Source organism: Bufo gargarizans, chromosome 3 (genome assembly GCF_014858855.1).
Source record: "Bufo gargarizans isolate SCDJY-AF-19 chromosome 3, ASM1485885v1, whole genome shotgun sequence".
NCBI classification, from domain to species: Eukaryota; Metazoa; Chordata; class Amphibia; order Anura; family Bufonidae; genus Bufo; species Bufo gargarizans.
The window spans coordinates 606,064,752-606,353,109 of NC_058082.1; the positions used below are offsets into that span (position 1 = coordinate 606,064,752).

The 288,358-nt window shown below is 45.0% G+C and overlaps 4 protein-coding genes across 9 annotated transcripts; 2 read left to right on the forward strand and 2 right to left on the reverse strand.

The window, feature by feature from the left end:
- Nucleotides 1-24,754: 24,754 nt before the first annotated feature.
- Nucleotides 24,755-87,077, reverse strand: LOC122933062 (tRNA (cytosine(34)-C(5))-methyltransferase, mitochondrial-like). Of its 3 annotated transcripts, XR_006388376.1 has the most exons (7): nucleotides 86,851-87,077; nucleotides 73,867-73,977; nucleotides 71,943-72,277; nucleotides 60,001-60,155; nucleotides 56,955-57,076; nucleotides 52,391-52,606; nucleotides 26,442-26,511 (listed from the first exon to the last, which is right to left on the reverse strand). XR_006388376.1 is itself a non-coding variant. In XM_044287806.1 (6 exons), exons 2-6 carry the CDS (start codon nucleotides 73,959-73,961, stop codon nucleotides 26,253-26,255), a joined length of 966 nt encoding a protein of 321 aa, XP_044143741.1. In that variant the 5' UTR covers nucleotides 73,962-73,977; nucleotides 86,851-87,071; the 3' UTR covers nucleotides 24,755-26,252. The 3 variants fall into 3 exon arrangements, 2 of the variants coding, with proteins under 2 accessions (XP_044143741.1, XP_044143742.1); XM_044287806.1 differs by lacking the exon at nucleotides 52,391-52,606 and having other exon boundaries at nucleotides 24,755-26,511; nucleotides 86,851-87,071; XM_044287807.1 differs by lacking the exons at nucleotides 52,391-52,606; nucleotides 73,867-73,977 and having other exon boundaries at nucleotides 24,755-26,511; nucleotides 86,851-87,074.
- A 10,687-nt stretch (nucleotides 87,078-97,764) lies between these two features.
- On the reverse strand, nucleotides 97,765-148,090 carry LOC122930848 (ADP-ribosylation factor-like protein 13B). 3 transcript variants are annotated; one of them, XM_044284501.1, is made up of 11 exons: nucleotides 147,935-148,090; nucleotides 146,080-146,266; nucleotides 142,225-142,295; nucleotides 141,079-141,328; nucleotides 114,407-114,512; nucleotides 111,366-111,568; nucleotides 109,313-109,424; nucleotides 108,750-108,990; nucleotides 106,678-106,791; nucleotides 105,075-105,143; nucleotides 97,765-98,285 (listed from the first exon to the last, which is right to left on the reverse strand). In XM_044284501.1, exons 2-11 carry the CDS (start codon nucleotides 146,139-146,141, stop codon nucleotides 98,266-98,268), a joined length of 1,248 nt encoding a protein of 415 aa, XP_044140436.1. In that variant the 5' UTR covers nucleotides 146,142-146,266; nucleotides 147,935-148,090; the 3' UTR covers nucleotides 97,765-98,265. The 3 variants fall into 3 exon arrangements, with proteins under 3 accessions (XP_044140436.1, XP_044140434.1, XP_044140433.1); XM_044284499.1 differs by lacking the exon at nucleotides 97,765-98,285 and adding an exon at nucleotides 98,327-98,443; XM_044284498.1 differs by lacking the exon at nucleotides 97,765-98,285 and having other exon boundaries at nucleotides 104,975-105,143.
- On the forward strand, nucleotides 124,690-135,630 carry LOC122930849 (syntaxin-19-like). The gene is made up of 2 exons (XM_044284502.1): nucleotides 124,690-124,922; nucleotides 134,077-135,630. The coding sequence occupies exon 2, from the start codon at nucleotides 134,124-134,126 to the stop codon at nucleotides 134,988-134,990; it is 867 nt and encodes a 288-aa protein (XP_044140437.1). The 5' UTR covers nucleotides 124,690-124,922; nucleotides 134,077-134,123; the 3' UTR covers nucleotides 134,991-135,630.
- Nucleotides 148,091-154,837: 6,747 nt separating the features above from the next.
- On the forward strand, nucleotides 154,838-229,804 carry LOC122933063 (vitamin K-dependent protein S-like). Of its 2 annotated transcripts, none has more exons than XM_044287810.1 (15): nucleotides 154,838-155,029; nucleotides 162,760-162,917; nucleotides 166,763-166,787; nucleotides 167,547-167,633; nucleotides 167,953-168,075; nucleotides 171,707-171,838; nucleotides 178,483-178,608; nucleotides 181,227-181,348; nucleotides 212,563-212,681; nucleotides 214,650-214,839; nucleotides 216,442-216,606; nucleotides 222,952-223,120; nucleotides 224,127-224,275; nucleotides 226,027-226,258; nucleotides 229,365-229,804. In XM_044287810.1, exons 1-15 carry the CDS (start codon nucleotides 154,951-154,953, stop codon nucleotides 229,505-229,507), a joined length of 2,019 nt encoding a protein of 672 aa, XP_044143745.1. In that variant the 5' UTR covers nucleotides 154,838-154,950; the 3' UTR covers nucleotides 229,508-229,804. The 2 variants fall into 2 exon arrangements, with proteins under 2 accessions (XP_044143745.1, XP_044143744.1); XM_044287809.1 differs by having other exon boundaries at nucleotides 154,839-155,029; nucleotides 224,124-224,275.
- Nucleotides 229,805-288,358: the final 58,554 nt, after the last annotated feature.

Sequence of the window (288,358 nt, forward strand, 5' to 3'; positions counted from 1 at the left end):
GGAGTGAAGCAACTTCGGATGTATCCAAAGCTCGGTTTGCTTAACACTAATCACAACCCCATGTACAGAACCGCAGCAACCTTTAACAACAAGACTGAGCAGCAGGCAGGGGATGAACATTAGATGACAAGGCAGCAGTAAGTCACAATGTCCTGATACCATCCTGATTATAGACTGCAATGGCAAATGCCTGAACACAAGGCAACTTTTCCCATGAAAAAGGGTCACAAAAATTTGCTGCTCAACTATCAAACAAGCAACAGCCATCAGCAATAATCCATATTTTACCAACCACATTTACATACATACAGCCACAAAAGTTCCCCTGCTGTAAAATCACCCTATCATCATTGCTCCCAAGAAAGGATATCCCTGAACAGAACCTTAACAACCAAGGAGTCAGGCTCTGGCCAAAGAACTGAAATATATAGTGCTCAACAGAAACCCCCAGACACCATACAAGACAAAACCCTATGGAAAGGTCACTGGCAACAAATAGACCTCAAATTTTCTATGCTCCTCAAGAAACTGGAAACAACATTTACCCTAAATCGGGCCACCAAAGGCACAAACCATGGAGAAAACCATCTGCCGCAAACAGAGTAATGCATGGAGGGGATTAAAACCCTGCTCAGCACGCTGTGCAGAAAACCTGTGATTGGACCAAACTTCTACAACATGGTCAACAGTCAAGAATCCAGCTTATTCTATGCAGGGAAGCTCATTAAAAGGTATACACACAGTGACATCTTGTGTCATCAGTAGATGGACATGCAAGGACTGAATGCCTCAGCCTGAAATGTAAGTTAAATGACCCAGACTGAAAAAAAGAGTGAAAAACATTGATATACAGATGGACTAAGGCAGAGAATGAATCCCTGGTGCCCACCGGATACAAGGAAATAAATCTCTGTCCCAGTCCTGAAAAACAAAAACATCAAGTAGGGCTGGAGCTTAGAGAGAATATTTGTCTGCTATAAAGAGGAGCTCCATGAGCATACCAGACCAGTGAAGAGAGGAGACAGCCACATCTGGATAAGAATCAAGGATGTGGGCAATAAATGTTCTCATCTATGGAGACCTCAATACAAGAACAGAGAGGGAAAGAGATTACCTGACTGAGGGAAACGTGTATATATTCAGAGTAGACACTGACTGTAACAGCTCAGTGCACACAGAGAGGAACAGCTATGACAGCACAGTGACAAACTGCTGAACTTATATCGACTTTGTATTTGACTTTGTGGACTTTGTATTTTCACTGGCTGCACCAAGGTAGACCCTATGGGATGTCATACCCTTAACTCTCATGTACACAACACTGTGGTAGACTACACCATCATCAAATGCATTTTAGACCCTACAAATCTTTGCATCTTCATAGACCAAGATTTTGTCCTTAAAAATTAGAAACCATTAACAGACCAGACATCTACAACTTCCATAATAATGTGTATAAACTGAAACTAGAAGGAGTAAGTCTTGTGGTAAAGAACCACAGCAATATACTTTATATTATGGCGAAATATCTTACCCGAAAAGATGCAATACCAAGAAACCAAGAAAACAACATCCTACAGTTGGTTTGACAGTGACTGTAAAGCCGTAAGGGAGGCCCTAAAAATGGCCTCAAGTGAAAAATACCAAGACCCAAATAACCCCGGGTGAGGGAAGCCTCATACATCATACAACCATCATCAGAAAGAAGCCACTAGTGAATAGCAAAGCGAGCTTCAGATGCTACATCCGAAGTCGAGTCATAAAAAAGAAAATCGGATTAGTACTGTACGGAGATCCGTCTGTACAATATTAGAATGTATGGGCTCCGATGATCCGAAGTCAGTTATTCGCGAAGTTGCAAGCGACTTTGTTGAATAACTTTGGTAGTTGATTTTTACAATGGAAAACCACTTTAAAACTTGAAACCGAACTAGGCATCGGTTCCAACTGGTACCTCGGAAACGTAGTCGAGTTCGTTACAAGTTTTAAAGGTGTTTTCCACTGTAAAAATCAACTATCAAAGTTATTCAACGAAGTCTTGCACGACTTCGCGAATAACTGACTTTGGCTCATCGGAGCCCATATATTTTAATTAGGGATGAGCAAATTGACTTCGGATTAAACATCCGAAGTCGATTCGCATAAAACTTTGTTCTAATACTGTACGGAGCAAGCGCTCAGTACAGTATTAGAATGTATTGGCTCTGATGAGCCAAAGTTATTACTTTGCAAAGTCTTGCGAGACTTCGCATAATAACTTCCGAAATTGATTTATACTGTAAAAATCTTTTTCCGGAACTCTGGTTTGGTTCCAAGGTACCACTTGGAACTGAACCCGAGTCCAGGAAATGTTTTTTTACAGTATAAATCAATTTCTTAAGTTATTATGCAAAGTCTTGCGAGACTTCGCAAAGTAATAAATTTGTCTCATCGGAGCAAATACATTCTAATACTGTACGGAGCGCTCGCTCCGTACAGTATTGAAACTAAGTTTTATGCTAATTGACTTCGGATGTTTCATCCGAAGTCGATTCGCTCATCCCTAATTTTAATACTGTACAGAGACGGATCTCCGTACAGTATTAATCCAAAGTTTTGAACAAAGCGACTTCAGATGTAGCATCTGAAGCTCACTTCGCTCATCACTAGACGCCACATATCCATCAAACTCCTATACTCCAAGAAGCTCTCCAAGACAATTCCTTCTGGGAACTATAGAACCACATGGGCATAAACTGTAAGAACAACAATCTCCACATCCAAAATGGCAACATCTGGCTCCAGTATTTCAAGGACCTGTACAAATAAAACCTGAAGGAGGACCAAAGCCCAGAAGAAAAAAGAGATCATGAAAAATCTGAAGAATATGGAGGAAAAAAATCAAAGATTTCCAAAAATCCTCTGGATACAGCAATCACACTGCAGGAGATAATAGAGAGGATCTCATTGAGAAAGGGTAAAAAAGCCAGTGACGGCAACCCTGGCAAACTCTTCAACAGTGTGGCTCCCGGGCCTATTCCTAAAACTTTTGGAAAGCAAAATAGGAGGAAGAACATATGATGCCATCAGAAGCATCTACACAGAGAAGACATCCAGCGTGAGCGTTAATGGAAGGAGAACAATTTATTTCCAGTAGAGCCGAGGAGTCAGACTGGGCCGAAGTCCAATCCAGTGCTCTTCAACATGTACATCAATTAGCTGGTAGTGGCTCTGAAGTCCTCCTCAGCACCAGGTCTTACCCTCCTTGACAACCAGGTGAAATTTCTGCTGTACATAGATGACCTCCTGCTACTATCACCTACCAAAAAAGGTCTCCAAGACAATCTGCAAATCCTGAAGAAATCCAAAGAGAAGCAAAATTATGGTGTTCCAGAAGAGAAAACTGAAACCAGCTAAGCATCCTCCTTACTGCTAAACAACTGCCCGCTTACAGAAACCGACAGGTACACCTACCTGGGCCTAGAAGTCAGCCAATCAGAGAGTTTTGAATAAGCCATAGAGATGCCATGGCCTGCTCTTCATTTGCTGCTATGGGAGTTCCGGAAATAAGCAAGCAAGAATGCTCAGCTATTTTCAGAAGTCCCATAGTGGTGAACAGAGGGTGACCGCCCTTGCGTGGTGCACGCCTCTTTACTTCGGGGGCCTGTTCTGGAGATAGGAACAGGTCTCAGAGGTGAGATATGTACCAATCTGACATTGATGCCATATTCTAGCAATATGCCATCAATGTCTGAGACCCCTTTAAGGACCCAATAAAAGAAAGGAATATACTCTATGCACTTTATTAGCTTAGATTTCTTTGCATATCATAGAATATGTGACACAAAAAAAATGATAGGGGCATAGTGATTCTCACCAAAATGTGTGAAAAGGGCCTTTGAGAATAATAACCCTCTTTATCATTCACTGTAGTCCTTGTCATATGATGCCACCTTCACTAGAACTTAAAAGCTATGTACTCCTTTGGAGGCATTTATTATTATGGCATTGTACTAATTTTGAGCTAAACATTTTTTTTTTATTGGTCTTTATTACAAATATAGAACTTTTATTCTGTACAGAGCTGAGATGCTCTTATAGAGGGATCTGCATTTTCTCTCTGCTCCATCAGCCAGCTAATCTGACAGACTCTTTATCTCTGCTTTCTGACATTATAAAACACTCATTAAAGCTCAGTTCTCAACTTACTTAAATGTGGCTTAACTAAGTGTTTATGACCTCTTAGTAAATTACAGATGAGGGTTATTAGATGACCCTCACAAAGTGAAAGCAAAAAGTAGATTCACACAGCTAGACAAACAGTTAACCTTTTGTGACAGAACTGATCAATATTTTTAATAAAGACCAATTAAAAAAATGATTTTTTTAGCCCAAAATCAGTAAAATGCAATTTTAAAAAAATTATAATAATTGCCTCTGAAGGTGTATGTAGCCTTTAAGCAGACAGCAGTTTGCCACCTGGTACCTGCTATCAGTTATCAAGTGATATAGTGCCATCTACTGGTGGAAATATGAACAGCACTCTCTATGCAGTGTACTGGAAAGCCAACCCATCACATGAGTAACATTTGGGGTCAGTCTTTTCCATATCTGGCCCCATTAGGTCCTACAACCTTTTGAGACTGGTGCCAGCTGTTCTATTCTCTCCAACTTGAACATATATTTTATACATTTACTTCCCCGAAATAAATGACAATAAGACTGTCATTCCATCTTCAAAAAACCTTCTCTAATATGTCTGTGCAGACGACCCAGCAATTAATTATACAGTGCATGGGTTTTGGCACAAATTACTTGGTTTAAAGATTCTTCCCACTGAACCGAACAGAAAAAGTAGCTCTCTATGCATATTGACTGTCATTCCTCTACCAATTACATTACTTGTGACAACCACTCAACCTCAAGCTCTCAGCGCCAGCTTAAAAGTCCCATGTTCTGCTAGGTGGCATCCCTGGCATCAATAATTCCAGCTCTGGGTAATGAGAGGTGCAGTGCTCGAAATGATCAAGCAAGACAGGGAGATAAAATGTGTCTGGGTCTTATGTTCAGTTATGATTCTCTTCACATTCACAGCAGGACAAATGGAGCTTTTAGTAGAGTTTAAACTCCTTATTATGCAAAAAAGGAAGAGACGAATACTAATAAGCATATGTCTAGGTTAGAATGTTGACTCAAGGTACTTAGGTAACATTTCTCCTTTTGTTGACATCTTTCGGTACCGCTAATTTGAATCTCTGGAAGAATCCCTACAGTTTCCTATAAATTTCCGCCACACTGTGACATCTGCTAGCAGTGAGAGAATAGATTCATTTCAAGACTCCTGACATCTGCTGCAAGTCCTGATTTATTTTTCAGTGTTATGGAGCCAGCCGTGTATGTAACCAGCTAAATCTTTTCTAAATGTATCTCTGGGAATAGTAAATCAATGAGATTTCACAACAATAGGTCACTCTAGACCGTCGGCTCTAGAAGTCAATCCATATGTGAGGTTCAGAAAATAATTGGCCTGTGATCGTCACAAAAACATGGTCGTCTTTCTTCCAAACGTAGTACCACACCTATCCACCAGTCGCGTGAGATATTACAGCTGAGACCTGTTGTCCAAGAAATAAAAAAAGACTCATCTAGTCAGAGTGTTCCAGCTCCAGCACCCCGGCTCTTGTCACCGCTTCGTCCATCTACATATTTGTCCTCAATGCCAGGCAATCAACAGCTTCAATGGTGATATGTACAGGAACGGCACCTGCACAAGTCTGAAGTATCAAGGACGGGAGCCATGGCACTGGAACCAGGACGCTCTGACCTGGTCAATCTTATGTACACTGTGCCCAGCCACCTGTGAATTTTTTCTTGGTCTTAAACAACCCCTTGAAAAAGATTGAGACTGTTCCTGGAGAAAAAAAAACGGAGATCCATTCTATTGAATACTTAATAACCCCTTTCAATTAGACAGTGTCACTATATATGGAAGCACGTTGTCCTATTAGGAATGCGGGTGCAAAATCAGCTGTTAGTCAGGGGTGCCAGAACTGGGAAAGTGGTCAAACAGATATTTCCCTTGCAATGCCTTTTAGGTCTGGCATTTTGGAAGGTTGAGTCAAACTAGTTATTTAGGGGCATTACTGGCTATTATGGGGGAACTAACTATTACCTATTACCCTATTCGCTGTTACAGGAGTACTAGTTCCAAGTGAGGGTCACAAAGATGGGCATTTGTATTGTGTGAGGACACAAAGAGGGCTTTATTAATGGTAAAAAACTTTTTCTGCTCCTTTGAGGAGACAAATGTGTGTTATAACTTAGCAGTTGGCACAAAGGTGGGCATTTATTCTGTAATAGGGCAGAAATGAGGCATTATTACTGCCTGGGGAGCACATTTTACTCATGCTTTACAGAAAACATACTTTGATTTAAAGTATAATTGTTCTGCTATGCAGTTAAACAGTATCAAACAGCGCAAGTTAACTCTTTTAAGTGAAATAAAGAGTTGACAAATTTGCATAGGGGAAATAGGCAAATGTCCACAAAAGTCCAAACACTACACTGACAAGTGCTTCATTACAGTACCGGGCACAGTCGCTAGCACATACCTCAATAAGGGGGACTCAAAGTTGCAGGAGTATTGAGGCCCCTTTATTTTTTGAGGTGACAGTGAATCTTGTTTTTGTCTGGAAAAACTGCTGTGTCATTGCCATTGAGTATCATTGAAGCTCTAATGTAAGTCTATGACAGACAGTAGTGGTAACTTTGTAATTGTTTGTGCTGAGTTTCTCCACTTCACCGCTCCCACTAGAAGGTTCCAGTCTATCTAGAAATGGTATATAAGGAGACCAGTCAAAGCCCCTAGGGTGCTGCAGTTAGGGACCAGTGCTTTTAGAGGAGACTCATGCCTTCTACATGAGTGACCAGAAGAAGACGCTGAGATGGGGATGCTGAGCCACAGACCATAGGTCACCAGCCCTATGACCAAGGAGCCACCCAGTCTACTGAGCTACAGACCGTGGGCCTCCAGCCTTTGACCAGAGTACTAGCCTTTTGAAAAACAGAGGGACAGCTAGCTCAGGCCTTTCCTCAGCATCAAACCCTTCTTCTGCCAGGAAGGAGACTAGAGAAGCCAGCCCTATGCCTCGCCTGTGTTGCACCTAAATTTCTCCAGTAAATAAGCACACTGGTTTACTGCAGACCCTGACTCTCTGGACTTATTTCCCATTGGGGTGCACCATGCTTTACCATCCCTTCCAGAGAGCAGCAACACGTGGTAACACTTCGACGGTGTCCGGGGGACCCAGTGTAGCATTGGGGCCACCGCAAACCTGGCCACTGCATCAGCAGGTTCTTGACAAAGGCAGCACGAAATAATGACAGAATCTCAGAGTAGAGGTTGCGGGCTTGATTGACAGATCTCTCCTCCCTATTTTGAGGACAATTTCACTTTAAAGCCCGTTCGTAGCATTATTCAGCACTTTGTGTTTTTTTGTGGCATTTTGCGCATTATTTTGGGCAAATGTCAGCTGAAAGGCCTTGGAAAATATAAAATGCAGAACATCCAAGTGTTTTAGAGTTATTTCAGTTTGGTGGGATTTCTTTGTGTCTCTGGATTTTATTTTAATGCACATGTTAAAGCTATGGCTTTGTTTCCATTCATTTTTCCATCTTGCTTTAAAAAAAAATAGTCATCCACAATTTGTTTTGAATAAAACACAACTAGATACCATAAAAACAAATGGCATACAAAAAAAAAAAATGCAAATGGTTTCTATGTCCTTTTTGTAGCTGTAAATGTGCGATGGAGCTGCACTGTGCTGGCATCCAACTGAAAAGGACAATTGGGCGGAGCATCCTGAGAGAGGAGAAATGAAAGGGAATGGTACAACTCAGACTTCTATGGGACGCTCCAGCACAAATAGACATGTCAGGAGAGCTGGTATCTGCTCTTTAACAACCATCTACCATGAACGAGTAGAAATCATCAGAAGTGTCTGACATTCCAATAATGTAAGATATCTCTCTGCAGAAGAAGAACCACCAAACATCATCTGTCTATTTCAAACTAAGTTCTATATTACATTAGCGGTGTAATATCTCTCTGACACCGTGGTACAAAATGGAGACATGTGAGGAGCCTGGGAAGTGCTCGTCACAAGCCAAAAATCATTCTTTTGTCTAATGCGAAGGCTTAAAGGAAAAAAAAAAATCAAACAGTTAAGTGAAGCTCAGCAGCTGGCTGCACAGACATTTTATTTGTATTAGCTCTCCCTAAATCTGATTGTACACATAAGTGTCAGAGCGGCAGACAATAATCTTATATTTCCTCATCCGTCTTCCTGAAGGATGCGCCGTGTTCCTTGTGCTCTTAACATAACCATTAGCATGAAATGACACTTTCCCTCTCGGTCGGGTCTTATTCTATTACCTGTAAAAAGTTTATCACTAATTTTCATCTGGAAATGTCCCTTTAGGCTACAACAGGAATTTTTTAAGATAAGATTTACTTGGGTAATGGAATAAGTCTCAGATTTGTTTTCCACCTTTCCTGATAAAATCTCACAGGAATCTAAGACAATAAGCCCACAGAGCAGGGCCTTAAATCTTCACTAATCTGTATGGAGCGGTATGAAACACGACGACGGTGCTGCTTACATATAAAATGTGTTATAAAAGCGAGGAGTACCTCAGGGACAACACATCACCCTCAGTAAGTGGTTTCTAGAGATATCAGAGGGTACATAGAGCTATAACCTGCTACTTTTACAGGTTGTTCAACCCTGGGAACTTTTGTGCAGACCCCCAGTCTGGCCGCACCTGCAGTAGCAATCATACTTTCCTGATCCCTGCCTCTGAGTTCTATCTCCATCCTTGGGAACCGCAGTACCTGGGTCTCCCCGTGTCAACATCCAGTTCGACGTGGGTCACGTGGCTGCTGCAGCCAATGGCTGGCTTCAGTGGTGATGTGTCACCCATGCGTCATGTGATCCAGTGACATGACGCATGGCTGATGTCACCATTGCAGCAAATCACTGGCTTCAGCGGCAACATGACCCACCTGATGTTGATGGGGGGGGGGTAGACCTGCAGAGCACATGGGAAGTGATGGACCTGGAACCCAGGAGATCATGTAAGTATGATTGCCGCTGTGGGTCAGGAAAGATTAGGAGGTCTGCAGAAAAGGTCTCCAAGGTAGGATACATTTTTTTCATTTAGAAAAGGGGGCAGAATGGGTTAAAAAGCAAAATAGGCATTAGTCACCTCATTGACCCTAATGTTGTTTTGACCCTTACCAGGTCCTCACTGGTCCCACTTCCTGGTCAAGTCTTGACACACAGGAAATGCTCACTCACCCAATCACTGGCTGAGGCATGTAACCACTGAGTTCAGTGATTGGCTGAACGAGCATATCTTGTCATTTGCTATACGTTGAGACGAGACCAGGAAGCAGAGACCATTAGAAGCCTGGGGACCATCAGCTGCAGGGGGGTCAGTGAGGTGACTAATGCTTTTTAAACCCATTGCTCCCTTTTTCTAAAAACTCCTGCCAGACAACACCTTTAAGGTGGCTTTCCAAGAGTAAACTGCTAGAAACAGAAAAAATTCTTCCCTTGTCTGCTGCATTGGTAGGCCCACAACTATATAAAACTAATGGCACCCAACACATAAATTCTCTTCTCTTCTATGACTATTGTCAGTACTCTCAAATAACCCCTTTAAGGCCTCATGCACACGGCCGTGCCGTTTTTTGCGGTCCGCAAACTGCCGATCCCCAAAAAACAGAAGCCGCCCGTGTTGCCTTCCGCAATTTGCAGAACGGAACAGGCGTCGGCAATATAAATGCCTATTATTGTCCGCAAAGCGAAGTGAATGGGTCCACATTGAGCCGCCAAAACGGCGGCTCGGATGTCGACCCAAACAACGGTCGTGTGCATGAGGCCTAACAGTCTTGTTGGAATATTTCCCCACAACTTTTCCAACTTTCATAATTCTGGAGTAATCCACATGTCTATGGGGGTCAATTATATAGTTCTACACTAGTTTTCTGGTGTGGAAAAGTTGCAAATTTTGTTGCAAGTCCTGTTTTGTGACAATATTCATAACTTTTTAGCGTTTTCTAACACCCTCACCATTTTTCCAAGTGGCAGGGAATGGGCGGGAGGAGGCCATCCCACCGCCCAACTCATTTGACAACATAGACCTGAAATCTACTCCAGCTCTTGGCTGGAGTAAATTTCAGCTCTGGTGCAAGGATGGTGAAGACATGCACTGTCTCAATAAGTTGGTCGGATGTTCCTCCGGTGGGGATTTTACTAAGCCCTTTTTCAAGTGTCTGAGATGACATCTGTGACAAGATGGTCAGTGGTTCATCAATGAGGACTTGTTGGGTCCGTGTGTCATCCACATTTCACATAAACTGCAAGGCTGAAAATTTGTTTCCACAGCATCTCCCACCAGTAGTCCGTGAAAATCACTGACACGACACGGGTGCCATAACAGGATCAAAGTTGTGCATAAACACATTCAAGTCAATGAATATTGTCCATGTGAAATCCTAGTCTTAGTAAATGACCCCTATGTCTTTTATATCTATGTTAGGCCTCATGCACACGACCGTTGTGTGCATCCGTGGCCGTTGTGCCGTTTTCCGTTTTTTTTCACGGACCTATTGACTTTCAATGGGTCCGTGGAAAAATCGGAAAATGCACCGTTTGGCAGCCGCATCCGTGATCCGTGTTTCCTGGCCGTGAAAAAAATATGACCTGTCCTATTTTTTTCACGGCCAACGGTTCACGGACCCATTCAAGTCAATGGGTCCGTGAAAAATCACGGATGCACACAAGATTGTCATCCGTGTCCGTGATCTGTGTCCGTGATCCGTGTCCGTTTTTTCCTATCATTTCAAAGGCAAACTTGACTTAGATTTTTTTTTCATTTTTCATGTCCGTGGATCCTCCAAAAATCAAGGAAGACCCATGGAAGAAAAAACGGACACGGATCACGGACCTACAGACCCTGTTTTTGCGGACCTTAAAAAAAAACGGTCGTGTGCATGAGGCCTTATGCTTGTGATACTATGTGCACTTCTCAGTATACTCTACTATATTGTGTTAGGCCCCATGCACACGGCCGTGTTTCACAGCCGTGTGCGGGCCGTGGAACCGCGGCCTGGATCCCTCCTGAGAGCAGGAGCGCACGGCGTCACTGGTTGCTATGACGCCGTGCGCTCCCTGCTGCCGGCACAGTACAGTAATACACTGGTATAGATCATACCAGTGCATCACTGTATTGCGGCGGCAGCAGGGAGCGCACGGCGTCATAGCAACCAGTGACGCCGTGCGCTCCTGCTCTCAGGAGGGATCCAGGCCGCGGTTCCACGGCCCGCACACGGCTGTGAAACACGGCCGTGTGCATGGGGCCTTATACACATACACTTCTTTATATTAAAAAAACACCCCGTCAGTTTTTAAAGGATGACGTGTGTTCAGAGTACAGGAGCGGACATTACGTGTTTTATTTCATTAGCAAATCACTTCTCTGTAAAAATAATTTATAACATTTTCACTTTTATAGATTTGTTTAGGATTTAGCTGTAGACAATTTGGCAAGGATAAGAGAGATACAAAACCTTTATAGCTGGAGGTGCCATTCTGACTCAGTTGGACATTAACAATCATTTTCTGGGACTCATGCCAATATGTAGCTTTCAGAAATGATGTTTCTACCAACAGCACAAAAAGGGAATCCCAGCAAGAAGTCGGAAGATTAGGATATTGTGGGGAGAAAATCACAGCAAGTCGTCCAAATTGTGTATTTTAAGTGAGTGTCACAGTCAGGAAAATCTGAACAATGCACAAAATGCAACAAAGAAAAGATTTCTGCAAATCACAGAGATTCCTGATATGACCACATCCCAAAATAGCATTCATGGTTTAACCCATTCATTAGAGTGGGCAGTACCTGCTGCCCTGAGCCCGGTAGCATCTTAGAAAGATACACGTATGTAGATTGGAAGGAAAAAGTTTAAAGGGGTTGTCCAGCCAAACGTGTTTTTTCAAGGCTCAAAGAGACATATAAAAAAAATAAAAAATAAGTCATACTGAACTTAACGATCCCCCACCACCTCCATTCCCCTAGTCCAGTGGTCGGCAACCCGCGGCTCGCGAGCCACATGCGGCTCTTTTGATCCTTAGATGCGGCTCTTTGGTTCGGGCTGGCAGGTGGGCGGCCTTTCTTGCAAAATGTCAAGCTTTCAAAATGTCCGTCATGTGCCTCCTGCCCCGTCTGTCTGCTCCTTCCACTTTATGAATGAAGCAGGCAGGCGGGGCAGGAGGCGCATGACGGAGGGTGAGATGTCACGCTGCGCACAGCAGCAGAAGGGCGGGCAGCGGCGGACTTTCAGCAGAACACCGGCCATGTGAGGAGTGGTTAAGAGGCCGCCGCTCAGGTCCAGGAGGAGCGAAATGTCCTGCAGCAGAAAGGTAGGAGCTGCCCCCGGTGTGTGCACCGGCCCTACCGCAAGTGTCCCTGCCTCCTCCCTTCCCCCCCACTAATACATTACTTTACTTACTGGAGGGCACTTATGGGGGATATCTGTGGAGGGCACTTATGGGGGATATCTGTGGAGGGCACTTATGGGGGATATCTGTGGAGGGTACTTATGGGGGATATCTGTGGAGGGCACTTATGGGGGATATCTGTGGAGGGTACTTATGGGGGATATCTGTGGAGGGTACTTATGGGGGATATCTGTGGAGGGCACTTATGGGGGATATCTGTGGAGAGCACTTATATAGCATCTTATGCTATATATGTGTCATCCACAGATATCCCCCATAGGTTCCCTCCACAGATATCTCCCATAAGTGCGTCATCCACAGATATCCCCCATAAGTGCGTCATCCACAGATATCCCCCATAAGTGCGTCATCCACAGATATCCCCCATAAGTGCGTCATCCACAGATATCCCCCATAAGTGCGTCATCCACAGATATCCCCCATAAGTGCGTCATCCACAGATATCCCCCATAAGTGCGTCATCCACAGATATCCCCCATAAGTGCGTCATCCACATTACATCCACATCTGCAGACAAGTTTAATAAAAGTAAAAAATTATAAAGATAAAATGAAATAATAATCAAGATCCAAATAAAAGAAAGTACCTATAAAAGTATGTAAAAACACACTCTGGGCTCATGCCCACGAATGTAAGGGCGCTGTGCCTGTGCTTCGGACCGCAAATAGCGGTCCGCAATGCACGGACACAGACCATGGGGCAGCTGCATGAGGATCGCGGACCCATTCACTTAAATGGGGTTCGCGATCCGCATCCGACTGCCCGCACCGCAAAAAAAGTAGCGCATGCTGAAGTGAATGGGTCCATGATGCGGGCTGCACACGGTCGTGTGCAGCCCGCATCATGGACCCATTCACTTCAATGGGTCCAGGATTCGGGATATGAGTGCTACAGTGTGCCTCCGTGGTGCTTCTGGCTGTGCCTCCGCACCGCAAAAAAGTAGTGCATGCGCTACTTTTTTGCGGGGCGTAGGCACAGCCAGAAGCGCCACGGAAGCACACTGTAGCACTCATATCCCGGATCCTGGACCCATTGAAGTGAATGGGTCCTTGATGCGGGCTGCACACGGCCAGTGCCCGTGTATTGCGGACCCGCCGTATGCGGCCTGCAATATTGCAACGGCGGGCACACGGTCATGTGCATGAGCCCTAATAGTCCTCACTGGTACTGTTGACGCAATATTTTAGGTTTTAAAAATGTGGCTCTCTAAATAAATTTCAATCGTGGTTTTGGCGATATTTGGCTCAGTTGAAAAAAAAGGTTGCCCACCACTGCCCTAGTCCACAACAGTCTCTGCTTCCTGGTCCTTCTTGATACACAGGGAATGTCTGCTTACATAATCACTAACCACAGCAATGAGTGTCGAATAGAACTAGGGAGTGGAGATAGAGAGCTTAGTGGGGAACTGGGGACTGTAGGAATGGGAGTGGTGGACGATCGGTGAAGGTGCCAGACAACCCCTTTAAATTGCATCTCCGGTTTGGATGTACAGAAGAAACTTATCAGTGAATTGCCTTATATGCAGCTCACTAATAAATTCTGATAAACTGACTGCTTACAGTATTTTCTAGAAAGTCCTCTGTGGGAAAAATAAAGACCCTGCATTTGCCACAGGAGCCCATCAACAAACTATAGACCAAAAGAAAGATAGCTCCACAGACACAGGCACCAGTTCATCAGTTCATTCATCCTGCTGCTGCCTTTGCCTTCCAGCAGTAGTCCAGGTCGCTGGAGTCCTTTTTCCCCTGTTGCAGACTGCAGCCTGTGCTTGTCTTCTAGGCCTCCTCGCTCGTCCTATAGGGCGTACCCGCACTGTCCCCAGTTCTTAAAGGGCTTTATCAGCTAATGTCTAGACACCTGTGGGTATTTAAGGCACCTTTCCCTAGGGAGACTACCTAAGCAATAGGTGTTTTAGCATGCCAGTGCCTGCAAAGGTATTGTGTTCTATTTGACTGTCTGTGTACCGTCTCTGCCCGATTCCTGACTCTCATCGTCTGCTGCCTGACCTGACCTGTGCCTGATTATCGTACTGACTCTAAGCTGCCTGCCCTGACCTGAGACCTGTTACACATATTCGCACTTACTCTGCCTGTCCTGACCTCAGTCTGTTACTGACAAGTTTAGCACTTGTGTTTCTGATCCCCGTGGGCCGGCTGTCAGTCACACAGAGACAACTCCAGGAGGTAGCAGCCTGGTGGCTCCTTGGGACTAAGGGTACTTTCACACTTGCGTTGTTTGATTCCGGCAGGCAGTTCCGTTGCCTGAACTGACTGCCTGATCAGGCAAACTGTATGCAAACGGATGTCATTTTTTCTGACTGATCAGGCATTTTTCTGACTGATCAGGATCCTGATCAGTCAGAAAAATGCCTGATCAGTCAGAAAAATGCATTGCAATACCGGATCCGTTTTTCCGGTGTCATCAGGCAAAATGGATCAGTTTTGTTTTTTTTTGTTTTTTTTTTAAAGGTCTGCGCATGCGCAGACCGGAAGGACGGATCCGGCATTCCGGTATTTTGAATGCCGGATCCGGCACTAATACATTCCTATGGAAAAAAATGCCGGATCCGGCATTCAGGCAAGTCTTCAGTTTTTTTCGCCGGAGATAAAACCGTAGCATGCTACGGTTTTCTCTTTTGCCTGATCAGTCAAAACGACTGAACTGAAGACATCCTGATGCAAACTGAACGGATTACTCTCCATTCAGAATGCATGGGGATATGCCTGATCAGTTATTTTCCGGTATAGAGCCCCTGTGACGGAACTCTATGCCGGAAAAGAAAAACGCAAGTGTGAAAGTACCCTAAAGTCCAGATCCCTGGTACAGGGGTTAAAGGATGAAAGCCAGGGGACTGCCAGGATAACATACTTGGGTTTATCCCAAAGTCACACCGGTTGGTTGACACAGTGATTCCACACCCACTGTTTGTTACAGGAAAGAAATCACATCAAAGGGAACTTGTCGCTGAACCAGTCTCTATTATATTAGGGAATTTAACAGTGCCCTATTTTATTTGTCAGGGGATGGTAAAATAACACACCACATAAGCCTCTCTACAATTAGGCAGGACTGAATTACTTAAGACTTTTATTCAACCCTGACTAGTTCCATTTTGCCAGAACTATTGATGTTCTCATTCATGAAGGCATTTGCTGGTGACCCTTATCTTGCAAAATCTGGACCCCAGAATCACCCTGAAGGAAAAATGTCTACCCAATTGAATGGGGCTTACAGAAATCCATGAGCTTGCCTCCAAAACAACCCCATTTAGATGAATGGAACTCATTTTCACCTACAGAAATTTCTGCCACAAAATCTGCCACATATTAAGGCCCCCTCTGAAGGGAACTGACCGTTTTTATCTGCTTGCCTTGTGAACATAGCTTTACTGCCTCTTACGGAACAGAGTTTTTATACTCTCACTGTTCTTATACTAAAGAATTTTCATCTATGATGATGAAGAAACCTTTTTACCTCTGGACATAGAGGATTGTGCCTTGTCCCTAGATGCATATCTAGGTATAAAAAGATTATTAGAAAGATCTCTGAACAATATTTGTACATTTTGTTGATCACTCCTAAGCTGTCTTCCTTCCAAACAGATTAAGACTAGTTTCACACTAGTGCTAAACTGTTCCGGCAGAGGTAGAGGGATCGGTATAGCCGGTGTGAAACTAGCTAAACCTGTCTGATAACCTGTCTTGGTACTGGAATCCATCCATTGCCTTAAAGGTGTTGACCGATAAAATTTGTATTTGAATACTTCTGTTAATCACTGAAAGCTTGAGGATCTGACTCCTGATCTGTTGGAAGTTCAGGTTCTTTCTGTGTATTAGGTTCCTCAGATTGTACATTGCATTGCTGGTGCATTGTGATGGCAAGCAGAGGGTTAAATCACAAGGTATGTGTTTGCATAGAAATGTATCAATCTTCTGGCTCTGGGAGAGGGTTTCCTAGGCAACAGGTGCGAGGGGGAGTCAGAGAGAAGTTTAGCAATGGCTGCTGCAAAGTTAGTTTTGATTGCACACAGAGCTTAGATTGACTTGCAGGCAGAATGCATGTGACAATACAGACAGTCTAGGAGCTGATTATATAACAGTTGCATGAACAGTTTCTTCAATAATCTGTGCAGAAAACTGATGAATCTTATGCTGAGATTTGCTTGCTGGCTGGAGTATACAGGCTTGTACATATATTCCGCTATTCCAGTGTCCATATACATCTCACTATACATGCATAGCTGGCAAGGATCCTTTGAAAGATATTTTGCAGATCTTGTAAGATCCCTTCACAGATTTTTTGACTGTTCTGCCTCTCCAGTCTAAGCATTACAATGTGATCTCTGAACTTACAGTTCTGCTGAGATAGCGGTAACCATCAATCTTAGGTGAATCGGCTGACAGTGACTCGATCCAAACGACACCTTGTAGATCGTGAAGAAGTTTATTCCAAACTGTGCAGATCATACACCGATGAACAGATGGATAGGTCAAAAAATCATGCTGTGAGCAGCTAACAGAGCAAGTAGCTGAGATGAGGGGTGAAGCCATAATGAAGAAGAGGGGAGGAGACGAGAGAGAGCAGAAGCTAGGGGAAGAGAGAAGGGACACACATGAAGAAAAGGCAAATCATGCATGTGTAACATGATACCCCCCACCCCCAAGAAAGTGCATGCCCCCAAGGTGCCAGCTTGAAATAAATCCAGAACAATTGGAGCAGTAAGTTGGGAGATCTCTGGATCCATGTGAGGTGCAGGGCTGGTCCTAAGTTTGCTAGAAAGAGACTGTCATGTGCTATATGATATTTGTATGTGATTTTTTTTTTTTACATTAGTCATGGGATAACCAATTTAATTGCCCTCCTCTGTATCTGCTCTAGTTCAGCTATATCTTTCTTATACACAGGTGTCCAAAACTGTACACCATGGGGCAGATTTACTCATTTTATTTAAAATGTAGACCATGTAAACTTAGGCAGTCTACAGTTTACCACGTTGATTCATGCTGTATAATAAATTTGGCGCACACTTTGGAGATACTTGTCTACCTTGAAATCAACTACAGGTTCCCTTAATTTGGGCCAAAATTTTGGTGCTCCTGTGTGATGGGTTTATTGCTTTGTATAGAGGCAAAATAGTGCTCTTGTCATGTGCATATATGCCTCTTTTGATGCATCCCATGATTTTATTTGCCTTGGCAGCAGTTGTCTGGCATCAGTTGCTAAATGTAAGCATACGGTTATTGGGATAATTGCAGTAAAGTCTGAATTTGCAGGTGCTTTTGATGCTCCACTTGGCTTATGACAGTGGATCAAAGTTTCTTACTTTTACATTTGTAGACATCAGCATTTACAATAGAATACGGAAAGTATGACTTTCACAAAGAAGGATTTTCTCCAACATTTGTAGGGCAAGTCACTTTTTGTGGATTTTAGAACCAAAGCATAAAAGGTTTGTTGAGCGTGATCCATCACCCAGCGTAGGGATTAGTAATGGGCTCGGCTAATAGTTATGTTTTTTATGATGATTTACAGGCTGTATCATGGAATGGACATCGTGATTTAGCAGGTACAGAGCCTGTCATTTGATGGTAAAAGCTCAATCTTATTCCAGAGACAACCTGCATAATGAAAGATCATTGGTGACTGATTAGCACACTGGCGAGGAAAACATGATAATGATATTGACATACAGAATCGTTCACACTGAAAAATGTGGGTCTATTTCAGGCACAATAGGTTTTTGTCTCCAACATTAAAGATGGAAATAATACAGTTTACATGGAATTACACATTTTAGATTATTCCAACTGAACGTAATATTCCACCTTGAAAAAAAAGATCTGTGCCACCCCCAAGTTACGTTTAATGCTGCAACCACAGGCTTTCAGATATGGGATTTTTTTTATTTCCAAGAGCCCATTTCCATCCTATTAGCATGTGGGAACCATTTCCAAACAAATTAGAGCCTGCATGTTGGATTTGGAGCTGTCACACTACAGAAGTAGTCTTTCTCTGTTAGCGATGGTAGAGCATTCTGGGAGACTTAGCTATATAAAGTAGATGGTAGGACGTAATAACATAAAAACAGCTGAACATTATGAGTATTGTATTGCTACTGGTTATACTACATGACATTGTAATATCTATACCTTAACCCTTAGGATACGGTAGATTTTTTCGTTTTTGCGCTTTCATTTTTATTCCCTATGTACCTTGAGCCATAACTTTTTTTTTTCTTTCATTCACATATCCATATGGGGGCTTATTTTTTGCAGGACAAGTTGTACTTTCTAATACCACCATTTAATATGGCATACAATGCAGTGGAAAGCAGGAATAAAATTCCACATGGGGTGGAATTGGAAAAAAAAATGCAATTCCTCCACCGTTTTACAGGTTTTGTTCCTACGGTGTTCTGTTTGTGGCAAAAATTACTTGTACCCTTCATTCTCTGGGTTAGTACGATTATAACGATACCACATATGTATATATATATTATTTTTTTTTTAGCAATTCTCTTTTTATAAAAATAAATAAAAATGACATATAAATCAAGTCGCATTTTACAAGCAAATTAGTATGTGGAGTTTAAACAGGTAATAATGACATGAACATTTGAAAGTTCAAGATGTATGTATAGTTTTTTTTAATGTGTAAATATAAATTAAAACTTTTTTTATATCACCATATTCTGACCCCCATAACATTTTTATAGTTATATCAACTAAGCTGTGTGGGGGCTCATTTTTTGTGGGACGATCTGTAGTTCCTATTGATACCATTTTGGAGTGTGTGTGACATTTTGATCACATTTTATAAAAGAAAATTGGGTAAGAGAAGCAATGAAAAAATGGCGAATCGACCCTTTTTTCCATTACACTAGTCACCATATTGGAAAAATATTTTTATATTTTAATAGTATGGGCGTTTTTGGACGAGGTGATTCCCATGTTTATATTTTTTGTTATTTGTGTATTTACTTTTTTATTCTACGTAAAGGGGGGTGACAAACTTTTATATATATATATTTTTTTAAAACTTTTTATGGTTCTGTAGCTCGTGTTTGAGGCTACAAAACAGTTTTTTTTTTTTATTCTGTACGATTATGTTTATTATATATCCATATTGGTACAGAATTGCTCATTTCTTAAGAGCAATTTCACTTGCTGGCCAAAATAAGAATTGCAGCTTCAATACCCTGGGTCGCTTCAGAGAAACCCAGCGCTTTTAAATCAATTACTGACATCGTCATTGGCCGCAGAGGATGCCGGTAAGAAGCCTGTAAGCGCAAGTTTTTCACCCTTTAGATGCCATGATCACACTTGATCACGGTATCTAAAGGCTTTAATGACCGCGATCGGCATTATTGCTGGTCGCGGTCATTAGCCGCTGGTCTCTGCTGTTTGCCCATCGCTCCAGCGTTGTACATGTACGGCGCTGGTACTGAAGGGTTTAAAGGGATCTCTGGTCCCATAAAGACATTTTTTATCTGCCCAAGGTGAGCATATTATACTTCATATACCCTGTTCTCAGCATTGCTGTATCCTGGCAGGATGTTTACATACAGAACCCCAGCATGCTTTGCTCTGCAATGTTTCTCACTGGCTTTGCCCAGCTAACATAGTGTAGGGGCGTGACTATTGCAGAAGGAACAGTGTGGCAGGCAGAATAAGCCGAGGAAATTACAGAGGAAAGCATGCTAGGTTTGGTTGGCAAACCCAACAGCTTGAAAGGGACAAGTAGTTGTAACTACACTGCGCCGCCTCTACGAATAGACAACATGCAGGTCATTTTGAAGAGGAAGCAGGGCTCACATGACACTATCACTACAAACAGCTGATCGGAAGGGGTGTCGGGACTTTGATATTGATGACCTGTCCTGAGGACAGGTCTTCAATATTAACCCACAGCACAACTTCTTTAACCTTCACCCGACCGCCTAACGCAGAGATGCGTCCTGCGGGCGGCCGGTTTATTCCTCATGGACGCATCGGCGCGTTCACAGCAACGCGCGGCTCAGAAGTTCATCTACAGCCTGTCAGCAACGATCATTCGCTGGCAGGCTGTAGATGCGATTTTTTTAACCCTAAAAAAGTATATTAGACGCTGTTTTGTTAACACCTGCTACCTGGTCCCTCTGGTGGTCCCTTTTGCTTGGATCGACCACCAGAGGACACAGGCAGCTCTGTAAGTAGCACCAATCACCACACTACACCCCCCCCTGTCACTTATTAACCCCTGATCACCCCATATAGACTCCCTGATCACCCCCCTGTCATTGATCACCCCCTGTAAGGCTCCGCAAAACATGGACACCGGCAATGTGCTTTCCGCATTTTGCGGATCCGCACATTGCCAGAACTATATAGAAAATGCCTTATCTTGTCCGCAATTGCAGACAAGAATAGGACATGTTCTATAGGCTCTACAAAAAACGCAGTGTTCGCCCGATCAGGCCTGATCTTGTGCGCACACTTGCGTTCAGTCCGCCCCACCGCAGTGACAGAAATGTGGTTTTTTTTCTGATCACTGCAAAAACACTGTAAAATCGCTGTGGCGCTATAAAGATCACTTTTGAGGGGCCATGAGTTCATAGAAGATTTTTTTTTGGCACAATTTTTTTTTTTTTTCTTACAAAGTCTCATATTCCACCAACTTGTGACAAAAAATTAAATCTTACATGAACTCGCCATACCCCTCACGGAATCCAAATGCGTAAAAATGCCCAGTGAAATCCTAAAGATACTCATTGGAATTTGGGGTCACTTGTGGGGTATTTATACTGCCCTGGCATTTTAGGGGCCCTAAAGCGTGAGAAGAAGTCTGGAATCCAAATGTCTAAAAATGCCCTCCTAAACGGTAATCATTGGAATTTGGGCCCCTTTGCGCACCTAGCCTGCAAAAAAGTGTCACACATGTGGTATCGCCGTACTCGGGAGAAGTAGGGCAATGTGGTTTGGGGTGTATTTTTACATATACCCATGCTGGGTGAGAGAAATATCTCTCTAAAATGATAACTTTGCATAAAAAAAATGGGAAAAGTTGTCTTTTACAGAGATATTTATCTCACCCAGCATGGGTATATGTAAAAATACACCCCAAAAAACATGGCCCTATTTCTCCTGAGTACGGCGATACCACATGTGTGACACTTTTTTGCAGCCTAGGTGCGCAAAGGGGCCCAAATTCCAATGAGTACTTTTAGGATTTCACAGGGCATTTTTACACATTTGGATTCCAAACTATTTCTCGCGCTTTAGAGCCCCTAAAATGCAAGGGCAGTATAAATACCCCACATGTGACCCCATTTTGGAAAGAAGACACCCCAAAGTATTCCGTGAAGGGTATGGTGAGTTCATGTAAAATTTTCTTTTTTGTCACAAGTTAGTGGAATATGAGACTTTGTAAGAAAAAAAAAATAATAATCATAATTTTCCGCTAACTTGTGACAAAAAATAAAAACTTCCATAAACTCACTATGCCTATCAACGAATACCTTAGGGTGTCTACTTTCCAAAATAGGGTCATTTGTGGGGTGTTTCTACTGTCTGGGCATTGTAGAACCTCAGGAATCATGACAGGTGCTCAGAAAGTGAATGCATTTTTTTGTACCATAGTTTGTAAACGCTATAACTTTTACCCAAACAAATAAATATACACTTATTGCATTTTTTTTATCAAAGACATGTAGAACAATACATTTTGAGAAAAATTTATATAGAAATATAGTTTTATTTGAAAAATTTTTACAACAGAAAGTGAAAAATTTCATTTTTTTTGCAAACATTTCGGTCAATTTTGATTAATAGCAAAAAAAGTAAAAATGTCAGCAGCAATGAAATACCACCAAATGAAAGCTCTATTAGTGAGAATAAAAGGAGGTAAAATTCATTTGGGTGGTAAGTTGTATGACCGAGCAATAAACCGTGAAAGTAGTGTAGTGCAGAATTGTTAAAAGTGGTCTGGTCATTAAGGGGGTTTAAGCTAGGGGGGCTGAAGTGGTTAAAGGGGTTCTACAGTTTGTTTTAACTGATGATCTATCCTCTAGATAGATCATCAGCATCTGACCGGCGGGGGTCCAACACCGGGGACCCCCGCCGATCAGCTGTTTGAGAAGGCAGCGGCGCTCCAGCAGAACCGCGGCCTTCTCACTGTTTACCGCTGGCCCAGTGACATCACGACTAGTATCAACTGGCCTGGGTGGGGCTAAGCTCCATTCAAGTGAACGGAGTTTAGCCACGCCCAGGCCAGTTGATAGCAGGCGTGACGTCACTGGGACAGCGGTAAACAGTGAGAAGGCCGTGGCGCTGCTGGAGCGCCGCTGCCTTCTCAAACAGCTGATCGGCGGGGGTCCCGGTTGTCGGACCCCCGCCGGTCAGATGCTGATGATCTATCCAGAGGATAGATTATCAGTTAAAACAAACTGTAGCACCCCTTTAAACAGTTCAATTATTGAAAGCATTTTTACTTTGCGGCATTTTTTCAACAATTGCCTAAAACATTTGCACAGTATTGTATAAATATTAATCAGTATAGAATTTTGGACTTATTTCAATATAAAATGTGTTCATGGGCTTACATTAACTTTAAAGCGTTGGCCCATGAATAACACATTTACATGCAGGGACTGAGCACACAATTGTTGGGAAGAAAGTGTTCCTTCCTGACAGCTGCCTGCTCGTTAGTAGAGGTGAAGTGTATTTACATGCAGAAATCACCTCCACAGTATGAAGACAACGGCTATTGCTAGCGTACTGTTTAGACAGCATTATCTGCTGCCCAGAAACAAATGACTTAGCTATCTGCATGAACGATTGTTTCACCGATAAACAAGTGTTTAGTTTTCCATTGGGTGATCTGCGCCACGTTTAGACAGGCAGATTATTGGGAATGGGTGACAATCGGGCCGTGTAAACCCGCCTTTATTCCTTACCAACAGGATAAGTAATAAAAGTAGACTGCTGGGGGTATGACTGCTGTGAGTTTCACTGATCACTAGAGCAGGGCCACTGAGTCTCATGTGTAAATGCAGAAGCATATATAGAGAGGTCCGGCAGCACTACTATATCAAAAATGAACCAATTGGAAAGACCATACACAATACCTTGACTGCGGTAGTGATGGTGCAAGCAGATCGGGATCCTGGCTGTTGATCCACCATCAATAACAATACAAAAAAAGTCTGCAGCACTCGTCGATTGTAGCAAATATAGTGTGGGTTTATTCCATAAAGAACAGCAAGATGATGCGACGTTTCGACCGTTCCCGGTCTTTTTCAAGCAATGCAGAAGCAGTCATACATGCGATCCAGTTATAATGAGTTGAGATATTCAATTATCAGTATTTTGCATTCCTCACAAATGTACTGTGCTTTTCTGGTTTCTTTTGCGTTTTCTTGGTCTAAGAAAAATCTTTCATTATAATTTGTCTTCCCAGACCAGTCCACCTTTAAACATTGAATGGAACTTGCAGGGCAAAAAACGTTTGGGGACTTTGGCAATAAAGCATACAATACAGCACTTTCAGAAATATTACCACCCTCTTGCTTTCGAGTGATACTATATCTCCTTATGGAGAGCGCCTAACCGGTGTGAAGAGTCTTATAGACCAGGCAACGCTCCTCTGGATTTCTGGGAATAATGAGCTCTTAGCAAGCTTTGATGCCACCAGATGTAAGGTAGCTATCCTGTAAGTCAACATTCAACCTTTTAAACAGGTCTTGTGAGCTAATTTGCATACACTCTTCCCTAGCCTATAAGACTCTTCACACTGATTAGGCGCTCTTCAGAAAGAAAATATAGTACCTCCAGAATCCTGACCTAGGCCTCTCACTTAGTTAATCCTGGACTCTTTATTCTGAACCAATGAAGGGCAATCACCTTGAGACAGCTGTTTGCAGATGAGATGCTGGCTTAATTATTATCTAAGTCATGTCTCAAGGCCTGTTTAAAAGGTTGAACATTTGACTTATGGGATGGCATAAGAGGCAGAGCTTGCATACCCTCTACATATAAATGTGTCATAATGGCCAGATTATGACACATTATATGCTATTACAAAAGCTTCGCCGCTTCCTACCATACTCCAAAAAACATGCCAATGGTTTTATTGGTTACCTATGATTTTGGCCCTACTGTGTGCCTGAGATAATGAAATTAGGGTGAGAAAAAAAATTAACTAGTGTGAATAGTGACAGTATCTGTCCAATGCTGTGGAGTAGGTTGGCGCTACCTCAGTAGGAGGAAATAAATAGATCCTAATCTGTGGATCAAGTCTAGATAAAGTGCACTGTCTAGAAAAGGGTGGTGTGCTATAAAACCATATAAGCATGGTAATTACAAAGGGAAGAGATAAAGACTATAAAGGGCTTCTCATGCTTGGAGGGTTTTATATGCAAAACACAAAACAATTATTGTTACTAATCATCTTTGGTAATTCAATTTACATCCTGGTGCAAACCGACTCCTTCAAGCAAGAGGAGGAAACTTCAAGCTGTTTTTTTGACACAGTTTAACCTTTTAATTCCTATTTAGTAAATCTGGTAGAGATGAAAGGCAATGTCAATGGAGTCTCTGACCTTTGCAGTAAACACAAGTCTCTCGTTACCAGTAAACAACTTAGCAAATAAGGCATCTTGGGCTTCCTATGACAGCGCCGGAATATAAATCATCGCTGGAAAATACAAGTCTTTATGAATTTAAAATGAAATGTTCATGCATGAGTTCTACTAAAGCGTCTGCAGTTAGCGCTAATGTATAAATAAAGCTTTCATCGCTTATACATTCGGAGGACTGTAATGGCAGCCGTGGACAACCTCTTACCAGGGTCCAAGAACGTTATTGTGTTATAGCGCAGGGGTTAAAATGTTTGGAATAATGTGTGTAAATGACAGTTTTGGACTGGGCAGCACCGGTGACTCAGTGGTCAGCACTGGTGCCTTGCAGCCCTGGGGTCCTAGGTTCGAATCCAACTCCATCATCTGCATGACGTTTGGGTGTTCTCCATGTGTTTCCTCCCACATACTGATAGGGAACTTAGATTGTGAGCCCCACTGCGGACAGGGACGATTCACCATAGTAGTGTGCATGCATGACCATCGTTCCATGCAATTCTATGGCTATGCTAAGTACAATGCTCTACCACCAACAGTACCATAGAAGTGAATAGAGCGGTGGTCATGCATGCACACAACTTCTACATTCATATGGAGCATTGGGGACCTCCACTCTCTTAAATCGCTGTGGGTCCCAACAGACAGGCCCCTGGTGATCACACATGCTCTATGTATTCTGTATAAGGGATACATGCTTTGTGCATGCATGATCATCATTCTCTTCACTTCCATAGGACTGCTGATCACAGTGCTCATCTCTTTCCCCAAAAGTACCATAGAAAAAAATGGAGTGGTTGTCACACATGCAAACTATTGCTCCATTCATATGAGTAATTAGGGACCCCCGATGACTTCATCGCTGAGCGTCCCAGTAGACAGATCCCTAGCAATCTGCCAGTTTTACCCCATACCTGTGGATAGGGGATACATGTTCTTTGTGGGAAATTCCCTTTAAAAACATAAAAAATATGAACGATCACAGTAACAACAAAAAACAAAAACAAAGCAAAACACTTTTTGTTCCGTTTAGTTGGGAGCAGTTAATCAGTTTCTACCGACCACAAGAACTTGAACTACAGTTTTATTAACTTAGATACAAACATCGGTCCCCAGGCTTTTCCTTTACGTGGGAGAACTAACAGTCCATGAGTTACGTGTGCTGAAAATGTGAACTCATGGGATAATGTATTGGCCAAGTCACTCAGGTCCACGGAGAGGACGTCTCTGCAAGAGTTCAAGACGCTGGAAACCACGGCGCTGTTTTCAGCCTCCGATAATGTGCATGTAGAATACACCACTGATCCTCCGGGACGAAGGGCATGGATGGCAGACCTGTGCAATTAGAAACAAGAGCAAAGACAAACTAGTGTTATAAAAAGGAGATTATCCTGCCCACAAGGTCAGCGGAAAAAATTCTTTATTTGACAAATTCTGAAATATTTATGTTCTAAACGGTAATGGCAGATGCTTGACCCTCACTAATAAGTGACCTGGTTTTGAATGTCCTTCAATTCAGAGCAAAGAACAAGCAAATAGGGTCATCTGGGCGGACAATCTCCACTGACGATAATGCTGCGTTCGACACTAACAGAAATGAGACAGCGCTGGGGCTCCTCTAAAGCAGATCATCCCCACAGTAAATGTGCAGCAATTATCTGATAAAATTCTCCCTCACGTGGTCTAGCTACTTGTACTTTATAACCATTCAGCTCTTGTTGTAGTAGAAAATCAGCTTCCCCATGCCGGTGAGCCTGTGTTTATACACCAAAGTAAGAGCTAACAACCTTGGAGACTTGGATAAAATAAAACAGGGGAAATAAGTAAAATAACTGAAAAATTTTAAAAAAATGAAGTACAAAATGATCCCCCTTTTTCCCTCATCAAGCCCTTTGTTAATGAAAAAAAAAAAGAAAGATACATATTTGGATTTTGCTGTGTCTATAAGGGTATGGCTTATCCCACACTGCTAGATTTCTTGTGACTGGTGCGGCAATCCCATTCATTTGCACCGCCAATCTGTGAACCTGGCTGCAACCAGTGTCACCGTGTAGCCGTACCCTAATGGTCTGAAATATAAAATGATCACATTATTTATCCCATAAAGTGAGCGCTGTAAAAAGGAAACAATAACACACAATGCCAGATTTGTCTCTGCTTAGTCCACTCAACACCCAAAAAATTTAATCAAAAGTGATCCTGTACCAACATATAATAAGCCCCCAGACAGCTCTGCTTTGGTACTTAGGAAATGGCAACACAAAGCATTTTATTTCAAAAAAGTGATTTAATTTTGCAAAAGTAGGAAACTATTAACAAAAAAAAACTATATAAATTCAGTATCATCTCAATCGCATTGAATAAAGTTAACATTTTATTTATGCTGCATAGTGAACACTATAACAAAAACCGATAAAAAGTGTTGCTCTATGGTCAGTTCACCTCCCAAAAAATAAAGTCACGAGTAATGAAAATGTCACATTTACCAACGAAAACTACAGCGTGTTCTTCAAGAAACAAACCCTCACAACTGCTCTGTCAAAAAGCGTAGGCTCTCAGGATAGAGCTACAAATAAAGCATATGACTATTAAAGGAGTTTTCCAGTCTCAACATTTGTCGCATGCCACAAATGTCATAGTCATATAGGTGCAGGTCCCAACTCTGGGACCCGCTGCTATTTACAGAATAGTGCCCTCAAAGTGGAGAGCCCCTCCCCCAGTAACCACTATAGACGTTCTGATAATAGCCGAGCACTTGCACAGCTATTTTCCAGCAGTCCCAAAGCGATGAATCAAGAGGGGGCTGCACTTGGACAGCTTGATCTCCATTCACTGCTATGGGACTTCTGAGGGTGCTCATGGCAGTAAAAAGAGAGGGTGCCACACATTTTTCACTTGGAAAATAAAAGCAGTTCCCAGAGGTGGGACCAGTACCTATCTGACATTTGTAGCATTTCTTAGCAATATGCCACACATCCCGAGAAGGGAAAATCCATTTAAACCTTATTTTTACTGTGCAAAAGCAGTAACCCATAAAATAACTACCAAAATTTGGTAATTTTGTACTGACCATCTGAATAAAGTTATTGTCAATTTTTACTGCACAGCGAATGTGCTTAAACATTTTTAAAAAATAACGGAATTACTTGTTTAGTCACCTTGCCTACCACACATAGAATAAAAAGTAGTTAAAAAGTTGCAGGTATCTTAAAATGGTACAAATAAAAAACTACCACTCATCTCTCAAAAACAAGGCCTTACACAGCTCCATCTAAGTCAAGGTTATTGAGACATAAAGATACCAAAAAGGAAGAAAAAAATAAATAATATATATAGAGTACAGACCAAAAGTTTGGACACACCTCATTCAAAGAGTTTTCTTTATTTTCATGACTAGATGCACACTGAAGGCATCAAAACTATGAATTAACACATGTGGAATTATATACATAACAAAAAAGTGTGAAACAACTGAAAATCTGTCATATTCTAGGTTCTTCAAAGTAGCCACCTTTTGCTTTGATTACTGCTTTGCACACTCTTGGCATTCTCTTGATGAGCTTCAAGAGGTAGTCACCTGAAATGGTCTTCCAACAGTCTTGAAGGAGTTCCCAGAGATGCTTAGCACTTGTTGGCCCTTTTGCCTTCACTCTGCGGTCCAGCTGACCCCAAACCATTTCGATTGGGTTCAGGTCTGGTGACTGTGGAGGCCAGGTCATCTGACGCAGCACCCCATCACTCTCCTTCATGGTCAAATAGCCCTTACACAGCCTGGAGGTGTGTTTGGGGTCATTGTCCTGTTGAAAAATAAATGATGGTCCAACTAAACGCAAACCGGATGGAATAGCATGCCGCTGCAAGATGCTGTGGTAGCCATGCTGGTTCAGTATGCCTTCAATTTTGAATAAATCCCCAACAGTGTCACCAGCAAAGCACCCCCACACCATCACACCTCCTCCTCCATGCTTCACAGTGGGAACCAGGCATGTAGAGTCCATCCGTTCACCTTTTCTGCGTCGCACAAAAACACGGTGGTTGGAACCAAAGATCTCAAATTTGGACTCATCAGAGCAAAGCACAGATTTCCCTGGTCCATTCCTTCTGTTCTTTAGCCCAAACAAGTCTCTTCTGCTTGTTGCCTGTCCTTAGCAGTGGTTTCCTAGCAGATATTCTACCATGAAGGCCTGATTCACACAGTCTCCTCTTAACAGTTGTTCTAGAGATGTGTCTGCTGCTAGAACTTTGTGTGGCATTGACCTGGTCTCTAATCTGAGCTGCTGTTAACCTGTGATTTCTGAGGCAGGTGACTCGGATGAACTTATCCTCCGCAGCAGAGGTGACTCTTGGTCTTCCTTTCCTGGGGCGGTCCGCATGTGAGCCAGTTTCTTTGTAGCGCTTGATGGTTTTTGTGACTGCACTTGGGGACACTTTCAAAGTTTTTCCAATTTTTTGGACTGACTGACCTTCATTTCTTAAAGTAATGATGGCCACTTGTTTTTTTTTTTTTTTTGCTTAGCTGCTTTTTTCTTGCCATAATACAAATTCTAACAGTCTATTCAGTAGGACTCTTGAGGTTATCAGTATATTGTGTAATACTTTAAGGCTATGGACTATTTGCCTGCAGCACTGACCTCAAAGGCAGCCTGTGATCTGCTTGGGCTGCATCTGTGGTCTACCAATAAACCACTAAACCAAAGCTGTCCATACACTTCCAAGAGATGTTGGGTGGCAGCTATTCCTCTTGACCTGCTTCCCTTTTACATACCTGCTCTGTTTGGCAATGGGGAGCAGACTGCTTCCAGATACCTCTCATGTCAAATCCAACATGCCGATTCCAATTTCCTTTGACACGTGGAATGAACATCAACCACACATCTCATACCCATTAGATGCAACCTATATTATGGAGTACGCTATATGGCGTCCCTGACAACCAACCAATATTAGTGAGGCACATATTATTTATCCCCTTATAGGCGCCTAGTATCACTTACTATATGTGACAATTTTCAGCTTCTGCACGCATCTTGGCCAGGCTCGCTCTTCAGTGTCCTACACGTGTGGCCTACATCTTGCATACACTGATGACGCGACCACTAAGGATACAGGTATCACTATACATCCTCAGCAACATTATATCATGTTCATTAACTTTAGAATTATATGCATTACGGCTGGTTTTGATTCTAGGGGACAACTTAAGGACTTGATCTGCATATAGCTCTTACATATTCATGACCCCAGCTATTCATAGCCCTCGCTTGTCATATGGATTAAGGGGTCTCATGTTTTCAATATGGCACAATTGAGATTCTGAATTTCTTTGCTGTTAATTAGATGTATTTTGAACAATTCTGACATATGTATATAATATCGTTATTTATTTTTATTGATTGTTTTTCTGGCCACACCTTTGACCCCAGTGATGTCAACTGAGGGGTTGGGCCAGCACTACTGGGGTATTTAAACCCCTGCACGATTGGTGTATGCATGCTTGTAAAAGGCTCTATCAGCTGAAACTTCGCATCTGGAATAAATCTTCACTTGAGGACGTGCTGTCTCCATCTGATTTTTTTCTATTTTTGCCGATCATCTGATCCCTGTGGGGGTACTTACCACTCCCCCAGAGACTTGCACCCATTGCTCACTAAACTAGGCGCGCTGTCCTCCCTTAATTTTTCATGCCCATTAGATGGTCAGTTGTTCCTGCAGAAATTAGCCTAAGCCTAATGTGTATGGTCATTGTATTGGCCTGCTACCTAGTCTGTAGAAATGCAGCTAAGCTACAGTAAAATATTCAAAGATCTGAAATAGCAGGAAAGCACTAACCGTAATACATCATCAAAGAGCCACTATAGTACCAGGGCATCCTAATAGTTAAATGGACATAGATACAGCGTATAAATCACAGGAAGTGTAAGTACGAGAGCCAAAAGCTTCAGATATGGTCACACGGGTGCTGCTGGCTTCTCTCGGTAAACAATACTGTTTTCCCTAGTTACTCTAACATACGGCTGGCCAAATTGGAAAATCTGGTGGTTTGGAGCTCCGGCTGTGCAGCCAGATCACACAAGTGTCACCTCCGTAACTTCAAGGCAGCTTTGCTGAGAAATATTTCTCCCATCTGGTGCAATAAAGTGAGACGCGATGTTCTGTATTACATAAACCGCGTTCTAGTTCATATTCACATTGCACTGTTTGGTGTGGTCCGATCAGTGATATCTGCAGTGACTTTGTCATCATGTTATTCTAGTAGCTGGTGCTGTCTTCTGAAAAGGCCACCCATGACCTCTGGCAGCTCATGGCCCACCAGGGATTATTGATCCTTCGCATGAAGCTACAAAGAAAAATCACTGATGTCTTGAAATTCCTTTGTACTTTGATAGAAATATTTGCCCAGGATATTCAGAATTGTTGAATAATTCACAAGCAGGGAATCTAAACTACAGGTTCATGTCCTGTGCCAGACCCCGAGAATGGCCATGCTGGAAGCCTGCGGGACAGTAGAAGGGAGCGGTATCAATACTGAATGGGATGGTTTCCACGCTCATAAATCTTTCCTTGCAGCTCGGATACATTGTGATCTATAAGCCCGGTCCCCTGGACTCTGTATATTACACACCGCACAACAGGCTTTGTGCTGATATTATACTGGAACTGGAGAAAAAGCAATGAGATTTAAAAACAATAAGAACCTTGACATTGCTGGGATTTCACTGAACGTCAGCGTTCAAGGTTATATAGAGAGAGCGCTGGATATTCCACATCTACAAGTGCAGCTTATGGTGGACAAACAGCACAACCAACTGCTAAGGGCTCTTTCACATGAAGCAGGCATTGGCTATTCGTTCAGTCCTATAAACCTACCCATCCCCTAACCTCCACCCCTCACCCTACCCCATATAAATAAACACACCACACCACTGCTTGGATTTAATCGGCCACAGCAGCCGTTTATTAAATAAATACAACATAAATATAACATGAGTTAACCCCTGACGAGGGAGGTCCTAGAAGCCCCAATAACTTTATAAACACTGGAACACCTGCGTCTCCATCTTGCCCCCAGCCGTTGAACCGAGCTCGGAGGCAGCAACTGATGGACGCGTACTTAGTTCCTATCAGCTCCTCAATGAGAGTCCAGCCTCTCCCGCGGGGCCCTCCCATCCTCAGGTACCACCATATTTCACCACTTCAAGGACCTCCCCCGCCTCCACGACTGCCGCGACATATAACAACCCCAACCTCACAACCACCTCTTCCAATAGGGTCGGGCGGGTGGGCGATTCCGTCTCCTGGCCAGACTGCTCTCACTTCCGCCTCCTTCCTCCTTCTCTCCTCTGGCCACGCCCCCCGTCGCCCAAGCAACTCGCGCCTCACCTCCGCTCCCGGCCCCCACTCCCCACTAACCCTTTCCTCACCAGTCCTGCCCAGCCAAGCCTCTTCATGGACGTCCTCCCCCACCGCTGCGCTCCTTGTCCGGACTGACTTGAAGCAGGCATTGGCTATTCGTTCAGTCCTATAAACCTACCCATCCCCTAACCTCCACCCCTCACCCTACCCCATATAAATAAACACACCACACCACTGCTTGGATTTAATCGGCCACAGCAGCCGTTTATTAAATAAATACAACATAAATATAACATGAGTTAACCCCTGACGAGGGAGGTCCTAGAAGCCCCAATAACTTTATAAACACTGAAACACCTGCGTCTCCATCTTGCCCCCAGCCGTTGAACCGAGCTCGGAGGCAGCAACTGATGGACGCGTACTTAGTTCCTATCAGCTCCTCAATGAGAGTCCAGCCCCTCCCGCGGGGCCCTCCCATCCTCAGGTACCACCATATTTCACCACTTCAAGGACCTCCCCCGCCTCCAAGAACGCGCAGCTTGACTACCTCAACCCTGCGCGTCCCTCCACATCCGCAAAGCTATCTCCACTCCACTCTGGAGCCCCAGAGCCCACAAATCCGTACCGACCGCATTCAGATGCACCACATCTGCTCTCCAAAACGCACCCTCACCCTTCTCCAACACCTCATGCCGCACCACCACACCACCATTCCTCGCCATAAAACGGCCCACTGCTCTGTTTACCTTTATCCTAGCCTTATTCAGGCTCTCCACCGACCTCGCACCTCTCCACACCTTCCGCGGCACAATATCAGACCAGACAATGATAACCCCCGGAAACAACACCCAAATCCTGAGTAAGTCAAACTTGACATCCCGAACCAATTCCCTAAACGGACGCTTCCCTAAATCATTCCCCCCCACGTGCAACGCCAACACATCAGGAGGACGATCTAAACGAACGAAACAATGCACCTCCCTCAACACTCCGCCCCACAACATACCTCTAACGCCTAACCACCGGACCGTAGCCAACTCCGGACTCACACCCAACTGCCGCCCACTCGGCCTCACATCCGCTCTGATCGCACCCCAGAACACATAGGAGTGCCCCAAAATCCACACCAACGCCGCCATCATCCGACCTGTGAACACAAAAGGGACAAAATCAACATCACCTCCCCCATCCGTACTCTACAACAATGCAGGCCGCACATACGATTTAAAGCGAACCGACTCCCAACGCCCAATCCGCCTAATCACCTCCTCACTGGCGCCCAACCTGGCTGCCTCCGTTGCCGCACCAATTCTGAATGAATGCCCAGAATAATCCTTGACCGGCACCCCCAAAACCTTCAAACATTTCCTAAAGACCGCCAGAAACTGAAACCGAGACAAAAAGGAACCATCCTCATGCCTCAGAAACGGGACCTCGTCCCTCCGCAGCCTCGCGCCATACGATTCCGCACACCTCACCGGGCACATACTACACCCCGGCACTGCAAACAACGTAAAACGCAGCCCCCTACCCTCCTGATCCGTTTTCGACCTGCGAATCCGAATATGCAACCTATCCCCCACCCACTCAACATCCTCGCTCCTAAGGCCCCCCGCCCTCCGGACACTCTCACACACCAACTCCCCCAAGCGAAAAGCCCCAAAGAACGCCAACGCAAATGCCGCCTTAAACAGCCCTAGCTCCCACCCCGAACTACAAACACCACTCAACCTATCCCCCATTTGCACCAACAACTCAAAAGACACCGGCCTCCGACAATCCGGCACCCTGCCCGCACCCCTACGCCAACCCTTCAAAACCTGTCGCACCAAAAAACTCTTAGTCAAATCAGGCAGCCCCCGCCACTTAAAACCAAACGCTATACCTGAAACAAGATGATTCACCTTGGACACCGACCACCCCTCACTCTTCAACTGCCCCAACAACATCAACAACCGCACCTCACCATCCACTCCGCCAGCTCCCCACGAATCCCTCAACAACCCCATCACTTCTCCTCCAGGATCGCCCACAGCCACGCCGGACACTCCAGACCCTCCGCCTCCGCTTCTGGCGCAAGAAGCCGGAACCGCTCCCACTGCAAACGAGAAAGAGAATCCGCCACTGAATTAGCCACTCCAGCCACATGTGCCGCCACCAACCACACGTTAATCGACAAACACCGCAATACCAAAAACTGTAACAGCCTAACCACCGGCGGGGAAGATGCGGACAAACTGTTGATAGCCTGAACCACCCCCAAATTGTCACAATGAAAGCGCACCTTCCTGTTTTCCAATTTCTCGCCCCACAACACCACCGCCATCACAATGGGAAAAAGTTCCAACAAGGCCATGTTTCTTACCCACCCCCGACTTACCCACGACTCTGGCCACGTACCCGCACACCATTGTCCCTGGCAATAAGCCCCAAAACCCACCCCCCCGGACGCGTCTGTATATAACTCAAAATCCACGCTATCACACAACTCCGCCATCACCAAAGACCTACCATTGTACTGACCCAAAAACTCCGCCCACACCCTCAGATCCCCTTTTAGCTCTTTACGTAACCTGATAAAATGATACGGCACCGACACCCCCGCCGTAGCTGCGGCCAATCTTCTACAAAAAATTCTACCCATAGGCATAATTTGACACGCAAAATTCAATTTACCTAACAACTCCCGCAACCTAATCTTCTCCCTCCCAATGGCCCCATCAATCTCCTGACGCAAATCCACCAACTTATCCTGGGGAAGCCTACACTCCATCAGTTCCGTATCTATCACAATCCCCAAAAAACACAATTCCGTCACCGGACCCAACGTCTTCTCCTGCGCCAACGGAACCCCAAAGCGCGCAAAAACCGACTGCACTGTATGCAACAAAGAACAAACCCGTGAATCCGCCGGCCCTAAACATAAAAAATCGTCTAAATAATGGATAACGGAGGAACAACCGGAAACTTCCACCACTACCCATTCCAAAAAGGAGCTAAAGGTCTCAAAATATGCACACGAAAGAGAGCAGCCCATCGGCAAGCACCGATCCACAAAATATTCCCCATCCCAAAAACAACCCAATAATCCCATGCTCTCCCCGTGTACTGGAAGCAGGCGAAAAGCCGCCTCCACATCAACCTTAGCCATCAATGCCCCCCGCCCCAACCGCCTCACCCACTTCACAGCCGCATCAAATGAGGTGTAAACCACCGAACAAAGATCAGGATCTATACCATCATTGACCGACGCACCTTTCGGGTAAGACAAATGATGAATGAGCCGAAACTTGTTTGGCTCTTTCTTCGGCACTACCCCCAGCGGAGACACCCTCAACCCCCCAATCGGCGGCTCTTTAAACGGACCCGCCATCCGCCCCAACTCCACTTCCTTCCTCAACTTCTCCGTCACCACATCCGCATGAACAAGCGCAGACCTGAGATTCTTATGAACCACAGGCCCCGCCGTAACAACCGATGGAATCCGAAAACCAAACCTAAAACCATCCCCCAACAAACCAGCCGCAACCCGATCCGGGTATCTATCTAGGAACCCCTGCATCTCTTCCACCCGCACCGGCGATGCCGCTGCCAACGCCCCCGGGGAAGATCCCCCGGACTCCCCCCGAAAGGACTGCCCAGCCCTAGGAGGCGCCGTCACCCTCAACTACAACCCAATATCCTTATGATCCCACCGGATATCAGGCCTCACCGCCTTACGCTGCCGGAACTGCTCATCGTACCTGAGCCAGCCCACCCCCCCATAAACTCTATACGCCTCCCCAATAGCGTCCTGGTAGCAAAAAAGCGCCGAACAACATTCCGGAGCCCTTTCCCCAATGACACTTGCTAATATGGCAAACGCCTGCAGCCAATTAGCAAAAGTACGTGGGATCAAACGGTGCCGCCGCTTCTCCTCCTCCTCCTTTTTTCCTTCGTCCTTCTTACCCCTATCCAAATTAAACCTTTCTAACGGAAGCAGCGAGAATATCTCCACGTACTCGCCTTTCCAAATCTTTTCCCTCACCTCTTGCTTCAAATGAGCCCCCAGCGGCCCCTCAAAGCACACATACACCTCACCACGAGCCCTATCATCCAACCTCTGCCCCTCCCCTTCTCCACCCGCCTGCGTCTCCACAGACACCGACCCCAACCCCGCCGCAACCCCCCGCGCACCAACCCCCGACCCCGGCCCCACTCCCCACCCAGGCGCCGGAGACCCCCCACCAGCTCCCATACCAGACAACCATCCCGCCAATCCCCCCAACAACTGCCCCAAACCCTTACCAAACTCCCCCATGGTCCCCCCCCCCACCCACCGGGAGACCCTGCCCTAACATGGAGCCCCAAGCAATCTCACCAGGCACCACGGGCGCTGTGACTCCCGCTGCCGAAGGTCCTGACTCCTGCCGCACGGACACTGCTCCATCATAGCTCCTGGACGTCGACGGCTGCTCCTCCTGGACCACCTGCACGACCCTCTGCACCACACTGGCCGGACACCGGGACGAGACCGCGGCCTCCGCCACTGCAAGGGGACCTTCTTCCACGCTGCTCAAATCTTCTCTGGACCTGCGCCGGTATTCGTCCTCCCCCATCGCAGTCCGAGGGACCCGATCCTCATCAAACAGCCGAGTGGACCGCCCGCTAAAGGAGGGACTGGGCCGGTCCACCGTACCCGGTCCCGAATCCTGCTGCACAGCCGCAGGGAGCGGGGGAAGGGGCGTCCCACTCCTCACAGGGCCCCGCCGCGTATCGGGATTCCTCCCACGGCGGGAGCGGCTCGCTGAAGCCCTAGCGGCCGCTCCCCGCCGCCGAGGGTCCACAGAGGGGCTCCCTACTCGGCGCCGGGCCCGGGGGGTGACTTCAGGGCTTAGGCGCGCCGGCGGAATACCACGCCGCGGCCGGGCAGCCCGAACATTAGGGGAAGCCACAGGAGCAGGCGAAACTATGCAGGCACCAACCTGCTCCTGCAGCCAGCCAGGCCCCCTCACCTCCGCTTCTCTCCTCAACCTCTCCAACATCTCCTCAACTGACAGTCCAGGCGCCGACATGCTGCCGTCCGTTCGATTCCGTCTCCTGGCCAGACTGCTCTCACTTCCGCCTCCTTCCTCCTTCTCTCCTCTGGCCACGCCCCCCGTCGCCCAAGCAACTCGCGCCTCACCTCCGCTCCCGCCCCCACTCCCCACTAACCCTTTCCTCACCAGTCCTGCCCAGCCAAGCCTCTTCATGGACGTCCTCCCCCACCGCTGCGCTCCTTGTCCGGACTGACTCTCGCGTTGCTCCGTTCCGGCATAGAGTTCCGTCGTCGGGGCTCTATGCCGGAAGAATCCTGATCAGGACTATCCCCATGCATTCTGAATGGAGAGAAATCCATTCAGGATGCATCAGGATGTCTTCAGTTCCGGACCGGAAAGTTTTTTGGCCGGAGAAAATACCGCAGCATGCTGCGCTTTTTGCTCCGGCCAAAAATCCTGAAGACTTGCCGCAAGGCCGGATCCGGAATAAATTTCCATTGAAAGGCATTGATCCGGATCCGGCCTTAAGCTAAACGTCGTTTCGGCGCATTACCGGATCCGACGTTTCGCTTTTTCTGAATGGTTACCATGGCTACCAGGACGCTAAAGTCCTGTTTGCCATGGTAAAGTGTAGTGGGGAGCGGGGGAGCAGCATACTTACCGTCCGTGCGGCTCCCGGGGCGCTCCAGAGTGACGTCAGGGCGCCCCACGCGCATGGATGACGTGATCGCATGGATCACGTCATCCATGCGCATGGGGCGCTCTGACGTCATTCTGGAGCGCCCCGGGAGCCGCACGGACTGTAAGTATGCCGCTCCCCCGCTCCTACTATGGCAACCAGGACTTTAATAGCGTCCTGGCTGCCATAGTAACACTGAACGCATTTTAAAGACTGATCCGTCTTCAAATGCTTTCAGTTCACTTGCGTTTTTCCGGATCCGGCGTGTAATTCCGGCAAATTGAGAACACGATGGACCCGGACAACGCAAGTGTAAAAGAGCATTAGCTTGTAGTAATAAGTAGCCATCTATGTGTGTGGCCAGCTGTATGCCCTCCATACCAGCTCAATGTCTGAGCGGCTCCATCGAGGGCCTGGTGATTCTGCTAATACCGCTACCATACAGGCTTTATGTTTTACTGGTAGGCCCACTGCACAGCAGCGCAGGTCAACGCACTTAAGATCTGCATGAACTTCCGTGCTGATTTCTGCACCGTATCCGCACCAAAATTTGCAATTTCTAACAGCGGTTTTTGGTGCGGATTTGATGCAGTTTTGTTACAGATCCCACCCTTCATTAAAAAAGGGTGAGGTCCACAGCTAAAACCGTAAACATAATTGAGATGCTGCGGATTTAGTGATCCACATTTCAGGTCAATTTCTGCAAAGAAAAAAATCTGCAAAGCGTACAGGACAATTGTCTAACCTCATACACTTTGATGGAACTGTACTGTGCTGCAGTATTTCTGCACGGGGATCCGCACGGAAAAAAGCACATATTTTGCAACGTGTGCAGGTGGCCTTGTTTGGCCTCTACGGTGTTAGATTTTTGTCTTTGTTGTTTGTCGGCTGATACATTTAAATTTAGAAGGAAACGTATCGTGACACTAGTTTAAGGGATTTTGAATTGTGCTACAGGGGTAGGTTCCAGGACAGGGTAAGGCTACTTTCACACTGGCGTTTGGTTTACATTTGTGAGATCCGTTCAGGGCTCTCACAAGCGGCCCAAAATGGATCAGTTCAGCCCCAATGCATTCTGAATGGATAAGGATCCGTTCAGAAGGCATCAGTTTGGCTGCGTTCGGTCTCCGTTCCGATTTTGAGGCGGACACCAAAACGCAGCTTGGTGCAATATGGTGCAATTGAAAACAGATCCTTCCCCCATTGACTTTCAATCTAAGTCAGGACGGATCAGTTTAGACTTAGACTTTTTTGTAAAAGAATAATGCAAACGGATCCGTTCTGAATGGATACAAGCGTTTGCATTATCCGTGCCGATCCGTCTGCGCAGATACAAGACGGATCCGCACTGAAAGCAGGTGTGAAAGTAGCAGGACTCATCTCAGGTTAATTTGCATATGTATCAAATCAGTTTTGATACCCAGCTCTATACCCAAAATCCAGGTGACAGGTTCCCTTTAAGGGATAGTTGGGGCAATACTAGTTACCGCTTTATATACTGTTCTAGAGGAATATTGACCTCACACAGGGTTGCAGCATTCATCACATTCTTAGATTGTACCTTTGGCATTGTGTGCTCTTTGCTGTGTCTTGACACTTTATGGACCAGATTTATACTCGCCTAGCCAACTTTTCCAAGCCACTTGCATAATGTATCATTAAAATGCAGCTCCATATTCTCCTCCCTGCATCGATTATATCAACCAAATGTATCATTAGACCTCAGCGCCATATTCTCCTCCCTGCACTGATTATATCAGCCACACATACACTGCCTGTCCAAAAAAAAAAAAGTCACCACCTGGATTTAACTAAGCAAATAGTTATGAGCCTCCTATTGGATAATTACTGCATGGGCGATTATCTTTCAGCTGGCAACAAGTTATTTACCCCCAACTGGTGCAATGAGTTGCTTCTCATTTCTTAAACAACCATGTCGAAAGACACATCTCGTGGTCGTGGAAAAATTGTTAGTCTGTTTGCTAAGGGTCAAATCATTGGCTGCATTAAGCAGAGAAAACATCTAAGGACATTGCAGAAACTACTAAAATTGGGTTAAGAACTGTCCAAAACATTATTAAAAACTGGAAGGATAGTGGGGACCCATCGTATTAGAGGAGGAAATGGGACTGGAAAAAGATCCTGAATGATCAAGATCGGCGATCACTTAAACGATTGGTGAAATCAAATCGAAGAAAAACAACAGTAGAACTGAGGGCTATGTTTAATAGTGAAAGTAAGAGCATTTCCACACGCACAATGCGAAGGGAACTCAAGGGATTGGGACTGAACAGCTGTGTAGCCATAAGAAAACAACTAATCAGTGAGGCAAACCAGAAAAAAAAAAATACTTCAATTTGCTAGGGAGCAAAGAGATTGGACTCTGGAGCAATGGAAGAAGGTCATGTGGTCTGATGAGTCCAGATTTACCCTGTTCCAGAGTGATGGGTGCATCAGGGTAAGAAGAGAGGCAGATGAGTGATGCACCCATCATTTCTAGTGCCTACTGTACAAGCCTGTGGGGGCAGTGCTATGATCTGGGGTTGCTGAAGTTAGTCAGGTCTAGGTTCAGCAACAGTATGTGCTCCAAGCATGAGGTCAGCTGACTACCTGAACATACGGAATGACCAGTCTATTCCATCAATGGATTTTTTCTTCCCTGATGGCACGGGCATATTCCAAGATGACAATGCCAGGATTTATCGGGCTTAAATTGTGAAAGAATGGTTTAGTGAGCATGAGACATCAATTTCACACATGGATTGGCCACCACAGAGTCCAGACCTTAACCCCATTGAGAATCTTTGGGATGTGCTGGAGAAGGCTTTGCGCAGCAGTCAGACTCTACCATCATCAATGCAAGATCTTGGTGACAAATTAATGCAACACTGGATGGAAATAAATCTTGTGACATTGCAGAAGCTTATCGAAACCATGCCACAGCGAATGCGTGCCGTAATCAAAGCTAAAGGCGGTCCAACGAATGACGACATTTTTTGGGGACGAGCAGTGTATCATTATAGCACAGCTCCATATTGTCCTCCCTGCAACGATTATATCAACCACATGTATCATTAGACCACAGCTCTGCATTGTCTTCTCTGCACTTATAGATCTGGGTTCTCTTTACTGTAATTTATGGCATCTGTAAAACTACAATATAGATCGCCACAACGTATGTGGCCATCTTCTTGCCTCCTCTCTGGAGTGACAAATAAGGGAGCAAATAACCCCCATTCTCCCAACAGGTTGGAGTCTCAGCAGTAAAACCGTCACCTATCAAGACATTTAGGGCTTATACTGTCAAGATGATATACAGTTGCAAGAAAAAGTATGTGAGCCCCTTGGAATGATATGGATTTCTGCACAAATTGGTCATAAAATGTGATCTGATCTTCATCTAAGTCACAACAATAGACAATCACAGTCTGCTTAAACTAATAACACACAAAGAATTAAATGTTACCATGTTTTTATTGAACACATCATGTAAACATTCACAGTGTAGGTGGAAAAAGTATGTGAACCCTTGGATTTAATAACTGGTTGAACCTCCTTTGGCAGCAATAACTTCAACCAAACGTTTCCTGTAGTTGCAGATCAGACGTGCACAACGGTCAGGGGTAATTCTTGACCATTCCTCTTTACAGAATTGTTTTAGTTCAGAAATATTCTTGGGATGTCTGGTGGGAATCACTTTCTTGAGGTCATGCCACAGCATCTCAAATAGGGTTGAGGTCAGGACTCTGACTGGGCCACTCCAGAAGGCGTATTTTCTTCTGTTTAAGCCATTCTGTTGTTGATTTACTTCTGTGTTTTGGGTCGTTGTCCTGTCGCAACACCCATCTTCTGTTGAGCTATAGCTGGTGGACAGAGGTCCTTAAGTTCTCCTGCAAAATGTCTTGATAAAATTGGGAATTCATTTTTTCTTCAATGATAGCAATCCGTCCAGGCCCTGACGCAGCAAAGCAGCCCCAAACCATGATGCCCCCACCACCATACTTCACAGTTGGGATGAGGTTTTGATGTTGGTGTGCTGTGCCTCTTTTTCTCCACACATAGTGTTGTGTGTTTCTTCCAAACAACTAAACTTTGGTTTCATCTGTCCACAGAATATTTTGCCAGTACTGCTGTGGAACATCCAGGTGCTCTTGTGCAAACTGTAAACGTGCACCAATGTTTTTTTGGGATAGCAGTGGCTTCCTCTGTGGTATCCTCCCATGAAATCCATTCTTGTTTAGTGTTTTACGTATCGTAGATTCACCAACAGGGAGGTTAGCATATGCCAGAGACTTTTGTAAGTCTTTAACTGACACTCTAGGATTCTTCTTCACCTCATTGAGCAGTGTGTGCTATGCTCTTGCAGTCATCTTTACAGGACGGCCACTCCTAGGGAGAGTAGCAGCAGTACTGAACTTTCTCCATTTATAGACAATTTGATGAACAGCAAGGCTTTTGGAGATACTTTTATAACCCTTTTCAGATTTATGCAAGTCAACAATTCCTAATCTTAGGTCTTCTGAGAGCTCTTTTGTGCGAGGCATCATTCACATCAGGCAATGCTTCTTGTGAAAAGCAAACCCAGAACTGGTGTGTGTTTTTATAGGGCAGGGCAGCTGTAACCAACACCTCCAATCTCATCCCATTGATTGGACTCCAGTTGGCTGACACCTCACTCTAATTAGCTCTTGAAGAGGTCATTAGTCTAAGGGTTCACATACTTTTCCCACCTGCACTGTGAATGTTTACATGGTTTGTTCAATAAATACATGGTAACATTTATTTCTTTGTGTGTTATTAGTTTAAGCAGACTGTGATTGTCTATTGTTGTGACTTAGATGAAGATCAGATCACATTTTATGACCAGTTTGTGCAGAAATCCATATCATTCCAAAGGGTTCACATACTTTTTCTTGCAACTGTAAATGTTATTGTGGCCCTTGAGAATAGTAGAATCTGACGTGACCCTCAGATCCGAAAAGGTTGCGCACCCCTGCCAGAAATGAATGAGCACCCATGTAATAAATTACCGGAGTGGGGGGTAATGGTGCCCCACTTCATAACGTCCATATGCCCTAATACACACATGGATAGGGGTTGTCATTATGTGTGACAATTCTTTTGGTTCTTCCATCAATACTATAATTTTTTTTAAATACTAAGCCCTAAATTTTCAGCCCCATTGAGATATTATCACTTCAATGTCAAACAACCGTCTCATATTCTCCCAATTTACATAAGATATGCGCACTCACACAGAGGCAATGACACAAGAAGAGCTGATCCCTTTAAACATGTCCGGCATAGAGACTTCTATCAGAGGAGATTAAAAAGCAAGAAAAAAAAAAACCTTTATCTATCACTTATGAAACCTGTATTTTCCATCCTTAGTATTTTGGCTCCTTAAATATACAGTATGGACTAATGTAAGAACAGATCTGCCGTATTCTGAGAAAGGGTCAGATTTAATGATACCATCATTTAACTGTTTTCAATGTTAAAAGAAAGTTGAAACAAGCGGCTCCGGCTAAATCCCAACTTACATCAATTATAATGTGTTCACGTGCCAACACTGCCATCTTCTGTTCCACAGGGCACGCTGCCCGGTAATATGCCAGCGCTACCTGGACTGTACAGTAGTTCGATGCAGCTCATAAACTTGGAGGAAATATTGCACTTTCCACAAAGGCTGATATTTGCAGCAATTCACGGCTTTCTTTCAATTATTTGCTTAATGCTCGTTTCAACAGTTTTATTTTGTTTGCTTTCCGTTGCGGCGGGCAAGTTACTTTTTTTCAATTACCCTTTTCTTTTTATTCCAACAAAAAAAACATTTCAATCTGCTCCTAACACCAGCAGCCGAATCTGTCCATAAACTGTAAAGCAATTGCAAATAAAATGGGTACGTCTCGCTTGTATTCCAGGTTTTACTGAAGAAACCATAACGTGCTGATATGTATTTTATTTTTTTATCGATAGTAAAAATTCTTAGTAAAACATTAATAATAATAAGTATGATAGACAGATACATATAGATAGATAGAAAATGGATGATAGATAAATAGATAGATAGATGGATAGATAGAAGCTTCCATTTGTTACAAAGGCTACCTTCCATGCCTCCCTCTGTTACACTGACTGCTCTCCGTGCCTCCCTCTGTTACACATACTGCTCTCCGTGCCTCCCTCTGTTACACAGACTGTTCTCCATGCTCGATTACTCAATTATAGAGATGTATTAAAAAAACATTAATTGAGTCATTTACCTATATAGAAGATAGTGTGCCATTTTATCTCCATGGCTACTATGTTGGTTTTGTGTGCAATATGAATAAAGCCAATGTCACAACCCTGGTCGGTCTAGTCAATAAAATTGTGGTCTAGTCTTATTTGGCGTATATTGCACCCATCACTGGTGAGACCATTGATGAATAATTACACAAAGGGTTCTTTTTATTTGAGATTTCTGTGAATTGTCTTGTATAACTCCGGGCTTGTAATTCAAGACTGTGATAAGTGAACTTCTCAGAAATGGGATCCACGTCTATGAGGCATTAAAGAGGTTCTACAGAATTAGAAAAACATGGCTGCTTTCTTGAAAAAAAACGGTCCATGGGTTGTTTCTGGTACTGCCGCTCGGCTCCACTGGAGAGAATGAGTTGGAGCAGAAATACTGGCGACGCTTTTCGGAAGAGAACAGCTATGTTTTTATATCACTGGACAACCCTTCAATGGCAGAAACTATAACTATGTAAACTACAATTAAAGGATGATACGTTTCTTTAACAAGTGCTCAAGTTACAATGGACTGGCTGATCCAGGACATCTTCACGTGCCTTCTGAGACTGCAACATTTGCTTATGTAGAATTTGCTTTGACTTACTGATGTCTACAGGAGCCACGATGAGCGACAAAGGACAGAACGCAGGGACCGGATGAAAAATGGCTGCATTTTCTATAATAATCTCCTGAAAGGAGCTGCACTGGCTCTACAGTGGCCTTCAAATGTTTACTGACATTTTCCATACTACACCCATAGAGAACCTATATCTATCATTGGCGTTGTGGGGATTCGCTCTGGTAGTTAGGGCTAGCGGACGCAGTATAGAGGCAAAGTACACAGTTCTTGAATCAAACAGCGGTGTTTATTCACACTTTGGTGTATCACAAAACGCAGGTGGCTTGGTGTTTGTTCACACACAAGGAAAGTCCATAAACAATAAGTGTCACCTTTTCTCCTGGGTGTTAATTCACACCCTGTTAGCAGTTCAGCCTCATCAAGTCCATAGGCGACCTGTTCACTTTTAGAGGGGCCTGAGTCCTCCAGCCCGGCTCAAACCTCAAATCCCAGCACAGCCCTCAGGTCACAGCACACAGACTGCTGATCTCCACTGTCGGAGGGAGGTAAATCCACCACACCTGGCAGTGCTGCCTGGTTTTTATGCCTGGCAAAACCCGGCCTTGAACATGGTAAATTGTCACCCACCGAGCACTTTGACTACTCCCGGTAAGAGCCGTCCCGGATCAGCTATGACAGCCATGCTAAATCAATAGCTGCTGCTGACACATAAAATACTGGCTCTTACTTCGCCGAGGCCAGGAACCTCTGTGACCAATGCCTTCCATGCACGATGATTCCAGGTACCTTCTTACAGCATGTAATTTGTAATAAAGACTGATGTTCCATTATGCTCTGACCATGTCACTTTCAGACATCACCCTCGTGTGCAGTGCAGTAAATGAACTGCCAATATACGTCTAGAAAAACCAGTGCGTCACTCACCGACATAAATTACAATCCTTTTCTCTATTTCAGCCATTTCACATTTACAGGCTCTGTGTCAAGGCCCAGCAAACTACCTGTTACATACTCACCACCCAGCAAGTCTCATGGCGGGGCTGGAAAGGACACTGAGCGGTTCATGTACGGAGCAAGCGGCCACCTAGTTAATCGGAGAACTAGACCCTGTATGTAAAATGACAATTATATGTGTATTATCGCCGGCTAGACTGGTGTTAACCTACTGCTCCTGAATTGTATATTCACTCCCGTTTTCTTGACTCCTCTTCAGCTTCGCTGTACCTCATGCCTGGATCTACTTGATCACAATTACCGAATCCCTGGCACATGTGACTACCTTCAGGAATTATCCTCTGTAGCACTGAATACACGGCTCAGCTTGATCACTTTTACCTGGCCCATGGATACTGCATCTGTGTCTGTCCTCACTGTGATTTCTGGACTCCCCGATCACGATTTTTTCCCCACCTCCTTGCTATAACCCGGTGTATTTCAGAGAATTTTTACATTTGTGATTGCTTGTAGAAAACGTTCTTCCTACTACACCCTTTGGTTTAAAGGGGTTTCTTGGGACCCAGTGGGTCCTAACTACACATGACACACCTGTATGAGAAATTATGTACTTACTGTTACGAAGTTGCATGGATCGGCCTCCCAGGAACCCGGTCATGTGGCACTCCTCTTTTGAAAATCCAGCATCCACTGACGTCACATGCTTCACCAGGTTTCCGGCCTAGGGCCTATGATGGCTAACCTCCTGCACTCCAGCTGTGGTAAAACTATGACTATTCTCAGAACTCTAAAGAAATGAATGGAGCATGCTCGGAGTCGTAGTTTCACCACAGCTGGAGTGGCAGAGGTTAGCCGTCACTGGTAGGCTATGGACAGGATGTCAATTTTGCTGTGGACAGGGACAAAACTATACTTCTCCCAAGTGCACATGCAGACTTCTGAATCCACCTCATCTACACTTGCATCGGGGAAAGGAATCGTTCTCCCAGCGTTCACAGCCCCGGCCGGGTTCCCCAAAGGCCGATCCATGCATCTTCAGAAAGGTAAGTATATTACAAATGTTCTACTTCGAGTGTGTCCTGTGTAATTATAGTGGCTTAAACCTCTTTAATTCGACCCAGTTAGCCATTTACCATGAAATCATGGGAAGGGAGGTACTTTACATGAAAATGCCCCATCCGGTTGGTTCTTTTTACAACCGGGAGATGTAAAATGGACACTAGTCATAAAATGAGGTAAATGCGTTCTTTTTCGATTATCATGTGATTGAAGGAAGGACTGCTCCACTATTTCTTCTACAATGACTTCCATAATGGGTGAGCACCACTTACGTGTATTATTTCAGGCTGAGATTGTTTAACTCATGGGCAAAATCTCCATATTGTATACAGGACAGTTCACTCCTCTGATATATAGAGGACTATAAAGCCTTATTCACACGTCAGTGATTTCCATCAGTGATTTGGAACCAAAACCAGGTGCAGCTCGAAACACAGAACAGGTGCAGATCTTTCCATTACACTGTTTCTCTGTGTAGACCCCACTCCTGGCTTTGTCTTACAATCACTGACCAAACACTGATGTGTGAATAAGGCTTTAGACATCATCATGACGTTGTATGGGAAACATAATCCAAGATGATTTCTACTGTTCATGATAAGTCACAGCAGGAATCACATCATTCCTTATGATACTTACCTTAGTTCATACAAATCCTCTTTCTTTAACTGTTGGTTGCCTCATCCTGACTATTTCTTCTGAAAATGAAGCCAGGAATGAAACCCACAACAGGGATTGTCATCACTACAAGAAGCTGGGGCTACCTACATAATACACGGCGATCATGGAAATGAATGGCCATCCATATAACACGAAGTGGAGCCAGGCTGCCAGAGTGGGAACACCGATTGTCCACGACTGCCAGTCTTGGTTCACAGAGGCCAAAAATTAGATCTTCCTGATCTTGAGTCTTGGCGGAAAGACCTCTTTAAGAATAATGTAGAGCTCTGTATCAGTAACTGGTTATCTAAAATGAAGTTTTCATGTTTTATCCTCAAAAAAATAAAAATAGATAGAGGAACTTCATGTAAGTGATAAGCTGCATAGTGGTGCAGAGGTGGGTCTGTGTAGTCCTCATTGATGCACATGTGACAGATTTTAGGCTTATTTCTGCACTCCTAGACCACATAATGGGGGGGGGGGGTCACATATCATGGCCCCTTATGCCAGTTTTTGGAGTAAAGAAGTTGTATGTCCCAATTGTGGGACTTTTTAAATTCCTGTGTGCTTAATTTTAGGCGCACGCTGTGTTTTTACGCCGCCCTCAACATGGGGAATGGCAGGGGAGGTGTGAGAGCATGGTGGGGGCCAGGCCATCAGCCCCGACAAACTTACTATCATTTATGTTTCCTGGTGTAAATTATGATTGAAATCTACTCCAAACAGGGGCTGGAGTAAATTTCGATTTAGGCAAACGGGGGAGGATGTGCCTAATTTATGAAGAGGCTTTCACCTCTGCATAAATTTAGTGCATCCTCCGGCAGAGCAGAAGATACCAAAGAACGACGTCAAAAGCCGGTCTTTAATAAATAACCCCCGATGTGTATTCACGTACTGCCACGACCTCTGCAGCGGCTCCATACCATAGGATAAGGATCAGTACTATCATGAAGCTGCAGAGACACTCACAGGGACGCGGCTGCAGAGCGCGCAGGGTTAGCCCCAGTAACGATGATGTATGCTTCAGCTTTCCCTACAGCTTCACAGATTTGATTTTTTATGTCACATCCAGAATGAGAAAATTATAAAGGAGGGCTACGGCATTTGATTGATTTCTCCCGAAGAAATAAACGACATGATGCATTACCCCAATAAGACACTCAAGAATTTCACCGATCAATCAGAATGTTCTCTGAACTCAGCATTTTTCATTTTACTAAGGAAAAAAAATCACCATTGTTCAGAATTCCACGGTGGCTTTTATGTCTCCTTTTATGAAATATTTTCAATGTCTAAATCACGTTACTCAATAGACTGCGGGCCACACTGGAACATAAAGGCAGGGGAAGAAGAGAACATGCTCCAACCAGTGTGTCTGGGAAGGGGCAGCGACTGCGCTGTGTTGTTTATACTTGGGGCAAAAATGGGAGCGTCGTTGTGCGCTGATGTGGCTGCGCACACAGCGCAATTTTCCAATAGATGGGCCCAGAGCTTCTCATTTTCATATAGTAAGTATAGAAGTAATGCAATGCATTTTTCTCCACGTTTTCAGTGTCTGCGTGTGTCTTTGCACATAGAGCAGTGTGTTGCCACATACAGTGTTTGCCTTTGCGTTGCAGCCGTGGTATCACGCACCTGTACTTTATTACATATTGTTTGGCAGTGATGGTCTAACTTAGTTTTTTTGCATTAATGAACCATAATATATCATATTTTTAGGGGACTGTATAAAAAAAATAATGCACCGTTTTGGGGGGAATTATTTTTAACTATCTTAGGCTACTTTCACACTCGTGTTTTGTGCAGATCCGTCATGGACGCACCCGTTCAGATAATACAACCGTCTGCATCCGTTCAGAACGGATCAGTTTGTATTATCTTTAACATAGCCAAGACGGATCCGTCTTGAACACCATTGAAAGTCAATGGAGGACGGATCAGTTTTCTATTGTGCCAGATTGTGTCATAGAAAACGGATCCGTTTTGGACCGCTTGTGAGAGCCCTGAACGGATCTCACAAACGGAAAGCCAAAACGCCAGTGTGAAAGTAGACTTATTTTTAAACAAATGTCTTTTTTATGTTTTATTAAATTTCCACAACAAAATCATATCATCACATTTCAAGATCCGTAACCTTTTTATTTATCTGTCGATTTACATATAGGAGGTAATATGTGCAAAATCTGCCACCACCAAATCCATTAGATGCTGACGGATCCTGTTCTGGCCGACATATATTTAATGTGAAGTCATTGTGCAGGGACACTGATGTGGGATTTAACCATTTACTGCGCAGCGCAATAATAGCACACAGCTGCAAATAAAGCGTATTTCCGACTTGCGTTGCAGCCTTCCAGCAGGCAGTATCGGCCTGGAATCGGACAGACAAAACCAGTTGCAAGGCTGCATAGTTTTTTTTTCTGGCCGAATCACAAAGTATTTTCCAGGTAGTGGCTGGATCTCTGTCAGATCCCATTGTAGTTAATGGGGCCGGAAGGCGTTCCGGTAACATCTGCCAATGCCGGATGTGGAGAACTCCGGCAGGCAAGATATCTGCCAATGCCGGATGTGGAGAACTCCGGCAGGCAAGATATCTGCCAATGCCGGATGTGGAGAACTCCGGCAGGCAAGATATCTGCCAATGCCGGATGTGGAGAACTCCGGCAGGCAAGATATCTGCCAATGCCGGATGTGGAGAACTCCGGCAGGCAAGGTATCTGCCAATGCCAGATGTGGAGAACTCCGGCAGGCAAGATATCTGCCAATGCCGGATGTGGAGAACTCCGGCAGGCAAGATATCTGCCAATGCCGGATGTGGAGAACTCCGGCAGGCAAGGTATCTGCCAATGCCGGATGTGGAGAACTCCGGCAGGCAAGGTATCTGCCAATGCCGGATGTGGAGAACTCCGGCAGGCAAGATATCTGCCAATGCCGGATGTGGAGAACTCCGGCAGGCAAGATATCTGCCAATGCCGGATGTGGAGAACTCCGGCAGGCAAGATATCTGCCAATGCCGGATGTGGAGAACTCCGGCAGGCAAGATATCTGCCAATGCCGGATGTGGAGAACTCCGGCAGGCAAGATATCTGCCAATGCCGGATGTGGAGAACTCCGGCAGGTAAGATACTAACGATGCTAAGATACCAGTGGAAACCAAAGGCATTGCTGCTAATGGAAATGAAGAGAGGTGCATCTCCAACTCACCAGGTCTCATGATAAGGGCTCATGCACATGAACCTATTTTTATTTTTTTGTGTCCGTTCCATTTTTTGTGACCCGTATGTGGAACCACTCACTCAATAAAAAAAAAAACGGAATGGTGTGCATTCCGTTTCCGTATGTCCGCATGTCCTATTCTTGTCCGTATTGTGGACATCAATGGATCCGGAAAAAAAAACAAAAAACAATACAATACGGATGTCACACAGACGTCATCCGTATTTTTTGCGGATCTGTGTTTTGCAGACTGCAAAATTCATACGGTCGTGTTCCTGAGCCCTTAAAGGGAACCTGTCACCGGGATTTTGTGTATAGAGCTGAGGACATGGGTTGCTAGGTGGCCGCTAGCACATCCGCAATACCCAGTCCCCATAGCTCTGTGTGCTTTTATTGTGTAAAAAAAACGATTTGATACATATGCAAATTAACCTGAGATGAGTCCTGTCCCTGATGCATCTCACGGACAGGACTCATCTCAGGTTAATTTGCATATGTATTAAATCAGTTTTTTTACACAATAAAAGCACACAGAGCTATGGGGACTGGGTACTGCAGATGTGCTAGCGGCGATCTAGCAACCCATGTCCTCAGCTCTATACACAAAATCCCGGTGACAGTTTCCCTTTAACATGTAAACAGTGATGTGAGGGGGTGACCAATATATGTAAAAACAAAAAAAGATTTTCCATTTGAGTAATTTATCTTTCCATGTACAAGACCTATGGGTGTCTGTCCGGGGGATGATAGGCCTGTGAAGACTAACAGTGGTCACAGACATTACAAACTGATATATCTATGGGGCTGAGAAGACACAAATATCTGATCTGAAAGGGAACATCGGGCCAACAGGTCGGACTGTGTCTTGTCCAGTGATAAGCGGCACCAGATGTGTCTAGTTGCTACTTACCTCCAAGTGCACTGTTAAAATAAGGGATATTTGGATGAGACAAAGGTACATAATGCTGAATGTCTATGGTGACCTCACAAATTTACTTTCCTGCCTCTTGTCAAGGGGCTGTCTCTGACCAGTATCATTTTTTACAGAAAAAGGTAAAAAAAAATCACATAAATAAAAGAAGTTATACTCACCTCACCGCTCCCGTTCCTCGCCGGTCTCTCTCAATACACAGGAAATGGCGACTCATCCAGTCACTGGCTGCGGTGGGTCACCGCTTTAGCCAACGATCGAGATGGGTCACTCTTGCTTTTGGCAGGCATGAGCTAATTTGCATACCCTTTTTCCATGGGGCACTGCCTTGAAATAAGCCTCATACACACGCCAGGTCTCTTTAATCAGAACCAGCCCCTACAAATGGATTTTCTAATCTATATAAAGTAAAGTAAGTCATTAGGTGCAGAGAGGTTGATGATATTTTCTATGTTGGTAAAATATCCCACCTCATTTCCATATACCTGTGCTGGCCGGCCGACAGAAGAGAGACGTGGACAGGTTAGGCGCTCTCCAGAACGTTAATGGATTCAACACAGTCCGGTAGGGAAGCTTATTTCAGAGAAAGACAAATGCAGGAACAAGAGGTCACGCTCTCGGCTGGATCCTGCCAGACTCTGGGAAATGTCAGGCAGCAGCGGGGCAGGAGGAGGATAGCTGCAACACTGAAACTAGCCGGGCTAGAAAAAGAAATATCACAAAACAGCTTACCGGACCTCTTTAGTTCAGAGACCTGTCTGAATACAGTTTTCACTTGGGATGGAGCTGATGTAATTACACTGCACAGCCGCTACAAAGGAAACGGCAGGCAGGCAAACGTTGCATGCAGGGCCGGCGCTTCCATAGAGGCAAGGGGGGCAATTGCCCCCGGGCCCCGAGTCCTTAGGGGCCCCCCCGCGCCGGCCCACAACTAACTTTAGGCAGGCAGGACAGTCAGTGTCACACGGAGATGAGCGCTTCCATTGTGGAAGCGCTCATCTCCAGTCATCTGTATCGCTGTGCGGCAGGGGAGGGAGAGGTGTGTCCCTTTCCCTTCCTCTGATAGGCTGCCGGCCTAGTGCCTGCAGCCTATCAAAGGCCGGCGCAGGCGGCGGGATGACGTCATCACGCCGCCTGACCTGAGCCGTACACAGCGCAGGACACAGGCCGGAAGAGGCCTGCATCGCATCGCTGCCAAGGAGGTAAGTATAAGTGTTTTTTGTTCTTTTTTTTTTCCTGTACAATACTGGCGGCTAGTGGCACATGATAGGGGGGCCCTATGGCTAGTGGCACATGATAGGGGGGCCCTATGGCTAGTGGCACATGATAGGGGGGGCCCTATGGCTAGTGGCACATGATAGGGGGGGCCCGATGGCTAGTGGCACATGATAGGGGGGGCCCTATGGCTAGTGGCACATGATAGGGGGGGCCCTATGGCTAGTGGCACATGATAGGGGGGGCCCTATGGCTAGTGGCACATGATAGGGGGGCCCTATGGCTAGTGGCACATGATAGGGGGGCCCTATGGCTAGTGGCACATGATAGGGGGGGCCCTATGGCTAGTGGCACATGATAGGGGGGGCCCTATGGCTAGTGGCACATGATAGGGGGGGCCCTATGGCTAGTGGCACATGATAGGGGGGGCCCTATGGCTAGTGGCACATGATAGGGGGGGCCCTATGGCTAGTGGCACATGATAGGGGGGGCCCTATGGCTAGTGGCACATGATAGGGGGGGCCCTATGGCTAGTGGCACATGATAGGGGGGGCCCTATGGCTAGTGGCACATGATAGGGGGGGCCCTATGGCTAGTGGCACATGATAGGGGGGGGGCCCTATGGCTAGTGGCACATGATAGGGGGGGCCCTATGGCTAGTGGCACATGATAGGGGGGGCCCTATGGCTAGTGGCACATGATAGGGAGGCCCTATGGCTAGTGGCACATGATAGGGGGGGCCCTATGGCTAGTGGCACATGATAGGGGGGGGCTATGGCTAGTGGCACATGATGGGGGGGGGCTATGGCTAGTGGCACATGATAGGGGGGCCCTATGGCTAGTGGCACATGATAGGGGGGGGCCCTATGGCTAGTGGCACATGATAGGGGGGGCCCTATGGCTAGTGGCACATGATAGGGGGGGGCCCTATGGCTAGTGGCACATGATAGGGGGGGGCCCTATGGCTAGTGGCACATGATAGGGGGGGGGCCCTATGGCTAGTGGCACATGATAGGGGGGGCCCTATGGCTAGTGGCACATGATAGGGGGGGGCCCTATGGCTAGTGGCACATGATAGGGGGGGGCCCTATGGCTAGTGGCACATGATAGGGGGGGCCCTATGGCTAGTGGCACATGATAGGGGGGGGGCCCTATGGCTAGTGGCACATGATAGGGGGGCCCTATGGCTAGTGGCACATGATAGGGGGGGCCCTATGGCTAGTGGCACATGATAGGGGGGGCCCTATGGCTAGTGGCACATGATAGGGGGGGCCCTATGGCTAGTGGCACATGATAGGGGGGGGGGGGCTATGGCTAGTGGCACATGATAGGGGGGGGGCTATGGCTAGTGGCACTAGATAGGGGGGGGCTATGGCTAGTGGCACTAGATAGGGGGGGCTATGGCTAGTGGCACATGATAGGGGGGCCCTATGGCTAGTGGCACATGATAGGGGGGCCCTATGGCTAGTGGCACATGATAGGGGGGGCCCTATGGCTAGTGGCACATGATAGGGGGGGCCCTATGGCTAGTGGCACATGATAGGGGGGCCCTATGGCTAGTGGCACATGATAGGGGGGGCCGCCTATGGCTACTGGCACATGATAGGGGCGGCCGCCTATGGCTACTGGCACATGATGGGGGGCCGCCTATGGCTACTGGCACATGTTGATGGGGGGCTCAGGCTACTGGCACATGATTGGGGGGCATCTATGAGGGCACATTTTACTGGCACATTATTGGGGGACATCTATGGGGGCACTTCTTACTGGCACATTATTTGTGGCACTATAGGGGCATCTACTGAGGCCACAAAGAACGGTTATTTTATATGGGGGCTCTGTATAGGGGCATTTTATACTGGGACACATTGTGGTTGGTACTATGGAGAAGGGGGGAGAGGACTACTATGGGCGCTGAGAAGGGGTATTTTATGCTTACAAATTATGGGGGACACTGAGGGCATCTACTGGCACACTATATATCGGGCATTTTATACTGGTACATTATGGGGGGCACTAGGGGGGAGAGGAGCACTATGGGGGCATTAACTGGGGTCACTATATAGGGGTATTTTATACTGGCACATTATGGAGGCACTACGGGGACATTAGCTCAACTGGGAGCATTACAAGGGGGTATTTTTTGCACTGTCACATTATAAGGAGAATTATTTCTACTGGGGGGGGGGGGGGGCATTCTGGTGGGCTTTATTACTCCCCCATGGTATGAGCCCCCTAGTAGCAGCACCAGCCTCTCCCTGCTCTGCTATTCCTCTGCCCCTTCTCCAAATTCTTATTATGAAATCTTTCTCATTAGGATAAAACACAACATCAGCTCCGCCGAGCCCCCGGCCAAAGTGTTGAAGTGGCGTCCAAGATCCCCAAGGGCCAAGTAACTAAGTTTTCATATGAAATATGTTTAGGTTATACACATATAGCCTACACTGTGCCCCAAAATATACAGTTTCTTCTGTAAAAGTCATCAAGTGCCCCTTATTGTTTTTCGCCCCAGGGCCCCATTTCACCTAGAACCGGCCCTGGTTGCATGGCAGCTGATTGACAGGGTGTTGGGAGTTGGACCCTTGAGCATCTGATATTGATGACCTATCCTGAAGATAGGTCATCAGTTTTACGCCACTGGACAACCTCCTTTAAAGGGCATCTGTCAGCAGATTTGTACCTATGACACTGCCTGACCTGTTACATGTGCACTTGGCAGCTGAAGACATCTGTGTTGGTCCCATGTTACTATGTTCGTGCATTGCTGAGAAAAATGAAGTTTTAACATATGCAAATGAGCCTCTAAGGGCAATGGAGACGTTGTTGTTACAATTAGAGGCTCTGCTCTGTCTGCAACTGCCGTGCACTTTGATTGACAGGTCCAGGTACAATGACGTTTACACCCCCTGGTCCTGTGAATTATATTGCAGAGGCTGCAGCAGTTGCAGTGGAAATATACTAAAACATCATTTTTCTCAGCAATGCTGGCACATGAGAACATGGGACCAACACAGATGCCTTCAGCTGCCAAGTGCACATGTAACAGGTCAGCCAGTGTCATAGGGACAAGTCTGCTGACAGTTGCCCTTTAAAGGGGTTGTTCAGTGGAGTAAAACTGAGGACCTATCCTTGGAATAGGTCATCAATATCAGATGCTCAAGGGTCCAACTCCCGAAACCCTGTCAATCAGCTGTCAAGCAAAGTTAGCCTGCCTGCCGTTTCCTTTGTAGCAGTTGCGCAGTGTAATTACATGTCCTTTAAAACACCCTGACCCTAGTCATTGTAGCTGACTACAGTACAGCACTTGGCGATTTCTAGCAGGACCATAGATAAGAATTGAGTGTCAGTGCACATGCCCGACCTGCCGCTCCATTCATTTCGGGGGTTTGGAACCCCCCTTCTTGTGATGGATGGGGGTTCACCGATCAAAAGATTGCTCTAATAGTTATCCCCTATGCTGTGTTTGGGAGATAACATTATCTAACAAAACTACCCTTTAAATAGTTATTGGTACCAATACACACAATCTTAGACATATCTGAATCAAGGAATATGGACCACGGGTCAACAACCAGTGCTCCCAGAATGCTCGGGTAACCTGCAATCAGCAGTATTTCGAGTTCAGCATTGAGAATGTGAGTCTAAAAGTACATAATGAAAAATAACTAATTAAAATCAAATCAATACAAATATTCCGAAATTGGCCATCAAGTGATTTTCAGCAGCTTGCGGTGCCATATGCCAACATTAAAGAGAGAATTCAGGTGTAAAACAAAAATAACAATAAGAATAAGTAATGAGCCTACAGTACATGAGAAGAAAAGTCTCCTGTACCTGAGTAGCTCTACTTGGACTGCAGGGAGGACTTTCCTTTGTGATATTCTTTCCGCTGCCTGAAGAGCATCAGATGAGAACAACCAACTTCTGTCGTTGGAGCAGGGGGCATCTACTAAGACCTACGGCACAAACACATGACAATGTCTAATGTCATAATCCATGAATATTGACTCCTACCTTTCAGGAGAACAAGGGTCCCCTGATTCCCGCTCTACCTACCAGAGAATACAAGAAGAGATGATCATGTATGTGCACAGCTCAATCTCCCACTCTTATAGGCTAGAATGAAGACAGCCAAGCACATGCGCAGACATTTCTCCTTACATTCTGATGTTGGACGCGACCAGCCACATTATTCCATTGAACTCATTTTGAGCTAAAAATCATTTTTTTTAATTGGTCTTTATTAAAAATGTTGAGCCGTTTTCTCGGCACAACTTTGAGTTTCTCTAGTAGCTGGTTCTGAATTTTCCAGCTGCTCCATCAGCTTGGCTCCTTATCTCTGACCTCCTAAACACTCATTAAAGCTCAATTCTTATCTTACAGATAAGAATGTGGCTTAAATAAGTGTTCATGACCTTTATAGGTTTACAGATAAGTGGTTATTAGATGACCAGCACAAAGTGAAAGTACCAGTCACACAGCTAGAAAAACAGTTAACCCTTTGTGACAGAACGGCTCAATATTTTTAATAAAGCCCGATAGAAAAAATTATTTTTATCCCAAATGCAATCATAAACAAAATACCCCTGAAGTTATACTAAATCTTTTCCCATAAACCTATACATCAATCTGCTCAGCTCCTCCTGCTCTATAACCTGCTGACTGTAGCTTACATTGCATTTTCATGGTGACAGGTTCCCTTTAAACGGCTTCTGTCACCCCACTAAACCATTTATTTATTTTTTGCTTACTTATAATTTCTACACTGCGATTAATGCCTACATAATATAATTAATCATTTTGGTCCTGTAGATTTTGTTTAAAACATGCTTTTAAAATATGCAAATTACCTTGATACCAGCAAGTAGGGCGGGTACTTGCTGGTAGCAGCCGCATCCTCCGATCCTAAAGACACCCCCTCCGCATTGTGATTGACAGGGCCAGGGAACGGAATCGTTCTCTGCTGGTCCTGTTTGCATTCAAAATCTGGCGCCTGCGCCGCGGCCGTACCTGTCTTTAATCGATGCAGGCGCACTCGCTCGGCCGCTACATCCTCAATGCGCCTGCGCCGGGTGTAGATGTGACGTCATCGGCGCAGGCGCATTGAGGATGGAGCGGCCGAGCGAGCGGCCGCCTCTCAGTGCGCCTGCACCGATTAAAGACAGGTACGGCCGCGGCGCAGGCGCCAGATTTTGAATGCAAACAGGCAGGGTCAGCAGAGAACGGTTTAGTGGGGTGACAGAAGCCCTTTAAACAAAAAAATTCTTGCAGCTGCCACTAGAGGGAGCTCAACAAGGGTAGATTTAAAGAGGTACCACTGAACTGATAAGGGTACTTTTACTAGCGGCAAAGAACTCCGGCAGACTGTTCCGGCGGGTAAACAGCCTATCGGATCTGTACCACCGCTAGTGCACGTGTGCTCCCGGACTACCGCTCCGGCCTCATTGACTATAATGAGGCCGAGCTGGAGTTCCGGTGGCAGCGGGGAGAAATGGCGAGAGGCGGCCGGAATAAAACTACGACATGGGACGGAGCGGTAGTCCGGGGGCACGCGTGCACTAGCGGCAGCACGGGTCCGACAGGCTGTTCACCCGCCGGAACAGCCTGCCAGAGTTCCTTGTCGCTAGTGTAAAACTAGCCTATAAATAGTGGTGGTTGATTGCATGTCACAATGTAACTCTATGGGTATAAACCCCTTTAAATATATATTATTAGATTAATTTGCATAACCAGAAAACAGAATTATGTCCATAGTTGGAGGTACACTTTAACTAATTATATTAGTAAGTATGGAAAGCTTTGGAATGTCGCTGTACCTCCAAATTTAAACAGCTTTTCATAAATCAAGTGAAAGTAAAAAAAATGTGCAATATTGTATTACAGTCCAATGTTTCTCTCATCTTATCTTTACATATACTCTCCGCCTTCCCATCCCTCCTAAATTGTTGAATTACTATCAGTTTACTGGTAAAATCTATAGAGGCAACAATAAGATGTATCATCATTTCACTGTGGGATAAGGGCTGTAGCCCATAGAAGTCAAAAGAGGAGGGGAGAGGAGAGAGCATCTGTAGAGACAGAGGCACCCACAGAGATGTTGCTGCAGCATCTAGCAATTGATTTTCTCTTTCGCTCCAGTGCTGGATTCACAACAACACTGCTCAGTAATAAGGTATCATTTCCTCCATGCTTCTGCTTCTTCTAAGGGTGATAGAGACATGGGAGCAGGATTTCATCTTCTCATCACAGCAGCTCATCTCCCCCCACCTGGAGCCGAGTTCAGGGAAAACATCTGCATGAAGTTTGTATGTTCTCCCCGCGATTGCGTCGGTTTCCTCCCACACTCCAAAGACACGCCGTGAAATATAGTAGTGCTATATGAGTGCGTGAAATAAATAAAATAAACATGCAGAGGAGAAAACTGCTGATAAATGCAGGATAGAATACACAAAGAAATACTAAGTGATACTAAACTACTGGTATATCAATCATGAGTCATGCAGGAATAAGAAGCTAAGCAATACTGGGCATGAACCCTAAAAATGCTACCTTTATTTAGATTGCGTTTAAAAATAATACATGAATGACTGTACTCAAAAAATAAAATAAAAAATATGTCAACAATTATAAATCCACTTGGTGCACACAAGATTCAAGAGTATAGGATAGAATACACACACGACAGTTTAACGGTTTAACAAGGAATCCTGTCCATGGACTTTACACGGAACTGTACAAATTGTATGGACCCCTAAACTTCTGCTGGAGGGTCAGCCTCCAAATAATGTTAACAAAAAAAAAGGTGATACAAAATGCTAGGATTTTCCCATTATAAAGATGCAAACCTGAACCAAACATGCCTTCCTGAAACAATACACACCTTGTCATATGACTTGGCATGCAACTTCCCTATAAGCCTCCCGTCCAGTTCGGAAGTGGAGATGGCATTCAGATGGGGCGATGGAACAAAGGATTCCAGTGTCTCCTTCAGCCATTGCGATCTGCGGATATCCGGTTCATTGCAATGAAGATGCCCTGGGCAAAAATGATAAAAACATGAGCGCAATAAAAAGGATGGTTTAGACATGTGAGTGTTTTGCAATGTTACTGTTATGCTTTCCTTACCGACGCACTGAATATCAGATTAACCCCTTCAGGACCCTGCCATTTTTCACCTTAAAAGGGCTTCTACCACCAGAAATACTGTTATGTAGCTGACTGACATTAGCGATGCGCCCATGTCAGCACTACATAATAGTGTGTTTCTAACATTTGTCCCTGCAGCCGTTTTTGTAAAAAAAGCACTTTTATTATATGCTAATGTAGCTCCAGGTCAGGGCTGGCCAACCTGCGGCTCTCCAGCTGTTGTAAAACTACAACTCCCACCATTCCCTGCTGTAGGCTAATAGCTTTAGGCAGACTGGGCATGCTGGGAGTTGTAGTTTTGCAACAGCAGCCCTGCTCTACCGCATCGTTGACAAAATCCCGCGCCTGCGCCGTTCAATTCTGTCTTCGGTGCAGGCGCAGTGAGTGAAGGTCGCTCTCCTGATGCCGACTTCCTCACTGTGACGTAGTCGGCGCAGGCGCAGTGAGGAATCCGGCACCAGGAGCGCATCATTTACTCACTGCGCCGAAGACAGAAGTGAACGGCGCAGGCGCGGGATTTCGTCAACGATGCGGTGGACCGTAGCATCAATCAAGAGGAGCGGGGCGGGCAGAACAGGGGACCTGGGCGGGATAAAGGGTGAGTGGACGGAGCCTCTAGGTGCTGATTTTACACCCACATAGCACCTAGAGGTTCATTAGCATATAATAAAAATGCTTTTTTTTACAAAAACGGCTGCAGGGACAAATGTTAGAAACATACTGCTATGTAGTGCTGACATGGGCGCATCACTAATGTCAGTCAGCTACATAACAGTATCTCTGGTGGTAGAAGCCCTTTAAGGACAAGGCAATTTTTGGCAAATCTGACATGTGCCACTTTATGTGTTGATAACTTTAAAATGCTTTTACTTATCGAGGCCATTCTGAGAATGTATTCTCGTTACAGGACAGTGGTAAAATTAAGGAAAAATTTTTTTATTTTTATTTATAAAAAATGCCAAATTTACCAAAAATTTTAAAAATTTGTATATTTCCAAATTCCAATTTCTCTACTTTTATAATAGATAGTAATACCTCCAAAATTAGTTATTAGTTTACATTCCCCATATATCTACTTTATGTTTGGATCATTTTGTGAATGGCATTTTATTTTGTGGGGACGTTAGAAGGCTTAGAAGTAAATCTTGAAATTTTTCAGCAAATATTTCTAAAACCCACTTTTTAAGGACCAGTTCAGGTCTGAAGTCACTTTGTGAGGCTTACATAATAGAAACCACCCAAAAATGACCCCATTTTAGAAACTACATCCCTCAAGGTATTCAAAACAGATTTCACAAACTTTGTTAAACCTTTAGGTGTTCCACAAGAATTAATGGAAAATAGAGATCAAATGGCACTTTTTTGGCAGATTTTCCATTTCAATAAATTTTTTCCAGTTACAAAGCAAGGGAGCAAGGGTTAACCACCAAACAAAACTCAATATTTATGGCCCTGATTCTGTAGTTTACAGAAATACCCCACATGTGGTCGTAAACTGCTGTACTGGCACACGGCAGGGCGCAGAAGGAAAGGAATGCCACACGGTTTTTGGGAGGCAGATTTTGCTGCACAGTTTTTTTGACCCTATGTCCCATTTGAAGACCCCCTGATGCACCACTAGAGTAGAAACTCCAAAAAAGTGACCCCATTTTAGAAACTACGAGATAAGGTGGCAGTTTTGCTGGTACTAGTTTAGGGTACATATGATTTTTGGTAGCTCTGTATTACACTTTTTTTAGGCAAAGTAACAAAAATTAGCTGTTTTGGCACAGTTTTTATTTTTTGTTATTTACAACGTTTATCTGACAGGTTAGATCATGTGGTATTTTTATAGAGCAGGTTGTTACGGATGCGACAATACCAAATATGACAATTTTTTGGGTTGTTTGTTGTAGTTTTACATAATAAAGCATTTTTGAAAAAAAATATTTTTTTTGTGTCTCCATATTCTGAAAGCCGTATGAAAAGCCGCTCTGAAAGCTGTCTTGTGTATGGGCTCATTTTTTGTGTGATGAGATGACGGATTTATTGGTACTATTTTAGGGTGTATATTACACCTATTGTGTGTGTAAGGTGACAAAAAATTGCTGTTTTGACACCGTTTTTACGGTGTTCATCTGAGGGGTTAGAACATGGGATATTTTTATAGAACAGGTTCTTACGGACGCGGTGATACCTAATATGTCTATTTTTATTTATGTAAGTTTTACACAATAATATCATTTTTGAAACAAAAAATAATAATAATGTTTTAGTGTCTCCATATTCTGAGAGCCATAGTTTTTTTTATCTTTTGGGCGATTGTCTTAGTTGGGGTATCATTTTTATGCGGGATGAGGTGAAGGTTAGATTGGTACTATTTGACGGTGTTCATTTGAGGGCTTAGGTCATGTGATATTTTCATAGAGCCGGTCAATATGGACGCGGCAATACCTAATATGTATACTTTTCTTTTTTTCCCTATTTTTTACAATTTTTTTTAACTTTATTTTGGGAAAAGAACGCTTTTTTTACTTGAAACTTTAATATTTTTTTGTTAAACTTTATTTTTTTTACTTTTTTTTTTACACTTTAAATTTTGTCCCACTCTGGGACTTCAACTTTTGGGGGTGTGATCCCCTTTACAATGGGGCTGGATCTCACAGGGTCTCCCGGAAGGCAGCCACAATGTATGGGGGAAAAGGTCTGCTCTCCTGTCAAGTCTCATTTATGGGATATGCTATCAGTTTAAGATTGGCAGGGGACCGACCTCTTGGACCCCAACAATCCTGAGAATGATGGGGCTGCGGCGCTGAGTAAGTGTTGCGGCTACTTCACTGTATTTCTCTGCGCAGCAGTTCCCGGGCCACCAACTGTGCAGAGAACTTGGACACAACTCCATTCAAGTAATGGGGGCCGTACAGAAACTAAATGCACAGGGAAAACTAGTGAAGGGTCCGCAGCACTGACTCAATGCTGCAGCCCCTTCATTCTTAGGCTTAATGGGGGTTCCAGAGGCCAAACCCTCAACAATCATAAAGTGATGGCATGTCCGAGAGATGTGGCATCACTTCAATGTCAGGTCACTTATCAGCAATTAATATTAATAATCCGCTGAAGCAATGTTTCTAATACAGTTGTGATGACGGTGACGTTTTTTTTTTCTAGAATTACAAAGATCTTTGGAGCCAGCGGGAGACCTATCAATGCACCTTGAAGACAACCTAAAACAATTAGCTCAAGGTAAAATGCTTAGGAACTTACTGGTACATAATTACAGAGCAAAAATATGGAAATTGCTGATGCGGTTGCTGAAAGTGGTCATGTCTCTTTCAGCTCATTTCCCCATAACGTCCTACTAAGCAGTTCCTGCCTGACACTGTGTAACATTAATCACTGCTGGAGAGATGCTCTTCAGATGCCGTTATCAGCAGGCCGTGCCGCTGCAGAGCAAAGATTCTGACAAGTGAGTTGATCTTGGCAGCTAGATAAGGACTATTGTCTCCCCTGCGCCCGTCTGACTCCACTATCACTCTCTCCAAAATGTCATTTCTGAGATTGCAATATGTCCATATAACCGCAGCGTGCAGACAGCAGGTGGAGAAGGGTCATCTTCACCGCCGTGAAAGATAAATTACGGAAATGGCGGAAAAATTGTAGGGTTTGAGCATTAAAAGCGTATAATGAACTCCATCCGTAATACACAAATGACTATGATTGCAGAAAGGCACAGAACATAAGAGATGAATTATAATAAAGTTTTATTCCGAGCATGTCAACCCATATCTGCTCACCCAAACAACTAATCTAATCAGGTCACAACCGAAAGCATCGGTCTAGGGCCATCATGGCAGATCAGACGGAGCGCTAAGTTGAAAGATAATGGGAGAGATGTACCGAGCTAAATGATCCATCAGGGGTCAATTTGCTCCAATGTCATGCGTCCATTTTTAGGCTACACTTGCGGTAGCAGGGTGCTGGCAGGCTGCCGGATGCGTGCTACCGCTAGTGCACCATGCCGCTCCAGCCCCATTCACTATAATGGGGGCGGCTCGGAGGTCCGGCACGGCAAACGTGCTGAGAGGTGGCCGGAACAAAACTACGACATGTGAAATGAAAAAATCTATTATTTTTTTTATTTACAATAAAATGGTGTTTAAGCCCCAAATTTTTCACAAGGGCTAACAGGAGTAAACACACCCTACAATATCTTGCTCATTTCCCCCCGAATATGGAAACACCCCATATGTGCTCGTAAACTGCTGTATGGGCAAGACTCAAAAGGGAAGGAGTACCATTTAGCTTTTTCAAAGGCTGATTCACTGGAGTGGTTTTGAGGCACCATGTCACACTTGAAGAGACCATGAGGTGCCCCTACAGTAGAAACCTTCAAGAAGTGACTCCATTTTGGAAACTACACCCCTCAAAGACTTTTTCAAGGGGTTCGGTGATCATTCTGACTTCACAGGTGTTTTTCAGACATGAATGTGTAATGGATGGTAAAAGGGCTAAAATGAATAATCCACGGATGAGCTGTATGCTTTTAAGCAATCCTTCCTGCACTGGCCAGGTTTCCTGTCCAATCATCCCCAGCGGAGCCCACCTGCAGCCCCCTTGCTGGCCTTTACTACAATCGGAGCTGCAGGGAAGAGGTACAGCCAATATCTTAGGCTGGTCATTATGAAATTATGAGACATTATGTTTACGCACGTCTTCAAGGGATTAATAGTTTTCAAAGCATTCAGAGCTTTGTTTGTCAGATATAAAAAATCCAAATATTTAAAACTTAAACGGCCACTTAATTTTCACACAGCTTTGTATAAATCAATAGTACAGATGAATATAGGAAACTTTGTAATATATCTCATCAGAGAAAAATCTCTTGTTCTAGGGTCATCAGCTTTTTTTTTTTTTCTTCTTCGTCCGTTACTAAACTAACATTCTTTCGGAATTCTGTGATAAATCCATCTTGACAAAACAAGACAGGCCGTCAGCTCACTGAATGACCAGATTACACAATCCAATAGAAGTCTATGGAGAGGGGGATGAGGAGTGAGCCGCAGGGCAATAAACACAGACTGACACAGACAAGGAGGCTGGAGGAAAAAAAGCTGTGTATTCGGGCGTATAAAATAGGTGTTTTATGCTGTGTAATGCACATTTGAAACAATGCAAAAGGATTTATTTAAGTGAATCAATATCTGGAAACGCCCTACTGCATTTACTACAGATTATATGAACACAAGTTTAAGAGCCTCATGAGCTACAATGCTTTAAGGTAATCCACTCGCTGTCAGTGTTTTGATGTATTTGTGACTACCAAATAGTATCCCATTGAATACAAAAGGGAAATAAAAACCTTTGTGTACAGGGTGTGTATTTTTATACAGCGGCTTTCAAAAATGCTATAGAAGTGGCAGGTTATTTCAGTCAACTGTCTTTAAGGCTGCTTTCCCCATTGAAGTAGTTAAAGAAGTAAAATACATTGATGAGTAGGAGGCACATCTGGTGCGAGTTTGGCAAGATTTCTCTTTGACCTGCCACTCATTTTTCAGGTCCATTTTGTGAAAATTGCTATGAGTTATCTCATCTTGAGTGCTTTATTCGCATCACTACTGCTCAGTACTTCTCTATAATGTCCTATATGGGAATTCTGAGTGAGAAGGAGAGAGTTGGGAAGCAGAATCTGCAGTCTCCATGTGTAGTCTATGGGAGACATCAGACATGGAGACATCCACCCTCCAGCTCAGAGACAGCTGAAAATTTGAGATATAACTGCTAAAAATGCCATAAAAGTCATAAAATAGTCAGATTACTCATGTATAAAACACATGACAGCGTATTCTGAAAGGCTATCTGAAAGAGTAGGAATGTTTTAACAAGCTGTTTACCTGAAGCCACGACTATAGGGTACTTTGAAGCTAACTGCATATTGCTATAAATAGAACTGTGATCAGAAGGATTTTTTCCCATAAAATGAAGAAAATTGGCTTCTACCTCATGATGTTTTTTTTCCATCCTCTGTATCAACTTTGCAGGATAACAGGCAGACCCGTATGGACGGATGTCTTTTTTCAGCCTTACAAACGGTTACTATGTAAGATACACAGTTAGCTCATATGCTCCCTCTAGTGGTCATTACCATTAAAATCCATTTCTATGCAAGGCATTTGAAGTTCTACAGGAAAAGTTCCAACTGCCATAAACACATGTAAAAAAATCAATCAATACAGAATTTTGGACTTAAAACAGCAGTTCAGGCACTAAAAAATGTAACAAAATGTAAAAAAAACAAAAAACATTTAAAGGGGTTGTCCGTTGTGCAGAGCTTAGAGATTGATGACCTATGCTCGGGATAGGTCATCAATATCACATCAGTGGGGGTCTCACTCCCGGCCACCCCGCCCATCAGCTCCCTTCTCTGCTCTGTTTACCTGCTTGCCGCAGCAATTGCAGTGGTGAGCAGTTGTAATTACAAGTATGGCGTCTCCATTCACTTCTATGGGACAGCTCTATCTGTTCAAGTAAATACCCCCAAGCCATCCCAAAGAAGTGAATGTGGATGTCATGCTTGTAATTACACTGCAATTACTGCGGCAAGCAGGTAAACAGAGCAGAGAAGGCAGCACCCATATGAGTGCCACCTTCTCTTCCAACAGCTGATCGGCGGGGGTGCCGGGAGTTGGACTCCTGACCATCTGATATTGATGACCTATCCTGAGAATAGGTCACCAATAGTAAAAAGTGGACAACCTCTTTAAAGGGGTTCTTTACCTTTTTTTAACTAATGATCTATCCTTTGGATAGGCCATCAGCATCTTGACAGCAGAGGTCTGAGATCCGGGACCCCCATCGGTCAGCTGTTTGAGAAGGCAGCGGCGCTCGCAGTAGCGCTGCAGCATTCTCTTTGCTTCCCGCAGGCCAGTGACGTCATTACTATTTCAATGGCCTGGGCACGGCTCAGCCTCATTCACTGTAATAGGGCTGAACTGTGCCCAGGCCAGTAAAATAGTAATGACGTCACTGGCCTGCGGGAAGCTCTGAGAAGGCCCGGTGCTACTGCGAGCGCCGCTGTCTTCTCAAACAGCTGATCGACAGGGGTCCCTAATATCGGACCTACACCGATCAGATTCTGATAACCTATCCAGAGGATAGATCATCAGTAAGAAAAAGCTGTAGAACCCTTTAAAGCTGGTCATACACATTAAATAGCTGACGGCCGACCGCATGTTTGGCCAACAGCTATCCCTCTTGATCCTCCCACCCCATACATGTATATGTAGTGACTGGGGAGAGGGGAGAAAACCCTGGCATAGCCTACCTCACTGCTAAAAAAAAGGATCCGCCAATTGAATCTGACATGGCCCATCCTTACCTCCCACATGGAAGCCACCACATGCATTAGATGGTTGGCCAAAATAGGTGGGTTCAGCCGATACCTATCTAGTGTGTATGGCCATCTTTATTTGCTTTTTTTTTACTTTTGAACTGATATCACCAAAAATAGGACAAAACTTCAATAAAATGTGCACAAAATAAAAGGTAGGTAAATAAAAAAAAAAATATATGCAAATATATTTGAATAACCAAGCGAAAAAAAAATGCATGTACAGATGTAGCAGAGTTAACAGTCAGTCATAACACGTTAGGCTACTTTCACATTAGCGTTTTCAATTCCGCTATTGAGATCCATCATAGGATCTCAATAGCGGAAGAAAACTCTTCAGTTTTGTTCCCATTCAATTGTCAATGGGGACAAAACTGAACTGAACGAAACGGAATGCACCAAAATGCATTCCGTTTTGTTGCGCTCCAATCGCGGACAGAATAACGCTGCAATCCGGATCCGTCCTAGCACACAATGTAAGTCAATGGGGATGGATCCGTTTTCTCGGACACAATAGAAAACGGGTCCGTCCCCCATTGACTTTCAATGGTGATCATGATCGGTCATGGCTTTAGAAGACATAATACAACCGGATCCGTTCATGACGGATGCATGCGGTTGTATTATGGTAACGGAAGCGTTTTTGCAGATCCAGGACGGATCCGCAAAAAAACGCTAATGTGAAAGTAGCCTTGTGATAACTCACTAAGGCTCCATTCACATGTCCGCAATTTCGTTCGGCATTGTGGACCCATTCATTCCTATGGGGCAGCATGGACACGGAATTGCAGATCCGCACTTCCGTTCCGCAAAAAAATAGAACATGTCCTATTCTTGTGCGCAATTGCAGACAAGAACAGGCATATTCTATTAGTGCCGGCAAAGTGTGGTCCGCAAAATGCGGAACGCACATTGCCGCTTTCAGTGTTTCGCAGATCCACGGCTCCGTGGATCCGTAAAACACGTTGCAGACGTGTGATCGGAGCCTAAGTGTATGTGTTAACTCTGCTGCGTCTGTACTACAAATCCCTGGTTTCCACAAGCTTACCAGTTAATGTTTATGCCTGTATTTGCTTGTATAGTTAACGCTCCATAAATACTGGACAAGGATAACTGATGATATCACATACGTAACAGGAATGTGACACAGCTCATAAATCCTGGTATGGACGAGCGTGCTAAAGACGGCAGAGACGTGAGAACGAGCATCTGGAGAATCTGTACTGATCAGAAGGAAAAAGCAGCAAAACATTCTCTGAATGCACTTCTCCATCCTAGCAGACAATGCCTGGTCATATCTTATCCTGAATCCTGAAGAAGGCTTTCAGAGAAATGAAAAGACTTGATCTGACTTTTATAGCGACCTGCTCTGAAAACTCAGGAGAGGAGTCCCCCCATCAGGGACAGAGGTGGTCACACCAGTACAAATAACAGGAGCTCACATACAAATAATATAAAGGTAAAGCCTGTATTAGACAGGCAGATCAGCAAGCTTCCCTCCCGGCAATCTTCTGCTCACTAGCGGAGGAGACTGCTGCTATTGCATGCGGTGATCCCCTCCGCAGCATGGGGAGGAGCGATCGCAATGCCGTCACTCGTACCCATACTGTCTAGTGGTTTGTTGGCTGACAATCTGCCGCCAGCAAGTGCTGATTTTTAAGAATGCTTAGAAATCAGAATTGCCCAATGAACAAGCGTTTGCTAGTTCATCGGGCAATTGGCGGCAGTATTACACTGCAAGATGATCGCGGGAACACTCGTTAGTATGGCTGAAACGATTCGTCGATTTAAATCGATGCAATCAAGGCAAAAAAAATTCTCGATGCAGATTCGAATAAATCACATGACCACGGAGCGTCAGTGAAATTAAGCTTCTCACTCACCGCTCCGTGGCCTCCCGTCGGCACCGCGCTGCAGGAGCTTGCGTTCACACATCGTCAGTGCGCTGGCTGACGCTGTGTGTGACGTCAGGTCCCCAGTGCATGCTGGGATGAAGACGCATCTCCTGCGGACTCCATGTGCCAGCGCACGCCGCACTGAAAGGTAAGTATAAAGTTAGCAGAGGCAGCGGCGGCGGGGCAGGGGAAATGGTGGCACCTGTGATTTGGCATGTATAACGTTATTGGCGGGGGGAGAGGTGTTAATGGGGGCACCTGTGATTTGGCATGTATACAGTTATTGGGTGGGGGTAATGGGGGCACCTGTGATTTGGCACATGGAGGGGCTGATCTGGGGGAGTGGGGGACATGGTGGATGGCATGGAGGCCCTGTGGAAGGGGGACATCATGGCAATCTAGATGGAGGGACTGATGGCAGTGCCATCATGGGGGTACTGGGGGACATGGCATGGAGGGGCTGCTGCTGATCTGATGGCACTGGGGGACATGGTGGATGGCATAGGAGGCACTGGGGAAGGGGGACATCATGTCAATCTGGATGGAATGGAGGGGCTGATGGCAGTGCTATTATGGGGGCACTGGAGGACATGGCATGGAGGGGCTGATCTGGAGGAAGTGGGGGACATGGTGGATGACATGGAGGCATTGTGGAAGGGGGACATCATAGCAATCTGGATGGAATGGAGGGGCTGATGGCAGTGCCATCATGGGGGCACTGGGTGACATGGCATGGAGGGGCTGATGATCTGATGGCACTGGGGGACATGGTGGATGACATGGAGGCACTGGGGAAGGGGGACATCATAGCAATCTGGATGGAATGGAGGGGCTGATGGCAGTGCCATCATGGGAGCACTGGGAGACATGGCATGGAGGGGCTGATCTGATGGCACTGGGGGAGTGGGGGGTATGGTGGATGGCATAGAAGGGAAAGGGGGACATTTTTATAAAGCAATATGTTATTTTAAGAAGGTTTTTCTTCTTAAAAGAACATATTGCTTTATAATATTAGATTACTCAATTAATCATTAAAAATAATTGATAGAATACTTGATTACTTAAATAATCGTTTATTGCAGCCCTACTCGTTAGCGATTATCAGCCGAAATATCGGCCAGTGTAACACAGCCTTTAGGAAACCCTTTGAATTCACCTGGATTTCTGCATTGATTGCTAAGTCACAATTAGGCCTCATGCACACGACCATATGTATTCTGCGGATCTGCAAAAGATGGATACCGGCCGTGTGCATCCCGCAATTTCCGCTCATTAATGTCTGCAAAATGGACAAGAACAGGACATGTTTTATTTTATTGCAGGACACGCGGACATAAGGATGCGGACAGCCTTGTTGAAATATACGGCTCCGCGTCTAATCGGCAAAAAATGTGGATCGAGGCAGGAAAAAAATACAGTCGTGTGCATGAAGCCTTATAGACAAGCACAATGTAACTAAACTATTAACACACAAATAGTTGGACGGGTCATCTCTTATCTAGAACCCCGAGTAGTCATCCACAAAGCCGGGAGAAACAGCAAGTGAACCCCGGAGCTTCATACCCTGCAAATCCCCCTCCGCCAAATGTTTCTTGTAGCTGCCAATGAGATTTGCATCACATGGAGGAGGAATTTTGGACCATATTGGACTCCCTTCTCTCTGTACCCTACATCCTGCTAACCTACCAAATGTATGTTAGGAAGAAGTAGGGGACAATGGGAGGAAGTACGACGGCGGGATCAGACATCACAGGGTTCCTTTCTTATATGTTATAAGCAAAGACGCCTCTTTTATCACTGTAGACGTGTCGAATCTATAAAGGATTCAAGGATGGCAAAATACAGCGGTCGGCTATCTCCTATGGATAGGGGCTAACTTAAAAACCCCTTTAATTAGGGCTGGGAAAGTGTTTAAAATTAAGAAAAAAATGGACACTTACCTAGTTACCTAGGACAGGGATGCTCAACCTGCGGCCCTCCAGCTGTTGGAAAACTGCAACTCCCACAATGCGCTGCTGTAGGTTGATAGCTGTAGACTGTCCAAGAATGCTGGGAGTTGTAGTTTTGCAACAGCTGGAGGGCCGCAGGTTGGGCATGCCTGACCTAGGACATTTACCAGCGCTAAGCGTCCACTCGGACCATTTGGATCGGAATTGTGATGTCTCGTCTGCGGTCAGGTGCACTGCTGCAGCCGTTCACTAGCCGCAGAGAGGAACGTGACCACAGGCTAAGCAGTCGCGTGGGCACAATTTTATAGCGCACAATCATCAATATGATTGTGCGCTATAAAAATTTGGGGACACAACCCACATGTTCTGGGTAAATTGAAACCTAATGAAAATCTGGAGCCCATTTCAAAATAAACCTTTTTATAAAGCACAGAGTTCTGATTTTATGAGAATCGCGGCAAGTTACCTGGCGATGAACACTGCAGCAGTGTTACAGACTTGCCACCGGGGGCAGCGCACATATCCAGGACTGTCTCTCCATCCTTGACATCTAACGCTAATACTGGGAGAAGAGAAGAGGCGTTCAGTATGTAATACTCTTTGATCTTCCCAGTTTGATGGCGCTGTGAAGGAAATTTTCCAGGATTCCTATTGATATAGCACTCCAATTTTTCTGGAAAGGTTTGATGTGTGAGCCGGTGGTAACCCTGCATCAATAGATGTTTCCTGGTCTCCAAACTGCACTTGAAATGATTCAGTAACACGGCATACTGCCAGAGGCCGGGCGCCGTCAGCACTTCCCTGTGGATTACATATTAAAATACAGATATTCATTTGCCAGATTTAAAGGGATTGTGCTAGAGCTAAAAAGATGGCACCAAATAATGTAACAAAATAACAAAAAAACACCAGATTACACCGCTGTTAAATCCCCCAGTACTCCAGTGCCGAGGCTCTTGTGGACCAGTTTCTGTTTACATGGAAGCAATGATGCTACCGAGTATGACACTGCTGTGGCAGGTAAATGTCTGTGCGGAATATTCCTACTGCCATGTAAATAAAGACCGCCATGGTCTATTGGAGTATAGTCGCTGGAGTGGCGGGGGGATTCGACAGCTAATTAAAGTGGCTTTGTTTCGATCTGCACTCATCATATTGAGCCTTACCTGTCAATAATCATTTTCTCTGTGAATATGAAACTTTATAATATATCTTATTATAGAAAAGTGTCATGTGTGTCACTTTCCGGAAGCTTGTAACTCCCTGCCAGTAAATGTTCAGAGACCTCCTCAGTCACTGATGAAATCATCTAATGTAAAACTGGAGAGGAGGGGGATGCAGCTGCAGCTTCTCAGTGTTTTAGTGACACAGCATGACATGAGGGGGAGCAGCCGGAGGGGGATGGCTGGCTCTGCTGCTCTGCCCGTAGAGGGTGCAACCCAAAACCAAGGGGGACTAGCCTGACAACAGGGGTACTGTGGGGCTGCTCCCTCTGCAGGTGAAGCATTGTGGAGGGGTCGGTCGCTGTACCTCATGTTATTCTCTTGAACATTTTACTTACCAGCAATAAATCACTGGAAAAAGTGAATCCGAAAACCATGTTGTTTTTTTACTAGCCGCCCCGATCCGTTCCGCACAATCAGTGCAGGTATTCTCGACTTCCGATATGCTAGTCACACTGTGGACAGCGCCACAGCTAAAGTTCAGTTCCTGATGAAGATTGGGGCCTGAACAGCATAATGGAACCCGAAAACACCCTCACCGATCAGAAATGGGAGGCCTAAGGCCTGTTTCACACTTGCGTTGTTAATTCCCGTATTGAGATCCGGCAGAGGATCTCAATACCGGAATTAAACAGATCCGTTTTGATTTTGCACAGCAGGGAGCATGCGCTCCATTAGGGTGCTGTTGTGTGAAATCGAAACCGAAAATATATTGAAAGTCAACGGGTGACGGATCAGTATTTTTTTGACTCCTAAAAAAAAACCAGATCCCTCACCATTGACTTACATCGTTTTTAGTGACGGATCTGTTTTTATGACCAGACACAAAACCGCAGCTAGAAGCGGTTTTGTGTCAGGTCACAAAACGGAATTCTGCCTGAACGGAACCCACCCTGATGCATCCTGAACGGATCTCTTTCCATTCAGAATACATGATGACTAAACGGAAACGTTTTTTTCCGGTACTGAGATCCTCTGCCGGATCTCAATACCGAAAAACAACAACGCAAATGTGAAAGTAGCCTAGTGGAGCAACAGCTACAGACTCGTAATGGCGGCCGCGGATGAGACAGGTCCTCTTTAACGGGGGCAATGCTCATCACGGCCACAATTTCTGAGAACAGGTTTTATACACGCCTTATGAATATATCAGATTATTCGACTCACTTGACTGTTTGCCACTGATCGCCCAATTCATTTGTGTACGTTTTATCAAAATAGTCCAGCACAACGCGACAAATCTGTCTCCTCGGTCTGGCCATCTGTTTTCACAGGACACTGAAACACACAAAAAAAAAGTCTTACTGTTGATTACCAGGACTTATGATAGGTCATTAATATCAGATCGGCGGAGGTCCAACTCCTGACACCCCCACCGGTCAGCTGCTCTCAGGTGCTGCTGGAACACTACAGCTCCATACACCGCGTAGTGGCCGCGCCTGGTTACTGCAGCGTTGCGTTAAGCGTTCTATAATGCGGCTCCAATGTCGGGCTTCCGCTTAGGTGTTTTGATGGGTCTTCAGTGGCATTTTTCACATGTGCAAAAGAAAAAACTTCACCAAAAACACACGTAAAAATCTTTGAAACACCGATGATTTCTCACGAGGGGAATTTTTAAAGCCCGGTTTGGAGGACTTTACATTGCAGTCATTTGTACCAAAATCTCTCAAATGCCGCATGATAAATTTGATGCACTTTTCAGTCCAACACTTCTGTCTTGAGATGTTACTCCCACCCCCCCTTACTGGAGTAAGATGGCGACAGTATTTGCGACTTTTTACAAAGTCTCAGTTGATAAATGTGACTTTAATCAGCTCAATGCCGTCAATGCGCCAATTTCAATGGAAATTAATGCCGGCATTCCAGAAAGTGTTACGGAATTTTGGACGGAGAAAATACTGCGGCCAAATACCGTAAGAGGGACTGAACTGATGCATCCTGAACAGATTGCTCTCCATTCAGAATGCATTAGGATAAAGCTGATCAGTTCTTTTCCGGTATAAAGCCCCTGTGACGGAACTCAATGCCGGAAAAGAAAAACACTAGTGTGAACGTACCCTAACCATGCCCACTTTTCAAAACTGAATAGTGTGGTGTGAAAATGAAAAATGTTGCAAAAATGATGCGAAAATAAGGCTACTTTCATACCTGCGCTTTTCCTTTCCGCTGACATCAGTCATAGGATCTCAATAGCGGGCGAAAATGCTTAGGTTTTGTCCCCGTTCATTGTTAATGGGGACAAAAATGAACTGACAGGAACAGAGCGCACCAGAATGCATTCCGTTCCTTTGCGTTCCTATGACTCATGCCCATGCAGTGCGTCCTGGGATGCGAAGCCAGACGGATCCGTCATGACTCACAATGTAAGTCAATAGAGACGGATCCGTTTTCTCTGACACATTGACTTCCATGACAGATCCGTCTTGGCTATGTTAAAGATAATACAACCAGATCCGTTAGTAACAGATGCAGGCGGTTGTATTATCGTGACAGAAGCGTTTTTTGCTGAGCCCTGCCGGATCCAGAAAAAACGCAGATGTGAAAGTAGCCTTAGGGTACTTTCTCACTAGCGTTGTTAGAATCTGGCGGGCAGTTCCGTTGCCGGAACTGCCTGCCGTATCCGGAAATCTGTATGCAAACGGATACCTTTTTTTCCTTGGATCCGTTAGACTTATTCATTGAAATACCGGATCCGTCTTTCCAGTATAATCCGGAATAACGGATCCGGTATTTAATTTTTTTCAAAGCTAGAATAAAATGCGCATGCGGAGACTGGAAAACCAGATCCGGCGATGCAGCAATTTCCAGAACACTTGGTACCGGATCCGGCATTAATACATTTCAATGGAAATTAATGCCGGATCCGGCAAGTGCGGAAGTGTTCCGGAATTTTGGCCGGAAAATATACCGCAGCAAGCTGCGTGGTGAGCGCGAATACGTCATCAAAGGTCCTTTTGCAGGTCCTGAAAGAAGAAGAAAGAAGACGATGCCGGCTGCGCGATCAAGTGGATAAGATGAGTTACATTTTTATTTATTTTTTTAACCCCTCAATCCACATTTTACTATGCATTCTGTATTCAGAATGCTATTATTTTCCTTTATACCCATGTTATAAGGGGAAATAATAAAATGAACAGAACACGTAATCCAAACACATATTTCAGCGAAGAAGTCAGGGTTCTGGTCTGGGTACCACAATTAGTTTTTTTCTCACGCGTAGTAGTTTTTTGTACTCGCACGGAAAAAAACTAAACATCGGAACGCAATCGCAGTCAAAACTGACTGCAATTGAGTGCCTACTCGCGCGGTTTTCCCGCAATGCACACGCAACGCATCCAGAGCAAATACAGAACGCCCGTGTGAAAGGGGCCTTAGGGCTCATGCACATGAAAGTATTTTCTTTCCGCTTCCGTTCCGGGTTTTTTTGCGGATTGTATGCGGAACCATTCACTTCAATGGGGCTGTAGAAAATACAGAAATTACTCCGCGTGCATTCGGTTTCCGTTTGTCCGCATGACCGTTCCGCAAAAAAGTAGCGCATGTCCTATTATTGTCCGCAAAAAAAATGGAAAGCACACGGAACACATCCGTATGTCATCCGGATTTTGCGAATCCATACTGTAGAAATGCTATCCCCAGCCCATATAGCTCACGTGTTTGGCGATTAATAAGTTAGGCCTCTTGCACACGACCGTATGGCTTTTTCAGTATTTTGCGGTCCGCAAAAAATACGGATGACGTCTGTGTGCATTCCGTTTTTTGCGGAATGGTACAGCTGGCCCCTAATAGAACAGTACTATCCTTGTCCGTTATGCGGACAATAATAGGACATGTTCTATTTTTAAACGGAACGGAAAAAAGGGAAATACAGAAAAGGAAGGCATAAGGAGTGCCTTCTGTTTTTTTTGCGGACCCATTGAAATGAAAGGTTCCATAAACGGGTCCATTCACACATCCGTAGTATATTGCAGATTCGCAATTTGCGCATCCGCAATACACCCGGCCGACATCCCCATAGAAATGCCTATTCTTGTCCGCAATTTTTTTTCCGGAGACGCGGACCGGAAGATCGGCGGCGCACTCCGGAAATGCGGATGCATCCATTCCGTCCCCATAGAGAATGAATGGGTTCGCACCCGTTACGCACAATTACGGAACGGATGCGGACCACAATTGCGGACGTGTGAATGGAGCCTTAGGCAAAAAAAACGGAATGTACCCTGTATGCATTTCAGTTCCATATTTCAATTTTTCCGTTCCGTTCAAAGATAGAACATATCCTATTATTGTCCGCAAATCACGTTCCGTGGGTCCATTCAAGTAAATGGGTCCTTAAAAAAATAAATAAACGTAACACATACAGAATGTACTTCGTATGTCTTCTGTATCCGTTCCGTTTTTGCTAAACCATCTATTGAAAATGTTATGCCCAGCCCAATTTTTTCTATGTCATTACTGTATTTGCCATCCGGAAAAACGGAACGGAAACACTACTGAAACAAAAAACGGATCCGTTTAAAACGGATCACAAAACACTGAAAAAGCCAAACGGTCGTGTGACCGTTGGTGGCCCGTTCTCATATTGCGGAACGGAAGCACGGAATGGAACACTACGGAAGTACTACGGAGTGCTTTCTGGGGTTCCGTTCCGTGCCTCCGCACCGCAAAAAGATAGAGCATGCTCTATCTTTTTGCGGAACTGAGGTATCGCGGACCCATTCAAGTGAATGGGTCTGCAATCCCCATGTGCTTGCCCTACGGAAGGTGCCTGTGCATTGCGGACCGCATATTGCGGTTCACAGCATGGGCACGGGACACCAATGGTCGTGTGAACGAGCCCTTAGGCTGAGTCCTGCATGTACTACTTTTGTCTCCGCTCCAAAATCATCTTCTCAGCGGAAACATAACGGAGCCCATTATAGTCTATGGGGTCCGTAGGCTCCGTTCGGCTCAGTTATGTGCTGAATCCGTTATGTGCTGAACGCTGATGTGAACTCAGTCTTAGGCCTCATGCACACGACCGTTGTGTGTTTTGCGGTCCTCAAATTGTGGATCCACAAAACACAGATGGCGTCCGTGTGTGTTCTGCCATTTGCAGAAGGGCACGGACAGCCGTTGATATAACTGCCTATTTCTTGTCCGCAAAACGGACAAGAATAGGACAGGTTATATTTTTTTTTGCGGACCACGGAACAGAGCAACGGATGCGGACAGCACACGGAGTGCTGTCCGCATCTTTTGCGGCTGCATTGGAGTGAATGTGTCCGCATCCAAGCCGCAAAAACTGAGGCTCGGGTGCAGACCAAAACAACGGTCGTGTACATGAGGCCTTTCTGTATCTGTATACGATCCGCAAAAAAATGATCAAATACGGAAACTATACGGATATGTTTTGTGCAATAACGGAACAGGACTTAAATCAGAGGGGGGGGGGGGGGGGGGGGGAACTCAGATACGGAACAACGGATCCGTGAAAAACGGACCGCAAAACAAAAACGGTCGTGTGCATGAGCCCTAATGCACATTTGGCATCCGTTTGAGCCATTTGCATCAGAGATCCGTTTCTTTAGAAAACAAAATACTGGTTTTATTCCAAATAAGGGCACATACTATAATCTGCACCGTCTTTCCGTTACCATCCAGTCACTGGGGGGAGTCTCCAGATCCATCCTGGCGTTCGACAGGGTGGAGTGGAGATTTCTTTGGAAAGTTCTGGGAAGGATGGGCTTTGGCCCTAAATTTATCGATATGATTAAACTTATGTACAGAACTCCCACAGCAAGACTGAGTGTGAACGGCAGCTTGACGGACAGTATTCCCTCGACCAGAGGCCCCCCGTCAGGGTTGTCCTCTCTCTCCATTATTATTTGATATATACATAGAACCTCTTGACGCTTCGGGATACTGGGTACAGAGGATCGTGTCTCTCTCTACGCCGATGATGTTTTGTTTTTTATTGATCATACCGTTATTACACTTCCTGAACTTATTCAGACCATTAACGGTTTTGGATCAGTGTCAGGTTTTGACATTAACTGGTCTAAAACTGTGCTAATGCTGATCGAAAAAATTGACTATCCTCTGACAGGCCCCCTGACTATGGTGAGAGTCGTTGACTTTTTTGAATATCTAGGTTTAACCATTTCTCCCAAAAGTAGAAGAGTTTGTACAGCTAAACTTAATTCCGCTGATTATTAAACTAAGATCAAAAATTACGGTATGGCTTCGGCTGCCGACAGAGTATCCCTAGTGAAAATGGTGATACTACCTCAATTTCTTAACCCTGGGTTCACACCTGAGCGTTCCTCAAACGCGCGTTTTACGCGCGTTTTTTGTCGCGCGTTTTTTGTAATAGTAAACGCGCGTTTGACGCGCGTTTGTGTCATTGACTGCAGTGTCCTATGGCCACAAACGCGCGTCAAAACGCCCCAAAGAAGCTCAAGTACTTGTTTGAGCGTCGGGCGTTTTACAGCGCGTTCGTACGCGCTGTAAAACGCCCAGGTGTGAACCCTTCCCATAGGGAAGCATTGGTTTTCATGTCTTAAGCGTTTTACAGCGCGTTTGAACGCGCTGTAAAACGCTCAGGTGTGAACCCAGGGTTATACTCTTAGAAACTCCCCGGTTAGGATTGAAGCCAAATTTTTTAAGTTAATTGAGACCGTGATAAATGATTTACTTTGGGGAACAAAGCGGGTAAGGCTTAAAATAAACTATCTGTATCAACCGCTTCAACAAGGAGAATTAAACCTCCCGTTTTTATTGAGTAGATCTACCCATCGTAATATTTTTAGAGTCTGGGTCACTAATTAGATTCCAACAGGATTATAAGGAAACTAGGAGGCTATTCGCTAAATCATGGGTCACTGTAAGGCCTCTTTCACACGGGCGTTGCGGGAAAATGTGCGGGTGCGTTGCGGGAACACGCATGATTTTTCCGCGCGAGTGCAAAACATTGTAATGCGTTTTGCACTCGCGTGAGGAAAATCGCGCATGTTTGGTACCCAAACCCAAACTTCTTCACAGAAGTTCGGGCTTGGGATCGGTGTTCTGTAGATTGTATTATTTTCCCTTATAAATAATAGCATTCTGAATACAGAATGCATAGTAAAATAGCGCTGGAGGGGTTAAAAAATAAATAAATCACACTTGATCAGAGAGATCAACTCCTCCCATATACCGATTGTAGTCGACGATACAAATCGGGCTTGAGGACCGTTGCCGCGGTACCTCGCACAGGGACAGGGGTGATGCCGTTACCGTGAATTGTGGACAGTACAAGGACATCCCTCTTGTCCTTATATCTGACCAGCAACAGGTTTCCACTGATAAGGGCACAGGTCGCACCCCTGGGGATAGGTACCTGGAGGGGGTGGGTAGGGAGGCCGCGTTGATTTTTCCGCACGGCCACACAAGCGGACGTGGATCTGGCGGCGAGGGACTGGAACAAGGGGATACTAGTATAAAAGTTATCCACGTACAGGTGGTAACCCTTATCTAGCAGTGGGTGCATAAGGTCCCACACAAGTTTCCCGCTAACACCCAGAGTGGGGAGACATTCTGGGGGTTCAATACGGGAATCTCCCCCTCGTACACACGAAACTTGTAAGTGTACCCTGAGGTACTCTCACAAAGTTTGTACAGCTTCACGCCATACCTCGCCCGCTTAGAGGGAACATACTGGCGGAAAATGAGTCTCCCCTTAAAAGCAATGAGAGACTCATCAACCGCGACCTCCCTTTCAGGTACATAGGCCTCCAAAAATTTGGCCCCAAAGAGATCAACGACCGGCCTGATTTTGTACAGGCGGTCATAGGCAGGATCACCTTGGGGGGGACATGCCGCATTATCTGCATAATGCAGGCATTTCCGGATGGCCTCAAACCGGATATGTGTCATGGCCGTACTGTAAAGTGGGGTCTGGTAGAGGACGTCCCCACTCCAGTAATGCCTGACACTAGGTTTTTTGACTAGGCCCATGTGCAGCACAAGGCCCAAAAACGTCCTAATCTCGGCTGCACTGACCGGAGTCCAGTCACCGACCCGAGCTAAAAAGGAGCCCGGGTGTTGAGCAATGAACTGTTGGGCGAACAGGTTTGTCTGCTCCACCATCAGATTTACAAAGTGGTCACTGAAAAAAAGACTTAAATAGTCATATTCAGTGAAGCCCACTGTGGGAATCTGAATTCCTGGTTGGCCAACAAAATCAGGAAGCGCAGGCTCAAAATGCTCTGGGGTACACCAAGCAAGTTCACCGGTAGGGGGCTCCGGTGGACTTAACTGGTGGGCCGGAAAACTAGTACGATCCCCAGGAAAAAAAAGAAAACTGATTGCGCCCCCAAAAAAGTTGTGTGGAGTGGGGGGGGGGGAAAGCTGCAGCACCCCTGGGGGGGTCTAGGGTCACACAGCTCCGCTGTGGACCCCAGACACCCAATTTAGGGTGATGCAACCAAAAACTTTTTTTTTCAACTAAACTGAATATCCCTGCCTAACCTAACCTGTCCCTAACCTTTCCCTAAATACCTTTTAGTGAAGGTGAAGGGGGTGCTGGCCCGGCAGCCCCTGCAGCCAATCCTGAGAGGTGATGTCACCATCAACTCTCAGGATCACAGGATGGCGATTGGTGGTGTATTATCACACCACCGATCACCATCCTGTTCCAGGTTATCGGGTCCCCAGAGACCCAAATAACTAGAAACGCAGCAACCGCAGGTTTGCTGTGATCGCAGACACTGTGGGGAGATGGCAGCAGGGGGGGGTCACAGGACCCCCCCCCCCCCGTGTATTGTCCTAGGGTGCCTGATCAATGATTTGAGCAGGCACCCAGTTCCGATCGGAACTACACAGGACGTACAGGTACGTCCTGTGTCGTTAAAAGGTTAATAGATTTGAAAATATTTTATATAAACAAAGGAATTGTGAAGAGAGATGGCGGAATGTATGGGGAAGATAGAGTTTTTAGGTTACCACACTCTACACTCCATTAGTGATTTGCCCCCGATTTAATCTACGGTGGGCACTAGGTGCCGCATCGCAAGAGGAGGGAAGGGGTATTTGTTAATTTGAGGGATTAATGGGGAATTTTTTTTTTAAATAATCTATTTGTATGAAAAATGTTTGTAATATTTATTCATTAATAAATAAAGTATAAACAAATAAAAAATACTGCATGCAGGACTTTTTTTTTTGGTCTAAAAAAAGTATCGCAGACGAAAATGGCTCAAATGGATGCCAAATGTGCATAAGGTCTCCTGCACACGACCGTATGGCTTTTTTAGTGTTTTGCGGTCCGTTTTTCACGGATCAGTTGTTCAGTTTTTTGTTTCCGTTCCGTTTTTCTGTATGGCATATACAGTATACAGTAATTACATAGATAAAATTGGGCTGGGCATAACATTTTCAATAGATGGTTCCGCAAAAAAACAGAACGGAAATGGAAGACATACGGATGCTTTTCCATATGTGTTTTTTTTTTTTTTTTTTTTTTTGCGGAACCATTAACTTGAATGGAGCCACGGAACGTGATTTGCGGGCAATAATAGGACATGTTCTATCTTTAAACGGAACGGAAAAACGGAAATACGGAAACAGAATGCATACAGAGTACATTCCGTTTTCTTTGCGGAACCATTGAAATGAATGGTTCCGTATACTGACCGTATACGGATCGCAAAAAACGGGGGGAAAAAAAATGGTCGTGTGCAGGAGGCCTAACTGATGCACAGGATCCTGTTATTTTTTTTTCAAAACTGTGATCGCAAGGGGTCTGGATTCTGTCATCAGTCACTGACTCAATGCTCAGTTACTGAAGGTGGGATCAGTGACGCAAACTCTCCCTAACCTGGACCATCCACTATACAAAGGACGGAGCTGTATAGTTTCCGGCGCTGGAGCTACGGCAGAAAAGCGGTTAGCCCACAGTAACAGAAAACCCCTGTAAAGCTGTGTATGAAGTGGATTTCATGAGTTATGTCTGGACAACCCCTTTAATAATCCTATAAAAAAAAAAAAAAAAAAAACACAGTCTTGTGTAATGGAAAATATCTTCCTCATTCTTCCGAGAGACATCAGCGATTCCCAGAAACCTTCCAGCACGGACTGGGTGATCACAAGATCTCTGGTGACAGGTAATTTGTCCGCGCTGAGTCACAGAGAGGAAAGAGTTTCGTATCGGGTTCTATGTGGGTTAATAGAGTACCCGGCAATTAGACGTTTCTGTGAGGTGTTAAAGGGAAACTCCGATGAAAAATGTCCCGTTTAATTATCCCTTAGACTCCGGAATGCATCATTATTTGGCTCTGTTCTATGCTAGACCTCGGTATCTGGATCGAATAGGGAGCCTGTGGATTATCAAATATTCTGGATTATTGGATGGTCATAAAAAAAATTTACTTATTTTAGACTGAGCGTAAGGGATGTGTTCACACATGGCAGGCTCGCTTATGGCAAACCCAATACAAACTTTGCAGCAGAATGAGAGGCCGAGACTCCGATTTCTGCAGGTTGATGTGATGCAGATCCATAACCCTGGTTTCACACCTAGGCGTTTCTCAAACGCGCGTTTCTATGCGCGTTTTTGTCGCGCGTTTCTATGCGCGTTTGTTTTAATAGTGAACGCGCGTTTGACGCGCGTTTGGGTGATTGACAGCAGTGTTGTCCAAAGAGTCTATGGCCCAAACGCGCGTCAAACTCGCCAAAAAAAGCTCCTGTACTTGTTTGAGCGTCGGGCGTTTTACAGCGCGATCGTACGCGCTGTAAAACGCCCAGGTGAGAACCATTCCCATAGGGAATCATTGGTTTCTCTGTGTTGAGCGTTTTACAGCGCGTAGGAACGCGCTGTAGAACGCTCAGGTCTGAACTTAGGGTAAGGGGGCAGCCCCCGTGTGAGGAGCTAATCCTAAACTGGTGGTGGTCCTGTCGAAGTTATGAAGTGGCGCCGGCCTCTTCATAACTTTGGCGGATCCTCCAGCTATAGAAAATGGTAAATGAGAGGGGCCTACTGGCCCGTCCCCTTCGTCGCTCATAATTTTAGACCTGGTGTGAGCAGGGAGAAGTCGCAGATTGTGGCGCAACAATTCATCGTGCCTGAAATACGCCTAATATAGACGTATTTCAGTTTAAGAAATTACGCCCTTTGTCTGTTCTGCAAAAAGAATACGTTTGAAAAATGTGGACAACGGACCGCATCCATATTTCGCAGATCACAAAAGGTCACGGTCGTGTATATGAGGTCAAAATCGTCAATAAAGAAAAATAAAGTGAAAAAGGTCCCCCAAAGGTCCTGTATGACTTTATGGGGAGAACAAAGCATAAAATAAAAACTAAAAAGAAATAAAGAAAATAAATGTAAAAAATAAAAAAACATCACCACACGCAGCTATTGGCCCTGACCCATAACCCATATGGGTCCATTTTGCGGACGTGTGAATGGACCCTTATGGGATATAAGGGTCCATTCACACGTCCGCAAAATGGGTCCGCATCCGTTCCGCAATTTTGCGGAACGGGTGCAGACCCATTCATTTTCAATGGGGCCGGAATGTGCTGTCCGCATCCGCGAATCTGCACTTCCGCATCCGTGCTGCAAAAAAATAGAACATGTCCTATTCTTGTCCGCAATTGCAGACAAGATTAGGCATTTTCTATTAGGCCTCTTTCACACGGGCGTGAGTTTTTTTGCCCGGATAAGAGCCGGGTGCGTTGCGGGAAAATGCGCGATTTTTTCTGCGCAGGTGCAAAACATTGTCATGCGTTGCACTCGCGTGAGAAAAATCGCGCATGTTTGGTACCCAAACCCGAACTTCTTCATAGAAGTTCGGGCTTGGGATTGATGTTCTGAAGACTGTATTATTTTCCCTTATAACATGGTTATAAGGGAAAATAATAGCATTCTGAATACAGAATGCATAGTAAACCAGCGCTAGAGGGGTTAAAAAAAATAAAAAATAATTTAACTCACCTTAGTCCACTTGCTCGCGAAGCCCGGCATCTCCTTGTGTCTCCGCTGCTGATGAACAGGACCTGGGGTGAGCTGCTCCATTAAATACAGGTTAAGGACCTTCGATGACGTCACTCCGGTCATCACCTGGTACGTCACATGATCTTTTACCATGGTGATTCACCATGGTAAAAGACCATGTGATGAGCGGAGTGACGTCATCGAAGGTCCTTAACCTGTATTTAATGCAGCAGCTCACCCCAGGTCCTGTTCATCAGCAGCGGAGACACAAGGAGATGCCAGCTTCGCAAGCAAGTGGACTAAAGGTGAGTTAAATTATTTTTTAATTTTTTTTAACCCCTCTAGCGCTGGTTTACTATGCATTCTGTATTCAGAATGCTATTATTTTCCCTTATAACCATGTTATAAGGGAAAATAATAATGATTGGGTCTCCATCCCGATGGTCTCCTAGCAACCATGCGTGCAAATCGCACGGCATCCGTACTTGCTTGCGGATGCCATCCGATTTTCACACACCCCATTCACTTCTATGGGGCTTGCGTCACGTCAAAATCGGAAAATATAGAGCATGCTGCGATTTCAACTGAACGCACAAGTGATGCGTTAAAAACATCGCTCATGTGCACAGCCCCATAGAAATGAATGGGTCAGGATTTAGTGCGGGTGCCATACGTTCGCCGCACGGATCGCACCCGCACGGAAAACTCGCCCGTGTGAAAGGGGCCTTATAGTGCCGGTGATGTGCGGTCTGCAAATTGTGGAATGCACATTGCCGGTGTCTGTGTTTTGCGGATCCGCAGAACACTTACGGACGTGTGAATGGACCCTAAGACTGTTATATATGTAAAAATATCTATTTCAGTTGCACATTGTGCTATCAACAAATAAATATATATATATATATATTTTTTTTTTTTCACATTTTTCCTTTCTATAAAAATAAAAACAAACAAATACTGAAATTAAAATGAGATAAAAAATAAAGGCTCATGTGTCATCGAAAAAGAGCGAAAAAATGATTTACATTACATCTCTGCATTGGGGGATGGTTTTAAAAAAAATACCAGGGAACTTCAAATGGCCCTGGAAAATAATAAAATAAATAAAAGTGGCCCCAAGTTGTAGGCGGATCCACATTGAAAGAAGGCGGGGCAACATAAGTAGGCAGGAAGAATACAATCCACAAGTAGGCGGGGCCAGCAATATCATACTGCAGTACAAGATACCGCCCCTGCAGAACCAAACACCACAGTGCAGCATAAAATACCGCCTTATCACCATACTGAGGATAAAGTTTAATTTTATTTTATTTATTTTTTTTTGGGGGGGGGGCATCTGCGTCCCGTGTCCAAATGCATAAGTACCTTGCCTGATCATCCAAGCATTAATTAATGATGAGGGCAACAGCTCGTTATGTACTTAGCTGGCGGACATCAGGAGGGCACCAACGGTGTTGGCCCACCGGAATATTTCTCCGTAGGGACTATGCCCAGTACTAGGGATGAGCGAATCAACTTCGGATGAAACATCTGAAGGCGATTCGCATAGTGCTTTGTTTAAATACTGTACGGAGCGAGCTCTCTGTACAGTATCAGAATGTATTGGCTCCAATGAGCCGAAATTATTACTTTTGCGAAGTCTCGCGAGTCTTTGCGTAATAACTTCATAGATTGATTTCTACTGTAAAAAAAAAAACATTTCCCGAACTCGGGTTCGGTTCCCGGGTACCACTTGGAACTGAACCCCAGTTCGGGAAATGGTTTTTTTACAGTAGAAATCAATTTATGAAGTTATTACTAGTGTTGAGCGAACTTGTGTTTCAAGTGCGGCGTCTAAAGTTCGGGTTATCAAAGAATCGCGTTATGGATTCCACTACCACGGACCATAACGGAATTTAGAATCCATAACGCGATTTTCCGTTAACCTGAACTTTAAACGCCGAACTTAAAACACAAGTTCGCTCAACACTAGTTATTACGCAAAGACTTTGTGAAGTAATAAGTGGATTCGCTCATCCCTACGCCCCTGTCTCAATAGGTGTAATTCTAGCACCGGCGAGCACGTTCTACTGGAGGTGTTACACAGACGGGTGGGGCTAGGGCGGAGTTTAGTGAATGACCCCCATGCACATATACAGAATACAGGAAGGAAGGTCACAGATAACTCGTGTTGTAATGTCATTGCCAGCACTCACCTATCATCCTGTGACATCCAGTGATGTCGCGATATTAACACGGTGCAGAATCAGCTCCAACCTGTAACCACGTGCATTAAACTCGGAATCAAACATTCCGGCAGCAAAAGGGTGCGAGAACTAGTGATCACGTGACGGCTTCCAGTATCGTACGTCACTTCCCGGACAGTTGCAATCTGGGAAGTGTAGTTCAGCATTCTATCGTCCACAGGAAGCGGAGCAGTTGTGGTTGGAGAACGCTATTATAGTGAATACCCGGTGTTCTAACAAAAAAAATCCTTACTCGTCAAAATACCGTACCCCTCGTGACTTCCGGGGGTGGGCGCCCATTAAGGATATACGACTATTCTGACAGAACAGCTGCCAAGCAGCGGCTGGTGTGCCCACTGTGTAGCTTGAGCGGCCATATTTGTTTTGGGTAATAGGTCACTGTCCAGACCTGAGGCAGCTACTTATCTGAATATTAGCTCTGTACATTACTAGCACTAATGCCACCAGTCCCACCAAATCAGAATCCATGCGGGTGATTATTTTATTTTTTAACAATTTTATTTTACACCCCGTTTTCACCATTGTGCGCGGTGTACGTAATGTACAAAGCGACTGGTAGCCTTTAGTTTATATTGTATGGGAGGGGGTCAGGGTGGATATTATTTGTATTCAATCCTTTTACTGCAGGACTTCTGGATCGCAGTGCATGGCCTCCCAACTTTTGGAAGCCCAAAAGAGGAATAGTGCATAGGCGCTTTTTTTTTTTTTTTTTTTTTTTTTTTAATACTAGCCATCTCTTTATCTCCGCAAAAAAAAACGTAAGGTACTCCATGTGCATTCCATTTCTGTACATCCGTATTTCTGCTCCGCCCAAAAAAATAGAACATGTCCTATTATTGTCCGCATTACGGACAAGGATAATACAGCTCTATAAAGGGCCAGCTGTTCCGTAAAATACGGAATGCATACGGACATCATCCATATTTTATGCTGATCCGTTTTTTGCGGACCGCAAATTACATACGGTCGTGTGCATGAGCCCTTATACTGATTTATAATGCAATGTGTCGCTGCATGACCTGAATCTACTGAATTAGGGTTCATGCACATGACCGTATGTATTTTGCAGTCCGCAAAAAAACGGATCAGCAGAAAATACGGATGACATCCGTGTCCATTCCGCATCTTGCAGAATAGAACAGCTGTCCATTCATAAAACAGTCCTATCCTTATCTGTAATTTATTTTTTGCGCAAAGGACGTACGGAAATGAAATGCACACGGAGTAACTTTTTTTTTTTTTTGCAAAAAAAACCTAAAAAAAACACGGAACGGACACAGAAAGAAAATACGTTTCTGTACATAAGACCTTAGGCCTCTTGCACACGAACATGTGCTGCCCGTTCAGTGGACCGCATTGCACAGGCACTGACCGAGGGCCAGCCGCATGCAAATCACGACCCCATTCACTTGAATGGGGTCCGCGATCCATCTGTTCCGCAAAAAGATAGGACAAGTTGTCACCACCCCATAGTGCTTCCGTTTCGCCCCTCATCTCCGGATTTGCGGACCCATTGAAGTGAATAGGTCCGCATCTGTGATGCAGAATGCACACGGCCGGTGTCCTGTGTATTGCGGATCCGCCGTAAGCGGACTGCAATACGGCCACCGGGGACTCATGGTCGTGTGCAAGAGGCCTTAGGCCCCTTACAGACGAGCGTGTCCAGATTAGGTCAGGATGCGTTGCGTCTGCGATCAGGGAAAATCGTGCGAGTAGGTACGCAATTGCAGTCAGTTTTGACTGCAATTGTGTTCCGATGTTCAGTTTTTATCACGCAATCCGTTTTGCATGTGCGTGATAAAAAAACCTGACTATGGTACCCAGACCCGAACCCGGACTTCTTCACTGAAGTTCCGGTTTTGGATCAGTGTTCTGTATATTTTATTATTTTCCCTTATAACATGGTTATAATGGAAAGTAATAGCATTCCCTAATTCAGAATGCATAGTAAAAGGTCCATTGTGGGGGTAAAAATATAACGCACCTCGTCCTCTTGATCGCGCAGCCGGGCTAGTCTTTCTTCTTCTTGCAGGACCTAGCTGGAAAAGGACCTTTCGGTGACATCATCGCGCCCTGGGCCTTGTACTAAGCATTCTGAATTAAAGAATGCTATTATTTTCCCTTATAACCATGTTATAAGGGAAAATAATAAAATCTACACAACACCTAACCCAAACCTGAACTTCTGTGAAGAATTCCGGGTTCGGGTCTGGGTACCACAGTCAGTTTTTTATCACGCGTGTGCAAAACACATTGCACCCGCGCGATAAAAAATGAACATCGGAACGCAATCGCAGTCAAAACTGACTGCAATTGCGTACCTACTCACACGATTTTCCCTGATCGCAGATGCAACGCATCTGGACACGCTCGTCTGCAAGGGGCCTTAAAAGGGGATGTCCCCTTGCTTTCTTCCAAAAACAGCACCACCCCTGTCCATGGGTTGCGTCTGGTATTGCAGCTCGGCTCCATTGGAGTCAATGGGGCAGAGCTGCAATACTGCATCTAACCTGCTGTTTTCTGGAAGAAAGCTCCATATTCCTCTAATGCTAGACAACCTCTTCAAAATGGCTGGGATTAGCAGGGGGGTGTCAGCTGTATAAACTGCTGAGCCCGTTCCAGATAATCCCTGCACACGTGTGACATACATGTATATCACAGTGCGCCAATAGGTTGTTAAAAAAATACAAACAAAAAAAAAAAAACTTTCTGCCTTCTTTGCTGGGCACACAATTTGCAGCCTCTAGTCCAGAAAGTCTTAGGCCTCATGCACATGACCGTGCATTTTTTTGCGGTCCGCAAAAAACGGAAGGCGCCCGTGTTGCCTTTCACAATTTGCGAAACGGAACGGGCGCTGGCAATATAAATGCCTATTCTTGTCCACAAATCACGGACAAGAATAGGATATATTATATTTTTTTTGCGGGGCCGCGGAATGGAGCCACGGATGCGGACAGCACACGGAGTGCTGTCCTCATCTTTTGTGGCTCCATTGAAATGAATGGATCCGCATCCGAGCCGCCAAAACGGTGGCTTGGATGCAGACCCAAACAACGGTCGTGTGCATGAGGCCTTACTGTGTATACCGTCACTAAAAGGGCTTTTCCAGAAATTAAAGGCGGTGTCATATCTTGGCTGAGTGCCAGCCAAGGAGGCGGAGTTATGGAAATGGCAGAGCGCCTGGCACAATCACAGTCTGCTTAAACTAATAACACACAAAGAATTAAATGTTACCATGTTTTTATTGAACACACCATGTAAACATTCACAGTGCAGGTGGAAAAGTATGTGAACCCTTGGATTTAATAACTGGTTGAACCTCCTTTGGCAGCAATAACTTCAACCAAACGTTTCCTGTAGTTGCAGATCAGACGTGCACAACGGTCAGGAGTAATTCTGGACCATTCCTCTTTACAGAACTGTTTCAGTTCAGCAATATTTTTGGGATGTCCGGTGTGAATCGCTTTCTTGAGGTCATTCCACAACATCTCAATCGGGTTGAGGTCAGGACTCTGACTGGTCCGCTCCAGAAGGCGGATTCTCTTCTGTTTAAGCCATTCTGTTGTTGATTTACTTCTATGCTTTGGGTCGTTGTCCTGTTGCAACACCCATCTTCTGTTGAGCTTCAGCTGGTGGACAGATAGCCTTAAGTTCTCCTGCAAAATGTCTTGATAAACTTTGGAATTCATTTTTCCTTCGATGATAGCAATCCGTCCAGGCCCTGACGCAGCAAAGCAGCCCCAAACCATGATGCCCCCACCACCACACTTCACAGTTGGGATGAGGTTTTGATGTTGGTGTGCTGTGCCTCTTTTTTTCCACACAGTGTTGTGTGTTTCTTCCAAACAACTCAACTTTGGTTTCATCTGTCCACAGAATATTTTGCCAGTACTGCTGTGGAACATCCAGGTGCTCCTGTGCAAACTGTAAACGTGCAGCAATGTTTTTTTTGGACAGCAGTGGCTTCCTCTGTGGTATCCTCCCATGAAATCCATTCTTGTAAGTCTTTAGCTGACACTCTAGGATTCTTCTTCACCTCATTGAGCAGTCTGCGCTGTGCTCTTGCAGTCATCTTTACAGGACGGCCACTCCTAGGGAGAGTAGCAGCAGTGCTAAACTTACTCCATTTATAGACAATTTGATGAACAGCAAGGCTTTTGGAGATACTTTTATAACCCTTTCCAGATTTATGCAAGTCAACAATTCTTAATCGTAGGTCTTCTGAGAGCTCTTTTGTGCGAGGCATCATTCACATCAGGCAATGCTTCTTGTGAAAAGCAAACCCAGAACTGGTGTGTTTTTTATAGGGCAGGGCAGCTGTAACCAACATCTCAAATCTCATCTCATTGATTGGACTCCAGTTGGCTGACACCTCACTCCAATTAGCTCTTGGAGATGTCATTAGTCTAGGGGTTCACATACTTTTCCCACCTGCACTGTGAATGTTTACATGGTGTGTTCAATAAATACATGGTAACATTTAATTCTTTGTGTGTTATTAGTTTAAGCAGACTGCGATTGTCTATTGTTGTGACTTAGATGAAGATCAGATCACATTTTATGACCAATTTGTGCAGAATTCCATATCATTCCAAAGGGTTCACATACTTTTTCTTGCAACTGTATAATCTGTAACTGCAGAACATCTGCATTTTAAATTGCTTACCCCTTGTTTATTCCAATCTTTCCTATGGACAACCTGATGCTCCAGTCCCCAGATGGCCGCTCATGGAGGGTCATGTGATCAGACCCCGCTAATCAGTGGTATCCATTGACTAAGGGCTTCTTCACACGACTGTGCCGTGTTGCAGCTCGGATGCGGAACCAAAACCACGTTCATGTGCATGTAGGCTAATACGGATGACCTATCCCTCCCCCCCCCCCCCCCCCCGCCTATCAGCTGTTTGAAGGGGTAGTTACACTGCACCACCGCGATAATCTAGACGGCCCCTTCATTAGCTGATGGGAGACTAAACCCAATGGTCTGATGCGTTGACCTCTCCTGAGCGGTCATCAGTATTATGCCACTCCATATTCCCTTTAAACACTGGACAAATAGGCATTTTTTGTAGTGAATTTTTTTTTTCTTGAAATACACTTTTTTTTTTTTTCAAGAAAAAAAATAAATAAAAATTCCCTGTGCGCCTGAAAAACGGCATTAAAAAGTCACGGAGGTGGCAAGGCCAGTGAAGGGGCACGGTGACAGTTTTCTGGCGTAAATGAAGACAGAAATCTACGGCAGCTCTGGGTAGTCATAGATTTTTGGTTAGACGCATGAACTGCAGGAGGATGCGCCTGATTTATGATGAGGCGTACACAGTGTCATAAATTAGGCGCATCCTTCGGCAGCGTCAGGGATTTTAAGACAGGCGCAGAAAGAACCAGTCTTGATAAATCTCTTTTTTTTGCACCTAGTGTTGGGCATGTCCATACAAAGTTTTTTTTATAGATTTTTCCACTCCGTAAATGTGTGCAGTCCACCCTCCCAGTGATCTCAATGGGAAAAACTCAAGGTAATTTACACATTTGTTTTCCGCTTGCGGTTTTAAAAACAGAGTTGTGGAAAAAAAAAGTCGTGAGATTATCACTTTGTGTGGATTACGTGCCAAATCTACATCCAAATCCCCCATTCAAATAGTAGAAACTGCATCCAAATCCACGTGGAATTGGGAAACGGATTCCACTTTTTTTTTTTTTCCCCCAGAACGGAATAAAATTGGTGTGCATATACAGCACCCCGTGTCTTACTAGTATTTTCTTCATGCTGTTTTTGCCCAGTTGACAAAACGTATGGAAAAATGTTATTTTTTTTTTTTTAAAAGAAGCAAGAAAGACACTACATTAACAAAAAATAAATAAAAATAATGACACCTTTGGTGTGCCCTGAGTTTTATATTTCCCAAAGACTTTCAGATAATATCTGGAGCTGGCGTTTTTGCTCTCAAAATTAACACAAAATGGAAAAAAAAAAAAAAATGCCACTAAAAACCTACATATGAAAGCAGCCTAAATACGCATAAGTAGAAAAGTAACATGCCACCATTGCTGGCATATACTAGCGATATACCACCTCGAATAATGGTGGCATATCACTAGGATATGCCAGCAATGTCAGACAGACAGAGGTGGGACCAGAGTTGGGACTCTCACCTGTCTTGAGAACGTAGCTCCCAAAGAAAAACACGAGTGCACCATGCGTGTGCAGCAGTCCTCCATTCATTCCTATGGAAGCGCCATAGAAATAGCCGAGCACACCGGTGGCATATCCTGGCGATACCCCACCAATGTTCAAAGTGAGACCACCCCTGACTATTGAGCTGAAAAAAAAAAATTCTAAGGCCTCCTGGACACGAACGTGTGCTGCCCGTTGCCGTATTGCGGACCGTATTTGGAAATCCACAATACACGGGCGCCATTCCTTGTGTATTCTACATCACGGATGCGGACCCATTCACTTCAATGGGTCCGCAAATCCGGAGATTCGGAATGGTGCGGAACGGAAGCACGGAGTGGGGTATCGTACTGTACTTCCGTTCCACAAAAAGATAGAACATGCCCTATCTTTTTGTGGAATGGCCGGATCGCAGACCCATTAAAGTGAATTTTGCGGGCCGCAGCACGACCACGGGGCGCACACATTCCTGTGCAGGAGGCCTAATACGGATCCACTGGAACATGCGTACTGGAAATAAAAACAAAATATACACAACAAATGGAAATGTGAATAATACCATGTATTGGTGCCATAGTTTCATAAAAAAAAATAAATGAATACATATCTATAACACTGCAGTGTGAATGAGCCCTTCTCATATACGGTTATGTCCAGTGCGTACTCAAACCACACATTGAGGCACATTTATTAAGACTGGCGTTTCCGGTCTTAATGGAGCCCTTCGCCGCTTCTAAATGGAAGACGGCTTCCGAGCCGTTTTACATTTAGACCATTTTTTATAACTAAGGCTACTTTCACACTTGCGGCAGTGTGATCCGGCGGGCAGTTCCGTCGTCAGAACTGCCTGCTGATCTGCCGCTGACTGAAAGCGTTTGTGAGACCGATCCGGATGCGGATCCGTCTCACAAATGCATTGCAAGGACGGAACCGTCTCTCCGCTTGTATCTTTTTTCAAATTTTTACCGGTCTGCGCATGCGTAGGCCGGATCCGGCATTCCGATATTTTGAATGCCGGATCTGGCACTAATACATTCCTATGGGAAAAAATGCCGGATCCAGCATTCAGGCAAAGCCTCAGTTTTTTTCGCCGGAGATAAAACCGTAGCATGCTGCGGTTTTATCTTTTGCCTGATCAGTCAAAATGACTGAACTGAAGACGTCCTGAACGGATTACTCTCCATTCAGAATGCATGGGGATATGCCTGATCAGTTCTTTTCCGGTATAGAGCCCCTGTGATGGAACTCTATGCCTGAAAACAAAAACGATAGTGTAAAAGTACCCTAAAACAGGCGTAGAAAACAATAAATGAGATGGGCCTGCCGACCCATCCCCTTACCCACCATGCCCACTTTTTTTAGACCTGACGAGAGCAGGGAAAAGTCAGAGATTGTGGCAATCTGTGCCAGAAATACGCCTAATTTAGTCATATTTTTGGTTTTAAATGACCCCCATTATTTCTTACGACAACAAAAAGAAATGAAGCCAGCGCACACCGCCTTATTTACACCGCTTTACTCCGGGTTTTGTAGTGTACCAATATTTTTGATAAAATCTTTTACATTCATTATATACAGTACCGGTGAAGATTAGGTTTAGCAGTAGAAAGATAGTGGCTATATAAGACAGTAAGGGCGAAGAATACTGAAATGATAAGGATAAACTGTCAGAGGTAGAATTTTATTCAGTGACTCCAGAGCTGCTCCCACTGCCAGAACCAGAGAAACACTTGTCTTTCTTTTTGGCAGCCCTGTGCCAGTGGTCATCTGCCGTATCTCTGTTCCGTGCAAAGATAGAACATATCCTATATTTGGCTGCAAATCACGTTCCGTGGCTCCATTAAAGTCAATAGGTCCACAAAAAAAACGGAATGCATACGGAAATGCATCCGTATGTCTTCCGTATCCGTTCCATTTTTTGCAGAACCATCTATTGAAAATGTTATGCTCAGCCCAATTTGGTCTATGTAATTACTGTATATGCCATATGAAAAAACGGAACCAAAACGGAAACAAAATAAAAGGGAACAACGGATCCGTGAAAAACGGACCGCAAAACACTGAAATAGCCATACGGTAGAAAGAGGCCTAAAGGGTTTTTCCTCAGGATAGGTCATCAATATCAGATCGGCAGGGGTCCGACACCTGGCATCCCGGCCAATCAGCTGTTTGAAGAGATTGCAGCCCTCCATGTGAGCACAGCCTTCCCTTTATTGTTTACCTGCTTGCTGTCAAGCTGTGAGCAGTGTAATTACAAGCGGTCCCATTCACTTCAGTGGGACGGCTCCTTCCTATTCAAGTGTGTGCTACAGAGCCGTCCCATAGAAGTGAATGAGACTGCTTCTTCTAATTTCACTGCTCACCGCTGCAATGTCGGCGGCGAGCAGGTAAACAATGAAGGGAAGGCAGCGCTCGCATACAGCACAGCCTTCTCCTCAAACAGCTGATCGACGAGAGTCCTAGAATCTACTGGATTAGGAGGCTACATGCACACGACCGTATGTGTTTTGGAGGTCCGCAAATTGCAGATCTGCGAGAAAAAAAAAAAAAAAAAGAGGATGACCTCCATATGCCATCTGTTGTTTTTTTGCGGATCCATTGTAACAATGCCTAAAATGGACAAGAATAGGACATGTTCTATTTTTGTTGCGTGGCTACGGAACGGACATACTGATGCGGACAGCATTTTTTGCGGACCTATTGAAATGAATGGGTCCGCATCCTATCTGCAAAAAAAACGGAACGGACATGGAAACAAACAACGTTCGTGTGCATGTAGCCTTTACACTGACATAATGCTGTCAGTGTAATTCAATAAATTCCAGGTCTCACAGTGACACCCAGCCTTATAAGGGCTAATGCCCATGAAGGTTTTTGCGGCCCGTATGTGGAACCATTCACTTCAATGGGGCTGCAAAAAAACAAACAAAAAAATAAATAAAATGACTCCGCATTGGCTGTTCCGCAAAAATATAGAACAATACCTATTATTGTTTGCATTACGGGCAAGGATAGGACTGTTCTGTTAGGGATCGGCCGTTCCGTTCTTTAAAATGCCGAATGCACACGGACGGTATCAGTGTTTTGCGCATATACAATTTGTGGACTGCAAAACATCCAATGGTCGTGTAAATAAGCCCTAAATCATTATGAGGCTGTGCCATCCTGTCAGAGGCCATGTAACTGATGGGCTGATCTGCCAGATCCCACCGATCAGATATTGAAGACTTGTCCCGGGGAAATTCTATATTATTGATGACCTATCCAAGGAATATTTAAGTCCTGGACAATGCAAGGACTTAAGTCCTGTTTCTAACCTGGTATCACAAATGGGAGTGGGAGCTTCAGAGTCACATGGATAAATTACTTGTGATTTTACCCCATGACAGATCCACTCAGACCAGGTTCACACACTGTGGAAAATTGCCTGAAATGGAGCTTTTGATTTAGGCCCCTTTCACACGTGTGATACGGATTGGCTCAGGATGCGTTCAGTGAAACTCGCCTCATTTTGCAAGCAAGTTCAGTCAGTTCTATCTGCGTTTGAGTTCAGTTTTTTCCGCGCGGGTGCAATGCCTTTTGATGCGTTTTTCACGCGTGTGAAAAAAACTGAAGGTTTACAAACATCATCTCCTAGCATCTGGATGTAATCGCAATGCGTTTTTCACTGAAGCCCCATTCACGTCTATGGGCCAGGGCTGCGTGAAAAATATAGAATATGAATATAGAACATGCTGCGATTCTCACACCACGCAGAACTGATGCGTGAAAAAAAAACACAACCTCATGTAACCAGACCCAATGAAAGGATCGGGTCAGGATTCAGTGCGGGTGCTATGAGTTCACTTCACGCATTGCACCCATGCGGAAAAACTCGCTCGCGTGAAAGGGGCCTTACATACACAGATTTTCCTCCATTAAATGATAATGAATTTAACCTGCAGCAAAATCTACACCAATTCAGTAGCCTGTGTGAACCCAGCCTTAAAGGGGTTCTGTCAAAAGATACGTCTCAATAAAACCGTCTCACCCGAGACAGTTGGACATCATGGTCTTGGTCAAATCTACTTAGGTGTCTGCATTCGTGAGAAAATTGATGTTTTATAATATGCCAATTAGCCCCTAGGAGCAACGAGGGCAGTGCAGTTGCACCTGGTTGCTCCATTACACGACACGATCCGCAAAAAATACGGGTGACGTCCGTGTGCATTCCGTATTTTGTGGAATGGAAAAGCTGGCCCTGTTAGAACAGTCCCATCCTCGTCTGTAATGCGGACAATAATAGGGCATGTTCTATTTGTTTGTGGAAAGGACATACGGAAACGGAATGCACATAGAGTAACTTCTCTTTTTTTTTTTTTTTTTGTGGACCCATTGAAATGAATGGTTCCACAAGCAGTCCGCAAAAACACCAGAACGGAGACAGAAAGAAAATACATTTGTGTGCATGAGCCCCTAAGGGTACGCTCACTGTCCTTCATGCCACCCCCCCACCCACTGACTGGCAGGGTCAGGCAGAGCAGACGTACACACTCCTGGCCTTCAAGTCTCACAAGAGCTCGTTCAGAGCCTGCATTGTACAGGTATGGAGACATGCCTTTACAGCGCATGCGCTGAACGAGCTCCTGCAAGAATTCAGGACCAGGCATGAGTGTGTCTTCACTGCCTGGCCCTCATTGTTCCTTTTTCTCAAGAATGCAGACACCTAGGAAGATGGGACCAAGACCATGATGTTCAACTGTCAAGTGCACGTCTCAGTGCGACAGATGTGATGACAGACCCTCTTTAAAAGGGGTTGTCCCACAATGTACAGGTGATAAATGTCTGACTGTCTGAGTGGTTGAGCCCCATCATTTCTGCTCACTGCAGGACCACATACATAAATGTACATTGTGGGACAACCCCTTTAACCAATAATAAAATACTTGTGCTTCTCAGAATTAAACTGAATAAAAAATAAAAAAAAACACAACTGTAAAATTTCCAATATTAAATGTGGGAGAAAGGAATATAAAAAATAAAATGTAATACTGGATAAAAAAAAGTTATGATGTTCTGGTAGACGATGCAGAAAGTGTCTCGCGATGTTCTATCAGCAGTGCCATGTTACCATCTTCTTTACTGGAGATCCACCATGGCCACTCCAATAATCCAGAATGAGCCAACGTTCTGCCGGACGAGACTCCAATCCATCAGTATTTGCCTTTTAGTTCTGTAAGTATAAAATACTGATGTCATAGAATGGTCCCCAGCGTAAGGACAAGTAAACAATGACCATCCCCTGTTGTGCGCCTCAAGAGATGACATCATGTGTGTCACTGTTGGGTCTCTGCCGCATTGTCAATGGCGGGAGTGGCTTTCCATAAAAATCTAATTCAAGACAAACAGCAAAACACAAGAAAGAATGGTCCAATTAGTATTATAGGGAGCAAGCATTCAGATTCTTATAAGGCAGAGCATGCAGCGCGAGTGTGATGTCATCAGAACCACGGCTAAATGGAGTAGGAGATGATGGGGGTTAGTCAGTTACATGGAAAACAGGCTTCTAAAATCGCTTTGATGAAACAGGAAAAGCCCCTAAATAGTCGAAAAATCCTGGACAAAGATGTTTTACAGCAGATGATGTATTAGTATAACGAGTTCATACCATGGAAAATCCAACGTGTGGTGGCAGAGGAGGACCCCCAGATTTCTGCCAAGGATTTGTAGTTTGAATGCTGCTGATCCAACCATGGGCTGGGGGAAATCTGCCCTGTCCACAGAAGTAAGAACGGCAGGGCAGAGAGCACCATTCAATGGGGGGCAGCTGTATGAAAGGCAGGGCAGAGAGCACCATTCAATGGGGGGCAGCTGTATGAAAGGCAGGGCAGAGAGCACCATTCAATGGGGGGCAGCTGTATGAAAGGCAGGGCAGAGAGCACCATTCAATGGGGGGCAGCTGTATGAAAGGCAGGGCAGAGAGCGCCATTCAATGGGGGGCAGCTGTATGAACGGCAGGGCAGAGTGCACCATTCAATGGGGGGCAGCTGTATGAACGGCAGGGCAGAGAGCGCCATTCAATGGGGTGCAGCTGTATGAACGGCAGGGCAGAGAGCGCCATTCAATGGGGGGCAGCTGTATGAACGTCAGGGCAGAGAGCGCCATTCAATGGGGGGCAGCTGTATGAACGTCAGGGCAGAGAGCGCCATTCAATGGGGGGCAGCTGTATGAACAGCGCAGCAGATTCCTATTGGATGGGATGCCAATCTGCAGTTTTCATACAGATCCACTTAAGGGTGTGTTCATGCAACATAAAGGGGTTATCCCATCTTAGACAATGGGGGCATATCCTAGCGATATGCCCCCATTTTCTGATCGGTGCAGGTCCCACCTCTGGGACCCGCACCTACAAGGAGATCCGAGCAGAGAAAGTTGAGGCTCAGCTATTTCCATCGGCCCCACAGAAATGAAGGGGAGCGGTGGCCGAGCATGCACGGTGCGCTCCCATTCACTTCAATGGGAGAGGCAGGGAGCTGCGCCTGGTGGTGGACGGACCCCGGGGTCCTCCAGCCACAACTCTCCCCGGCTCAGTTCTCATTGTAGGTGCGGGTCACAGAGGTGGGACCCGCACCTATCAGACAATGGGGGCATATCCTAGCAATATGCCCCCATTGTCTAAGATGGGATAACCCCTTTAACCACCTAACTGTTTTGCTGGAGTCCAGCTCCAGCAGTGGGAAAAGTAGCTAACTGGAGGGGGAAGGGCTGCTTTAGATGATGCCATCTCCTAAATAGTAGCAGCTAGAAACATGCCACTGGTCTTGTTTGAAAGCCGACATTCCAATACCAGCAGAGAATGACAGTAACACATTCTGTACAGGGGAAGATATCACTAATAGAAATCGGGCTGCTGTTAATGCAGCTGAAAGTGAAAGTAAAATCAGGTTTTACCCGTGATTGTATAAAACGTCTGGATTGTCAGCTTTCAAACAAGACCAGTGGCATGTTTCTAGCTGCTACCATTCAGGAGATCGCAGCATCTAAAGAAGTCCTCCCCCCTCCAGTTAGCTACTTTTCCCACTGCCCGAGCTGGACTCAGGCAAAACAGGAGGTTAATGTGCCCATGGTAGGATAAGCGTTTGTGCTGAGACATCCTCTAGGGTCCATTCACACATCAGTGTGCAATTTGCAGATCCGCAAAACACAGAAACCGGCAATGTGCGTTCCGCATATTGCGGACCGCACATCACCAGCACTAATAGAATATGCCTATTCTTGTCCGCTATTGCGGACAAGAATAGGACATGTTCGTTTTTTTTTTTTCGGAAGTGCGAAATTCAGTTCCTCAAAATGCGGAACGGAATTGCGGATGTGTGAATGGAGCCTTAAACTGAGCATATGGGTCTGGTGGGGGAGAGTTATCCAAACAGCTACCAATCAGTTTGCTGCTTTTCAATTTCCAAAGGGCCTAGAAGTAAAAGGCCCCTTTGCACTTCTTGATGGCTCGAAGCATTCCCGCTCGTCAGTGGAGGTGCCACAGTATGGGGAGGAGCGATCACCGATGGAACTGCTCGTCCCTATACAGAATTATTGGTTGGCTGACAACTGAGGCATTTTACAGTGTGTAACTTTAATAAATCTTAATTATTAGTTTTTTCCCCTCATTTTACAAAGTACGGGTAGCGATATCAAGAATGACATGACTACTATGAACACAGGGCAGGGTATGTAAACCCACTACAACAACGAAACATTTGTAAAGCGCTTTTCTCCCGTAGGACTCAAAGCGCATAAGCACTAGTGAAAATAAGATCTGTCTGGGAAACACTGCCTGTGTGTCGGTCACATCTCCCGGACAGACGGCGGTTCCTCTGACACAAACTCGCTGTGTAGTAAATTACTATCAGACCGCAGTTCTATTGTCCTGTACGGACATCATCACGACGGGCAGTGCTTCCCAGACTGCTCACTTTCATGTGCATGCGGCCGAAATCGGATTGCTACCATCTATAGGTAAATGAAGGGCACAAAAAACACAACAACGCCGCAAAATGATTTATTCAGTGTAAAGTGCAACAAACCAAATAGAAAAATATTGATTTCTATGGAATTACTGCTATATTATATACATTGTCAACCGAGACCTGTTCTACCATTGTGCACATTGATTTGAGAAACGGTGGCATGTATTAGTAAGGTGTCATCAGCCATCAACCCAGGGGGTTGTATTGGGTAAGGTGGTTGTTTTCTGGACGATCAAGAGCAGAGGAGATGACAATTGGGTCTCGCTCTCTCTTTTCTGTCAGTTCCTTTAACCCCTTCCCCCTGTATACATTTGGGGCTTTAGCGACTAATTTTTTTCATCTTTTCTTCAAAAGAGCTATAATTTTACTTCTCTGTCAATGTAGCCATATGGGGCTTGTCTTTTGCGGCACAAATTGTAGTTTGTAATGGCACAATTTCGGGGTACACAAAACTCATTGATTAACTTTTATAAATTTTTTGGGGGGAGGGGGTGGGGGAAAAAATTTGCAATACCGCCATTGAGTTTTTACATTGTAAATTTAGAGACATTCATTTTGCATCATAAATAAATAATAATAAAATATATCTATATAGTTAGTTTTTTTTTATTTTAAGTTTTACTACTTAATAAAATAAAAACCATAAAAAAATATATATATCTTGCCTCGCTGTATCTCAAGACCCAGAACTTTTTTTTTTTTTTTCTTCTACAGAGATGTATAAGGTCTTGATTTTTGCGAAAACTGGTCATAGAACTGACTTAGTTGCCCATAGCAACCAATCCGATACAAAGGAGCTGTTCAAAATAAAAGGTGGAATTTGATTGGCTTCTATGGGCAAATAAGCCAGTTCTACTTTACACCAGTTTGATAAATGACCCCCTTAGTTTTCATTGGTACTATTTTGAGGTACAAATTTTTTATCGCTTTTTATTCCATTTTGGATCGTAAAATATTCAGGCTTTTTTTTTTTATGGTGTTAGCCGTGTGGGATAAATTACATAATAACTGAAAAGTGCGGGTTGCTATGGATGCGGTCATACTAACTATGTAGAGGGATTTTTAGTTTTGGAATTTTTCTCCATTGAAAATTTTTTTTTTAATGTAAAATAGTATATTTTTAACTGAGATTTTTTTTTTTATAAAACTTTTTCGCCACTTTGACTTGCAATCCTTTATCGCTCACATAGTACACTGTACTACAGTGTACTGTCAGTGGGATACTGACAGACACAGCCTGATAGGGGCACATACTTTGTATACAGACACTGGCATCCTGCGATCTCATTAGCAGGTTGCCAATGCCTGAGAGAGGGAGCCCCCTCTTTCTAAACCATTCAGATGCCAGGGTCACAATTGACCGCGAAATCTAAGGGGTTAAATGGTCTGAAATAATGCTTCTGCTGATCTTGGGCCGTTACAGCAGGAGCCCGGCGTTCATATGAGAGCCGAATTCCTGCTCTCTGCTTATTCTAGGCTGCTCTAAAAAGGCGGCGGCCTAGGGCAGAGATCATTAATGCAAAAACTCACTGAAAAAACGTGGTGGAAATGCTCCAAACCCAGACACTGTAGCGCGTCTATAACCGGGGGAGCAATTCCTCTGCATGAAAAAATATATACATGTATGATATATAAATGTATCATTTTGTGTAAGATGTCCTTGTGGTGCATGCGGTCCGCACCGGCATCCTCCATTGTACGCATTTTTTGCTGGGGATTGCCGTTGTCTGTGGACCGCATGGGGAGGAATTGCTCCCCCGGTTATAGACGCGCTACAGTGTCTGGGTTTGGAGCATTTCCACCCGTTTAGGCCACTTGGTGGTCATTAATGACCACCGTATAAACACACATTGGCTGTCATTAAGGGGTTAAAGGGGACTTGCCATATCTCCTGATTTCTCAGGTTCACTAAGTACTACTACTGTGGCACGGAACTGTCAGGACACGTTAAGGGTGCATTCACACAACCGTAGGATGGCTGTGCCAGTTTTGTGGACCGCAAACCACAGATCTATGAAACACAGGCACCGGCTGACATCATGGTGTGGACCCATTGACTTCACCCAGTGTGCTTCCGGGTTCGTGCCCCTGTACAGCAGACGATAGACATGTCCTATCTGTGGCCACATCTTGCAGATTGTGGACCCATTGAAGTCAATGGGTCCACACCATGATGCAGTCCGCATGTCGTGTGAATGCACCCAAAAGGATGAGAATGGCGATTTATTTATATTATTTATTTTTTTTATTTTTTTTACCCTGCCCCCCCTGCATATTTTTAATGAATTTGGGATAGTACCTTTAATTATATATTTTACTCACTTATACGACGCTTTACAGACATTAGCATCACTCTGTCCCCAATGGGGCTCACAATCTAAGGTCCCTATCAGTATGTCTTTGGAGTGTGGTCGGATTCGAGCCTAGGACCCCCGCACTGCAAGGCACCAGTGCTAACCACGGAGCCATCCAGCTGCCCTTTAACTAATCTTTGTGCTGTTCCCCTGTTATTCCTCCTAGAAGCACATGAATAGGCAGCTGGGTGTCACCATTTCTTTTGTCAATAGAACACGTCCCAGCCCAGTCTCACATGGACCTGGTTCTGTCAGTATCAAATGATGTAAGGCCAGAAGGAATAGCAGAGCAGCAGTACAATGCAGACTTGTACCAAAGATTGCTTATTTCATGGGGGAAACAAGTATTTAGTGAAACAAACGTATTTTCCTGCACTGTCCAAATGATTTGTCTCAAAGACAACTTCTTCTCTCATGGTCTGGCTGCTCTAACCCCCAGCGATCAGCTTTTATTGTCACAAGGGGAAGCCAAGGACTAGACATTAACCCCGCAGCAGCTGTAACAGGAAAAATGTAGCGCTACATGGAAATCGTTCATATTAAAGCCCATGTAATCCATGTACTGGCCAGGTCAGCCACAGCAGGAGACACTCTCACAGCGTGGCTCTCCACTCTAGCTCATAATATTAAAATGGTTGGGTCTTTAAGAGTTGCCCAGGATCTTTCTGCCCTGTCTTAAAGGGCACCTGTCAGCAGATTTGTCCCTATGACACTAGCTGACCTGTTACATGTGCTCTTGGCAGCTGAAGACATCTGTATTGGTCCCATGTTCATATGTGCCTGCATTGCTGAGAAAAATGAAGTTGTAATATATGCAAATGAGCCTCTGGGAGCAACGGGGGCGGTACCATTACACCTAGAGGCTCAGCTCTCTCAGCAACTGCCGCATCCTCTGCACTTTGGTAGAACCAAGCAGTGTAAACGACATCACACCTGGCCTTATCAAAGTGCAGAGAAAGCTGAGCCTCTAGGTGTAACGGCAACACCCCCGTTGCTCCTAGAGGCTTATTTGCATATATAAAAGACAAATTTTTCTCAGTAATGCGGGCACATATGTACATCGGACCAACACAGATGCCTTCAGCGGCCAAGAGCACATGTAACAGGTCAGCCAGTGTCATAGGTACAAATCTGCTGACAGATGCCCTTTAAGGCCTTTGGGTACAACATTATGGGGCGTGCGGATGAGATTTATTTAAACCTTGCCCCCTTTGCAGCTAATCCACTGTAGACTGCACCCTTATGCGGGTCCTCCGCTGATAGCTCAGTATATGTATGCTCATCCCTAGCATTGTTGGAATTTTACTGCCTTACCTTTTAAAAAGCGACAGAAGTGCGGTAATATTTGTATGGATTGTTAGTAAAATGGGATTTGACCACATGTACAACTGTTTCAGTAGACACCGAGTAATGTCCCCCCATATCACAGATGTCTTCTGTCCTGACATGACCGTCACGGGGATTCATGCGCATTTGGAAAAAGAACATACTAGTGAAGAGGAAAGACGTGTGAGATACCACAAACCAAAAAGACTGATGCCCCCATGAATAAAATAATGTGTTAATGAGAGCGCGCCGTTAGTACGGAGAACGGGGAGGAGGTGGCATGCGAAGAAACAGAAGATAAAGGCATTCTGCAATTACCACTATGATGTGTTTCTCCAAGAGGCTCAAGTTTTGGAAGTCTAGTAACTTTTGGGGTTCCCCAGCCAACTACAGGGAAAACAAACAGAACATTTCACTTAGAGTAAAAGCACACTAGTAAATGGCTCAGCGGAAACTGGAAGCACAAACGTAAAATTCAATCCAAGAAGACATAAAACAGTCACAAACTGGACAGTCATATAGTAAACCGTTCAAAATACCTTATAAAGCAATAATTTAGTGTTTAAACGTTACATTTTACAGTGGAAAAAGCTATAAATAGATTTAAATACTGAACCCAAAAGTACCGTACTTTTGTGACATGTCACAGGACTGGCCCAAGGATTGCCAATGATGTTAAAGGGATTGTCTGGGACTTCTACACTGATGATCGATCTGTCGGACTCCTGGCACCTCTGCAGTATCTCCAATGCCAGATGCAACTCAGTCCCATTTAAAGGGAACCGGTTATCACCTTTATGCAGCCCGTACGAACGGCAGAATAAAGCAGAGACAGGTAAGTTGATTTCAGCAGTCTGTCATTTAAAAGTTAAAAGTAAGTGGTTGCGAGAACCAACATCACAATTATTGCAGACTGGGCCTGGAAAAGAGTCACGGCCACCTGAGAAGAGTCCTGGTTATTCATGAAGTCCTGCTCTCCTGCCCACCTGCTGGTGATTTACAGGCTTCTACCTAGTTTTCTCCCTTTCTCTCTAGGAGAGAACTGCCAATCATCAGCAGATGGGTGAGAGAGCAGGAGAATATGGATAACCAGGACTCTTCTCAGGTAGATCTGACACTTTTCTAGGCCTGGGCTGCAATGATTATGATGCTGGTTCTCGGCAATCACTTACTTTTAGCTGATGAGGGACACACCGCTGAAATCAGCGCATCTGTCACTACTTTATACTGCTCTCAGTGAGGTCTGCATAAAGTTGATGACAGGTTCCCTTTAAGTGAATGTGCATGGACTGCAATACCTAACACAGCCACTATACAAATGTACGGCGCTGTGCTCAGTATGCTGTGAAGAGGCTGCAGTGCCCACCCAAGTGCCGCAGCCTCCGCAAACAGCTAATCGGCGGAGGGTGCCGAGACCTGGACCTCTAGTGACCTTGATATTGATGACTTATCCTGAGATAAGGTCAGTAATATTGTACCTGAGTGTTACATAGCAGATCTCCAATAAATGCAGGGTCCTAGACCCATTCCCTTCCTACGTCAGAGGGACCCCCTGCTACCTGGACGTGTCATAAAAGTCAGCCATGGGAAACCTTTTTAACAATAAAATATTACACAGTAAAAATCTGCAATATTAATACATTGACGAACAGCATATAAAATATTTAAAAAGACTATAAAAATACAGTTTCTGAGCAACAGGCAAAATTACCAGAAGCTAAAACATGACGGGATTTTATTGCAATTTTATGTCGTTCCTGTAAAACCTAGAAGCACTTTATAAAGCTCTGAGAGATCGCCAATGTCCAGGTGTTACATCAAAATACGTATAAAAGTCTCCTTCAGCATTGTCCACAATAAAAACTAATCATTCGCCATTTATTCGGATATCTTCCAGAAGGAGGCGCACTTCTTTACTCACCGGGTAACTGAGGTGGCGGCGTAGCTGGGCTCTTTAAATCAGACTCCTCTGCACTTAAAGGCTCTATTTTATTTCTTTTCATTTTTAGCTTTTTAGTCTTCTTTTTGCTTTGAGCTAAAAAATAAATAAAAAAAAAATAAAGACTATTCAGTTTAAAGGGAAAGGATCATCATGTAACTTTCATTTTACTACCATATTTTTTGGACTATAAGACAAAGTTTTAAGCAAGAAAAGAAAAAAAAAAATCTTGCTGGAAAGTGCCTGCTTAGAGCTCATTCAGACGGCCGTATTCTGTCCGCAAAAATGTGGATCAGTTTTTTTGCTGATTAGATGCTGTCCCATTCACTTCTATGGGGCCCTTTTCTTCCATTGCATGGCTCAGCATGAAACATGTCCTATACTTGTCGGTGAAAATCAGGACATGGCCCTATTGAAGTCTATGGATCACCAAAAAAACGGAATGCAATCAGTTTTTTCTTGCGGACATGCTGAACTGTCCGCAAAAAAACGGATCTGCATTTTTGCGGACAGCATACGGCCGTCTGAATGAGCCCTTACAGTGTGCAGTCAGAGCGGTCCAGCAGTGCCAGACCTCCCTGACTGCTTCCTTAAAGGGGTATTCCCATCTTGGACATTGGGGATATATTGCTAGGCTATGCCCCCAATGTCTGCGAGCTCCGTTCTAAGTACATCAAAGTGCCAGCGGGCGCACCGTGCACGCACAGCCGCCTTCTATTCATTTCTATGGGACTGCCGAAAATAGCCAAGCACTGGCTCAGCTATTCCCATATGCACCAATAGAAGTGAACAGAGAGGTGGCCGCACTTGCGCAGTGCGCTTCCTATTCATTTCAAAGGGGACTTCCGAAAATAGCTGAGTGCACTGCTCGGCTATTTTAGACACTCCAAGTAAAATGAATGGAGGGTGGCATGCACCCAGCACTTTGCTGGCGCCGTTCTAAGTACAGGTGCGGGTCGCACCTCTATCAAACATTGGGGGCATATCCTAGCGATATGCCCCCAATGTCCAAGATGGGATTAACCCCTTAGTGATCCGGCAGAGTGCTCATACAGTGCTCTGCTGGATCAATGAGAGGTGTGCCTCTGCCCACTGCTCTATCTCCCTGCCAGTGCACAGGCAGGGGAGGAGGCTGAACAATGTTTCAGCACATGCAGAGGATTGTGAGAGAAAAAAAAAAAATAAATTACCTCGGGCTGAAGCTGCAGTTGCTGAGATGAAAGCTCAGAACTGCAGCTTAAATACCTCTGATGATGTCACCAGTGGCTAAACGAGACAGGAAGTGCAGAACAATGAGTTTTTACCCTATGTGTGTAGCAGAGCTGTGTGTGAGTGCATGTAGCAGAATTGTGTTTGCCGTGTGCATTTAGCAGACTTCTGTATGTGTAGCAAAGCTGTGTTTGTTGTGTGCATGTAGCATGGCTGTGTGTGCTCATGTAGCAGAGCGGTGTTTGTTGTGTCCCTTTAAAAGACCTGTGTGTCTGTGTGCGTGTAGCAGAGACATTGTCTAAACCTGCGTCTTATAGTCAGATAGATGCATCTTATAGTCTTAAAATACAGTAATGACATAGGGAAACTCAAGGTGAATGTTTATCATTAGTAGAATAGAATTACTAGGTCATGTGACATATCAGAGCTAAGCTGCATTACCAGACACAACCTGAGGATAGATGTGGCACTGCTTTGGAAGAAAGAGGCTATTCTCTACAGAGCACCTTGGACACTCTCAGCTGAGGAAGTGATATGCTCACCAGAGTGAGCTTCATATAAAGCAGAGATGCCCAACCTGCAGCCCTCCAGCTGTTGTAAAACTACAACTCCCACAAGGCCCTGCTGTAGACTGATAGCTGTAGGCTGTTGGAGTTGGAGTTTTACAACATCTGGAGGGCCGCAGGTTGGGCCTCCCTGATATAAAGCCTTATCTGGGTGTCAAGTGTTACTATTCCACGTTATCTGATTCTAGGCCTCAGTAAATCCTCCACCACCTGCGGACTCTGTCCCAGTCTACACAGCAAACCTGACAAGAAAGGAGGAAAAGAAGAAAAAAAAGGTACCCGATTCCCTGCGCTCAGAAGGATCTCCACTTGCATCGTCCTGCTCCAGTTTCTGGGCTAAAGCATCTTTGTAGGAGTCTAATAAATGTCCATCCTGAGATGCCTGGCCACTCTCACTCCCTTCACTTCCAGAATCCATCTCTTCATCTGCCTTAGGCTCCAAAGCAATGTCTACTCCGTTCTGTCCGTTCACCATTTTTTGACGCTTTTTTTCCTTTTCCTTCCTTATTTTTTCTTCGTTCTAGTAATAAAAACAGAAGAGGAAAAAAAAAAAGTGGAAAAATTCTTTAATTCAGATTGGAACGGTCGGCCTAGCAGTCATGTAATGTTTGCGCAGCTGTCCCATATACAACACAAACTCTACAGGGTATACGCAGCCAGAGGGTTCAGCCAGACAGGTGTTCTCTATAGTCTGTCTGCTGTACAACGCCAACTTCTTATCAGTGAACGGTTTGTGAATCAGACTTAGATGACTTCCTACTGTAAAACCAGATCAAAGTCCAAGGCAACAGGATACAAAAATGACACACGCACAGCAAACACTGGACTGTACAATGCTATACCTCGGTGATAACAGCGGATATAGGCTGGAATGGATTGACCACAGGAACAGAGGTGTCTTCATCCACCAGTTGTCTCCCCTCCCGCTCGGCTTCCTCCCGTTCCCTTTCTTCTCTATACAAAATGGAATGAAACGTTAATATCTTTGACAACCAATCCTGGATCTATCGGGGCCATGGCTGGATGCCAACACATTTCCACATGCAGCCAAACCAATGAGAAGACGTATCAGAGAATTTTTGACCAAAAGTTGTTTGCCCAGTGGTTCTTGTACCTGTTACAGGTAAAGCAAAGTGGAACAATGCGGCAGAGTTGAATCAGTCATGGGCCACAACTTATGAATTTAGGGTTAATAGGTTTTACCTTTATTCATAAAAAATAAATAAATAATAAGCCAACATTTATGGAAAATCTGGAAAAAAAAAATCACAATTTTCTAAATTTGAAATATTCTGCTTTTAAGACGAACATTTTTTTTTTTAAAAGGACCAATTCAGTTCTGAAGTGACTGAGGGGCTCACATAATAGAAACCACTCATTTTAGAAGCTTCAACCCCTTAAATTATTCAAAACTGATTTTAGATACTTTGTTAAGCCTTTAGGTGGTCTACAGAAATTAAAGCTAAATGGAGGTGATATTAGAAAATTGCATTTTGTGTGCAGATTTTCCATTTTAATGGCAGGCTCGTCCCCCCCCCCCCCCCCGGATGTTTTCATCCGCGCACAAGGAGAAGCAGTGGCGGCTGCGCGGGAACCAGGAGCTCCGCAGGGAGCTAGGCAAGTAGAATCAGTGTGAGGGGCCTGCGCATATGGGGAGGGGGCATTTCCATCTTGGATAACTCCTTTAACTCTACGTGGGACCAGTACTGTGGCTGTCTTATCCATTGTTAATAGCTGCTTGCATTGCCTACCATTCCTTGCCTGTGCCGGGTTGTGTGGGTTTGGTCACTGCTTTTAATGTGTTTTAACAATGGATGTTTAAAGGCCTCAATGACCAAGGACTCCTCAATTACTACGGGTCCTCAAAAAGAACGGACGTCACCTGTCTCCATCGGTGTGACCAGGCTGCAATTTATATATACACTAGTCCATATAGGGTTTTTAATTTTTTCTTTAAAAGTGGGTCCCATGATTTGCGGGATGCACACCGACCGCATCCGTATTTGACAGATCCACGATTTGCAGACCACAAAATGGATACAGTCGTATGCAGGAAGTCTAATAAAGATGACATTTAGGTTGCAACTGGGAGTGTTGTCAGTCCTCGTAGGTGTCCTGCTTGGCTTGTGTCTGACTGACTCAGATGGATATTGTGACTAAGGGGCTATTTATGCCGCAGTGATGTGCTGCCGACAAACAATGAATCCGTATGACGATTAGAGATTTGCTTCTCCAGCTGTTGTGAAACTAAAATCTGCAGCATTAGCGGCGCACGGCCAGGCAATGCTGCAAGCAGTTTTTTTGCAACATCTTGAGACCCACAAGTTGGAGACCACTGCTCCTTAAGGTGGCCATACACATTCAATAGCTGTCACCCATCTATCCCGGCTCACTCTTGACTCTCACATACACGATTCGGTTCAGCCAAACATGTACGTATCTTTAATCAGGAGACTGGAGAAAGCTGCTGATCTCCTGACCTAGGAGAACAAAAGGATCAGGTGAAAAGATTCACTTGCCCGATCCTTCTCTTCCTCAACATCATCCATCGTGGAGAGTCAGGAGCGCCCCATGCACATTTTTGTTGGGCTGTCGAAGTGATTTTTGCTCCGTGTATAATAATCGAAACTATGCTGGTCTGTGGAGGCCATGCCCATATAACTGAGCCCTGCCCACTTTTTTGGAAAAGTAGGGAGTGCAACGTAAAACCTCAAAGTTGGAAACCGTGCTTGAGCAACCAATGGCAACTTTTTGATGCCACATTTCAGGCAGATGGGGGCTGATAAATCGTTCACTTGTACATATTTCTTGGGTATACAAATTTACACATCAGACATGGTGTGTACAGACTGTGGATTGTGTTGGCGCTATATGTGCATCACGTGACTATATTACCGTTCCTCGCGTAGCCTCTTGACCCGCTCTGCTATTTTCTGCTTATCTTGTTCCTCCTGGGCTCTCTGTTCTGCAGTATCCTTCTGAACACGTTCATGAAGTGCTTCGAAATCTTTCGCTATGACTTCTAGCAACCAGTTCAGACCTTTTCTTATATGGGAGTCAATTTTTTTCCCATAGCCTAGAACTGCTGAACATGGCTCCTAAAGATCAAGAAAAGACAAAAAAGGAATAAATAAATAAAAAAATCTATAAAAAAAAAAATGCAGACAACATGTAGACAGCAAACAAAATACATATGGCAGCACACTGTTATGCATGCAAACAATAGAACTAGGGATTAGAGATTATTCTGGATTACAGTGGTACTATACCTACTATAAATTAAAAATGGAAGCTCATTTTTTTCAAACGTCTGTCGAGTCCGTCTACCAACGTCAGGGTGGCTTCTGCAGACGGGTACCTAACACTAACAGAACTGCCTCTTCTGGGCCTAACCTAAGCCTACAACATTCAGGGAGGTGTAGGAACCAGCTATATTTAATTTATACTCTGCTTAGAGGCCCTGGGCAGATGGACAGGGACCTGTTCTTAAGAAAGGTCATCAATATCCAAATCCCAGAAAATCCATTTAAAAAGGGAATTTGTCACCTATTTTGACCATATAAAACTGTTAACATAGCAATGTGCAATAAAGTACCTTCATTCCAGCAGGTGTCTTCTTTCTTTTATTCAACTTTTCATTTAGATGAAAAAGCGATTTTTCTAATATGCTAATTAAAGGGGTTATCCCATCATAATGATCACTGTTAAATCTGTTAATGATTTGACAGTGATCATTTTTGTAAATATACTTTATTAACAAATCCCCACCGATTAGGATAAAATTCATCCCCACTTACCTGATTGTTGTGACTCGGTCTCCCCTGGTTACGACCACTGCTCTTCTCCAAAAGCCGGAAGGTCGCGCTTGCCCAGAAGACTCCTTCTTTTCTCCCGGCCGGTCCGCTCGCTGTTCTGAACGCGCACGCTGCCGAGCATGCGCGACGGTGACTTCTTCCCGGCCAGAATAGTACAGAGCTGCGAACGCGCACGCCGGCTCTGTAGGAATAAGTCACCATTGCGCATGCGCGGCGGCGTGCGCATTCAGTCCAGCGCGCGGCACGGCCGGGAGAAGACTTCAATCAAGATGAAGCCCGCCCCCAGCCAGAATCCAGGAAGTGAACGCGCGGTGGCAGCAGGTAAGTATAAAAACGCTAAGTGGGATAACCCCTTTAAGCCTCAAGGTGCCCAGAGGGGCGTTATTCCTCTCCTCTAGTGCCCAGTAACGCCCCCCTGCAGTGCCCAGCCTGCATTTCTTCTAAACCCAGCACGCCTCCTAAGAAATAAATGTCCTCCCACATCCTTGCCGAACGGCACCGCCCCCACTGCCTGCGCCTGTACGATACTCCTGCTCCTGAGGGCAACAGCCTCAATAGTGTCACTGGGCATGCGCTGAGCCCAGTGACGTAATCAAGGCGCTGTTGCCTCAGGAGCCGGTCTTCTGCCAAATCTCTATACCTTGCGAAAAAGTCTAATCTGGAAGTGACGCGGCCGCACCGGAATCAGCTGAAGGAGGGTGTGCGCGGCGCTGCGCAAGCGCACATCCACCGGCTTAGCAAATAATTATTGCAGTGCCGCGACAGAAGTACTTTGTACACCGCGCGTGCGCACTTAGGGGTATAGAGATTTTGCAGCGCAAAACTGTTTCATCAGATCTCCCTACCCCTGAGTGCGCAGGCGCCAACAAATTAGTTGCAGTTCAGCTCGGTATCCACCCTCAGCTCTGCAACTGATGATTTGTGGGCGCCTGCGCACTCAGGGGTAGGGAGATCTGATGAAACATTTTGCGCTGCAAAATCTATACCCCTAAGTGCGCACGCACGGTGTACAAAGTACTTCTATCGCGGCACTGCAATAATTATTTGCTAAGCCGGTGGATGTGCGCTTGCGCAGCGCCGCGCACACCCTCCTTCAGCTGATTCCGGTGCGGCCGCGTCACTTCCAGATTAGACTTTTTTGCAAGGTATAGAGATTTGGCAGAAGACCGGCTCCTGAGGCAACAGCGCCTTGATTACGTCACTGGGCTCAGCGCATGCCCAGTGACACTATTGAGGCTGTTGCCCTCAGGAGCAGGAGTATCGTACAGGCGCAGGCAGTGGGGGCGGTGCCGTTCGGCAAGGATGTGGGAGGACATTTATTTCTTAGGAGGCGTGCTGGGTTTAGAAGAAATGCAGGCTGGGCACTGCAGGGGGGCGTTACTGGGCACTAGAGGAGAGGAATAACGCCCCTCTGGGCACCTTGAGACTTTATCAGCATATGAGAAAAATCGCTTTTTCATCTAAATGAAAAGTTGAATAAAAGAAAGAAGACACCTGCTGGAATGAAGGTACTTTATTGCACATTGCTATGTTAACAGTTTTATATGGTCAAAATAGGTGACAGGTTCCCTTTAATAAAGTAACCTAAAAAGAAGGTGAACACTAAAATAACTGTGCTCAGGTCTCTGGGCCCAAAAATCAAGGGCTAGTGACATCACCTGTTAACAAAACCATTAACCTTGCCTAATCCCTCTTTCCTGCCATAGTGAGACATTTGGAAGGCCACCATGCACGAGGCTGTACACGAGTCCCCTGAAATCAGCAGCTTCAGCTGGCATTGTGAGTTTAAAGGTGTTGTCATACCTACCTGCTCCCTCCCCTTTCCGGTCCGCGGCATGCAAATAGTCATCTACTCCACTGCAGCCAGCCACTGGCTTCAGCAGACATGTGCAGGAGAGGTCACTGCTGAAACTAAACATTGGTTGCAGAGGAGCAGGTGCCCATGCCAGGGAGGAAGTAAACAAGCCACCCAGGTCCTGTGCTTAGTGCCATCTTGCCGTGGAAACAGCAAGATGGGACAACCCCTTTAAAGCAAAAAACAACAATACAAGGTCCCACAAACAACAAAATACATTATCCCCGATAAACTATATCACACATACAATATAAAAGAGTACTTACGATCTGACATAAGCACTTGTTGTCATTCACCAACTTCTCCAGTGAAAGAAACTCTATGACATCAGCCTCTGCCATTGCGCCCTCCCGATCCTGTTTATTTGCCAAGCTGCAAAGTAAAAAAAAAAAAATATATATATATATATATATATATATATATATATATATATATATATATATATATATATATATATATATATATATATATATATATATATAAATAAAAATAATTCAGTCGATTAGGAATTTATATAGAAGAGAGATTATACAATTTAACAAGGAAACTTTAAAGGGGTGTCTCACTTCAGCAAATGGCATTTATCATGTAGAAAAAGTTAATACCAGACACTTACTAATGTATTGGGATTGTCCATATTACCTCCTTTGCTGGCTGGATTCATTTTTCCATCACATTATACACTGCTCGTATCCAGGGTTTACGGCTAACCTGTAATCCATCCGTGGTGGTCGTGCTTGCACACTACAGGAAAAGGCGCCGGCCTCTCTGGTGGCCGAGAAAGCGAGAGCACACAGTCACACATGCGCAGCAGCTCCTATCCTGGCCACCCCGTATAGGCGCTGCAGCGGTGGTATTAACCCCTGGATACCAGCAGTGTATAATGTGATGGAAAAATGAATCCAGCCAGCAAAGGAGGCAATATGGACAATCACAGTACATCAGTAAGTGCCTTGTATTAGCTTTCTCTACATGATAAATGTCATTTCCTGAAGTGACACAACCCCTTTAAAGGGGTTTTCCCAGACTGTAATACTGATCACTTATCCCCAGAAAGGGGTCCAACTCTCAGCATCTCCACTGATCAGCTGTTTGAATGGAACAGTACAGGTCTGTACAAGGGGCAGTGCAGATGAATGGTACTGCAGCGCTGAATAGAACAAATCACTTTAAAGGGAGTCTGTCACCAAAATGTCACCTCCTGCACTGCTTACGTAATGCCAGGGGCGGTGCTTGGCCACCAAGTGGCCAGGGGCGGTGCTTGGCCCCCAAGTGGCCAGGGGCGGTGCTTGGCCCCCAAGTGGCCAGGGGCGGTGCTTGGCCCCCAAGTGGCCAGGGGCGGTGCTTGGCCAATCAGTGGAGGACTGTAGAAGCCCTGCTGCAGTGATTTAACAGTTTAAAAAAAAAAAAAAAAAAATCTTGATCCCGGAAAACCCCTTTAAAGCCTCATCCACACGTCCGTGCTCAAATCCGTGTGCAGACGGTCAGTGATGCATCCGTGAAGGATCCGTGTTGGATCTGTGTGTCCGTTTTTTGCTGTCCGTGTTCCATCCGTGTTTCACTGACACTGAACAGCTGAAAAAGAATTTTCAAAGCATCTCTTCTTAATGATCTGTGAAATACGGATGCAACACAGATGACATCCGTGGTTTTCACTGACCCATAGACTAAAAGGGACGTGATGGAGAACGCGTACAGCACACTATGTGGAACACTGATGTGCGAATGAGGCTTATCACCTCATCTGACCTGCCTTGTAACAGTATGTTTATTTGTGCTACAGCATTACGTAAGCAGTGCAGGAGGTGACATTTTGGTGACAGACTCCTTTAAAGAGTACTTAAACCTGTTATAAAAAAGAGGAAAAAAAATTTAAAATACACACACAAAGCGGGAAGAAGCGTTGCCATGTCAGTTTTATATCTGATCCTTACTCCACATGGTTAAAAAACTGAGCAGAACCGTTGAAAAATCAAAAAGGTATATGAAAAAAAAATGTATTTTTAATCTATATGCAAATGAGCAGTTAATTGCACCGAGGGCAGACCCAAGCCACTCTGTGCACCCTTGCTCCCTCTGCCAGCCCCACCTTCTCCTTCAGTCCAGACGCTGGTGCAGGAAGCTGGCACTGTCAATTAAGAAGAGGAAAAGGTGGCAGAGGGAGCAGGAGGAGCGAGGGTGCACAGAGCGGCTTGGTCCTGCCCTTGTGCACTTAACTAATCATATGGATTAGGCCTTATGCACACAACGGTGTCCGTTTTGTGGTCCGTAAATTGCAGATCCGCAAAACATGGTTGCCAGCTGTTTGCTTTCCATATTTTGCGGAACTGAACGTCCAGCCCTCAATAGAGCAGTCCTATCCTTGTCCGTAATTTGGACAAGAATTGGACATGTTCTCATTTTTTTGCGGGGAACAGAGGTGTGGATGCAGACAGCATACAAAAGTGCTCCACACCTATTGGGGCCCCACTGAAGTGAACGGGTCTGCATCCGACCCGCAAAAAATGCGGCTTGGATGCGGACCCAAACCACGGTTGTGTGGATGAGGCCTTACAGCAGACTGCATTCAGCTGAGCTAGGGAAAATTCATCAAAACTGGTGTGAAGTAAAAAAATGTCTTAGTTGCTTATAGCAACCAGATTCCACCTTTAATTTTTAAGAGCTCTTTTGGAAAATAAAAGGTGGAATCTGATTGGTTGCTATGGGCAACTAAGCCAGTTTTCCTTTACACCAGTTGTGATGACTCTGCCCCATTGTGCCCGGTTTATAAGTGGATTCCTTGGTGCCCATACAATTCACACAGGCAGACAACTCATCAATATGCACATACTGCACAGTCTAATTAACCTGTGGTTAGGAATCCTTTGTCTTCCTAGTGTAAACCATTAAGATAAGGTATGGCGGCGTTACCCCTGGTTTACAGTGGACTCAGGCGATGTCTGGACAGGCAACACGTCCTTTGTTTCATCCTTCATCATGTGAATATGAAAGAGAATGAAGCTGTTGTTATTCCTGACACGTCACTGACATGTCACCGCCCCGTCACCGCCTGACGTACACTCATAATGGGAAGACTGCTCGATTCTGGTTTCAGTCATACCCTGAAACCAGAAAACAAACAGTTAATCACAAAAACCAACAGGCAAGATAATACATAGGAGCCAGGCTTACATGTTATCGACCAGGGGCGGATTGGCCATAGACCTTACAGGGAAATTTCCCGGTGGACTGATGCCCAGGGGGCCACAGTGGAAGCTTTTGGGGATGTATTTTGTGATGGACTGTGGTATTTAGCTCTGTTGGGGTGATATAACCTGGCACAATATGGTATTGCTGGCCCTTCCTTCCATCAGTTTGGACCCCCTACAACATGGGGCCACTTTCAGTATTTTTTTCCATGGCCACTTTAAGTTCCCAGTCCGCCCCCGTTACCGACCACGGGACTGTCTTATCGCATGGCTCATGCAGGAGGCGGCTCCCACGTGCTGTTGGCTTTGTGACCAAAAGCTGATAAGAAACGTCTGATTAGAGAATGGCTTCAAATAGAGCGCACTACTAATAAAGAAAGCGAACCAGGGCGGACCAGCCTTACTCTCATGGCTAGGCGATATGACACTAATATAGTAATAAGAGATTGAGCAGGTGGAAATAGCGCATACGTATACCACAGCGGCTGAACAAGAGTTGCGTCAGTAATCGGCACCCCCATATTCGCATAGTTTAGGAGGGGGATAAGCAGCTATCGGATACGACTGGTGCCGTTTGTTGTGCACACCCTAGACAAGGGTATGCAAGCCCCTATCCATCCGAGATCTTCGGCAGTATCCACCGACACTTATAGGCAGCAAAATGGCACATGATGCCAAAATAATGGCAATAGTTTGGAACAGGAAAAAAAAAAGAAAAAAAGCATCACAAGCCGTCTCACCTAATGTCCTCCAACATCTGAAAATCAGGGTTAGGCCTCATGCACACGACAGTTTTTTTTCACGGTCCGCAAAAACGGGGTCCGTGGATCCGTGACCGTTTTTTCATCCGTGGTTCTTCCTTGATTTTTGGAGGATCCACGGACATAAAAAAAAAATCGTTTTGGCGTCCGCCTGGCCGTGCGGAGCCAAACGGATCCGTCCTGAATTACAATGCAAGTCAATGGGGACGGATCCGTTTGACGTTGACACAATATGGTGCAATTGCAAACGGATCCGTCCCCATTGACTTTCAATGTAAAGTCAGGAGTCCCTTTACTTTCACACTTGTGTTCATAATGCAGACGGTGGCTCCGTTCAGAGCGGATCCATCTGCATTATATTGTTAAAACATTTCTAAGTGTGAAAGTAGCCTCAGACGGATCCGTCCAGACTTTACATTGAAAGTCAATGGGGACGGATCCGTTTGAATATTGAGCCACAGTGTGTCATCTTCAAACGGATCCGTCCCCATTGACTTACATTATAAGTCTGGACGGATCCGCTTGCCTCCGCACGGCCAGGCGGACACCCGAACATAACTTGAAGCGTCCCCATCACCATGGGAACGCCTCTACGTTAGAATATACTGTCGGATATGAGCTACATCGTGAAACTCATTTCCGACAGTATATTCTAACACAGAGGCGTTCCCATGGTGATGGGGACGCTTCAGGTTAGAATATACTGAAAAACTGTGTACATGACTGCCCCCTGCTGCCTGGCAGCACCCGATCTCTTACAGGGGGCCGTGATCAGCACAATTAACTCCTCAGGTGCCGCACCTGAAGGGGTTAATTGTACTATCATATCCCCCTGTAAGAGATCAGGGCTGCCAGGCAGCAGGGGGCAGACCCCCCCCCCCTCCCCAGTTTGAATATCGTTGGTGGCACAGTGTGCGCCCACCATCGGGCCCCCCCCTCCCTCCCTCTATTGTTATAAATCGTTGGTGGCACAGTGTGCGCCCACCATCTGCCCCCCCTCTCTCTATAGTAGTAACAACCATTGGTGGCAGTGTGCGGCCTCCCATTCCCATTCCCCCCCCCCATGATGGGGGCATCATTGGTGGCAGCGGAGTTCCGAACGGAGTCCCAGTTTAATCGCTGGGGCTCCGATCGGTAACCATGGCAACCAGGAAGCTACTGCATCCCTGGTTGCCATGGTTACTTAGCAATAGTACAATTGTAGAAGATTCATACTTACCTGCTTGCTGCTGCGATGTCTGTGACCGGCCGGGAGCTCCACCTACTGGTAAGTGACAGGTCTGTGCGGCGCATTGCTAAAGAACTGTCACTTACCAGTAGGAGGAGCTCCCGGCCGGTCACAGACATCGCAGCAGCAAGCAGGTAAGTATGAATCTTCTACTGTTGTACTATTGCTAAGTAACCATGGCAACCAGGGCTGCAGTAGCTTCCTGGTTGCCATGGTTACCGATCGGAGCCCCAGCGATTAAACTGGGACTCCGATCGGAACTCCGCTGCCACCAATGATGGGGGGGGGGGGGGGGGGAATGGGAGGCCGCACACTGCCACCAATGGTTGTTACTACTATAGAGAGAGGGGGGCCGATGGTGGGCGCACACTGTGCCACCAACGATTTCTAACTATAGAGGGAGGAAGGGGGGGGGGCGGTGGTGGGCGCACACTGTGCCACCAACGATTTATTACAATAGAGGGAGGGAGGGGTGGGCGATGGTGGGCGCACACTGTGCCACCAACGATATTCAAACTGGGGAGGGGGGGGGGGGTCTGCCCCCTGCTGCCTGGCAGCCCTGATCTCTTACAGGGGAATATGATAGTACAATTAACCCCTTTAGGTGCCGCACCTGAAGGGGTTAATTGTGCTATCATAACCCCCTGTAAGGGATCGGGTGGTGCCAGGCAGCAGGGGGCAGTCTTGTACAAAGTTTGCAGTGTATTCTAACTTGAAGCGTCCCCATCACCATGGGAACGCTTCTGTGTTAGAATATACTGTCGGAAATGAGTTTTCACGAAGTGAAAACTTAGATCAGAAAAAGCTTTTATGCAGACGGATCTTCGGATCCGTCTGTATGAAAGCAACCTACGGCCACGGATCACGGACACGGATGCCAATCTTGTGTGCATCCGTGTTCTTTCACGGACCCATTGACTTGAATGGGTCCGTGAACCGTTGTCCGTCAAAAAAATAGGACAGGTCATATTTTTTTGACGGACAGGATACACGGATCACGGCCTCGGCTGCAAAACGGTGCATTTTCCGATTTTTCCACGGACCCATTGAAAGTCAATGGGTCCGCGAAAAAAAACGGAAAACGGCACAACGGCCACGGATGCACACAACGGTCGTGTGCATGAGGCCTAAGGGTCCATTCACACGTCCGCAAATGGGTCCGCATCCGTTCCGCAATATCAGGAACGGGTGCAGACCCATTCATTCTCTATGAGGCCGGAAGAGATGCGGAGAGTACACTATGTGCTCTCCGCATCCGGATTTTCGGACCGCGGCCCCGAACCTCTGGGCCGCGGCCCCGCAAAAAAATAGAACATGTCCTATTCTTGTCCGGACAAGAATAGGCAGTTCTATGGGGGTGCCGGCCAGGTGTATTGCGGATTCGCAATACACTATAGATGTGTGAATGGACCCTTAGGCGTTTTTGCTGTCCGGTTTTGAGATCTGGCAGGGGATCTCATAACCACAGCCAAAAACTTCTGTTTGAATAACACAACCGGCTGCATCCGTTCAGAACAGATCCACTTGTATTTTATCGAAAATGAAGAATCTGGATCCGGCACTAAAACCATCGTAAGCCAATGTGCGCTGAAAAAAATAGAAACCGGTTCTGCCTATGGAGGATAACATGTCCATCGGAGCTCGTTTACACTGGTCTGATTACACGGGCGATGCAACCTGAATGCGGGAAGAAGGATGCGTGCAGTCTAATAATGCCCTAAGCTGTCGGCCATACGATCAATTATCCTACAGTTATCCCCTCTTACGCCCCCCATACAGAGGCCTCGCATGCGGGGAGAGGAAATTTCTCTCTTTCAGAATAAAAGAATCAAGCATGTTGAAATCCAACTGCCCGATCCTTCTCTGCCCGGACATCTGTTGCAGGGCACATTAAAAGGGGGCAGAGCTCCGGTACTGCACACAACCTGCGGGCCGGGGTGGTGCTGTTTTTGGAAGAATGAAGCCATGTTTTTCCTAACCTTGGACAACCCCTTTGAAAGAGGTTCTTGTGACTGCCGCCAATCAGAGGACACCTGGACAACCCCTTTAAACTCTGGCAGAACCTGTACAGGGATCTATACAAATCTAGTATCCGGTCAGGGGCATCTGAAGCATCAAAAAGTGGTTTATAGGAATCAAACAGGAACGCAGTGTAATAAAGTCCTTTTACGTCACGCTGTGTCCTGAGCACTTCATACTGTGGCCATGATCAGCCCTGGTGTAAGGACATTGAGAGGATCCACATCACCATCTACGTCAGTGACTGAGCAGAGCCGGAGCGCGGCCAGGAGGTGCTGCTCTGGGGGCACAGATGGGATGGGAGAGTTTTAGGGTTTTACCAGCACTTCTACTGAGCAAAATAAAAGGGGAGAGAATAAGAACGTTACCCACAAGTCATCCGTCCTGGCAGAAAAGAAGGCACACTGCAGAGTAAAACACGTATGACCTAAAACATCCAATGTATACTGGATATCCCCCCCCCCATGTATTGTACCAATTTCACAGTTAAGCCCGTATTTATGCTCTGCATCCGATCTGCACAAGAATAGGAACGGTTACAACTGGTCCGCAAAAAAAAAACAAAAAAAAAAAAAAAAGAAACTGACGCAACATGGACGTCATGTGAATGCACCTTTAGGCTAAATGCACACGATCAGGATTGCGTGCGGATTTTCCACGTAGGTCATGTACATTGTATTCTATGAGAATTTGAAATTCTCAATGCACACGATGCAGATTTTTTTTCACACCAAATCCGCACCAATTGATGCGGATTGACCGCACAGATTTACCTGCGGATTTCAGTGTGGATTCTCTGCACATGAATCCTGAACGCACGGCGCATGTACCCTAACAGTAAGTTTCCATGCAGGTGATGCTGGGCATCTTCGCCAGCAGCGGGCACAAACACGTGCAGTGTACCACCCCTCGAACTGACAACGCACGAACCAGCCCAACCGGTCTGATATATTCGTCTGCCCGGAACAAATCCTCTTTAACCATTTCAGCGAGGCACATTAAGAAGTGAATACAGTGAGCGCTCCAGCTCCATAAACAACAGTTGACGGTTACAATACACTACAGATGTAGCAGAGCTAAATTTGTAATCGATCTGGTTTCTAAACAAGCATCAAGCAAGTATAACCAACTGTAGGATTATCAGGCCGTGTTCACACAGCACAGATTTGCCATAGATATGGCATAGACATCTGTGACAGAAATCCAAAGAAAAAACTGCTGCAGATTGGCCAGTGGATTGGCATGTGTACTGACGCCATTGTAATTCAGTGAAGCTAATCCGTACCTTTCCATGTGGAACCAGCTGCCATCATGAACATTTTGGGTGCCTGCTCGTTATTCTATGCCATTTATTTGAGCATGTGAATGAGATATGAAATGTTTCACCCTGTGTTTCTTAAAGGGGTTGTGCACCTTTGGGGGGGGGGGGGGGGGGTCAGACCATAGGACCATACTTACCTGCTTCCCAGCACTGGCTCCCATCTCCTTTGCTCCACAGCCTCCACTGCTCCTCTGGGCTCCCTGGATGTAGACTCTGTCTAACACCGCCGCAGCCAATTGCTGGCCTTAGCAGTGACCTGATCCCGCTGGGTCACATGACCATTTGTCATGAAACAAGGGGAGCGGGTCATCTCTGCAGCTAGCGATTGGCTGAGGTGGCGTCAAACAAGAAGTCTACAACCAAGGAGCTCAGCGGAGCAGTGGAGGTCGTGGAGTGAAAGAGCCGGGAGCCACCTCCAGGAAAGTTACATATGCTTCCCTTCCCAGGTCTTCCCAAAAAGAGGGGGTTGCCAACCTCCAAATCGCCGTCCTCCTGAATGAGAGCTGAGCCTTCTCCTCCTGGTTCCATCCACTGTGTTGTTTTTGGCACTGCTGTGTGCCAAAAACAGAGTGAGGGTATCGGATGTTGGACCCCCTCTGATCTGATCCCGAGGATAGTTCATCAATATCTAGAAACCAGAAATATGCCCCAAATTTCTGGTGTAATTTGACCTATGGCGAACGTGCTTTGCACCACGTTTATTAAATGTTCTAGACAATCTTCCCCGATTTATCAAAACAAAGGAGGGGGGTCATGGTCTACCGGAAAGGTGGCATGGCTTAAGATGCAAAATTTTGTACCAGAAATTTCCCAAAATGTTGGAGCACCATGGTAGGCAGTCTAAAGGTGCGCCAGATTTATTATTCAGGAACGGACCCTTTGACCCTGGTGCATTTTTTGACTGTCTAGTCTTAGGATTAAAAAGAAACCCGATAAGGGGAATCTCCCCCTCGCCAGCTCCTTTAGAGAACCACAATATCCAGAAGGCTGTCGGTGTGTCACCGTGAGCAGAGACTCCAAGTGAGAAAAAAAAAACAGCACTGTTGTGTTCCAAACTGGTCAATTTATTGGAAGAAAAAACACTCAAGCAATAAAAAAAAATAAAAAAAACAACCTTCTTGACGTGTTTTGGGCACCCAGGCCCTTTGTCAAAAGAATTATTTGATTCTTTTGACAAAGGGCCTGGGTGCCCAAAACGCGTCAAGAAGGTTATTTTTTTTTTATTGCTTGAGTGTTTTTTCTTCCAATAAAGTGACCAGTTTGGAACACGGCAGTGATGTTTTTTTTCTCTCTAATCTTAGGATTAGTAAACTTGCCCCACTGTCTCTTTTCCTCCTTTAAAGGGGTTGTCTCACCTCAGTAAATTACATTTATCATGTAGAAAAAGTTACTACAAGACACTAATGTATTGCGATTGTCCATATTGCTTCCATTGCTGGCTAGATTCATTTTTCCATCCCAACGCGGATACAGAAGCTGCTGGTACATGTGTGCCTATGTGCGCTCCCGGCCACCAGAAAGCCTTGCTCTTTTTCCTATAGTGTGAAAGCACGACCACCGCTGCTGGATTACAGGGTGGTCGTTACTCCTAGAAATGAGCAGTGTATAATGTGATGGAAAAATGAATCCAGCCAGCAAATGAGGCAACATGGACAATAACATTACATTAGTAAGTGCCTGGTATTAACATTCTCTACATGATAAATGAAATTTGCTGAAGTGAGACAACCCCTTTAATGCGGCCCTCCAAAATCACAAGATCTATATACGCATGTGTGTTAACCCTGCCACATCCGTAGCAAAATATGTACAATCTACCATCGGTCAATCACTCTAGAAGTCTTCAACTACGTCATCCACTATTCTGCAGTCCTATGTGAAACTGGCAGCCAGCACCACTCATTGTAAAGTCATGAGCTCATCTGTACATATGCAGATAAGCAGATACAAGAAGTCATTGTAATTAGCATGTCCGGCCCCGTGCTCCACAGGGAAGCAGAACAGACACATTCCTCCTTTATAAGTAGCAGACAATACTCAGCTCTGCTGTGCGGCTGCCACTCCTCTACATGCCCAGCACAGCCCCATAACAGGCAGGACCAGATTCCTCCCAGTAATGTGAATGTGAAGCACTAGGTCATTCTCCAAACACTGCCTTCAATGGAAGTGACTGGCCCATGAGACTGCGGGCACTGCTGGGTCACAGAGGGAAAGAGACGTCCAGCATGGCTACACCATACACCGACTGAGGGCAATACCACGGAGGTAAGTGACGCCTCTACGTGTACTTACTGGATGTTGGGTGCTGTTTATTATCTAATATTTGGTTTGTAGATATATTATTACATCGGGCAGTACATTCTATCGTATCTAGACATCTGTTATCAGCAGTTTCTGCCGGGCGAGGGCAGCTGTAGGGTTCGGCAGGGCGGACGACATGAGGATTCGAAGAAATCCTTGCCATAATCGCCAGAAAGTTTAGTGCCTCTTGTGCCTATTACAGGGAACGTCATAGGGCAAGATACTAAAATAATAAATCATAAAACGTATATACACAGGGCACAAAATAGGCCAAGTGTGTGTTGTATACATCGCGGGGAACTTATTGTGAGGAGAACATTTGAAGTCAGTTTTGCTCGAGTCTGCATTGGACGACTTTATTCCACATTCATCAAATGTCGCTTGTCCTAAAACCGGACACTTTTGTCTAGAAAAGCTCCTCCAGTTCTCCTACTCCGCCATCCTACTGGAGGGAGAGTGAGACTTTTTTGCAGCTTTTTAAAAAAAAGTCTCGGTGACGAATCTGGAGTGAAGCTCATTAATATAGCTAATCCCGCCGACTTTCCCAGCCATATTTAAAAACTGAATAAGTGGTGCAAAATGCAAAAAGTAAAAAAAAAATTATGAGAGTCCCAAAAGCTTTATTTTCCGGCATAAAGGCGTGATAAATCAGGGCCTATGTATCGTGTATGAAGGGACAAATGGCAGATGGACGTATAGAGAGCCGTTTATTACAAGTCTATTAATAAATGAAAAAGGTTTAGGAAAAAAGAAAACTTAGAGGTTTGATGACAAGCGGCTGATACTCTGTAGTGTTTCCACTGCAGAACTGCTTGTAGAAAATCTGCAAAGTTACCAGCAAAGCAGCTGAAATTTTAGTAAGGCCTCTTGCACACAAACGTTTTTTTTTTCCGTTTACGGGCCGTTTTTTGCGTTACGTATACGGAACCATTCATTTCAATGGTTCCGCAAAAAAAAACACGTATGCGTTCCGTATTTCCATTTCGTTGAAAGATAGAACATGTCCTATTATTAGAAACCTAGAATGTGTTGGCAGATAAGAACCATTTGGCCCATCTAGTCTGCCCAATATACTGAATACTATGAATAGCCCCTGGCCCTATCTTATATGAAGGATGTCCTTATGCCTATCCCATGCATGCTTAAACCCCTCCACTGTATTTGCAGCTACCACTTCTGCAGGAAGGCTATTCCATGCATCCACTACTCTCTCAGTAAAGTAATACTTCCTGATATTACTTTTAAACCTTTGCCCCTCTAATTTAAAACTATGTCCTCTTGTAGCAGTTTTTCTTCTTTTAAATATTCTCTCCTCTTTTACCTTGCTGATTCCCTTTATGTATTTAAAAGTTTCTATCATATCCCCTCTGTCTCGTCTTTCTTCCAAGCTATACATGTTAAGGTCCTGTAATCTTTCCTGGTAAGTTTTATCCTGCAATCCATGTACCAGTTTAGTAGCTCTTCTCTGAACTCTCTCCAAAGTAACAATATCCTCAGTATCAATAATTATTGCCCGCAAATCACGTTCCGTGGCTCCATTCAAATCAATGGGTCTGCAAAAAAAAAAAAAACTGAACATGAATGCATTCCGTATGTCTTCCGTATCCGTTACGTTTTTGCGGAACTATCTATTGAAAATGTTATGCCCAGCCCAATTTTTCTATGCAATTACTGTATGCGCCATACGGAAGAACGGAATAACGGAACCGGAAACAATACTGAACAAAAAAAAAACTGATCCGGGAAAAACGGCCCGCAGAACACTGAAAGACATAGGGTCGTGTGCAGGAGTCATGCTGTGGAGACTGACCTGCAGTGCGGATTACAAATCCACACTTTATCAATTTATTTAGGATTATTATTTTTCGTTGGGTGAAATCCATCCAATGGGGCTCACAATTCAAGTTCCATGAAAAATCCACATGCGTGGCCTCTTTCACCTTTGTGTCCGTGATTATAGATCCCTCAAGTACATTGCAGTCTAAGGGTCTGTGAAAACCACAGACAGTACAGATGCCCCCCGTGTTTGATCAGTGGTTTTCATGGATCGTTGCTAGAAAATGCTCTGGAAACTAATTTTCAGCCTAAGGGCTCATGCAGACGAACGTATTTTTTTGTCATCATGGACAAAGACGTGTGAATGAGGCCTAACACATGCAGATGTTTTAGTGCATATGGCCACTTCGTGTTCTGTATCCCAATATGGATGAGACGTGCCATAAATATCTAATTAGTGCAGATGAGGCCACCCGAACCCCTACTGATGGTGAAAACTGGAATCTCATGGTCAATACTTATTAGAAACACCTAGCAGCAGACGGGAGAAGAAAATCTAGATGGCAGGCACATTCCACGAAGCTACGCCACGAGCGGACAGCCGTCACAGCTTTAGGAAAACAATGGGAGGCAGACACCACGAAGCCGCCGGCGGAATTTAAATGCGGTATCAGTGCCAAAATTTCACCAGCAAATTCTGTCCCAAGGGGCAGAAAATCTGTTGTGCATTTGTCTAGGATTTCACCCAAACCACTGTGTCTTAGGGTCCATTCACACGTAAGTATTTTTCTATATCCCGAATTGCGGTCCGTTTTTTGCGGATCCGTTGTTCCTGAAAATGTCATCCGTATGTCATCCGTTTTTTTGCGGATCCATTGACTTTGTATTGTACCAGGATCCGATTTTGCGGATAATAATAGGACAAGTTTTATATTTTTTCGGACATGCGGAACGGAACAACGGAAACGGACAGCACGCATTGTGCTGTCCGTTTTTTTTCAGGACCCATTGAAAATGAATGGGTACGCAACTGGTCCGGATCTGTTCCCAAAAAAACTGAACTGATCCGGAAAGAAACAACGGACGTGTGAATGGACCCTTATTCCGATGGCGGGGTGCTCGGAGTCTGACCCCATTGATCTGATATCGATGGTCAATCCAGAGGAGAAGTTATCAATATGAAAAAACTGGATCAGCCCTCATTCACACAGCCACATTCTGGATCTAACACCTGGATCCCCTGACAAGCTTGCCGTGCCATAGATCCCTAAGCCTGCACATCTCCTTAGGGCCGTTTCACACAAGCGAGTCCATTGCGGGAATCATGCTCCGTGTGAGAGCACGATCCTCAGTTCTGGACCGGCATTAGGATTTATAATGCGATGTGCCTCTGCTTGACCTTAATTCTACAGGATCATAGTGACTTAAAGCAGTCGGTGTGATTCTGTAGCAGTAAGGTCAAGCAGAGGCACATAGCATTATAAATCAGTATAATGCCGTGCGCTCCTGCAAGTCCAGACAGAGGATCACGCTCACTCACAGAGCGCGATTCCCGCAACGAACTCGCTCGTGTGAAACAGCCCTTGAGTTGCACAGATGGTTATTCAGGTGAGACAGCGATCACGATTTCTCCAATATGTTTGTGAAAGCTCATCTGAGGTGCTAAATGGCTCCGCAGTCCCTTAACATGGTCATATACCATAGAAAATAGTTGGCTGCCACTAGATGTATGAAACCAGCAAGACCGTCCTTGTGTTCGGTGTATGGCCAGCTTTATGCTCAGCCACATCATCTCACTGGGTCATAATACTGAACATGTATGTCCAGCTTAGAGCGGTTTTCCCGAGTGTTTAACCGCTTTATTACTGGGCGATCTTCCATTTTTGTGTTTTTTTTTTCCATTCCCTGGGTTTCTGGAGCCATAACTTTGTTATTTTTCTATTCCCATATGTATGAGGACTTTTTTTTTTGTAGTTTCTAATTTGTAGTTTCTAATGGCACCATTTAATCTTGCATACATTGTAGTGGAAAGCTGGAAAGAAAATAAAAAATTTAAAATGAGATGAAGAAAAATTCAGAACTTTTCTACCATAGTTTTATGCGCTTAGTTTTTATGGCATTACTTATGTGGTAAAACCGATCTGTTACCTTTGTTCTTTGGGTCAGTAAGATTACAGAGATACCACATTGATTATATATACATACAAATTTTGAAAAAAAAAATTGGGTTTATTTGCTTCACCTTATTGCCACCCCCCTGAACTTTTTAATAGTACCGCCTACAGAGATGTATGAGGGCTCCTTTTTGCTGGTCGATCTGAAGTTTTTATTTTCTACCATTTTGGAGTTTGCGTGGCGTTTTGACCCCTTTTTTTTTTTTTTTTTAAGGATCTCTATGACATATCAAAAAGTTTTATGAAAACTCAAGAGACCCTTTAATGCAACAATCGCTTAGAAATAAAATAATAATAAAGATCTTTTGTTTGAGAATGACTTCCCCGAGCAGCTGTTGCTGAATCTGGATAAATAGGCAAAGGTAAGATCTGAAAAAAACATAACGGAACCCCTGTGATGCTAGAGGCGGTAGGGTCTGTGTACGGTACAACTGCAGTGTGACAGAGGGCAGGCCGGGTATGAACTCAACCAACTTTATTTACAAAACACAAAACTTGAGTTGCACAACCATTATACTACTAGACAGAGCACAATAGCGGGTTGCCACGAGCTTTTACACATGCCATGAATGCTCTGCATGTGAACCTTGTACACCCACCCAGGAGGATCTCCGGGAGAACTGAAATCAGCCTATAATGTAGTTAGGCTACTTTCACACTGGCGTTTTGGCTTTCAGTTTGTGAGATCCGTTCAGGGCTCTCAGAAGTGGTCCAAAACGTATCAGTTTTGCCCTAATGCATTCTGAATAGAAAAGGATCCGCTCAGAATCCATCAGTTTGCCTCCGTTCCGTCTCCATTCCGCTCTGGAGGCGGACACCAAAACGGTGCTTGCAGCATTTTGCTGTCCGCTTGACGAAACTGAGCCAAACGGATCCGTCCCGGCACACAATGTATGTCAATAGGGACGGATCCGTTTTCTCTGGCACAATAGAAAACAGATCTGTCCTCCATTGACTTGCAATGGTGTTCAAGACGGATCCGTCTTGGCTATGTTACAGATAATACAAACGGATTCGTTCATGACGGATGCATGCGGTTGTATTATTGTAACGGATCTGTTTTTGCAAATCCATGACGGATCCGCCCAAAACGCGAGTGTGAAAGTAGCCTTAGGTTAGTATTACCTGTGTTGCAGCAAATCTGTCCTTGAGGGCAGGGCACAGCAGCTACAGAAAGGTCTGAAGAAGTGCACAAGACATATTGTAAATCTCTACTGTCTGTTTAATCGGCACCGAAGACGTCATCCCAGTGCAATGCCCAGGGCTTGTGGTTTTCCTGCGTGTGGAGATCTAGTGCCATCACCCTCAAAGCACAACTTGTTGCCAGGCATGTACCTTAAAGGCTATGGCTACACAGCGACATGTACCGTGGGTCAAAAAAGGTGCAGCTAGACAGCGACATCTTGTTGCAGTCGCGCAACATTTTTTGTAAAGGGTATTGCACTGCAACTGCGGCTCGATAGTTGCACAAAAATCCAACTTGGATGGATTTTTTGGGACTGTCGTCTGTCGTGTAACAGTCGTAGCATGTCGCAGTGCAAAACCATTGACTATCATTACAAAAAAATGTTTTGGGGCTTTTCTGCATTGCTGTGTAGCCATAGCCTAAAAGACTTATGCCCTTTCGATAGTTTATTGATTGTAAGCTGATCATTGGGTACATTGCTGCCAGGACCCCTAGCAATCAGCAGTGATCTGTGGGGTCCTCAACAGCAACTGTTCAATCTCCCTGCAGCACCACCACAGGAGAGGTGAAGAATTACACAGTCTACTTAGAGGTCCCCGAGCTACTGCTGCAATGCACGAGATGCCTCGAGGTTTTGGGCTGTCTAATAGAGGAGGGTCCTAAATCGGCATCCTAACTCAGAATTTCCTAAAGGTAACATGCCCAATCCCTTCTTTCTGCTGATGTGCTGTTGGAGGAGAGTCAGGACACCCCATACACATTGTGCTGCTAATTGCCCTGCCCAATTAAGCAGGTTCAGATCACATGCATCTAATTTATAGGTCCAGCTTTAGTTTAAAATCCAACCAACACGGGTTCTCAATAGCCTTGTCATCAGAGGATAACGATCCACACACTTCTCTCTTCTCGTTCTAGGGATCAGTGGGGGTCAATCAATGTGTCTCCAGGACATTTCAAAAAGTTTGTGTAAAATGAATGACCCTCTAAGTTGTACTATAAAATTTCTAAGAAAAGCTACTCCACGTTCGAAGGTGATCACGTATACTCATATTACCAGATCATAAATCATAGAAAACACACACATTACATAAGCAACATTAAAGGGGTACTCAAGATAGGTCATCAATATGAGATTGTGGGGGTCCGACTCCCAGCAGCTATTTGAGGAAGCCACATGCTCACCAAAGCTCCAGTGAGCTCCACGGCCTCCTCACAGCATACCAAGCACAGCACCATCCATTGTAAAGCTGCTGTACTTGGTATGGAAGGTCAGCCCCATTCACTTGAATGATTGTGACGTCACTGGCCTAGGAAGAGACCTAAGCACCCACGTATCACCGCAGGCTCTTCATACAGCTGATCAATAAAGGTGCTGGGAGTCGGGCCCCACCAATCTGATATTGATCACCTATCCTAAGGATAGAACATAAAACATCAAAATCCTGGAGAACTTCTTCAAAACCACAATACAATTCTTGCATATAGGCAAGGACACCAATGGGTGACAGAGGGAGGCCTCTCCCTCTGAAATGCCTTAGATGCTGAGGTCACTATTGACCGCACCATCTAAGGCATGGATGTCAAACTCATGGCCCTCCAGATGTTGCAAAACTACAACTCCCATCATTCCCTGATAGCTGTAGTATGCCCAGGCATGATGGGAGTTGTAGTTTTGCAACAGCTGGAGGGCCACGAGTTTGACATCCCTGACTAAGGAATTAAACAGATGGGATCCCACCTGGCCTTAAGAGCAGGTGCCTGGCCGTCACTGCACAGCCATAAAAAGGTATATGTGCAGGTTTAAAGCGCATTAGGACCACAGTAAAAAAATCGGATTGGACAGAAATTGGTCAGATAAATGTACCCCAACCAGGGAGCAAAGATGGCTGCCCCGCTCTAACCAAGATACTTATCTCACTGGGGACTGTTTAATGTCTTCTTCACAGGGCTGGGGGATCCAGTAGGAGACTTCCTGCCGCCCGGCTGAATTGCGTGTTATTATAGTAACACAAGTTTGCTTTCACATGCCCTTAAACTGAACTTTATTCTGAGTCACCAGCTCTGGCCAGGATATCATAAACAAATCAGCCTTAAGTGCCATCTTTATAAACTAAAGGTTATGCCCAGTCACATAATGTACCCAAATGTCACAATTACAAGTCTGTCCGAGCATTCGCCCCACTCCATGTAACGCGGCTTTATCACGGGCTTCATGCGTAGTCAGGGGCGGACTGGGAGCTTAAAGTGGCCCTGGAAAAAAAAACTAAAAGAGGCCCCATGTTGTAGGTGGGTCCAAAATGACAAAAGACTGGGCAACACAAGCAGAGGGGGGCAGCAATACCGCAGTGTAGCACAAAATAGCGCCCCTGCAGAATCAAATTCAACACTGTAGCACAAATCGCTTGCGTCTTTTTCCATACCGTGTGCAATCTTTATGGCTGTTTTTTTTGTGGTTTTTTTTGCAAAGCAAAAGTGTGAGTACTATTTTTTTCCCCTATAGACAGGGGATGAAAAAACACTTGTGGGGGGGGAGGGGGGGGGGAGGAGTGCAACATGCTGCATTTAAAAAAAGGTCAGCGGCACAAAAACCCAACAGATTAGAAACCTTGTCTGCCCTGCATTTTACATAGACATCTGGTGCTAGTTTTCACCGCAAAACAGTATATGCAGAAAATGGCACAAAAATGGCAAAAGTGCTGAAAAATGCCACAAAATATCTGTGTATTTCCAGCTTTATGGAGTTTAATTTTTAGATTTTATTTTTTTTTTTAATAGAGATCTACAGAGAATGTGACATCAGAGGAGGTACATACTGTCCAGTTTGCCAAAAAATGTAAATGCACATAGAAAAACACACTGGGTCAGACATACTTAGGGCTCATGCTCATGAATGTAAAATAGCAGTCGGTAATGCATGGGCGCTGACTGTGTGCACTCTCTGGTGTGGATGCAGACCCAGTGACTTGAATGGGTTCATGATCTGCAAAATACAACAGGACAGGTCTTATCTTTTGTGGTGCAAATGCATGGACGAGAAAGCCTACTGAGGAGCTTCATAGTGCTTCCGATTTGTCCCTACATGTCCTATCTTTGGTCATATTTTTCTGATCGCGGACCACGGAGTGCACACGGCAGATTTCAGTCCGCAATACATGAGCCCCAAGACTGCTGGTACAAAAGGCTCCTCGTAGTATGAAGTCAATCTGCACATAATGCACCCGATTTATTATTGAAAGGCACAGGCCCCTTAATACAGTTGGCATATTTCCAGGCAGCTCAAAGCTGTACTAGTTATGAGCTGGCAGAGATTTGAAGTATCATTCACACCAGTTTCGGGCATAAATTACAGTAAATCGGTCAGGCTGCGTAAGGCCACGCGTCCCCTCCCACTGAGTCCTGCCCATTTTTCCCATCACTTTTGAAAAGTCGCAAGTCGCAAGATAAGTGAAAGGTCATAAATTATGCCGCAAATATGGCGAGAGCTAGAATCTATTCACAATAGTGGTATAAACTATTTGATAAATGTAAAAAGACAAAAAATAGCTCAAAAAAAGCATATGGTATTTAGTGCTTTTTTTTTCCATTGGTAAAAAAATTCAATGTCAAACCAAATTTAGACAAAAAGAGGAAAAAAAAAAAGGCAACGTGAACCTAGCTTCACTTTACTATGGTCCATGAAAAATCCATGTGAAGCAATGGAAACACACAATATTTTTAAGAAGAAAAAAAAAAGGGTATATGGCACTTATGGCTGGCTTTAGTTGTTGTTTTATCAGGAGAATGAAGAAAGACATATGGATTGACCTTAACGTTACAACGCACCATCCATAATGTTTTACTACTGTACATCTCAGGTGGCAAGTCCACCTTACTAGTCATACTAATCCAAGACGAACTGTGTGATTGTCAGGGAATGTAACCGCATGAAAAATCATAAGCAGAAGCCACGTAGTAATATGTCCCTTGTTTTGTTCATTTCCAGAACTTAAAGGCCATTTTACATCTGGATACATTTACGGATCAGTTAAGATGAAGGATCGTCTTCAAGAGCTAATGCAAAAATCAAAAGACTTGGAAGAGTCCAAGGAAACAGAGCATGTAGGAGAAGAAGCTATAGAGATCCAGCAAAAAGCGGTCGTCTTTGAGAGAGAACCTATCCTTCAGGGCTTCTTACACGAAATACGGAAGCTTCAAAATGATATTACGGATCTTTCGGAAAATGTGACTAAGTTTGGACAGCAGCAAAAAGTTCTCGTCTCCTCAATGAGAAGATTTAGCGTCCTAAAGAAAGAGAGCAATATAACAAAGGACATCAAGGTCCAAGCAGAAAGCATAAATAACCGTCTGGACACCTTATCTCAACAAGTTCGGAGAGCAGAAACCGAAACAGGGTCTTCATCTAGTCTTACCAGGATCCTTAAAAACCACCATGCTGCCCTGTTCAGAAGCTTCAAATCCATAATGCTCCGCTATAACGAGGCCATAACCAGCAAGCAGGCCAAATGTAAGACGTTCATCATAAGACAGCTGGAAGTGGCTGGCAAAGAGGTCAGTGAGGAGGAAGTGAACAAAATGCTGGAACAGGGCAAATGGGATATCTTCAACGAGAACCTCATCACGGAAGTCAAAATTACCAAGGGGCAACTGAACGAGATCGAGCAGAGACACAAAGAATTGATCAGTTTAGAGAATCAGATGAAGGACCTGAAAGACCTTTTTCTGCAAATTTCGATTTTAGTTGAGGAGCAAGGAGAAACTCTAAACAACATAGAAATGGCTACAAAGAACACAGAGGACTACGTCCAAAGCACCAATGAGAAGATTAAGTTGGCCGTGAAATACAAGAGGAGAAACCCATGCAAGATGCTGTTCTGCTGCTGCTGTCCTTGCTGTTAATTGGTCACTTGACTTTTGCTGTTTACATTATTTATTTTGACATTTTATAAGCTACAGATTTCATATCACATTTATTTTATATAGTTCATGTTGTACAATAAAAGTTATGTATTACCAGAGCTGAGAGACGTCAGTTCTCTGATGGCTTTTTTCTCTAAGACAAATGCAAGTCTTTGTTCACACTATAGCCTTCAGCTCTCCATTTCTTCTTTATGAAGTAAGCCTTTAAAGGGCACTTTGAACTTTTATCTTAATTTCAGGGCATCCACCACAGAATCATCAACATCCTGCTCCATGGAAAGTGCTATAAATGGAAGGGTGTTTCCTGCAAGGACACGCGGGCTCTCCTCTGCCTTCTCACGCACTGCATGGACTAAAAACTGGTGTTTAGACAATATCAATGGCCAGCACTTAGGAGGATACTATCCCTGATCTCCTAAAAACGTAGCCGATTTTCTTAAAGTATGCGTAACGGCTGTGCATCAGTGTAGAATCATAACTGAGAAGGAACTGGTGTTTTTTTGGGCTTCCATAATGTCTTCCTCAAACATACACTGAACAAAAATATAAACGCAACACTTTCGGTTTTGCTCCCATTTTGTATGAGCTGAACTCAAAGATCTGAAACATTTTCTACATACACAAAAGACCCATTACTCTCAAATATTGTTCACAAATCTGTCTAAATCTGTGTTAGTGAGCACTTCTCCTTTGCCAAGATAATCCATCCCACCTCACAGGTGTGGCATATCAAGGTGCTGATTAGACAGCATGAATATTGCACAGGTGTGCCTTAGACTGCCCACAATAAAAGGCCACTCTGAAATGTGCAGTTTGATCACACAGCACAATGCCACAGATGTCGCAACATTTGAGGGAACGTGCAATTGGCATGCTGACTGCAGGAATGTCTACCAGAGCTGTTGCCTGTGCAATGAATGTTCATTTCTCTACCATAAGCCGTCTCCAAAGGCGTTTCAGAGAATTTGGCAGTACTCCAACTGGCCTCACAACTGCAGACCAGCTAGATACATTTCTCTCACAAGCAGGGGGCATCTCCCTTCTGTGGAATCTGTCACTACTGTATGCAGTGACCTCACTTCCCACTCTGTTTGTTTTCATCTAGGGAGCTCAGAAAGCTGCTAAGGAGGGAGAGATCAGACAGGCTACTTTCACACTAGCGTTTTGGCTTTCCGTTTGTGAGATCCGTTCAGGGCTCTCAGAAGCGGTCCAAAATGGATCAGTTTTGCCCTAATGTAGGCATGCTCAACCTGCGGCCCTCCAGCTGTTGTAAAACTACAACTCCCAAAATGCCCTGCTGTAGGCTGATAGCTGTAAGCTGATCAGGCATGCTGGGAGTTGTAGTTTTGCAACAGCTGGAGGGCCGCAGGTTGAGCATGCCTGCCCTAATGCATTCTGAAAGGAAAAGGATCCGCTCAAAATGCATCAGTTTGCCTCCGTTCAGTCACCATTCCGCTCTGAAGGCGGACACCTAAACTCTGCCTGACGAAGCAGAGCCAAATGGATCCGTTTTCTCTGGCACAATAGAAAACTGATCCATTCCCCATTGACTTTCAATGTTATTCAAGACGGATCCGTCATGGCTATAGAAGACATAATACAACAGGATCCGTTCAGGACAGATGCATGCGGTTGTATTATTGTAAGAGAAGCGTTTGTGCAGATCCATGACGGATCCGCAAAAAACACTAGTGTGAAAGTAGCCTTACAGACACACAGGGGCTTCTCTGCTGTGTAGAAGAGGTGCTTATATCAGGCTTAGGATCTCAGCTAGCCATGACATGCCCCCGTTGCCTGTGAACTGTCTGTGAGTCTCTGTTAGCAGGGACGGATCTTGCCTGACAACAGTCAGTAAACTGCAAGTTAGCTGGAAGTGAGACCCCTAGTGGCCATGACTTTATAGCTTTTTTCAGGTGGATGCAGGCAGATTTTTTATATATATATTTTTTTAACTGAAGTGATTTAGAAATGTGTTAGTTACACCATTCTCTATTAAATTGTGTGAAAGTACAGAGACTATTAAAGAGTGTGGTCAACTATCGTAGCCAGACTTATGGCAAGGCAGCCCCCACATGAGTTCAGGCAGAAGACTAGCTATCTCTATCCACATGAACACAAACTGCAGATCCGCAAGTCACCAGCTGTGTGCATGCCGCCATTTTTTCCATCTCCTGTATCGCCATGTCTGTAAAACTGACAAGAATAAGACATGTTCTATGTTTTTTCGTGGGGCTGCGGAACAGACATACAAATGCACATGGTGTGCCATCCGCATTTTTTGCTAGCCCGTTGAAATGAATGGGTCCACATCCAAAAAAAAAAAATGCCAAAAAATGCAGATTGGACGTGGACCGAAAATAGGATTGTGTGTGACTCTGTAGGCCTCTCTAATAAATAAATTCAATGTTTTATCTATGTGCTTATTCACATCTGCGGCAAGGGAATGCTCTGCAGGGGTGGGGCAGATAAGCGTTGGGCATGCTGGATTACATCATGCCCGATCCTTTGTTTTCCACTGCCAGAGGTGTCTGATAATAGCTTATTTCCCCTTTTCACACTGAAAACACATGTATATTGAGCTGATCCGATCATACGGCCATCAGCTATCCAAAGTGTACAGCCATGGGTAATCAGATTCACAGACTCCATTGAAATGAAGAGACAATGGAGAGAGACACCCCCTCCCCACATAGACAGTCACCTTTTCCCCTTATCTACACCTTTTTGAACTGCTAAAAGTACATGCTCGCTCCCATGCGGTGCGACTCTGCCCTTCTCTCCGACATGGAAACTACATGTACAAGACGGGGCTGTGGAGTCATTTTATCCCACTCCGACTCCTTCATAAATGGCCAATAATTTCGTAATGAGAAATTTACTGTAGTAAAATGGTAACATTGTTCCTTTTGTTACTATCATGTAAGTAATCAGGTTACTTATAGAACACAAACCATATTTATTGGAATACAATTGCTGAAATTCCTCACATTTTCTAAATTCCTGTAAGTAAACATGCAGCGCACTATGCATTTAATAGCTTATTAATGGTAAGAAATCTATGAATTTGTAAGAAGAGCTCTATATGTTATGTCCTGGAAATGCAGAGAATCATGTGCAAGTGTAAATGGGAATAAAAGAAACATATTAAAAGTGGAGCTGCCATGAAGGGGTTTTCTGGGAATAAATAACTTATCACAGGAGCTCGCAGCCTGCCTCCACTATGGAAGATCCTGCTGTCTGCAGCTCCGGTCCTGCGCACTCTCTCCCATATGTCTATTCCATATAAGATCCATACTTACCTGCTGTCTGCAGCTCCGGTCCTGCGCACTCTCTCCCATATGTCTATTCTATACAAGATCCATACTTACCTGCTGTCTGCAGCTCTGGTCCTGAGTGTTGGCTCCCGTATGTCTATTCCATATAAGATCAACACTTACCTGCTGTCTGCAGCCTTGGTCCTGCGCACTCGCTCCTGTGTGTCCATCTTCCGGTCTTTGGCTTGTTTACTTCCTCTCCATCAGGGGCATGGTCATCTGCTCCGCTGCAGCCAATGACTGGTGTCCACAAGAGACATATCGCCGCTGAATCCAGTTATTAGCTGCAGCGGAGCAGGTGATCATGTCCGTGTTGGGGAAAAATTAAACAAGCCATGGACCTGAAAATAGACACGCAGGAGCAGACACGCAGGAGCAGACACGCAGGACGTAGGCAAGTATGATTCTTTCCTTAGTGGAGGGAGGCTGCTGGCTACTGCTTCCTAGACAGGACCTTTAATGCTGTATTCCTGGTTTCTCTAGCAGTTCTTAGAGGATCGCACGTATGTCCAGTACTGAACTTCCTCCTCTGGTCTTCTCTGTGAGGGAGTCTACAGGACAATGTCACCGGGGGGGGGGGGGGGGGGGGGGGGGAGAAAACTGTGGAAGGAAGAAACCTCTAGTGCCACCTACAGGAGGGTACCATGTATGTCTGTGTCAAAGGGCTTGGAAACATTGCCTGGGTAGCCACAGGACAAACAGGAGGAGAGCAATTCTGGATACTTTTCAAGACTGAAGTCGGAAAAAAAAAATATGGCAAATGATAGGCTCAATGATACATCTGTTACTTGTGACATGTACAGTTTTTGCATGTGCCGTTACCTTCAGTTTCATTCTATAGTATCAAAATTATTAACAGACTAATAAGATTACAGCTGGTCTGTCCTTATAGCCCGTTCTCCATCCTCCTTCTGCAGCATCAACACCCAAATCATGCCTGCTGGCTCAGTCCCAATGCGGCCACCAGATGAGGTCTGCAGAGACGCCACTTGTCACCTCAGGGAGGACGCCCTGCCAGGTCAATTTCTTTGAAATGATCTGACTTTTCTTACGTCACTGCTCAGCGGGACACTGGTGCCCATACATGTGCCCCACATGCTGCTAGGTAATAGTAGAAATAGTGGGGTGCTCTATTAGCTCAACATATCATAATAGGGGATATGGAAAAGGTCAACGTCAGACTGGCCCACCAGAGCATCCTCGGGTGGGCCTAGGCTTTGCTACCATATTGCGCCCCAAAAAAGTCCAGAAGAAAGAGAAAAATAAATAAAATAGTTGGTGATGCCCTTGAGCCTAATTTGTTACATTACGGTCCATCTCCAAAATTAGACTTTATGGATGATACAGCAGTTCGGCCCCGGGAAAAAATTCCTCAGATGGGCCCCAGTAACCTGGAGACGGATTATCTAAACCAGAGGTCAGTAACCTCCAGCTGTTCCGAAACTACAATTCCCAGAATGCTTCATTCACCTCTTTTGGGTTTACAAGTGTGCATGCTAGGAGTTGTAGTTTCACAGCAGCTGGAGTGCTGGAGGTTGCAGCCCCCCCCCTTTCCCTGACCTAAACTATACAAACTACTCAGGCATACCACAGCAAGGAAGGAGGGGGGAATAATCGGTCACCGACCCCCTCTGTGATCTCCAGCAGAGGAACACCTCAGGAGCAGCCAGTGGTCAGTGGAAAGGATTGCTGTAGAAATGCTGGCTAGACCTGACAACCAGTGAGCCCTCAGATTTTTGGATGTAAGGGGTAGGACCAGTTCTCAGTTTATTAGATACATACATTTCAGTTGCTTTAAAATCACAGACTGCAGAAATCAGCACTAAATGCTGTGAAATGTATTAGTTCTTGAGACGACAAGTCTCCCTGAATATATAATATTGTATTGTATATATTGTGTCCACAAGTCCTATGCAGACCTATGTGTCTCTATGGTAACAGACTACAAACAAACCCTGTGTAGTCTAATCCTTCAGTCGTATTGCCTTGCATCTGGGCCCTACTTTCAACCACATATTTAGTAGATCAGGAAGTAGGGAGCAGGTAGATGGGGGTATAACCGCAGGACTGGACTGCACAGACCTACCAAGGGGACGCATATGAGCAGCAGGCACAGGACTATTGGACGTTTTGCAGCGTTGTTTCATTTTTTAATTTTCGATGCATTGGGACACTTAAAAAATAAAAACAAAAAAGCTTCAACTAAACCTCTCAAGAGTTCCTCTTCAATCACACAAAGGAGTTTGGGACATACTCCATCTGTGCGGCCAGATCCCTATGAGGCTGTGTCTGTAAACTCACAGTGCGACCTGAAATACGGACACACAATGCACGACCCTGGCCTTAACAGTCCCTCAATTCAGACCCATAACCAATGTCTTTCTTTCCCTCTTTGACCATCAAAAAGCTTTCAGTAGTGGTGTTGAGATATGACCTTTCATTAGCGTCACAGCCCCTCCATGCAGAGAGCACGTCACCTGCAGCTCTGCCGAACCTGGGGGACACAACTGCAAGCTAGGTAGGATAGTTGCCAAAATCGAGCTCAACCCCAGGGAGAATCATGTATGGATCCTACGAATTAGAATAGGTCCCATGCATGGTACTTGATGGGCGCCATAGGGTTACCCTTCGCGTGCAGTTCAGTCTGTGTGATTGCACAGTCCAGGAAATACATACCCAAGATAGTAATCGGGTACTGCAAAAATTCCAGAGGAAATCAGATAATTTAAGACCATGAGCAGAGCTTTACTTACACTAATACTGGCTTTCCTGCTATCCTTGGGTGCCTCAGAACCTCGGCCACCGTCTCCTTTGTTTCTTCCATCCGGTCGACGTCACTGGAGTCAATAACAAACACCACTCCATAGGACTCAGCGTAATAGTTCTTCCAAATGCCACGGATTTGCTTGCCACCTCCGAGATCAAACATTGTGATGTCAAATCTCCCCTGTCGAATGTCTGCTTTGGAGAACCCGACAGTCGGGGCCACATCTTGTGGAGATTCTGTTACAAGAGAGCAATGGTCAGGGGAATGCGGACACCATGTACCAATAACACCGCCATCAGCACATACTGCAACAACATTTACTCTAGCAGCAGGCATTGCTGGGGCTCCGGAGAGAAGGGGCTCCTGCTGCCTATATGGACTAGAACTTGTTTAACTCTGCACTGACCGCTGGATATTGCCACTGCGGTAAGAAGGTTCCAAGGTACCACTTGGAACCGAACCCGAGTTCGGGAAATGTTTTTTTTTTTACAGTATAAATCAATTTCTGAAGTTATTATGCGAAGTCTCGCAAGACTTCACAAAGTAATAACTTCGGCTCATCGGAGCCAATACATTCTAAGGGCTCATTCAGAATGCCGTAAAATTTCCGCAAAAATACTGAATGCTATCCGTTTTTTTGCAAAAAAACGGATAGCATTCAGTATTTTTGCGGACCCATAGACTTCAATGGGGCCATGTCCTGATTTTCACGGTCAAGTATAGGACGCGTTTCATTTGTTTTGCGGAGCCATGGAATAGAAAGTGTCCCATAGAAGTTAATAGGTCAGCATCTAATCCGCAAAAAAACGGATCCGCATTTTTTGTGGATAGCATACTGCCGCTGAATGAGCCCTAACACTGTACGGAGCTCCTGCTCCGTACAGTATTAGAACAAAGTTTCATGCGAATCTACAGCGTATAATGTGATGGGAAAAATAAATCCAGCCAGCAAAGGAGGCAATATGGACAATCCCAATACATTAGTAAGGGCATGGTATTAACTTTCTGTACATGATAAATGGCATCTGAAGACGTGAGACAACCCCTTTAAACACCAGGAAAACCGCTTTGGAGGTAATCTCAGTAGAAGTTTTAGTGTTTCTTTAAGGACTGGTTATGATCTGGGACTTACCTCCTTGGATGCCTTTCACAGTAGCAGTCTTGCCAGCATTATCCAAACCCACCATAACCAGAGTCACTTTTCTATAAAGAAGTAAAATAAAATTAATAAATGAAATGCAAAAACATTCTTCACAGAATATCGGAACTGTAGCGTAGTCCTGCTATACATTGCTAATACCCCAGTCATGTAAAAATAGAGCCGTCATTGTGTGTCCCCATAAACAGAGGGCACAATGCTGGCAATGATGACTCCGTAGGAAGCTGGCTGTAACCTGTGCCCAGAGGTTTGACTAGGTCAACAGGCAAAATCTGTAACAGGGCAGAGGGACTTTTGGCCCTCATCAGGCACCAGGAGCCGGGTGTGACTCTTACCAGAGTCTATGCTACACTGCTGATCTGAACGCTGGAGGGGAGGCCAGGACATAAAGAAAACAGTGGAGCGCTGGGTGTCGGTGATCTGATACTAATGACAGGTGACCAATAACCAAGTCCTGGAAAACCCCTTTAAATATTTGTGCTGCAAGCGGAAGTGACCTGAAGCCATACAGAGAGCAAATTCCTTGCGGGTGCAGGTTGCCAGGTACCCTGCCAATATAATAGATCCCATTCCAGGGGACCTGCCCTCCGTCTTGACTAGGGTTGCACCGGGTATCAAATTATCGATACCCAATCAATACTTTTGTACAGGCATCGATTTGATACCGGGATTTGCCTTTTACCGATACTAGGATGCGCTACTCCGTAGCCTAGTATCACAGAACATGGAGGGTACTGCTCTCGGCGCGCTCCATGTTCTCCTCAGCAGCACAGTGGAGGAGTCTCTGCCTCCCTCCACCTGTGCCACTAATGACAAGTGAGAGGGGAAGAGGAGGGGCTGTGGCCACCAATGAAGATAACCAAACCATTAATACAGATACAGGAGGCGGGTGCCGGCGGCAGAATCACATAGCTGGCACCTGACCTCTATGACAGGGAGCTGCGATCAGCGGCAGTTAACCCCTCAGGAAGGAGGGTGCTGGCGGCAGAATCACATAGCCGGCACCCACCCCCTGTATTTGTATTAAACGTTAGTTATCTTTATTGGTGGGTGGAATATCTGCAGTGTATAGTATCAGCAATAGGCGGAGGAAATTGACCTGCGATGTGCATTTTTTCAAATCGGAATACTGCAGGAAAAAAGCTACAGTCTCCTGGTCCCATACTGGTCTCTGTACGACGTGGCCTCCTGCGACATCTTCCCCCAAGTGAAAAGACCGGCACTCACTTGGTAGATGCTAAATGGTGCATTTTATCGCCACATTATATTCTTCATGTGACACGTTTTACCTCTAGGAGCCTTCCTTTTTATTTCCTACTAGCAGAAGGACCCGGCTTCGCACGGGTATATTTCTTCCATTTCTTTCGGTGTTCCTGTGCGTCGTTAAAAGATATCAACAGTATCCACTATAGAAGTGACTTCTACAATACCACGCCCCTTTAACAGTGACCTCCACAGCGCCCGCCCCTTTAACAGTGACCTCCACAGCGCCCGCCCCTTTAACAGTAACATCCACAGCGCCCTCCCCTTTAACAGTAACCTCCACAGCGCCCGCCCCTTTAACAGTGACCTCCACAGTACCCCGTCTTGTTAACAGCGATTTCCACAGTAACCCGCCCCCTTAACAGTGACCTCCACAGATCTCCGTTCCCTTAAAATGTGACCTCCACAACACCCCGCCCCTTAACAGTGACCTTTACACCCCGCCCCTCCATAGCGGACCGTCCACTTAACTGAGACCTCCCCCTCTGTGCTGTCTGAGCGTGAGCTGCAGGGAGAATGTCACCCTCCCTCCCACCCCTGCAGCTGACAGAAGTTGATTTTTACCTTCATTTTTTCAATCCCCGTCGACGCCAAAGTGGGAGGGGACGTGGCCTAGTGGGACCTGGGGGCGGGTTTTTTTAAGTCCATCTTTTGAATGGCCACCCTACCTGCCCCCTGAACTCTGACCTCCACAGCACTCCGCTCCCTTAGCAGTGTCATCCACAGCGCCCTGCCCCTTTAAAGCTGACCTGCAGCAGTGAAGAAAAATTACTGGATTGTTATGGAAACCTGGTGGGAAACTGTGTCTATGTGGAGACTAAGGGCCTGCGAGCTTCTATTGGCTGATAAGGGTCATGTGACCGGGCTTCTGTTGGGAATATTTCAAGAACGGTAAGTGCTAGAGAGCTGAGACCCGGTCTAAAACTTTCCCGGACACCTGATGTACCTGTGTACTAAATTTCGTGATAGTAAATGTGACAGTGCGGATTCCTTTAGCGGACATACATACACTCAGCTTTATATATTAGATTAATTTTATAGTGCAACCATATAGCATGGCGCAGCACAGTGCACCTTACATGGTCATTAAAAGTACCTAAAAAAACCTGAAGTGTGCACTTTTCCCAGAAGCAGCTGGCTGCACTGATTTCATGACATCTTTCCGTACAGCCTCTCATTATCTGGAGCAGGCCTCCGTCTACATTTTCACGCTCCCCTCGCTCGGTAACCTCTTATACCCCGGCTTCAGACACATGTGCTGACATAGGTAACAACTAATACACAGGATCATACAGATTACCTGAGATTATCAGCTGACGGAGGAGACCGGGACCAAGCATCAGTCCAGCTCCACTACTACTACTACCTGCCGTCAGACCAGTCGTCTTAGCCCTACTTCAAGTGCCCTACCAGTCACATCTCCAGTGCGCTACCAGTCACGGCGGCCACACCTCCAGTACGCTACCAGTCACGGCGGCCACACCTCCAGTGCCCTACCACTCACGGCAGCCACACCTCCAGTGCCCTACCACTCACGGCGGCCACACCTCCAGTGCCCTACCACTCACGGCGGCCACACCTCCAGTGCCCTACCACTCACGGCGGCCACACCTCCAGTGCCCTACCACTCACGGCGGCCACACCTCCAGTGCCCTACCACTCACGGCGGCCACACCTCCAGTGCCCTACCACTCACGGCGGCCACACCTCCAGTGCCCTACCACTCACGGCGGCCACACCTCCAGTGCCCTACCACTCACGGCGGCCACACCTCCAGTGCCCTACCACTCACGGCGGCCACACCTCCAGTGCCCTACCACTCACGGCGGCCACACCTCCAGTGCCCTACCACTCACGGCGGCCACACCTCCAGTGCCCTACCACTCACGGCGGCCACACCTCCAGTGCCCTACCACTCACGGCGGCCACACCTCCAGTACCCTACCACTCACGGCGGCCACACCTCCAGTACCCTACCACTCACGGCGGCCACACCTCCAGTACCCTACCACTCACGGCGGCCACACCTCCAGTACCCTACCACTCACGGCGGCCACACCTCCAGTACCCTACCACTCACGGCGGCCACACCTCCAGTACCCTACCACTCACGGCGGCCACACCTCCAGTACCCTACCACTCACGGCGGCCACACCTCCAGTACCCTACCACTCACGGCGGCCACACCTCCAGTACCCTACCACTCACGGCGGCCACACCTCCAGTACCCTACCACTCACGGCGGCCACACCTCCAGTACCCTACCAGTCACGACGGCCACACCTCCAGTACCCTACCAGTCACGACGGCCACACCTCCAGTACCCTACCAGTCACGACGGCCACACCTCCAGTACCCTACCAGTCACGACGGCCACACTTCCAGTACCCTACCAGTCACGACGCCCACACTTCCAGTACCCTACCAGTCACGACGCCCACACTTCCAGTACCCTACCAGTCACGGCGGCCACACTTCCAGTACCCTACCAGTCACGGTGGCCATGCGTTCAGCAGGACACCAGTCATTTGATGAACACAGAAGGGATGTCCATCTACAACTCACCTGACTGGCTGACGCCATCGTTTAAACCAATTCCTACAGCAATTCGCCATTAGGCTAAACATAGGAGATGCAAAGAAAGCGGTCTTGGGATTCTTAAGAAGGCTTCAACATCATGGATGCTCTATATCTTCTTCTTTATGATGTTCTCTACTTTCCTCCACTTCATGAAGTTCTCCAAAAACAAAATCTGAAAAATAAATAAAACCAAATAATCACATAAAATGAATGTTATGATATGGATTCATTCTTATCAACTATTATCATTTCTAATGTACTTCTCATTTCAGTGCCGAGTCTGTATGAAGAAGTCATCCACGCAGCAATGTCTACAAACCTACGGTGTATCTCGCAGTTTACAGAAGCAGCGTGTAATTGCAATGGTGCTCAAAATGACTAGCATTTATTTGGGGGAACGCCCTTTCTAACCTGGGGTTCCGTACCACTCCAGCCATCAGTCAGCCAATAGGCAGACTATAAAGGCCGCCTGCACAGGAGTGTGACTGAACTCACAAGATCCGCGTGAATTTTTGTGCAGATTTACGTGCGCTTATGCAGTATATCAGCTCCAAAATTCGCCTAACAGCAGTTTTTCGTGCGGATTTGATAGGGTTTCGCTGCAAATCTCACCCTTCCATTGAAAAGAGTGAAATCCGCAATTGACATGCTATTAAAGGGGTTATCCAAGAGTATAAAGTGTCCCCCCATGTGCACCCCACATGGAATATACTTACCCCGTTCCCCGCGCTGCCGCTGCTGCTTCTCCCCGTGCATGGATGAAAACATCCGAGGGGGGAGGAGGGAGCAGCCAACGGCAGGCGGGGATGAGCCTCCTTAGAGTCACCCGCGTTGCTAGGGAGGCTCGTCCCCATCCCCGTCTGCCATTGGCTGCTAACCGTACACGGGGAGAAGCAGCAGCGGGGGACCATGAGCCCGCAGGGAGCAGGGTAAGTATATTCCATGTGGGGGCCTAGCACATGGGGGGACACTTTATACTCTTGGATAAGCCCTAGAACACAGAAGGAGGTCCACATTGCTCATCTAAATGAGCCCTTAGGGTCCAGCAGATTTCTAAGGCAGGATTGTAGACGTTTACAGCATTGGCGCACTGGGCGGGATTTTAAAAGAATCGCGTTTAAACTCTATAGACAATGGGAAAGATTTATCAAAACTGGTGTAAAGTAGAACTGGCTTAGTCGCCCATAGCAACCAATCAGATTCCACCTTTCATTTTTCACAGCTCCTTTGGAAAATGAAAGGTGGAATCCGATTGGTTGCTACGGGCGACTAAGCCAGTTCTACTTTACACCAGTTTTGATCAATCTTTCCCACTGTAAGGATTCAAACGTGGACTCCCCATTTTAGTCAGTGGACTACGTCTGCATGGGCATATTAATCCATTTCTGGGACTGTCCCGTTCCCCTGATTGAGGCTTGCAGAAATCCATGCACCCCCTGCAGAAACCAACCCACATGTATGGAACCGATATCCAGTCGCTGAAAATTCAGGGACAATTTTCCCACGTGAACTTACCCTACAGGGCACAATCCAGTCGGATTCCAGGACACCGCTAATGTAACGGCGCACTACGGGGCACTCACACCTCTTTACTACAGGGGACATCTCCAACAATACACTCTCAACAGATTTAAAGGGATAATCCCCCTCCCCCACGTCAGATTGTCTCTGGGGCTCCCCATCATACACCACACACATAGGGGAGGACTATGGGGATCCTCCTGGAGGACTGCAGCTTACAGTGGACTCTATCATCACTGGATGTAAGGCAGGTGACAGACTAGTAATGTGTAATACACAGCAGCATCCTCCATAAGGCAACATGCAGAACACGACCTACCTGGCAGCCACCCCCCGCCGTGTACGACCGCTATGGATGCCTGTGACGGATAATCGCCATACACGGCGGACGGTCCTCCACAGCCTGTGATTTATGACTGTGGACAGACAGACGGACACTATTGTATACACCGGAAGCTGCAGACTCTATGGTAACCCAGCAAACACTTTACTCCGTCTCGCAGCCACGCCTCCCCTGTCTCTCTAAACCAATCGATGTTGTGATAACAATCTACCAATAGCGAGGCGGGTCTGATAAAGGACAAGGATAAGAGGATAATAGACGAGCTGTGATTGGCTGGTTGGAGGGATGCGGGGATGTTGCGGCGCTTTGTGTTATAAGAGAATAGCAGAGATTTGTTTTGTAATCGGTGGAGGCAGCGCGTGTCAGGCCAGGTGCTGGCAGCCACTCACATTCCACCTTTCATTTTTTAAAGGACCTTAGGAAGATGAAAGCAGCATCCTGATTGGTTGCCATGGGCAATTACTCCTTTTTGCTATATCTCTATTACAGTCCTATCACTGATATGTTATTAACCCCCTAAAAGTCACCATCAAATAGAATTTGAATAGTCAGCTTGTTAAAAAAAATGTATGCAGCTGTTTCTGGGAAAGCTGGGTGACTACCAACATAACTGTAAGGTCTCATTCACACATACGTGGATTTTCACTGACCACGGTCCGTGAAAACCCGGCCTGCCATCCTGGTGAGTGCACGAGCGCACGGCGTCTTTAGTTGCTATGACGCCGTGCGCTTCGTGCCACCGACGCTGTACAGTAAAAGTGTATTACTGTACAGCGGCACGAAGCGCACTATGTCATGGCAACCAATGACGCCATGCACTCAGCAGGATGGGTTTTCACGGACCGTGGTCCGTGAAAATCCACGTATGTGTGAATGAGGCCTAAGGGTGGGTTATTTTCAGATGATGCGATTCCTTCCTGAAAATGCACAAAAAAATGGCAGTACACCAAACCCCATTCACAGGTGCCACAAGATTTGCCACAAATTCCACTTTTTAGTAAAATACAACTGACCAAATGAAAATCTGATGCAGGAAACATTTGGAAGAATGTAAATCCAGCCCAGGAGTCTGAGGACGTCCTTGTGACGGCTGAGAGAGTAGTTTTTGTTTTGGTTGTCATGTCAAATACACTTAAAGGGGTTGTTGTGCCAAGATTAGAAGTTATTCCCTATATACAGGATAGAGGCTAACTAACTGATCGCCGGGGGTCCGACTGCTAGGACCGCCACAGATCCCGAGAACGGAGGTCCCGCTCCCCCGATCTGATGGGGTAACGGGTCTACTATGCCTCCTGCTACTATTCATTCTCCATGGGACCGAGTGCTGTACTTATGTCTGGCAGGCCCATGCCCGACCTGCTGCTCCATAAGATCGGGGGAACGAGACCCCTGTTCTCAGGATCGGTGGGGGTCCCAGTGGCTGGACCCCCAGCGATTAGTCCTATTTTGTGGATAGGGGATAATGTCTAATCTTGGCACAGCCCCTTTAAGAGGTAACAATTTTGGCACACCGTGCGGCAGAAAATGAAATCCATGACAGCAGGATGCCAGTGGTGCACATATTGGTATATTATCAGGCCACACATGAGCCCCCCTTTTGTCTATGCCCTGCCCATTTAAGAAAAAAAAAAAAGTACCATGGGTGATGGCGAAGGGCAAAATGTAGGAAATTTGTGGGTGAATTCTATATGTCAGAAATCTGACGTATACTAATGATACATCCCCCTAATGATTCGTGGGATTTTAATCTCCTAGGACCCTATTAAGCTCCAGGCGCCTGGCCAGGTATATTTATACAAGACAGAGGGGTACCTCTATGCTCCTGGGCTCCGATCGAAAACCCAGAAAGAACTATGATCTGTCATGTACAGCAGATGGTGTCTGAAAGCATTTTTGTTGGTAAATTCGGGGCATTAAAGCACCTTCCCCATAAGCTGGCAGGTAACACCCACTCATATGAGGGGTTTCAGTAGCCACCTATCTACAGGTCAGGTAAAAGTAAAATTTGTCTCAGAAAATTTTGAACAATCCTGGAAAATTCAGGAGTGTTTATAATTGGTGTGAGACAAGTGAGACAGTAGGACCTTAACCCTAAGTTCACACCTGAGTGTTTTACAGCGTGCTGTAAAACGCACAACAAGGAGAAACCAATGCTTCCCTATGGGAATGGTTCTCACCTGGGCGTTTTACAGCGCGTACGATCACGCTGTAAAACGCCCGACGCTCAAAAAAGTTCTTGAGCTTCTTTAGGGCGTTTTGTCGCGCGTTCCCGCACATAGACTTTCGGGAACGCGCGACAATGTGTGTTCGCCTGTCTCTGTATGCGCGATTGTAAACGCCGGTACAATCGCGCATACAGAGCGCTCCTTTCAGAACGCTCAGGTGTGAACCCAGGATTAGGGTCCCGGGCCCACCTCTGCAGCCCCTATAGTTACACCCCTGATACAAAAGCATTTATACAAACAGTGGGGGTCATTTATGAAAATGGTGTAAAGTAGAATTGGCTTAGGGTACTTTCACACTAGCGTTGTTAGAATACGGCAGGCAGTTCCGTTCTGTATGCAAAGGGATATCTTTTTTTTCCGGATCCGTTAGACTTATTCATTGAAATACTGGATCCGTCTTTCTGTTAACATCCAAAATAACGGATCCGGTATTTCATTTTTTCAAAGCCAGAAGAAAGAACTGCGCATGCGCAGACCGGAAAACCGGATCTGGCGATGTGGCAATTTCCGGAACACTTGGTACCGGATCTGACATTAATACAGTTCAATGGAAATTAATGCCGTGCAGTAGTGTTCCGTAATTTTGGCCGGGAAAAATACAGCAGCAAGCTGCGGTATTTTGTCCGGTAAAATGCCGTACAAGGGACGGAACGGAAGACATCCTGATGCATACTGAACGGATTGCTTTCCATTCAGAACGCATTGGGACAAAACGGAAGCTTTTTTTTCAGGTATTGAGACCCTTTCACCGGATTTCAATACCGGAAAAGAATAACGCTAATGTGAAAGTATCCTTAGTTACCCATAGCAACCAATCAGATTCCACCTTTCATTTTCCAAAGGAGCTGTCAAAAATGAAAGGTGGGATCGGATTGGTTGCTATGGGCAACCAGTTTGATAAATCTGCGTATGACTTGGACCTGTAACCTGTATCTCTCCAGAGAGAAGATTGAGGCAGCGACGCCCTCCTGCTGCGGCAGTGATACCTAACACAACCATCACCGTACTGACTGCTCTGGTTGTGGTCACGTCATTACACTAACCCGGGAGCAGTAAATTGTATTTGATTTACAAAACCTGGTTTCCCATATAAAAGACTAGAACTGTATACAACATTTTATCAGAATTAACCCCTTCATGAAGCAGCCATATACAATTTTTTTTTACATTTTCATTTTTTCCTTCCAGTCTTCCAGGAGCCATAACTTTTTTTTTTTGTTCACGTCGTCATATCAGGGATTTTTTATTTTGCAGGACAAGTTTCAAATCTACGAGGGATTGATTTTTGCAGGGTGATCTGTATTTTTCATTGATGCCATTCTGGGTGTGTATGTCTTTTCGATCACTTCTTATTTATTTTTTTCAGAAAAAATGGAGAATCGGCCATTTTGATTTTTTTTGTTATGTTCACCTAACAGTATAAATATCTTTATATTATAATCATCGGGGATTTTCAGAAGCGGCGATACCAATATCCTTTATTTTTTATATTCTTTATTTATCAAATGGCAAAAAGGGGGTGATTTTAATTTTGAATACTTTTTGATTCTTTTTATATTTTTAATTTTTTCATTTATTTTTAGCCCTCCCTAGGGGACTTTAACATACGATCATCTGATCGCTTCTACCATAGATTGCAATGATTTACCATACTCATCATGCTCTGCCACAGGCAGGACTCGATGGGAGCTTCGCAATGGCAGTCCCCAATGCACGGGCAACATCCATGCGGCGGCCGGGACGGATCGAGACCCATTGAGCTTGAATGAGTCCGTGATCCGTCCGCATCGCGAGATTACGGCACTCTAGCTTTCTGACATCGGGGAGCAAGGAGGAGATTCGGAGGATGCGGGGCGGTGCTGGGCTCCTTCACGCTGGACTTATCTCAGGGACAGGACTCATCTCAGGTTAATTTGCATATGGATCAAATCTTTTTTTTTTACACAATAAAAGCACACAGAGCTATGGGGACTGGGTATTGCGGATGTGCTAGCGGCCATCTAGAAACCCATGTCCTCAGCTCTATACACAAAATCCCGGGGACAGTTTCCTTTAAAGACCTCACATGTACAGCAGATGTTGAGAAAGGCTTAAGGAGTTGTCCACCTGTCCGGGCTCTATATATTGACAACCTATTATTATGATAGATCATCAATAACGGCGGAGTCACTTGAATGGGAGCTATGCTGCAGTGCCCAGGAACAGCCACTATGCAGTGGACAGGGCTTTCTGCTTCTGGCTATGTATGCAGTGTTATTTCCAGCACTGGCGGTTGCTGAAACCAGCTGATTGGTGAAATGGCAGCCGTTCAACCCCCACCGATCTGATACTGATGACCTATCCTAAGGATAGTCCGCAAAGCAAAAAATAAAAAAGATGGAAACAGCACGTCCAATATGTGGAAATTTATCCCAGATGCAACGTTTCGGCTGGAGATGCCGAAACGTTACATCTGCAATAAAATTCCACATATTGTCTCCATCTTTTTTTTGTTTTGCTTTGCGGAGTATGCTAAGTTTATGGGGAAACTCACCACTTCCCCAGGAGATGTGCACCCGTCACCCATATTCTAGAAGTGCTATTCATCTGACTTTATTTCAACTATCCTGAGGATAGGTCATCAATATCTGCAGCCTGGACAACCCCTTTAGTGGCGTTATCTGGTTAACCCCTTCATGTCATCCTCCGTACATGTACAGTGGATGTTGGGTCTTTAAAGATGGCATGCGCTCCGGAGCAGAACGAGCGCCATAGCTTGCGGGTGCCTGCTGTTTCATACAGCAGAAACCGTGGCTAATGTCCGTGATCAGCAGTAATGACGATCGCGGACATTTAACCTCTCAGATGCCGTGGTCCAATGTGACCACGGCATCTTAAAAGCCAGAAGCACGTGCTTCGCGGGCTGGAACGCCTCTCCCCGGTGGAGATCAGAGAAGGCGGTCATTAAAAGTAATGAGCCTGAGCCTGTATTAGGCTCTGAAAGTGTGAAATATTTTTTATTGTGACAAACAATAATTAAGACAAAAACCAGAGACATATAGGGGTAGATTTATCAAAACTGGTGTAATAGTAAACTGGCTTAGTTTCCCATAGCAACCAGTAAGAGTCCACCTTTCATTTTCCAAAGGAGCTCTGAAAAATGAACGCTGGAATCTGATTGGTTGCTATGGGAAGCAAATCCAGTTTTGATATTCCCCCTCTGAGCCATCTTTTGCTGCAATTACAGATGCAAGTCTCTTGGGTCTTTATTAGCTTAGCACATCTACACACATTCTTCCAGACAAAACTGCTCCAACTCCTTCACGTCATGCTAGAGGTTCTCAGCTTTGACAAGCCCATTCCGAAACATTTAAAGTGTTCTTGTACTGTACCAAAACTTTTGACATGTGATAGTGACATATAAAGGTTTTGATCTGTGTGGGGTCCGAGTGCTGAGACCCCTACCAATTACTAGAAGGTCTCACTCAGAGCGCTGTCTCCCCTCGCACTGGAGACTGGCTCATAGACTTTCTATTAAGTCTCCTGCAGCAAGGAGATACATTGCTCTCTGTAAGTGCGTCTGTCTCCTAATGATCCCTGGGTGTCTGCTGACTCAATCAAAACCTTTGATGTCTCTATAACATATCAAAAGTTTTTCTAAAGTACAGGGACACTTTAAATGTTTCACCTCTCCAGTGTAGCTTTAGCAGGTCATTGTCCTGCTGGAAGGTAAAGCGCCATCCCTTCTTCTAATGTCTGGAAGACGAATTGCCCCATATTTACTACCATCCATCTTCCCTTCAAACCTAACCTATTATCCCCAGAACATGATGGTGCCACCACCATAGTTCACTGTGGGAATGGTGTTCTTGGGATAATGAGAAGTGTTGGGTTTGCACCACACATAGCGTTTACCATGATGGTCATATCATAACGTTCAATTTTAGTCTCATCTGTCCAGAGAACCTTCTTCTATGTGTTCGGGGAGTCTGACACATGCTGTTTGGTGAACTTGTAATGTGTTTTCTTGTATTTTTCTTTAGGCAATGTTTTTTTTTCCCCTGGCCACTCTTCTGTCAAGGCCTTCTCTCTTGAGTGTATGGCTTATAGTGGCCCTATGGACAGATACTTCCATCTCCAGTGTGGATCGCTGGCACTTCTCGGGTGTTATCATTGGTGTCTGGGATAGGAGTGCTGTGCATGTGTGCCTATGTGCACTCCCATGGTCCTGGCCACCAGAGAGGGCAGTGCTTCTTCCTATAGTGAGCAAGCACGTCCACCGCTGCCGGATTGCTTGGTGGTCGTAACCCCTTGAAACAAGCAGTGTATAATGTGATGGAAAAAAATTAATTAAGCCAGCAAAGGAAGCAATATGGACAATCACTATACATTAGGAAGGGTCTTGTATTAACTTTCTCCACATGATAAATGCCATTTGCTGAAGTCAGACAACCCCTTTAGGATAAAAGTCCATTTCATCAGTTTATCCACCCCAGCAAGCTGCCGGCTTGGAGAGCATTGCTCAATACAAATACCCAGATGTTTTGCAATTCCCACTCTTCTGATAAGAATCCACGAGGATACCTGATCCCATGGCATTCTGTTTGTGTACTTGTCATGTCAGGGGAGGGATGTTTCCTGGAAAAGCCCAGGAGTCATTGGGCCTTTCTCCAGCCTCTGCAGCTGAGCTCCCCCCAGCCCTGTGTACTGGACGAGAGGCTGGGCTGAGCTCACAAACTTAGCTGTGTGCAGGCCTGGCCATAGCAGGCTCCTCTATGCTAGCGGATCATGATGGTAATGAGCACACTATGCCTGGTGCTGCTGGCTTCTTCTCTCTTCATTACTTCCCTGTGTGAAGGGCGGACTTGTAAGTACATGCATTTCCTAGGTTTCCCTTTGACATGAACCTCTCTTTTTTCCAATATGTTGTGCAATGGGGTAATCATAAGGACAGATACCAGGAGACAGAGTTTCGTAAACATCCAACCAGCTCTGGAATGCTGCAAGGAGCCGTGGAGCAGCCTGCAGGATTATCCTGATAGATAGAAGAGTATTATTCGCATCTTAGTCCCTCAGAGAAATATAATCCAAAGCACATTTCTATATGCTGAGGGCTAAGTGGATAGAGAGCTGTAAACATGGACCAGAAGTTCCTGCCGTGTATCCAGCCTGCTCCTTTATTGTTCGTTGGCGTCCTGTTGTTTATCGCCCCTTTACACGTTTTACTGATCATTTCCTTTCCGCTGTAAGTAGCTGTGAGTTTGTTTTCCTTTTACAGTGGCTTGTGGTCCATCCTTCCTGATTTCTGGATTGATAACGGACTGATAAAAGTGGTCTGAAAGCAGTAGACGTATACGTAGCATTCATCAATAACTATTTTTCCTTTTCCATCGAGGCTAGTTAGTGACAATATTAGGGTCCTATATGTGTACTCCTATTCTAGTGTCTAACGACACCACATATCTGGCCTAGTGACTGTTTCAAAAGGTTGTTCAGAGGGATTACATTTTTTATATACAATGCATTCAGAAATACTTCAGACCCCTTTTTGTTATGTTGCGGCCTTGTGCTAAAGTAAAAATACCCTATAAAGACAAAGTTAAAAGGGAATAACTAAAATCTTACATTGACATGAGTATATTTGAGACCCTTAACTCATCTATTACAACCTCCAGGTCTTCTTGGGTATGATGCCACAAGGTTTGTATACCTGGATTTGGGGATTTTCTGCCATTCTGCAGATCCTCTCAAGCTTTGTCAGGGTAGATGGGGACCGTCGGTAGACAGCCATTTTCAGGTCTCATCAGAGATATGCAATTAGGTTCAAGTCAGGACTATGGCTGGGCCACTCAAGGACAATCACGGAGTTGTTTCTAAACCACTTCTATGCAGTGGCGTTGCTAGGTCTGGTGTCACCCGGTGCGATAGAAAATGGTGTCACCCCCCCCCCCCATCCGAAGCAAATTTTTTTTTAGGGGGCTATGGGGGTGCTTCTGCCGTAGGGGGGCATACATTAGCTCAGCAGACCCCCCCTTCCCCCAAGGCTTAGAGCCCCAGCACCCCCTTTCCCCGGTCCTGGCAGCAGCTCACCTAGGTCAGGTGCACCACCACTTTCGCTGGCTGACTGAGACACCAATTGACCGCTTCTTTGTGTGGTCATCGTGTTGTGACCTGTTCGGACGAGTCACGTAGGAGACATCCATCAAGCTCCGCCCTGCCGCCGCGGCACGGCTGACGTATCTTCACGTCCTTCACTGAGCCTGCAGATCGACCCAAGCTGTAACGGGGGGGGGGGGGGGGGGTTGTGGATAGTATAGCAGACAGATTGTCGACGGTGGGGGGGGGGCAGCGGTTGGGGGTTGTGCTAGCGGACAGATCTCCGACAGGGGGGAAGGGGAAAGCTAGCAGTCAGATCACTTACCGGGCAGTGGCAGATCCAGAGCCTGGTCTCGGGAGGGGCACTTTCGGATTATTTTCTGTCTACCGCCACAAAACAATGGTGCTTATAGAACACACTATACAGTGTAGCGGTATACTGTACATTGTGTGGCACAGTGTAGCGGTATACTGTACATTGTGTGGCACAGTGTAGAGGTATACTGTATATTGTGTGGCACAGTGTAGGCTATATGCGTATAACATAAACATATTTCACATGAACACTTACAGTTACTTGGCTTGGCCCTTGGGGGTCTCGGACGCCACTTCAACACTTAGGCCGGGGGCTCGGCGGAGCTGATGTTGTGTTTTATCCTAATAAGAAAGATTTCATAATAAGGATTTGGAGAAGGGGCAGAGGGATAGCAGAGCAGGGAGAGGCTGGTGCTGCTACTAGGGGGTCATACCATGGGGGAGTAATAAAGCCCACCATAATGCCCCCCCCCCCCAGTAGAAATAATTCTCCTTATAATGTGACAGTGCAAAAAATACCCCCTTGTAATGCCCCCAGTTGAGCTAATGTCCCCAAAGTGCCCCCATAATGTGAAAGTATAAAATACCCCGATATAGTGCCCCCAGTAAATGCCCCCATAGTGCTCCTCTCCCCCTTCCTCCTAGTGCCCCCCATAATGTACCAGTATAAAATGCCCCCATATATAGTGCCCCAGTAGATGCCCTAAGTGTCACCCATAATTTGCAAGTATAAAATACCCCTTCTTAGTGCACCCCGTAGATGACCCCATATTACTCCTCTCCCCCCTTCCCTATAGTACCCACCATAATGTGTCCCAGTATAAAATGCTAATGTACAGAGCCCCCCATATAAAATACCCCTTCTTTGTGGCCTCAGTAGATGCCCCTATAGTGCCCACCAATAATGTACCAGTAATAAGTGCCCCCAATAATGTGCCAGTAATAAGTCCCCCCAATAATGTGCCAGTAATAAGTGCCCCCAATAATGTGCCAGTAATAAGTGCCTGATAGATGCCCCCCAATCATGTGCCAGTAACAAGTGCCCCCAATCATGTGCCAGTAACAAGAGCACCCCCCATCATGTGCCAATAAAAAGAGCACCCCCCCATCATGTGCCAGTAATAAGAGCCCCCCATAATGTGCCAGTAACAAGAGCCCCCCATCATGTGCCAGTAACAAGAGCCCCCCCATCATGTGCCAGTAAAACTATTGTACATATATATAAAAAAAAACAAAAAAAACAGTTATACTTACCTCCATGTCAGCGATGCGATGCAGGCGGCGCAATGACGTCATCGTGCCTGCAGCCTATCAGAGGAACAGGGAAGGGACACGCCTCTCCCTCCCCTGCCCCGCCGCATCATCCATCTGTATCACTGTCCTGAGGACGGCGATACAGATGACTATGGAGATGAGCGCTTCCACAATGGAAGCACTTATCTCCCTGTGCCCTGCTACCGCCACCATCAGACTGGTGTCACCCCATCGCTGGTGCGGCCCGCACCCCCCGCACCCCCCTTGCTACGCCACTGCTTCTATGTTGTCTGTGCGCTTAGGGTCATTGTCTTGTTGGAAGGCGAACCTTCAGCCCAGTCTGAGGTACAGAGCACTCTGGATCAGGTTTTCATTAAGAATATCATTGCACTTTGCTCCATTCGGCTTCCCCTCAACCCTAACCAGTCTCCCTGCCCCAGCCGCTGAAAAACCTCCCTACACCATAGTGCTACCACCACTGTTATGTAGGGATGGTATTGGACGGGTGATGAGCAGTGCCTGGTTTCTCCAAACATGACGATAAGAATTGATGCCAAAAAGTTCAATCTTGGTTTCATCAGACCAGAGAAGCTTGTTTTTCACAGTCTGAGAGTCCTTTAGATGCTTTTTTGTAAACTGCAGCCTGGCTTTAATGTGTCTTTTACTTAGGAGAGATTTCTTTCTGGCCATTCTGCCATAAAGCCCAGATTACTGGCGTGCCGAAGTGATAGTTGACCTTATGGAAGTTTCTCCCATCTGCACACAGGATTTTTGGAGCTCAGCCAGAGTGACTATTGGGTTCTTGGTCGTCTGTGTTACCAAGGCCCTTCTCCCCTGATTACTTAGTTTGGTGGGGTGACCAGCTATAGGAAGAGTCTTGGTTGTTACAAACTTCTTTGATTTAAGAATTGTGGAGGCCACTCTGCTCTTGGCAACTTTCAGTGCAGCAGATATTTTTGTACCCTTCTTCAGATCCGTGCCTCTACACAATCCTATCTCTGAGCTCTACAGGCAGTTCTTTCCTCCTCATTGCTTGGTTTTCGGTCTGATATGCATTGTCAGCTGTGAGAAATTATATAGATATACAGGGGTGTGTATTTCTTAATCTTGTCCAATCAACTGAATTTACCACACATGGACACCGGTTTTTGTCTAGTCGATTCTCGGCATAGGCAAGTGCTGGTGTGAAACTAGCCAAAGATCACTAAGAGAAATGGGAGGCCCCCAAGCTAAATTTCAACTATCATAGCAAGGGGTCTAAAAGTACATGTTCATGTCAAATTTTAGTGATCAGCGATAGCTTTTTTTTTTTTTTTTTAAAGCCATATATAAAAAATTTAATGTCCCTGGACATCCCCTTTTAAGTATACATGTCACCCACGACCCTTTAAAAGATTATGCTTTTTGATAGAAGGTCCCCTAATAAGATGATCATAGAACCACAAGGGATCAGCTGTAACTTCTGGAAGAAACAATTAAATTTTCCTGCAGTACCACTATAGTGGAAAATACCTAAGTATTATATAATGCCGACAGTGTTCTGTGTAAGTCGTAGACATGTCAGGTCCTCCAGGGTGAGAGATTCTCAAATACTAATTAATGAGGGTCCAGAAAGAGAATCCCCTCTATTAACTCCCCGTAGTGGGGAAAAGACTAGTTTTCTAGACCAGACAAACTCTTTCCAGCTTATTAGATGTTAGCAGGAACATCTGCAGGTAACGACAAAGGTTTCCATGCACATTAAGCCAATGAAAAAGATAGCTAATAAAATTCTCAAAGCGGCTCGCCTATCAGTCCATACAGCTGGAGAGTGGGAGATCTCTGATTTCTCTTAGGTCTCATGCACACCGTATTTTTCCTCAGTGTGCTATCTTTTTTTTTGCAGATAGCTCACTGATCCATTCATTTCTATAGGACCTTGCACAGATCCACATTTTCTACCTATCCGTGTGGCTGACCAGTGCAAATCACAGTGCAGGTCCTATTCTTGTCCGGTTTTGCAGATCAGAATAGCCCTTTCCATTAATGGACATGGGAAAACGCAAAGCACAGACAGACGCTGTTCATATTTTGTGGATCCGTTTTTTGCGGACCCAACCACTGACGCACTGCATGCATGAAGCCTTAAGATGCCGCAAGTTCCTTCAATAGCATTGCGTATGCATATTTTAGCCTCATTATATGAGAATTCTGGAGGCTTTAGTGGGCACAAACACACACAAACATTCCAGGTGACTTTTGGTGACAAACATACAGTATTTAACCCATCATTTACACCGGCAGATTACATGTGCTTTAGGGCTCATGCACACAAACGTATTTTCTTTCTGTGTCCAATTAGGTTTTTTTGCGGACCATATGCGGAACCATTCATTTCAATGAGTCCAAAAAAAGAACGGAAGTTACTCCGTGTGCATTCTATTTCCGTATGTCCGTATTTCCATTCCACAAAAAAATAGAACATGTCTGATTATTGTCCGCATCACGGACAAGGATAGGACTGGTCTATTAGGGGCAGCTGTTCCATTCTGCAAAATACAGAATGCACACGGATGTCATCCGTATTTTTTGAAGACCGCAAAATACATGCGGTCGTGTGCATGAGCCCTTACTCAACAGTTCCTACAGGGACCATAAACATTTTTTGTCAAAAACCTCACCCCCTGAAAAAGCACCCCAACACCACACACAATTATGGAGGTGCTGGGAGCTTTCCACTACACCTGGGAGACATGCCGACTCTTCTGGGAACCTCGGTCGTCTCCCCTCTACAAGAGCACCAGAGGTTCTGGGAGAGTTGGGAAGCATGAAATAAACGCATATGTTATTATTGACCACGAAAAACATTCATTAACGTTATTAGGAGAAAGTAGGACCAAACCTTATCATTTTGGCATAATTGACTAAATCATATGTTTGAGGTGTCCTGACTCTCCCTGATTGCCGAAAAAAAGAATTGGCATCTTGGGTTTCAATATTCCCTCTGTACTATATTGAATATGGTGCTGAAACGTGCTTTATTGAAAGTCCAGGATCTGCACAGTAAAGGTTTTTTTTTGGTAGCACATTCTCAGCCTACAGCAAATTAGAACTTCCCTGCAGATTGTTGTCTGATTGCTCAAACTTGTAAAGAAAAAAAGCCTTCAATCAGTAAAAAAAAAAAAAAAACATCCAACAGCAACATATCAGATTGATGGTGGTCTGTAACCTGGGACTCCCAGGATTACAAAGTGACCCTAAGGGTTCCATGCCCAGAGGCCGGAGGACCAAGCAATACCTGTAGAGAACAGTATATGTGTTCACATCGGATGTGGTAGGGCCAATACAGTTCCATATGGACGAAAATCTGAATAAATACATTGAGAAATCTGCCCCATTTCATTTACCTGACTCAGTATTACCATAACTATAGTAGTTGGTAAGGAAACCATGGACCTTATTACCCACTGTCCCTAACCATTCTCCATACAGTATTTATGTATACTTTGTTTTTTAGCTAATTTGGTAGGCTAGCCATAGACGTCAATGAGGTTTCAATATGCATGCTGGGGGCCCCAAGCAATGTAAACTTCTGGCATGTATACTTAGGCACACATAGTTTCATAATTGCCAAGGGCATGGGAGGAGTAGGATGCAGAAGACACACTAGGACAGAAGTGTCAGCATTCCTTTCTCCACCTCATCAACCCCCAACCTTCTATGACCTTTCTCTGCTGTCTTAACCTTTTTTTTCCTAGTTTTTTTTAATTTAGAAACTTTTCCATGTGAGATTCAGCAGTCAGACAAAACCAGGGTGTATAAAAGATGTTGCTACCATGTAAAATTTTGGTTGCTTGTTGGAGATTTTGCCAAGGTGACCTATCTAAGCATTTTATGACATGGTTTTATGACATTTGCCAGGTTCCACTGACCTGTCTGTCATTTTGACAGGAAAAATCTTTGGCCCATTTGTCTCCAATGTTTTGTCAAGTTTTTCCCATCGTATATGAAGGAATTTGCAGATGAGGCTCTGACACAGATGTGAACATTGCAGCGAGCCCAGTTGAGGAGAGCAGAGGAGAGGAATGATAGTAGCAGGAATGGTGGTTGTAGTTGGTTCTCACTCTGACACTCTCCTAGGCTGCGCAGTGGGGGGGAAGGGAACGCCTTTTACTCCTTTAGGGCACTCCTGCCTAATGACAGTTGAGGTGCCCTTGGACTGGCAGTTCTTACACAAGTTTAATTTGTCGCAGTTCTCACAGGTTGCATGGCTGCAGATTGAGTGAACAGGCATGCATCCAGGTATAAAGTGCAATATTGAAAGGTTATGCAAGGTAATAGAACCATGGTGGGTGTTGGTCCTCACAGTCAGACATAGTCCTGCACCTTTTTAGTCAGGTTGCGGTACTGACAAATAGATATTTTCTTGTACAGGTGATCAGGGTGTGTCTAGGCACCTTAAGACTTTAATCTCCTTGACAGAGGGCTATGAGCGTAAGAGGTCCTAACAAGACAGCACTTCTCCACAGACATCTCCATCCACCTTTTTGGCATCTGGTATGCTTCTTAGCAGTAGCACTGGAGCTGTCCTCCTCTTTACTATCTAGTGTACTTGACTTGGCTAAGTGTGCTCCTCTCTCTGGCCTAACCTGAACTGGATAGAGATAGCCCCTACTCTCTTACGGGGAGAAGGTACTCAACCACATCTAGTGGGTGGGAGGAAATGGCCTGTGAACTCCACACTGGACTTTTGAATGTAAAGACATAAATTACACAGCAGTACATTTTTCCAGTCTTTTTGCAGCATATAGGTACAAAAGCACATAAAACCCACTTGTAGTGTACTACTGCCTCAGGAGTCGGACGCTGCAACGTAGCTGTACAATCTCATTTTTTTTATAATGTCTTTATAACATCTTGAAAATGAAGCCTTACTTAGTCTCCTGGATAAAGTTTTGCCTCCTCAGGCTGCATCGCAATTCCTTAGTCGGAAAAAGAGAGCAAACTCATTTTTTGAAGAGAGTAAAAGTGGAGACCTGGAACGGGAATGTGTTGAAGAACTGTGTGGTAAGGAAGAAGCCCGGGAGATATTTGAGAATAACCCTGAGACGGTAAGATCTGTTCTTATTTTCACATCACATTTTTACAATGTTTGCTTTGGTAGCTTTAAATGGATTTTCTGTTTTTCTGTGTGTATTATGCTGGGGCTAAGAAAAGTCTAAGTCTAAGAAAAGTCGCATGGCCAGAAATATCTGTGCAATCTGTTTGCAACTTGCTGTCACGTTACTATTTTAGAACTGTGATTTGTCTGTAAAGAAAAAGTGAAGGTGAAGAAAACTCTCAGGCAAGTTGCATATCGCATGCGACCTACATTGTGGTCTGTGATGAGCGACTTGTGGCCTGTGACAAAAAGTCTGCAAGATTTTCTGCAATTGTCACATGTCTCACTACAACTCCATTGACAGCCATTAGATGAAACCTATGTGATTTTCATGTTGCACGACACATACCGCAGTGTAGCCCCAGTCTGATAATCTAGTATCATCAGAATATACAGTATATACATATCTCGGACTACCTGGGCACGGGAGAATGCTTGTTCATGTGCAGTCAGATGATCGTGGTGATCCTCGTAAGTTGAGCCCCTGGCAGTCGAACATTTTGGCATATTCTCTCAACATCTTCTATAACTGTAGATACTTATTTTATTGTTGTTTTATAAAAGGCCTATAAGAAGTCTGGTCTTTTCACACAACCCTGAGTCCAGGTGACTTTTTGAATAACTCTCGTTCTTCTGAATACTCTGAAGCTGGCCAAACCCTTTAGATCAGGGGTGCACAACGTTTCCTGGTTGGGGGCCACATTGCCAGACTGAACCAATGACGAGGGCCGAAATTAAAATTTAAAGGTGTATTAACAACTTAAATATTGTACTTATGGCATATTGAACACACATTATATACCATTAATGTCTAGTTACACTTCCTGGACTCCCATCTAATGGGAGAAATACATGAAAAATACATGTGAGCAGCCACAAGACATAGGCATACAGGTCTGTTACCAGATGGTTGGGGGCCGCACAGAATGGTATCGAGGGCCGCATGTGGCCCCCGGGCCGCAGGTTGTGCACCCCTGCTTTAGATAGTTGTCCGGTCCGCCAAATGTTCTTTCAGCCTACAGCTATTCCTTCCAACCCTCTCATTCTCAGTAAGGTGAGGGGAGTAGGCCTCTGTCATTAGCGGTTAGACAATGAGAGGGGGCTCCCTCTGTCTCCATGAAGTATGATTTCGGGGTGAAAAGTTGTTGTCATGGCAGCCTAGAGCCCCCAGTTCTGCCATCACAGTACTCGCATTAAGCCCTGCCAGAGGCAAGCCTTTATAAGAATCCGGGGAGAATCACAATACACTGCAATACAAAAGTATTGCAGTGAATTGTACAAGTAATTAAATATCTGCATGTTCAAGTTTGCCAGGGAGACTAAAAAATGTAGCAAAAAGTTTAAAAAATATATATAAAAACCCAAAATATATATAATTTTTTTCCCATATTTATCATATAAATGTTAAAATAAAAAAATAAACATAATTCATATTGGAGCATCCAAAAATGTCAGAAATATTGCAATATGTTATTTATGCCTTACATACACCCACTGACGGAGAAATTAAAAATAGTTATGGGATGTCAAAACATGGCAACACATAGCATTTGTTTACCATTTAAGTAGTTAAAGGGGTTGTCTGGGCATTTCAGCTAAGGGTGAGTTCACATCACCGTTTAGCTTTCCATTCTTCTGATCCGTCATGGATTAACAAAAACGCTTCCGTCATGATAATACAACCGTCTGCATCCGTTATGATTTTAATTAACTCAATTCCTAAAATATAGACCTACAGATAAAGGTCACCCAGGGGGCAAGTGCCTAATTACTCAAACCAGGTACAGTATAAATCAAATATCACTAGATACCAAATATCACTGAATACCAAAAAATATTACCAAAACAAAACATGAAGTAAGGGACAATGGCCAAGAGGCAAAGAGACAGGGGGGGGGGGGGGGGGGGTTGGGTCTTATTCTCTCCCTACACCGACCCCACTGTAGCCTCAGCCCAGAGACAATTCCTGATGGTGGGGTGCCTAGGCCTGATGAGCCCTAACCGTCCCTACCACGTGGGACCTAAAACACATATTTTTATATGTCCCACGTGGTAGGGACGGTTAGGGCTCATCAGGCCTAGGCACGAGGACGGGGAAATCCCACTATCAGGGGTTATCTCCGGGCTGAGGCTACAGTAGGGTCAGTGTAGGGAGAGAATAAGACCCCCTCCCCTGTCTCTTTGCCTCTTGGCCATTGTCCCTTACATCATGTTTTGTTTTGGTAAAATTTTTGGGTATTCAGTGATATTTGGTATCTAGTGATATTTGATTTATACTGTACCTGGTTTGATTAATTGGGCACTTGCCCCCTGGGTGACCTTTATCTGTAGGTCTGTATTTTAGGAATTAAGTTAATTAAAATCTAATGTTTTTAGGGGTCTGTTTTTTTCTTAGTAATTACTTTATTTCGTTTGGACACCATTATATATGATATCCTTATTTTGTACGCTTCTTTTTAACTATATGCATACACTCACTAAAACGTTTTGCAACCAATGTAGCAGTGCCACATATCTAAAGTGCATCCTACTAAAGCATGGATATATACAAAAATATAGGCAAATTGTCTATTCAGATATTCATTTTCATAAATATCTAATAAATGTACAATAAATTATTGAAATTTAAACCATTGGGATACCTAATATCTAATTTTAATGTCCAAAATGCTTCTTGCATTAGGAATTTTCTCTTCTAATCCCCACCCCGTATTGGACATTAATCTCTTTCCAAACCAAAGAATTACGGTAAAAATTTTCATTCGATTTGTCATGTTCTTCAGTAAAAGGGCTACAAAATAAAAACTACAAATTGTGAAATTAAATAAAAGTGAAATAAAACTATCAATAAAAACTACAGATTGCCCTGCAAAAAGTGAGCTCTTACACAGCTCCATACATATAAATATAAAAAAGTTAGGGTGTTAGAATATGGCAATGCAAAGAAAAATTTGTAATTTTCAATTTTTTTTTAAGTATTAATTTACAACACAAGAAAAACTATAAAAATGAAGTTAAAAGGGCAGTTTTACCGCATAGGGAACGAAACCCATAAAACTAAGGTGGAACTGTGTTTTTTCTAATTCCATTTGGAATTTTTTTCCAGCTTCCCTTTAGACCATATGCAATATTAAATGGTGCCATTAGAAAGTACAAGTTGTCCCACAAAAAACAAGCCCTTGTTTAGCTATGAGAACAGAATAATAAAAAAAGGTTAATGTGCTTAAAGTTAATGATTGGCTTGAATTTAAAGAGGACCTTTAACCGATTATGACACTGTGAACTAAGAATACAGACATGGAGAGCGGCGCCCGGGGATCTCCCTGCACTTACTATTATCCCTGGGCGCCGCTCCGTTCTCCCGCTATTCCCTCTGGTATCTCCGGTCACAAAGTTATGGTAGGCGGAGTCTGCCCTTGTTCTGCTGTAGCGCTGGCCAATCGCATTGCAGAGCTCACAGCCTGGGAGAAAATACCCTCCCAGGCTGTGAGCTCTGCACTGCGATTGGCCAGTGCTAGAGCAGAACAAGGGCAGACTCCGCCTACCATAACTTAGTGACTGAAATCTCTGCCTAACTATAACTTAGTGGCCAGAGATACCGGAGGGCATAGCAGGAGAACGGAGCGGCGCCCAGGGATAATAGTAAGTGCAGTAAGATCCCCGGGCGCCGCTCTCCATGTCTGTATACTTAGTTCAGAGTGTCATAATCGGTGAAAGGTCCTCTTTAATGTTCTGATCTGTAATCTGAAAGCGTGTGAGTTTCATGCTATTAATTTTTTTATTTTTTTATTTTAGGAATATTTTTATCCAAAATATTTGGGTAAGTCAGGGTAAGAGTTGGGATATATTACGGTATATATATGTTGCTCAGTTGTGGTTTGTTCAGATAGACAGATTCATATTTGAGTCTCAAATAATAATCTAAGATCAGTTTCACACAAGCATGATAAGGACACAATTTTGTACCTATATAATGGCTGCAAGTCCCTGCCCTACTGCAACTTCTAAGGCTCATTATAGGGATCTATGAAGGGATCTCATTAGACCCACGGTCAGAGGGGAAAATGTGGCTGTACTATAGGCATGAAGAAGTGTCTGCATTACGCAACCTTAGGCTCTATTCCTACCACGTTTCTGCACTACATCACACTTTTTCTAGGAGGAAATATAGTTTTAATTTTTTTTGTTTATATGACATAAGTCTGGTTGTGTCTTCTTTCTGGGAACTGATGGCCTATACAACTCTCAGTATCCTTGTGCCCCATGGATCTATTACTGTAACCCAGTCCCAACTCTCTTGATTGGGGTTGAGCTGCTTTACCAACTCCATGGACCTTACTGTCTATGACTTCTGTAGTGAAGGGGCCTCATTGCTGGTTCTACTAATCAGTGACGGTCCCCAGAGGCAATCCAACACAGATCACACAATAATGGCCTATGTTAAGGATAGGTCATCAGTGTAATTTAATACAGGGCCCCTCTAATTATTTAGGTAGTTTATATTGTGTTTATAAGCATTTAACAGTTTTGCATAATTACAAGTTGAACCTATAATTTTAAACCCATTTATCTTTTATAGCTTGCATTGGAAATTATCGAGATAAAAATGACAAGATCAGTTACTTGAATTTTGATGGACCCTCTGATCTGAGATCTTGCATTACTGGTTTGTATCATATTTATTACGAGTTATAAAATGTAGTAAAAAAATAAAAGCTTGTATGATCACTAAACCCCCCACTGTTTTCAGCGCCTCACCTCCGATCAGTGTTTACACGGCTGCAGTGTTAAAAGTGACATAGCCATATACGACAAATGAGCGCTGCAGCCAATCACTGCACCAGTCTATGACATGAGACGGCTGAGGCCAGTGCAGGGGAAGCCTTGTCTGGCCTTACATTTCCCCTGCACTGGTTACTGCATGTGACCATTCAAGGTAATAAATACCGTAATCTCTGTACTTATATATCACATTTATTCTACAGCACTTCCGGACCAGTGTAAGCCATTACCATGTAATAAAGATGGATATAAGGAATGCAAGGATGGGAAAGGAAATTTCACCTGCATTTGTAAACCCGGATGGCAGGGAGTGCGTTGTGATGAAGGTGAGAGTAACTTTGTGTCTCAAGCTGCTTATAGATATGGCGACTATTATGTCCAGTACATAAAATAAATTCTGAGTACGTGTGAAAATGTAAGCTAAAAAAAGAGAAAAAAAAGAGAAACCGAACGAAAAAAATCTTATTTTGGTGTTTCTACTGTAAATTTTCGAATAACTTTCAATTGAATTTGGACACCGGGATATACAGTAAATGGCATTATGAAATACCATTTTCTAAGCTGGACTTAAAGGGATTATCCAACCCCTATAATTCCCCCCCCCCCCAATGCCCCAGCCCCTCACATAGATTGTAATTACCTCACTCCCCAGCACCCGCGTCGCTTCTGATGCCCACACGGCCGCCACTGCATCTACCCGTCAGGCAGATTCAAACATCCGGCGACGGGGTAGGGGTGTTCGGTGTGGACAGACTGCTGTTCAGCCAATAGCAGGCCACGATGGGAACGAGCCTCCCTAGCATCGCGGGTGACACTAGGGAGGCTCTTTCCTGTCACAGCCTGCTATTGGCTGCCCCCCCTGCAGGATGTTTTGATTCACGCAACGGGGAGATGCAGCAGCGGCTGTGCGGGCCTCAGAAGCAACGCAGGTGCCTGGGAGCCAAGTAAGTACAATCTGTGTGAGGGGCCTGGGCATTTGGGAGGGCATGATAGGGGTTGGTTAACCCCTTTAAGCGCATAATAACTGGATTATTTTTGGGACAATTATCAAGAAGAATATTTCATAGGAATGCTCATTCCTGATAATCATGCCATCGATCAACCGAGCAGACTCTAATTTCTTAGCTGCTTTGCATCTTTCATCAGCATAAAAGATGCTTGGTTATCAGCAGTACATCATCCAATGTAATCAAGTATGTGCTACTGATAATTATGAGAATTTCACTCGGGAAGAACAATTGCAGTAGCTGTTGTTCCTCTCCCATTCAATTTGCACCAGCCTGTGTAATAGTCTGCTATCTCCTGGAATAGTCTCTGTGTGGCTGACAACTGACCCAAGGGGTTCAGAGACACTGGTACGGGGCCCCGTGGGATCAGGAAAAACTGAAGTCAGTGAAAGGTCAAGGTCAGGGCAGGTTGAATATGAGCAATCTGATCAACAGTCCGTGGTCAGGGCAGGCAGTGAAAAGTCAATGCGGAGGTCAGACACAGGTCAAGTCAGCAGCAGAAGGTCAGAATCCAGTACATGGGTAGGAATCGGTTCACAGGCAGACAAACGAAAACAGCACACTTATGCAGGGAACTAGACAACCTATTGCCCAGACAACCTCCCACATAGGAAGGTGTCTTAAGTTCCCAAGAGTGGCCAGCCATTTTCTGGTGTGCATTAGGATGAAATCTCTGGCCCTTAAGGAGTCGGGGAAGCCTTGCCGGCAGGATGCACTCTGTGCCCTGCCAGGTAGAAAGATTCAGAAGGCTTTAGCGGCTCGGCCCACTGCATGAAATAAGAAGAAGGCTGACGCATCCGAAGCAGGGGGTGAGTAGATGGCACGCATAACCACCTTGAGGAGTGGAGCGACGGTGGGCACAGGCTGTCAATATAACAAAGCCCAAACTCAGGAAGAGGCCCAGGAGGACAAATGGATTTATTTTCAGGGTCCAGGGTGCTCCTAGTCCTAGCTTTGGTATTACTCACTGCTCCCTGTTCTTTTTCTCTGGGCTCTTGCGCTGCACTAAGTCCTGGCAGCACACAGCTTCAGAACGGGGCGTAAGGTGCTTAGGAGTGCACTATGACCTGATGCTGTGCGACGTCACAGTGTAGTGCCTGCCAAGACACAGCGCTGCACGGAGATCAGAGGCACCCACAACTGGAGAAGAGAGGTAAGTATTATTTTTTTTTGGTTCGGTTTGAGGACTACATTAAGGGGACTGAGGGGAGGGGCCATTGAAAAATTAGATGTGGGGCCTAGTCAGTTCTAGTGACTCCACTGGTCGCTGTTGTACAAAAAAGTCGCAAATTATGACACAAATTATGTGACTTTTTACCTCTCTGTGGTGAGAAAAGGAATGATGCATGGCAGGCGGGATGTGGCACACAATGGACACTAATGTAGAACAGCTTGGGGGTTGTAGGGTGTCTGAATCCCGCCGATCAGATGTCCTCTACATAGGCCGTGAGTTTTAAAGGACCAGACCCTTTTAAGGGGAGAGCCATAAGGCAATGAGACATGAGGAGCAGCCTAGCAGGGTAGATGTCGAGGGCATACATTGAATAGAGCATGTCCAGGAGAGTATTCAGTGCTTGTAGTTTAAGGGTCTTAACCTCCCACTACTTTGTGGATCGCCTCTTGTTTTTGTTACAAATAGTCGTGTAACGAAAAAGAGAAAAAGAAACTCAGTTTTCTAGTTCTTTGTGTAGCCAGCAATACATCAATCTTATGTGCAGGGACATGTACTCATGGACACCAAACCGTACGGCAAACATTGTGTAGGTCCCCCTCACAATTTGCTCCTTGTCAAACACACAGAGGGAGATTTATCAAACTTGGTGCAAAGGAAAACTGGCTTAGTTGCCCCTAGCAACCAATCAGATTCCACCTTTCATTCTCCAGAGCTCCTTTGGAAAATAAAAGGTCGAATCTAATTGGTTCCTATGGGCAACTAAGCCAGTTTTCCTTTACACCAGTTTGATAAATCTATCTCACAGAGTTTTATGCTTGTCTATTTTCCCTGCTTCCAATACATCCATTTCAAGAACAGACTGATCACTTTCTCACTAAGCTAATACAGAATACCTGTATCTCACCCATTGTTGACTGTTATTTACAGTCAATTCCCGGAACATGTGTCAAACATGTCCATTGGCTCCCATTTACCCAATGGAAGCCAAAAAGGTGTCCTTTTGGCCTCCATTGGACTGGTATACCTTTTTATACTTTATTTTACTGTATAGAGAAAAATCGTTAACTGCACTTTTTTATGCAGAGGCACCCTGCAAATACATATACAGCACGGTATCCATTTTTTTAAAGATGAATGTCTATGATGAGATATAGTATCTGCTACCTCATGCTTATATAGCAGCATACGTTGGAGCTTTTTGCTGTGCCCATTCAGCTCTATGGAGATTGGTTCTGTGATAGGATTTAGAGGCTCCTGTTGTAAAAAATTGCAGAGGATCTGACATGTGAGGGCCTTGCTCATAAAAGGCAAATATGCCCATACAAAAGGACATTTCCTTTAGGTTCGTTGAACTATTGAACAAAACAAATGGGCGCTGCTTATCACAGCAAGCATGCTTCCAGACCCCGAATGAACCTTTCAGCCCTGTATTAATTCCTCCAGAAATAAGTCCAGCAGATATGCCCGGGTTACCTTGGACTAGGGGAAAGGGATGCACTGAGGTGGGGAGGGAATGGCAAGTCCCACTACCAAATCTACCTGCCATTTCATTAAAAATCCAGTCCTTTAAACCAAATTGAAAAATAGGCCCCAGTAAACTAAAAAAAATTCTGAGGCAACCTAGCTTTTCTGGATTCTTTTAGCACGTTTTACCCATTATTTACATTATATGTATATTTTATATATAACACGTACTATAGAGAAATATACATGTGCCTGGATCTAGGCTTGATAACCAAAATGTAAACTCTGTTGCCTTTTTTGTCTTTACTTCAGATATTAATGAATGTGAGGATCCAGAAAAAGTGAAGGGCGGCTGCAGTCAGCGATGTGTGAACATCCCAGGCAGTTATCGCTGCGCCTGTGAGGATGGATACTACCTGCTTCCCGATAAGCACACCTGTAGCGGTAAATGTTGGACATTTGTCTCATCATCGCTGTCATGTAGATAGAATTCTTCATTTTATTTGACAAAGCAAAATCAGGTTTTGCTTCCTAAAACTAAAGCTTTTGTGCCAGTCCTCAGGATAGGGGATAAGTGTCTTATCGGTGGGGTTCTGACTGCTGGGACCCCTGCTGATCATTAGAACGGGGCCTGTGTTCCCCAGTTTGAATAGCCCAACGGACATGCATGTGCTCTCTGCATTCAACTGTGTGTGGCTGCTGGAAATAGCCAAGTCCTATGGAGTTAAATGGAATGGAGTGGCAGCATGCATGCGTGTCCGCTGCCCTGATCCAACAGGAATAGAGGCCGCGTTTTCAGTACGGGTCTCAGCGCTTGGACTCTTGCTGATTAGACACTCAAGGGAGAGCAGCCGCACATGCACAGCTAGCCTCCATTCACTGCTATGGGACTTTCAAAAATAGCTGAGCGCTCTCTATTGGCCATTTTCGGAAGTCCCATAGTACTGAATGGAGTGGACGCCACGCATGTGCAATGTGCTGTTTTTCATATAGAGGGCTCCTTCTGCGGATAGGACTGGGTTCCAGAGGTGAGACCCGTTCCTGTCTGACTATTGTGGAATATTCTAGTGATATGCCATAAATGTTGAACTGGAAAACCCCTTAAAGAGAACCTGTCATCAACTTTATGCAGCCCGTACTAACGGCAGCATAAAGTAGACACAGGTGAGTTGATTTCAGCGGTCTGTCATTTATAAGTTGAAAGTAAGTGGTTGCCGAGAACCAACATCACAATCATTGCAGACTGGACCTGGAAAAGAGTCACGGCCACCTGAGAAGAGTCATGGTTATTCATGAAGTCCTGCCCACCTGCTGATGATTTACAGTCTTCTACCTAGTTTTCTCCCTTTCTCTCTAGGAGAGAACTGCCAATCATCAGCAGATGGGCGAGAGAGCAGGAGATTATGAATAACCATGACTCTTCTGAGGTAGATTTTACTCTTTTTAAGGCCTGGGCTGCAATGATTATGATGCTGGTTCTCGGCAACCACTTACTATTAGCTCATGAGTGACACACCGCTGAAATCAGCATTTTTGTCAGTATTTTATGCTGCCCTCAGTGAGGTCTGCATAAAGTTGATGACAGGTTCCCTTTAAAGTGATAGAAACATAGAAACATAGACTGTGTCGGCAGATAAGAACCATTTGGCCCATCTAGTCTGCCCAGTATACTGAATAGAGCTCCATAATTCTGATACTCAGCTTCAAATCCACTCCATACAACTATAAAGCAAATTAATACATTTCGGACTGACTACTGCCACATTAAAGGGGGGAATCGGAGCTTACTGCATGCAAATGTATTATTGAGATCCATAGAGGAAGTATAAATCCAGATGCAGCACGCTTCCACTAGTGTTAGATACTAAATATCTTACTGAGATTTTCCGGGCTACAGATACTGATGATCCCCACTGAACTGATATTGATGATAGGTCTTCAATATCTAAAACCTAGAAAACCCCTTTAAAGGGGTGGTTCATTTTTGTGAGGCTTTTTTACAGACCCCAGAGCATGGCCAGACCCACGGTGGTAATCCTACTTACCTGATCCCCACCGCTGGGTTATGGCTCCATTGCTGCCCCGCAGGCCCTGAGTCTCCCTGTGTCAACATCTAGTTTGAATCCACGTCACATAATGGCTTTAACCAATGACTGGCTGCAGTGAAGACATGCATGGGTGAAACGTCAACGCTGCAGTCAGTCATTGGCTGCAACGGTCACACGACTTGGCATCAATCTGGATGTTGACACTGGTAGACCCGGGACCTGCAGAACTGGCGGGGCAGCAATGGAGACAGAACCCAGCATCATGGATCAAATAGATATGATTATGACCACGGGTCCTACCATGCTGTGAGATCTGTAGAAAAATCATAAAGGTGAACAACCCCTTTAAGGTAAGCGGCTGTTTAATAGATGATTGGTTCAGTCCAATCCTGTGGCACCTCTCCTGATTACCATGAAACATATGATGTGTTACATAGGATCTGTCACCACTCCTGACACCTCTCCTGTATGAGTAAATTATTTTATTAAATATGAGATGGCAATTCTGAAGCATCTTTTCTTAGATCTCTGCGCTGTGTTGTTGCTCTGTTACTCCTCATAGAAAATGATAAATACTTTGAAACCTGAGATGTTAATGCAGTACCACAGAACATGACTACTGCAAAAGGGTAATTGCTGTAATGTTCTGCTTTATTTTCTTTGTATACTTATAAGCATTGTATAGACAGTTTAGGGTAAACATCTTGGGTCTTCCTATTAGGTAGCCAGGAGATGGACCTGGGTCCACCCCCTGGTTAGTCAGTCAGTAGTGTGAGCCTACCTGAGGAACAGTGAGGACCTACATGTACAAGCTCCTAAGTGCTAGGCCTGAGCTCAGAAAACAATTATCTCTGAGACTTCTACAGTCAAGGGGGCTACTGTATCGTCAAAAGTGCTACAGAGAAAAGGAAGATCAGAAGGTCCAGAATCTACAAGGTCAAGCACTGGAGTCGGACAGCAAGTTATTGTGCATGTTTTAGGTATAGACATCTTACTGCTGTGAGAGGGAGCATTGGCAGAGTACCCTTCCACATTGGCCAGCCATGTATTAAACCTGCGCCCCTCAGCCTGAGAATTTGCAGAAGCATTTAACAAGAACCTCATTGCCTGCCTAGGGTTCTGCAGAGAGACTTTAGTGAGGTAAGGAGAAGGCGTACTATAACCTCCATCATTTCAGTTGTCTACTGTAAAGAGAGACTTTTATTGATACCAACTGGCCTGGTTACTAATGCCATCAGCATACACCGGCCACTTCTTTCTGCACTCCTGCCTTGCACCCAGACCAGCACCTACCATCAAGGGCACCTCACCTAACACCAGACAGGATCCCCAACTCCAAGGAGTGCCCTGAGAGAAGAAAGGGTGTGCCCTCCATTTACTGCAGAGCCTAGGGAGAGCCTGGGTGAGGATTGCCACTGTGAACTGTGAGTGCTACTACTAAAACCAGTATATCCACTACCACTTCCATCCTTCTTGCCTCCCCTCCGGGTCGCTGCATTTACCAGCGGAGGGGGGTGTCCTGACACACCGTGACAATGTCCAATCAATGCCGACAGTATCAGACTGTATACGGAGACGCTACTTTTACAAGGAGAATGGTAACACCCAGAGGTCAATGTTCTAATATATTTATAAGAAGACTAACAGAGGAACCTCAAAGTTCTAAGAAAACATGCTTGAGAATTGTGGTTTTATGGGCAATGCAAGCATTTAGTAAGATCAGGAGAGCTGACGGGTCCTCTTTAACAGGAATGCGTATGGAGAGAATAAAGGGCATCTGTCAGTAGTTTTGTACCTATGACACTGGCTGACCTGTTACATGTTCGCTTGGCATCTGAAGACATCTGGTCGGTCCTATGTTCCTATGTTCCTGCATTGCTGAGAAAAATCAAGTTTTAATATGTGAAAATGAGCCTCTAGGAGGAACGGGGGTGTTGCTATTACACTGCACTTTGATTCACAGGGATCACGTTTACAGCCCCTGGCCTTGTCATCCAAAGTGGAGCAGAGCCTGTAGGTGTAACGGCAACACCCCCGTTGCTCCTAAAGGCTAATTTGCATATATTAAAACATTCTTCTCAGCAATGCAGGCACATATGAACATGGGACCAACACAGATGCCTTCAGCTGCCAAGCGGACATGTAACAGGTCAGCCAGTGTCATAGGTACAGATCTACTGATAGATGCCCTCTAAGGTGCTGAAATACAGTGTATTCCTCTCTTTTAGAGAGCTATTCTTCTCTCACCCCTTGATGATTGTGGGGGAAGCCGCCTCTGACCAATTGTCAACAGTCCCTAATTTTCACAGACACTTCCTGCAAATTTGGACTATTCTGGGATTAAAATGGGTGGAGCTTATGTAAGCCCAGACCATAAATATGCATTCATGGGGGCACTGCGGGGGAACTGAAGCATGGCAGCCATGTAGAGGAGAGTCTCAGGTGGAGGACCACCTCTATGACACCCATACGCCCTAACAGAGCATATGTACAGGGTCACCTTTGTGACACAACACCTTTAAGACTCCTTAGGGTTTTGATAAATCTACCATTTTGTTTCCCCACACTGTTAATATGAGAATATCAGCCCTGCCTCACGCCACATGGGATGCGTTAAACACCTGCACTCGCATGCTATTCACCGCCTCTCTCTAAAACCCTGTATTCCATTTAAAGCATTGACACATTTATCTCTGCTTGGCTTCCCGAGAGGCATTTATCACTGCTAAGAACGGCTTCATAAAATAACATCTAGTCCTTAAAAAGCTAATTTTGTACGATTGAGAGAGCAGGTCCTGTGTGATTAAGAACCCAATCCATATCTGGGAGTCTCCGCCGTCTTCTAGAGCCTCCACGAGAAGCACATTCAGTACTACATCACTGTAATCAATTGATGTTCATGGCTGAGAATTGGAGAGAAGACACCGCAAACAGCCCCACATAAATCTTACAACGTGCTCTTCCCGTCCCCTGACAGCAAGAAGACTTCATCCAGCGTTCGCTTCATCAGAATATGTTCTGTTCATCTATTTTCCAGTGTCCCCAGACAGTCCACAATACCGTTTTGTCTTTTTACGCTGTATCATGTGGGCTAGCGGGTTCATATATATAAAAGCCGACAGTTAAAGGGGTTGTTCCATCTTGTACTATGTGGGGCATATCGCTAGGATATGCCTCCAATGTCTGATAGGTGCAGGTCCTACCTCTGGGACCCACACCTATCCTTAGAACAGAGCCTGCAAAGTGCAGGAGGGTGCACCGCGCATGCGCAGCCGCTCTACCTTTATTTCTATGAGAGTGATGAAAATAACTGAGCAGTGCGCTTGGCTATTTTCAGAAGTCCCATTGAAATAAAAGGAAACCGCACAGCGAAAGCGCAGCAACTACTACATTCACTTCTGTGGGGCTTATGGACTCGGCAATTCTCGGTAGTTCCATAGAAATGAATGGATGATGGCGGCGCATGCACGGCGTGTCCTCCGCCACTTTGCGGGCTCAGTTTTAAGAATAGGTGTGGGTCTCAGAGGTTGGACCTGCATCTGTTAGACATTGGGGGCATATCAGCGGCCGGCTGGACAACGTCTTTATAGGTATTTACATTTTCTGAATTTCTAATTGTATATCCAGAAAGAAACTCAACCCATTATGTGGATGCTCCCACGTAACGCCAGCATATGTTCCCCTAGTACATTTCAGATTTCCTCTGAGACATGCTAATTTTATTTAGAAGTATCACAGAGTATCTGACTGTTGGGATCCCTAGCAATCAGTGATGGTCAGTTTGCAGTGTTCGCCAGCGAACACATGCGGGCTGCCATCTTTAGTAAGGTAGACTCACCCGTCCGGCGATGCACAGGTAAGCCCTTACCTGTGCCGGGAGCCGGTCTGAAATCAAATGCAGTCACCGGGAGCAGGCAGTTCCGAGAACAGCCCGATGAAGGCCCCCGGCGGCTGTTCTCGGAACTGCCTGCTCCCGGTGACTGCATTTGATTTCAGACCCGCTCACCCGGACGGGTGAGTCTACCTTACTAAAGATGGCAGCCCGCATGTGTTCGCTGGCGAACACTGCGAACTGACCATCACTGCTAGCAATCGGCTTAATCTGAAGAAGATCCTGGCAACAAGTGCTTTAAAGGGTTTTCTCACAAAAATTATTCTCCAGTTTTAAATCCAGTACCTGGATCTAAATACTTTTTTTAGAATTACATGCGCTTAAAAATTTAGCATAGCCACTGAGTTATTCAATAAAATGTATCTGTATTGCGCCACCTACTATTTGTTATTTTTCTTATTTCTTTGACCTGCTCACTGAGAAGGTCGCACGTGCTCAGTTTCATCCTTCAACTGACTCCTGAGCTGTGATAGGTAGAGCTGAGACACGCCCCCTGAGCTGCAGCAGAAGAGAGCTGCCAGCTTGATATGTCTAGCAGAGCAATGAATGGGTTGATCTCTGGATCCATGTGAGGTACAGGGGTGGTTCTAGCTTTGTTAGAAAGAGACGGTCATGTACTATATGATGTCTGATCTTCATTTTTTACATACATCATGGGACAACCCCTTTAATCCCCTGCAGCACCACCACAGGGGAAATTAAGTATTGCATTTGGTCACTGAAATCAGTGATAGATGTGGTCCTCTGCTAATTGATGAAGGTCCTCTATTAATTGAAAATTAACTAATATTGTATTTAGAAATGTATATTCTAAATCAGACAACCCATTTAAAGAGAATCTGTGAGAGTCCTGATTACCCCACCCACTTACAATAATTAACAGCCATTCCTGTATCAGTATGTGTGGGGGCGGGGCAAGCAGGACTCTCATCCCTTCTCCTAGGAGTCCTTTTACTCAGAAATCGTGATCCAAATCATATAAACCTGTATATCCCAGAGCGCAGCTTCTCTCCCTCTTTCATACCCTGCTCTCAGGTCATCAGAAATCACCCGATAGGTTCACTTTAAGCACAAATAACTCCCTCTTTTGCCATTTCACATTTCTATCAGTTCTGTTCTACATGTAAGATGTTTTTTATCTTAAATAGATAGAGATGAATGTGAGTTCAGCCCAGTAATCTGCGGAGGGGCACAATGCAGAAATACACCAGGAAAGTATGAATGTGAGTGTGAGGCTGGATATCGGTTTAACACATCATCGAAGGTTTGTGAAGGTAAGTAATGCTCTATGGGCTATTTATTTGCCAAATGTTGCAATGTAGGAAGGTACATATATACGGGCACCTCAGGCCAGAGGAGGCGTTTCAATGTTTTATCTATGTGACTAGGTAAATCTGCATCATGTTTAACTGTGTAGGGAACTTGACAGATGCACATGGCAATCATCTATATGCGTTTGGACCAAAGGCAGGCACAAAAAGTTAAGAATCTTCCATGCAAGAGTACTACATTGGTCTTTTGCTCTCCATACACAGCAGGAGGCACTGTTTATTTTCCCATATGGCAGCATTAGGCTCCTTGATATAGGAACCCTGTGCATCTTACAGAAGGTGCCCATATGGTATGTTCAGCTCTGATTAGGACAAAAGAGAGTCTAATTTTACACCTGTATACAGTTATAGTCTCCATGTCTTATATGCCAAGAAGACTTAAAGGCTGTGTACATCTTGTGGGGATTTGCTCTAGTAGACAGGGTAAGCGGACGCAGTACAGAGGTAAAAACCAGTTGGTAAAGCAAAACTTCAGTGTTTATTCACACATAAGGCAAAAACTAAATGACAGTTCGCAGTCTTGGTGTTAGTTTACACAATGGAAAGTCCAAGGAACAAAACAATCACCTTGTTAGCAGTTTTTTCACCAGAGGTCCACAACAGGCTTTAGGGGGCCTGTTTCCCAGCATGCGGTTCTCAGCCCTCCAGCACGGCACAAAGCCTCAGATCCCAAACAAAGACTGACTCCCCTGTCAGAGAGGAGTAATCCACTCCACCTGACAGTGCTGAATGTTTTTTAAACCTGCCAAGAGCCGGCCTGGAACATGGGGAGTAGCCACCCATTCAGCACTTTGGCTACTCCCAGTAATAGCCACCCTGTATCAGCTTTACAGCCAAACTAAACAGTTGAAGTGTCAGACTGAAATCTGCAATAATGACACTTCATGAAAAAAAATATACGTCTCTTACCTCACCGAGGCCAGGAACCTCGGTGACACGTACCGACCATCAATGATGGCCCCTTGTTCCTTCCTACAATCTTTAGGGACATTTTTTTTATTATTGCATTGTATTTGTTTATGTTAAATTGCTCTTTATTAACATTTTTGAGTCCCTTTCTCTGTGCAGCCTTGAGATTCTCCAGTAGCAGGCGCTCTGTTTTTACTCTGTTCTGTCAGGTAGCACAGCTGGCAGCCCCTTATAAACACTCATTATAGTTCAATTCTTATTTTACTGATAAGAACATGGCTTAAGGCCCTATTACACGGGCAGATTATGTTACCGTTCATCTTAATGATAATCTATCATCTGGCAGTGTTTGCTCGTTCATCGGGTAATTGGGATCTTTGAACATGTTAAAGAAATCCTGGTTTGCCGGCAGCAGATTGCGGCGTGTAATAGGCGCTCTGCTGCCGGAAAACAGTGAGACAGTATAGGGACGAGCGATATATTAGTAAGCGCTCGTCCCTTTACTGAGGAGGAGATCGCTACATGTAATAGCAGCGGTCTCCTCCTCTACCGAGAAAGCGATTGATGGGACGGAATGCTTCCCTCCCAACAATCGTCTGCTCTATCTGCCCATGTAATCGGGCCCTTAAATAGGTGTTTTTGAGCTATTATTAAATTAGTGATAAGGGTTATTAGATGACCAGCACAAAGTGAAAGTGTGATTCACACAGCTAGGCAGAAGAAGTTAACCCTTGCAATCATAAAAAATAAATAAAAAATTGCCCCCAAAGATGTACATAGCCTTTAAAGGGAGTCTGTCACCTAATCTGAGCCTTTTAGACCGCTCAGATCAGGTTATAGACTCCTTTGCCCACATTACAATGGTACCTTTATTTGTTCTGTCCCTCGCAGAGATTTTGAAAAATTTGGCTTTTTAAGCTTATGCTAATGAGGTTTGGCAAGTGCCCAGGGGCGGTGTTACTGCCGCAAGTGTCCTGGCCCCTCGGCGATGTGCCTGGAAAAACACACTTCTTTCACCCCTCTGGCCCGCCCTATTTTCTATTATTACTTCCTCCTCTGCCTCCCAGATCTCGTGCCTGTGCCGCTCCACACTTGTCCCGCACCTGCACACTGCTGTGCCCATTATGGGCCGAGGAACAGGTAGTTGGACTGCGCATGTGCCAGTCTTTAGCATAAGTTTAAAAAGCCTATTTTTCTCGGCAAGGGACAGCACAAATAAAGGTACCATTGTAATGAGGGCAAAGGAGTCTATAACCTGATCTGAGAGGTCTAAAGGCTTAGATAAGGTGACAGACTCCCTTTAAGCTGGACATACACATTATATAGCTGTTGGCAAAATACTCGTAGAACCAACAGTTATCTATCCAACCTTCCCATACACATGCAAACTGGGTTCGGCACAGCATGCATGTGCCCTTAACCGGTAGAATAGTGAAGACCACTATCAAACACCTCTGGCTGGAGCCTATCTCCCCAAGAATAACAGGATAAGACAGTTGAAATCTCCCCAATCCTTACCTTCCCTGCCGACAGAAGAGAGTCAGGGGGGCACCCATACACATTAGGTCATTCGGCCAGCATGTGTCTAATGTCTATTGCTAGTTTTTAGACCTGGTCCAGCCCGAGATCACAGCTTGTCATTTGTTTTATAGATGTAGACGAATGCGCAGATGATATTTGCAGTCAAGTATGTGTTAATACTCCCGGAAGTTACAAATGCTACTGCGAAGGAAGAAAGAAGTTAAAGCTTGCTGATGACAAAAAGTCATGTGAAGTGAGTAGACTCCACTGATGTATTCATTTGTACATAAGCAAAAAGAAGCACAATGCAACAGTACTGTACTAACATAGGATATATGGAGTAATACTATAGTCACTATATGAAATGAATATAAAGTACTTACAAAATATGTTTTAATCAAAATCATTAGTGCCCATCCACCACGGCAAGGTGACCTATTTCAGATGGGACCCTACTCTATATGATGGTGCCTGTTTGTGACAACCAGCCTCTTAATTCAGGGAGGGCATGCTCCACATGTATACTGAACCTGCTCTATATGCTACCTCTCTCTGTGTGCCAGTCAGCCTCAAGTGAATTCAGGGAGAGAAGACTATAGCTATGTATACACCGCTTAAAAATCCTTCATTTGTGCGTAATTTGTAAGACAACCCAAACAAATAGTCTGTCATATGCCCATTTTCTTAAAACATAGCAGTTCTTTAAAAGGTTGTCTGGTTTAGGGAGCCCCTTTCCATCTGTCCATTAGAGAATCTACTATATGGTAGTCCGCTGCTCAGAAACCTTCTGTTAGTAATCACTTTTAGCATGGCTCCTGGTATTGGGAAGCATTAGGGGCACATTCAAATCAGGGCTGGCAGGAAACCATTTTTTTACATTTCCATTCAATACAATGAACACAATTGGGTTCTCATTAAAGTGATTGTCTTATTGCCTCAGATCTGGCTCTTAAAACCCTTAAAAGTTTGTAATTTAAAAGAATGGACACGCTGGATCCACCAGATCGGGAGCAATTCTTAACTGGATCATATTGCAGCATCCTCCCTGGATTTCTACATGCCCTTTCTACATACCCTTTCAGATGACAAACAGAGATTTTAGCAGATAACTGGGTTCATATTTAACAAGCCTGGCAGATCTACGTGTCCAGTGACACTAAACTCAACTAATCCTTGACGAGAGTGATAATATACTGCTGCATGGTGAATGAGGCAGATGTAGAATATCGGAGACCAAAAAAAAATCAAGGAGGGTAGTAGAAGCAATAATATTGTAAAGGTATGCAATATGCATACATCTTAGATAGCTGCCTCTTATTCCTTCTGACTTGCCCATATGCATATTCACTTGACTTGGCTAGTGTGTGTGTTATCAGTAGGGCAAGGAGAAAAGGCCATTAGCAGACAACTCTGGCAATAAGTTCTCTCCTTTTCACACTGCCGTATCCGTTTTTGCAGACCACAAATTGTGGATCCGCAAAACATTGATACCGGCTGTGTGCGTTCTGCATTTTGAAGATCGGAAAGTCCTTCCCTATGACAGAATTACCTATTCTTGTTCACAAAAACTGTCTAGAATACGACATGCCCTATCTTGCCCTATGTGGATAGCGCATGGTGTCCACGTATTTTGTGGCCCCATTGAAATCAATAGGTCCGCATCCAATCTACAAAATCACTGAACGGATGCGGACAGAAAAATACGGTTGTGTGAACGGGCCCTAAAACAAAGGATTGGTGTGTTGAAAGCCAACATTCCCGATTCTTCTTACCCCTGACATTTGCTGTCATGGGAGGGTCAGGACCCACACCTTCCCTATGCACATTTTCTAGTCCCTGCCAAAATCTGTGGGTTCAGCCGATGTTCATCTAATCTAATGTATATGCCCCTGGTAATGCCAAGAAAAGAGCCGCTAAGTCATTCACTGGCTGAGGCGGGTCACTGCTGACATTAGTGATTAGCTGGGTGGACTGTTCATGAGGGCAGCAGCAAGGGGTTGGTGGAGGTAATGCTGATTTCTTATTTCTAACATTTCTTTTTTTAGTTCTCCCTGAAAAACGTCTTTAAAGGGGGTTTCCGAGCCTGGAAATGCCCCTTCCCCATATGCCCTGGCTCCTCACACTGATTCTACTTACCTGTCTCCCCGCACGGCCGCCACTACTTCTCCCCGCCACAATTTGCAACCTTTACACATTTCCTTCATAGTCAACATTTTTACAAAGAGTAGGAGAAGGGGGGCGGCCCCCAAATAGTCACTCTCGGCCCAATCAATATGTGCACCAGAAAACTGCCGCACATTACACCTGAAATGGCGTAGATTTTATTTCCTGGCGCACAGAACTCCCGAAGATGCTCCAGAATTTTTATTACATGGGGGATGCAAGTAATTGTTAAGACAAACAAGTCAGGATTGGTTTCAGGTCCTCTTTAAATAGTTAAATTGCTGATACTCAGAGATGAGCGAATTTCATGTTTTGAATTTTGCGATTAGTTTACTGATAAAAGCAGAATTGCGTTATAGATTCCGTTACCACGGACCATAATGCAATTCTATGACGGAATGCATAACAGAATGCCTTTAGAGGCAGTCCATTATTCTTTCCGTCATGAAAGAAATCTATGGGCTGCATAACGTATCCGTCCGGTTTGCGTTATGCAGGAGAGGACTGCAGGAGAGGACTCCCCTGCATAACAGAAACGGGACGGATCCGTTATGCAGCCCATAGACTTCTATTTCGAGGGAATAAATAACAGAATGGCTCTAAAGGCATTCCGTTATGCATTCCGTCATAGAATAGCGTTATGGTCCATGGTAACGGAATCCATAACGCAATTCTGCTTTTACCAGTAAGCGAATCGCAAACAAATTTCATAACAAGAAATTTGCTCATCTCTAACTGCAATGTGTTATTCTCCCTGAGAATTGTTTTTTTTGCAACATTCCAGCTGCATCAGCTTTGGTTGCCTAACATCAGACGCTTTGCTCAAAATGTCAATTCAGGGTAAGCAAATATACAGCTCAGACATTTAGTTTGCTTCCTGCACTCAAAACTGAGTATATCCTTTAGGCCTCATGCACATGACCGTTGTGTGTTTTGCGGTCCGCAAATTGCGGATCCGCAAAACACGGATGGCGTCCGTGTGCTTTCCGCAATTTGCGGAACAGCACGGACAGCCATTGATATAACTGCCTATTCTTGTCTGCAAAACGTGAATCAAATTTTTCTTTCTATGAAGTTGTGTGAGGGCTTGATTTTTGTGGGACGACTTATACTTTTTTTTGGTATCATTATGGAGTAAATGGCGATTTTTGATCGCTGGTTATTAGTTTTTTTCAGTGGCAACTAAGAATAAATGAGCAATTCTATCTTTTTTTTTACGGCGTTTACTGTAAGGGATCATTTACAGTCCAGGTAGTTACGGACGCGGCAATACCAAACATATGGGGAAGATTATTATTTTTTCATTGAAAAGCATTTTTTCAATGGAAAAAAAAGTTTACATTTTTTTATGGGATTTATTTTATTGAATAAATGATTTATTTGTATTTTTTTTTTACCTTTTTTTTACCATTTAATAGCTCCAAAAGGGGACTATAACAGACAGATTTTTGATTGCTTTTAAAATGCAATGCACTATCCCTATAGTGCATTGCATTTTAATGGCAATGCTATTCTAACATTGACCATAAGGCTGCGCCAGAGAGGCACAGCTTGCTGGAAATTACTGAAGGCTGGTCTGGGACCTACATCAGACCCCAGACAGCCTTCACACACATCGGCACCCCGCGGTCGCATTTGCGGGCTGGCGATGGGAGACAGAGGGAGTCTGCTCCCTCTGTCAGCACTTTACATGCGGCGGGTGCCATTGCCCGCATCATGTAAAGTGTTAAACAGCCCGGATCGGCACTCCTGCCGGTCCGGCCTGTTAGAGCAGGGCCGCTGCTCTCACTTGCAGCGCTTCTGGATTTAACGCATTTTTCACTGATGGTTGCTAGGAGATGTAGATTGTTATTCTTCAGGTGTGTTTTTCACGCCCACAAAAAACTCATAAAAAACTGATTGCACCTACGCGAAAAAAAAAACTGAAACACTGAACACAAACACAGACAAAACTGACTGGACTTCCCTTCAAAACCATCAGTTTTTTCCTGAACAGACCCTGAGATAATCTGGTGTGAGCGAGGCCTAAGGGTTGGTTTACACGTTGCTGCTGATGCCAAGTGCAGGCTTGAGTCCCACCCACCTGCGACTACCCGTGGGTGCATAATTTTACCATCAAAACCATGTGACCATTAGCCACTTTGTGTGGCCGGTTTTCAGCACCAAGTGGCAGCTGCAGTTCGTAAATGAAGCCTAATACTCTTCAAAATGAGGTTCTGAAGCAGCTGAGTACTGTATAGTACAATCCCCTCCTGCAAGACAATTTCATGTCAGTCTCTGACCGCATCCTATTGAGCAGCAGGAGTCTGCACTGTACAGGACATCCATTGTGAGCCCCCTAAACAGTGCCTACCACAGACAACCCCAAAATAACTGGGTATAAATACTGTCCAGACAGTGCCTTTTACAATGCACACAGTGTCAAGCACAATGCGCCTCCATGCACTTCAATGTCATTTGGAGATCTGTATACTGTGAATGGCATCCAGCTGAAAAGGACATTTGAGATGATCCCCATGAGCTTCTGCCTGTGAGTCTCTGCTGTCAGCTAATGAGCAGAGCCAGAAGTATTGTGAATGATGGTGGCTGGCTGAAAGCAGTTGACAGTGCTTGTCTCACAATGCCCTTCTCAGATGTCCTTTTCAGTTGGGTGACAGGTGCAGAGTAAAGCCATCCAAATTCTACCTCTCAGGGCTGTACAGGAGGCTTCTCTCAAATAATTTCCAACATGAAGTGAAAGTCGAACATGGCACTATGCTAAAACACAGACTTGAATCTAAACTACAGATACCACATCATTGAAGGGTTAAAGGGGTTGTGTCACTAAACATATTCTACATTTTTCAAACCAGCACCTGGCTCTGAATCCTTCTGTAATTGCATGTCATTAAAAATGTGGTATAGGCACTGAGCTATTCAATTATATACAGTATATCTGTATAGCGCCACCAGCTGTTTGTTCTTTTCCTTATTTTTGTGTCCGTCTCACTGAGCTGGTCGAGCACGCTCAGTTTAAGGTCGAGTTCACACGACGAACGTGTGTGACCCGTGCCTGTGCTGCGGCCCGCAAATTGCTGCAATGCACGATCGCCGGCCGTGGGTCAGCTGCATCGGATCGCGGACCCATTCACTTTAATGGGAAGATAGGACCTGTTCTATCTTTTTGCGGAACGGAAGTACGGGACGCAACCCCACGGAAGCACTCCGTAATGCTTCCGAGGGGTCCCGTTCCGTGCAGCCGTTCTGCACTTCCGGATTTGTGGACCCATTGAAGTGAATGGGCCCGCATCCGTGATGCGGAATGCACACGGGACTGTGGCCGTGTATTGCGGCCCGCAGTATGGCCACGGATCACACACGTTCGTGTGAACTAGGCTTAAATCTTCAACTGTCACCACCAGCCATATGTTCTGTTAGAAGCTGTGGTAGTTACAGGGAGAGAGCTGCAGCAGAAAGGACATGCCCCCGGAGCTGCCAAATGGAGCAATGAATGAGGAGATCTCTGGATCCATGTGAGGCACAGGGCTGGTTCTAGCGTTGTTAGAAAGAGACTGGCATGTGCTATATGATGTCTGGTTTACATCAATCATGGGATCACCCCTTTGAACCTTATCCTGCTTGATGCTCTTTATACATAAATGTTCTACCATGTATCATGACTGATCTGTGTAATAGGCTTGCCACCTGCGAAACATGACAACCTCGACAGGCAGATGGAAGGGGCTAATAACCCTCAGCCTCCTCGCCGCCTGATGAGTGGCTCTCTCATCCATCATTACCTATCGGATCATCTCTTTGCCAACAAACCGGATTTCATCCCATCCATTCATCCCTTCCGTTCTTGGACGGAGAAGCAAATTAGCAGCATCATTTGCAGATTAATGGCGCCGAGTAGCAGGGGCCGTTGACCGCGTGGTGACAGTTGTCACTTATTGAGGTCTTTATCAGGCATTGCATCTATTCATCTCAATAGAAATCCCGGTTACAGGTGTTATTTTCTGCTACAACCGGTCGCCGAGGGGGAACCTAACGTGCTGGAGTCTCTTATCGACTCCCCGTGAGCCTCGGGCTGTAGGCTTCTTCGTCCGTTTTATTGCAGGCGGCTCATACACACGATGATCCACGCTCTCCATTCTATTTCCGTTATTACAATACTTCCTAATGTGTCGGCATTATTTTTAAGGAAATCTTTTCCATCTTTATTTTTCCCCGAGTCTAGTTATTCTCCCCCGAGCTCTGCTGCTTATGTGTTAAGAATGCTTCAGGAACTTGGCACATTTTGAGAGTGACTTGGCAGACAATGTGCACCCAGCAGGCTCCAATATTGTATAATTCCTTCTAAGCCCTGGCATTGAGGCTGGAACGTGCCGGCATCTCGGATCCTGATTAAGCCGCTGAAAGCTCCTGGGGTATAGCTCGCAACAAAAAAAAAAAAAAAGAAGTATTCCAACGACCTGGCTTAAGTTTCTATGTATAACAGTGTTTAACATTGCTTCCACGCTGGATCAGCCCTTAACTAATGATATGTTATAGCTGCCCTGAATGGGCTCTGGAACGGGAAGGTGGTGCAATCTAGTGATACTTACTAAACTGCGGAGAAAAACATATGGTTCACACATCCACCTGCCATGCATTGATCTATTGCTTCTCAGCGTCTTATATAAACTAGTTACGCATAGAGGCCAATCTGTCACCACCCACGGCACTGGAGATCTGCTACAGCCCTTTCCAGATAAACCTTTATGTCCAGAACAATGTTCACTATCCCCCCAAAATTTGTTTTTATAAATATATTTTTTTTATACGCACTTATATAGCGCTGACATATTCTGCAGAACTTTACAGACATTATCATCAAGCTGTCCCCAATGGGGCTGACAATCTAACTTCCCTGTCAGTATGTCTGTGGAGTGTGGAAGGAAACCCATGCAAACACAGGGAGGACATGACTCCATGCAGATGTTGTCCTTGGTTGGATTTGAACTTAGGACCCCATAAGTGAGATTGAAAAGAGCCTAAGACCCCTTTCACACGGGCAAGTTTTTCCGTGCGGGTGCAATGCGGGAGGTGAACGCATTGCACCCGCACTGAATCCGGACCCATTCATTTCTATGGGGCTGTGCACATGAGCGGTGATTTTCACGCATCACTTGAAGTGAATGGGGCTGCGTGAAAATCGCAAGCATCCGCAAGCAAGTGCGGATGCGGTGCGATTTTCACGCATGGTTGCTAGGTGACGATCGGGATGGAGACCCGATATTTATTATTTTCCCTTATAACATGGTTATAAGGGAAAATAATAGCATTCTTAATACAGAATGCTTACTAAAATGTCCATTGAGGGGTTAAAAATAATAAACAAATTTAACTTACCCCATTCACTTGGTCGCGTAGTGGATCTCCTTTTCTTTCTTCAGGACCTGGCTAAAGGACCTTTGACGTCACTGCGCTCATGACATGATCCATCACATGGTCCATCACCATGGTGATGGACCATGTGATGGATCATGTGATGAGTGCAGTGACGTCAAAGGTCCTTTTCCTCCCAGGTCCTGAAAGAAGAAGAAAGAAGAAAAGCCGGGCTGCGTGAACAATTGGATGAGATGAGTTTAATATTTATTTATTTTTTTAACCCCTCCATCCCTAATTTACTTAGCATTCGGTATTAAGAATGCTATTATTTTCCCTTATAACCTTATAATAAAATTGACACAACACTGATCCCAAACCCGAACTTCTGTAAAGAAGTCCGGGTTTGGGTCTGGGTACCAAACATGCTGATTTTTCTCACGCGCATGCAAAAACGCATTAAAACACTTTGCACTCGCGCGGATAAATTGTGCATGTTCCCACAACGCACCCGCATCTTTTCCCGCAACGCCCGTGTGAACCCAGCCTAAAGGGCTGTACTTAAAGAGGACCTGTCCTCTCTCCTGACATGCCTGTTTTAATGCTTCATGCATTCTCCAAGTAATAACAATTCTGGAGCATCTATTCTTATGGCTCTATGTCGTGCTATTCCTTTATTATTTCTACTAGAAGTTATGAATGTATTGCTAGCAGTCTGCAGTAAGGGCACAGAGGGGAGGTAACAAGTTGGGGGTGTACCTGCACAGTCTGAAAATGGCAGCACTGATTAGATAGAGTGAGACTGTGCAGCTACACCCCCCCAACTGGTTATCACCCCTCTGTACCCTTACTGCAGTCTGTTGGCAATTCATTCACAACTTCTAGCAGGAATAATAAAGGAATAGTACAACAGAGCCATAAGAATAGATGCTCCAGAATAGTTATTACATGGGGAATGCATACAGCTATTAAAACAGGCATGTCAGGAGTGGTGAAAGGTCCTCTTTAACTGTGCCGGGGCCCATCAGCACCCATCAGCAGTGAGCCTGCTCCTCCCTACCTCTTCTTCTCTCTATCTCACTGAAAGGGAGTCTGTCAACAACTGTTCATGTTTTGCACTGCTTCTATTGCGTTCTTGCACACACACACAAAAAAACGGTACGGCTGCAAAAACGAGGTTATAATTGCATGCAAATGAGGGCTCGCAAGTGCCCAGGGGCAACGTCTTGCTGTAAGTGCCAAAGCCTCTTGGCGTTTTGCGCGCCTAACTCCTCCCCAGTGTATAGTCTGACCAGCTCTTTCATGATGTCCCTGCACAGTTTACCGCCGGGCCCAGGCATGGGCACTGTGATAACCACTGAGGGCATCGGCTTAGTTTCCAGCAGTGCGCATGCGCCAGCTACTGGCATGAAAATGGGCAAAAACTGAAGAGGCGGAGTGGGAGGAGACAGTAGCAATCTGAGTGCGCATGCCCGAGCCCGGCTGTAAAATGTGGACGCACGGGATCTCAGGTACTGGAGAGGATGATGTAATATCATGAAAGGGTTGGCCAGACAATACACTGGGGAAGGGGCGGATTCGCCATAGGCCTGACAGGGAAATTTCCCGGTGGGCCGATGCCCAAGGGCCGCCTGAGCCCTCCACTGGAAGCTTTTGGGAATGTATTTTGTGCTGATGGGGGCAGTATTTTGTGAGGGACTGTGGTATTTGGCTCTGTTGGGGTGGTATAATCTGACACAATATGTTATTGTTAGCCCTGCCTTCCATCAATTTGGACCCGACTACAAAACGGGGCCACTTTTAGTATTTTTTCCAGGGCCACTTTAAGTTCCCAGTCTGCCCCGGCACTGGGGAGGAGTTAGGCACGCAAAATGCTGAGGACCTGGGCACTTACAGCAAGAACGCTGCCCCATGGCACTTGTGAGCCCTCATTCGCATACCATTATAGCCTTGTTTTTGTAGCTTTATAGGATAGGACCAAAACAAGAAAGGTACAGTTATTATCGTGTGTGTGTGTGTGTGTGTGCAATAACACAACAGAAGCAGTGTAAAACATGAAAAGTTGCACTCCCACTAAAAATGTGCATTCTCTGACCTGTGTGGGGGTTTAGCTCTTCTCCGGGGGTCATTCTCACAGGTTACTTCACCAGACACGTATATAATGTCCAAACATTGCATTTATTGTGCAACACCAGCAACAACAAGATGACAAAATAATAAACACTCGCCCGTCCAGGCTCTAACTAAACACAAAGTTTCCTGACTCACCTAGGTCAGAGTTCACACCCTGCGAACTCATGCGGCTTTGTCAGCCAATGTCCCCCAACTCCAGGCTACCACCCAGCCTCGTGGCCCCTCAGCCTTGCCTGGCTGAGACCACACTCACAGAGCCTCCAGGCCTCTCTCCACAGGTACCACACTTCCCCCTTTCTGACATTCTGGGAGGTGCTTTGTGCCAGGCTGATTACCTCCAGCTTCTCTCACCTGTGGTGGAACAGGGGTGTGGACCGAACTATCCACCCCTTCCTTGCCTCTAACCTGAGTGAGACCTGTCACTGTCTCACATATCCCCCCCCCTTTGTTCAAGCCCGTGAGTTTGAACACCTGCATAACCACGGGAGGCTGGTGAGAGGGTATCGACCTAGCCTGGACGTGGGGAACAGCCACCCACCCTGCTCTTTGGCTGCTCCCAATAAGAACCGGCCCAGATTGGCTTTACAGCCACACTAAGTAACACAGTGTCAGCGAGCACTAGCTGCTGCTGACACAGAAAATTACCGGTTCTTATTTCACCGAGGCCAGGACCCTCGGTGACACGTACCTTCCCCTTGTTCTGCCAGACCCACGCCAGCAGAGCTTGGTTTATCACCCAAACTAGCCTCTTGCCCAATCTAATCTGCCTAACGGCCTCAAGTGCCCAACTCATGGCCAGATACTCTTTTTTCCTCTTTCCCGGGTGATAACGATGCACTCTTTGATCCCTCTCTCTTTTTTGATCCTCTGGCTCCTGCACATGCGCCTCATGTCTTTTCTTGGACTGCTGCACCTCTTGACTGAACTGTTCCCAGTCATGGTCATGTCCCGACACTTTCTCCTTTGCTTTGCAGGGCTCCTTCAGCAGAGCATGCTTGCACCTACTCGCTTCTTTTACGTGCATCTGGGTCACTTCTTCCTTCTTTCCAGCAGTAGTTACCCCAGCTACGATGGCAGTTTCAGAGACCTCTGCTCCTTTAGTGGCTTTTTCCACTTTGGCAGCGGCTCCCTTTGGTTTAACTTTGGTCTCTGCAGCACCTGGGGACTTCACGTCAACCAACACATCGGCCTTAACTTTTTCAGCCTTTGTCTCCTCAAAGTCTCCAGTCTCTTTGACCGCCTTCTCACCCTTCTCGGACATGGCACCATACACTTGCCCTGTTAATTCCTCCCCCTCTTTCTCACCGAGGCAGGAGGCACCAGGGTCTTCAGCAGACTCCTCGTCTTCTGTCATTTTCTCCAGAGGCTCACCCAGGATACTGTTCTCCTTTTGGGGAGGAGTCAGGAGATACAGCCCATCGTAATAGCCCGGATCCAAAAACTGATCGTTCACCTCCTCGTATTTCTTCCCCAGCATGCTGCTGGCTATTTGGAAGGCCTTGTATGCAGAGGGGACATCTTCCAGGCCTGGGCTACACGCTCCCACGGGTCTGTGGTCTTCGGCATCCACATCAGCCCCATCAACTGGTTCAGCAGAAGCATCTTCCATCTTCTCTGCCACAGCCAGCACCACAGCGCCACCATCTCCAGTACCATTTTTAACAGGCTCTGGCTTCATGACGTCTTGCAGAGAACTCTCCTTTTCAGGTTTCTCACCTTCTCCCTGCTGCTCGAGAGTACCCTTAGATTTCTCAAACTCATCTTTTAAGCTCATGAGATTTTCAGTCTCTGCTCGGAGTTGCTTGTTCAGCCTCTCAAATTCAGCATGCTCCTCAAGCGCTTCTTCCAGGGCTCTAGCCAAGGAGAGGGCCTTGGTCTCCTTTTCCCAAGCATCAGTCTCTGTTTGGTCACGTTTTTCACCATATCGAGCCGAAATGTATTTCTCTTCAGCTAGGAGCCAGTCACACTTCTCCTGTTTGCAGCTGTACTGTCGGGTCAGGTTATCTATAACTGCCTGGACATGGGCCTCAGACACTAGGCTGATGTCACCCGACTTTTTTCCCATCTCGTCAGATATAACTGTCTGGTCGCTACTAGTAACCACCTTTGTTTCACTCTCTGGGTTGCTATCAGTCACAGCACATACGTCACCTATACCGCTCGTGTCATTATTAATTCTGACCTCTAGGGGCACTGCTGAGCTATTCCCCACCTGGGACACTTCCTTCGTAACCAACCAACATTGTGGAGACTGCATTTCCACCTCTGGTCCGTGCGGTAAACCCTCTAACCCCATCCTATTTTCCTGCACCTTCAAACACTGAGCTGGAGCTGGGCTTTGCTCCACACTACTTATATGCATGTCTTCAAACCTTTTGATCAAGTCATATAGCACTTCATGAAACATAGCAGATGCAGAAAATAAAGTTTCATTATCATTTACATTTTTACCACCAGGGGGCGCTTCTCCCCTGACCACAACCTGCAACGGAAAAGGTGCATCACTGTCGTCACATATTTCATATGACATCACATTTTCCTTATGCATTTCCACACTCTTGTCACCATCACTTTTCACTTTACCAGCACCATTGTTTTCACTGGTCAATATTCTTTCCCCATGCAGGTCAAAGTGCAGCTCTCTTAGATCCTCACTTAAAGGGACAGGTACAGGTTCTGCAGGAGTTTCCTCACTATCTGCAGAAGTGTCTACCTTACCCCATAACAACGACACAATATCCCCCTCAGTGAGAACCACCTGCACTTGCTCAGGCTCACTAACCATAGAACACTGTGGAGATGGCTTATCTGCACCTAGTACATGTGGAACACCTTCTAGCATTGCCTCACTTTCAATCAACATCCCTGCCACATATACAATTAAGCCAGCAGGGTTACCTCTTTTCCTGATCACAGCCTGCAAGGGAAAAAGGGTGTTATCATTATCACTTAATTTGCATAACTTCACATTTTCATTAGGCAATGCAGATAACTTGGCACCATTGGTTCTAGGTGTCACTTTAGTCCCTTCTGTCACCATAGTCTCACACTCAGGGAGAACCACCGGACAGTTCATGCTAACTCCATGAAAGTCCCGCACATAGTTCTCAGCCACCTGGCTGGCAGGTACCAGGATCACCTGGCTCTCTGCATCCAACAACGCCTGGACTGGACTGCCCTTCTCCACAGGGTAACACATTTGTGTAGCAGTCTCTAGTCCTGGTGTTTTTACACCCACTGGCTCGGCAGATAGCAACTGCTGCCGGCTCATACCACAGCACAGGGCTTCTGAGGCGTTAGGGCACTGGTCAGCAACATGCCCAACCTCCAGAGCCCTGCTGCCTGTCACTTTAATTGCTGCATAAGTAACAACTGGAACGCCCTTACCCACAGCCGTCACGGGTTTGGCGCTCCCAAGGGCAGCACTCCGCTCCACCAACAAACGATCCGATCTCTGTACCAGCTGCCTCATTACTTTCTCGGTGGCCTCGGTTTTCCGCCAAACCGGTCCACTTCCCCCAGAGGACATCACCTCCGTTATGCGAACTTTCCGCCAAACCGGACCATCTTTCATCCAGGTCGCCATTAAAAAAAACTTCCACAGGTCAATCTCTCTCACTGGCTTCTGGCCCTTTAAACCCTGCACACTTTGCACCACAGAAAAAAAAAATGTCCAGATTAACACCAGCAGTTTTCCAGCAGCCGCTGCTCCTGCAAACTAGCAGGCTTCCAGCACTTTTAATTATCAGCAAGGACACCTGCCCGCATCCGACACCATTTGTGGGGGTTTAGCTCTTCTCCGGGGGTCATTCTCACAGGTTACTTCACCAGACACGTATATAATGTCCAAACATTGCATTTATTGTGCAACACCAGCAACAACAAGATGACAAAATAATAAACACTCGCCCGTCCAGGCTCTAACTAAACACAAAGTTTCCTGACTCACCTAGGTCAGAGTTCACACCCTGCGAACTCATGCGGCTTTGTCAGCCAATGTCCCACAGCCTCCTGGCTACCACCCAGCCTCGTGGCCCCTCAGCCTTGCCTGGCTGAGACCACACTCACAGAGCCTCCAGGCCTCTCTCCACAGGTACCACACTTCCCCCTTTCTGACATTCTGGGAGGTGCTTTGTGCCAGGCTGATTACCTCCAGCTTCTCTCACCTGTGGTGGAACAGGGGTGTGGACCGAACTATCCACCCCTTCCTTGCCTCTAACCTGAGTGAGACCTGTCACTGTCTCACACCTGTTAGAAAGGTGCATGATGTAATATTCTTATCAGACACTGTATTTGTGAGTAATAACCTCCCTTCTGATCCTCAGCTGTGTCATGTGACCAGCACTCTGATCTCCAACACAGGACAGGAAGTCAGTTACTTCTCTATTCATTCCTATAAGACTGACATTGAGGCTTCCATAAGAATACATAGAGAAACTGACTTTCTGCCGCGCAGATGCAGTGTTATTTGGAAAGTGTTGGTCACATGACACAGCTGGGGATCAGAAGGGGTGTTATAACTCACAAATACAGTCACCAGTAATAACCTTTGCTACAGATTACATCATATGCCTTTTTAACAGGTCAGAGAATAACATTTTTTGTGGGAGTGCTTCTTGTTGGCAGCAGAAGATAACAGACTGCGCAGGTGCGCATTTCCTCTCTGTATACGTCCGCAGCCTACGCAAGATTTGGAGCGGCTGCGTGATGACATCATGTGTGCCAAAAAATGCACCAAAATTTTTGCCTATTTTTGGAGTACAGCTACAGCCACTTATAGGTGGTGGAAACTTAAGACTAGACAGGTTTTTTGGCACATGGACACTTCTTTTGGCACACAAACAAATATTTGGTGGACTTGCAGAATTCTAGCATAAATCTGGTGCATGATTTAGGATACTCCCAATTTACAAAAGTCCATGTACCAGAATAGTAAATGTGTCTAATAATAAGACTGTGATTCATATTAGTGTAAAGAGTGACACTATTAGTAAATCTGCCCCAGTGTATAACCTAACACCTTTGTCTAGAAATGTTACTCCAGTTTTTTCCTCCAACCCGCTACTGGAGTGAGTTCGCAACGGATTTTGTGACTTTTAAAAAATGTTGTAGTGATAAATATGGAGAGAAACGTATTAATATAGCTAACCACACTCCCTTTCCCACCCACTTTTCAAAACTGTAGCAAGCGGTGTAAAAATGCTAAAAGTTGCTACATTTTAGCGGAAATATCCTCAAAAAGTCACAAAAGTTTTTAACTTTTAAAGTCTGAATTCTGGAGTGCATGGCTTGATAAAATCCTTCCATTGACTAAAACATACATGTCTAGCAAGCTCCCCCTAGTGGCAAGAATTCTATTATTCCCCAAGTCAAAAATCAAATCCCTTTGTAAGTTGCGCTGTGGTGCCTTATGATTTCTGTGTACATACCTGCACAGTCCCACCGCTGCTTTATACAGTAGTTGTCTTCTAAGATTGGGCAGTTCTTCTGCCTGATAATTTGGAATACCTAGATGCAGTAGGTGTACCTAAGGCTCAGGGGGGAAGAGAGCTGGGCAGCTTCTGGCAGCCACATCTAGGAGGAGCTCAGCGCTGAGAAATTTGTACAGCTTCCATTGACAGCAATGATAACTATACATTCCTATGTACTGAGCTCCCCCTAGTGCAGGCTGCAGGCAGACAGTTTTATAATAGGAGATTTATTAGTGTACTTTTGCCAGTTGTCTGGTGTAAATACATAGAAAAATATAGGGCCACATTTATAAAGACCGAGGTTTTAGACACAGTTATGTAGAGTCGTCGGCCATATTTTCTACGCCTAAACCAGGTGTACATAATGGTAAATGAGACGGATCTGCCAGCCCGTCCCCTTCACCGCCCACGTCTTGCCCACTTTTTTAAACCCGGCGTGAGCGGGGAAAAGTTGCAGATTGCGGAGCAAAGGACCTTTGCACTGCAGTCTGTGCCAAAAATACGCCTAATATAGGTGTATTTCTATTTAACTAATGACCCCCATAGTGTCTAGATTGAGCGCCATATTTCTGACTAACCTGTTCCCCTTTTTCCGACATAAAAGTTGGATAAAGTGGTGACACAGAAGGTCCATTTTTATTACAATTTTTTAATTAAAAATGTCTTCCACTTAATAAAAAAAAACGGTAAAACTGTCAGAAATCACGCTTTGCGTTCCACGTTGCCAGGGTGTGTTTGGCGCATGTGTACTGGGAAACTGGTTGGTGCGGGGGGCCGCCTAGACTAATTTTTACTGTGGGGCCTGATGCTCCCCTGAGCAGGTGCATCGTGGCGTTGCCATTCTTTGGTTCGCGGGTTGAACAGCCAATACTTGAGGACTGCCGTATGCAGATAGATCCCTAATGTGGGATACATTCTTCCATATCGGGAATGACCCCTACATGATGACGGCTCCCTCATGCGACATTCATTTACTAAATTCAGGATTTAAAACTGTAGGATAATAGGTTGAAATAGATAGGGTTTTCTTATTTTTCCAACTTTTCTGTGTTACTGTGCGCAACTTACATAAAGTAAGATGATGGCCTGTCTGCACTTGGCGAGGCCTTGTAGAATAATCATACCGTTATGTGCCATCAATTAGATCCTGGCACTGCCGCATCCAGCCCCCGTCACGTCATAAAACAGCCACGCAGAAAAATAAGGTAATAAAGTCCAGTGAAATGACTCTCTCAGTGTCTTCGTCAGTTGAAAATGACCCGCTGTTTCCTTCCAGGCACATCCAGGAACCATGTTGATAGATATATTATACCCGTCTGCTAATAACTGTACAAAATAATAGATAACCTGGCTTCTTCATACCAATTCCATGACAGTATCTGAAAATGCATCTCATCAGTTTATTGTGTACTTCTTAAATGATGATAGCCATATTCTAATTAGTACTGAAAAATATGACATCAGACAGAGCTTTAATTTCCTGTTGATTTAAGCTGCAAGAAAATGTACGCTTTGTAATAAAAATTCAGGAAAGGCTCAACAGCGCCATCTCCTGGATATATCATTTAGTTTCATTGTTTTATTTGAGATGGGAATGTAAAATTCTGAACTCAAATTATTGGGAAGTAAAACTTCAGCGCATCATAAATATTGTTATATCAATGTTGATTTTCCGTAGTATGTAAATCTACAAAAGTTATACCATAAAAAAAAAATTCACAACGTGTTACATCAACACAAAACAATAAAGGCTTGCCCGGCTAGGCACTCACTATACAGGGGTCTCCCTAACTCACCTCTAGGTCAGTGTTCACACTGTGGTATTCTGCTTCGGTCAGACAGCCTCCTCGCTGTGACCAATGCAACCCACCAGTCCTCCTGGTGGAAGCAGCGAAATACCTTGGGGGGATGAGGTCCAGCAGTCCTCCTGACTCTGACCGCGCAACACCCCTCTTCTTAAGGTGTCGCTGGGTCCCCCCCAAACTCAGGCTTCCTCAGCCTTGTGGCCCCCCAGCCCTCCTGGCTGGGACCACACATGCCCTCTGCAGGTCTGTTCCCTGGGGCCTAAGGCTAAGGCTACACTACGACATGTGTCGTGCAACCATTTTTATAATGATAGCCTATGGCAGGGATCAGCAACCTTCGGCACTCCAGCTGTTGTGAAACTACAATTCCCAGCATGCTCCATTCATTTCTATGTGAGTTCTTAGAAGAGCAGAGTAAGTATGCATGCTGGAAGTTGTAGTTTCACAACAGCTGGAGTGCCGGAGGTTGCCTACCCCTGGTCTATGGTGTCGCACTGCGACATGCGAAATACTGCGACACGACAGTAGCAAAAAATCCATCCAAGATGTATTTTTCTGTGACTGTCGTGTCGCAGTCGCAGCATGTCGCATGTCGCAGTGCGACACCATAGACTATCATTATAAAAATTGTCGCGCGACATTGGTGCGACAAAATGTTGCGTGACACATGTTGCAGTGTAGTTGTGCCCTATGTGTCGCGCGACACATGTCGTTGTATAGCCCTAGACTTACCATTGATGACCTATCCTCAGGATAGGTCATCAATATGAGATCGGCGGGGGTCTGACACCTGGAGCCCCTGGCGATCAACTGTATGTCCGCTGTTGTCTGGCAAAGATCGTAGACCCCAGCAGCGGACAGGAAGAGAAATGATCGGCAGGTGCTCCGCCGATCTGATATTGATGACCTATCCTGAGGATAGGTCATCAATAATAAAAGCCCAGAGAACCCCTTTAAGGCTACTGCTCTAAGGTCTTATCTATATCTGTATATCTCATACCACTATATGGATACAGCGTCTGCACTTTCCAAAATGCCAAAAAACAACTTCTCCGATTGCCAGTCCCTGTACTAATAACATTTCTCTCCTCCTGCACGAGTGACTCAGGCTATGCATGTGACCAAACCACCCTGCTCCTGCTGCATCCATCATGTAACTGCTTCCCCGAGTCACGCTGTGCTAGTCCTCATGTAACCGTGTACAATTATATGCATGAGCTGGGAATCATGGCTTTTGCTCCGTTCATCTCAATTTTTCAAACCTCATAAATGTCAAAGTAATATGGGCTTATCTAAATGCGCCCAGCAGTGGACCCTGCAGTGGGTAATTCTGCCATATTGTTTGGGAGGATGTCCGCTGTGGTTAGAAGCACTTTACTCAGCGATGCGTGCCCCTTCCTGACACGGCTATTCATGAATTAATGTCACATCGCCATTAGTAGGAGACAGTTACTGGCCTCTTTCACACGAGGGTATTTGCAATCTGTCTGCATTCCGTCTCTGGAATATACACTGGTTCCAGATTGGCTTCAGTATTGCTTCAGTAATTCATCCGGATTTACATGCATGTTCCTTGCTTCTTGCACTTTTAATGCGCTCCCATAGACTTGGAAGCAAATAAACAAAAAAACTCGTACATGCTGCGGCTTTCAAATAATGTTGGAAAAGATACGCCATGTGAATAGCCCTATTCATTAAAATGAGCAGCGGATTCCGCTATACAATGTACGCGCCCTATACGGACTGCAAATGCACTCATTAGACAGCTACTCGTCAAGTCAGATATTGGGATCATGGGGGTCACAGTCTTGAGTCTTCCTTTCATCACACACTTTAGGTCAGCTTCAGACAAGGCTGCTTTATGTGCCATATTACGGGCAAGTGTCCTGACAAGGCCACTGGTCTACTGATCACCACGATGCTGTGGCTTTAGGTCAGTAGACCCATGGTCGGGGTGGGACAATCATCTGAAACTGGCTTTAAAGGGAACCCATCACATTGGACATGGTGTCTGAGCTGAAGGCAGTATATTATACCCGTAGAGCAGGAGGAGCTGAGCAGATTCATGGAGGGTTTTGCGGGAAAAGATTGAGTATAACGTGTTGTGTATTGATATAAATCTCTACTCATTCTGGGTTTAGGAGTCCAGGGGGCGGTCTTATCAGTGATTGACAGCTATAGTATCCCTGTATACACACTTACGCAGGCAGTGTCGGACTGGGGAATCTAGGGCCCACCAGTAAAATTTATTTTGGGGGCCCACTGTACGGATACATTCAAATATAATAAATATTTTAACAATTTTTTTATATAAACATAGGCTGGTTGAGGTGCTGTATATTGAATATACAGTACAGACCAAAAGTTTGGACACACCTTCTCATTCAAAGGGTTTTCTTTATTTTCATGACTATGAAAATTGTAGATTCACACTGAAGGCATCAAAACTATGAATTAACACATGTGGAATTATATACATAACAAAAAAGTGTGAAACAACTGAAAATATGTCATATTCTAGGTTCTTCAAAGTAGCCACCTTTTGCTTTGATTACTGCTTTGCACACTCTTGGCATTCTCTTGATGAGCTTCAAGAGGTAGTCACCTGAAATGGTTTTCACTTCACAGGTGTGCCCTGTCAGGTTTAATAAGTGGGATTTCTTGCCTTATAAATGGGGTTGGGACCATCAGTTGCGTTGTGGAGAAGTCAGGTGGATACACAGCTGATAGTCCTACTGAATAGACTGTTAGAATTTGTATTATGGCAAGAAAAAAGCAGCTAAGTAAAGAAAAACGAGTGGCCATCATTACTTTAAGAAATTAAGGTCAGTCAGTCCGAAAAATTGGGAAAACTTTGAAAGTGTCCCCAAGTGCAGTCACAAAAACCATCAAGCACTACAAAAACTGGCTCACATGCGGACCACCCCAGGAAAGGAAGACCAAGAGTCACCTCTGCTGCGGAGAATAAGTTAATCCGAGTCACCAGCCTCAGAAATCGCAGGTTAACAGCAGCTCAGATTAGAGACCAGGTCAATGCCACACAGAGTTCTAGCAGCAGACACATCTCTAGAACAACTGTTAAAAGGAGACTGTGTGAATCAGGTCTTCATGGTAGAATATCTGCTAGGAAACCACTGCTAAGGACAGGCAACAAGCAGAAGAGACTTGTTTGGGCTAAAGAACACAAGGAATGGACATTAGACCAGTGGAAATCTGTGCTTTGGTCTGATGAGTCCAAATTTGAGATATTTGGTTCCAACCACCGTGTATTTGTGCGACGCAGAAAAGATGAACGGATGGACTGTATTGGGATGGGCTATTTGACCATGAAGGAGAGTGATGGGGTGCTGCGCCAGATGACCTGGCCTCCACAGTCACCGGACCTGAACCCAATCGAGATGGTTTGGGGTGAGCTGGACCGCAGAGTGAAGGCAAAAGGGCCAACAAGTGCTAAGCATCTCTGGGAACTCCTTCAAGACTGTTGGAAGACCATTTCAGGTGACTACCTCTTGAAGCTCATCAAGAGAATGCCAATAGTGTGCAAAGCAGTAATCAAAGCAAAAGTTTTGATGCCTTCAGTTTGAATCTACAATTTTCATAGTCATGGAAATAAAGAAAACTCTTTGAATGAGAAGGTGTGTCCAAACTTTTGGTCTGTACTGTATGTATGTAGTGCGGTAAGTCTACTGTGTTATGTGCCACTTGTGCAGGGGGTGGGAGACTAGGGGCCCACCTTGCTCAAGGGCCCACCGGGGGATTCCCCTGTAGGATTCCCCTGTACCCCTATGGGCCAGTCCGAGCCTGTACGCAGGGAAGGCTGTTGATCACTGGTAGGATCGCTCACTGAATGAGCAGAGATTTACAGCCACCTCAGGCTACTTTCACACTTGCGTTGTTGTTTTCCAGTATTGAGATCCGGCAGAGGATCTCAGTACCGGAAAAAAACATTTCCGTTTGGTCCTCATGCATTCTGAATGGAAAGAGATCCGTTCAGGATGCATAAAAATGTCTTCAGTTCTGGCATCATTCCGTTTTATGACCAGACACAAAACCGCTGCTAGCTGTGGCTTTGCGTCCGGCTATAAAAACAGATCCGGTACTGAAACAATGTAAGTGAATGGTGACGGATCCATTTATTTTAGGAGCCTAAAAAAACGGATACATAACCCTTTGACTTTCAATGTATTTAGTGACGGAACCGTTTTTTTTTTCATTTTGATTTCACACAACCGCATTCTAACGCAACAGATGCATCCTGATGTGCAAAATCTAAATGGATCTCAACACTGAAATTAACAATGCATGTGTGAAAGAAGCCTTAATTACACAGAACACGCCTGTAGGGGGAGGTTTATGATATACTTAGAGATGGCCTTGCGGTTCGCCCGCATGTCGCTTCGTGGCGATTCGCCGAACATGCGAACATATGGCGGTATTCGCGCCCGCCATATTCTTTTACCTTGTGAAGAACTTTGACCCATGACACATCCATCAGGTGGTACAGGACATACCCCCTACCTTATAAATAACCTGATTTGGCCGCCATTTTACATTCAGTCTTTTGCCAGTGTACGGAGAGGTTGCTGTGTGGAGCAGGGACAGGCTGTTAGGGACACCAAACGCTAGCTAATAGGGCCACAAAAGTCCTTTCAAGGAATAGTATAGGTGTGCTATCGATAGGTGTGACTTACTGAGGGGTGTAATATACCGTATTTTTCGCCCTATAAGACGCGCCGGCCCATAAGACGCACCTAGGTTTTTGAGGAGGAAAATAAGAAAAAATATATATTTAGAACCAAAAGGTGTGCTTTTGGTGGGCTTTGAACTAATGGTAGCCTGTAAATGACACTATTATGGGGATCTGTGGATGGCACTGTTATGGGGGTCTGTGGATGGCACTGTTATGGGGGTCTGTGGATGGCACTGTTATGGGGGTCTGTGGATGGCACTGTTATGGGGGTCTGTGGATGGCACTGTTATGGGGGTCTGTGGATGGCACTGTTATGGGGGTCTGTGGATGGCACTGTTATGGGGGTCTGTGGATGGCACTGTTATGGGGGTCTGTGGATGGCACTGTTATGGGGGTCTGTGGATGGCACTGTTATGGGGGTCTGTGGATGACACTGTTATGGGGGCATCTGTGGATGTCAGATAAATAGCATCTTATGCTATTTGGGATCCACAGATCCCCCCCATAACAGTGTCAGCCACTGTGAATGTCCCCCAATACAGGGGCTGGGGGCTGGCATCTACACTAGTTTTTAAATGGCAGCGGGGCCCAGTGCAGTCATTGTATTCCATTGCACCGGGCCCCACTCACTGTACTAATGGTATCTACTGTAACTGCAGGCAGGCAATGGTTAACTATAGATATGTTCGATCCAGCACTGAACAGCCTGTACTAACGATCATAGCAGGCTGGACGCTGGAGGCAGGAGGCTGGGCAGGCGGGCACTGTCAGCGCAACTTCCTACGTCGCATGCCTGCGCCGCCTGCTTCATTCATAAAGTGGGAGGAGCAGGCACTTGACGTAGGAATTTACGCTGCCAGTGCCCGCCCGCCCAGCCTCCTGCCTCCAGCCTGCTATGGTCGTAAGTACAACTGCTCAGTGCTGGATCGAACATATGTATAGTTAACCATTGCCTGCCTGCAGTTACAGTAGATAGCATTAGTTCAGTGAGTGGGGCCCGGTGCAATAGAATAAAGTGACTGCACCGGGCCCCGCTGCCATACCAAAACTGTGCGGCTTGCGGTCGGCGGTGTATCAGTGTAAAAATGGCAGCCTTCGCCCCATAAGATGCACTGCCATTTTCCTCCCACTTTTGGGGGGGGGGAAAGCGCGTCTTATAGGGCGAAAAATATGGGTACTTCTAATATACTTTCATAGAAAGTATATTATAGTGCATTTGTATTGTGCAGCAGTTGTGTGCGGTTCTGCTGCGATACTGCAGCTATACAGAGGGACAAACACTATTGGAACAAATAATTTCTACTGGTGTGATTTACCAGTTGCCCCCCAAAAAAACAGATTGAAGCAGGGGTGCTATATACCAATAATATACTTTCTATATAGTGCATTTAGGTAGTGCAGCATTTGTTTGCGGTTTTGCTGAGTTAACGCAGCTACACAGAGTGAAAAACACTATTGGAAACAATCATTTCTACTGGTGTGATTTACCAGTTGTCCCACAAAAAAATTGCTGTGATGTCACAAGTATCAATCACAAATATCTCATGAGACCTTATAAAATGTAAAGTTGTGTGTACCACGAAAAAAAACTAAAACGCATCATTAGGGATTTTTGCAATGGCGCTTTTTAAACGCTCGATCTGCATATACAGCGATTGTTATAACATGCATGTGAAATGTAATCAAATACACTGCTTTAATGTCAAATTACTTACAGTGATCAGAAATTCAACGTCGTGAAAATTGTTGCCAACCATCTTTTCTGATCGCATCCAACTTCGGTCTGGTGGAAACCAGTTGCTGTAGTAGGCCGTGCCTATTTTGTGCATGCGCATACGTGAAAATTACATTGCCGATATTTCGCATTGAAAAAAATAATAAATGGAGATCGCAAATTCGAATAATACCTCTGGTATATCACTGTCCATGTTGGGGGACTATTTGTGCACTTCTAGTAAGTATTTGGTGGCTGCAAATATGACCTGAAGGTTTTCCAGGTTCGCCTGCCTTTAAAGTGAATGGGGCTCGCTGCGAACTTGCGGTTCGCGAACATTTGATCGCGTTCGTGTGATCGCATTCGCGAACCGGCCTGGACCGATGTTTGTCCATCACTAGATATACTTACCGTTCTGAAGTTGCGTAGATTCTGGTCACATGACACTCCTAAAAAAAATACAGCTTCTGCCGAAGCCACTTCCTTTACCTGGTTTTCGATCTGGTCTATGGATGGAACGCCACGTCTGCTGTGGACTGGCAAGAACTACTCCTCTCTATGGCACATGTGCAAACTCCTGAATCGACCTCATCTGCGCATGTGCCAGGGAAAGTAAATATTCTGGGTATGTCCAAAGTAGAAATGACGTTCAGTCCAAAGCCCAGGCCGGTAAAGAACCTGGTAAAGACCATGACAGAGGAGTGTCAGACGACCAGGTTCCTGAGCAGTTGATCCATGTCACTTTGTAATGGTAAGTATATTGCAAACTTTCTCCTACAGGTGTGTTATGTTTGATGCTTAGTGGTCCCGGAAAACCCCTTTAAGCTATAAATTGGTAAATGCCAATTACATATTATGATCTCTGTGTGGCAGGTGCAGCACTATGAAGTGCCTTTTGCGCTGTGGCATTAGAAGAATTTTGATATCTCTGACTTTTAGTCTAACCAGACTGTCTGTTATTCTGTAATTCCTCTAGCGCCATTCTATGGAAACAGTAGGTTTAAAGAGCACACCAAATGCTTGAAATAACTTCTTTATTAACTTCAACTTTTCTTCATATATAACACTGCCGCCTCCGCAGCAGATAGTCCATGTACAAAATACGTGTTGAAAAGATATCATAAAATGGCGGTATGCATAAGATGGTGGTTCAACTGTTCAATCTTGTCATTCAACATAAAATGGTGAATATATTTCTCTCTTCAGTATCTGTACTCTCACTTTAAGTTATTTAAGCACTTTATGATCTCTCTGAGAGGTATATCTGAGGTCTAACTAATAGTTCTACTTGCTGAATTTGGTTGCAATTGGCAGTATGCAGTTAGCAGTAACTATTTGCAGACTGGTTGAGTATGATCTGGTATGGTTGTATGCAATTTGGTTTGCAATATGGAATTTTAATTTGGATTGTGAACTTTGTAGTTTGCAATTGGTGGAACTGTAAGTAAACACACATATAACTGGTTCAGTATACAGTTCTAATCACTATATTAACAGTAGGAACATTATATAACTTGCTGGTAGCCGCCGCAAAAAACCGCCCCCTCGTCCTGTTGATTGAAAGGGCCAGCCGCGATCTCCTCCTCCGGCCGGCCCTGTCAGCATTTCAAAGATCGCGCGCCTGTGTTCATTCGGCGCAGGCGCTCTGAGATGAAGAGACTCGCCTCCTCAGTACTCCCTCAGTGCATTCCCTTTCGGTGATGTCATCGGCGCAGGCGCTCTGAGATGAGGAGGCTCGCCTCCTCAGAACTCCCTAAGGCCCCTTTCACACGGGCGAGTTTTCCGTGCGGGTGCGATCCGTGCGGCGAACGTATGGCACCCGCACTAAATCCTGACCCATTCATTTCTATGGGGCTGTGCACATGAGCGATGTTTTTAACGCATCACTTGTGCGTTCAGTTGAAATCGCAGCATGCTCTATATTGTCCGATTTTGACGTGACACAGGCCCCATAGAAGTGAATGGGGTGTGTGAAAATCGGATGGCATCCGCAAGCAAGTACGGATGCCGTGCGATTTGCACGCACGGTTGCTAGGAGACGATCGGGATGGAGACCCGATCATTATTATTTTCCCTTATAACATGGTTATAAGGGAAAATAATAGCATTCTGAATACAGAATGCATAGTAAACCAGCGCTAGAGGGGTTAAAAAAAATAAAAAAAATTTAACTCACCTTAGTCCACTTGCTCGCGAAGCCCGGCATCTCCTTCTGTATCCTCTGCGCTGAAGTTGAACAGGACCTGGGGTGAGCTGCTCCATTAAATATCAGTTAAGGACCTTCGATGACGTCACTCCGGTCATCACATGGTCTTTTACCATGGTGAATCACCATGGTAAAAGATCATGTGACGTACCATGTGATGACCGGAGTGACGTCATCGAAGGTCCTTAACCGATATTTAATGGAGCAGCTCACCCCAGGTCCTGTTCAACTTCAGCGCAGAGGATACAGAAGGAGATGCCGGGCTTCGCGAGCAAGTGGACTAAGGTGAGTTAAATATTTTTTCTAGCGCTGGTTTACTATGCATTCTGTAGTCAGAATGTTATTATTTTCCCTTATAACCATGTTATAAGGGAAAATAATACAATCTTCAGAACATCAATCACAAGCCCGAACTTCTATGAAGAAGTTCGGGTTTGGGTACCAAACATGCGCGATTTTTCTCACGCGAGTGCAACGCATGACAATGTTTGGCACTCGCGCAGAAAAAATCGCGCATTTTCCCGCAACGCACCCGGCTCTTATCCGGGCAAAAAAACTGACGCCCGTGTGAAAGAGGCCTAAGTGCGCCTGCGCCAATGACATCACCGAAAGAGAAAGACATCATCAGCGCAGGCGCACTGAGGGAGTGCTGGGGAGGCGAGCCTCCTCATCTCAGAGCGCCTGCGCCAAATGAACACAGGCGCGCGATTTTTGAAATGCTGACAGGGCCGGCCGGAGGAGGAGATCACGGCTGGCCCTGTCAATCAACAGGACGAGGGGGTGGTTTTTTGCGGCGGCTACCAGCAAGTAGACCTAATTTACATATTATAAAAGTTTGTTTTTAGAAGAAACTGCTGAAGGAAAGTAAGTAACACCATTATATTTTCATATATCGCAGTATAAGGAATTTAACTAGCCCCCCAAAAAAAATTACTTTAGTGGGGTGACAGAAGCCCTTTAAAGGCATATTATCTTTTCTGTGAACACAATATATAACAGTTATATGACATCCAAACATGAAGTCACTGTAAATAACTCAGCTTTTGTCTTTAACACACAAACATAGGAATTGCATTAAGGTTATTGGCAGTTTAGCTGTATAAACATATAAGCTATACTAGCAACCTAGGACAGGTCTTAGCTGGCCAGCTACACGCTCGGTGTTCTCCCCAGTTGTCTCTTTTTAGGGTCATTGAGCAGGTGCTAATGTCCCACCGACTTCAACTCTCTTAGCTTATCTTGGACCTTATTTCGTTATTGCCCGATTCCAGGGATGGTCAGATAAAGTCAGATAATTATAGACTTTTAGAGCCATATAGTACAATCTGAGCACTGTGGCAATGTGACTAGTGATGAGTGCAGTAAAGACCCGGGGAAGCATGAAAAAAGGGGGTTTGCACCAGGAGCGTGTCACCAAGGGGCCCGGCCTTGGTGGAGTAAAGGCCCTAGATATAGGTGGCCACCAAGTTAGTTGTTGGACACCAAGACAGTTAGCTTAGCTGGCTTCAGCTAGTCCGGGGCTGGCTTTTACTGGGAACAGGCAATGTGTTGGGTGGGTGCCTGTTCCCCATGCTCCAGTATGGGATTTTGGAATATGCCCATGTCCAGGGATGGTATGTAATCCTGTTGGGTGTGGCTCCCAGTCTGGGGAAGGAGACAGAGTTTTTGTGAAACCCAGTCCTGCTGGAGGCTCTGTGTTCTCAGCTGGGCTGGCTGAGGGGCCACGGGGCTAGGTGCTAGCCAGATTGTTGGGGGATGCCGTGACGCTTGGGTGCAAGTGGTCACAAGGCTGGAGTCGGGAGGACTACTGGGCCACACTCCCCCATAAAGGCACTGGACTTTAGACCGTGTGTGAACGGTGCTCTGTACAGCCAGGAGGCTGATGGACATTGGGTTGGGAAAGCCGCATGTTATGATCGTGTGTGAACAGTGCTTTAGGTGAGTCAGGTTATGTTATGTTTAGTTAGAGCCCAGCCGGGCAGGTGTTTATTTTGTATCATTTATGTTTGTTTTGCTGAGGTGCCAAATAAACCGATGTTTGGACCTGAAACTTGGTGTCTGGCGAAGATACTTGTGTGAATGACCCCCAGAAAAGAGCTAACCCCCCACAGCACCCATTCAACATTTTTATGATTCCACTTCTGTATTGTCTGGGTTCTGTGCTGGCTTGAAGAGTGACTGGTAGCGTAGGGCGAGAACAGGGGAACGGGCACTCCTTCTTGGATTTGGTAAGGTTCCCAGTCAGTCATTCATAATATGACAAAAAGTTTAATAGGAAAACCCTTAGATTATTGAGAACTGAGATCAGGAAGCACATCCCTCCTTTTTTTTATTAGAAAATACCATCACAGACCGGTTTTACCATTTGATATCTTGTGCCGTTTATTAGCGAAGCTGACAGCTGCACCCCGGGGCGTTTTCCGCGCCATGTTTCATCTTTCTGGCTGCAGCTCATCGGTAATGAGGAGAAGTGAGCTGGGATTTGGAGAGGTGAATCTTCTCAGCCGTACTGTGCAGACTCAATTAGCTGCTGAACACCATAACACACCGTCCGCACTTCTCAATTATTGATCTCATCCTCTGTTTTTATCCTCCTCCCGTGTGCTGAGAGCAGTAACATAGATGTGTTTCTTCTACCTGGATCCTGCCGCTGATCCCGCTGTTTGCTTTCACAGACGTAACTTTCAAAGCTTATGTGTATAGACTTTCATCTGGATTCTAACAGCTACAGAGGTGTGAACCAAGCCCTAGTGCTGAGCGTTCAGATAAAAATATCTCTCTCAATATAGAAATTTCCAAGCCAAACCTGACGTGTGATCCATTTTTTTTGTAGGATTGCTAGTCAGGTTGCATATTTGTTATCCCGAGTGGTTTCTATCACTACAAGAAATGTGAAAAAGGAACTGCCTCCGTAAGGATAATAATGGCACATAAATAGGATGTGCTATAAATGTTTGATAGGTGTGGGTCCCACCTCTGGGACCTGCTCCTAGACGGTGGAGAAAAAGATCTGGATTGCACATCCACATGCCATGCCTTGATCTATTGCTTCCAGCGTTGTTTATAAACTAACCACAAGACACTTTGGGGCACATTTATTAAAGGGGTTATCCCATCTTAGACAATGGGGGCATATCGCTAGGATATGCCCCCATTGTTTGATAGGTGTGAGTCCCACCTCTGAGACCCGCACCTACAAGGAGAACGGAGCCGGGGAGAGTTGTGGCTGGAGGTTTCCCTGGGTCCGTCCACCACCAGGCGCAGCTCCCCGCCTCTCCCATTGAAGTGAATGGGAGCGCACCGCGCATGCGCGGCCACCACTCCCATTCATTTCTATGGGGCCGACGGAAATAGCTGAGCCAGCGCTTGGCTATTTTCGGCGGCTCCATAGAAATTAATGGAGGGCGGCTGCGCATGCGCAGTCCGCACTCCTCAACTTTCTCCACTCTGTTCTCCTTGTAGGTGCAGGCCTATCCATAACTTTGGCACATCCAGCGCCAGTTCTAAATGTAAGACAGATTTCATGCTGTTATACATTTAGACTATTTTCTCCTCCTTAGGCCTCATGCACACGACTGTTCCGTTTTTTGCAGTCCACGTGTGCCTTCCGCAATTTGCAAAATGGAACGGGCGGTCCATTGTAGAAATGCCTATTCTTGTCCGCAAAACGGACAAGAATAGGACATGCTATATTTTTTTTGCGGGGCCATGGAACGGAGCAACGGATGCGAACAACACACGGAGTGCTGTCTGCATCTTTTGTGGCCCCATTGAAGTTAATGGGTCCGCACCCGAGCCGCAAAAAATGCGGCTCGGATGCGGACCACAACAACGGTCGTGTGCATGAGGCCTGAAACAGGTGTAGAAAATGGTAAATGAGATGGGCCTGCCAGTCCATCCCCTTCCCCGCCCACGCTATATCCACAATTTCAGACCTGGCGTGAGCAGGGAAAAGGTCTGCGCCTGAAATACGCCTAATTTAGGTGTATTTAGGTGATTTTGCTAAAAATGCATTGACCCACTCTCCACGTCAAGATGGCCTTTATTTAGTGGGTCCCTACTCTAATTTGGCACAGCACTACATGGCGACTACCGCTGCCGCAACACAGCACCTGCAGGCGGTAAAACCGAGCAGCCCGACAACACCCCTGCTGTCAGTCTAAGCCCCCACAGCATCACAGCAGCTACAGCTACCATGCAGCACCGCACAATGTGAACAGAACTCTGACCCCGCCATGAATGAAGGGGATGGCATGCATGCGCGGCTTTGTCCATTCACTGCCGTGGGACTTCTGAAAGTACCTGGCCACTGCATGCATGTGCAGTGTCCACTCCATTCACTGCCTTGGGACTTCTGAAAATAGCCTCTCTTTTCATGGCAGGGTCCCGTTCTTGAGATACAAGCGGGTTCCAGAGGTGGGACCAGCCCATATCAGACATTTATGGCATATCCTATCAATAAGCAGAATATCCTTCAGCAGTATTTGTAAGGACATTGCTGCTGTGATGTTACTCAACTCTTAAGTACTCAATAGTAATGCAAGAGTAGTATCAAATTATAAGAAGCATTCAATATTAATTTTGCATCTAATGTTGGTACCTGCAAACATCTCAGGGGTTTGCCTTGAAATAACATTGATGGCTTATCTGTAAGATAGACCATCACTATGTAATTTGTGGGAGTGGGGTCCCTTGAATCCCCACCAATCAGCAAAATAATGGACCTACAATGCCTGTTGCAGCACTACAGTGCCTTTACTGTGGTACCCAACACAGCGCTGTCCATGTGGTTGTGTCTAGTATTTCGCCATTCAGTCCAATTCTACAAGTTGCCCCCCTCTAATCACACATTGACGACCTGGCCTAAGTAAAAACCATTAATGTTCGATCCCCTTTAGAGTTTTTCTTTTGAGTAAAGGCTGTTACTGAGTTGTCTTGGTCTTTCGGAGGCTGAATATCCAGTGGAAACAACCACTTATGGCCACCATGATGTCAGAAAGCTCAGGATGAACAGTTTAAAGGTTATGTACACCTTTGAAGGCAATTTTTGTTAATGATTTCATTTTACTAATTTTTGGCTAAAATGTTTTGAATTGGCCTTTATTAAAAATATTGAGCCATTCTGTCACAAAGGTTAACAGTTTTTTTTAACTGTGTGACTGGCACTTTCACTTTATGCCGGTCATCTAATAATCCTTATCTCTAAACTACTAATAGGTCATAAAGACTTATTTAAACCACATTCTTATCAGTAAGATAAGAGCTGAGCTATAATGAGTGTTTATAATGTCAGAGAGCAGAGATAAGGAGCCGGTCAACTCCCCAACTGACGGAAAAGAGAGATAATCCAGAGGCTGCTTCTAGAGCAGCTCAGCTATTTACAGAAAAAAAGGACTCCATATTTTTAATAAAGACTAATTTAAAAAATGATTTTTAGCTTAAATTAAGTACAATGCAATGATAAAAAGAAATTGCCTCCAAAGGCGTACATAGCCTTTAAAGTCATGTGATTATACCCAATTAGCAAAGCAGCATCTATGACTGCAGTCCATGAATATTACCTGAAATAGCTTAAAAATTAAAATGAATCAGAATCTGGTGGGGAAGTGATAGGGTGCTGTTCCCACTAACATGACTGCTACCACCAATCACTGGCCTCAGAGGTCACTTGTGCATGAACAGCTTTTGACAGCCAGTGATTGGCTGCAGTAGTCAATGGCACCTTACCACTCCTGGTTTACTGGGGACCAGAACAGGGCGAGGATGGGAGCCACTTCGCTGGATCAGTGGGACCTTTGTAAGGTAAAGGGGTTCTTTTTTATTTCTCCCCTTATCCCCTCTGCTTAATTTTTATTTTTGATCAGACAGCGCCTTTAATAATAAGTACTGTACCTTTATACATTAATTTTATTGTTTGTTTTTTTTCTCTGCTTTAGCGCATTCCCGTTTGCGTTCCGCTCAATCTGGAGACTAATTATGAACTTCTGTACCTGGCAGAACAATTCACAGGGATACCTGTTGTATATCTGAGATTCAAACTCCCAGATGTTACCAGGTAAGTAGAGGCAATTCTTTACTGCCAGTATACAGTATTATTAAAGGGATTGTGCTGCTTATATCGCTAATCCCCTATCCACAGGATTGCCGGGCTGTCCATGAGAATGGAGTGGTGATGTGCATGCATGAGTATAGGACTGAGGCCTACAGTATTCATCTCAGTCCCATAGAAATAAATGGGGCAGTGGTCAAGTATGTGCTCCGCATTCTCATGGAGTTTGGCGTCACTTGTGGATCCTTATTCTCACGATTGCTGAGGTCCCAATGGTTGGAGCACTTATCTACTATCCATGAGGAACTGGAGGTCATTTACAAAGGCTGTACAAACTGATATACAATAGTTTGTGCAAAGTTTTGTAACTTTTTGCCTTTCTCCACTGCCCTAAACACATTTTTAAAAGAGGACGGAGCTTAGTAGAAGGGGGCACGGTCACACCAGAAACTGGCGTAAATTATAACTGAAATCATCCAGCTAGTGTAGGTTGCAGTTTCTGACACATGGACATCACAAATTCTTCTGATGTATTAAGAAGCCCATGGTTCTTAATAAATTGGTCGCATCGTACACCAGCTGACTTTTGACTAACACTAGCTTGAGAAATGCCAGACTTTGGTATTTTACCCTAAAAACAGTGGTTATGGAGTACCTCTGTAATATGGAAGCATCCAACATATAAAATTGGATGCCCATGGATTTATAGCATGTGCCCATAGCAATGTTTGGTCTCTGTGTAATGGAGCCATACAACATGGATCATTAAAGCAATCCTCTGGTTCAAGAAAAAAAAATAACATTAACCGTGGAATGAACAGAACACTTACCTGCTGCCCATCTTTTCACCACTTCAGATGCAGATCCTCCAATTACTGTGCATCTCTTCTGCCATCCAAGATGTCTGCACCGCTTCTCAGACTACCTGGTGCATACAGCGCATTTGGTAGTCCAAGGACTTGCTGCTGCCCTCAGATTGGCCAACACTGCTCATGTCCAATCTGAGGGGAGGGCAGAACAAGCAGGAGGTGTGCATCAGGTAGTCCGAGAAGCGGAGCAGCCATCTCGGGAGAAAGAAGAGGAACCTGACAATCAGCAGATCAAACCATGATGCCTAAATGCTCCTTTACACACCCTGATGTAGCTGATGGGAAGGAAGTGTTCATCCCAACAATCGCCTACTAGTCAGTGGAAGTGACCTCTACATTTACATGCGATCTCCTTCTCAGTATGGGGAGGAGCGATCGCTAATGCCAATGCTCATACCCATACAGAATTTTGTTTGTGGGCAGCCAAGGCGGTTTAGACAGCCCAATCTGCTGGCCAAGAGCAATGATTTAGGTGACTGCACCAATGGTTCTATTACCCGATGAGCAAGCATTTCATTGGGTAATCGGCGCAACCTTTAAATGGGCTGATTTCTTACTAACGCTCATTAGCGATAATCTGCCCGAATATCGGGCAGTGTAAATGGTCTCAGAGTGCCCCTATACTGGGTCCATGTACAAGGCAGTGCTTTGTATATGGAGCCCTTTCGTTGACTGGCAGTTGTGGGGAAGATGAATTTCCCTTGAAGCGTGTGTGATTATTACTGGACAACATCTTCTAAAGTTTGCCATCCCAATAGTGACATGACATTAGGGAACTAGTATGTAATCTATATTCCAATACAGTGGTGTCTAGGCTGTGGATCTTCAGGTTTTATAAAACTACAACTCCTATCATTCCCTGATAACTTGCAGCTAAGAGGGCAGGGAGATGTGTTTAGACAACAGTTGGAGAGCCACTAACTGGGAGACTAATACAGAATATTGTGCAATGTAGTGCTGTTTATCTGCAAGATAGTTTGCTGTCCACCCAGTATACCGAGCAGAACTCAATTTGCTGGTGAACCAGAACTGGTCTCATTGGGACTGCTCATAACAGCTTCTCCATTTTACAAAGCAATTATTGTAAAATTCACTTTCCAAATAGGTTTTCAGCAGAGTTTGACTTCCGTACATATGATGGAGAGGGGGTGATTCTGTATGCGGAGTCTGCCGATAGCACCTCGTGGTTTCTACTGGCACTGAGAGATGGAAAGATTGAAATTCAATTCAAGAATGACTTATGGACCAAAGTTACATCTGGTGGGAAAGCAATCAATAACGGACAGTGGCATATAGTAAGACGGCTCTTCAATTAGACTTATTGATTTTACTGCTATCAACTATATTTTTTTCTTTTCTTTCCTAATTTGTACACACTTAAAGGGGTTTTCCGAGATTCTGATATTGATGATCTATCTTCAGGATAGGTCATCAATATCATATTGGGTGTTTGATCCTGGCTGTCCAGCTGTCTACACTTCCTGGTCTTTACTACACTACGTGCTACTATCTCCTGTGGATTGGTGGCTTAGAGTAATTACAAGTACTTGCTCCATTCAAATGAATGGAGCGAGTGCTTGTTATTACACTGCACTACTGAGATGAAGTGCAGTGTAATGAACAGGAAAAGGTGATGCCTCCTCTTCAAACAGCTGATTGGTGGGGGTGCTGGGTGTTGAACCCCTGCCAACCAGATACTGATGACCTATCCTGAGGGTAGGTCATCAATATAAATCACTGTATAATATACTGTAATATGCATAAACTGTATGAATGGGATTATTAAATACAGGACAGTATTTGTTAAGGGGTTTTTCAGGAATTATATATTGATAACCTATCCTCGGGATAGGCGTCAGTATCACATGGTTGGGCCACAGCACTCAGAATGTGGCCTCTTCATTGCATACCAAGCACAGCACTGTACATTGCATAGTGGCAGTTCTTGGTATTGCAGCTGAATCCCATCACTTGAATGGAACTGAGCTGCAGGAAGGCCATGTAAACAAAGGGCTCAATGTCATAGACAAAGAAAGAGGCTGCTGCGCACTAGAGCCCCTTCCAGCAGCTGATTAGTGGGGATGCTGGGAGCTGGACCCACACTGATCTGATGTTGATAACCTATCCTGTTGATAAGTCATTAGTATAAAATTTTCAGGAAACCTCTTTAACCCTCCTTCTTATCTAGCTGCTGTTTTAGTTTTGCTAGTTCCATGAATTAGTTTAAAGGCAATGTTCCTTATTCTCCATCTGACTATTTTCTATATCTGTAGAAGATAAATGTCTGATAGAAGTGGGTTCCAACTCTGGGGCCAGCACCTATGTCAAAATCAAGTATCCCCCAAACCTAGTCCCACAAGTTGGGATCTGCATTTATCAGACATTTATAGTGTATCTGGTTAAAAAGCCATATGTTTCTGAGATGGGAATACCTCTTTTATTTTGAGTAAGCTCTTCTTATTTTCTATTTTTATAGAAGCTAGGCCTTCCACCAATTTCCCCCCCAAAATTGTCCTAGTCCTTGGCACAGGGCACGGTACCTTACATCGTCATTGGTGTTGTTCATGTGTGGCCTTTACTGCATCTGCCAATCCATGAAAGAAAGGCCACGTTTATAAACCCGTGGTACTAGCCACATCAGCATTGTGAAAGGATAACAGTAAAAAATAAAGGCATTTCATTAACACATTTACAGTAGATGTCTAAAATGTCTATGTTTTATGCTCAGAATTTAGGCAAAGCCTATGACGGAAGTGATCACACATCCATACGCTATAGAGACCTATGGTTATTAGCTCAGGATCTGTGCTCTGGTCATGGTATATCCAGGTCTTTCTTCACCTAACCTTGTCTTTCCATTGCAAACATGACAGAAGCTGTTAACTGTTTGCTTTTAGGTGTCCGTGGAGGAACTGGAAAACAGCATCAGTGTTAAGATAGCAAAGGAAGCCGTCATGAATATCAACAACCCCAAGTATCTGTTCAAACCTGTTAATGGTATTCTAGAAACCAAAGTCTACATCGCAGGATTACCACGGAAAGTGGAAAATCTTATTAAACCGGTAATTTCAAGGAATGTCTACTCTCTAATCCTCCATATGTGTAACTTTACTCCCTCTGTCCACTGGTTTTGCTAGCCTAGAAACAGTAGAAGGGAAGGCAAATGTAGTGAAGTAAGGCATGACTGCGGGATCAGACTACACAGGGTTTGTTTGTAGTCTGTAACTATGGAAACACCTAGATCTGCATACAGTATGAGCTATATACACAACACAGTAGACTATACATATGATGAAAGGAAATCTGTCACCAGTTGTATGCCCTTATCTGAGGGCAGCATAAACTGGAGACCCTGAGCAAAACGCTTGGTCTCTTATTTGACCTGTCCCTGCCATCAGTACTAAACAGCTACAGTACTTGTGCGAGCCAACCATTGGAACCTGCTTAATACACAGCATTCTAGGGAGTCCTCATATTCATGAGCTCCTCGCCCCCCTGCCTCCAGTCACCCAGCCCGTACCCCACTCCCCACTCTGGTATTAATAGAAAACACCTCTGTCAGTGGCAGGGTCGGGGGACGGGGGGGACGGGAGAGAGCTCATTATTTATGAGCAAGGGTGAACTGGGAACTTAAAGTGGCCCTTGAAAAAAAACTAAAAGCAGCCCCATATTGTAAGTGGGTCCACATTGACAGGGCCAACACAGTAGTCAGGGCTAGCAATACCTTATTGTGGCACAAAGCACCACCGAGCAGGATCAAATACCGCAATGCATCACAAAATAATGCCCCAGCAGCACAAAATAGGTCCCCAGAAGCTTCCCCTCTGTGGTGACATGTTCTATCCTCCTTCTCCAGATACCCAAGGCCACATACATAAGATCTTGACGCTCCCAGCGTTATATCAGGGTCCATTCACACGTCCGTGGAGTATTGCGGATCTGCAATACACCCGGCCAGCACCCCCATAGAACTGCCTATTCTTGTCCGCGGACAAGAATAGGACATGTTCTATTTTTTTTGCGGAGCCGCGGCCCGGAAGTTGAGGGCCGCGCTCCGGAAATGCGGATGTGGAGAGCACATAGTGTGCTCTCCGCATCAATTCCTGCCCCATTGAGAATGAATGGGTCCGCACACCCGTTCCCGATATTGCGGAATGGATGTGGACCCATTTACGGACGTGTGAATGGACCCTGACTCTGGGAGCATCATATCATTACTTATCTAGCTGGTGGCCATAAAGAGTGCTCAGGCGGCCCCCTGGGCAGAGGCCCACCAGGACGTTTCCCTGTATGGTTTATGGCCAGTCCACCCCTGATTATGAGGACTTCCTAGTGCAATGTGTATTGAGCAGACTCCATTCCTCGTCTCATGCTGGTGGTTTCAAGTAGGCTGGATCAGTTCAAGTAAGTGGTCCAGTGTTTTGCCCATAGTACAAGTCACCAATTTATACTGACCTCAAATAGGGGGGAAAAAACTGGTGACAGATTCCGTATGTGGTAAATCATAGATGATGACAGATATACTTTTACTTTTGTAGGCAAGGACAAAAGAAATGAGGAAAAGACAATGTAACAGATACAAGTAAACTTTTATTACTTTACTGCAATATGGATTTTTCAGCTGCAGTTACACATATCAGCAGGATTATAGATACTGTATTCGTATGTATTACCCCAAGGGATGAATGAGCTGCATGTCCCAATGTCACTAACCAGCCCTGTCACAATATTCAGTATTTTCTCTGTTTATTAGATGTATAACATTGGGTGGTGTCAGGTTTGTATTCGGAGTGTGTCTGTCACCGTATACCCTGGATCAGGTCTCGGCCCTGGATGTATTAGTGAGTCCTGCTCTGCCGTGTATGTTCTCTATGTAATATCTGTAGGCTTGTGCATTATATTTTTTTATATTTGCTAGCACTGCCTTAGATTACAGTCCTGGTCCCCCAGTTTGATTCCACGAGGGTGGTCCACAGAGAAGTCCCTCTGAGCCGCAGGTCTCTTCTCTGTGGTACACACAGACCCTGGCTCACGGAGAAGGAGACTTCTCAGTCCTCAGTGTGGCGTGTGGTTTATGTGCGGCACAGAGGAATCATACATGTGATTGTAGAGAGCCGGTCTCAGATAAGTGCGGCCGGGCTCCTCTGTATGTGCGGTGTGTGATCTACACATGTAACAGCAGAGGCTCAGTATTACAGAGCAGCCTGGGACACTGCATGACATCCGTCTCTACTGGTGGTGGTTTGTGTCCCTCTTCTCCTGCAAAGTGCTCATCCTGAAGCTCATATCTCTGAGTAATCTTCAGCTTCTTCCGGGGGCCGCATTTTATCCTTCTTCATCTTCCTTTACTCCTCCACCTCCCCCTTTTTCATCCACTACTTCTCCAGCTCCTTCTGTAGGGCTGAACCCGTACAATATTCAGTCTTGGTAAGACCACACGGAGCTGACGTCCCCTGTAGATGAGCCTGTTAGGCACAACTGGGTCCCTGCTGGGTGCGGCCGGGGCATTATTGCCATGTCCTAGAGAAAAGAGACAATTCAATAAATAATGTGGGTATATATTCCTATGGACATATAGATATATAGACACGTTGGCCCACATTTACTAAGATAAATGCACTACTTTATGGTGTTGTTGGCTCCAAAATTTTGGAGCTTCTCATTTTAAAAACATGTATTACTCACATATGCCAAAAAGAATGACCTTTTCTAACATCCTCAAAGTTTCCTATTTTAAGGATAGAACATGGACATGGCCATCTTTTATCTATCGTGTAGATTAAAAACTGAAATCCTTGATTCGGGTGGTAAAACCGGTGCAGATTAGGCCAATTTAGAGTTTCTGGTGGACAGATTTATGGGCCATGTGGACAGATTTTAGGTGGTGTAAAGTTAGATAAGAGTAAAGATGCCCCAGATTTATCATCCACCATCGGCCACCATGATGCAGGATGATACTTGTCAGTACATGATGAGATCCCACTATACGCCATAATCCGGTTTCAGTCTCTCACCCGACATTGTGAAATCCTCTGAGTTTCCGTCAAATACACAGTAAATTGCCGACTGATACAGGAACTGATACTGGAAAGTATTGGCTGCTTCTCCGTCGTCACTGTGTCTGAGGCGCGGAGCTTCTTCGCATTCCTTTACAGATTCTGAATCCATGGCAACGATTGTGATGTCATAAGATATCCAGGATGACATCATGTTAAAGGGGAAGCACTTCACATCATTCATCTGTGCTGCGTCTCCATCTAAATTTTTGTATATTGCTTTCATTGCTATTTCCTAATATGCTGTGAGCCCCTGATGGCTGCAATGGAGGAGCTGTCTGTGTCCTTTCAGGCACTGAGACCCTTTAGCTCTCGTTGGCCATGCTTGACTTTTCTTGGGAGACATCAGGTCAATCCATCGTCCATAGCTTATAATGGTGTCTCCCTGGTAAAGCTGAGCTTGGCTAATGGCCGCTGAAGAGCTACAGATCTTGGGCCGTGCCATAGTCCCTTCATTTTTATGATAGGAGGGGTCCTGAAGAATTGAATGCCCCATGATTACACATTTATGGTGGATCCCTCGCACCATGTAATTCACAAGCAATAGATTCTTTCCTTGATATCAACTGAAAACATGGCGGCAGTTGTAAATGGTTCAAACCAAGTGACAGACAGTGCGGGGGAATCACATATCAATTATGACTTGTCTATGACACTGGAGATATTTACTTGTGGTAGCGCGTGGAGCTGCATTTTCATACATTTTAGGGAACTGCGTCATGAGCAATTTCCTGAGGTCCAGAAATCCCTGATGGGGGTGCGTGACCTGGGCCCCATATGGTATAACATGGGAGGCTTCACTAGGAGGTGCATCACAGGTCACCATATGACCACATGCCAGCCTGATCAGTGGTACAAGGGTCTTACATAGGTCATGTATAGGTTCATACAGTATGTATTGACGTGTGAATAATGGATCATCTGGATTTGACATTTAGCCACTTGGTGAACAGGGCCCATCAGTTGTAATGTAACAACCTGGATACAGGGCATCACAAACTATACCATATAGGATCAGGCATAGGGATTATACTATAGCAGCTGGATGCTACAGAGGGCCCAGAAGGGAGAGGACCAGGCCAGCCGATAGCCCCGGTCAGCACACCCGGTGGAAACAACTATGTTTACCCAATGGGGGGAGGTCCCTCTGTCTCCACCAATCCACCTGATGGGAAGATGTTCTGTGGAGCAGCAGGAGAAGTAAATGTATTCCTTTTTACACCATCCCTATGCCATCTTATGGCTGACTCCTCTCAGCCATGCTCCTTTTTCTAGACATTTTCCAACACTGTCCAGGTAGATGAGTGTTCAGACAAATACATTTACAATAAAAAGCCCCTAAAACAAGACAAGCTTTACTTGGTGAAACGAATGTCAGGACAAGCACTTTTGTGGAGGAAAGGGTCAGGTAGTAATTTATTGCTCCAGACTGAACTGCAGGTCCTGATCCTCTGCGGTTACATGTACAGATCACAGATACAGAGATCATCTCTAGTACTCTACAATCACATGTATTCCTCTGTGCCGCACATAAACCACACGTCACACTGAGGACTGAGAAGACCGGCTCCTTCTCCGTGAGCCAGGGTCTGTGTGTACCACAGAGAAGAGACCTGCGGCTCAGAGGGACTTCTCTGTGGACCACCCTCGTGGAATCAAACTGGGGGACCAGGACTGTAATCTAAAGGAATTGGTAAAAGTATATAACATATAAACAAAGTCTAAATAAGTAACACAAGTCCTACAGATATTACATTGTGCCAACTGTGACACTGAGACCAATGCAGAGACCTGTTATATAGCTAAAATCAGGGGCGAGGGAAACGCCTTATGTATAAATCAGACTGACACCAGGACACGGTTCCCAAATGCAAAGCCGCTTACCACAGTGTGTTGTGTTGTGGGTGCGACACCGTAACAGACGTAAAAGATATGTGTCCTGATACAGGCACAGCTGTTCCCTCCTGCAATTGGGAATTTAAGGAATCCCACTTCAAAATGGTTAAATAGAAAAGAAAAAAGGGCAAGTCAAAGGGGGCTCGTCTAAATGGTTTATTAAGGCAAAGTAAAATAAAATATGGACATAAAAAGGCCTGTCAGCTTCATCAGGCATTAAGGGGTATACAGCGACATACACACTGTGATTAGAAAACTGACCCCAGGCTTTCTATAATAGATAAATCATTGCTGTATTTGACAGTAGGCAATGCAATCGATAGTTCTGTTTTATGGGATGTTCACGCATGGAAAATACACTGCACATTTAGAAAAGTTGACTGTAATGGACCTGTGCGTTTTTTCAAACTATGTACAGTGCATTCGGAAAGTCTTCAGACCCTTTCGCTTTTTACCCACCATTTTTGCAGTTGTCCACTAAGTAAGGAAAATCATTTATAAAGTTAAAATATAAAATGTGGTAACTATAAAGTTACGGGCAGCCATGTATTAATACAGCATTAGGCCTCATTCAGGCAGGTGTAATAAACCTGTGTTTTCCTGTCTTTTTATATATCAATGATCTATCCTCAGGAACGGTCACCAGTATCAGATTGGTGGGGGTCTGACACCCGCCCCTGACTTGTTGGGCTGTTTTATGAAGCCACCAGTGCCAGACTAAAGAATGGATGGAGCTGGAAGAAGAAGATGGCTCCATCCCTCCTGGGAGATGAGATGCAGTACACACAGTCCACACAGCTTTCTGCTTCCAGCTTCCTCCACTGTTTGGTTTCCGGTGCTGGTGGCTCCGATCAGTGGGGGTGCCAGGTGTCTGACCACCACCTATTTGAATTAAGGGTAGGTCATCCATATTGACAGACTGGAAAACCCCTCTAATCATATTCCCGATGTGACATCCAGATGCCCTCAGCTCTACTAAACCGCAGAATAAAGTTTGGTAAAACTGTGGGGAGTCAGGGCGTTACATCTGGACTCCAGAGAGTTAAACATCGGTACAATACCCCTGTTCAGATGAGGAACAATGCTGTATTTATACCTGGTAGCAAATATTTTCCTGACTTCCGTCTAGCTAGGTGGTTCTGTTCTCCCTATTGAGTCTGGCTCGGTTTGGCAGACAGACCCTGTATAGTGGTACATGAAGTCCCTGTGAACACTACATGTACTGCTGTATGGTGCCTCCGTGAGGCATCAAGTTCTCTCCTGAGTGTAATGCTTCTAGAGGAGAATGGTATTGTAATAGGTCATGTGTAGGAGCCTTGAAAACCTGTGTGCCTCCAATCAAGATCAGGATGGATGGACCCATTGTAGTCTAGAGCAGAGTACATGGGCCCCAACACTGTCAAATACCTTCACCCAGACATAGTCATCACTCTTCTTGCTGTCATATTCTTTCAGATTAACCCACGATTAGATGGATGCATCCGTGGATGGAATTTGATGAATCAAGGAGCTCTGGGGGTCAAAGAAGTTATTCAAGAAAAGCAGAGCAAGCACTGTCTGGTATCTGTACAGGAAGGTTCCTATTACCCGGGCGGCGGAGTGGCCCAAATTTATGTTAATTACAGTGAGTCATTCTATTACAATACATGGATTCAGAGTAAAGGGGTATTCCACCAATCTGAAGTTAAGTCTCTGTGAGACTGCCGGAGATAGCCAAGTACAGTGCTAAGCTATTTCCAGCAGGTCCCATAGAAATGAACGTAGCAGCAATGGGCATGTTCAACCTGCTGCTCTATTCACTTCAAAGGGCCCTGTGAGGTTTAAGGCCTTTCTCATAATAGGGGATACGTTTAAATTACTGGAATATCCCCTTAACTCCTTTAAAGCGGTTTTCCGAGAACTAAGAAAATGAAAATACATAAATATTACTTTAATATAAATATATTCCTGAATACCTTTCATTAGTTATAATGGTCTCGTTTTGTCTAGGGAGCACTGATTAGGAGAAACAATATGGCCGCCGTCCTATTAGTACACACAAAGTCTGTCCTAAACACACAGAAGGATAAGTTACTTTGCAGCTTTGAGGTAAAGAGCTGCTTCATCCTCCTCTCTGCTCTGCTTGTCAGGGATTATAATCCGGAATACAGTTTAATATGATAGTTAGCTGAATCTTTGTGGGACTGGAGTTCAAGAGGAGACATGAAGTACAGAGAGGACAGACTGTGGTAATGGAGACTGCATACAAGAGCTGCATCTGCTCATGAACTCCATTCCTACAGAAATTTTGCTAAAGATCGTATCATCTGTATTCAGGATCATAATCCCTGACAAGCAGAGAGGAGGATGAGGCAGCTCTTTACCTCAGTTTTGTGAAGTAACTTGTCCTCTTGTGTGATTAGGACAGGTTTTGTGTGTACTAATAGGACAGCGGCCATTTTGTTTCTCCTAATGATTGCTCCCAAGACAAAACGAGCCATTATAACTAATGAAAGGTATTTGGGAATATATTTATCATGAAGTAATATTTAAATATTTTCATTTTCTTAATTCCCGGAGAACCCCTTTAAGTTAAACACTATGGAGTTTGTAGCTCTCCTTTAAGATATTTCTTATCTTCTCTGTAGCAGATGACACTTCAGCTGATGGAGACTGGTCGGTAAATGTTACTCTGAACATTCGATCGTCTACAAGCACCGGGGTGATGTTTGCTCTGGTTAATGAAGAGACTGTTCCTCTTGCATTAGCCATTGAAGATCAGTCCTTTGATATTGTGCAGGTAAGTTTATAGATTTATAGGTAACAAAAAACAGCATTATCTAAAGTATTGTATAAAGAATGTGTAGTATCATAGTAAATACATGTAGTTACATTAACATTTCCGAAAAGGGAGTCTTTCACCTAAAATGACCATTATAGAACACTAACCCCATGATCTGCATTATAGTCCCCATATTTGAATGCTACTTACCGTATTGCTGTCCGTCACTTATTTTCGATAAAAAACACTTTTATTCAATATGTAAATTAGGTTCTTAAGGTGCCCAGGTGCGGCGTGCAAGTGGCCGGTGCCCAGGCCCCTCGTCGCTTTTAATATGAAAACCCTCCCCTTTCTCCCCTCTGGGGTGATCAGTAAGGTGAATTATACTTTCTGTTTTTAAACCCATTCTGCCCCTTATATAAAAAAAATGTCATACCCAGGGTCAACCTCTAGAACAAAATGAACATGCTATCTAGTAAAGTGAAGAAAGAAAGGGGCACTTTGTTACCAGGAGGACTGCACACCTCCAGTCACTTAAATTAGAACCTGCAAGGATCCCAAAATTGAGGACCCCATGATCAGAATGTTATGGCATGTCCTATGGAATTCCCTTTTATAGCCTGTAAGTCCACTCTAACCCTAAAATGTAGGGGTAATTGCTCATATAAGGAGTTGTCTGGATGGGGTTCTGTTTTTAAAGAGGGATCAGCAAGGCCTCATGCACACGAACGTATTTTATTTCTGTGTCCGTTCCGTTTTTTTTTTTGCGGACTGTATGCGGAACCATTCATTTCAATGGGTCCGCAAAAAAAACTGAAATCACTCTCTTGTGCATTCCGTTTCCGTTCCGCAAAAAAATAGAACATCTCCTATTATTGTCCGCATTACGGACAAGGATAGTACTGTTAGGGGCCAGCTGTTCCATTCTGCAAAATACGGAATGCACACGGAAGTCATCCGTATTTTTTGCGGATCCGTTTTTTGTGGACAGCAAAATACATACGGTCGAGTGCATGAGCCCTAATAGATTGCTATTTTGTTAGTTAAAATAAATGACTTCTGTCCAGAGTGTTCCCCTCATGACACAGGAAATCTCCCGTATTTCTACATGGTGACCAATGCAAAGTGTGACATGGGGGCGTTTGATGAAGGCCTTCTTCTTCAGAATGTGAAGAAAGACAATGGGGGAAATTTATCATGAAGGGAATTTTGGCATATTTCAAGTCCGTTTAGCTTGAGTCTGAGTTGACATAAGTTGCTCTAAATGTACAAAATGTTGCACAATGTTGGAAAAATTTGGTGCATCTTTCCGAAGAACACTTTTGTCTAGAGATTTTCCTCTATTTTCTATTTGCAAAACATTTTTTAAAAGTCGCAGTTGAGAAACCTGGTGTGCAACTAATTTCCGTAGCTAATGATGCAACTTTCCATCCACTTTTCAGATTTGTCATGAGTCGTCTATAATTCCAAAAACTTGCAAATGTTTGTTCAAAAATGAAATGTGCCAAAATTTGCAACTTAGTTTTGGCAGAAATCCGGCACCAATCAAATGATAACTCCCCTTCATTACATAAAACTCCATTAATTCGGCAACCAGCGGTTCAGAAATCCTGTTTTTGCAGCACGTGTCAAAAAAAAAACCGGATTCATTCTAGACCTGTTAATCAACCACTGACACCGGTCCTCGGGCTGAAACGTCAGATCCGGGGCAGCATTGTTGGGTTATTAAATATATTCCAAAAATTTCTAATCGTCTATTTCCCCTGTAGGACATTATTGTCAGCATTCACAGTATGACGGTGGCGCGGCTCACAACTAAAAGAATATGCACCGACAAGAATCTTTCCATAAGCTTCTCAGCCACAAAGTCAGCCGTGGGAATAACCTCCAATTCTTACACTGAAATTAACTACGTAGCCCCCGAAGAATTGAAGAAGCAGCTTGCCATTTTGGACCAGTCGATGAGAGCCCACGTGGACACATATTTAGGAGGCATTCCAGGTACGTCCCTGTAGCTGAAAATTATTAGGAAATGGTAAAGTCATGTTACAGTGACAGAAGCGTTACCCACTACAAGCTCTTGGTTGGGTTCCTGGTCATGAATCAGTAGGATGGCTTCTGGGGGCCTGTGATTTCTCTTAGACCTTCTCTATGAGGTTTTAAAAGGGCAGATTGGATATAGGAACAGTAAATGGTAAATCCCACAAAATAATAGCTTATTGATAAATGACATTAAAAAAGCAATAACTGAGTTATTATTGGGTGTTTTGATACTATCCAGGGTATGAGTGGCCCCAGCTACCGCATGATGACTGAGGCTCATTACAGTGCAATCTGTATGAGCTAGAGTTGTGGCTGCTGTATGACATCCCACTGCCCCTGTATGACATCACACTCCCCCTGTATGACATCACACTCCCCCTGTATGACATCACACTGCCCCTGTATAACATCACACTGCCCCTGTATAACATCACACTGCCCCTGTATGCCATCACACTGCCCCTGTATGCCATCACACTGCCCCTGTATGCCATCACACTTCCCCTGTATGACATCACACTGCCCCTGTATGACATCACACTGCCCCCTGCAATGCCATTATTTTGCCCCCTGTATGCCATCACACTGCCCCTGTATGCCATCACACTGCCCCTGTATGCCATCACACTGCCCCTGTATGCCATCACACTGCCCCTGTATTCCATCACACTGCCCCTGTATGACATCACACTGCCCCTGTATGACATCACACTGCCCCTGTATGACATCACACTGACCCTGTATGACATCAGACTGCCCCCTGCAATGCCATTATTTTGCCCCTAATACGCCATCACACTGCCCCTGTATGACATCACACTGCCCCTGTATGACATCACACTGCCCCCTGCAATGCCATTATTTTGCCCCCTGTATGCCATCACACTGCCCCTGTATGTCATCACACTGCCCCTGTATGCCATCACACTGCCCCTGTATGCCATCACACTGCCCCTGTATTCCATCACACTGCCCCTGTATGACATCACACTGCCCCTGTATAACATCACACTGCCCCTGTATGACATCACACTGCCCCTGTATGACATCACACTGCCCCCTGCAATGCCATTATTTTGCCCCTAATACGCCATCACACTGCCCCTGTATGACATCACACTGCCCCTGTATGACATCACACTGCCCCTGTATGCCATTACACTGCTCCTGTATGACATCACACTGCCCCTGTATGACATCACACTGCCCCTGTATGACATCACACTGCCCCCTGCAATGCCATTATTTTGCCCCTAATACGCCATCACACTGCCCCTGTATGACATCACACTGCCCCTGTATGACATCACACTGCCCCTGTATGCCATTACACTGCTCCTGTATGACATCACACTGCTCCTGTATGACATCACACTGCCCCTGTATGACATCACACTGCCCCTGTATGACATCACTCTGCCTTCTTCTCATTTCTCTTACTTGCTCCTGTGTTGTGTCTTCTCTTCTTCTGGAGCGGCTGGATGTTGTGTCTTCCCTTGTAAAGGAAGGTTTCAGGATTCATTCCAATCGCAGAGCAGATACCTGAAAGTGTGCTCAAAACTAGTTTATATGGCCTTACTATATAAGCCCGCCTGCCCCCGTTCCACGCTAGCTACGCCTCTGGTATTGCCTGCAGATCATCTCCACATTTTGAACATTGCTAGAATTGGTACTTAAGACGAGGGGTTATGGTTCTAAGAGCTCAGGGTCTGTGCACAGGGCAGATCATCAGTAAGGTGTAATAGGCTGGGAATCAAACCATATGGAATAGACTCTGGTGGCTGCTGACAAACAGAATATTGTCATTTAAAGGCTATGCACACCTTTATTAATTATTGATTTACATGTATGTAGGGCTAATAAACATTTTTGTAATGATTTATATTAAATATTTTGAACTTTTTGGCTTCTGCAGCTTCTATGTGTCACACTATAAAGCCGCTGATGAAAGCTGTTCTGTGAGAAACTTGTCAGACTGGCCACTCTCACCTCTGCTGTTCTCTCTCCCAAGCGGATTTATATCCAAATCAAAGTTCCGTCTTGAATTCGGCATCAATCATCTTGAAACAGAGTTTGGCCTCATGCACACGACCGTAGTGCTGGTCCGTATCCGAGCCGCAGTTTTTGCAGCTCGGATGCGGACCCATTCACTTCAATGAGGCTGCAAAAGATGCGGACAGCACTCCGTTCCGTAGCCCCACAAAAAAAAAAATAACATGTCTTATTCTTGTCCGTTTTGCAGACAAGAATAGGCATTTCTACAATGGGCCGCCCGTTCCGTTCCACAAATTGCGGAAGGCACACGGGTGGCTTCTGTTTTTTGCGGATCCGCAGTTTGCGGAGCGCAAAAAACTGAACAGTCATGTGCATGAGGCCGTTAGCAGAGGTCAGTGGGGTGACGTAGAACAAGCCACCAGATGGCCCGTCTGACGGACTTATCAGAGAACTGTTTTCTGCTGCTGCAAAATAGCAGAAGCCAAATGGTGCAAAATACTTAACAAAAACCTATTCCAAAAATGTTTACTGTCCCCAAATACATGTAGATTAATTATTTCAAAATGGCTGTGACGGCGTCCATAGCCTTTAACTTTATCATTTGGGGCTCTGTCTCCTCTAGACACATATTAATACATTAATTAGTACAGAATTTACAAATAACATGTTAGAAAGTGATATATTTTAAATAATCATGACCAGAGGCGTAGCTGCAGGGGAAGCGGCTGCTTTGCGGCCCTGACCCAGAAGGGGCCCATCCAGGAGGAGGAGGACTAAAAGATTTGGACACAATGAAATTATATACAGTGACAGTATAGACAGTGTATAAAACGGATGGAACAGCCACAGGAATGGGGGCGGCATGAAAGGAAGTTGTAAAAAAATTACTGGGGGAGGGGGGCCCCATTAAAAAATTTGCTCTGGGGCCCAGTCATTTCTAGCTACACCACTGATCATGACATATCTACAGGATATGCTGGGACCCTCATTTATTAGGAAAATGGAGTCCTGCAACCCCTGGTCACCACATTATATGGTGGATAACACAGTGTGTGCTCTTTATTGTTAGATATCCCAGTTACGGCTACTCCAATCTCCGCCTTCTACGTTGGCTGCATGGACATCGCCATCAATGGAAAGCTGGTCGACCTGGATGATGCCCTGCAGAAGCAAAATGACATTCGATCACATTCCTGTCCTCTGATTTCATAGTCTCAAGAGGGACTTGTCATACTTTTTTATATTTTTGTAGCATCTACTACTGAATTACCAAACATGACCAATAAGAGATGTGCCAGAATAACGTGTGCTCTTTTTAATACTCTGTGCTGTATCGTGTGCCGAAATTAATTTGTATTTTCAATTTTAGCAATATCGCAAGGACAAATCAGAAAATTGTAGCATTCCATTTAAACAAACATTTTATAGATTTTTTTTGTTTCTTATTTTTTTCTTGTGTTTTGTCTTTTCTGTTTTATGTCAGTTTGTCAGAGTAAAAGCTGAAGGCTCTGCAGCACTTTTTATTTAACCCCTTCATCCTAGGCATCCCAACATTTGGACCCCAACTAATCAGACACTGGTGGGATTACCTATTCTAATGCCATCATCAAAACACCTCTTTAACCTAAAGCACCCCTTTCTCCCTTTCATCTAATACTGTATACAGGTAGCCATATGGCCCTGTGTCACTAGGACGCCACTCTCTATTTTTATTAGGGGGCGGTGCTCTTCTATATCTGCGTCACTTTTTTCTGGAAGTTTATCTAATGTATATGGTTACTGCGTACGCTATGTGTTGGTGTATAAATTATAGTAAGTCATTGGGTATTTAATAGAACATGAACCAGTCCTATACTATGTCTGTAGCTTGTGAAGCGAGCCCCTGAGGAGCCAATGCAGAGAATGGGAGTGGTAGTGGCCCTGATTCTGCCACCATATGGCGAGGTATGGTGGGGGGTTATTTAGAAATTTATGGCTCTTGCAGGCACTTGTGGATATAGGTGTCCACTGTGAGATTCAGACTTGAAGTTTTTATGGCCTGGTGGTTATTCTTGATGATGGGTGTTTGACCTGTTTCCCTCACCGGCAGCAGGGTCTTTAAAGCTGTAATTTTTGCTGATCACTTTGCTGGTGAAGCACAATGAATCTTCTTGGAAGCAGTGTTCTTGATTCTGGAAATCTCCTGGAAAACTGGATACGGTCCCTTTGAGGTAGACGCTCTGGCATGTGCTTCTTCCTATCTCCTTGCTGTTTAAACTCAAACTCTCCCTCCTGGCAGGATGAAGGACCATTCCACTCCTGCCAAGATGGGTGGAACAGGGTGGTTAGCCCTGTTCCTGCCAACAATACCACTTCTTGCTGGAATGCTGGACATAACATAACAATACATATAAAACAATTGCAGATGCTCCTAGGTCTGGGGTACTGCATTCGCGTTGTGGAAATACAAAATTAGAAAGGAATAGTATGAAGTGAATTTCCAGTGGTTAATAGAGTTTTCTGGGAGTACAATAATGATGACCTATCCTTTTGTTCAGCATATTGCTGACTAGCTGTCAAAGGGGCCACGGGGTAATGGATGTTGGATCTCCAGTGAACTGGTCATAGGTCATCGATATTGTACTCCTGGAAAACCCCTTTAAATAACACATGGGCACCTTTTACCTCTGAAGCTTTACTGGTAAGTCCACATAATCAAGCTCCTTATTAACTTATGGCTACCCTCTTACTCATATGACTCTGCATTCTGCTCCCAAGACTTTAGTGGGCTCTTCAGAATTAGAAAAACATGGCTGCCGTCTTCCAGGAACAGCATTACCTCTGTCCTGGGTTGTGTCTAATATTGCATCTCTGCTCCACTAAAGTGAACAGGGACGGAGATGCAATACCACATACAATCTGAGGACAGGTATGGCGCTCTTGTGGTAAGAAACAAATCATGATTTTCTAATCCTGGAAATAGGCAGATGTCATGCTTAAAGGGGTTGTCCCCATTTTTATTATATTTGATGACCTATCCTCAGGATAGATCATCAGTATCAGATTGGCAGGAGTCTGACTCCCGTCACCCCCGCTGATCAGCTGTTTGAAGAGACAGCAGCGTTCGTATGAGCACTGCCTTCTCTTCACTGTTTACCGCAGTAATTGCAGTGGTGAGCCGGTCGTCCCATTTAGGGCTGAAACGATTATTCGAATAACTCGATTAAATCGAGTCAAAAAATTCATCGATGCAGTTTCCCTGCATCGAGGAATCGTTTAGATAACGTGATCACGGAGCGGGAGTGAAATTAAGCGTCTCACTCACCGCTTCCGTGTCCTCCGGAGGCCAGAGATGCAGGACTGAGCGGCCGGCACAGCTGAGGGAGGAGGAGGGAGTCTCTCCCTCTCGACTGTGCGCGGCTGCCGCTGAAGACCAAGTAGGAGGGGAGGGGAGGGACTGTGGCCACTGCGCCACCAATGAATGTGCCGGCCATATCCCACAGGGTCCCCCTCATCATTGGTGGCAGTGTCAGTTCCGATCGGAGCCCCAGCAGTGTAATGCTGGGGCTCCGATCGGTTACCATGGCAGCCAGGACGCTACTGAAGTCCTGGCTGCCATGGTATGTTAGTGAGCAGAGAGCAGCGCATTATACTCACGTGCGCTGTGGCCGGCGGTCGCTCCTTCTCATAGGTCTGTGCGGCGCATTGCTAATGCTGTAAGCATTAGCAATCCGCCGACCATACCGACGAAGGAGCGACCTGCGGCCACAGCGCACGCGAGTATAAGGCGCTGCTCTCTGCTCACTAACATACCATGGCAGCCAGGACTTCAGTAGCGTGACTCCTGGCTGCCATGGTAACCGATCGGAGCCCCAGCATTACACTGCTGGGGCTCCGATCGGAACTGACACTGCCACCAATGATGGGGGGGAGGAAGGGACCCTGTGGCCACTGCCACCAATGATTAATACTGGGGGGGGGGGGGGGGGGGGGGGTTGCGTTACCAGAGGGGGCAGGCAGATCAGAGGCTGGGGGGAGGGAGGCAGATCAGAGGCTGGGGGGAGGGGGGGGGGAGGCAGATCAGAGGCTGGGGGGAGGCAGATCAGAGGCTGGGGGGAGGGGGGAGGCAGATCAGAGGCTGGGGGGAGGGGGGGGAGGCAGATCAGAGGCTGGGGGGAGGGGGGAGGAAGATCAGAGGCTGGGGGGAGGGGGGGAGGCAGATCAGAGGCTGGGGGAGGCAGATCAGAGGCTGGGGGGAGGGGGGGGGGAGGCAGATCAGAGGCTGGGGGGAGGGGGGGAGGCAGATCAGAGGCTGGGGGGAGGGGGGGAGGCAGATCAGAGGCTGGGGGGAGGGGGGGAGGCAGATCAGAGGCTGGGGGGAGGCAGATCAGAGGCTGGGGGGAGGGGGGGGGAGGCAGATCAGAGGCTGGGGGGAGGGGGGGAGGCAGATCAGAGGCTGGGGGGAGGGGGGGGAGGCAGATCAGAGGCTGGGGGGAGGCAGATCAGAGGCTGGGGGGGGAGGCAGATCAGAGGCTGGGGGGAGGGGGGGAGGCAGATCAGAGGCTGGGGGGGAGGCAGATCAGAGGCTGGGGGGGGAGGCAGATCAGAGGCGGGGGGAGGCAGATCAGAGGCGGGGGGAGGCAGATCAGAGTCTGGGGGGGGGAGGCAGATCAGAGGCTGGGGGGGAGTCAGATCAGAGGCTGGGGGGGGAGGCAGATCAGAGGCTGGGGGGGAGGCAGATCAGAGGCTGGGGGGGAGGCAGAGGCTGGGGGGGAGGCAGATCAGAGGCTGGGGGGGAGGCAGATCAGATGCTGGGGGAGGCAGATCAGAGGCTGGGGGGGAGGCAGATCAGAGGCTGGGGGGGAGGCAGATCAGAGGCTGGGGGGGAGGCAGATCAGAGGCTGGGGGGGGAGGCAGATCAGAGGCTGGGGGGGAGGCAGATCAGAGGCTGGGGGGGAGGCAGATCAGAGGCTGGGGGGAGGCAGATCAGAGGCTGGGGGGGAGGCAGATCAGAGGCTGGGGGGGAGGCAGATCAGAGGCTGGGGGGGGAGGCAGATCAGAGGCTGGGGGGGAGGCAGATCAGAGGCTGGGGGGGAGGCAGATCAGAGGCTGGGGGGGGGGGGGGGGGGAGGCAGATCAGAGGCTGGGGGGGGAGGCAGATCAGAGGCTGGGGGGGGGAGGCAGATCAGAGGCTGGGGAGCCAGATCAGAGGCTGGGGGGGGAGCCAGATCAGAGGCGGGGGCAAGCAGATCAGAGGCTGGGGGGAGGCAGATGGAGAGAGAGTGGTTAATGGAGGCACCACCTTGGCATGTATAAAGTTATTGGTTTAGAGAGGGGTTAATGAAGGCACCTCCAAGGTGCTTTCATTAACCTCTTAAAACCAATAACTTTATACATGCCTAATGCCAAGGTGCTTCCATTAACCCCTCCAAACCCAATGGGCATGTATAAAGTTATTGGTTTGGAGGGGTTAATGGAAGCACCTTGGCATTAGGCATGTATAAAGTTATTAACCCCTTCAAACCAATAACTTTATACATACCTAATTACGTACGTTATTTTAAGTAGCTTTTTCTTATTAGAATACTCGATTACAAAAATATTCGTTTACTGCAGCCCTAGTCCCATTCACTTCTATGGGACAGCTCCTTCCTATTCAAGTGGATACTACAGAGCTGTCCTATAGAAGTGAATGGAGACGCCATACTTGTAATTACTCCTGCTCAACACTGCAATTACTGCGACGAGCAGAGAGAAGGCAGCTCTGGAGTCAGACCTCCGCCGATCTGATATTGATGACCTATCCTGAGGTAGGTCATCAATATAAAAAAAGCGGACAACCCCTTTATATGCACCAATACGTCTTAAACAACAAGTTTTAGCTAGGAAAGTGGTATACCTAAAACTACTAGGAACAAATGGAACTCCATCCTGGCACTGGCAAGGAAGGCTCACAGCCGGCAATGACTTCACCTGTCCAAGTTTGCCAAGCTGAATCCAAAAAGGTACAGGAAATGATAAGTGGAGTAGTCCTCAGAAGATAACAAGTCATGAACAGGTCATGTTCAAAGGATTGATAATAGTTTAAAACTGTACAAGGGCAAGTTCCAGTATTCATAGGGCCAGATTTATCATTACACTTAGTCTTACTCCACTTTTACATATTTCCAAAGTCACTTTAGGCTAAGTCAGATTTATTAATGGTCCTTTAAGGCCACATACACACGACCGTGTGCCCCCCGTGGCCGTATTGCGGCCCGCATGCAGTGGATGCGCAATACACGGGCACCAGCCGTGTGCATTCCGCATCACGGATCGCGGACCCATTCACTTAAATGGGTCCGCAATCACGGAGATGCGGAACTGAGGCACGGATCGGAACCCCACGGAAGCACTACGGAGTAGCGCATTCACCATCGGATGCGGACCCCATTCACCGTCGCATGCGGCTGCCCCACGGTCTGTGCCCGTTCATTTACGGTCCGCAGAACGGGCACGGAGCCCTAACGTTCGTGTGCATGTAGCCTAATACTGTGATAAATGTGGTTTGACAGTAACTGTTTATCCTTCAGTAAGTGGCTTTAAAAAAGTCTCATGTCTTTACGAGAAAGTCGCACATTTTTACGTTTATAAGTTTCTGACAGAAAAGTCACAAGATTTACTTCACTATCAGTTGTACCTGAGAGAACATAGCAAACATGGACCCATCTTTGATGACAGATCTTTTTGATGATGAAAAAAGAAGGAAAAAGAAGAATTTTACAGAAGAAGAAAAATATTAGTTGAAAAGCTGAAAAAAAAGGAATCAGTTAAAAAAGTGTAATTAGTGTGTATAGTGTACAATTTGAATGTGAAGTGCATTTTTTTTAGTCTTTTTTTATGTGTGTTGCTTTTTAATATCCATTGTGTCATCTGATCGTAGGACCGCCGCATGCAGGTATAGGAACCATTCACTTTAAATGTGGTCTGCGATACCCATCCAACTGTCCACATTTATAGAAAACTATTTTTTTTATTTTATTTTTTTTTAAAAAATGTGCAAAACCAAAAATTATATTTTGGAATATATTTTATTTTTATGGAACTAAAAAACAAAACAAAAAACAAACAAACAAAAAACAACTACATGTTATACTTTACAATATATTTAACTAAATATACATTAATAAAACATTATTATTTCTAGTAAAATAATGAAAACAAATTAATTTATTTTGATGAACATTTTTACATTTAACCTGTTCCGGACATAGGGCGTACAGGTACGCCTTGATGTCCTGGTACTTAAGGACACAGGGCGTACCTGTACGTCCTGAGTAGTTCTGATCACCGCCGCTGCACGTGGATCTCCAGAGCTGCAGGGATCATCAGCCAGCACCTCCATCTGTGCCCCAGCACCCCCATCTGTGCCCCAGCACCTCCATCTGTGCCCCAGCACCCCCATCTGTGCCCCAGCACCCCCATCTGTGCGCCACCTTCACCAAGGTATTTAGAAAAAGGTTAGGAACAGGTTAGGTTAGGCAGGGATATTCAGGCAAATTTAGTGGGGGGAAAAAACTGTTTGATTTTTATTTTATTTTTTTCAAATTTTTTGCCCCTTTTTTTTTTTTGTCTGTTAGGTTTAGGGTAAGTTCGTGAACACCCGTGCCCCCACACGCACACCAAATAAAGTTTAACACACACTCACACACACACACTCCCCAATGGCCCGCCGGATGTTCTCAGCCAAGGAGGCATACGCCCAGCTTGCCTCCGAGTCCGAGAGCCACAGTGAAGACGAGGATGACCCCACTTTCCTTTTGTCATCCGCATCCTCCTCATTATCTAGCGATGATGAGCCCCCAAGGCGGGGAGACGCCGCCAGGTGGAGCAAGGGGACTGCCATGCTAGGGACCCTGTTGCCCACCCTAGTACAAGCAGCTGTGGGGCTCGTACTAGTTTTCCGGCCCACCAGATCAGTCCACCTGAGCCCCCTGCTGGTGAACTTGCATGGTGTACCCCAGAGCATTTTGAGCCCGCGAGTCCTGATTTTGTAGGCCAACCAGGAATCCAGATTTCCACAGTGGGCTTCACTGAATATGACTATTTTAGTCTTTTTTTCAGTGACCACTTTGTAAACCTGATGGTGGAGCAGACGAACCTGTACGCCCAACAGTTTGTTGCTCAACACCTGGGCTCCTTTTTAGCTAGGGCAGGTGCCTGGACTCCGGTCAGTGCAGCCGAGATGAAGACGTTTTGGGGCCTCGTGCTGCACATGGGCCAAGTTAAAAAAACCTAGTGTCAGGCATTACTGGAGTGGGGACGTCCTCTACCAGACCCCACTTTACAGTACGGCCATGACACGTACCCGGTTTGAGGCCATCCGGAAACGCCTGCATTATGCAGATAATGCAGCATGTCTCCCCCAAGGTGATCCTGTCTTTGACCGCCTGTACAAAATCAAGCCGGTCATCGATCACTTTGGGACCAAATTTATGCAGGCCTATGTACCTGGAAGGGAGGTCACGGTTGATGAGTCTCTCATTGCTTTCAAGGGGAGACTCATTTTCCGCCAGTATGTTCCCTCTAAGCGGGCGAGGTATGGCGTGAAGTTGTACAAACTTTGTGAGAGTACCTCAGGGTACACTTACAAGTTTTGTGTGTACGAGGGGCGAGATTCCCGTATTCAACCCCCAGAATGTCCCTCCACTCTGGGTGTTAGCGGGAAACTTGTGTGGGACCTTATGCACCCACTGCTAGATAAGGGTTACCACCTTTACGTGGATAACTTTTATACTAGTATCCCCTTGTTCCAGTCCCTCGCCACCAGATCCACGTCCGCTTGTGGGACCGTGCGGAAAAATCAGCCTCCCTTCCCACCCACTCCAGGTACCTAACCCCTAGGCGGTGCGACCTGTGCCCTTACCAGTGGAAACCTGTTGCTGGTCAGATATATGGACAAGAGGGATGTCCTTGTACTGTCCACAATTCACGGTAACGGCATCACCCCTGTCCCTGTGCGAGGTACCGCGGCAACGGTCCTCAATCCCGATTGTATCGTCGACTACAATCGGTATATGGGAGGAGTTGATCTCTCTGATCTAGTCCTCAAGCCATATAACGCCATGCGCAAAACCCGGGCATGGTACAAAAAAGTTGCGGTCTACTTGGTGCAGGTTGCCTTGTACAACTCTTTTGTGCTGTCCCGGAGCGCTGGCAACACAGGGACATTCCTTCAGTTCTATGAGGCAGTCCTCAAGGACCTGATCTTTTATGACCGGGAAAGAGCAGGCCGGAGTACCTCGGGAACTGGAGGCGCCCGGATCGTCCCTGGCCAACACTTTCCAGGTGTGGTCCCCCATACTGGAAAGAAGGGACGAACCCAAAAGAAAGTGCAGAGTGTGTCACAGGAGGGGGATACAGAAGGACACCACTTCAAACAAGTACAATCATACCCAGTGTCACCCATAGCCAGTCTCCTGCCCACCTTAATTATACCCTGTCACCTTTGCCCAGTCCCCTGCCCCCTCAATCATACCCAGTGTCAACCAAAGCGAGTACCCTGCCCCTTAATCATACCCAGTGTTACCCTTATCCAGTCCCATGCCCCCTTAATCATACCCAGTGTCTGTCACCCTTATCCAGTCCCCTGCCCCCCTTAAGTAGACCCTGCCCCCATTTAATTAAAGATATTTGGTAAAAAAAAACAAACAACAAGAACAGGTAGTCACTATTTGAAGTCTTCTGCTCCCTCCCTGTCTGCAGAGCACCGGCCGCCGCCCTCACACATTGAGCGGATCCTGTGAAGGCGCAGCACTTGGACGCTGCGTCTGCGCCCCTAAGCTCCTCTTCCACACTCCAGAACCTGACCTGGCAGCTGCAGCTGCTAAGCTCGCCAGGCTCGCCTCACACAATCTCGGGCCGGCCTGCTGTAAGAGACCGACTGCGAGCTGGGTCGGCCGCTGGGCGCCCCTGTTGCCATGGCGCCCTGTGCGGCCGCACAGCTCGCACAATTCAAAGGCCGGGCCTGGAGTTTTTACTCTGGGGGGGCTTCTGCTTCTGCCACATATGGGGTGTTTCTGCAAACTACAGAATCGGAGCAATAAATATAGCATTTTGTTTGGCTGTTAACCCTTGCTTTGTTACTGGAAAAAACGGATTAAAATGGAAAATTTTCCAAAAAATTGAAATTCTCAAATTTCATCTCCATTTGCCAATAACTCTTGTGCAACACCTAAAGTTGCCTTGATTTATTCTTTACAGATATACCATGACCTGGATAAATGAGAACCTTCACAGACAACACCTAAAGGGTTAATGACGTTTGTAAAATCAGTTTTGAATACCTTGAGGGGTGTAGTTTCTTAGATGGGGTCACTTTTATGGAGTTTCTACTCTAGGGGTGCATCAGGGGGGCTTCAAATGGGACATGGTGTCAAAAAACCAGCCCAGCAAAATCTGCCTTCCAAAAACACGGTGCACCTTTCCCTCTACGCCCAACTGTGTGCCCGTACAGTAGTTTACAGCCACATATGGGGGTGTTTCTGCAAACTACAGAATCGGGGCAATAAATATAGAATTTTGTTTGGCTGTTAACCCTTGCTTTGTTACTGGGAAAAAATGGATTAAAATTGAAAATTTGCCAAAAAATTTAAATTCGCAAATTTCCTCTCCATTTGCCAATAACTCTTGTGCAACACTTAAAGGGTTAACAAAGTTTGTAAAATCAGTTTTGAATACCTTAAGGTGTGTAGTTTCTTAGATGGGGTCACTTTTATGGAGTTTCTACTCTAGGGGTGCATCAGGGGGCTTCAAATTGAACATGGTGTAAATAAACCAGTCCAGCAAAATCTGCCTTCCAAAAACCACACGGCGCACCTTTCCCTCTATGCCCTACTGTGTGCACGTACAGTAGTTTACGGCCACATATGGGGTGTTTCTGCAAACTACAGAAACGGGACAATAAATATAGCATTTTGTTTGGCTGTTAACCCTTGCTTTGTAACAGGAAAAAATTGATTAAAATGGAAAATTTGCCCAAAAATCTAAATTCTGTAATTTTATCTCCATTTGCCAATAACTCTTGTGCAACACTTAAAGGGTTAACAAAGTTAGTAAAATCAGTTTTGAATACCTTAAGGTGTGTAGTTTCTTAGATGGGCAATGTTGAATAAGCCACGGCACTCCAGAGGGGTTCCAATCAATTTCTTTATTACACCTTGTGTAGCAACGTTTCAACCTGATGGTCTTTGTCAAGCTCCCATTACACAAATGGCACAGTGAACATTAAATACAGTCCCCTGGCTCCGCATTGGTTACTGCTGAGCCCTACCCATTAACCCCCTCATTACTTCTTACAAACATTTACATATTACATATTGCCCACTCTATGATCCCTAATAACATACTTTCATCCTTTGCTCCCTTACTTTACCATGCTGCAGGAGACTCCGTCCCATCCTCCTCACTACTGGTGCATATCGATGTTCTCACATTACAACACGAGGCTTCCGCGTCTCTGTGTATAATCTGCGCATGCGCGAAAATTCTGCTCATGCGTGAAAATTCTGCGCATGCGCGAAAATTCTTCCGCCCTTTTCTGCGCATTTCCATCAGATAATGCCCCACTTCCTGGTCATGTGATCTCGTCGCTCCGTTGGCGCACTATCACAAGATCATACTCCGTTCCATTCAAACTCTAATCTAAATGCCATCAGGTGCCAAAGATCCATGTTACTATATATTTTTAACACAGTCATATAAGATTATTAATGAGACCCCCAATTACACGGTGTGTGCTGTCTGGTATCCACCACACTCTAATCGACATTCAGTCTAGACATTAATTATGCCATTCTAATTCTTTACTTATCTTATGGAGGCTGCCACTATCTGGACCACCAATACATTTATTTAATTACTATTATTTTGCCCTATCTTCAGAGTGACTATCATGGTGTTTCAGAGGCTGTACATGTAGGTTTGCCACCATTCATTCAGTGACTGGTGTATAGGGTAAGCGTTCATGGGGTGATTAACCCTCAGTACGCCAGCCCATCCAGTCTCATACTATCATTCATTCTATATGGGAGTTTCAGCGGGGGACTGTAGGGCTACCCCCCATTTGAGGAGCCGCCCACATTCCCTCACATTCTCCCGTAAAAGATTTTTTATGGCGAAAACCTATTCTTTCTAGATTTACCTCCAGTACCATTTCACTCAATTATTTATTAGAAAGGAGTTCTCAAACTATGTGAAATATCACAAAAGTGGACCCTTTTAGTAGCAGTCTCCATATACTATAGATTTTACTCAAAGGTTATATCATATATGGTGCAAACCTTGACAGCCCCACATCGTCATTAGAGGGTCTATATGACTGGTTCCCCTTTTAGCCTATCTGTCATGGGTCCTTCACACACAAGGGCATCGTGAAGATAAGAAGACGGTTCTCCCACAGCATGTATATCCAAGCAGAATCTAAGACAAAAGGAAAAAAAAGGGGATTTCTTTAGATAAACTATCATCATAAAAATAGAGATATGGGCACACACAGGAGTTTAGATATATTCATATATACATATGTATTAAAAGCTGGCTTCTTAGCCTGGTATATGAAACACATTTACACACAACCCGATCGGGAGTCAGAAAAGGGAACCCACCTTAAATTCCCTATTAAGGCCCTTAGGCTCCAATGTCTCCAACTCGTGGATCCATCTTAACTCTTTTCGTTTTAACAGCTTCTCCCTATCTCCACCTCTCCTTAAAGTCGGGACATTATCAATAATCCTAAATCTCAATTGAGAGACATTATGCCTATATTTCCAAAAGTGTTCAGGCACTGGTAATTCTGCTTCATCATCACTTCCTTGATTTTGCTGATTTCTTTATTTTTCTTTTTTAGCTAATAGCTTACGTATCGTGTACCGATGTTGATTAATTCTGTTTTTACAGGGTTGTGTCGTCTCTCCTATATATAGAAGACCACACGGGCATTGCAGGCTATAGATAGCAAAATCTGTATTGCATGTATAGTGCCCTTTAATATCATATTTCTTCCCCGTTTGAGGGTGGCAGAAGGAGTCACCCTTGATTAGGCTGCCGCAATTGCAGCAACCTAAGCAAGGGTAACAGCCCCTTCTACCAGCCTCCTTTTTCTTGATTTTAACATCAGCTGATGTCAGGCTATCCTTAAGGTTTCTGGGCCTCTTATATGACATCAGTGGGGGGGATTGAAATTCAATGACCTTAGGAAAGGAATGCGTCAGTATGTGCCAGTTATGTCTCAGTATGCCTGAGATGCGATTGCTCATTTTACTATAGGTGGATACAAATGGGATCCTATTTATTTTTGGCTCTTCCTTTTTTATTATGTTGGTTAATAGTTGCTGTCGGTTACTGTTCCTGGCTTTTTCTAAGTGTCTATCTATTAATTTTTTGGGGTATTTCCTATCCCTAAATCTTTGTCCCATTTTTTTCAATCTATCATCTACCAGACTCTCTTCTGACACTATTCTTCTTGCTCGTAAGAACTGGCTAAACGGTAAAGATTCTACTGACTTCCTAGGATGAGCACTATCATAGCATAACATGCTAATCCTGTCCGTTGGCTTGATAAAGAGATCGGTTTCCAATTTACCATCCCTTACATAAACCAACGTATCCAGGAATTGTAATGATTCCGCCGAGTACACCTTTGTAAATCTCAATTGGTCGTGAACCTGATTAATACAATCGTGAAATTCCTGTAACTTTTCTTCCGTACCATTCCATATAAGGAAAATATCGTCTATATACCGCATCCACCCCCTCACATTACTGTAGAGGGTGGATGGGTATATAGACGTTTCCTCTATTTTTGACATGTATATATTCGCATATGTCGGGGCCACGTTGGACCCCATCGCGGTGCCCCGACATTGCTCATAAAACATATCATCAAACAAAAAATAATTATGATACAGTAGAATTTCAAGTAGGGAGATTAAAAATGATTTGGTGTCAGACCCATAATCTGACCTCTCCAGGGCCCATTTAACTGCCTCCAATCCCAGTTCATGATCGATACTGGTGTAGAGGCTGGTTACATCGAATGAAACCAAAAAGTCTCCCTCTTGAAATTCTAGTGCATCAATTTTTAACAGAAAATCCGTAGTATCCTTCACGTAGGATTTGGCTTCCATTGCATAACATCTTAAGATTTTATCTAAAAAAGTTGCAGCATTGGAGAAGACTGACCCCATGCCGGACACAATGGGGCGTCCTGGCGGGTCTTTTAACCCTTTGTGTATCTTAGGGAGGATATATAAGAGAGGAGTCACCGGGTTCTGTGGCACGAGATAAGTATGCAAATTGGTATCGATCAGGTCATTCGCAAAAGCACTATCTGCCAATAGCCTGATCTTGCGTATAATGATCCATTTTGGATCACTATTTAGAGGTTTGTATACCTCTTTATCATTAACTTGTCTCATCACCTCCATTTTATACTTATCCGTGTCCATCACCACGGTGGCTCCTCCCTTATCTGCCCTTTTAATTGTAATTTCCCTCCTATTTTTTAGGGATTTTAATGCTGCTTTCTCTCCCCTTGTCAGATTGGTGATATTTGGATATACCTTTGATCTCTTTAGTTTTTCTATCTCCAGTCTGACAAGGGAGACAAAGGTCTCAATAGCTTTATTATATACAGGCGGTTGAAAGTCGCTTTTAAGGAAAAGGCCCACACTCTTCAACGACAGGACCTCCTTCTGTATTTCTTTATCACCTGTAGGCGCCATTTCACTGAAGTGCACCCTCAGTTTGATCCGCCTGAAGAAATTATGCAGGTCCATTTCAACTTGGAACCAGTCAATCTCTATCTCTGGACTGAAAGTTAGTCCCCTATTCAAAAGCAACATTTCATCTCTAGATAGTTCACAAGAGGAGATATTTACCACTAGAGTATTATCAACTTCTTCATTCATTTCCTGGTGAATCTGGAGCCCGTCGGTGGCCTTTTCGATCGTGTGACTCTCACTTCTTCCTCTCCCTTGTCCCCGGCGCCGGCATTTTCGTCCCCCTCTCCGTGAGCTTCTCTTGTTCTTTCTCCTAAAAAAACTTCACTTTGTTCTCCTGAAGACTCTGTATCTGTCAAGTTCCCACGATTAGGTCTTGATATTTGTGTCTTGAATTTTCTTTGAGACCTTGGATTTCTGTTCCTATTTGTTATTATTGTTTTATAGATACTTCCTTTACTATAGTCGTCTTGGTCCCTACTCCACTTTTGTCTCTTTGTTGTCTCAATATTATCTCGGTACTTCCTTAGATCTTGTTCCATCCGTTCTTTTACTGTTTGATATTCCTGTTCGGTTTGTAGAGATTGTAGTTGTCGTTCATGCTCTATTATTCTTACTTGTATTTTAAACAGTTCTTGTGGGCCCTGGAGAGGTCAGATTATGGGTCTGACACCAAATCATTTTTAATCTCCCTACTTGAAATTCTACTGTATCATAATTATTTTTTGTTTGATGATATGTTTTATGAGCAATGTCGGGGCACCGCGATGGGGTCCAACGTGGCCCCGACATATGCGAATATATACATGTCAAAAATAGAGGAAACGTCTATATACCCATCCACCCTCTACAGTAATGTGAGGGGGTGGATGCGGTATATAGACGATATTTTCCTTATATGGAATGGTACGGAAGAAAAGTTACAGGAATTTCACGATTGTATTAATCAGGTTCACGACCAATTGAGATTTACAAAGGTGTACTCGGCGGAATCATTACAATTCCTGGATACGTTGGTTTATGTAAGGGATGGTAAATTGGAAACCGATCTCTTTATCAAGCCAACGGACAGGATTAGCATGTTATGCTATGATAGTGCTCATCCTAGGAAGTCAGTAGAATCTTTACCGTTTAGCCAGTTCTTACGAGCAAGAAGAATAGTGTCAGAAGAGAGTCTGGTAGATGATAGATTGAAAAAAATGGGACAAAGATTTAGGGATAGGAAATACCCCAAAAAATTAATAGATAGACACTTAGAAAAAGCCAGGAACAGTAACCGACAGCAACTATTAACCAACATAATAAAAAAGGAAGAGCCAAAAATAAATAGGATCCCATTTGTATCCACCTATAGTAAAATGAGCAATCGCATCTCAGGCATACTGAGACATAACTGGCACATACTGACGCATTCCTTTCCTAAGGTCATTGAATTTCAATCCCCCCCACTGATGTCATATAAGAGGCCCAGAAACCTTAAGGATAGCCTGACATCAGCTGATGTTAAAATCAAGAAAAAGGAGGCTGGTAGAAGGGGCTGTTACCCTTGCTTAGGTTGCTGCAATTGCGGCAGCCTAATCAAGGGTGACTCCTTCTGCCACCCTCAAACGGGGAAGAAATATGATATTAAAGGGCACTATACATGCAATACAGATTTTGCTATCTATAGCCTGCAATGCCCGTGTGGTCTTCTATATATAGGAGAGACGACACAACCCTGTAAAAACAGAATTAATCAACATCGGTACACGATACGTAAGCTATTAGCTAAAAAAGAAAAATAAAGAAATCAGCAAAATCAAGGAAGTGATGATGAAGCAGAATTACCAGTGCCTGAACACTTTTGGAAATATAGGCATAATGTCTCTCAATTGAGATTTAGGATTATTGATAATGTCCCGACTTTAAGGAGAGGTGGAGATAGGGAGAAGCTGTTAAAACGAAAAGAGTTAAGATGGATCCACGAGTTGGAGACATTGGAGCCTAAGGGCCTTAATAGGGAATTTAAGGTGGGTTCCCTTTTCTGACTCCCGATCGGGTTGTGTGTAAATGTGTTTCATATACCAGGCTAAGAAGCCAGTTTTTAATACATATGTATATATGAATATATCTAAACTCCTGTGTGTGCCCATATCTCTATTTTTATGATGATAGTTTATCTAAAGAAATCCCCTTTTTTTTCCTTTTGTCTTAGATTCTGCTTGGATATACATGCTGTGGGAGAACCGTCTTCTTATCTTCACGATGCCCTTGTGTGTGAAGGACCCATGACAGATAGGCTAAAAAAGGGGAACCAGTCATATAGACCCTCTAATGACGATGTGGGGCTGTCAAGGTTTGCACCATATATGATATAACCTTTGAGTAAAATCTATAGTATATGGAGACTGCTACTAAAAGGGTCCACTTTTGTGATATTTCACATAGTTTGAGAACTCCTTTCTAATAAATAATTGAGTGAAATGGTACTGGAGGTAAATCTAGAAAGAATAGGTTTTCGCCATAAAAAATCTTTTACGGGAGAATGTGAGGGAATGTGGGCGGCTCCTCAAATGGGGGGTAGCCCTACAGTCCCCCGCTGAAACTCCCATATAGAATGAATGATAGTATGAGACTGGATGGGCTGGCGTACTGAGGGTTAATCACCCCATGAACGCTTACCCTATACACCAGTCACTGAATGAATGGTGGCAAACCTACATGTACAGCCTCTGAAACACCATGATAGTCACTCTGAAGATAGGGCAAAATAATAGTAATTAAATAAATGTATTGGTGGTCCAGATAGTGGCAGCCTCCATAAGATAAGTAAAGAATTAGAATGGCATAATTAATGTCTAGACTGAATGTCGATTAGAGTGTGGTGGATACCAGACAGCACACACCGTGTAATTGGGGGTCTCATTAATAATCTTATATGACTGTGTTAAAAATATATAGTAACATGGATCTTTGGCACCTGATGGCATTTAGATTAGAGTTTGAATGGAACGGAGTATGATCTTGTGATAGTGCGCCAACGGAGCGACGAGATCACATGACCAGGAAGTGGGGCATTATCTGATGGAAATGCGCAGAAAAGGGCGGAAGAATTTTCGCGCATGCGCAGAATTTTCGCGCATGCGCAGATTATACACAGAGACGCGGAAGCCTCGTGTTGTAATGTGAGAACATCGATATGCACCAGTAGTGAGGAGGATGGGACGGAGTCTCCTGCAGCATGGTAAAGTAAGGGAGCAAAGGATGAAAGTATGTTATTAGGGATCATAGAGTGGGCAATATGTAATATGTAAATGTTTGTAAGAAGTAATGAGGGGGTTAATGGGTAGGGCTCAGCAGTAACCAATGCGGAGCCAGGGGACTGTATTTAATGTTCACTGTGCCATTTGTGTAATGGGAGCTTGACAAAGACCATCAGGTTGAAACGTTGCTACACAAGGTGTAATAAAGAAATTGATTGGAACCCCTCTGGAGTGCCGTGGCTTATTCAACATTGTCTACTACGGAAATCCCAGGACCAGGATTTAATGCTACAGGCACCACCACGTATTGGATCTGCTATAATAATAGTGAGTAGTGCTGGCCTATTTTTCTATTTGTTCTTAGATGGGGTCACTTTTATGGAGTTTCTACTCTAGGGGTGCATCAGGGGGGCTTCAAATGGGACATGGTGTCAAAAAACCAGCCCAGCAAAATCTGCCTTCCAAAAACACGGTGCACCTTTCCCTCTACGCCCAACTGTGTGCCCGTACAGTAGTTTACAGCCACATATGGGGGTGTTTCTGCAAACTACAGAATCGGGGCAATAAATATAGAATTTTGTTTGGCTGTTAACCCTTGCTTTGTTACTGGGAAAAATGGATTAAAATGGAAAATTTGCCCAAGAATTTAAATTCTCAAATTTCATCTCCATTTGCCAATAACTCTTGTGCAACACTTAAAGGGTTAACAAAGTTTGTAAAATCAGTTTTGAATACCTTGAGGGGTGTAGTTTCTTAGATGGGGTCACTTTTATGGAGTTTCTACTCTAGGGGTGCATCGGGGGGGCTTCAAATTGAACATGGTGTAAATAAACCAGTCCAGCAAAATCTGCCTTCCAAAAACCACACGGCGCACCTTTCCCTCTATGCCCTACTGTGTGCCTGTACTGTAGTTTACGGCCACATATGGGGTGTTTCTGCAAACTACAGAAATGGGACAATAAATATAGCATTTTGTTTGGCTGTTAACCCTTGCTTTGTAACAGGAAAAAATGGATTAAAATGGAAAATTTGCCCAAAAATCTAAATTCTGTAATTTTATCTCCATTTGCCATTAACTCTTGTGGAACACATAAAGGGTTAACGACGTTTGTAAAATCAGTTTTGAATACCTTGAGGGGTGTAGTTTCTAAAATGGGGTCATTTTTGGGTGGTTTCTATTATGTAAGCCTCACAAAGTGACTTCAGACCTGAACTGGTCCCTAAAAATTAAGTTTTTGAAAATTTCTGAAAAATGTCAAGATTTGCTTCTAAACTTCTAAGCTTTGTAACGTCCCCAAAAAGTAGGTATTACTATGTATTATAGAAGTAGAGAAATTGAAACTTGGAAATTTACAAATTTTTCAATTTTTTTTTGTAAATTTGGTATTTTTTATAAATAAAAATGCATTTTTTTTACTCCATTTTACCAGTGTCATGAAGTACAATATGTGATGAAAAAGCAATCTCGGAATGGCTTGGATAAGTCAAAGCGTTTTAAAGTTATCACAAGTGACACTGGTCAGATTTACAAAAAATGGCCTGGTCCTTAAGGTGAAAATAAGCCGGGTCCCTAAGGGGTTAAAGAGGACCTTTCATGGGTCCAAAGAATATGAACATAGTAGCAGGCTGCATAGAGCGGTGCCCAGGGATCTAAGTGCACTTACTAGTATTCCTGGGCGCCGCTCCGTTCGCCCGCTGTGGCCCCTGGTAATTTCTCAGCATTCGGTCCAAGTAGGAGGAGACTCCAGTGTCTCTCCTTCTCCCTGACAGCAGCGCTGTCCAATCACGACGCAGAGCTAGGGAGTTTTTTTCTTCTCCCTGGCTCTGAGCTCTGCGCTGTGATTGGACAGCGCTGCTGTCAGGGAGAAGGAGAGACACTGGAGTCTCCTCCTACTTGGACCGAATGCTGAGAAATTACCGGGGGCCACAGCGGGTGAACGGAGCGGCGCCCAGGAATAATAGTAAGTGCACTTAGATCCCTGGGCGCCGCTCTATGCAGCCTGCTACTAAGTTCATATTCTTTGGACCCATGAAAGGTCCTCTTCAACATGCAACATTTTTAAAGGTTAAAAGATAAAAAAAAGGTAAAAAGAGTCTTCTGTTTGATGCCAATGTTATAAGCGCAGGACATATATATAACGTTCCCAACATAAGCATGGTCCTCATTGGAGTGAAATTCCGTAATTTTTTGCGGCTTTTTAAATATTTTCGCAATAGTAAATCTGTCTAGAGATTGATTTACATAAGAAAACATGCCCACTTTCACGCCACTTTCAGAAAACTGCCAGAGCCAGAAAAAGTCGCAAATTTTTGCGCAGTTTTAACGATTGCGCAAAAATGTGCGACTTTTTCACACCATAAATTTGACTTTAGCTAATGATAAATCTGACCCATGGTGTATAGCAGGCATCCTCAAACTGCGGCCCTCCAGCTGTTGCAAAACTACAACTCCCAGCATGCCCGAATAGCCTACAGGTATCAGACTACAGCAAGGCATTGTGGGAGTTGTCGTTTTACAACAGCTGGAGGGCCGCAGTTTGAGGATGCCTGGTGTATAGCATCACAGCCATTCTGATTCTGTCTACCAAAACTGTAAAAAAGTTTAGGAAATTTGGGCCATTATCATCCAAAATGGGTGTATGGCACGATCAGCCAGATGCGACCAGCCATTTGCATTTGCGCTCACTCAAGGAGTGAGTTTTTATTTTATTTTAAATGGACTTCCTTGTCAGCCAGATTAGCCTGGCATGTTGCTGGCCGTCTGAGCGATCTTGCAGCCGAACGCTGTCAGGATTAGGTCTAGAAAAGTCAGTGCTATCACATTTTATGTCAATGCTTTCGATACAATCCACTCTGCTGTTGTCTTTGTAGAGATTTGATCCGCACAAACCTTCCTACCACTAGGTGGTGCTCACGGACTTCAGTAGATAACATGACCAGCTCGCTATAGTCATCTGTGAACACTATTACATTCACCCTGTTCATAAAAGGCTATTTTTACACTTGTGTTGTTAATTCCACTATTGAGATCCGGCTGAGGATCTCTATACCAGAATTAAACGGATCCCTTTTGATTTTGCACATTAGAATGCATCCGTTCCGTTAGGATGGGGTTGTGTGACATCAAAACGGAAAAAACAGATCTGTCAATAAAATCATTGAAAGTCAATGGGGGACGGATCAGTTTTTTTTTTAATCAAATCTATCTTTCTAAGCTATCTATCTATCTATCTATCTATCTATCTTATATCAGTTTGTATACATTAATCATTTATATCACATATACTGTATATCTGTCTGTGCAGAAGACGTGGCTGGGCACATGCAGCATTATGGTCTAGGCCAGTGGTGGCGAACCTATGGCACGGGTAAAGTCTATGGTGTACCAGTATGCCTTAGACTTTTCCTGCCATTCATCAGTTCAGGGCGCACTATGGACGGCACAGGCAGCGCACTGAATGTAGGCCGGCTGTTATAGCTCAATGATAAAGTACATGGAAGATATACTGTATTGGACTGTAGTAGTCAGGTTACATTGCCGTGTTGGCACTTTGTGATAAATAAGTGAGTTTTTGGTTGCAGTTTAGGCACTTGGTCTCTAAAAGGTTCCTCATCGCTGGACTAGACAATTATATGAAAAGGTCTTTTTGCCTATTCCTAAATACAGTGCAGGTCAGATATTACCCCCATCAAACAATGCAAGCAAGAGAGTGCCCTATTATAAAACAGTGCCACTAGAGAGTGAGTGCCCGCATAAAACAGTGCAGCCAGAGAGTGCTCCCATAAAATAGTGCCGCCAGGGAGTGCACCCATCAAACAGTGCCGCCAGAGAGTGCTCCCATAAAACAGTGCCACTAGAGAGTGAGTGACCGCATAAAACAGTATAGTCAGAGAGTGCACCCATCAAACAGTGCAGTCAGAGAGTGAGTGCCCTATTAAACAGTGCACCCATAAAACAGTGCCACCATAGAGTGCCCCATAAAACAGTGGTTGGGCACCACTAGTAGTAACATTCCCCTCCAGCAGGACTTCTCCCCGGACTGGCGAATGGCAGGTACCCAGTGGTCCTTCCCCTGTCACTGTGACGGCTCTGCACTGGAGACGGATAGATGGTGCACATGGTGTACGTCTGGAGGCCTCCTATCTATCTCCAAATGATCATAATGCTAAACAAAGGTGACAAAATGACTTTACAAGCTCACAGCCAACATCCTGAGACAGAGAGCGGGGAGCGTCCATGACTAGGCCGCAGCCATCCATCTCACCTGTCACTGCTCCTCTCTGTGGATGACTTAGCTGTGTAATCTCTTTACAGCAAATAAAGCTCCATTATTATTACGTTAGGGCAGAGAGACATCCATCATAACCTGCTTGTCAGACGTCCACCTTTACACCACGGAGGGGACTAATGTCATTTGTATGGGGCAGTAATGCAGTGACATCACGGATGATGAATTGTTCTTTACAATCAGTGACTTTTTCCAATAACCATATGCAGAAAAGAGGTGATCCCTGTAATATAGTATGGACGCCGTGTGACCACCTGATCCATTGTCTGCTATGCTTCTCTGGAAAGAATTCTCTTCAGAAAGGAAGGAGATCATGGAATCAATATCTATTATCTATCTATCTATCTATCTATCTATCTATCTATCTACCTCATATCTATCTATCTATCTATCTATCTATCTATCTATCTATCTATCATCTATCTATCTATCTATCTATCTATCTATCTATCTATCTATCTACCTCATATCTATCTATCTATCTACCTCATATCTATCTATCTATCTATCTATCTACCTCATATCTATCTATCTATCTATCTACCTACCTCATATCTATCTATCTATCTATCTATCTATCTCCTATCTATCTATCTATCTACCTCATATCTATCTATCTATCTATCTATCTATCTACCTACCTCATATCTATCTATCTATCTATCTATCTATCTCCTATCTATCTATCTATCTACCTCATATCTATCTATCTATCTATCTATCTATCTCCTATCTATCTATCTATCTACCTCATATCTATCTATCTATCTATCTATCTATCTAGACAATGACACTGGGCAGCACAGCAGCTTCAAAATGTAAATGTGGAGTGCCAGCGGCTGTGGGGGCGATCCACCTCCAAAATAATTAATAAACAAAAAAAATCCACGGCACATCCAGGGCCTGGATGTGCCGTGGAATTTTTGGGTTTATCTGTCTATCTATAGATCTATCTATTATCTATGTATCAAATCAAATCAAATCAGCTTTATTGGCAGGACTAAATACATTTTAGCATTGCCAAAGCAAGTGGGAAATAATTGGGTAGGGTTGGGGGATGGGGACATATACAGGGTGGGGGTATATGAGTCCATGGTATATCAGGCTCCTCTCAGTCTATGGCAGGCAGTAATATATTGTGCTGCTGTGGCCGCTGTGTTCTCCTCTCCCCCCAGCAGTATGGAGTCAGATCTATGTATCTGTCTATCTCTCATCTATCTTTTGTCTACTATCTATCTCATATCTATCTATCTATCTATCTATCTATCTATCTATCTATCTATCTATCTCATATCTATCTATCTATCTATCTATCTATCTATCTATCTATCTATCTATCTATCTGTCTATCCTTTCTAGTTGAAAGCCCCACATTTACCTTCAGAAAAGTCTGCATTTTGCCTGGTTTGGGACAAGAAGTTTGATGCACGAAGGCAGATAAGTAATACCCGGCTTAGATGTGGAGTCCTAGATCGTTCCACTGCAGAAGGTATACAACCAGTCTGAGAATCACTCACAGATTCCTATTGCTCAGCTAATGATGAATGCGGGAATATAAGTATTTCCTTATAATATATGAGTCTTGTGTGAGATATTTCCAAGACAGTTCATGTTTCTTATTTTCAGGCCTCAGCTACGAGCCACAGGGGCAACCAAAGGACTTCATGGGGAGATGAGGGTTATAATATATGAAAGGAATAATGTGAGGGGAGCACTGATGGAGGCCATTCCTCTATAACCAATTCATCTTGAAACACTATATGCGGTATTATGCACTGTGTGCAGTATTATATACGATTCCTGTCCTGGGACATCCACCAATTATACTGCACTGTGTTATGATGATTCAGGCAGGGCCCTGTTCAGCGCCATTCATTTTGATGGTATGTATTTGGGGGGTAGGAATGAGATGCTGCTTCCTGCAGCTAGGTCCTCCGTATCTGGTAGGTTGATCTTCCCAGGACCAAGCTGGCGTGACCCTCCTCACCTTGGCACCTGAGCAGAAATACCTTCTTCTCCGTGGCCAGTGGCGGATTATAATTGGGGCGTTTGGGTCGGTAGCCCCGGGCCCGGCATCGCTGGGGGGCCCAACGACCCAAACGCCCACAAACTACGGCGGGGCACGGGAGCGCATAGTTCCCTGCCCCGCCGCCGATCACCGCCATAGGCTTCAGGCCTGAAGCCTATGCGGTAGTAAAATCCCGATGCAGGCGGGCGTGATGACGTCATCACGCAGTGCCTGTGCCCGGACGCAGCACACTGACGTGTGTGCGCACGCCTGCACCATCTACGAGTGAGCGCCGGCTGGGACACAGGTAAGTATTAGCTTTTATTTTTTTGTGTGCCAACTGCCGACTTTGGGGGACATTACTGAAGGAACAGGGGGGGCAAACTACTACGTGGGGGCAAATTACTAGTATGGGGGAAATTAATAATGTGGGGGTAGTGTGGGAGACAATTAATACTGTAGGGGCAAATTACTACCATGGGGGGAATTAATACTGTGAGGGCAGTGTGGAGAAATTAATACTGTGGGGGCAGTGTGGGGGGCTATTTACTTAGTGGATGGCAGTGTGGGGGCAAATTATCTAATGGGGGGCAGTGTGGGGGGTTATTACTTGATGGGGCAGTGTGGGGGCAAATTATCTAATGGGGGGCAGTGTGGGGGGTTATTACTTGATGGGGCAGTGTGGGGGGCAAATTACTTAATGATGGGGCAGTGTGGGGGCAAATCACTTAATGGATGGCAGTGTCGGGGCAAATCACTTAATGGATGGCAGTGTCAGGTAAAATGATCTAATGGGGGGCAGTGTGTGGTGTTATTACTTGATGGGGGCAGTGTGGGCAGCAAATTACTTTGTGGGTGAAATTACTACATGGGAGGCAGTGTGGGGGAAATTACTGTATGGAGCAGTGTGGGGGAAATGACTATATGGGGCAGTGTGGGGGAAATGACTATATGGGGCAGTGTGGGGGAAATGACTATATGGGGCAGTGTGGGGGAAATGACTATATGGGGCAGTGTGGGGGAAATGACTATATGGGGCAGTGTGGGGGAAATGACTATATGGGGCAGTGTGGAGGAAATGACTATATGGGGCAGTGTGGGGGAAATGACTATATGGGGCAGTGTGGGGGAAATGACTATATGGGGCAGTGTGGGGGAAATGACTATATGGGGCAGTGTGGGGGAAATGACTATATGGGGCAGTGTGGGAGAAATTATTATATGGGGCAGTGTGGGAGAAATTATATGGGGGCAGTGTGGGGGAATTACTATATGGATCAGTGTGGGGGAATTACTGTGTGGGGGCAGTGTGGGGGAAATTACTATATGGGGCAGTGTGGGGAAACTACTATATGGGAGCAGTGTGGGGGAAATTACTATATGGGAGCAGTGTGGGGGAAATTACTATATGGGAGCAGTGTGGGGGAAATTACTATATGGGAGCAGTGTGGGGGAAATTACTATATGGGAGCAGTGTGGGGGAAATTACTATATGGGAGCAGTGTGGGGGAAATTACTACATGGGGCAGTGTGGGGGAAATTACTACATGGGGCAGTGTGGGGGAAACTACTATATGGGGCAGTGTGGGGGAAATTACTATATGGGGCAGTGTGGGGGAAACTACTATATGGGAGCAGTGTGGGGAAATTACTATATGGGGCAGTGTGGGAGAAATTATTATATGGGGGCAGTGTGGGGGAATTACTATATGGATCAGTGTGGGGGAATTACTGTGTGGGGGCAGTGTGGGGGAAACTACTATATGGGGCAGTGTGGGGGAAACTACTATATGGGGCAGTGTGGGGGAAACTACTATATGGGAGCAGTGTGGGGGGAAATTACTACATGGGGCAGTGTGGGGGAAATTACTATATGGGGCAGTGTTGGGGAAACTACTATGGGGCAGTGTGGGGAAACTACTATATGGAGCAGTGTGGGGAAACTACTATATGGGGCAGTGTGGGGGAAATTACTATATGGGGCAGTGTGGGGGAAATTACTATATGGGGCAGTGTGGGGGAAATTACTATATGGGGCAGTGTGGGGGAAATTACTATATGGGGCAGTGTGGGGGAAATTACTATATGGGGCAGTGTGGGGGAAATTACTATATGGGGGTAGTGTGGGGGCCTTTCTATTAGGGGACATTATTTTTGGGGACACTATACAGGTATTATTACCTGGAACACAATATAGGGTGTTATTATTACTGGGGGCACTCTAGGGGACATTATAATTGCTGTAGACACTATAGGGACCTTTGGGGTAATTTATCAAACTGGTGTAAAGTATAACTGGGTTAGTTACCCATAGCAGCCAATCAGATTCCAGCTTTCATTTTTCACAGCTCCTTTGGAAAATTAAAGGTGGAATCTGATTGGTTGCTGTGGGCACCTAAGCCAGTTGTAATTTACACCAGTTTGATAAATGACCCCAATTATGAGAACTCTAACGTGTCTGTGTAACAAACTCTGTAGAGACGAGATGCGGCTGAAAGAATTTGTCATGGCGGTCTTGGTCAAACGGAGGAGAAGATGAAAGAGAGGATCTACATGACAGGAGATGTCACTGGATGTAACAGGTATGTGGTGCAGTATTCTCCTATATGTAGAGCTGGCTCACCACTGTGACCTGCGTCTCATCTCCTCCTCCAAGTCTTTTTTTTATCATAATCGTATGTGTTTTAAATTTGGCAACTAAAATTTGTATTTGTCACCTGCAGTCCTATGTAACAGCCTAGATAACAGTGATTACTTTCTGTGTACAGATAATGTAGTAGATGTTCCATGCAGTCCTATGTAACACCCCACATAACACAATAGTTCACTGTGTTATGTGGGTTGTTACATAGGACTGCAGGTAACATCTATGACATCTGTACACAGAGAGTTATGAGATGGTGGGGGTCTGACTCCTGGCACCCCCACCAATCAGCTGTTTGAGGAGACCGCGATGTCCCAGTGAGCGTCGCAGCCTCTTTGCTCGTTACCAAGCACAGCGATGTCCATTTGATAGCCCTGCGCTCGGTATTACAGCTCAGCCGCAATCACTCGGATGAGACAGAGCTGCACCTAGACCATGTGAACGATGTCATATGGCCTAGGAAGAGACGTTGGCGCTTACGAAGCACCGCAGCCTCTTCATATAGAAAAAAAAACTAAAACTAAAATGGAGGGGGGGGGGGCCCGAATTGGGTAGACAGCCCCGGGCCTATCATGCACTTAATCCGCCCCTGTCCGTGGCTATATATTTTCTCCTGTGATCAGTATATGTCTAAGGGCCTATTCACATGACCGTATTTTTGGTTCGCATCCTATCCGTATTTTTTGCAGATCAGATGTGGATCCATTCATTTCAATGAGGCTGCAAAAGATACAGACAGCACACTGTGTTCTGTCCGCATCCGTATGTCTGTTCCTTGGCTCCACAAAAAAGATAGAACATGTCCTACTCTTGTCCGGAGAAGAATAGGAATTTCTAACATAGGTTGAAATGTGCAAGACCGCCAAATGCAGGACGCACGGATACGGTCATGTGAATGGGCCTCTATACATAGTAGGGGTGAGAAAGGCAAAACATGACATGACAAATTTATAAAAAGTATTCTAGAAATGCTCTTGCCTTGTAAGAGTCCAGAGAGTCCATTTTGCCATAGCATTCGAGAGATGATCCTGATCGTCCCCCTCTCACCCACGCCATCCCCAAACTCTATCTTTCCATATTGGATCTGGTGTTGAAGGATTGTCCTGTACATAGTAGGGAGCGGTGGGAGGCAAAACAGAATACTTAAAGAGGTTGTCCTGGTTCAGAGCTGAACCCGGACATACCTCCATTTTCCACCCGGACATACCTCCTGACAGGAGCATCAGAGCAGTTTGAGCTCCGATGCTCTCCTTTGCCCTGTGCTAAATTGTGCAGGCTAAGGCATTTTTTGGAGATCCGGTGATGTACTGGGCTCTCCATGGGGCTGCCAGGAAGCCCGGTGATGTCACTGGCACTGATGGGCGGGATTCAGCACTGCCCTAGCCAGTAAAACGGCTAGGGCAGCGCTAAAGCCCGCCCATCAGAGCCGGTGACGTCACCGAACACACTGCTGGGTGGAAGTTTACGCCCGGCAGTGTGTTATGATAAACAAAAGAGCCCGCGCCCTGCGCGATTTAGCGCAGGGCAAGGGAGCGCATCGGAGCATGAGATGCTTCGATGCTAGCCTCAGGGGGGCTGCCAGAGTGAAAATAAGGGTATGTCTGGGTTCAGCTCTGAACCCAGACAACCCCTTTAAGACTTGCCTATTTTTAGATCACTGTTTGCCGTCAGTGAATGGAAGCTATAGACCAAATTTTTATATACAGAGGCTGAAAGCTGTCCTGATCGTGTCCAAGTGACACAGCTGTAGGTATCCTACAAAGGAGAGAGGTCTCGGATACACTATGTCATGCCATGCACCTACGTGACAGCCCATCATAAGGGGAGATTTACAGCCACTGGTCATGACTCATGAAGAAGAATATTTTAATTCACTGACAGCAAGAAGAGATCTGGAAAGTGGTAGAAAAGTGAAACACAAAGAAAGTTGCAGAACTTTCTGTCATATAATAATAACGTCCACAGTAGTCAGACGCGCAATCTATAGCAAATGACGTCACTCCCCAGCACCTACTTGCCCACTCTTTCCGGAAGCAGGGGCTGGTGGGCAGGGGACCGGACAGACGCGTTCAATTTCTCATAGCCTGGGCATCTTTTTATCTTGTGTTATTCTCCGTCTCCTTTTATCTTCCATCCCCTAATTTAAGCATGTAGAAATGAAGATATGTAAATGTGGCAGACAACAAGCTGAAGCCGCATGGTTCCTCGGCACGGCATGCTGTTCTCACCTGGTACTGGCAGGATACTGCGCTCGGAACCAGGCAGACTGACAGACGTTTGTCATTCACCTCCCTCCGTCTTGAGCCTGGAGTTTACAATCATCCTGACTCCGTGGTCACGGCTAAAACTGGAATCACTTGCAGTAACTTCAAACATTTTTGCCTAAAATTGTGAAGGACTGACTGGAAGCTATTATGTCTTCAATATGGCTTCCTCCAGCCTTCAAGCTTCAGCACCATAGACTTCTGCCTCCAGTTTCATTTGAAGTCATGCACATTTTTTGTATTGCATCTAGGGGACAATGACTCCATAATACTTGGTCATATGAATCAGCAAGTAGAGACATAAAGATTGCCTATGGCTACAAAGATCTTTTACATTACACTACTCGACTACCATATATTTGGTTGCTGCTCAAATTCTACTATAATATGTAGTCTACAAGGACATGTATATATTCCTATTCTACCATAGGAATCAATAGAGAATCTTTGGGTGGAAGATGCAGTCTGATGGAATATGGTCGGCTGTGAACAAAGTGAGTGACCCATTTATTGACTTGTCGTTCCTTTGGGGTCCCTTGGATTCTACAGTAGTTATGCCCCTGATACTAGAATTCTACCTATATTTCTACATTGTTCGATATTTTAATATCCCTATTGATACCAACCACCCAACGATGATCAGACCACCGCTCACCTTCCATTTGGCCTATGTAGTAACAGAGCTAAATGTAATGCAGTCCAAGCACTGAAAGGACCCAAGAGGACTACTGAAAAGGGTTAATTATTATTACAATGGTTAATTTACTGTTACTGAGTTAAATGTTATTAATTGGTACACTATATATACCTAATGGGAATGTATGGACAACAAATGGTTAACAAACTGGCATACCTGGTTAGGTTACCAGGGTGAATGACTTAGCCCGCCCCCTAGTTATTTAGTTGGAGAGCAAAGCAGGGCCACAGTATGCAGCAGAGACAAGACCTATACGTGCAAGCTCCTGCAACCTAGGCCAGAGACTACAGCTGCAAGAGAAGATACTTTATCATCAGAGAAACCCTGAGAGAAAGAGACCAGAAGGTCCAGAACCATTATGGCTGTAGATGATAACACCAGTAAGGTACCGCTCGTTTATGAAAAAGACTCCGGCACCCATCACACATTGAGGTGGACTGGCCATACGAATCTAAATTCTGTATCCCTCAGCCCGGGAATGGCAGAAGGCGTTTATAAGTACAGAATAGCTCGCCTGTGGTTATCTTGGAAAGACTGTAAAGTGTTTAAAGAGAGCGAAACTCAGGGACTACTACTACCATCATTGCTGCTGCCCATACAGAGTCATTGGGGAAAAGTAAGCTTTGTGATATATCACAGAAGTGTACCATTTGCTGCTATTTGTACTGAAACTCTCACCATCTACTCTGTAAATAGAGACTGATGCTAGACAGTGTCAGACTCAGATATCATCGGGGACGGAGTTTGTAGCCAGAAGATTCTCAAACTTTATTGTGATATTTCATTCTGATACCGGACTCTGACCTCTGAAACCTGACTCCAATACCTAATGCTGACAACTGACTCTGACCCCGAGAGATATACCAGACAGTGTCAGGTATCAATGTCAGTTGTCAGACTCAGATTTCAGATTCAGGGGTCAGAGTCAGAAGTCAGAGGAGTTTGTCAGATCGTATTATGATATCTGACTCTGCCATCTGAGAATGTCCTGATATGTGCGGAGGATTGTCTGTTACGCTGGGTTCACACCTGAGCGTTTTACAGCGCGTTCCTACGCGCTGTAAAACGCACAACACATGAAAACCAATGCTTCCCTATGGGGCTGGTTCACATTTTCGCGTTTTACAGCGCGTTTGAACGCGCTGTAAAACGCCCGACGCTCAAACAAGTACAGGAGCTTTTTTTGGCGCGTTTGACGCGCGTTTGGGCCATAGACTCTTTGGACAACACTGCTGTCAATCACCCAAACGCGCGTCAAACGCGCGTTTACTATTACAAAAAACGCGCATAAAAACGCGCGACAAAATCGCGCATAAAAACGCGCGTTTGCGAAACGCTTAGGTGTGAACCCAGCGTTAGACTGGGCCAGCCATAAATGCACATGCCTGACATCCCCATAATAAAAAAAATAATATCAAAAAGATAATCACATTTTCTAGTGCTCTGAGATAATTCCGCACACTATACTATAACATTGCAGCCTCTTTCCTATTACTTTTATTAGTTTATGTTATTTAGTTACTTCGTGGCTGTTCAGCTAATAAAACTTCCCAACTTCTTTTGGAGTCACTATGCAGGGGGCATTCCCTGTCTTGATTTCAAGCCGATTTGACATGATAATTTTATTTATACATCTCTAAATTATGCTTGTAGAAATTATCTCCTTGACATCTTTGTAAAAAATTTGCAGTTTACAGAGGCAAATTATAATTACTGCTTTGACAAAATTTCAGATATCACAGTTTGCATCCTAAGCCATCTGTAATTGCATCACAAAAATCTCAACTTTCACGATCTGCAAGTTCTCCCCGGGAAATGAGTGAATATGTATAACCACACCTGAGAGAAATTTGAAAAACCTTTTCGTTTGCATAAGTACATTCAGCCGGCAAACATGTTTTTAAATAAATGATTACATTAATTAAATATCTACATTTTAATTACCTTCAAGAGCATCAATGTAACTTTTCAGAAATGTTTAAAAAAAAATTCAACACATTGCGTGGTCTAGGCACGAAAAAAGTATATATATATGTATATATATATATATATATATATATGGTATTTTTCACCCCACAAAAGTGGGGGGAAATGGCAGTGCGTCTTATGGGGCGAATGCTGCCATTTTTACATCGCTAACACTGATACATCGCGGCCGGCTGCGATGTTGCACTGCTCGGCCATGTGTCAGGGGGAGGGAGGAAAGGCTGGAGGCCGGCAACTGCTGGAATCGCGGCAGGGCCCGGTGCAGTCACTGTACTCTTACACCGGGCCCCGCTGCTCACAGCAGTATTCATATGTAAACTGTAATCCTTAACCTCTTCTTAACTTTAGTTAAAGTAGCGCTATCCCGAGTACTACTACTTACTATCAAGCTCCCGTAGCAGGCAGAGCGGCCGGCAGCTGTAACGTCACTCACTCACGTCCCGCGCATGCTCCTCCCACTTTATGAATGAAGCAGGCGGAGCAGGCACGTGACATGAGTGAGTGACGTTACGCTGCCGGTTGCTCTACCTGCTGCGGTTCGGGAGCTTGATAGTAAGTAGTAGTACTTGGGATAGCGCTACTTTAACTAACGTTAAGAAGAGGTTAAGGATTACAGTTTACATATGAATACTGCTGTGAGAGGAGGGGCCCGGCATATTGGGGGACACTGTTATGGGGGGGATCTGTGGATGACACATATATAGCATAAGATGCTGTATATGTGTCATGCACAGATCCCCCCATAACAGTGCCATCCACAGATCCCCCTCACCATATCAGTGCCATCCACAGATCCCCCTCCCTCTAACAGTGCCATCCACAGCTCCCCCATAACAGTGTGTCATCCACAGATCCCCCATAACAGTGTGTCATCCACTGACCCCCCATAAGTGTCATCCACAGATCCCCTACATAACAGTGTCATCCACAGATCCCCCTCACCATATCAGTGCCATCCACAGATCCCCCATAACAGTGCCATCCACAGATCCCCCTCCCTATAACAGTGCCATCCACAGATCCCCCATAACAGTGTGTCATCCACAGATCCCCCATAACAGTGTGTCATCCACAGATCCCCCATAACAGTGTGTCATCCACAGATCCCCCATATTAGTGTCATCCACAGATGCCCATAAGTGTCATCCACAGACCCCCTACATAACAGTGTCATCCACAGATCCCCCATAACAGTGTCATCCACAGATCCCCCATAACAGTGTGTCATCCACAGATCCCCCATAACAATGTGTCATCCACAGATCCCCCATAACAGTGTGTCATCCACAGATCCCCATAATAGTAATATCCACTGACCACCATTAGTTCAAAAGCACACCTTTTGGTTCTAAATATTTTTCATTATTATTTTCCTCCTCACTGCAGTGCTACACTGCTTCCAGCTACTGACTAATGGCTGTGCTGTAAGATGAGAATTCAGAGGTGGAAGGGGAGGAGGAGGTGGAGGAGGAGAAGGGGGTTTGCAGCCACTAATGTAGGTGGCGGCGGAAATTCTGATGGAAGTAGGACCCGCAATTCTTGGCGTTGGTAGCACCTGTGCCATCCCAGGTCACGACTTGCTCCCGGCCTCCACAACAGTCACCCAGTGTGCCGTCAGGGAAATGTAGTGTCCCTGGCCAAAAGCACTTGTCCATGTGTCAGTCGTTAAGTGGACCTTCCCAATAACTGCGTTGGTCAGGGCATGGGTGATGTTACGGGACACATGCTGGTGTAAGGCGGGGACGGCACTCCGGGAAAAATAGGTGCACATTTAGGGCTATGGCCTGTGGGTGGGTGGCTTGGTATTTGTGCTTTCGTTCAAAGGCCTGGGATATGGAAATCTGTACGCTGCGCTGGGACACAGAAGTGGATGTGCTAGCTGATGGTGCTTGCAAAGATCCAGGTGTATGGCGGGAGGCATCCGGGCCTGCATCTTGGAAAGGGGATTGGCCAGCACATAACACAGGTAAAGAGGAGGCAGTGGTGTGACCCGCAGACACTGATTGTGGACCCAGGCGTTCGGCCCACCTATTCGGGTGCTTTGATGCTATGTGGCGGATCATGCTGGTGATGGTGAGGTTGCAAGTGTTCATTTTGGTACGGCACAGGTTGCAAATAACAATTCTTTTATCGTCCGCACTTTCCTCAAAAAAGCGCCAGACTGTGGAACATCTACCCATTTGGCAAAGGAGATTGCCGCAAGGGGAATGCTTCAGGGAACAATTGCGGGCCTTTTTGGTGTGGCTGCCTTCTCCCTTTTGCCACCCCACTGCCTCTTCCAGCCTGTTGTGGTGCTCCAGATCCCTCCCCCTCTGTACTGCTGTCCTCGCTCGGCTTGCCACCTTCCCAGGTTGGGTCAGTGATTTCATCGTCCACCACCTCCACTTCCACTTCATCACTCTGGTCATCCTCCTGACTTGTTGACCTAACAAGAACCTCAATTATTGACAACTGTGTCTCATCCTCATCATGAACCTCTTGAGACACTAATTGCTGTTTATTTATTGGAAACTGTGTCTCATCATCATCATCATCCACCTCGTGAAACACTAATTGTCATTCCCTACCATCATCTTTTTCTGACTGTGAATGCTCAAGAGTTTGGGCATCGGTGCACAAGATCTCCTCATGTCCCTCTTCAAGCGGGCTTGGCGACAGGCCCAAATCAAGGAATGGCAATGAAAAGAGCTCCTCGGAATATCCGAGTGTGGGATCACTTGTTTGCCAAGATTTCTCCATGGTGGGAGGAAGGAGGATCAGGGTGAGGATTGTGTTTACCAGACTCTTGGCTATTGAGACTGGTGGAAGACAGGGTGGTGCTTAACCGACTGGAAGCATTATCTGCTGCAATCCAACCGACCAACTGGTCGCACTGGTGTGACTTCAAGAGTGGTTTCCTGCGTCGCCCTGCGTCGCCCTGAAAACTGGGAGCTAGGTATCGTGGATGAGTGTGTTTCTTGTGCTCTGGCAGCAGGCACAGTTTCACTGCGCCCAGGGCCACGGCCTCTGCGTGCACCATCAGCAGCACGGCCACTTTCCCATCCCTTACTGCTCGCCTTGAGCATATTAAATGGTATATATGCTTACAAGTATGTCACAGGTACAGTAGCGCAGGTTTTGTAAGTGTATGCGCAAATTAATTTAACTGAATGTCACAGATATTTAGGATGCTCAAACGTTATACAGCAGATGCAAGAACAACCATCTTTCGGCGCGAATGAACTGACGAGTTAGAGGTAGTAATAATCTTCAAACTTTTTTTTGCAGAATCACTTCACAATGCGTTTCGGGGAAAACTTCCCCTTCTTCAGGTGAAAACTGTTGCTTGACTTATAAAGCATACATGCAGCTATATATATACACATAAAATCACAAAAAGGCTCCTAAAACAAAGGTCAAAGAGGGATATAGGGGCGATCCCAGGGTTCAGAGGCAACCCCAGGACAAAACCCCTTGAAATCAGCACAAATTAATTAATAATTAATAAAGATGAAAGATGAAAGCCTCCTAGACAATCGGATGTTATATGTCTATTTGCGTCCGGTTATACCAAAGTTTAATACTTAGAACATCTCGTTTAGCCCCTGCAATTATCGGGGCATTTTTTCAAAAGCGGGGGTCACGTGATCGAATTCGCAAGTCACGTGACTGCAATGCGATCACGTGGTATCGCCGGCTCCATAGAAAAATGGCGCTCAAGCACCGGTAGGCACAGAAAGTCCAGCACTCGAGTGAAGCCAGTAGCTGAAGCTGTATAAAGAAGGGGCATCCTAGGAGGCACTTGTGCAGTTAAAATATATATATCATTAACATTTTATGTAACGGGGGGGGGGGGGGGGAATTTACTAAAAATAACACTGGGGTAATACCAGTTTCATATTAGAGCCCCTATATAATGAATATTAAAATGCTACCACATTTAATTAAATAAAGAAAATTCCATATAAATATATATAATACTGTCAATTAAATAAATGGTAAATAAACAGATAAAGAAGCATTAGCAGAATAGATGTTTTCCGATGAGACCCAAGTTGTATCACATAATATAAAAAAAAAAAAACATCCATTCATTCGGTGGAATATATAAAACAAAAACTAGACCCAAAATGTGTAACACATCTTAAACATGTTATGACACCATTCAAAATCGCCACTAAAGATTTTGTTAGTATTATTAATATTTATTCATCCCGACTAGTGTTGATCGAGCACCGTAGTGCTCGGGGGCTCGGGCCGAACACATCGGGATGTTAAGGTGCTCGACCGAGCATCCGAGTATAATGGAAATCAATGGGAGAACCTGAACATTAAACCAGGTTGCCTAGTTCATAGGAAAATGTCAGAAATTGATGAAAACATCACTGAAATGGTTCGGGAACAGCATAGGGAGGATGTCTGCATGCATCTTGGACTCCCAGGTCGCTGCTGGGAATGATGTTGTCCGATTAGTACGCCACTTTTACAGACTGACAATAATACGCAGAAAAACAAAGATAAAATCGATTTCAGAGGAAAATTTGTTAGGAAACATTCTTTCCTGTATATTTACTTGTATATAAAGTGCAATTTCAGCCCAAAAATTTGTTGATTTTTGGAACTGGGGCCATGATTAAGAGAGACGGCCGGTGGCATCTGTATTGCGCCGCTAAAGGTGAAATTCGTGGAACGGCGCAAGACGAACCACAGTGAAAGCATTTGCCAAGAATGTTTTCATTAATCAACAACGAAAGTCGGAGGTTCGAAGACGATCCGACAGGCGATCCGGCGGCGTTATCCCCATGACCCGCTGAGCAGCTTCCAGGAAACCAAAGTCTTTGTGTTAAGGGAGAAGTATGGTTGCAAAGCTGAAACTTAAACTAATTGGGCACGACCAGGAGTGGAGCCTGCGGCTTAAATTGACTCAACATGGCAAACCTCACCCGGCTCGGACACGGAAAGAATTGACAGATTGATAGCTCTTTCTCGATTCTGTGGGTGGTGGTGCATGGCCGTTCTGAGTTAGTGGAGCGATTTGTCTGGTTAACTCCGATAACCAACGAGACTTTTCCATGCTAATTAGTTACGTGACCCCCGGCGGTGAGGATTGTGTTGACCAGACTCTTATGGGAAAGTAACTGCTGCTTAGCTGACCATCGAAAAAACTATGGTTGAGGGCCTGCAGGTGAGCTGACCATCGCAAACATTATCGGCGAGGGCCTGCTGCTGCTTTGTTGACTCTAGATAACTGACTGATCGCAAGTCCCTGTGACGTCGATGATCCATTTGGATGTCTGCCCTATCAACTTTTCGATGTTCTTTTATGCACCTAACATGGTGACCACGGGTAATGGGGAATCAGTGTTCGATTCCGGAGAGGGAGCCTGAGAAACGGCTACCACATCCAAGGAAGGCAAGCGGGGGGCGCGCAAATTACCTACTCCCGACTGTCAGAAGAGGACACCGTCTATTGAAAAAATAAATTTTATGTCAGAATTTTTTTTAGAAGTTACACAGCAGATGTGGGCCTGGTCAAGTCACTGTCAGAAGCGGACACCGTCAACGAAAAAAGTGCACTGGATGTCACTGATATTTTAGGAATTCGCACACTTTAAACAGGAGATGTGGCATGGATAATTTAACTGTCCGCAGCAGACACCGTCTATGGAAAAAGTGCACTGGATGTCACTGATATTTTAGGGATGCACACAATTTACACAGGAGATGTGGCGCAAATAATTTAACTGTCCGTAGTGGCCTATTACATGGTATTTTGCGCAGGATGCGCAAAGAAATATACGGTTGCAAGAAAAAGTATGTGAACCCTTTGGAATGATATGGATTTCTGCACAAATGGGTCATAAAATGTGATCTGATCTTCATCTAAGTCACAACAATAGACAATCACAGTCTGCTTAAAGTAATAACACACAAATAATTAAATGTTACCATGTTTTTATTGAACACACCATGTAAACATTCACAGTGCAGGTGGAAAAAGTATGTGCACCCTTGGATTTAATAACTGGTTAAACCTCCTTTGGCAGCAATAACTTCAACCAAACGTTTCCTGTAGTTGCAGATCAAACGTGCACAACGGTCAGAAGAAATTCTTGACCATTCCTCTTTACAGAACTGTTTCAGTTCAGCAATATTCTTGGAATGTCTGGTGTGAATCGCTTTCTTGAGGTCATGCCACAGCATCTCAATCAGGTTGAGGTCAGGACTCTGACTGGGCCACTCCAGAAGGCGTATTTTCTTCTGTTTAAGCCATTCTGTTGTTGATTTACTTCTATGCTTTGGGTCGTTGTCCTGTTGCAACAGCCATCTTCTGTTGAGCTTCAGCTGGTGGACAGATGGCCTTAAGTTCTCCTGCAAAATGTCTTGATAAACTTTGGAATTCATTTTTCCTTCGATGATAGCAATCCGTTCAGGCCCTGACGCAGCAAGGCAGCCCCAAACCATGATGCCCCACCACCATACTTAACAGTTGGGATGAGGTTTTGATGTTGGTGTGCTGTGCCTCTTTTTCTCCACACATAGTGTTGTGTGTTTCTTCCAAACAACTCAACTTTGGTTTCATCTGTCCACAGAATATTTTGTGAGTACTGCTGTGGAACATCCAGGTGCTCTTGTGCAAGCTGTAAACGTGCAGCAATGTTTTGGACAGCAGTGGCTTCCTCTGTGGTATCCTCCCATGAAATCCATTCTTCTTTAGTGTTTTACGTATCGTAGATTCGCTAACAGGGATGTTAGCATATGCCAGAGACTTTTGTAAGTCTTTAGCTGACGCTCTAGGATTCTTCTTCACCTCATTGAGCAGTCTGCGCTGTGCTCTTGCAGTCATCTTTACAGGACAGTCACTCCTAGGGAGAGTAGCAGCAGTGCTGAACTTTCTCCATTTATAGACAATTTGTCTTACTGTGGACTGATGAACAGCAAGGCTTTTGGAGATATTTTTATAACCCTTTCCAGCTTTATGCAAGTCAACAATTCTTAATCGTAGGTCTTCTGAGAGCTCTCTTGTGCGAGGCATCATTCACATCAGGCAATGCTTCTTGTGAAAAGCAAACCAAGAACTGGTGTGTGTATTTTATAGGGCAGGGCAGCTGTAACCAACACCTCCAATCTCATCTCATTAATTGGACTCCAGTTGGCTGAGACCTCACTCCAATTAGCTCTTGGAGATGTCATTAGTCTAGGGGTTCACATACTTTTTCCACCTGCACTGTGAATGTTTACATGGTGTGTTCAATAAAAACATGGTAACATTTAATTCTTTGTGCATTATTAGTTTAAGCAGACTGTGATTGTTTATTGTTGTGACTTAGATGAAGATCAGATCACATTTTATGACCAATTTGTGCAGAAATCCTTATCATTCCAAAGGGTTCACATACTTCTTCTTGCAACTGTATATTGTTGCTGTCACACACAATAGTCCTTAAATGACTTTTGGGTCTCTGAAAAGTTTTTTGTATAAAAATCTTCCTATTACACTCCCTACACTGTCTGTCCCTTCCTATACACAGCTCTCCCTAACACTGAGCAATTTAGCGCAGGTTGCACTACAAACATATATTGCTGCTGTTGCACACAATAGTCCTTACAAGGACTAAAACGTTTTCGTACAGAAATAATATTCAATTACACTCCCTACACTCTCTGTCCCTTCCTATGCTCAGCTCTCCCTGACTTCAAATGAGCCGAACATGCGTCATCGGGTGCTATATAGCCAATAACTGTAATGCCAGTACCCAACATGGCTACTGGCATTACAATGAGGGCAGTACTTACCTGCACGTTTATTGGCTGCTTAGCAGCTGCAAAATGTGCAGGTAGGAGACTCGAGCTTTGCGCTTGAGCACATGCGGTACTTGGCCGAGTACCGCCATGTGCCGAGCATAGCGATGCTCGAGCCGAACTGGTATTCGGCCAAGCATGCTCACTCAACACTAATCCGACCCCATTGTCACAAATTTATTTCAAAAGCTTTGTTCAGGCCATTTGGATTCAAACAATTCAGATTGAAAATCCAAAACATCTCCTGTCTCTTTAGAGTTTGGCTAATATTGCTATATGCTCAATGGGCGTCACTTTGAAACCCAAGAAATTACCCTCATGTTTTTCAGCAGCGTGGTGGGAGACACGGTTGTAGAAACTTTTCCTTAATGTTAGACCTGTGTTTATTCAGCCTATTTCTAAGGGTCTGTATCGTGCGGCCTATATATTGTAATCTGCACAAGCACTCCGATAAATATATTATATTTTGTAACCCTCAATCAAGGTGATTTTTTGATTGGGAAGTATTCTCCATTGGAATTGCTGAAAAAAAGTGGGAGACAAACTTATAGTAGTACAACAAAGACATCTGGATAGGTTGCATCTAAAGCTACCTGCAGTCATTACAGTCCGGCCCCTCTCAAGCAATCTTTTTTTATTATTATTTTGCATAGTGGATCTTAATTTGCTAGGTGTCAAAAGACTTTTCAGAGTTTTTGCCCTCCTAAATGTAAGTGGAGGTTGGGCCGGTAGAATTTTCCTCGAATGGGGTGTTGTGGTTATCACCATATGTTGTTATAAAATTCTTATTATAACGTCTCTTACTGGTGTTCGGTATGTCTTTTTTTGTTTTGGTGAGACAACCTTCTTGGGATAAATCACTAGCCTTTTTGTAAGCGGCCTCTATGACCATTGGGGGGTATCCCTTTTGAAGAAATCTGGTGCAAATGGTCTCGCTTTGAGATGTAAAGTCACTGTCAAAAGTGCAATTTCGTCTTAAACTGACTAAAAGGAATATTGACCATTTTTTGTAGTGGGTACTCTAAAAATCTAAATAACTATTACTGTCTACTTTTTTGAAAAAGGTCTGTGTAATTATTTTGTGTCCTACGGATCCCAATTCGAGGTCTGCATATTAAATTTTCTGTGTGTTGTATGAGCCTGACAGTTTAATACCCCAATCAGTGCTTTTCATATCCTCCATAAAGGAAGTAATAGAGGTATCATCACCATTCCAAATGAATATCAGGTTATCAATGTATCTCCGGTAAAAAATGATATTCTTTATCCAATACTTGGATCCGTAGATACCTTGGTCCTCGAAATGCCCCATGAACAAATTAGCAAAATTGGACGTGAATTTCTTCCCCATAGCAGTCCCTTTTCTTTGTAGATACAGTGTGTCCTCAAAAGTAAATATATTGTGCGTCCAGATGAAACTAATACATTTTAGGACAAAAGACTTTTGTTCATCTGGTATTTTCAAGGTACCATTTTGTGGACTTAATGCCCAGCTCATGCGAAATGTTGGAATACAAACCTGTGACATCCAAAGTGACCCAACAGTATGTGTCCCTCCACTCAATTTCTTTCAAAGATTGTATCAAGGACGTAGAATCTCTTAAATAAAATAGTAACTCCACCACATATTTTTGTAAGAGGACATCCACATATTGAGATAAGTTACAGGTGAGGGAGGAGATACCCGAAATGATTGGTCGGCCCGGTTTTTTTTAATTGTCTTTATGGATCTTTGGTAAATGATAGAATAACGCCGTTACTGGATCGGGTATTAGAATATCTAATATTTCTTATCTAATATATGGGAAGCGGATTCACTCAGAGCTTTAAATTCAGATTTATATTGTTTTGAGGGGTCAAATTCTAAAGGTAAGTAATATTCCGTATCAGATAGAATGCAGGTGGCTTCCCAGATATAGTCCACCCTATCTTGAATCACTATCCCCCCTCCCTTGTCAGCATTACGGATAATAATACTGGTGTTGTCTTGGAGGTTTCTGATCGCTGTTCTCTCCTTCTTATTCAGATTACCATTGGGGGTGGGTGTCTGATAAATACTACGAAATTCATCCATCACCACTTTATAAAAAGTGTCAATAAAATTCCCTTTATGTTGCACAGGATAATAGTTAGAAGGTGCTTTTAGACCCGTGTGCACGTATGGGAGGTGGAGAATGTCAGCAGTGTCAACTAGATTAGTTATTTTTTCTTTTCTTTGAGATTTCTCCAATATTTTTTATATTTTTACTTTCGGAATTAATTCATCCTTTGTCTATTCATACAATCTTATTTTTATGATAATACATTTTTTTATAATAATTATAATAATTTATTTTGTAATCTGTCAAAATACGTTTATATGGAATTTTCATTCTTTAATTATATGCGGTAGCATTTTAATATTCATTATATAGGGGCTCTAATATGAAACTGGTATTACCCCTGTGTTATTTTTAGTAAATTTTATTCCCCCCCGTCCATAAAATGTTAATGATATATATTTTAATTGCACAAGTGCCCTGTCTTTATAGCAGCTTCAGCTACTGGCTTCACTCGAACGCCAGACTTTCTGTGCCTATCAGAGCTCGAGCGTCATGTTTCTATGGAGCCGCATTGTGGTCACGTGACTCGCGAGTGCGATCATATGACCCCCGCTTTGGAAAAAATGCCCCTATAGCTTTATTATAACCGGACGCAAATAGAAATATAACATCCGATTGTCTAGGAGGCTTTCATCTTTCATCTATATTAATTACTAATTAATTCGTTTTGATTTCAAGGGGTTTTGTCCTGGGTTTGCCTCTGAACCCTGGGACCGCCCCTATAGCCCTCTTTGACCTTTGTTTTAGGCGCCTTTTTGTGATTTTATTTGTATATATATATATATATATATATATATAGCTGCATGTATGCTTTATAAGCCAAACAACTGTTTTCACCTGAAAAAGGGGAAGATTTCTCCGAAACGCGTTGTGAAGTGATTCTGCAATTAAAAACGTTTGAAGATTATTACTACCTCTAACTGGTCAGTTCGTTCACGCCGAAGGATGGTTGTTCTTGTATCTGAAATCAAGGTGGCCCAGCATGCATGTGGGACCTGCACTTTCTGGATCCATGGTCGCTGTTATGGCACCCAACAGGTGAGTTTTAGTGTTAGGACCCTTCTTATAGAGGTCGCCTTGACGCCGGCAGAAGGGCTCAAATGATTTTGTACAAAATGTATTTGCCAAGCATCTCTAAGTTATTAGCATAGCACTTGCAATGTAATATACCTTTGTACTTTGCTTTTGGTTTGCAGAGTGCTGTTGCACCATGTTTGTTCTTGTATCTGAATGATAATTCTCCGTGAGATCCCAGGAACACTCATTTAAGGAGATCTACCTCCGTGGCTGCACATCGACCGCTTTCTAGGGAGTAAATTTATTCCCAACACCTCTCGTACTGTTATGCCTATTATTCGCACAACCCTTTAAGTGAGCCTCCGATTGGAGTACTTTCTCTAATTACACATACGTTTTTACCCTACGATTAATGTGCCTTTTCTTTGTTTGTTTAATAAACAACGCCTGAAAACGTGTTTCAAACGTTATACAGGAGATGTAGCGCAGGTAATGTCACTGTCACCAGCAGCAAATTTTTTTTACTGAATGTCACTGATACTTAGGATGGGCAAATGTTATACAGGAGATGTAGCGCAGGTAATGTTGCTGCCACCAGCAGCCAAACAATTTAGCCACGCAATTTAGCGCACGTTGCGCTAATATATTTTTCAGGCCGATAAAACAATAGTCCTTAAAAGAACTGTTGGGTCTCTAACACCTTTCAACACTCAAAACTCCCTAAAAAAACACAATTCCTCTCCCTACACTATCTGTCCCTTCTGCTGCAGCTCGCCCTGACTAAGACTGAGCTGAACCACGTGTCCTCGGGTGCTATATAGCATTCGATGACGCGTTCCAGCCAGCCCATCACTGTAATGCCAGTAACCAACATGGCTATGGCATTACAGTGAGTGGCACTACTTCCCCGCATGCTTATTGTCTGCGCAGCAACCAACAAACATGCGGGGAGGAGACTCGAGCATCGCACTCGAGCACATGCAGTGTTCGGCAGATCACCACGATGTGCCGAGCATTGCGATGCTCGAGTGAAAAAGGTGTTCGGCCGAGCATGCTTGCCCCAACACTAATATCCAACCATGAGCACATTATTTCCCCAATCTATATAGGTTAAAAATGTTGTGCTAATTATTTTCTCAATACGGTAGCTCTTTATACCATTGGGTATGCTTTTACTGATACAGAGCGCCATACCAGTTCCATAGGCATAGGTCTTCCCTGCAACCATCACTCGAGGGAGCTTAGGATCTTACTGAATATACTTTAAAGGGGTCCCATCTAGAGCATTTGTGTCATGTTCATAGGATATATCATAAATGGGTTTATAGGTGTGCGTACCATCTCTTAGACCCACTCCTATCTTCAGGACAGGGCCTCACTGTGATTGGAGAGCACGCCGCCCATTCCTAACTTTCTCCATTGACTGCTATGGAACTTCTGAAAGTAGCTAAGTTGAGGAGGAAGTAGAACAGCAATGTAGGTGGAGAAGGCTGCCAAGGAAGAGGCCATTGTGAATGGGCAGTCTGTTCAAATAGAATGACTTGTTGCAATGTACAGTCAGACAGCAGTATGGCACTGGTCAGGTATAATTGGCAGTGTGAGGTGATTATACAGAGTTCATTTGCATACTTAATGACTAATGTAAGAGATCGTATAGTACATGACAATCTCTTTCTATCAAAGATAGAACCAGCCCTGTACCGCATGTAGATCCAGAGATTTCCCCATTCATTGCTCTGCTAGATTTATATCAAGCATTTATATCAAGCTGGCAGCTCAAGGGGAGTGTCTTTTCTGCTGCAGCTCAGGGGGCGTGCCCATGCTCTCCCTATCACATCTCAGGGGGTGTGTCCCAGCTTTCCCTATCACATCTCAGGGGGTGTGTCTCAGCTCTCCCTATCACAGCTCAGGAGGCAGTTGAAGGATGAAACTGAGCATGTGCAGCAATCTCAGTGAGCAGGTCAAAGAAATAAGAAATGAAATGGCACTATACAGATACATTTTATTGAATAACTCAGTGGCTATGCTAAATGTTTAATTACATGCAATTACAAAAGTATTCAGATTCAAATATTCTAAAGTTAAAATCTGCTAAATATACAGGTATCTGGGACAATCTCAACCTTCACAGTTGATCGAATCCTCTTTGATGGTTCCCATCATGCTGATCACTTTCAACTTCACATTTCCACACACTCCTTGTCACAGACAGAAAACCGCAATACCTGCTTGTTATCGTAAGATCTCACAGCTGTGAAAAAAGGCTGGCTGAAATAGCCAGCGCTCGGCTGTTTTCGGCGGCCGCGCAGACTGTGCAGGGACACCCCTCCAACAGGTAACACCCATCTGGACCTTCATTGAAAAACTGCTGGCAATTCATTAATAACGTCTTGAATTAATAATAAAGGAAGGACAAATCATACAGTCATTAGAATTGTTCCAGATTTGTCATTACATTGGGGATGCAAGTCATTTCTGAGACAGACAAGTTGGGAAAGGTTACAGGTCCTCTTGAAACGTCTGAATCTTTTATCCGCCATTTGGAGGGATGAGTGTTATTGTGTTTTCCGTCAGTCCCACTTAAAAGCTGCCCAGAACTTCCAAATTCAATACAATTTAATACAATTACAAGCTTCTCATTACTGTAAATCTATCAGCGGCGTCGGCCTATAAATCTGTCTGACAGTATCCTCTGAGTGATGGGAAACCATTTGCTTTTTACATTCCTGCCAAAAGCGGCAAAAATATATCTTTAGAAAGAAATGTTTGTACAAAACGTTAAACATTAATAGGAAACGTAATGGCTTCTTTATTGCCGACTTTGCATATACAGTAAGTTCTCCACATGCTCATAAATGGTAAAATGATAGTCCTGAAGATTAGCTACGGCCATCTGTTATGCTGCATGAATTTACATCCAGTTTCAGAGCTGATTATAATTTCATTTTACCTTCAATCTCTAAACAAGTCGATTTTTACCCTCCGTAGTAAAGCCCACTTCATTTCTCACCGCGGCACTACCTATATATGGCCATAGGTTGGAGTGCGGGATTATTTTTAACTGCTCGCTCTTCAGCAATGAATTTCTCTATCACCCCATTACTTGAGGAATGCTGAGATATTCACTATAATCACAATGGGGGATGAATGGCAGGACATTTACATTCACTCTGCATGTATTGCTCTCTAAACACTATAATGTCAAAGCAGCGGATTGAAAAATCCACAACAATTCCATTTAGGCAGGTGTGATTGAGCACCATCTGATAAAATGGCTGCTCCTCACATTTCATATTATTTGCATATAATATTTTCTCTCAGCTTTTGAGCTTTAACCCATTCTGCATGGATTTTCATATAGTCAGGGATTAATGACAGTGGCGTACAAACCATAGAGCCAGACGATACGACTCCTCTGGGGCCCGATGCTGAACTGCTTTTCCTATTTCCAACAGATTCACTGCATTTTCCAGCAGTCACCGGTAGGGAAAATAATCTTTACAGCTTCTATTGATATTAATGGTATCTGTATAAATTCTTATGCACTGAGCTCCCCCTAGTGGGGGCTGCAGGCAGCCCATTTTATAAAGCAGCTTTATTATTGCCAGTTGACAGATCAAGGGGGGAACTAACTCTCCTTAGGGAGAGAGCACCTTAATCAGTGTGAGGAGACTTATAGGCCATACATGCTCCTCTGGAATTCTGGGAGGGAAGAGATACAAATTAGCTCTTAACAAGCTTTGCCTGTAATGCCACCAGATGTAAGGCAGCTATCCTATAAGTCAATATTCAGCTCTTAAAATAAGCCTTGAGACATGACTTGGATATAAAATAAGCCATCACCTCATCTGCAGACAGCTGTTTCAGGGTGATTGCCCCTCATCAGTGCAGAGCAGAGAGTACTGGCTTAACTGGGTAGCTCTTAAAATAAGCCTTGAGACAGTTGACAGATGTCACGGTAGAATTTTTGTGCGATCCCTAAACAAGAGATCTTACCATATTGCCTGCAATGCTCCAAATCTTAAAATTCAGTGTAGGGGCAAAAAAATTAGAAGATATGACTCATTTGAGTTTACCTATTCTGACCCCAAACGGAAGAAGATTACTTCTATTAGCAAAAACCTGGGTGTTACCCTTACAAACCTAAACATACTAATGAGCCAATAGACTTCTGCCACATAGACCTGTATATCTTCACAACATACCATTTGGACACAGAGTTTGTGTCATCTCAGACCATGGGGGCATTTTTCTAGGTGGGACCCGCATCTATCTCGTAAACGCAGCCGGCAAAGTGAAGGAGGGCGCACCGTGCATGCGCAGCTGCTATTTCCATCGGCCCTATAGAAGTGAATGGAAGAGGTGGCCGCACAAGCTTGGTGCGCTCCCATTAACTTCTATGGGGATTCCGAAAATAGCTTAGCGCACCACTTGGCTATTTTCGTTGGGCCAATAAGAATGTGTAGTGGTGGCCACTTCGCCGGCTTCATTTTCTGCTGCGTCTATGAAACTGGTGCGAGTCCCAGAGGTGGGACCCTCAACTATCATCTTAGAAAACCAAAGGAAAGGAATTCGGTAGTCTGGAGTCTACATCCAGTTTATACCTGATATTACAGACTGTGTGCATTAACACGACTGTGTTTTGAGGACCGCACATGGGCGTATAGAAAATGCCTATTCTTGTCCGCGACATGCTCTATATTTTTTGTGCAGAACGGAACAATGGATGCAGACAGCACATGGCGGCCCCTTTAAAATGAATGGGTTTGCACCTGTTCCACAAAATTGCGAAATGGATGCGGACCCAGAATTACGGTCGTGTGAATGCACCCTTAAGAATATGTGAAATTTACAGAACAGCAATGCTTAAATAGAATAGAAAACCAAGATTTTATTCTGTGTATAAAATGTATCTGCCCACTCATGCTACTGTGGCCACTTGACACTCCGCACCCGTAAGGGAATCGCTGCTAGGTCCCCAAACACAGTCTGCTGCTTGGACTGGTAAAATCTGAACACACGTATATAAAGGGAGTCTGGTTTTTGAAACAACCAGAGTGGGAACCTGCGCTGATTATGGTGTAGTCAAGGGTTTAAAGACACAAATATAAAGTTATGTGGATTGGTACCTTATAGAAGAGCGACCTATGCGTGGAAGATCCTCCTTGTTATTGCACGGAAGCTGGTGTCCAGATGGCTTCTGGTTCAACCTTCTAGTGTGAGTGATGCTCCGGCCGGTAGCAAATCACTTGTGCGATGGAACCATCAGTTTGAAGTCCGGGAATTTCAGCGTGTGACGTCACCGCACTCTGTATGGTTGCCTTCAGGGGACAAAAAATATCTGACGCATTTCTGAGCCAGTCGGGCTCCTTCGTCAGTGAGAAAACGACTGACTCAGAAACACGTTGGATATTTTTTGTCCCCTGAAGGCATCCATACAGAGTGCATTACTCACGCTAGAAAGTTGAACCAGAAGCCATCCGGACACCAGCTTCCCTGCAATAAAAAGGAGGATCTTCCACGCATAGGTCGCTCTTCTATAAGGTACCAATCCACATAACTTTATATTTGTGTCTTTAAACCCTTGACTACACCATAATCAGCGCAGGTTCCCACTCTGGTTGTTTCAAAAACCAGACTCCCTTTGAATACAAGATTTTATTCTGTTTAATGAATCTTACTATATCATGGATATAAATACATTGAGGACTATAGGGTGCAGAATGAGTGCCATATTTTTGAAGCACCTGTTCCACTTTTTCTCACAAGGAAGTTGGATAAAGTGGATGAGGCAGATGTAGACCTTTTTTTTTATCACAAGGCACAGCTTGAAGAGATACTTATGTGAGCTCTAAGTGATAGATTAATATTAAAGGATGAATTTCTATTTATAAGCACCCTCAGGTCCCCACTTTCTATGCACTGCCGAAGGGACTGTTCCCACTTAGGGGGCCAACCAAAATCAGCAGGCATAAATTCTATTACCCAGAATGCAGGGATTTACATTTATCATGTGTTAAGGCCAGGGGCGGTTTGGCCATAGACCCTACAGGGAAATTTCCTGGTGGGCCGATGCCCAGGGGGCCGCCCAAGCCCTCCTCTCTGCTGCTGACCAGGTATATAATGAGCTCTCAGCGGTAATTAACAGTGTGAGAATCAGGTACTCATGTACCTGGCCAGCAACTGCACATGCCCTTCTGAATTCAACTGCTGCGCCCCACATCTCACCTCCTAAGCCCCCCTTTTATTATTATTATTATTATTTATTATTAAAGCGCCATTCATTCAATAGCGCTGTACATATGATAAGCGGTGCACATACATAACACAGACAATTGCACTAATTATAAACAAGATGAGTTACAAACTGGTACAGAAGGAGAGAGGGCCCTGCCCGTGAGGGCTTACAATCTACATGGTATGGGAGAAGGACACAGTAGGTGCGGGTTAAGTTGGTCATGGCGGTATAGAGGCAGCAGGGTCACTGGTTGTAGGCTTGTCTGAAGAGGTGGGTTTTCAGGTTTCTTTTGAAGGATTCCACTGTAGGTGAGAGTCTGATATGTTGGGGTAGCGAGTTCCAGAGTATGGGGGATGCACGGGAGAAATCTTGGAGTCGATTGTGGGAAGAGGCGATAAGAGGAGAGGAGAGAAGGAGGTCTTGTGAGGATCGGAGAGTGCGTGTGGGGATGTATCGGGAAAGTAGCTCAGAGATGTAGGGAGGGGACAGGTTATGGACGGCCTTGTATGTGTTTGTTAGTACTTTGAAGTGGATTCGTTAGGCAATGGGGAGCCAGTGAAGGGATTGGCAGAGGGGAGAGGCAGAGGAGTAATAAGGCGAGAGGTGGATTAGTCGGGCAGCAGAGTTGAGGATAGATTGGAGGGATGCGAGAGTGCTAGATGGAAGGCCACAGAGGAGAATGTTGCAGTAGTCTAGGTGGGAGATAATGAGGGCATGTACGAGCATTTTCGCAGATTCAAAGTTAAGGAAAGCACATATGCAGGAGATGTTTTTGAGTTGGAGGCGGCAGGTGGTGGAAAGGGCTTGGACGTGCGGTCGGAAGGAAAGGGCAGAATCTAAGGTCACTCCAAGGCAGCGGGCTTTGTTGACTGGGGATAATGTGCAGCCATTGATCATGATAGATAGGTCTGTTGGGGGGGTTGAACAAGATGGGGGAAAGATTATGAATTCTGTCTTATCCATGTTAAGTTTAAGAAAGCGAGAGGCGAAGAAGGATGATATAGAAGATAGACATTGTGGGATTCTTGATAGTAAGGTGGTGATGTCTGGACCAGAGAGGTAGATTTGTGTGTCATCAGCATAGGAGTGATACTGGAAGCCATGGGACTCTATGAGCTGTCCCAGGCCAAAAGTGTAGATTGAGAAGAGCAGGGGTCCTAGGACAGAGTCTTGCGGGACACCAACAGAGAGGGCATGAGACGAGGAGGTGGTGCGGGAGTGGGAGACGCTAAACGTCCGGTCTGTGAGGTATGATGTGATCCAGGAGAAAGCCAGGTCAGTGATGCCAAGAGATGAGAGAGTTTGCAACAGAAGGGAGTGGTCAACAGTGTCGAAGGCAGAGGACAGGTCAAGGAGAAGGAGGACAGAGTATTGTTTCTTGGTTTTGGCTGTCAGTAGGTCATTAGTGACTTTGGTAAGGGCAGTCTCGGTCGAGTGGTGGGTATTGCCTTTGAGGGCAATATATTGTGCTGCACTGTGGTGTATGGTTCTGATGGGACGGTATTTTGCCCTATGGTATTGCTGACCCCGGCTACTTGTGTTGCCCCGCCTTCTGTCAATTTGGACCCATCTACAACATGGGGCCACTTTTAGTTCCCATCCGCCCCTGGTTAATGCACTTTGTGATAGCTCTTCCCTCTTATATTTCATATATTATTGCCCTATTAACGAAATTGGAGGGAGTATCCCTAGACTGAGACACCTTACTGACTTCAATAGACATAGAGCCGTTATATAAGAAGGTTGCCTGAGATTAATCATTTCCTCAAAACAAGAGGAACTGAAGTTCCAGCACATAATACATTCATGTTACAGTTGCTTGAATTTGTATTGACATCACAATTTTCTATGTAACTCCAGAGTCCTCCACCAGTTCAGGGGCACAGCGATGGGGAGTCCCTGTGCACCCACAATTTGTTCCTGGGCTTGTGGGAGGATATAAGTGTATTTGTGGACAATAGTGTATGAATCCCCCCGGATATTATTCTGCCGTATACATTAGTCAGCCGTATACAGGACTGGAAAAGGCCCCTGCATTCGTTGTTCCTATAGGGGTAATTTTATTTCCTCATTTAGCTTTCCCCCTTAGTGCCTTTGTGTATTTGACCCCTTTTTTATACCACATTATATATGTATGTTGTCCTGCTTAACCGGTTTCAGTATGATCATCTCTATTAAACCAGGCATGGTTGGGTTAATCATGCTGATTAAAACGATATAGTTCTTTATTATATAGCTTGAAGTGTTGTTGAATTATTTGTACTGTTATCAGTATACAAATGGCTCATTTGGAGCACCGAGGGGTAGGCTGTAGTGCTTTGATCACCACTACTAGTCCTTAGTAACACCCCTTCTACTGATTGACAGTACTTGACATGCAGGCTAGTGCTGTCTTCTTGCGCCTGCGCTGTTGTGCACAGACCTGGCGCCTGGTACTGCTCAGGCACTGACCACATCATTCCACCCAGGAGCATTCCTCCTCGGTCTCTGAAGCCGTGGGCACCTCCACTTCCAGGCTTGTAGAGAGCCATTGATATCTATCTGGCCATTCTGAGCATGTGCAGTGGAGTTCAGTGTATGACTGCCATAAACAGAATGGGGTCCGGCACATTGATAAAAATGTAATCTGCACACGCCCAATGATACGTAACGGTGGTGTGTAAGATCTTTGGCGCATGCGCACTGGAAAAACTGGCATTTCGCTAAATTGGAAATGCCCATCAGGAAATCCAGGTAACAGGGCTATATATTCGTCAGTACTGTGGAGCGTTTGGCCGGATCACACTGCATTATTGGCAGCCATATCTTCTGTTGCGCTATTATGCGCCTTTCTTAGTCCCCAGATGAACATATATTAACAGAAATGAGGTGATTATTAGGAAAAGGAAGTGACTGGCTTCTTCACATACTTACCGCTATAAAAGACACAAGACAAAATATGAGTCCTAGGAGATCTCAGAGTGTCATTTGCCATTTTTCAGGCCAATTGGAAGCCAATTATTCAGGTAGAACAGTTGTATCCAAACCAAATATTTTTACCAATTCAGAGAATTGGTCCCAAAATAAATTTGGAGCAATTCAATCTCAACTAGGTAGACTCATATATATATATATATATATATATATATATATATGCGTTCTTCTTATGTAGGTTTATTAAGGAATGATATAGCTCGTGAGATATACAGTATTAAGAAATAGATATAGACATCAATCATAGATGATTAGATAGATAGATAGATAGATGAATAGATATTCATTAATCGATGGATAATAATATAGGTATTTACTGTATACACTCACCTAAAGAATTATTAGGAACACCTGTTCTATTTCTCATTAATGCGATTATCTAGTCAACCAATAACATGGCAGTTGCTTCAATGCATGTAGGGTTGTGGAACTGGTCAAGACAATCTCCTGAACTCCAAACTGAATGTCAGAATGGGAAAGAAAGGTGATTTAAGCAATTTTGAGCGAGGCATGGTTGTTGGTGCCAGACGGGCCGGTCTGAGTATTTCACAATCTGCTCAGTTACTGGTATTTTCACGCACAACCATTTCTAGGGTTTTCAAAGAATGGTGTGAAAAGGGAAAAACATCCAGTATGCGGCCGTCCTGTGGGCGAAAATGCCTTGTTGATGCTAGAGGTCAGAGGAGAATGGGACGACTGATTCAAGCTGATAGAAGAGCAATGTTGACTGAAATAACCACTCGTTACAACCGAGGTATGCAGCAAAGCATTTGTGAAGCCACAACATGCACAACCTTGAGGCGGATGGGCTACCACAGCAGAAGACCCCACCGGGTACCACTCATCTCCACTACAAATAAGAAAAGGAGGCTACAATTTGCACGAGCTCACCAAAATTGGACTGTTGAAGACTGGAAAAATGTTGCCTGGTCTGATGAGTCTCGATTTCAAATGGTAGAGTCCGAATTTGGCGTAAACAGAATGAGAACATGTATCCATCATGCCTTGTTACCACAGTGCAGGCTGGTGGTGGTGGTGTAATGATGTGGGGGATGTTTTCTGGGCACACTTTAGGCCCCTTAGTGCCAATTGGCAATCGTTTAAATGCCACGGGCTACCTGAGCATTGTTTCTGACCATGTCCATCCCTTCATGACCACCATGTACCCATCCTCTGATGGCTACTTCCAGCAGGATAATGCACCATGTCACAAAGCTCGAATCATTTCAAATTGGTTTCTTGAACATGACAATGAGTTCACAGTACTAAAATGGCCCCCACAGTCACCAGATCTCAACCCAATAGAGCATCTTTCAATATGGGCCAACATTTCTAAAGAATGCTATCAGCACCTTGCTGAATCAATGCCATGTAGAATTAAGGCAGTTCTGAAGGCAAAAGGGGGTCCAACACCGTATTTCTTTAGGTGAGTGTATATAGGTGATCGATAGATAGATAGATAGATAATAGGCAAAAGATAATAGATAATAATAGATATGACATAGATAGATTTTTTGCAGAGACTCTCATTTAATATCGAGCTGATACCATACAGAAAATAGACTATTACTGTATAATTTGTATAATTTCTTACTGAATAATATAGAATAGTGTGCTAAGGAATGCTTAACTGAAAATTACATTCATTGTTGATTTGCTATCAGCCATTCAGCAGCAGCCTTCCGGGCTTTCATATTCTAAAATTCAGAGTTTACGTGACTGTGCCTCATTTCGGAGCGAATAATTTATAGCGTCATCAATAAATAATAGCTACGAGTTATAACTGTCCAAACACGGTACATAATACCCACTGAAACACTCTTATAAAAAGTGGCTTAGAACATTTGCCAGCTCCTTGTGTTTGCTGGGAATGACTACAGCTCATTCTTATGAAGTCAGCTTTTCAGAAGAGAATCCTCATCGGTTAGATCTATCCCTTAAAGATGGATTTGAGCGTTTTGTATCAATTACCATATATTAAGAAACTCAGCTGAAATTGGAATTAATTCTTTGGGCAGATTGGCAAGCTTTATTCAGTTTGGACTTTATTTAACCTGTACTAAAATTCTATTAAATGTATTGTGTGTAGTGTATAGAGGGCAAATGCAGAATTCTTTATTCATAAAGAATCTATGGGGGCATTTATTATGTGATTTACGCCACACTGGTTGCGTAAAAAAGTCACTGAATTTGTCACACGCCATATTTGCTGCAAAATCTGTGACTTTTTCTCCATCACAGCACTTTTTAGAAGTGTCAAGAAAAGGGGGATGCACCAAATCTATGAGAGACAAGTGCCTCTGCATAAATTTGGCACATCCTTCAGCGGCGCAAGGGGAATCAAGAAAACCCTGGTCTTGATAAATGTCCCCTAAGTGTTTAAAGGGTTTTACCGGGAGTTGCACACTGTATTGCTGATGACCTATCCTCAGGATATTTCAGAATATCTGTGTTACGGCAGTGGGTGTGGAACCACTGTGTCAACCAACAGACTTGACATTAGGCTAATCCTATGGGCGTTATCCTGGCAGACCCCCGATTTTCTTCATTTAACCCCAGTACAGGGATTTGGAGTTCACTGCAGGAGAACCACCAGGCTGCATCCTCCTGGAGTAATCTCTGTGTGATAAACAGCAGAACCATAGGGGTCAGAGACACTGGTGCAGGGTACCGAGGGATCAGGCGAAACCATAATCAGGGATAGGCTGAGCTTAGGGCAGGCAGAGTATGAGCAATCAGATAAACAGTCTGAGGTCTGGGCAGGCAGTTAAGGGCCACTAAGGCGGTCAGGCACAGGTCAGGTCAGACATCAGAGGGTCAGAATCCAGTACATGCATGTGCTTCTTAGACAGAGGGGAGAGACCTTGCCAGAAAGAAGCAAGCCATTGGCCCTTAGGAGAGAAGAGCCAGATGACTCAGGAGACCGGTGCATCCAAGCGCAGAAGCAGGAGGGTGAGTGCACCCATACACACCTGGGAGAGTGTAATGGCAGGAGGCATGGGCCGCCAATAAAATAATCTGATTGGAAGGGGTCCAAATGCATCACTGACTCAGGAAGAGGGAGCAGAACTCACCGGAATGCTGTGGCCTCTTCCAACAGCTGATCAGTGGGGTGTTGGGAGTCAGACCTCCACCAGTCAGATATTAATGAGCTATCTAGAGGGAGAGGACAGTGTCCCAACGGTGGGACCCCATGAGATCAGACACTTATCACCTACCCAGTGTATGGATGATAAGTTTCAATCTTTAGACAACCCATTTTAATGAGAGAATAAAAAATGTAGAATGAATTGAGAACAACAGGTGTATGGAAAAATGAAGGGCAGACTTGGTATCTGTTATATTTTGGGACTTTTTTTTTTACGGGTATAAGAACATATGACCTGTGAGCAGAGTTAGAATTTGTTAAGTTGGTGGGTCCCCACTTATCTAAGTCACTCAGAGCTGGCACCCCCACCCCACACTTACTATTATCGATTGGGCAGGCTTTATTATACAGTAGCATTGTATTATTTGGCAATTATATGGTACACCAAAAGGAAGGGGCATTAAAGGGGTTGTACTAGATAATAAAAAAATCTCAGAGAAACCCCTACGTTGGCTAAAATAAAAAATGATGTCATGCTTCCCTACTTCCTCCAATGCCATTCTCTGAAGTGCTGGTCCGGTCCTAATGCCTTTGCTTATTTACAAACTGCAGCCATGAAGGCACAACATGTGACAGCTGCAGCCGATCACTGCCCTCAGCGGCAGGAGGTGAATTCCTCTCAGCCAATCACTGGCTACAGTGATGACCCACCTCAGCTAGTGATTGGCTTTGCAGCAATTCCAGACATTTCCTGCTGTGTTGCGAATGGAACAGGAAGTGGAGAGAAGCAGAAGATGGACAAAGTAAGTAATAGTTCTTTTTTGTTCACCATGTGAAGTCCAGAGAAAAGGGTTCTCCTTGCACTGGAATGCCTCTTTAACTAAACACATCTGCCCCTTCAGTCCAGTGATTGGTAGGGGTTGAAGCATCCATATCCTATCATCATATCCACATTTTCTCTCACAACTTTATATATTACAGTGAGTGTATGAGAGCCATTGCAACTTATAAATCTGCCTAATTATGTGTGAGACGTAGATTGCCAGAGGATAAATTTTTCAATTTCATGTGAGACTCCCCTAGGTTATGTCACTAGTGGAAGTGTGCGATTGTGAAACTGCTCTCACTGTTTACTGTCTGTGTGTAATGAAACATTGGACTGTCATTCTGTGTTTTGGCCACAAGATGCCGCTATTTATTAACACAGCTAACATTGTGCAAGTATTTGAATATTCAATTGTAGGTGGAGACTCTTTCGGTCTGGAGAAGAAGCAGGAAGCAGAGCAACAGACAACTTAGGAGAGAGGCAAAGTGGCTGGAGAACAGAATCCGGTTGTATCTAGACGTCAGGGAGTCCTGGAGTGGCCGGAGTTGCAGCTGAAAGTGGCTGATCGCAGTCCAAGTCCCAGAGTCTGTCCGGAGAAAGAGGATCTGTCTGCATCCAGGACTGGAGCGTTCTTCAACGAACAGAGCTGCAGTTGAGTGACCTCACTGTTTGTTCCAGAACCAGATTCTGTTCCGAGGAAAGAGCATTGATTTCAAGAAGCTGATGAGAACGGAGGAGCAAAGTTACAAACGCTGAGGGATCGATGTTTCGGCAGGGATTTGTTGTTTGGTCCGAAGCCGCCAGCGGATACAGTACAGACCCGGGTCAGTAAATTCTTGCACACACCTCATAGAAGTCTTGGTGTCTAGAGACTGAGTTACGGCCTGTAGTTAGCTAGTTAGGGCCTTTATCTTTTGTCAGGCCGAAAGTGTTGTTATCATTCATCCCAGGAACTCCAGCCAGTATAATGTGTTTGTCCAGGAGTGATTCTTAGGCACGTGCTACGTTATCAGTTAAGGGAAAGGGGGAATTCTGTGTAATGTTGCAAGATTGTAACCTCTTGTGTTGCACCACAGGCTAACCCGTCCTATGCACCCAAACAGTTATTTGCATTTACTTTAGGTTAGGTATGGCGAGGCAGAGTTAGCTCTGCTCGCAGTAGGTAAATTGCTTAAGTGTTTTCCGGCTACCATTGGAGGGCGCTGTGCTTAGCAACACAGGGATCTTAGCCTCCGGGATGAGTGTATGTAATCTAAACCTATGTTCACTGCATTTGGGGTTGTGTTTGATAACCCGTTACAGTAAAAAGTCTGTTTTACAAAAGCTGGTGTCAGAGTTGCTTTTCTCGTTCGTAACTTCGCTGTATCCCTCAGAGTGAAAACTGCCAGGAAACAACCTCTGAAGAAAGAAGCATTGAATTTATACAGATGGTTGAGGACAATAAAGGCTGTGCATGGACTAGACAGTAAAGGTAACACACGCTTATGGTTTTGGACTTTACTGTCTGTGGTCTGGGTTAATTGCTTCTGGCACCTGCCATGCTACTGAGACAGATTGGGCACTCGTTTAAGGACTGCACCTCGCAGATGGGAACTGCTGAAAGTTTATTAAGAGTTTGCACACCTGTGGTCATTTGTGAAGATTGCATGATATATGTAGAGAAAGTCTTAGAAGGATGAAAATATCATGCTGCCTACTGCCTAAGAGCTTTCTGTAGAATTACTGTCTTGTGAAATATTTGAAAAACGTACCTATTGCTTACATTTGCACTGCAACTCTCATCATCTATTCAGCAAAGAGAGACTTTAATCATGTTAACTAAGTAGACCTGCACCTGTCCTTCTGCCTTGCAGCCTCCCAATCATCCACCATCAAAGGCACACCACCGGCCACCAGGCAGTAGCCCCAAGCATAGGGTGTGCTCCAAGGTGAACAAAGGGTACACTCTGCTATTCACTGCTGATGCGGCCCAGGAGGGCACTGGTCCTGGAGTTAGCCACCACAAGGACTGCAACCACCCTCATTGCCTCGGCCATCCCCTCTCCGCACCTGCTCCCCCCTGCAGGCCGGCTCACGGCAGAAGATTGGGATAGATCATAAATATTGTGTATACAGTTACACTTTTCTCTTTCCAAGATTAATACTTTCTTATGGACATTGAACCATCAGGACCAATATTCTGCAATGGACAGTATTTTATAGGACAATGCTGTTCACTAAATAAATTGCTTCTAAAGTGGGGGTATGCTGTTCTTTGTATTGTGAAACATTTTAATAAAAAATGATCTGCTAAAAAAAAAAACTTATGACTTGTCACTATGACATGTCAACATGAAACAATAGTTACTTGTTTTGGAGAGTCAGATACAGTTCTTCCACCCATTGAAGGTCAGAACTACTGCTTAGATATTTTCAGCATTTTTCAGTCTAAACATGTGAAGAATGAATACATCGCGCTAATAAAGTTAACTATGTGATAACTGCCATTATTCCAGATTCATTTTCTTGCCTCTCAGCCCTCCAATATGGGAATCTTGACGTTATGGTGCAGTCAGTCTGAAAAATGAAAATTGTGTTGATTTGAAAAGATGATTGTAGCGATAGCAAGAATGTTTCGCAGGAAAAGCTGAGAGCATGAGCACATGATTGGTTTGACGTGCTTCACCATGTACGTCAGTCATCTGAGATATGTGCAGTTACTTGATTTATTCATTTATGTTGACACGGGAATCGACAGAGCGTTTCTTTTCATGAATGTGCAATAAAGATTTCACATGTATTTCTACGCCTTCACTTTTCACCTGTATGGACGTCTTTATTTGGGAAAAAGTTAATTTAAATTGGACTGTTATATACAGGTCCTTCTAAAAAAATTACCATATTGTGATAAAGTTCATTATTTTCTGTAATGTACTGATAAACATTAGACTTTCATATATTTTAGATTCATTACACACAACTGAAGTAGTTCAAGCCTTTTATTGTTTTAATATTGATGATTTTGGCATACAGCTCATGAAAACCCAAATTCCTATCTCAAAAAATTAGCATATTTCAGTCCGACCAATAAAAGAAAAGTGTTTTTAATACAAAAAAAGTCAACCTTCAAATAATTATGTTCAGTTATGCACTCAATACTTGGTCGGGAATCCTTTTGCAGAAATGACTGCTTCAATGCGGCGTGGCATGGTGGCAATCAGCCTGTGGCACTGCTGAGGTGTTATGGAGGCCCAGGATGCTTCGATAGCGGCCTTAAGCTCATCCAGAGTGTTGGGTCTTGCGTCTCTTAACTTTCTCTTCCCAATATCCCACAGATTCTCTATGGGGTTCAGGTCAGGAGAGTTGGCAGGCCAATTGAGCACAGTAATACCATGGTCAGCAAACCATTTACCAGTGGTTTTGGCACTGTGAGCAGGTGCCAGGTCGTGCTGAAAAATGAAATCTTCATCTCCATAAAGCTTTTCAGCAGATGGAAGCATGAAGTGCTCCAAAATCTCCTGATAGCTAGCTGCATTGACCCTGCCCTTGATAAAACACAGTGGACCAACACCAGCAGCTGACATGGCACCCCAGACCATCCCTGACTGTGGGTACTTGACACTGGACTTCAGGCATTTTGGCATTTCCCTCTCCCCAGTCTTCCTCCAGACTCTGGCACCTTGATTTTCGAATGACATGCAAAATTTGCTTTCATCCGAAAAAAGTACTTTGGACCACTGAGCAACAGTCCAGTGCTGCTTCTCTGTAGGCCAGGTCAGGCGCTTCTGCCGCTGTTTCTGGTTCAAAAGTGGCTTGACCTGGGGAATGCGGCACCTGTAGCCCATTTCCTGCACACGCCTGTACACGATGGCTCTGGATGTTTCTACTCCAGACTCAGTCCACTGCTTCCGCAGGTCCCCCAAGGTCTGGAATCGGTCCTTCTCCACAATCTTCCTCAGGGTCCGGTCACCTCTTCTCGTTGTGCAGCGTTTTCTGCCACACTTTTTCCTTCCCACAGACTTCCCACTGAGGTGCCTTGATACAGCACTCTGGGAACAGCCTATTCGTTCAGAAATTTCTTTCTGTGTCTTATCCTCTTGCTTGAGGGTGTCAATGATGGCCTTCTGGACAGCAGTCAGGTCGGCAGTCTTACCCATGATTGCGGTTTTGAGTAATGAACCAGGCTGCGA

Coding starts and splice junctions, on each gene's coding strand:
- LOC122933062 (XM_044287806.1), bottom strand. CDS start 73,961: ATGGCCAGACCGAGGAGACAGATTTGTCGCGTTGTGCTGGACTATTTT. Junction 60,156..71,942: donor GCTGCAGTGTTCATCGCCAG/GTAACTTGCCGC, acceptor ATTTTTGCCCAG/GGCATCTTCATTGCAATGAA. Junction 57,077..60,000: donor ATGCCAAGTCATATGACAAG/GTGTGTATTGTT, acceptor TTTGTGCCGTAG/GTCTTAGTAGATGCCCCCTG.
- LOC122930849 (XM_044284502.1), top strand. CDS start 134,124: ATGAAGGATCGTCTTCAAGAGCTAATGCAAAAATCAAAAGACTTGGAA.
- LOC122930848 (XM_044284498.1), bottom strand. CDS start 146,141: ATGTTTAGCCTAATGGCGAATTGCTGTAGGAATTGGTTTAAACGATGG. Junction 141,329..142,224: donor TGTGAAAGGCATCCAAGGAG/GTAAGTCCCAGA, acceptor CTCTTGTAACAG/AATCTCCACAAGATGTGGCC. Junction 111,569..114,406: donor ACAAGTGCTTATGTCAGATC/GTAAGTACTCTT, acceptor CTTGATCTTTAG/GAGCCATGTTCAGCAGTTCT.
- LOC122933063 (XM_044287809.1), top strand. CDS start 154,951: ATGATGGTAATGAGCACACTATGCCTGGTGCTGCTGGCTTCTTCTCTC. Junction 166,788..167,546: donor TTTTTATCCAAAATATTTGG/GTAAGTCAGGGT, acceptor TATCTTTTATAG/CTTGCATTGGAAATTATCGA. Junction 226,259..229,364: donor ATATTTAGGAGGCATTCCAG/GTACGTCCCTGT, acceptor CTTTATTGTTAG/ATATCCCAGTTACGGCTACT.